This window comes from Bubalus kerabau, chromosome 17, assembly GCF_029407905.1.
Source record: "Bubalus kerabau isolate K-KA32 ecotype Philippines breed swamp buffalo chromosome 17, PCC_UOA_SB_1v2, whole genome shotgun sequence".
NCBI classification, from domain to species: Eukaryota; Metazoa; Chordata; class Mammalia; order Artiodactyla; family Bovidae; genus Bubalus; species Bubalus kerabau.
The window spans coordinates 52,479,162-52,739,539 of NC_073640.1; the positions used below are offsets into that span (position 1 = coordinate 52,479,162).

Sequence of the window (260,378 nt, forward strand, 5' to 3'; positions counted from 1 at the left end):
TATAAGAGGGTTCCCTTTTCTCCACATCCTCTCCAGCATTTATTGCTTGTAGACTTTCGGATCGCAGCCATTCTGACTGGCGTGAAATGGTACCTCATTGTGGTTTTGATTTGCATTTATCTGATAATGAGTGATGTTGAGCATCTTTTCATGTGTCTGTTAGCCATCTGTATGTCTTCTTTGGAGAAATGTCTATTTAGTTCTTTGGCCCATTTTTTGATTGGGTCGTTTATTTTTCTGGAATTGAGCTGCAGGAGTTGCTTGTATATTTTTGAGATTAGTTGTTTGTCAGTTGCTTCATTTGCTATTATTTTCTCCCATTCTGAAGGCTGTCTTTTCACCTTGCTATAGTTTCTTTTGTTGTGCAGAAGCTTTTAATTTTAATTAGATCCCATTTGTTTATTTTTGCTTTTATTTCCGATATTCTGGAAGGTGGGTCATAGAGGATCCTGCTGTGATGTATGTCAGAGAGTGTTTTGCCTATGTTCTCCTCTAAGAGTTTTATCGTTTGTGGTCTTATGTTTAGATCTTTAATCCATTTTGAGTTTATTTTTGTGTATGGTGTTAGAAAGTGTTCTAGTTTCATTCTTTTACAAGTGGTTGACCAGTTTTCCCAGCACCACTTGTTAAAGAGATTGTCTTTGCTCCATTGTATATTCTTGCCTCCTTTGCCAAAGATAAGGTGTCCATAGGTGCGTGGGTTTATCTCTGGGCTTTCTATTTTGTTCCATTGATCTATATTTCTGTCTTTGTGCCAGTACCATACTGTCTTGATGACTGTGGCTTTGTAGTAGAGCCTGAAGTCAGGCAGGTTGATTCCTCCAGTTCCATTCTTCTTTCTCAAGATTGCTTTGGCTATTTGAGGTTTTTTGTATTTCCATACAAATTGTGAAATTATTTGTTCTAGCTCTGTGAAAAATACCATTGGTAGCTTGATAGGGATTGCATTGAATCTATAGATTGCTTTGGGTAGTATACTCATTTTCATTATATTGATTCTTCTGATCCATGACCATGGTATATTTCTCCATCTATTAGTGTCCTCTTTGATTTCTTTCACCAGTGTTTTATAGTTTTCTATATATAGGTCTTTAGTTTCTTTAGGTAGATATATTCCTAAGTATTTTATTCTTTTCATTGCAATGGTGAATGGAATTGTTTGCTTAATTTCTCCTTCTATTTTCTCATTATTAGTGTTTAGGAATGCAAGGGATTTCTGTGTGTTGATTTTATATCCTGCAACTTTTCTATATTCATTGATTAGCTCTAGTAATTTTCTGGTGGAGTCTTTAGAGTTTTCTATGTAGAGGATCATGTCATCTGCAAACAGTGAGAGTTTTACTTCTTTTCCAATTTGGATTCCTTTTATTTCTTTTTCTGCTCTGATTGCTGTGGCCAAAACTTCCAAAACTATGTTGAATAGTAATGGTGAAAGTGGGCACCCTTGTCTTGTTCCTGACTTTAGGGGAAATGCTTTCAATTTTTCACCATTGAGGATAATGTTTGCTGTGGGTTTGTCATATATAGCTTTTATTATGTTGAGGTACTTTCCTTCTATTCCTGCTTTCTGGAGAGTTTTTATCATACATGGATGTTGAATTTTATCAAAGGCTTTCTCTGCATCTATTGAGATAATCATATGGCTTTTATTTTTCAATTCGATAATGTGGTGTATTACATTGATTGATTTGCGGATATTGAAGAATCCTTGCATCCCTGGGATAAAGCCCACTTGGTCATGGTGTATGATCTTTTTAATGTGTTGTTGGATTCTGATTGCTAAAATTTTATTAAGGATTTTTGCATGTATGTTCATCAGTGTGCACTGGGTCTTTGCTGCTGTGTGTGGGCTTTTTCCCATTGTGGGGAGCAGGGGCTGCTCTCTAGTTTTGGTGTGAGAGCTTCTCATTGCAGTGGTTTCTCTTGTTGAGGCTCCCAAGCCCTGGGGCACAGGCTCAATAGATGTGGGGCACAGGCTTAGTTGTCCTGTGGCATGTGGGATCTTCCCAGACCAGGGTTCAAACCTGTGTCCCCTGCATTGGCAGGCAGATTCTTTACCAGGGAAGCCCTTGAGTGAGTTTTTTTCTTTTTTATATTTTTACATCCTCAGTTCTTGAGTTTCAGATGTTAGAAAATAATACAAGAATGGTATTTCAGAAAGGGTCCTCCCTTTCTGACAGTTGGCCCCTGGCATGTGCCAGTGATTCAGCTAAAGGTTTCACATATACTAGCTCATTTGTTCCTGAGAACATCCTAGGAAGTAGGGCTTTCTGATAATCCTCCTTGTGCCAAGGAAACTGAGACCGGAGGAGTTTAATGAATCTTAAGATCTCACTGTCAGGAAGGAACCAAATCAGTACTGAGTCCAGGCAGCTGACTTCTGAATCTGTGCTCTTAATCTCATGTGAGCAGCCAACTCAGTGGAAAAGATCCTGATGCTGGGAAAGACTGAAGGCAAAAGGAGAAGAGGGCAGCAGAGGGTGAGATGGTTAGATAGCATCAGTGACTCAATGGACATGAATCTGAGCAAACTCCAGGAAATAGTGAAGAACGGGGGAGCCTAGCGTGGTGCAGTCGTGGGGTCACAAAGAGTTGAACACAACTTAGCGACTGAAGAATAGCAAGAGTTGCCCTTTGATGTCTAACCTGCTGCACCCCTGGGAACCACTGTAGGGCGGGAGCCCACACCTGGCCTTGCCCCTCATCCACTCTCATCTCCCCTGGCAGGTCCCGTACACACAGGATGTGTCCTTGACTGTCGGATCTTCATTGACAATCAAAGGGAAACCTGCCATCTCTTTTTGGTGGGTACGATATATATAGCCCATGGGTGTGGAGGTGGAGGAGGAGGGAGAATACCAGAGTGTGTGTGGGGATGGCCACTTCACGCGTGAGTGATGTTCAAGCGTGTAACCAGCATCAGGGACACAGTGCAGGCACAGGACTGCTGGCAGGTCTCGGGGGCTGGGAGAAGGCTCAGGGCTTTGGCTCTTTACCAAGGGACGTAGAACGTCCAGAAGATGCAGGCCCAGGCCAGTGACTGCTGCTCAGCTTGAATCTCGGGCCAAGGACCAGGGCATCCCGCCTCCCTGGGCAGGGTGAGCTGAGGAAGCAGGTCCCCGGGAAGAAGGATGACAGCATCCCCAGGAAGGCCCGCCTTCCACGAGGGAGGAGCTGGGAGAGGAGGGGCGTGTGTGTGTCCAGTGTGGGTTCCCACACAAAGCTGTAAATGGTTGTTTGTTCTAAGGATGTTTATTGTATATCAAGCCTCTGCCTGGCTTTGTGCAAAATGCATGGGAGAAATTAAAGAGAGAAAACGACCAAGTTAGCACTTGAAATTTTTAATTAAAGACAGAGAACCATAGAAAACTGACCTTAAAAATATTTTTTTCTCGTATCCAAACAATTGCAAGTTTTTTCCAATTTATGCGGTCAGAAACCTAGGTCTTTATGTTTGCAAATGAGTTGTCAGCGTTTTCGACTGAGGAGGACAGAATTTATTGTTAGAACAAGCACAGTTATACACATGGATGCAGTGACCAGACTGTGGTTTTGATGTTCCAGTTAATCATTGCAGAATAATAAATCTCCTGAAAATATATTGATTTAAAGCAGTGATTTATTATCTCTCCCAGTTTTTCAGGTTTATTGCACTCATATGGGTATCATGTGGCTTTAGTCAGATTATGGTGGGAAATCCAGTTTAATTTAAATCTGCTTTTAATTGGGTTTTGATATGGTTAAATATTGAGTCTAACATATTGCTACTTGTTTTCTATTTGTCTCAGCTATTGTTCCCACCTTCCCTTTTTCTCTGCCATCTTTTAAATTAATCAAGTTTTATCATTGTTTTATCTTCTTTGTCGGCTCTTGAGCTAAAAACCTTCATTTTGTTATTTTAATGGTTCTTCAGGATTTTTAGTGTACATGTTTAACTTATACAATCTATCTCAAATGATATACCACCTTATAAGCAGTATAACTTTACAATAGCATATTTTCATTTCTCTCCTCTAACATATGCTATAATTCTCATGTGTTTTATTTTTGTTTTATCTTTTTAATTGGAGCATAATTGCTTTATAGTGTTGTGCTGGTTTCTGCTGTACAACAACGTGAATCAGTCCCAAGTGTACATAGAAGCCCCCTCCGTCCCTCCTGAGCCTCTCCCTCTGCCCATCCCGTGCCTCTAGGTCATCACAGAGCTCCAAGCCAAGTTCCCTGTGTTATACAGCAACTTTCCAGTGCTATCTCTCAGTCTGTCACTTTATTTTTATATGTTATAAGCTCTGCAAGGCATTGTTATAATTTCTCTTTAACAATTATATTTACCGATGTAACAGCCATTTCCACTGCTCTTCATTCTTTTGTGTAACTCCAGATTTCCAACTGGTGTCCTTTTCCTTCTGCCTGAAGGACGTACTTTAACATTTCTCTAGAAGGGGTTTGTTATTGGTGACCTTTTCTGAAAAAGTCAAGGTTAAGGTTTCACCATTGCCTTTGAAAGATATCTTTCCTAGATTGAAAAAGTACACTTCAGATTCTGTTGGAGAATTCAAATGTAACCTGTGCATCAGATGATATCAAGGGAGTTTTCTGGAACATTGTAGTGGTAGTTGTGATTATGTTTTCACAGTCCTTATCTGTTAAGATGGAGCTACCCTGCGTGCGAGGTCAGGGGCGACGACGAGAGGAGTTACCTCGCGTCCGAGGTCAGGGGCGGCGTCCTGGAGGAGATACCCCACGTCCAAGGAGCCTGCACGCCAGAGGCCAAGGGTGGCGGCTGGGAGGAGCAACCCTACGCCCCCATGCCCGAGGCCAGGGGCGGTGGCCTGGAGGACCAACCCCACGTCCAAGGAGCCGTCGCTGTGCAGGCGCAGGAGGGCCTAGAGGAGTTATCCCAGGTTGAAGGTCAGGAAGGGCGGCAGTGAGGAGAAAGAAAGGCAATGCCAAAGAATGCTCAAACTACCGCACAATTGCACTCATCTCACACGCTAGTAAAGTAATGCTCAAAATTCTCCAAGCCAGGCTTCAGCAATATGTGAACCGTGAACTTCCTGATGTTCAAGCTGGTTTTAGAAAAGGCAGAGGAACCAGAGATCAAATTGCCAACATCCGCTGGATCATGGGAAAAGCAAGAGAGTTCCAGAAAAGCATCTATTTCTGTTTTATTGACTACGCCAAAGCCTTTGACTGTGTGGATCACACTAAACTGTGGAAAATTCTGAAAGAGATGGGAATATCAGACCACCTGACCTGCCTCTTGAGAAACCTATATGCAGGTCAGGAAGCAACAGTTAGAACTGGACATGGAACAACAGATTGGCATATTTAAAAGCAGAGACATTACTTTGCCAACAAAGGTCCGTCTAGTCAAGGCTATGGTTTTTCCAGTGGTCATGTATGGATGTGAGAGCTGGACTGTGAAGAAAGCTGAGTGCCGAAGAATTGATGCTTTTGAACTGTGGTGTTGGAGAAGACTCTTGAGAGTCCCTTGGACTGCAAGGAGATCCAACCAGTCCATTCTGAAGGAGATCAGCCCTGGGATTTGTTTGGAAAGAATGATGCTAAAGCTGAAACTCCAGTACTTTGGCCACCTCATGTGAAGAGTTGACTCATTAGAAAAGACTCTGATGCTGGGAGGGATTGGGGGCAGGAGGAGAAGGGGATGACATAGGATGAGATGGCTGGATGGCATCACTGACTCGATGGACGTGAGTCTGAGTGAACTCTGGGAGTTGGTGATGGACAGGGAGGCCTGGCGTGCTGCGATTCATGGGGTCGCAAAGAGTTGGACACGACTGAGTGACTGATCTGATCTGTTAAGATAAATTCTGCACTGTTTATATGAAAAATGACAGTATGACTGAGATTTATTTTAAAATATGCCCCCCCCAAATAAGTGGAAGGAACAATGAAACAAGAATATTCATAATTAAAGTGGGAGAGTAGGTACATAGGCATTATTTATATTATTCTTTCTTGTGAGAATTAACAAAGGAAAAAAACCTCACTAAAATGAAGTTGGGCAGCCAGAAGAGGGAGCTCTTACACATGCGCCACTGGCTGTCTCATAGATCCCAGCAGGAAGAGATGTACCTCACCTCTGTGGCAAAAGTGACCTTACTTTACGACCCCCAGCAGGAGGAAGAAAGATTTTCTCTCTGCCTGGAAACAGCTCAGCCAATGAAAATACACTGTACTTTAAACTCTCAGTTTCCTCCAATGGACTCTTTGTTTATACCAGCTCCTCGAAACTTTCCCTTTTCCTCAGTAAGAGTTTCCTTTCCTTTTTTGCTAAAAAAAAAAAAAATTTTTTTTTTTGTCATGCCATATGGCATGTGGGACCTTAGTTTCCTGATCAAGGATCGAACCCATTCCCCCTGCATTGGAAGCTCAGAGTGTTAACCACTGGACCTCCAGGGAAGTCCCTCTTTCTTTCTTTCTTTTTTTTAAATTACTTACTTGGTCGTGCTGGGTCTTCCTTTCAGCAGGCGGGATGTTCCATTCTCTTGTGCCGTGGGGGGGTCTTTAGTTGTGGCACGTAGGGCCTTTACTTGCAGCCCTCAAACTCTTAATTTGGGAGCACGGAATTTTAGCCACTGGACCACCAGAGAAGTCCCCTCCTCTCCTCTTCTTTATGGGCTTGCCTGTGGTTCACCAGAGCTGCATGTCTTGGATCAGACTTCCTTTGGTGCTTCTGAATAAGTCTGTTTGGCAGGTAAAATAACTGGCTGTTTTATTGTTTGAGGTTAACATTCTTCTTCTTTTGGTGCTTGTTGGAAAATTTTCATTAGAGAATGAGGGAAAGCAGTTAGAATCACTGCTTTCCTGTTCTAGATATGGAAATGTTGCTCAGCAACCCCTCAAAAAAAAAAAAAAATCAAATGTGATGATTGTTACAAAGGGTGGGTACAGGGCTTTGAGGGCTAATTCTAGGATGGGTTGACCTGGCCAGGGAGGTCAAGAAAGATTTTCCTGAAGGAGATTGTTTAGGCTCTGAGCAAAGAGTAAGAGTTAGCTAGGATAAAAGAGAAGAATTTACAGGTGGAAAAGCAGTTTGTGCAAAAGTGTAATCAGCATGACAAACCTAAAGAACATAGCATGGTGGGCGTAGAAAGCATGAGAGGGACTTCCCTCATAGTCAGAGTTTAAGAATCCACCTGCCAATGCAGGGAGCATGGGTTCAATCCCTGGTTCAGGAACTAAGATCTCACTTGCCATGGAACAACTAAGCCTGCAAGCCACAACTATCGAAGCCCTCACTCCCTGGCTGTTTTTGTTGTTTAGTCCTCAGTCATGTCTGACTCTTCGTGACCCCAAGGACTGTAGCCTGCCTCTGTCAATGGGATTTCTCAGACAAGAATACTGGAGTGGGTTGCTATTTCCTTCTCCAGGGAATCGTCCTGACCCAGGGATCCGACCTGAGTCTCCTGCATTGGCAGGTGGATTCTTCACCACTAAACCACTGGGAATCCCACAGTTAATGGGCTCACTCTCTAGAGCCCGTGCTTAATACCACTGCATTTAAGAAAGGGAAATCTGGGTTCAGACTGGCTGGGTGCAAATCTAATTTTGCCACTTGATGTGAATAACATGGGTAACAAGTTACTTAAGTTTTCTGTTCTTTAAGGTAGGGGTCCTCCACCCCCAGGCCAAGGACTGGTACCAGGCCACAGCCACTGCCTATCTCTCACATTACCACCGGAATGCCACACCTTGTCAAATGAGTGGCAGCGTAATAAATGCAATGTGCTTGAATCAGCCCAAACCATCCCACTCCTCCCCACCCACCATCTGTAGAAAAATGGACTTTCACAAAACTGGTCCCTGGTGCCAAAAAGGTTGGGGACTGCTGCTTTAGGGTCTTCATCTGTAAAGCCCAAACAACAGTAGACCTGCAGTACACAGTTTCTATGAAGATTAAAGGAAATATATGAAATCACCTTAAAATTGTGTGTGGCACAAAGAAAGTACCCAACTGATGTTAACTCTTATCCTGAAACTGTGAGAGTGCTGTCTTCTCTAGTAAATAAAATGATCACGAGATGCTGGTTTCAGAGCTTTGAGTGATTTAAAGCAGTTAGATTTTACAAATTTAATTTGTGCAAGTAGACTTGTATGAAAAGATCTCCTGGTATGCCTGCTAGATTTTTAATGAAGGGAGTGTTTATATATATATGTATGTATATATTTTAGATGCAAGTATTCTTAGAGCTTTAAATTGTGTTATCAACTTCTACATGGATTAACTTTTCTAAGTGGATTAACTTTTCCAGGCAAGGAGATCAAATCAATCAATCTTAAAGGAAATCAATCCTGAATGTTCATTGGAAGGACTGATGCTGCAGCTGAAGCGCCAATACTTTGGTCAGGTGATGCAAAGAGCCGACTCATTGGAAAAGACCCTGACAGTGAGAAACACTGAAGGCGGGAGGAGAAGGGGACTAACAGAGGATGAGATGGTTGGATGGCATCATCAACTCAATGGACATGAGCTTGAGCAAGCTCTGGGAGATGGTGAAGGACAGGGAAGCCTGGCGTGCGGCAGTCCATGGGGTTGCAAAGAGTCAGACAGACTGAGCCACTGACCAACAGCAAGAACACATTCTTTTATCCAGATAAAAACAGAGCTGATGAGGTTCAGTCTTACTTGCTTTGAGAGGTGATTGATACACTTAATCTCCTAGCTAACTTTAGCCTAAGGTGCTTATCAAATCTCCTCCCTTTGGCAAGCACCAAGCTCCAATTTTTATACCTTCCACAAGATTTCTAGGTGTTCAACTCTGCTCTTGCTTAAGATTGGCAACTAATACATAACTCATATTTAAATTTCCCGCAATTGTCCAAAAACATGTCTTTTATAGCAAATTTTAAGCCCAGCATCCAGTCAGATTCTGCACATTCCATTGGGTTCCTATGTCCCTTTAGCCTCTTTTTGTTGTTGGTTTTCACTTGCTCAGGCATGTCCGACTCTTTGCAACCCCATAGTGGCATTGCAGGCTTCCCTGTCCTTCACCATCTCCTGAAGTTGGCTCAAACTCATGTCCATCATGTTGACGATGCCATCCAACCATCTCATCCTCTGTCGGTCCCCTTCTCCTCTTACCCTCAGTCTTTCCCAGCATCAGGGTCTTTTCCAATGAGTTGGCTCTTCTCATGAGGTGACCAAAGTATTGAGTTTCAGCTTCAGCATCAGTCCTTCCAATGAACACCCAGGACTGGTCTCCTTTAGGATGGACTGGTTGGATCTCCTTGCAGTCCAAGGGACTCTCAAGAGTCTTCTCCAGCACCACAGTTCAAAAGCATCAATTCTCTGGCACTCAGCTTTCAGGAAAGCATCTGCCGGAGTTGCAGGAGACCTGAATTCAATCTGGTTTGGGAAGCTCCCCTGGAGAAGGAAATGGCAACCCACTCCAGTATTCTTGCTTGGAGAATCCCATGGACAGAGGAGCCTGGCAGGCTACAGTTCATGGGATCCAAAGAGTCGGACACGACTTGGTGCTGTCTTTCCTTTTTCTTTATGATCCAATTTTCACATCCATACACTGGAAAAAACCATAGCTTTGACTTGATGGACCTTTGTCAGCAAAGTGATAGTTCTGCTTTTTAATACGCTTTCTAGTTTTATCATAACTTTTCTTCCAAGGAGCACGTGTCTTTTAATTTCATGGCTGCAGTCACCATCTGCAATGATTTTGGAGTCCAGGAAAATAAAGTCTGTCACTGTTTCCATTGTTCCTCCATCTATTTGCCATGAAGTGATGGGATCCAATGCCATGATCTTAGTTTTTTGAATGTGGAGTTTTAAGTCAGCTTTTTTACTCTGCTCTTTCACCTTCATCAAGAGGCTCTTTAGTTCCTCTTTGCTTTCTGCCTTTAGGATGGTGTCGTCTGCATATCTGAAGTTATTGATACTTAGCCTCTTCCAGTTGAGAACACTCTTCTGCCTTGTTGTACCATTTTTGTTAAGTTTCCAGGAGTGTTCTATCAGTAAGGGCTTGTGTACCCATGGCCAAGAAAGACAAAGTCTGTTGGGGGGTGTTTGTAGTAAAGTAAGGGTTTATGCAGGGCATCCAGGCAGGGAGTGAGAGACAAGCCCTTACATTTGCTCCAACCTGGTCTTTGACTTAGGGGGTTTTATAAAGGGGATGGAGAAGGCAATGGTACCCCACTCCAGTACTCTTGCCTGGAAAATCCCATGGATGGCAGAGCCTGGTAGTCTGCAGTCCATGGGGTCGCTAAGAGTCGGACACGACTGAGTGACTTCACTTTCACTTTTCCCTTTCACGCATTGGAGAAGGAAATGGCGGCCCATTTCAGTGTTCTTGCCTAGAGAATCCCAGGGATGGGGGAGTGGGGGAGCCTGGTGGGCTTCCGTCTATGGGGTCGCACAGAGTCAGACACGACTGAAGCGACTTAGCAGCAGCAGCAGCATAAAGGGAAAGAATGCAGAGACAAGGATTAATCATCATCTTGTGACATTCCTGAATGTAATTTCAGGAATAGGATGTGTCTGGTTATGATTCTCTGGCCATGTGGTCCATAGCTCTGGGGTTTCTTAGCTCATTTTGCTCCAGAGAAACAACCTGCATTTGTACCTTAATACTGATATCTGTAACAGCAATGTTAGTACATTAAAGATGTTATTGAAAACAGCAGTTACAGCCATCTGACTCTAGAGGAGTAGTGTTCAGTTAGCACAGGATTGCGGTCCAAGGGGACAAGAAAGAAGTTTTGAATAGAGAGATTAATCAGAAACTTGATAAGGAGACTTGGTTTTAGAGGAATTCGGTTTCAATCCCCGCTCCTGTTTTAACTTCCCCTGAATCTTTGAGGAAACAAGACAACAATTGCTCTAGCTAATTCTTGCTGAAACAGGTCATCGTCCTGCCTCAGTCTGGGGAATTGACCCTGCTTTGGGATCTTCCATGTTCCAAGTACTGGATCTGAGTCTTTCATGATTTAAGGCTTTTAGTCCCTTGGTCCACCCTTTCGGGGCAACAGACCCAATTATGAGGAAGTGGAAGAGTGATGACTGGAAATTTAATAAGTTTCGGAAAGCAGATCTCATTCCCTGAGGAAAGAAGGAGAATAATCCTGAAGAACAGGCTGGCCTGGGCACTTCTGGGGAGACTTGTTTTAAGCCTGATAGGCAGTTGTCTAATTTTATCTAAGTAGGTCTAACTTTCTAATCTGGCCACTAACATGTAAAACATGTATGGGTACTGCACGTACGCGTCCTTTTTCTGCTAAAATCTAATCTAAAGCAATTGTCTAGTACTATTCATGATAAAAAATCTAGTGGTTTATTCTGAGGGGCTGTAGCTTAAGCTCTATCATTTGTCACTACGATTCTTTTTTATTGTATTTATTTTTGGCTGTGCTGGGCCTTCACTGTGGCTGCTGGGCTTCCTCTGGTTGCAGGGAGCGGGGGCTGCTCTCTTGTTGCCCAGCATGGCTGTAGAGCGCGGGCTCGGTAGTTGTGGCACTCGGGCTTAGTTGCCCCGTGGCATGTGGAGTCTTCCAGGACCAGGGATCGAACCCGAGTCCCTTACACTGGCAGGCAGATTCCCACTGAGCCACCAGGGAAGTCCTGTTACTACTATTCTTAAGAGAAAGATTTTATTGTTACCTTGAGACTATAATGCTGTGGTTGGCAGCTGCTGGCAGATACTGTTTTGAGAATTGATGGCGGTATCCTTGATTCTGATACACTTCAGGAAATTCAAGTTCACAGTAATACAGGCATTTGTCTGAAACCATGTCCACAAGGGCTGTCCAGCTTTGTTTTGATTTCTACAAGTATTTTTTCCTTAATGGTTAAAGCAGATGTACAGTGTATAAGCCAGAATGACTTCCCCATACCTCAATACGTGAACATTTCTTCTGTCATTTCCTGTTTTGATTACAGATCTTCTGCTAGGTCAAAATGTTTGCCCCTTGGTGCCAGGGTGGTTGGTCCATCATGTCCTGTGGTGCTAAGCCTACTTTTTTATATATATTTTTTTGCCTCGCTATCCATATTGGGAGGAACTGATCAGACATAGTGAACAAACTCAGAGGCAATTTAATGAGGAAACATTTTATGGGCTGAACATTTTATCAGTTGTACCAATTTGTCACAGGAACAGTGTATTAATATGCTGCTTTTAGCATCCACTTAAAACAAGCAGTGATGTGTTATGAGTAGCTACACTCTGTTACAACTTCACTGGACAGTTTTTTTCCCTCTTAAATATTGGGGGTAACAGTATGGTTGGAAGTAAAAAAAAAAAATAATTTTCAGTGTTGTAGGAAGACAGACAACTTGTGAAGAGCTCAGTCACATGAACTGGATGGGTCTCACAAGCCTGGCTCCGATTCTTGGGTTAGCCATCTATCACTGCTGTGGTCTTGTCCTGATGTGGGTGTCTTTTGGCATCAGCAGGCCTTTCTCTAGGCCAGTCCAACACAGAGCCCTTTCTTGAGTAGAAATAAATTCAACAGTCAGTTGCCTTCAGTTTTGTTGCAGATGTGCTTTTGAAGAGTACCTGATGAAGGCCCTTTGATCTAGGTTTCAAACAGTCTTTAAGTGCTGCCTTCTCAAGTATACACAGTCTCCTGTTTGTAGTTCTTAGGGCATCTGATCTTCATCCAAAGACAGATTGGTGTGATCAGCTTCAGAAGTAAACTTAAAGTGTCCTTCAATAATTCAGTTAAACTTTACACAATAATGTAACATAACCCTAGGAGGTATCTTTGGAGGTGAGTCTTAGGCAGTAAATACAGATCTCAATCAACAAAACTAGGATTTAATATCTACTGAAACATAATCTTTTTTCTGGGCTTCAGTGTGTGTTTGCAGCCAAGTAAAAGTTTATTGAAGGGTGCCAAGCACAGGGGTGTGAGACAAGTCTCAGATCCCTTCTGACCTGGTCTTTGAGTTAGGTTTTGTTGTTGTTGCTTTAAGAGGAAGCACAAACTGAAATTGTATGGCTCAAGGAGTCCCTGTCCTGGCTGACCTACTGGTAGGTGGGGCCGGGACACAAGGCTGCCGGCCAGGGTGTCCCAAGGGTCCTGGTGTTAGTGCTGGCCCCTTGGTGGGCAGAGCCAGGTTCTGGTATGAATGGCTGAGGGCCCAGGGTCCCAGAGCTGGTGTTGTCCTGCTGTTGTATGGGGCCGGATTCTGGGGCAGGTGGCTCAGGAGCCCCAGGTTGCTTGAGGCTGGTACTAGCCAGCTGGTGGGTAATCCAGGCCCCAGCCTGTCTGGCAGCGGGGTTGAGGTGGTCCTGTGGCTGATCCCCACACACTGGGGAGTGAGGCAGTGTCTTAGGGCCATTGCTGAACCACTGGTGGGTGGAGCCAGGTCCAGGGGATTCTGGCAGAGGGCTTGGGGTTCCCAGAACTGGTGTCAGCCCACTGGTGGGTGGAGCTGTGTCCTAGGGCCTTTGTTGCAGGGTTCTGGGAGTCCTGGAGTTGGAGTCAGCCACTGGTGGACTAGCTGTGGGGCCCCAGGGGTCCCAGAGCTAATACCAGCCCACTGGTGGGTCCTTGACCCTCTGGTTGGTGGGGCCAGGTCCCTGGGGAGTCCGCTGATTGATATTGGGTATCCCAGGACTGGTGCCAGCTGACTGACGGGTGGGTCCAGGTCCTGTGCTAATCGGCTAGAGGGAAGATTCCAGAAGCACATGCACCAGCAGCAGTGCCCTGTAGAATGAGCTCCTCAGAAGGGCTGCTGGCAGGTGAGTCCCAGTCTCTCCTGCCCCTCCAGGAGGCTCTCCCAGATCTACAGGTGCATCTGACTCAGGTTCCTTTCAAAGGACTACTCCTGCCCCGGGGTCTCAGAGCATCAGGGATTCCGTGTGCACCCTTTCAATCGAGTGTTTCCTACACCTGCTGAGTCTCCCAAAGTAAGTCCCACTGTCCTTGTTCTGGGTGTTGGTCTTCCTGATGTAGAACCTCTAGGTTGGGGAGCTCCGATTCCTCCTCCGGGTGAATCTCTGCAGTTGTAATCACCCCTTGTTCGTGGGTTGCCTACCTAAAGTAGGTCTTGACTGCATCTCTGCTTATCTTGTTGTGGTTTCTTTTCTATACCTTTGTATGTTTAGTTGTAGAAGATCTTTTCAGTTAGTTTTTGGGTCATTCTTATGGACAGTTGCTTTGTAAATATTTGTAGCTTTTGTGTGCTCATGAGAGGAGGTGAGCTCAGGGTCTTCCTACTCTGCCATCTTGGCCATTCAGCCAAGCTTTTTTTTTTTTTTAAATATACCACAACTGACTGAAGAAAAAATATATAATAATATAAACAGAACTATAAAAGTAAAGAGATTGACTCAGTAACCTCCCTATTAGAACTCCCCTAGAGGAGATGGCTTCACTGCTGAATTATGCATACATTGTATGAAGCCAACATTACTCTGATACCAAAGGCAGACAGAGATATCACAAGAAAGGGATGTTACAGATCAATATCCGTATGTATTTTTCCACATGCCTGGGAAAGAGGAAATGTGATTGGTAAATATCTAGCTATCCTCTCCCACAGTGACTCATCTGTGATTTTTACAGGTTTGCAAATGACCCCTTCTAAACTAAGTCCTCTCCAAATTCTGGAAAATACACAATGTCAGAAAATATTAGAATTAAATTACATCCATTGTAGAAGGTAATTGAATATTGCTAATATTTCTGTGCTCTACAATGACCTAAATTAAAATGGTGCTTTAAAAGAAAAAACTGCCATCAAATTTGGATGCCGAAAATATTTATAACAGATACAGAGTTGACCTGAGGCTTTATAGTTCATCTAGAAAGTCATCAGCAGGTTTCAAAACATAACAAAAAGACTACCCTGGGATTGCAAGAACAGTGTTCCTCTAAGTGTGGTTTCTAGATCAATAAATCAGCTCATCTGGGAATTTATTAAAATGTGTATTTATGGGTCCCAATCTGTATCTACATATATAGTGATATATTGAATTCTGGGGGTGGGACCCAGCTTTATATGTTTTTATAAAATGTCAAGGTGACTCTCATGTATCGTAAAGTTTGAGAACTACTGGCTGACAAAGATCTCTCTTCTGCTTAAAAAAAAAAAAAAAGTCAAAACCTTGCAAACTCAAGAGAATGAGAAGACAAGACACAAATTGGGAGAAAATAATTGCAGAACACATATCTGAAAAGACTCTTGTCAAAACAAAGAATTCTCAAATACACAAGAAGAAGAACAAATCAATTTAAAAATGGGCCAAAGATCTGAAGGAGCTTCTCTGGTGGTTCAGTGGTAAGGAACCTGCCTGCCTATGCAAGGTTCAATCCCTGGGTCAGGAAGATCCCCTGGAGAAGGAAATGGCAACCCACTCTAGTCTTCCTGCTGGGAGAATCCCATGAACAGAGAAGCCTTGCAGGCTACAGTCCATGGGGTCTGAAAAGAGTCGGACATGACTTAGTGACTGAACAACAGCAAAGATCTGAACAGATACCTTAACAAAGAAGATACACAGATGGAAAATAAGTATATATGCTGCTTAACATCAGATATCATTAGAGAACTGTAAATTACAACAGGATAACACCACGAACCCTTTAGTATGTCTAAAGCTAAACACAGACAACACCAAACGGGGATGCGGGTGTGGAGGGACAGGGACTCTCCTTCTGTGCTGGTGGGAGTGCAAGATGGTACAGCTACTTTGGAAGACAGTTTGATGGTTTCTTACAAAACTAAACGTATTCTTACTGTGTTTACCGCCAGCTGTGCTCCTATATATGTTTACCAAAGGGGTTGAAAACTTATGTCCATTGAAAAACTTGGACATAAATATTTATAGCAGCATTATTCATAATTGCCAGAAACTGAAAGAAATCCAGGTGTTTCTGTGTAGGTAAGTGGGTAAATTAACTCTGGTACGTTCAGACAATGGGATATTGTTCAGCACTAAAAACTGTGAGCTATGAAGACATGGAAGAATCTTAAAGGTGTATTCCTGAGTGAAAGAACCCAATCTGAAAAGGCTACATACTGTATGATTCTGACATAGGACATTCAGTAAAGGCTAAAACTGTGAGGATGGTAAAATGATCAGAGGTTCCCAGGGTGCAGGAGATGAGTAGGTGAGGCACAGAAGAGTTTTAGGTCAGTGAAAACCCCCTGCATAATATTTTAAAGATGAATGTATGTTGGTACACATGTCTCTAGACCCACAGGATGTGTAACCCCAGGAGTGAACCCTCAGGTAAACTGTGGGTTTTGGATATTTATGATGCGTCAGTGTAACTTCATCTGTTATAGAAAGTGTACCACTCTGATGGGGCATGTGGATAATGGTGGGGCCAGGGTGCTATATATGTGTGGCAGCGGAGGGTATATGGGAAGTCTCTTTATCTTACTCTCAGTTTTGCCTGGAACCTAGAACTGTTCTTTAAAAAAAGTCTAAAAAAGACATTAGGGGGAGAGCTGGTGAGATAAAAAATAGTCTGGTGACTTCCCTGCTGGTCCAGAGGTTTAGAATCTGCTGCCAGTGCAGGGGACATGGGTTCAGTCCCTGAAAGAAGAATTAAGATCCCGCATTCTTCAGGGCAACTAAGCCTGCACGCCACAACTAGAGAGCCTGCACGCTGCAGCGAAGACCCAGTGCAGCAAAAAAGAAGAAAAAAGACTGAAATTTAGTTAATATACCAATGTAAATTTCTTGGTTTTGGCCAAAGTACCTGGGTATGTAAGACATTAACATTAGAGGGAGCTGGATGAATTGTTTGTGGAAACTCTCTAATTATCTGTGCAACTTTTCTGTAAATCTAAAACTATTCCATTATAGAAAGTTTATTCACACAAACAAAAAACCACTACAAACCCTAAGTAGATAGCTAGAGTATAGGAGGCTCCAGGGACCAGTTCAGCATAGTGCATACAAACTCAACAAGGTACATATGGTTTTTGAGAAAGCGTAATCTCCCAATCTGGGTCCTGGGAAAAATTCCTCAGAAAATACAGAAATGTTTACATATGTTCACCAAAATACATGAGTAATACCTCTTGCAGAGAAAAATGTTGTGAGGAAGAATAAATGAAGGTGAGAGGGGAAAAAATGAACAAAGGGTCAGGGAAAGGGAAGCGAAGAGGCAAGAGAGCAGCATGATTTTTTTTTTTTAATTTAGTTTGAGGATTTCCCTGGTGGTCCAGTAGAATCCCTGGCTTCCCTGGTGGCTCAGGTGGTAAAGAATCTGCCTGCAATACGAGAGACCAGAGTTCGATCCCTGGGTTGGGAAGATCCCCTGGAGAAGGGAATGGTTACCCACTCCAGTATTCTGGCCTGGGGAACTCATGGACTGTATAGTCCATGGGGTTGCAAAGAGTCAGACACAACTGAGCGACTTTCACTTTCACTAGTGGTCCAGTGGTTAAGAATCCACCTTGCAATGCAGGGGACTCAGGTTCGATCCTGATCAGGGAACTAAGATCCCACATACTGTGGGGCAACTAAGCCCATGTGTCTCAGCAAAAGATCCCACAAGATACAACAAAGATCCTGAAACGGCCAAAAACAGAAAAATCTGAAAAAGTTCAATTTGTTAAGTTCACTTGCTTAGAACTGTTTGTGGACTTTCAGCTGTCCCAAATTTGAAAACTCCTTAACCTAAGTTACAAGGACCTCTGTGATCCAAGCTCTGCCAAGTTCTTCCCCAAGTCGGCTGCTGTCTTGCTCAGGAAGGCTGGGAAGACCTGATGTTGGGGGGCTTTGACAGTCCATCTCCTCCACAAGCTGTCCCTTAGACATTCACTCTCGCCCCCCAGTTCACACCAAGAGCTGCCCACCCACAAAACCCCTTCTTCGCCTTTTGATTTCAGGTGTCTTACCAACTTATTCTTTCTCCCAGCACCCTGTTTGTTTATTTTATTCTGAGTGACAGTGTTGAACATTTTATCCATGTCCTCCTCAACTTTGATTTATTTTCCTCCACTATTTGAGGTCAGAAATAAAATCTGGACTCACACCGTTATCCCCAGGACCCTGGACAGCACCAGGCACAGACTGGGTTCTCATTAAGCCTGTTGAGTGGATGATGGGAGGGTGTGGCATTAGGGAGGGGTAGGGTGGGGGCATGATTTTGTTAAAATTTTGCTTAAATATTAGGCCTCGAAACCCAGCAGATATACAAGACTACAATTCATAGTCAGGCAACACCTGGTTGAATCACTGTGCTTCTCAAGGATTTCTCATGGCAGGTAAGCTGGGTGAAGGCAATGCATGCTGAAGATGCTAGAGGTTGAGTAGCTGGGTTGTGATAAACTGAGGTGAGAGGGGCGAGAGTTTGTGGTAGTCTCTGAACTTCGCCAACACTGGCTCATCCGTCTGGGGAACCACTGGGTTATACCAGCAGGGAATATTTGAAAAACATAGTGCTTACTGCATGACAGGTTAATAAATCGACAGACGGTTTTCTTTTCATTGTTTTTGGCTGTGCTGGGTCTTTGTTGCTGCTCGAGGGCTTTCTCTAGTCGTGGCGAGTGGAGGCTGCTCTTTGTCGTGGTGGCTTCTCGTTGCTTCTCTTGTTGAAGAGCACAGGCTCTAGGGGCTTTGAGGGATGTGGAATCTTCCCAGACCAGGGATCAAACCCGTATCCCCTGCATTGGCAGGCAGATTCCTATCCCCAGGGAAGTCCACAGACAAGTTGCTGGGACAGGGAATATCGACTTTATTCAGAAAGCCAGCAGACCAAGAGGATGGTGGACTTGAGTCCCAAAGAACCTCTGTGTCTGAGTTACAATTCAGGCTTCTTTTATTCTAAAAGGGGAGGAAGTAATACCTCCGGAGGGAATGTGTTAATGACTTTCCCGCAGTCATCCTCAGGTGAGCCTGGTCAAGATATTTTCTATTTGGTAAACAAAGATATTTTAGCCTAATGATCATTACCTGGGAGGGTTCCCAGAGATGGGCTGTTATGTATAATTTAAGCTTTTGGGAACGTTCCTTTCGTGATCTAACATGTAGTAGAAAATTACATCACCAGTAATGTAAGTTTTTGTTTCTCCACCTCCTTTTTAACAAGTGGTACTGTCATACTTTTAAATGTCAACCGTTTGGTGGTGTTCCGAAAACAAAATTCAACTAAGTAAATTTTAAAGATTGTATTGGCTTTATTCAGTGATTCATGAATCAGGCAGGATCCAGTCTAGCATATCAAAAGGAGCTCAGAGGAGCTGTGTAAAATGAATGATTTGTATTGTACAGGTAGAAGGGAATAGGAGCTAGGTTATACAATGTGGAAAATCAGATTATTACAGGATCTAGGTTATACAAGGTGGGAAATCAGATTATTGCAGGGTTACTTCCCTTTATGAGATAGCAGGGGTCTATCAGGCAGTTACCTAACTAGTACTGATTGAGCAATTCCTGATTGATGGGCTTAAGATTCCATTTCTGGGAGAGCTGAAACTGTAAATTAAGTCTGTTGGCAGTGTGGAGCATACATGACTCCATTTTGGGCCTTTTGTTTGTAATAGTGGGTACATGAAATTTGATCCAGTTCCATTTCTTTATTAACCAATGAAATTGAGTCTCTTCACTCTATTTTAAAGTCTATTTTGCTTTTCTGTTTTGCTAATTTCCTACTTCTTTCCTTTGACGTTTTTCTAGTATATTCCCTGCCCCCCCCCCCCACCTTTGAGGCTTAGTAGAACATTTTTGTTGTATTCTGGACACCAATAATTTATTTCTTATATTGGTTGCAGATGTACATGTACGTGTACTCAGTCATGTCTTGACTCTGAGATTCCATGGACTGTAGCCCGCCAGGTTCCTCTGTCCACAGAATTTCCCAGGCAAGAATACTGGAGTGGGTTGCCATTTTCTCCCCCCAGGAATCAGCCCTGCTTGCTTTCCAGGCCTGTTGTACAGGACTCAACCTGGAAGCTCCCCTTGTCACCCTCTTGTGTGGATTCTCCTTTCTTCCACACAAATTCCCCCTGGTTTGTGACCACCACCCCCCAACCCCTGCACTGGGTGGCATGGGAGATCTTAGTTTTTGACCAGGGATTGAACCCATACCTCCGTGCATGGGAAGCTCAGATTCTTAACCTCTGGACCACGAGGGAAGGCCCCTCCCTCTTGTTCTTTATTTTGCTGAGTTGAACTATATCCTCAAGTAGCACTCGAAATAAGTTGGTTGAACCTATGAGTATCTGAATGTATCTTTATTCTCTTCTCACGTGGAAGGATAAATTTGACGGCATAGAGAATTTTATCTTGAAAGTCATTTCCTTAAGAATGTAATATTAAAGTCCCCAACTATTATTGTGTTGCTGTATATTTCTCCCTTTATTTCTTTACTATTTACTTTCCATATTTATGTCCTCCTGTGCTGGGGGCAGAAATGTCTACAAATGTATCTTCTTGTTGGATTGACCCCTTTATCCTCCTGTAATGCCCTTTTTGTCTTTTGTTACAGTCTTTTGTTTTAAAGCCTATTTCTTCTGATACAAGTGTTGCTGCCCCAGCATTCTTTTCCTTCCCACTGGCGCTGCTGTTGTTGTTGGGTCACTTAGTCATGTCCGACTCTTTGCAACCCCGTGGACTGCAGCTCACCAGGCCTCCCTGTCCTTCACCATCTCCTGGAGCCTGCTCAAACTCATGTCCATTGAGTCAGTGATGTCATCCACCCATCTCGTCCTCTGTCATCCCCTTCTCCTCCTGCCTTCAGTCTTTTTCTCCATCAGGGTCTCTTCCAGTGAGTCAGCTCTTCTCATTATGGCCAAAGTACTGGAGCTTCAGCATCAGTCCTTCCAGTGAGTATTCAGGGTTGATTTTCTTTAGGATTGACCCCTTGGCATGGTATATCTTTTTTGATCCTTTCACGTTCATCCTCTGTCTGCAGTTTTGAAGTGTATCTTTTATAGACAGCATATAAAAGGCATATATTAATAGAAGCTTTAAAAAATCCATTTAGCCACCTAGATTTTTGATTGGAGAGTTTATTCCGTTTACATTTAAAGTAATTATTGATGGATGTGTAATTGCCATTGCAAAAATTGTTTTCTGGCTTTTTTGGTAGTTCCTCCTTCTCTTTCTCTCTTACCTTGTGGTTTGATTGTTTTTTTTAGTGTTCTGTTTACATCTTTTCTCATTTTCTTTAGGTATCTAATATAAGTGTTTTCTTTGTTGTTACCATGAAGTTCACATATATAATATCCTATATATTTTTAAACCCCCCCCCCACATTTTATATTTGTATGACACGTTTTACATCTTTTTATTTCATGTATCTCTTGACAGGTTATTAATCTTGAATTGATTTTACTACTGTGTCTTTTACTCTTCCTGCTTGCTTTGTATGTGACTTACCCACTTCTTTTATTATTGAATATATATATATATTTAAAAAATACTTATTTGGCTGCATTGGGTCTTACTTGAGGCATGCAGGATCTTTTATTGCCATGCAAAGACTCTCTGGTTGTGGTGCATGGGCTCTCTAGTTGTGGTGTACCAGCTCCAGAGCATGCGGGCTGAGTAGTTAAATGGACTCATGGACTCGGTTGCTTTGCAGCGTGTGGGGTCTTAGCTCCCTGACCAGGGCTCAAACCCATGTCCTCTGCATTGCAAGGCAGATTCTTAACCACTGGACCAATGGGCAACTCCCTTGGAAGTATTTTTTAGGAAAGATTTTCGTCTATTCTCTTTTAACAGAAAAACGAAATTCAACTCAGCGATTCCGCACACGCTTTAATGGAGAACAGCTAGGAGCACTAAGAGATGTATTTGAAAGGACCAGGTACCCACATTGGTTCCTCATAAGAACACTTGCTTCAACTATTCATCTTGATGCGTCAGTTATAAAGGTAGGTACCTGAGGTCTGTCTCTATAGCTAGATAGCACAGCTAACCCAGAGTTTCACACACATTTAGTCACCATGTAATTCTCACTGCTTGAAAAATTGCTGTGTGCCAGGACAGATGTTAAGCATTTTATATATTTGTTCCACATTTTTTTTGAAGAACAAGAGTCACAGAGAGGAATCATCTTCCAAGAATTATAAACAGTAGAGCTAGAATTTGAACCCAGGCCTTTCTGACTCCAGACCCACGGTGCTAGATGAGATCCTTTGGTGATGGATTTGGGTCTGTTCCTGTTTATTTCTAGATTCTCCTTAATCACAACATTCAGTTATCTATATACCTTGTGGCTAAGTTCCCTTAGAGTACTCGGCATAAGAACCGCTGGACGAATCCTGAAGGCACCCCAAGCTACACTCCCACTCCATATTCTCAGGCTTCAGAATCCTCTCTGAGAACGCAGAGTATCCACCAAGACAAAACCCACTTTCTAAATACACGTCCTGTTCTTGGCTGAAAGCAGTCTGTCCTGTCGTGCCCATTGCCAGCGCAATCCTATGCCCCCTTTGCCTCCTGGATTCCAGGGCCAGGAGAGGATAGAATTTTCCTCACTCAAATCAAACGTGAAGACATGTGAGAGTAACTTTCATATACCAGAACCAACCAAATTTCTGGAGTATATGAGGATTCTCCTTTGGCTGCTTCCCCCTCTTATTAACCTGCTCATCTCTTCCCTCTCCAGACTTGGTTTAAAAACCAACGTGTCAAAAGGAGGAGGGAGGAGAATCAGACTCGGCAAAATCTGTCACCAGGAGACCCACGCCAGGTTGTCTCAGTGAAGGAGGAAGAGATGCCCTTACCGGGCACTTCCGGAAGCATTCATCCCACGAGTCTCAGCCTTGCAGGTGATTCTCATCACGAGCTACCTAAGCTTTCTTGTGCTGAGCAGTGTGAAGGGGCTGCTGCCACTCCATGCCCTTCATCCTGCAATTTCCTGACTGCTCTAAGTCTCAGAGACGCTGATCCTCCTTGGGCCTCCAGTCCTTATGACATGGATCAACTTATACAGTTATATCACTTACCTGGGGATGATGACCCCAGCAGTCTGGATCAGTACCTCTTCCCAGAGTGCTCCAGCTGGGGGACTGTGGCTGGCACTGATCACCATCGTGATGGCGAACACAGCTACAATCCTGAGAAAGTTCCGTGATCCAAATATTTTTAAAAATGGTTTTATTTATTTATGTTCGGCTGTGCTGGGTCTCTGCTGCTGCGTGGGCTTTTCTCCAGTCGCAGGGGACGGGAGCCGCTCTCTAGCTGCGGTGCTCGGGCTTCTCGTGCGGTGGCTTCTCTTGCTGTGGAGCACAGGCTCTAGATGTGCAGGGTTCAGTAGTTGCGGCCCCCTTCTGTCCTCTAAGCGCCTCCTCAACCAAATTTCAGTATAAAGGGCAGTCATCAGGTATCTTTGGAGAAATAGCAGAAACTAGCTAGTTCTCCTAGTTTGTCCCAGTTGAGCTATCTCCATTAATACTATGTAAAAATACCTATTTTTCATGGGCCTCTTTGTCTTAAAAAAAAAAAAAAAAAAAATTAGGGACCTCCGTAGTGATCCGAGGGTTAGGACTCCACACTTCCAATGCAGGGGACATGGGTTCAGTCTCTGGTTGGAGCACTAAGATCCCACATGCCGCATGGCACAGCTGAAAAAATAAACACCCAAATAACAACCCCCCCCCCAAAGTGCATTTAAGAGTGTGACATTAGCAATAGATTGGATGAGGAGGTCCCAGCACTTGTACCTGACAAAAAACCCCAATGATTTAATAATTAGCCACCGATGAAAATAGCTCTGGGAGAGCTCTGGAGTTCAGTTACTACTCAGCAGGGTAGCAGGCACATGAAAGATGCTCAACATGGCTTATCATCTGGGAAATGCCAATCAGAACCGCAGTGAGGTATCACCTCACCCCCCATCAGGATGGCTGTCATCTGAAAGACCACAAGAAATGTTGGTGAGGACAGGGAGAAAAGGGGAGCCTTCAGACACAAACAAGAGCACATCCCCATGGGAAATGGAAGCCTTTTACCCGTGTCACCACATAGCTTGCGGCCAAGACTGATCCCTGTGGCTGTGACCTTGCACTAGAGCAAAGAAGAGCAGGCAGGCCTTGTCCACTTTCACCAAGGAGTACCAAGGAGCCCTGGGGCTGTCAGTGACACCGGAAGCTTTTGCCACTGAGGACTCCCCAAGTCTTCCCGCATGCGAATCCCAGCTGACGGAACTGTGAGGCATCCATGCCTGAGCCTTCAAGAGCAGGAGCTGATGCTGCAGCTTCATCAAACACTGGCACTCACCTATGGTGTGAAAACCCATGTCGCTGATCAGAGGATGTGACTGCCTGTTGACCTGTGGGATGGACCTAGCCAGCGAGGGACTCCTCGCCCCATCTTCTGTCCTTTGCATGTCCATTCTGCCTGCATTTCCCACAGCGGGAGCAGTCACAAGAACGCAGTCTTGAGAGTAACGTGTTGCTGAGACCACCTGGACTGAATACATGACTGAATCCAGTTAAGGCCGCCATATAAACATTTTAAGATTTGGTGGGTGGATGTGGAGACCTACTTGTCTTGCGTCCACCCAGGATGAGCTTTGTAATTAAGTTTCTTTGTTCATTTAAGCTGCCACCCACCAGTCTGTTGTGATCTGCCTCTTCATTCTCTTCTGGGGACCAGTTTATGAATCATTAGGTCAGTACTAAGAAATGGAATGAATGAAATGGAACTCGATTAAAACTAAGGTGGTTAACAAAAAAACAACTAAGGTGTAATCCAGTACTACAAAGGTTGGGTGGGCCAAAAGGACACCCCTACTGTCCTGTCAGCTCTGTTTTCTCTAGTTCAGAAAAAAATTTAAAAGTCAAAGGTGATAATGAGAAATCTGACCTGCCATCATTTTGAGCATAGGTTAGGCAGAGTGATCCAAATGAAGATTGACCAAGAGTCAGGGTCTCTTCGCTGCGGACCCAAAGCCTTTTTACACAACAGTGAGTAAAAAGGGTCAGTGGTGGAAAGAGAAGTTTCCAGGTCTCTGTGATGTGTGAGCCCCACCAGCTGGGAAACCAGAACCCGGTGGTGAAGTCCTGACATGAACTGTAATGAGACTGAGAAGATAAACGGAAAGGGCTGATGGGATTACAGAAGGTGGAACATTTAAACAGGCAGTAGGTAAAGAAGTTGTGTCCCCTTTGCCTGAATGCTTTATGGGAAAGGATATTACCTCAGGTCATGAAACACATCCCCTGCTGCTGCTGCTGCTGCTAAGTCGCTTCAGTCGTGTCCGACTCTGTGCGACCCCATGGACTGCAGCCTGCCAGGCTTCTCCGTCCATGGGATTCTCCAGGCAAGAACTCTGGAGTGGGTTGCCATTTCCTTCTCCAATGCATGAAAGTGAAAAGTGAAAGTGTGTTAAAAAAGTCAAACTGGCAATCGAATCCTATTGGAGGCTGCAGTTAAGAATGTAAGGTTTGGTTGAAATAGTGTGAAAGTCTGGAGGTGAAGAGTTACATTTCAACAGTCTTTATGTAAAGTGGTTTCATTTCTTTTACCTGATTGTGTTATAGGGTGGACATTGTATCTGACTGGGAAATGGTACTCCTACCAAGTACCGTAAAACAGAGGGCACATACATTCACCCTTCTACACTATTAGTTTAAAATGCTAAATAAGAATGAGTAACATTGCACGTCCCAGGGGTGGTTCATTGGAATAGAGAATTTCCGCTTGAGAGGCAAGCTTGCTATTCCTTTAAAAATTTTTTTTATTTGGCCACATTGGGTCATGTTGTGGCACGGGGGATATTTCGTGTGGTGTATGGACTCTAGCTTCAGCACTCTGGCTTAATTGCCCCGCAGCATGTGGGATCTTAGTTCCTCGACCAGATACTGCACCTGTGTCCTGTGCATTGCAAGGTGGAATCTTCACCACTGGACTAAGCAACTTCACTTTCACTTTTCACTTTCATGCATTGGAGAAGGAAATGGCAACCCACTCCAGTGTTCTTGCCTGGAGAATCCCAGGGACGGGGAGGCCTGGTGGGCTTCCGTCTATGGGGTCACACAGAGTCGGACATGACTGAAGTGACTTAGCAGCAGTAATAAAGGAGAGTATAAAAGACGGAATAGAAACAGCTGGATTTATGGAGCAGTGATAGATCAGTGGGAAGGGCCAGCACTGCCTCAGACTTGGATGTTTAAAGTGAAGCCAGTCCACCTGAACCCACTCGAGGTGATGGCAGTGTCCTGAACGCATGTGCAAGGCAGGCTGGGGAAGGAGGTCACTTGGAATTGAGTGGATAGAGGGATAAACTCATCACCCACCTGAATTCAACTTACTCTGGGTTATGGGGAGAGCCTGCGGTGCAGGGGTGTGGGGAACGTGGTATTTTGCATAAAGATGAGGAGGAGGGTGCATTTAGAACTCAGCTCCAGATTCAGAGAGAAGAGGAAGAGAGAGGGAGAGATCTCACTCAAGAAAGCTACCAGGGAGGGAGATAGGGCTGTTTCAGGCTCTGGAAAGATTTTATACTTGTGTGGCTCTCTCTGACAGCGCTTTTTAAACTTGAATGTACCTTTCAGTTCCCTGGGGATCTGTTTAAACTGCTGATTTTGATTTCATGGGTATGGTGATTCTGTTGGCTGAGACTCTGCCTTTATAGCAACAAGCTCTGAGGTAACGCAGATGCTGCCGGTCCAGAGGCCACAGCTAGGCTCTGTGGTACATTTTTATAGCAGTTACCACATTATCCTTGTATTTCTGTGACTTAAAAATGGTCCTTTTGTTTTTCAGACTCTGAGTTTCCTAAGGCCAGTGTTTTCTTTAAAGTTGAACCCAGAGGCCAAGCCACAATACAAGGTAGGTACTCTGCAGTCTTGCAAATGATTACGTTTAAAAATACGGTCATTTAAATTTGCATGTATGACTTGTCAGAATGCATACGTAGTCTTGTGTGTACAGAACTTTATGCAGTGTACTTGTTACTGAACCAGACTTGGGTCTGCTTGCCCAGTGCACAGGGAAGCCAATCTTTTGCCACTGTTTGTGGTGAAGGAAGATACAGGGTTTATTGCAAGGCTCTGCAACACGAGGCCATGCAAGGAGCATGGGCAGCGGGAAGCATTTGTGAAGACGGCGTGAGGGAGAGGGTTGCAGGCACCAGCTCGTGGACATTCTTCCGATTGGTTGTTGACAGGGTGGTATTTCAGGAGTTAACCTCGTCAACCTTCTCGTTCCGACTGGTCCGAAGTCTACGTGCTTATGGTCAGCATGCAGTTAACTACTTCCACCTGGTAGGGCTTTAGTATCTGCAAGACAGCTCACACACATGGCTCCAGATATCACCCATGGCCCTTTAGGGGGAACGAGAGGCCCTTGATTTCCTTTTATGGGTAAACTGTTATTATTTCGTTGTCTGTTTTGTTTCTGAATTTTCTCATTCTCTGATTAAATTTGCTCTTTGGAACTGAGGGAAGACTTAGGAAGGTAAAGCTTTTCTGCGAACAAGAGGCAAGGGACATGGAGGCAGGATCTGTCTCTGGGTGGCCTGGAGGGGGAGCCCTGCAGGTTCCTGCTCAGTTTCATAATGATTGCCTTGTTCCTGGTCCCACCTCATGAACTTGGACACACAGCACCCCATCTTCAGTTCTGGGTATCTCCCACCTACAGGAGAGGCAGTGGGTGGTGGCTAGCCTTCTCCAGGTAGGATCACCTGAAGTGGATCTGCCACCTTTTTCATGAAATCTTATTACCCATGTCGGCTTAAAACATGTAACATGACAGTTGCAAGTTAAGTTCTTATTTGAGGCAAAATGAGGATCATAGCCTGGGAGACAGCACCTCAGACAGCTCTGAGAAACTGCTCCAAAGAGGTAGGGGGGAAGGTCAGTATATATGTGATTTTGATGACAGGGGACTACATGTAGTTGATCAAGCACGTGTGTTTTCTAGAAAGTTTCTACTAGTCTCATGAAGCTTTTGCTAGTCATGAGGAACAGTCATCACCATGAAGGATTTTAGTGCTTTTCTGGATATGGGGAGACACAAGAATTGGGCTCATAAAGTCAGTTCCTGAAAATATCTAACTATCTGAAGGCCTATTCTGCCAGTTTCCCCAGTCACAGAGTGCCTCATTTCTTGTCTCCACCCTGGACTCCTTTCAGGGGCTGCTGAAGGTCAGCAGCAGCCGCAGCACAGGACATAATGAGAGGTAGATGGCAAGCGCCGATTTGTAGCTGACACCTGTCATTTGACTGCTTTCTGCTAAACATGGTCAATATTGATTAATTTAATACATTAAATTAGGAAATAAGACAAAGAATATTGCTAAATTGATCCAGGAGCCATCAGGTGGCCTGGGGAATCAAACAGTGCTGGGGAGGAGACAGAATGTGGTCTGAGGGAGGGAGCGGGATGAGATGTTAAAAAGGCAGACCTCAGATTGATTGATTGGCATGTGAGGAGCTCGGAAGTTGCCAATCAATCCTAACAAAAAATAAGAAAGACAAACAGGTTGAAAAGCAAGCAACTCTTCCTGAATGTCTGTAAGAAAGGGGAGGACGCAGGGCATACTGCAGCTCCCAAGACTGGAGAGACAGACAAGTATCAATCGGTGACGTCGTTGCCTGCTGGAACAGAGACTAGGGGGAAGCATCACGGGGACCAGCGCTGGGTAGGAAAACCTAAACTGTAGCCGACATATTGTCAGAGGCTAAGTGTGGACAGTCTGGGAGTTAACACTGAGGAGGAAGCAGTTACAATGGGCACCTGTAATATTGTGGAATTTACCTGGAGGAGTTTGACCAGATTCCCACATTAAATGTGGAGGAAAAGGAAATCCCCTTTGCTTCCAGCTTGGGGAAGGGAAAAAAAAAAACCTTTTTTTTTTTTTTTTTTTGGCATGCTGCTTGGCTTTTGAAATCTCAGTTCTTCAACCAAGGATTGAACTCAGGCTATGGCAGGAATCACTAGGTCACCAAGGAATTCCCAGAACCATTTTGAAGCATGCTAGAACGCTCTCTTCACAAGACCTGCCCTCAGGCAGCCGAGCTAACCAGAGCTTAAGCTGCTAGGGTATTATCAGAGTATCACTAACCTGGAGGAAGGAAATATCTAACTTCAGCTGGCTCAAGCCTCATGGGAGAAGGGAAATGCCCACTCTGGCCATCTTGTGCACCCTAAGGGGGTGGAATCTGAGAAATATTTGTGAAGTTTATAGTCTAGAGTCACAGACTTACAGACCCAATCATAGGACTATAGAATACTACTTCTCCCTCCCCCACCTAACCACTACATGACTAAGGCATCTTTGGATGCAATTTTAAATGGGACTTTTTAAAAACTTTATCTTGTGATACTTGTTAGTGTAAAGAAATGCAACAGATTCCTGTATATTAATCGTGTATCCTACAGTCTTGCCGAGTTCATCTGTTAGTTACAGTAGTTTCAGCGTGGAGACTTCTGCGGATAGTGACAGCCTTACCTCTCTCCTTCCAAACTGAATACCTTTTATGTCTTTTTCTTGTGTGATTTGCTGTGGCTAGGACTTCCAGTACCATGCTAAATAGAAGTGGTGAGAGTGGGCATCCTTGTCTTGTTCCTGAATTTACTGGAAAGACTTTCAGCTTTTCATCATTGAGTGTCATGTTGGCTTTAGGTTTGTAATAAATATTCAATAGCTTTCATTATGTTGAGGTGTGTTCCCTCTATGCCCACTTTTATGAGAGTTTTTGTCATGGATGCAGATTGAATTTTGTTACTTTTTTTTTTTTTTTTTAGTCTATTGAGATGATCATGTGATTTTCTTTTTTTTAAATCTGGTGTATTACATTGATTTGTGTATGTTGAACCATTCTTGTGACTCTGGAATAAATTTAGCTTGATCATGGTGTATAGTTCCTTTTTATGTATTGTTGACTTTGGTTTGCTCATACATTGCTGAAAATTTTTGCATTTATATTCATCAAACATATTTGCCTGTAATGTCCTTTTTTGTTGTAGTGCTTCTGTCTTGGCTTTTGTATCAGGATAATGGTGGCTTGTAGAATGAATTTGGGGGTGTTCCCTCCTCCTCAACTTTTTGAAATAGCTTTAGAAGGATCGTTGTAAGTTTTTCTCTATGTGTTTGGTAGAATTCCCCAGTGAAGCTGTCTAGTCTTGGACTTTTCCTTGCTGGGATTCTTTTTAAAAATTAGATTCTATTTCACTTTTAGTGATCTCTTCAAATTATCTGTGCCTTCTTTATTTCAGTCTTGGTAGATTGTAAGTATCTAGGAACCTGTCCGTTTCTTCTGTGTTGTCCAGTTGTAGGCATATATCATCACAGTATTCTCTTGTGACTGTATCTGTGTGGTATTAATTGTTATTTCTCCTTTCATTTCTTGTTTGTGTGTGTGTACATCCACCTGCTGGGTCCTCCCATCTTTGGTAAGCCTGGTTAAAGGTTTATCAGTTTTATTTATCTTTTCAAAAAAACTATCCCTTGGTTTTGTTGACCTTTCTATTATTTTTATCTCTGTTTAATTTACTCTGACTTTTCCTTCCTTCCTTTTGCTGACTTTGAGCTTTGTATTTTCTTTTTCTAACTATTTGAGGTAATAGGTTAGGTTGAGATTTTTTTTCTTGTTTCTTGAGGAAGACCTATATCGCTCTGAACTTCCCTCTTAAGATTGCTTTTGCTGCATCCCATAGATTTTGAAAAATTGTGTTTTCATTTTCATTTGTCTCAATGTATTTTTATCTCCTTGTTAATCCATTGGTTTTGTTGTTGTTGTTTTTAAGCAGCATGGTGTTTAGTCTCCATGTTCTTTTCCTGTTTTAATTTCTATAGTTGATTTCTAGTTTCATACTGCTGTGGTCAGAAAAAAATGCTTGCTATAATTCGTATCCTATTAAATTTGTTGCTTGAATTGATCTCTTACTGCATCGATCCCTATGTCATTAGTAGTACAGCCTTTGTCTCAAGGCCTATTTTGTCTGCGTATGGCCACCCTTGTTTTCTTGTCATTTCCATTTGCATGGAATATCTCTTCCCTTCCTCTCACTTTCAGTCTGTGTGTGTCTTCTGCCCTAAAGTGGTCTCTTGTAGGCAGCATGCTGAGAGTCTTTGTTTTATATCCAATTAGCTATCCTATTTCTTTTTTATAGGAGCAGGTAGCCTATTGACATTTAAATTATTGATCAGTATGTGCTTGTTTCCGTTTCATTCCTTGATTGCCAGTTGTTTCTGTAGTTCTTTGTTCATTTCTTCTTTTTGTTTTTCCCATTGTGGTTTGATGATTTTCTTCTGCAGTGTGCTTGAATTGCTTTCTGTTTTCTATCTGTTGTAGGTTTTTGATTTGTAGTTACCATGGAGTTCATATATGTTGACCCATAATTTTACCTCTGTGTGTTAGTCACCTAGTCATATCTCTGACTCTTTGCAACCCCGTGAACTGTAGCCTGCCAGGCTTCTCTGTCCATGGGATTCTCTAGGCAAGAATACTGGAGCAGGTTGCCATGCCTTTCTCGAGGGGATCTTCCTAACCCAAGGATTGAATTCTGGTCTCCTGCACTGGCAGGTGGATTCTTTACTGTCTGAGCCACCAGGGAAACCTCATAGTTATAACCTACCTGCTTTAAACAGATACTATTAAATTTCAAACATATTCTAAAAGGCCTACATTTTTTCTCCTCTCCCTCACATTTTGTGTTTTTATGTCATATTTTATATCTTCATGCTTATCCTTTTGCTATTTATTGTAGTTACAGTTGCTTTTACAATTTTTTGTTTGTTTTTTCAGTCTACACACTGGCTTAAGTGATCTTCAATCCTTACTATATATTTGCCTTTCTTGTTGGAATTTTTTTCTTTCCTGTTGATGCTTATTTCTCTGCATTTAGAGAAGACCCTTCAACATTTTTTTAAGAATGGGTTTAGTATTGCTGGATTCTTTTAGTTTTTGCTTGTCTTAAAAATTCTTTCTGTCTTTCTGTTCAGAGTGATAATCTTGCTGGCTGGAGTATCCTAGGCTGTAGGTTCTTCTCTTTCAGTGCTACCATGTCTCTTCTTTCTGGCCTGCACAGTTCCTGCAGAGGAAGCTGATAGCCCTGTGGGGATTCTCTTGTATGTGATTCTGTGTTTCTCGTGCTGCCTTGGGAATCCTCTTGATCTTTAACTTTTACCAGTATGTAATGGTTGTGGTTGTCCCAGCTCTAATGCAAGGTTCTGGTGTGGAGTGGATAGAGCCCGGGCATTTGCCCAGCTGGGAGTGGGGCTCGTGGCACGGTGGTCGCTGGGGTCCCAGTGGCTGTGCTGTGCTGGAGGCCTGGGCTGCGTCCGTGGTGCGGTTGGAGCACCAGCAGGGGCCACTGCTGCCCCACCTGGACCACCCGCAGGCCCTCAGGTTGCCCCTACATCTCTAGAGCAAGTCTTTTCTCAGGACTTGGCTGCCTAGATTCAGTCAAGTTGTGGCATGAGGTCAGTAAACCAGGGTGTTCGCTCAGTTAGGATTGGGGAATGTGGCCACATAGGCAGAACACTCTCTGGCATAAATCACAGTAATATTTTTTTTTATCTGTCTCCTAGAGAAATGGAAACAAACAAAAATAAACAAATGGGACCTAATTAAACTTCAAAGCATTTGCACAGCAAAGGAAACTAAACAAAAAAGGAAAAGACATCCTCGGGTTGGGAGAAAATATTTACAAGCGATGTACTGGATAAGGAGTTAACATTCAAAATATAGAAACAACTTCCAGAGCTTAATTTAAAAAAGAACCCCATCAGAAAGAGCAGAAGGCCTGAAACAGACACTTCACCAAAGAAGACATACAGATGGCCCGCAGGTGCGTGAAAAGATGTCCAACATCACAAATTATCAGGGAGACGCAAGGCAAAAGCACCACAAGTTGGTGAGCTGGCTGTCATCTTTGGCTCAGCAGGTGTGGGGATGGCGGGACTATGAGTGGGTGATTGGACCCCGGAAGGTACCTGTAGAGACCCAGTACCTGAACGTTTGGGACAGTGAGCGATCACTATGGCGCCCGGCCCCAAGGTCACTACCAACAGTGAGCTCCAGGTGGCGCCATTTGTATATAACATGAAAAACCCTGCTCGGGGATGGTGTGGTCCTCTCTCCCATCTGCTGTGGGTGGGCAGCTCTTCTCCGCCCTCTGCACAGGCATGGCTGCTTCTCAGGTTCACAAGAATAAACACTTGTGGATAAACACAAGTGGACACAGGCTGAAACTCAACCAACTGCTTTCCAGTGGGGATGCTCTATCCAAGTTCCCTGCCTGTTTCCAGCATTGTTGCTCAGGGCTGAAGACTCATTCACCCCTTACCCTTGCTGTCCAAACAGGATGAGGGCCAGATCCCGAGACGCATTAGCCAGGCAAAGGATATTTTAGGCCAAAAGAATAAAATTTAAATGAAAATGGAGTTTCTCTTTGGAAATATTCATGATAACTGACATGCAAAAAAGTAGAAAATCGGAATAGACCAATAACTGAATAAGTTATAAAGGAAGTAAAAAGATCTACACTCTAAGAAAGACATTAGACTTTAGATTTTAATTAGGTCTAAAGGCATTAGACATTAGATTTATTAACCAATTCATTGTGCATTCAAAGAAAGAATTCCTAGGTTATAGAAAGTGGTCCAGAGAATATGGACACTACTCAAATCATTTTAATTATTAGCATAATTCTCTTAACAAATCTAGAAAAACAAAATAGAATAAAATCCAGGTCAATGACACCCATAAATGGAAAGAAAATTTCCAGATAAAATACTAACAAATTGAGCTCAGTAATGTTTTGACAAGTACTCAAAATAACTGATAGGGTTGCTTTCAGAAATACAGAAATACCTCAGGGTTAGAAAGTTTGTCAGTGCATTCCGGCCCATTCACATGTTGAAGATGGAGTAACACTTTGATCATCTTGAGAGAGACAGAAATGTTGCAAATTAAAGGGAGGAGTCTGAAATTCAGTCATCTCCTCCCTTTACTGTTCTTCCAGCTGTAGGGACAGGAAGCCGGAGCACAAAGTCATCATTTTTTAAAAGTTTGAGGAGAGAGGGCAGCTGGTGTCTGAATCCTCAACTACCTTGACTGCAGATGGCAAAAAAGGGAAAGCCAGAGAGATGGGAGAGAGAGAGGAATGGGGAGGTGGGAGAGAGGGTGAGGGACACAGGAAAAGTGATTGAGGCAGAGACTGGAAAACGTAGAAATGGAGCAGAGACCAGGAGCAGAGGGAAGGACTGAGGCTCAGAGAGAGGGGATCCTCGGAAGCATTTCCTCATCTGGAAACCATGATTCTGACGCTTGCCAGCCACAGAATGGAGGGCTGAGTCATGTAGTATCTACATGATTTCATCAATTGAGCTGCTCTGCTTTCAGCCTCTCTAGAAATTGTATTTATCCTATAACTGAGGGCATCTTACAGTTGCTCTGTATTGAACAGCAATCACAATGCAATCATCCTTGCCTGGCTGTTGTTTCCAATAATGTGACTGGACCACTACAATCTCATAATATTTAAGCCCAAATATTTTAAAACCATTTGAAGAAGGAATTTGAATCCAGTTGTTGTCTGGAAACCCCTTCCATTGATACATGGTGAAAGGAAGAAAGCTGAGCTCGGAAGCAAATCCATGGACAGTAGTTGAGCATTCTAACAAATGTTCCATCAGTTATGCTCTCGATAGCGCAAGGACAGTATTTATGGGAAAGCAAAAATGTTAAGAACTCTAAATCAGAAAATAAGTCAAAATGTTTGCAGTTTACTTTGAGATGCACTGGTGGATGGATACATGTGTATGAAGCAAGTGCAGGAAAAAAATTCTAGTGGGACAACCTTGGACAGATGATTCCCCTCTCTGGGATTCAGTCTCCTCACGTCTGTGAAACAGGAATAATAATAGTTAATATCTGCCTTGTGGAGTCATGAAGATTAAATGAATTAAAATGTATACAGCTCTTAGAGAAATGCCTGGCACATATTGAACGCCATGTAAACATTTTATATTACTTTTAGAAATACACAGTGTTCTGTACATTATTTTTATTCCAAATGATACAGACTGAATTGAAGTCTTTTAAAGAACATGTTGCTTTTCACTTGACACCTTTCAGTATCTTAATTTTTTCGTTACTTTCATGTATTACTTTACTGAAAACAATTTTAATCATGGCTATTTCTATTTCTAGATAGCAGAAATATCTAATCATCTTGGGACAGACCTTCTATCTTCCAGAAAAGCCTAGAACGACAGTTTAGTGACATCAGCGTACAGCAGGTATTCATGCCTGACTGCTAAGTTTGTGGGGGATTAGCATAAGGGACAGAGGTCTTCTGGGAGGAAAGGGATTAGCTCCCAGACTCCTTCACTTTGAGATACCGAAGTTTTAGATACCATTTCTGTTAAACTGGAATGGCCAGACTGTAGTCATCTGTCATGACAAGGTCAAGGGATTTCTATAGGAAAACTCACCATAACGTGTACAGGTGTGTGTGTTTGGTAGTTAGACACAAGGTAGCTTGAATAGTTAGAGGATCTGTATTCCTCTGTGAGGGGTATAGCAAGTTGATTTCCATGTAAGGGGGAAGGTGATTATTATCTTAACCAATAGGACCACCACAACGAAGGACCACAGTCTGACTGGCATAAATAACAGAAGTTTATTTTTCTTGGTCCTGGAGGCCTTGAGTCCAAGGTCAGGGTGCTGGCGGGGTTGGCCGCTGAGGGCTGTGATGGAGCTCCATGCCTCTCCTGCGAGCCCCCGGCTTCCAGGCATCTGCAGGCAATCTTCGGCGTTCCTTGGCTCGTTAACTGCTGGCACCTCATCTCTGCCTTCACCTTCATGTGTCATTCTCCTGTGCGCACATTTGTCTCCATGGCCAAATTTCCCTCTTTTTATAAGGCCCACCCCAGGCAGGCATATCCTCTGAGTCAGGAATACTTGGCATCGAGAAGTCACCATCTGGGTATTTATATTTATCTGGACTTGAGAGATGAGAAAAAGAAATCTCAAGTTTACTTTTTTTTTTCCTGTTTTAAAAATTAGTTTTATTATGTACCTCTAGTACATTCTGTTTTGTTTTGTTTTTTTTAAAACTTTACAATATTGTATTGGTTTTGCCAAATATTGAAATGAATCTGCCACAGGTATACATGTGTTCCCCATCCTGAACCCTCCTCCCTCCTCCCTCCCCATACCATCCCTCTGGGTCGTCCCAGTGCACCAGCCCCAAGCATCCAGCATCGTGCATCGAACCTGGACTGGTGACTCGTTTCATACATGATATTCTACATGTTTCAATACCATTCTCCCAAATCTTCCCACCCTCTCCCTCTCCCACAGAGTCCATAAGACTGTTCTATACATCAGTGTCTCTTTTGCTGTCTCGTATACAGGGTTATTGTTACCATCTTTCTAAATTCCATATATGTGTGTTAGTATACTGTATTGGTGTTTTTCTTTCTGGCTTACTTCACACTGTATAATAGGCTCCAGTTTCATCCACCTCATTAGAACTGATTCAAATGTATTCTTTTTAATGGCTGAGTCACGCCAGTCAGAATGGCTGCAATCCAAAAGTCTACAAGCAATAAATGCTGGAGAGGGTGTGGAGAAAAGGGAACCCTCTTACACTGTTGGTGGGAATGCAAACTAGTACAGCCACTATGGAGAACAGTGTGGAGATTCCTTAAAAAACTGGAAATAGAACTGCCTTATGATCCAGCAATCCCACTGCTGGGCATACACACTGAGGAAACCAGAAGGGAAAGAGACACGTGTACCCCAATGTTCATCGAAGCACTGTTTATAATAGCCAGGACATGGAAGCAACCTAGATGTCCATCAGCAGATGAATGGATAAGAAAGCTATGGTACATTCTCAGTTTTTTAATTGAGGTATTGGGTTTACAGTATTACATAAGTTTCAGGTGTACAGTAGTGATTCATAATATTTAAAGGTTAACTCTAATTATAGTTATTATAAACATTGTCTATATCTCCATACTGTATAATATATCCTTGTAGCTTATTTATTTTATACACAGTAGTTGTGCCTCTTAATCTTCTACTCCTTTCTTGGCCCTCCCCCTTCCCTGCCCCCACTGGTAACCAATATGTTCTTTTGGTAAGAACATAGAACAAAACTGGTAACCCCCTTATAGTCTTTATATCTGTGAGTCTGTTTCTTTTTTGTTATATTCACTAGTTTGTTTTATCTTTTAGATTCCACCTATAAGGGATATCATACTAGATCTAAGAAAATATTGCTACAATCCCTGTCCAGGAATAAACGTTTTGCCTATGTTCTCTTCTAGGAATTTTATGGGGTCATGTCTTATGTTTAGGTCTTTAAATCATTTTGAGTTTATTTTTGTGATTGGTATGAGAGAGTGCTCAAATTTCATTGATTTACACGAAGCTGTCTAGTTTTCCCAACACTACTCGTTGAAGAGACTGTCTTTTTTGCCTTGTATATCCTAACCTCCTTTGTTGAAAATTGGTTGACCATACAGGTGAGGTCTGTATTTCTGGGCTCTATTCTGTTCCGCTGATCTGTATGCTGTCCCACAGCGTACAGGCCACTCCAGTTTTGTAGTGCAGTCTGAAATCTGGAAAAAGTTATGCCTCCTGCTTTGTTCTTTTCCCTAAGGATTGCTTTGGCGACTCTGGGTCTTTTGTGTTTCTGTATAAATTTTAGGATTATTTGTTCTACTTCTGTGAAAAATATTGTAGGTATTTTGACAAGGGATTGCATTAAATCTGTATGTTGCTTTGGGTAACGTGGCTATGTTAACAATATTCGTCCAGTCTTTGAATCACCTTCAGTTTCCTTTATTAGTAGTTTATAGTTTTCAGCATATAGGTTTTTTGCCTGCTTGGTTAAGTTTATTCCTAAGTATTTATTTTGTGTGATTTAACTTTTTTTTTTTACTTTCCCTTTCTGATATTCCATTGTTAGTGTAAAGAAATGCAACAGATTTCTGTATATTAATCTTGTATCCTGCAATCTTGCTGAATTCATTTATTCTGATAGTTTGTGTGTTGGATGCTCACTAAAGAGCATCATGTCATCTGCAAATAGTGATAGTTTTACCCCTTCCCTTTCTATTTGGATACATCTTTTTTTTTTAATTATTTTGTTGCTGTGGCTAGGACTTCCCATACTATGTTAAGTAGAAGTGGTGAGAGTGGGCATCCTTGTCTTGTTTCTGAATTTGATGGGAAGGCTTTTAGGTCTTCACCATTGAGTATTACATGGACTGTGGGTTTGTTGTAAATGGCTTTTACTCTGTTGAGATATGTACCCACTTTGGTGAGAATTTTCACCATGAATGGGTACTGAATTTTGTCAATGCTTTTTCTGCATCTTTGAGATGATCATGTGCTTTTTGTCTTTTCTTTTGTTAATGTGTTGTATCACATTGATTTGCATATGTTGCAAATCTGGAATGAATCCAACTTGATCATGGTATGTGATCCTTTTTATGTATTGTTGGATTCAGTTTGTTAATACTTTAAGGATATTTGCATCTATATTCATCAAAGATACTGATCTGTTATTTCCTTTTTTTGTAGTGTCTTTGTCCGGTTTTGGTACCAGGGTGATGGTGGCTTCATATAATGAATTTGGGAATATTCCCTCCTCTTCAGGTTTTTGGAGTAGTTTGAGAAAGATAGCTATAACTTTTTCTTTGTGTGTTTGATAGAATTCCCCCAGTGAAGACACATGATCCTGGACTTTTGTTTGCTGCGATTTTTAAAAAATAGATTCTATTTAACTTCTAATGATTGGTCTGTTCAAATAACTTGGTGCTGCTTTACTCAGTTTTGGCTGGCTATGTTTTTTAGAAACTTGCCCAGTTCCATTTTTTTTGGCTGAGAATTGTACATAATATTCTCAGGATTTTTCCCCCCTGTGGCATCAGTTGTTATTTCTCCTCTTTCTTATTTTATCTGGGTTGTTTCTCTTTTCTTCTTGATGACCTAGCTAGAGGTTTGTTGATTGTTTTTCTTTTCAAAAAACCAACTCTTGGTTTTATTGATTTTTTTTAAATTGTTTTTAATCTTTATTTCCTCTCTGATCTTTATTTCCTTCCTTCTGCTGACTGTGGGCTTTGTTTGTTCTTCATCTTCTAGTTCTTTTAGGTGGCAGGTTAGGTTGTTGATTTGAGATTTTTCCTGTTTCTTGAGGAAATCCTGTATAGCTACGAACTTCTTTTTAGAGCTGCTTTTGCTGCATCCTACAGACTCCTCCTGCAATGCAGGAGACCCTGGTTTGATTCCTGGATTGGGAAGATTCCCTGGATAGGCACCCACTCCAATATTCTTGGGCTTCCCTGGTGACTTAGATGGCAAAGAATCTGGATTGCCTGCAATGCGGGAGACCTGGGTTCAATTCCTGGGCTGGGAAGATCCCCTGGAGGAAGGCATGGCAACCCACTCTGGTATTCTTGCCTGGAGAATCCCCATGGACAGAGGAGCCTGGCGGGCTACAGTGCATGGGGTTGCACAGAGCGACTAAGCACAGCACATGGACTTTAGTGAAGTTGTGTTTTCATTGTTGCTTCAAGGTACTTTATGATTTCCTTGATTTTATCATTGACCCATTGGTTTTTTAGTAGCGTATTATTTAGTCTCCATGTGTTTGTTTTTTTCCGCATTTCTCTTAAAAAAAATTTTTATGAAGTGTTTCACATTTATGCCTGTGCTGGGTTTTTGTTGCTGCAGGGGCTCTTCTCTAGTTGCAGCAAGCAGGGGCTCCTCTGGTTGCAGCGAGTGGGGCTCCTCTGGTTGCTATGTGCAGGTCTCTCCTGTGGCAGAGCATAGGCTCTAGGGTACTCAGGCTTCAGTGGTTTTGGCTCCCAGCTCTAGAGCACAGGCTTACAGGTTGTGGTGCTTGAGCTTAGTTGCCCCTCAGCATGTGGGATCTTCCTGGATCAGGGGTGGAACCCACGTCTCCTTCCTTGGCAGGTGGATTCTTTACCACTGGGCCAACAGGAAAGCCCTTTCCCATTTTTCTTTCTGTGGTTAATTTCTGGCTTCAGACTATTGTGATCAGAAAAGATGCTTGAAATAATGTCTATCCTCTTAAATTTGAGGTTTGGTTTGTGACCCTTTTTATACTCCTTTCTTCCACATTTAGTGACTTTGTTCTATTTTACATCTTCATGCTTATACTTTTGCTGTTAATTGTAGGTATAATCACTTTTATAATTTAAAATTATTTTTAAAAATCTATATACATCAATTCTTCTATACATTTGCCTTTCCTATTGTAATTTTTTCTTTCCTGTACATCATTACTTCTTTTCTATTTAGAGAAGTACTTCCAATATTTCTTTTAGGGTAGATTTAGTGTTGCTGAATTCTTTTGGTTTTTACTTGTCTGAGAAATTCTTTACCTCTCCTTCTATTCTAAATAATAATGTTGCTGGGTAAAATATCCTAGGTTGCAGGTTTCTCCCTTCTGGACTTTGAATATATCATACCACTCCCTCCAAGCCTGCAAAGTTTCTGCAAAGAAATCAACTGACAGCCTTAAAGGGCTTGCCTTGTAACTGACTGTTTTTCTCTTGCTGCCTTTAGAATCCTCTCTTTAACTTTTGCCATTTTAATTATATGTCTTGGTGTGGGTTCATCTACTTTGGAACCCTTTGTGCCTCTTGTACCTGAGTATCATTTCCTTTTTTGGAATGTTTGGGAAGTTAGAGACGTGATTTCTTCCAGGAAACATTTTCTATCCCCTTTTGTCTTTCTCTTCTTTCTGGAACCCCTATTATGTGTAGATCAGCACACTTTATATTATCCCATAGACCTTATTTTTTTCGTTTGTCTTTGTCTGCTGTTCTGATTGTGTGATTTCCATTATTTTATCATCCGGATCACTTATTTGTTTTGTATCATTTAGTCTCCTATTCGTTGCTTCTAGATTGATTTTTACCTTGGCAGTTGACTTGTCTAATTTTGATTGGTTCATCTTTATACTTTGTACTTCCTTGTTAAAGTGACCTGCACTTCTATGATAATCTTTCTTAATTCCTGTAGCATTTTTATTACCTCATTTTTGAGCTCAAGGTCTAGTAGACTGGTGAGATCTCTTTCATTACTCTTTCAGAGGATTTCTCTTGTTCTTTTAAGGGTAGTTTCTCTGATTTTTCATTTTACTTTCTCTGTCTCTATAAATTTAGGAGAAATAGTTACCTCCTGTGGTCTCGAAGGGGTATTTTAATGTGGCAGCATCCCTGTGTAGACTGTGTGAATCCAGTGTTTTTGGTCCAAGGGCTGGTTTTGGAATGGATGCCAGCCACATCTTTCCTCGGAGTGTGGTGGCTGTTTTTCCCTTGCTTGGGGTGTTACTGGCATTCTGGTGTCCAGAACCTGTGCTGGATGCTGGGCAGGGCCTCCTGTTTGCTGTGTGACTGTCACTGCCTTGTCGGGGGCAGGACCTGCTCCCCAGTTGTTGGATAGAAGCCCTGAGGGTTAGGTTCTATCAGGCTCTGTTGCCCTTGAGTGCATGCCCTGCCCCAAAGGAGGTAACTGCTACCGCAAGGGAGTCCCGCGTGAACCTGCACATCACGTGTGCAGCTGTCTCTGGTGCTGCTCAGAAGCGGCCCCAGTTCATGTACCTTTCTCTGCTGTGTTCATCCCAGACCTAGTGCTAGGCTGTGGTGGGGGCCAGGCTGTGGTGAGGATCTGGCTGGGGCTTAGAGCCGAGGCACTGTGGCTGCAGGAATCAAGGTGGCTGTGCTTCCTTCGGGGACCTGAGCTGCGTCCCTGGCAGACCTCTTCCAGGACTTGTCTGCCCCAGATCCGGCTCCAGGTGGTGGTGTGGAGTGGGTGGAGCCAGAGCGTTTGCCCCTTTGGATTGGGAAGTTCAGCCACGTGCAGGTCTCTCTGCCCTGACTGGTGTGCAAGCCAGCACGCGTGCACTCCTTGTGAGTGGAGTCTAGGCTTCTCCAGCCCTGTCTGTCCCAGCAGATTTCCCAGCATGCACGGGCTCCCCACGGTGGCGCTCTGCCCGTATGGACCTCCTCTCCCTTACAGGTCACCCCCAGGGGCACCAGTCCTGTGCTGACGCTGCCCCCCCTCCACCGCCCGCCCCACCTGGCTACACGGAGCGCTTTCTTGCAGCATTGGTTGTATGGGAGATGTTAGCTTCTAGTTGGCTTCCTGTGAGAATTGTTCCACATGTAGATGTATTTGGGTGTATTTGTGGGGGCAGGTGAGCTCCCTGTCCCCTTACTCCACCATCTTTATCCCTCCCTCACTACATCTTCTTTACCCATTCGTCTGTGATGGATATTAGGTTGCTTTCACAGCTTAGCTGTTGTCAATAATGATGCTGTTATGAACACTGAGATGCATGTATCTCTCTGAGGTAACATTTTTTTGTTTTCCTTGGATATATACCCAAGAATGGAATTGCTGGGTCGTATTTTATCTCCAGTTTTAGTGTTTTGAGGGAGTCTCCATACTGTTTTCCACAGTGGCTACACCAACTGACATTCCTACCTCAGGTACAGGGTTTGCTTTTCTCCACATCCTCCCCTCAACTTTGTTATCTGTGATCTTTTTCATGATAGGCGTTCTGACGGTTGTGCAGTTATAGCACATTTCGTTTGTGTGTTTATTTTGTTTTTATTTTTATTGGAATATAGTTGCTTTACAGTGTTGTCTTAGTGTCTGCTATACAGCACAGTGAATCAGCTATATATACACATGTAGCTCCTCTTTCTTGGATTTCCTTCCCATTTAGGTCACCACAGAGCACTGAGTACAGTTCCCTGTGCTATTCAGCAGGTTCTCACTGGTTATCTGTTTTATATGTAGCATCAATAGTGCATATATGTTAATCCCAATCTCCCAATTCATCCCACCTTGTTTCATTTTTTAAACAGCTTCACTGAGATGGAATCCACAGGCCATAAAATTCAACCAGTTCAAGTGAGCAATTCAGTATTTTCTTAGTATATTCTTAGTAGATATGTGAAACAGTCACGGTAATCAAGCTGTGAACATTTTCATCAACTCAGAAAGAAACCCCATATCTTTAGCTGTCACCTACCGGCCCATCCTTCTCAGTCCTAATCAACCAAGACTTCACTTTCTCAATATATATATTTGGCTATTATGTACATTTCATATAAATGGAACCCTACAATATGTGGCCTTTTGGTTTTTCCCTTTTAACTTTTTATTTTACATTGGAGTATAGTTGATTATCAATCTTGTGTTAATTTCAGGTGTACAGCAGAGTGGTTCGGTTATAACGTGTATGTATCTGTTCTTCAACTTCTTGCCCGTTTAGGTTGTTACGTGGTATTGGGCAGAGTTCCTTGTGCTGCACAGTAGGTCGTCACTGGTTATCCATTTTAAATACAGCGGTGTGTACGTGTCCATCCCAAATTTCCCAGTTATCCCTTTCCCCACCCTTCACAATATGTTCATTCTGTTTTCTACATAAGTTCATTTGTATCATTTTTCTTTTGGTTTCTGTATATAAGGGATATCAAACAGTATTTCACTTTCTTTGTCTGACTTACTTCACCTAGGGTCCATCCATGTTGTTGCCAGTGGCATTGTTTAATTCTTTTTAATGGCCGAGTAATATTCCATTGTATATATGTACCACATCTTCTTTATCCATTCCTCTGTCAGTGAATATTTAGGTTGCTTTAATGTCTTGGCAATATGTGGCCTTTTGATTTTTTTGTTTTAAAGATTTTTTTTGGTTGTTGTTGTAGACCATTTTAAAAGTCTTTATTGAATTTATTGCAATATTGCTTCTAGTTTCTAATGTTTTATTTTTTGGCTGTAAGGCACATGGGATCCCAGCTCCCTTACCAGGTATCAAACCTACACCCATTGCATGGAAAATGAAGGCCTAACCACTGGACTGCCGGGGAAGTCCCTGGTCTGTTGTATGTGGCTTTTTTTTTAACCTTAGCATATGTCTTCAAGGTTCATTCATGTTTAGCATGTGTCAGCCCTTCATTCCTTTTCATTAATATTCCCTTGTGTGGCTATATCACATTTGGTTTATCCGTCCATCAGTTGGACATTTGGACGGTTTCCAGTTTTTGCGACTATGAATAATGTTGTTGTACACATTTGGGGTTTGTGTAGACAGTTTTCTTTTCTCTTGGGTATATTCCCAGGAGTGGAATCATTAGGTCATATAACTCTACGTTTCATCATTTGAGGAACTCCTAGACTATTTTGGAAAGTGGCGGCACCTTTCTACATTCCGTCCGACAGTGTATGAGGGCTCTGGTTTCTCCACATCTTCACCAACACTTATCTGACTTTTCGGTTATAGTTATCCTAGTGGGTGTGAATTAGTACTTCACTGTGATTTCGATTTGCATTTCCCTGATGACTGACGTTGGGCATCTTTTCATATGCCTGTTGGTCTTCTGTATGTCTTCCTTGGAAAGATGTCTGTTCAGATGCCTTGCCCATTTTTAACTGGGCTTATTTACCTTTTGATTACTGAGTTGTGCAAGTTCTTTATATATTCAAGATATAAGTTGCTTTTTAGATATATAATTTGTGAATATTTTCTCACATTGTGGGTTGTCTTCCCTTTTTTGATGGTGCCCATTGATGTACAAAGGTTTTTAATTTTGATGATGTCCAATTTACTTTTTGTTGTTTGTGTTTTTGGTGTCGTATCTGAGTTTCATAGTTTTTGCTCTTACATTTAGGACTTTGATCCATTTTGAGCTAATTTTTTAATATGGTTTAAGGCGAAGGCCCACCTTTATTATTTTGTATGGACCACGCAGCTGTTGCAGCTTCATGTGTTGATGAGACTGTTCTTTCCCCGTTGCATGATCTTTTGGCAACCGTGTGGAAAACCAGTCAGCCAGACACCAGACCCAGTCCTGTCTCCAGGCATTGTCACATGCTACACTGTGAACCCACAAGGTCTCCACAGTACGTGGCCTCTTCTTTGTCTCTGGACATGGAGTATCTTTTTTGGTGGGTTCCAGTGGCCTCCTGTCGATAGTCGTTCAATAGCTAGTTGTGATTTTGGTGTTCTTGCAGGAGGAGATGAGCTCACATCCTCTACTTCGCCATCTTGAACCGGAAGCTTTGCTTTATTCTTGCTCTTAGTGTGAAAGCACCCAGTTTTTCCCCAATAAGTATGATATTAGCTTAAGTGTTTCATAGATGCCTTTATCATGTTAAGGAAGTCCCCTTCTATTCCTAACTTGCTGAGAGTTTTTATCATGAAAGAGATTTTTCCAAATATTTATATGTTGAGATAATCACATGGTTTTTGCTTCTCATTCTATTGATGTGGAGTATTACATTAATTGATTTAGGGATATAAAACCAATCTTGCCTTCCTGGAATCAGTCTCACTTGTTCTTTGTGTGTGTCCAAATATAAATTTTATTCAGAATAATTAGGGTTTTCTTATAAGCTGATGGATGTAATACATAGTTGCAAACAGCAGAGAGTTCCTGATTTTCCCTACACATGGCTGGAATGAAAAGCGGTTAGAATCTTGGTTGGTTCCAGTTTTATTTCAGAAAAGTTGTAATCGGTTATAGGCCAGACATTAAGATGCAGTTCCCAGGTCCACCCAGGAAAGCTCCTACCCTCAGTCCTGGGTCTGGATCACACCTCTGCTCCTGCCCTAGACACTGGCCCCGAGGCAGCAAAGTGTGTCCTTGTGCAGAGCAATAATGTGTCGACTTAAAAAAAAAATTGCTCAGTGTGAGAGTTGCAAGTATTTGGGGCAAAATGAGGATTATAGCCTAGGAGACAGCATTTTAGACAGCTCCGAGAAACTGCTCCAAAGAGAAGTGGGGAAGGCCAGTTTATATATGATCTCGGAGAAGGTGGGGAGTACATGCAATCAAGCACCTGTTTTTTTGCAGAAAGTTTCTGCTGGTCTTGTGAGGGCCTCTGCTAGTCATGAGGAGCATCGTCACCGTGAAGGGCTGTACTGCTGTTCTAGACATGAGGAGATAACAAGGATTGGGCTCATAAGATTGGTTCCTGAAAATATCTACCTACCTGAAGACCTGTTCTGCCAGTTTTCCTCTGAACACAGAGTGCATTTCTGCTCTCTGCTCTCCACCCTGAACTCCTTTCTGGGGGTGTTGGAAATCAGCAGCACATGTTTTAATCCTTGTAGAGGCAGATGGCAAGTGCCAATTCATAGGTGACAATGGGAAGCCCATGTGGAGCCATCTTTCCCAGCCAGACAGAAGGAAGAGGGAAATCTCACTTGCTCTTGGTGTGTAGTTCTTTATATATGTTGCTGGACTTGGTTTGCCTAGTGTTTGAAGATTTTTGCATCTGCATCAGTATTCGTAAGGGATACTGGCCTCATAGAATGAGCTGGGAAGTGTTCCATCCTATTTATTGGAAACATTTGTGAAGAGCTGGTATTCATTCATCTTTAAATGTTTGGTAGAATTTAGTGGTGAAGCCATCTGAGTCTAGGCTTTTCTTTATGGGTAGTTTTTAGACTATGAATTAAATATTTTGACTAGCTTTGGGTTTGTTCAGATGTCCTATTTCTTTATTTTGTTTCAGTAGTTTGTGTCTTTCTAGGAATTTGTTTTTCATCTAAATAATATATTGGCATACAGTTGTTCATAATATTCATTTTTTTTTAATTTCTGTAAGTTGGTAGTAATGTCCCCTCTTTCATTTCTGATACTAATCATTTCACTCTACTCACTTTTGTTCTTGGTATATCTAACTAATATTGTTACTACATTGATCTTTAAAAACCCAACTTTTGGTTTTTCTGATTTTCACCATGATTTTTCTAGTCTCCATTTCATGTATTTCTGCTCTAATCTTTATTTTCTTCCTTCTGACTGCTGTAAGTGTAGTTTTTTCTCTTTCAAAGTCTTGAGTGGAAGTTTATTATTTGCAGTCATCTTTTTAAATAAAGGTATTTACAAGTATATATTTTCTTCTAAGCACTGCTTTTGCTGCACCCCATGAATTTTGGTTTATGATGTCTTCATTTATTTAAAAGTACTTTCTAATTTGTTTAATTTTTTTCTTTTGGTTATTGACCAGAGTATTGTTTAACTTCCACATACTTGTGACTTTCCCAAATTTCTTTGCTATTGCTATCTAACTTTATTCCATTGTCACCAGAAAATTATCTCTACCTTTATCAAGATTTGTTTTATGGCCCAGCATACCGTTTTTTCTGGCGAATGCTCCATAGGCACCTGAGACAAATGTATCTTCTGCTTTTCTATAGATGTGTTAGGTCTAGTTTATAAGTGTTGTTCAAATCTTCTTCTGTTTTCTTATTGACATTTTGCCTGATTGTCCTATTTATTATTGAAAGTGGAGTACTGACGTCTCCTAATACTATGTTTTTTAAAGAAATTTATTTCAAAAATATTTATTTTTGGCCGTGCTGGTTCCTCGTTGCTGCTCAAGGGCTTTCTCAAGCTGTGGTGAGCGGGCCGATTCTCTAGTTGTGGTGCTTGGGCTGCTTTTGTTGCGGAGCATGGGGTTCCCGGGTGTGCACGCTCAGCAGTTCCTGCTCTCGGGCTCTCGGGCTCTCGAGCAGGGGCTCAGGAGTTGTGGCGCACAGGCCGAGTTGCTCTGCGGCACGTAGGATCTTCCCAGACCGGGAATTGAACCCATGAACCCTGCATTGGCTGATGGATTCTTAATCACGAGTCCACCAGGGAAATACTCCATTTCTTACCTATGTGGTGGCCGCATGTGCACTCAGAGTATAATTTTTTTCAACTGTATACACACGTATTAATATGTATGTGTCTCTACACATAGATACACTATATGGCACAATTTTTTAAAACGAGTTTTTTAATTTTACCACTATTAGGATAGAGCCTAAGTTCTTCTGATGACATATAAAGCCTCATACAACCTGTATTCTGCCTGTATGCCTGACCTAATCTCCTGCCATCCTCCTGCCTCCCTCTCAGCTCTGGCCACACTGACCTTCCCGCTCTAGCTGACGGGTCAAGTAATAGCGGAGCTTGTTGGAGGGGCGCTTAATTGGCCCTGTGTTTAAAGCCATTTGTATTAGCAAAGCAAACAAATGTCTGTGGTGGGCTGAGTGAGTGAGTGGGGGTTGGCCAGCCAGGGGCAGGGATTATGTGGCAACTGCAGCCTCCCAGAGATTAGGAGGAAAGGTGTCTGCTTATATAAGACAGCTGGAGATGGTCCTGAAGACTGCCAAAAAAGGAACAGTTGTGGGTGAAGGAGCCATCAATCAGGTCCCCTGAACAGGTGGAGGCTGGCGCTACTCTCAGCGGAAAGCTGGGCTCAGAGCTCCAGTTACCAGCATGGAGAATCCAACTATCAAAACCAATGCCAGAGGGGAGGGAGACGATGAGAAAGAAGCCTGAGTCAGCGGAAAGAGCAAGTCCAGAGCACCTGAGGTGACTGCAGACCCACTAGAAAGGGAGCTGGACCCCAGTAACAATAACATCTAACTAGGCAGTTCTCAAGGTAGGGTCCCCTGGACCAGCAGCATCACTTTGATGCAGGAACTCGTTAAAAATGCAAAGTTTCAGGCTCCCCTTTCTGAGAATCAGAAATTTCAAGGGGAGGGAGGGCAGGGCCCAGCAACCATGTCTTAACAAGCTCTCTCCAAGGACATTCCCACGTCCAACAAAGTCTAAGAACCATGGATTAATGTCAGTGAGCGTGGACTATGTGCCAGGCACTGTTCTGAACAATTTACTTCTGTTAACTCACTGGGCTTCATAATGGTGTTATCACAGAGAGCAGCACCGTTTTCCAGATGGGAAGGTGAAGCAGTGACTTACGTAACTCACCTGAAATCAGAGGGCCAGGCAGAGCAGAGACGTGGCGTGGAGCTGTGCTCTCCCCCTCCCACCACGCTCGCCTGTGGTGAAGCTGTGCCCAGGACATGGCCGCTGGAATGCTTCTCAAACATTCCTGCCAGAACCCATTCCAAGTTTGTGATTTTCTAAAGTTGGACCTGAGAATTTGCACTTTTTCACCAGGTTGCACACTTGGAGAACTTCTGTCCTGTCACTCTGCATTTTCCACATGCTGAGTGCAGCTAATGGAAATGTTGACTGGGGCTTTAAAACAACAACAACAAGCTCCATGTGTATAGGCCCCTGCTGGGATGCTTTGGGCTACAAATGACAGAAAACCCAATTCAAACTGGCTTAAGCAGAAATGATATTTATACGCTCATCTAACTGAACAGGTTACGTCGGCCTTCGGGTACAGGTGGATCCAGGGCCGAGGAGGTGGTCAGGATTCTCTTTCCCTCTTCATCTCTCAGCTCTGTCTTCCTTTCCGTATGGCCATTTCCAGGTGAGCGCTCCTTGCACGCGGGCCCCCAGCAGCTCTGGCCTTGGCTCCTACTGGCTGGGAAACCACCACCTTTTGTGTTTTGTGATGTCCCCCTTCCCTACCAGCTCAGGGGAAGCCCACCCCAGCTCTCATCGGCCGGGTCTGGGTCACAGGCTCATTTCTGAAATCGTGGTGGTCAGGGAGATGGAAGTCTCAGTAGGGAGGCCCAGGTTATGGGCTCAGCCCTAGAGAACCAGCAGGTGGACTTACCTGCACCCAAAACACACAGATGAAGAGGCAGAATGTGGGGTGCTGCAGCCAGAAAAATGGGTGGCTACGCGGCAGGCCAGTATAACCAGTGTCCACTGCACCACCTTCAAGGAAAGGGCACCAGGAAGCCGACGTGTGTCCCACTCATTAATCTTTCATAAATGGGTCCGAGCACAGAGATGATGGTAAAAGAGGGAACCTGGAGTTTGATGTGTTGTTTCGTTTATACAGAGGAAAGGCTTGGGCAAATTACCTGTGGCCCTAGAAGTCAGCACAGCGGTTATCCTTGGGGAGAGGGTGTATGATCAAGTCCTCTGTTGCTGCTTTAACGACCCCCCCTCACCTTAGTGGTATCATAAAATACTGGGACCTGACGACGACTATCATTTGCGTGTCTGGTAGTTGGCTGAGCTCTTAAGTATGTGATCGCAGTGTTGGGATTCCTATAAGGTGATGGACGGACACAGCAGTGTCTGCACAGGAGGCAACCAGCGGGTGGCGGGAACAAGCAGGACAGCCTGTAGTCCGAGGCCCACTCAGTTCAACGGAGGACTGAAACCAGCCTCACAGGGGTGCTGGGAAGAGTCAAGGGAATCATGCAGGTAAAGGCCTCACACGCCACCTGACACAGCGCGGGTGTCCCTGTGAGAATAAAAGGAGTCAGGCCTGAAGAGGGAGGGCTCATGCCCTACCCTGCAGCGTGTTATCCCCACAGGAAGATGGCATTACTGGCCCCAGCAGGAAGAGGGGTACCCTGCACTCCCAGACAGGAAGAGCAACCACCTTACTACCCAGAAGCGGGAGGGGAGGCTTCCTTCTTGCCTTGCCACAAGCCCAGCCAATGGGAAGCTGGCACTGCCTGCTGCCTCTGATTAACTTTCTGATAACTTTCCTGTCACACTGTCCTTACTACGAAAGCCTTCTACGTTGTGTTAACTTCTTGGTTTGCCATACAGAATGCTGCCCCATCCATGAATTTTTAAATAATGCAAATTAGATCTTAATTTACTCAGTTAAACCTTGTTTTTTGCTAACACTCCTAAAAGTGGTAACTCACTTACCACATGATCACCAGTTCTGTTTGGCTGCATGTAAGAGGACCCAGGTCCAAAGGGCTTGAATTAGAAAGAAATGCATTACTTCACACACAGCAAGAAATCCAGAGGTGTAGGGTGTTTCAGGGTTGTTGAAGTCAGACATTTAAGAAAATTTAATTTTACTTCCAAAAGAATTTTAACTTAAAAATACACATATTTATCAAGTGCCAACTAATCACCAGGCCCAGAAGTGGAGACACAGCAGGGGAAGCAGAGCCTCTCGCCTGGCTCCGTGACTCAAGTCCTTCTGCCCAGACCTCCTCGGCCTGACAGGCGAGCCCCCAGGGGCTGGCACTGCCCTCCTCACATGGCATATCCAGAGGTGGTATGAGGAGTCTGAGCTGCCCACTCCCCTTTTTGATTTAGCTCTACAGAGGTATTTACGTGCAGTAAAATAAACCCATTTTAAGTGCACAGCGCAGCAAATCCCCAAAGCTTCCCTCTTCCACTTGCTGGTTTTACCACTTTTCGTGCGCACAGTGTCTCTGTGTGCCGGGTTCTCAGCTTTCTGGATGGTATCGTCGTCCAGTATGGAATCTTCTGAATTTTGCTCCATTCACAGAACATTATTTTTCTCGCACACCTGTAGTTCCTTCCTTTTCACGACTGCATAATATTCATTCAAGAGGGATTTACTGACTCCATGCCAGGTTCTGGAGATAAAGTGGCGACAAGAACAGGCTTTGTCCCCATCCTTGTGGATTTATCGATCTCAAGGGAGAGACAGTCATTTAGATCATGAAAGCATGTCGCCTACTGTCTCATTGTGGCTGCTTCTTTGTGTTTGGATGTAGAATATCTTTTTGGTAGGTTCCAGTCCTTTTTTTGTTGATGGTTGTTTGGCAGTTGTGATTTTGGTGTTTTCATGTGAGGAGGTGAACTCAAGTCCTCCTACTCTGCCATCCTATCTCCCATCTCCGGGAGACAGACATTTAGATGCTGACGTGTATCACAGGTAGTCAGGGCTGAGATGAGGAAAACCAATAGAGCAGAAGCCCAAAACAGACGCCCAACCACCCTGGGGGATCAAGGAGGACTTCCTGGAGGAGGAGACATCTTATTTGAGACCCGAAAGATGTGGTTACTTTTGAGAATGAGGTAGGAAGAAAGAGGGAAGCTTCAAAAAAGAGAGAAAAACATGTACAAATGCTTAGAGATGAGGAGTCTGGAGGGCTAGACCAGCACAATCCAAGAGAAACATCATGAGAACCACAAATGTAATTTAAAATTTTCTAGTAGCCACATCAAAAAAAAAAGGAAAATTAATTTTAATAATATATTTTATTTAACCCGATATATCCAAAATATTACCATATTAACATGTGATCAGTATAAAAGCTATTAATGAGACATTTTACATTCTCTTTTTGCACTAAGTCTCTGAGATCTGGCCAGTATTTTACACTAAAGTACATCTCAGGCCACACAAGCCACATTTCAAACCCTCCACGACCACACGTGGCTGGTGGCTGCCTTACTGAGCAGAACAGCACAGCAAGACCCTTGTTACTCAAAGCACTGGCCTCGCTTGGGAGCTTGTTAGAAATGCAGAATTCTCAGTCCCCCTCCCCAGACCCACTGATTCAGAATCTGCATTTTAACACGATCCCAGGGGACTTATATGTACATTAGTTTAAGAAATATGGGTCCAGTTCTGCCTGAAACACTTCTGTGGCTTCCCACTGCCCTCATGAGAAACCCCAGGTACTGGCCCTGGTAGTCATTCATTCATTCGCTCATTCATTCCTGTTACTGCGCGCCTGCTGTGCGCCAGGCCGGGTGCTGGGTGATCCTGGGACACAGCAGGAACACAGACAGACCTGAGTCATGGAGCCCCCAGGCAGTTAAGTACCCAGATCCCTGTTTCCTTTAGACCGTGTTAAACACACTGTGCTGAGGTGAAGTTACGGTGTGCATGGGGTGTAACGGGAGGCTGACCTGGCTTGAGTGGAGGGGCGGCCAGAAACGAACCCAAATAAGGAAGAGGCCACTATCGCGGCAGAGAGCCACACGCAGGTGAAATGTCCCGCTGCGGGGGACGGGCTGCCAGGCAACTCGGCCGGCCTCGGTCACTAAAAGGGATCGTTTTCAGGCTTCGGGGCCATGTGGAGAAATGCCCGCAGGGGATCAGGTTACGGGGAACGAGCCAGGGATGGGGCTGCAATAGTGTCACACCGGCAGAGACGCCTGCATGTGGAAAGCCCACGGGGAGCAGCTGGGCTCGCGAAGGTGGTCAGTGTGCCCACAGCGGGAGGACTTAGGGCGAGGAAGTTAGGTCCCTTTTGCTTTGAAGGCCCAGTCTTCTGATAAAACACCTGAATTGCTTTAAACTAACTGAGCAGGGAGGGAACGTGTGCGGGATGTGGAGGGAACAAGAATAGCCACGTGCTGTAACTGCTGAAGCTAGGTGATGGGGGCACGGGCACTCATTAGACTCTTCTCTCCGCCTTGGCGCATGTTTGAAGTTTCCCCTTAAAAAAACAAAACAAAGTTAAGTGTTTTTCTTCACAAGTAATTGGGGATGTTGAAAAAAATATTTTTGGCACCTGGAGAATAAAGTCTTTGAAGCTCTTCTGAAAAGAAGAAACTGCAGTATTAGAAATGTGAGCATCTCGGGGAATTTCCTGGTGGTGCAGTGGTTTGGGCCCCGTAGTTCCACTGCAGGGGGCATGGGTTCAATCCCTGGTCAGGGAGCGTCAGATCCCACAAGTTGCCTGGCAAGGGAGCCCCCCCCCCCCAAAAAAAAACCACTGTGAATGTAAGCATCTCCTTAAGAATGGAGCCCAAGAGGAAGAGGGTTGAAGGCACAGACAGTAGAAGCAATAGTACGCCTGGGTTCAAATCCCAGGGCTGCCACTCACTACCTATGCAACCTGAAGCAACTGATTTCAACTCTGAACTGAAAAACTGGGATAACAGCAGCTGCCTCCTAAGGGCTGTGTTAGGTTGTTACTGAATTAATGCACACAGAGGGCTCAGACCGGTGCCTGGCTTGAAGCAGCGCATGTAAATGTTGGCGGTGGTTATCACAGCACATGCCAGGCAGATGTCAACACCGCCAAAGGTCTCAAGGCAGACGCACCCACAGTTCCTTTACAGAACTGACTGTCCCAGTAGTCTGGTATCAGAGGGGAAGTCAGGAACTCTCCCAACACCGATGTATTGATACTTTAGTAACCTTCCCTTACACATACAAAATCCTTTTCTACAAGTCAGTTGTTCCAAAGGCTTGTGAAACACCCTCTAAGTAAGTGACTTAAGTTCTGTTTATAATGATAACTGAAGACTTCACGGTAGAGAGGTTCCCTAAGTTGATGGGACCTTGAAAGGAATCCTATAAGCACTCAGAAGTCAGTCTGGGGTGACTGAAGGTTACAGACACACCCCTGTTCTCTTCCTGCCCTGGTGGAATGGTTTAGGTGATATTTTACAAATGATTCCTGAAAGGTTTTTTCCTCTTAAACACAATGTGATTATTGTCTTTTGTTTAGTTAACTCTTTCTCCCACAACAGCTACTGGTGTGTTCTGTTAGTATTCAACAAAAACATGTTTGTTGCAAAAAGTACTTTAAAGTGAATCTCCTCTCCCCTACTTTCAACATGCAGAAATGACCACTGGTTTTACATTTTGTCCATCTTTACAGATGACGTCTGGGAGTGTTTCAAAATAATACGAGTGGGAAGAAAGTGGGTGGTGTATGTGAATGGGCAGGGCTGGCGGGACTGAAGGTCAAGGGGCTGAGCGAGGGTGCACGCTGAGGCCCAGGTGAGAGTGAGGGCCGAACTCTAGGAAGAGAGGAAGTGAGTTCAGTGCATCTGTGGCTCAGGCAGTCGGGGGGACAGGCGGAGCAAGTCAGGGACCAGGTCACACCACACACTCAGTGTCAGTCTATGGCGTGAGGACTCGGTCCTGAGGACGCTGGAGAAATATGGAAGGACTTCAAGCAAGAGGGTGTGATAAGATCTGGGTTTCACAGAGATCCCTCAGCTGTCCAGTGGAGGTGGGTTAAAGGGGGAGACAGGAGGCCAGGCAGAGACGAGGTAGGAGAGGACAGAGCTGGACCAAGGCAGGGCCATGACAGATGAGAAAGAGCGGGTGGTCAAGCCCTGGAGGAGGACGGTAGGATGCAGGTTGGGGAGGGAGGCGGCATCAAGGATGAAGCCTTGAGCTCTCTCTGGGAGCCTGGTGTGTGACACCTCTGTGACAAGGGCCAAGAAGAGGAGCAGGTTTGCAGTTTGGGACATGGTGAGTATAGGGGCCCGGGGCTGAGGGCAGGATGGAGAGAGGGCTTCTGGGGCCCAGGGAGGAGTCAGAGCTAAAGGCGAAGAGTGGGCATCATCAGTACAGAGGCAGGAAACAGACCACAAGAGGGTGAGATGGCCCAGAGGCGGGAGGAGAGAAGAGCCCCCCACCAGCCTCATTTAAGGGGTCAGTGAAAACAGGAACCTCTTGCAAAGAAGCAAGACACAGGAGAAAAACCAGGGGACACTGTTGTCACAGAAACCGAGGAGCGCATGTCCTTACAGAAACGGGAATGGCCCGCCATATGTGCTAAGATGGCCCATAGGATGAATACCAAAAAGTGCCCGCTGAGCCAGGATTCTCAGCCCAGAGAAAGCAGTTACAAGAAAACAAGGCCAGAAGGAACCCTCTGGAGACTGGATGCGAGACCATTATGGACTCAAATAGGTTTATTTGTATACACTGATGTCTGTATACATACACACACAAATACAAATGTGTGTGTACATGGGTTTCCGCGTATACATTTCCCCAGCTGTCAGCTGAGAGACAACGGAGACACCTCAGGTGCAATGACCACGCTCAGTGCCCAGTTCTTGGTTTCCAGTGCCACCCTCCATCAGAGGAACTGGGGCTACCTGCAGAGGGGCTGAGTCCAGGGCTGGGCAAGTAAATGTGAGAGGAACTGGCACATCTTACAAGTGCTGAAGAATAAGGACGTGCTCGAGGGAAAAAATAAGAATACAGAGCCAACCTGGAAGAGCCCCTACGGCCAAAACTGGAACAAGGTGAGTGAAAAAGTTAATTACGATAGTATTGGGTTAGATGCAGAGAATAAAATATCCATGAGTCCGCACTGATATGACTGTACAAATAAATGGGACAGAAGAGACAAACCTCCCTACAGAAGAGTCCCCGTAAGAAAGAGGAAATCAGAAAAGCATCCTTAGAACACCACAGTATCAACTGCTGCTGAGCAGCTTCACTGAGGAATCCAAATGAGCAGGCGGAATGCCGAGAAGGCCTCAGAGAGTCTTCCCATATTTATCAATTACTGTGGCAGTTTTAACATAGGAAAACAATTTCTTTGTATTTTCCCTCCAGGAATTGGAGCTTCTGGGCTGGATTTTGTGACTAGTTTCTAAAAGGCATAAGGAAAAGGAAAACCCTATGAGAAACCTGGCGGCCAGCACCAAAAGGAAGTGATCCGGGTTCCCATCAGCTGAGTGGTACTCTTTGCCCAAATCTACAATCCTGGTCTAGTCAGGAGAAGAACATCAGACGACCCCAGACTGAGGGGCCTCCTCCCCCATACCTGACGGGGAAGGCCATAGGAGGGAAGGACTGAGACACTGTCACAGGGCGGCGGACACGGGATGAACAAACGCGACACGGCATCCTGGAACAGAAGAGCATTAGTCAATTCCACCCGTTCTTCCACTAAAGTGAATTCTGTTAGCAGAATAGGAATCAGTGTTCATTGCTTAGTTTTTTGACAAATGTACTGCAATTAAATAAGATGCTAACATCGGGGGAAGCGGAAGGAAGTCTCTATTATCTTTGCAACTTTCCCGTAGATCTCAGAAAAAGCTTAAGTATCTATTGACTTGGCTATATAGTCACCACCTGCGTCCCAGACTCCATCTGACTCCAGATTTCATCTCATGGGTTCTCGACTCCAGGAAGTCCTCCCTGATACCTTCAACGAGGTCACGTGCTTCACTGGGCTTCCCTACCTCCCCCTTCCCGCCGTGAGCCCCGTGGTCAGGCTGTCTCCCCACTGGACAGGTGCTCTGGGAAGACAGGCCGGAGGCTGCTGCAGTCATCGCCAGGGTCCCCCTCATTCCTGGAACCTGACCTTAGCCCTTCAAGTTCAGAGCCTGCCAGACCCCCCACCTTCCTTGTCTCCCCACCCTTCCCCCAGTACACCAACTGTCACCAGCACTGATTATTTGAGGTGACCGCCCTGTCCACAGCCCTTCGCAGCACACAGACCTCACTGTAGGAGTCCTCCATCCACGGTGGGTGGAGGGGGTTGGACACTGGACCCCAGCACTCCGACTTCTGTCTGGGGAACTTGGGACGGAAAGGCTGTGGGGCACCGCATGGGGAGACCCCATAGAGTCAAGGCAAGAGCCCCCCGGGGCCAGCCTGGCGGCTGCAAACAAAAACAGCAACTGCAAAGAGCAGCGGGGGCCCACAGGGCCTGGGGGAAGCGGGGTCACTGCCCCATGTTGACTCTCTTCTCTGTCATCACCCACAACCAGCCCACTGTGGGGTCTGCCTTCAAAACGCATCTGGACGACTGCTCAGGCCTCCCCACACCCTCGTCCAGGCCACCGTCCCCTCCCCACAGGCTCCCTGCTTCCACTCCCAGATCTCAGGTCCATCCACACACTCCCTCCCTTAGTGAACTCATCCTGGACCTTATTACCATGAAATCACCAACAACTCCACCTTTCTGTCTCCAGCCCAGACGGCGCCCCTGAACGCCGGACTCCTGTACCTGCTGGGGTACCTACCACGACCACGGGCTCCTTCACACAGTGAAACAGCACTCTGCTCAGGCGAAAACCTTGCAGTCGCTGACCCGCCCCTTTCTCAACTCGCACCCCAATCCGCTTTCACCACTACCACGCTGACCAAGCCACCATCTCTCAGCTGGATCGGAGCCGCAGCCTCCACGCTGGGCCTGCTTCCATCCAGGGGCCCCCACAGTGGCCGGAGGAACCCCACTAGGACATGAGATGACGTCACTCCTCAGCTCAGGATGTTCCGACTGCTTCCCACTTCACTGGGAATCAAATCAAGTCCTTCCCATGCCTGCCCCTGCCCCGATCCCCTGCGTGCCTCCCACCCCCATCCCCTTTCCATTCAGTCTGCTCCAGTTCACCCTTTTTTGCTCCTCCTACACATTGAGCACATCACAGGACCTTTGAACTTGCTGTTTTTTCCCCCAAACAAAACAGGCGCACAGCTGGTTTCCTCCCTTTTGGTCAGGTCCCTTCTCCAATCGCATTTTCTCAGAGATCTCTCATTTAACCCCTCCACCTAAAATAGCAGCTCTTGTCACTCTCTATTCCCCTCCCCTGGCCTTCACCAATACTAAGGTAAGGGAAAGTAAGTGAAGTCGCTCAGTCGTGTCCGACTCTTTGTGACCCCATGGACTGTAGCCTATCAGGCTCTTCCGTCCATGGGATTTTCCAGGCAAGAGAGCTGGAATGGATTGCCATTTCCTTCTCCAGGGGATCTTCCTGACCCAGGGATTAAACCCAGGTCTCCTGCATTGCAGGCAGACGCTTTACCGTCTGAGCCACCAGGAACAAAAATACTAACTTTTGTTAAAATCATCTACCTCTCCCCGCTAGAATGTTAAGTTCCAATGAGGACAAGGCTCTTGAGCGTCTTATTTACTATTATAAAACCAGCACCTAAAACAACGACCGAAAAAGTATTGCATATCTGATGAATCAACAAATAACAAAACCCAGATGTTGGCTCCAAGTAACAGAAAGCCCTATTCAACTTGGCTTGAATGATTTAAAAAAAGAAAAAAGCTTTATTGGATCCCCTAATAAGAAAGTCCTGAACTAACTCTTTTCAGATGCGGCCTGATCCAGCACTTCAACAACATCCCCAAGGACCTGACGCCTGTCTCTCCACTAGGCCTTCCGAGAGAATGGCTGTGCCCTGCGGCCACAGCCCACCTGGGTGCGTGCTTAGTTGTGCCCTGCGGCCATAGCCCACCTGGGTGCGTGCTTAGCCGAGATCATCTTCCCTGCCGTGGGTTAGGTGTCTGCCCTCTGACAGACCCTGTGTTCCTCATGGCAACCTTCTGAGATGACAAGTATAATCTCCACTTTACGATGAAGAAATGGAGCCTCAGAAAGGTGAAATCACTTATCTAAAATCATATCGCTAGTAAGTGGAGGAATTAACGCTTTAATTCCTCTTATGACCCCTTCTTTAACCATCATGGAGATTTTAACGCTGGTGACCATGATGCTGGTAATGGCCATGATATGCTCACCATGTGTATCCTGCTGGTCCTCCACTAACTTCTCTGTGCCCTGGTTTTCTAATACACATAATGACAATAATAATACTACCACACAGGGTGACTCTGAGGGTTAAAAGAGCTAATAATAATATGGACTTCACTGGTGACTCAGACGGTAAAGAATCTGCCAGCAATGCAGGAGATTTGGGTTTGATCTCTGGGTGGGGAAGATCCCTTGGAGGAGGGCATGGCAACCCACTCCAGTACTCTTGCCCGGAGAATCCCATGGACAGAGGAGCCTAACGGGCTATAGTCCATGGGGTCGCAAAGAGTTGGACACGACTGAGTGACTTAACACTTCTCATTACACTTATTACTAATACATAAAATGGTCAGATCTCAAAAAAAAAATCTGTCTCAGTTAGCTATTGCCAGGTAACAAGTCCCCAAACACCATGGCTTAAAATAGAAACCATTTATTTGCTTCTGATTCCGTAATTTGGACAAGGCTCTGAGGGGCGAGGGGACTCAGGATGGCTCATCTCTACGCCATGTGGTGTCAGCAGAGAGCTGGGCTAGACCATCCAAGATGGTACCACTCATGGCTGATGTAGCACATCAGCTGGGGGCTGACTGGGCCTCCCTCTTTCCACATCTCTCTCCAAGGGGTGGTCCAGGGCTCCAAGAGAGTAAAAAGCACAAGCTGCTACTTCCTAAGGCCCAGGCCCCCCTCCCAACCAGCACAGCATCACTTCCACTGGATTCTGTTGGTCGAAACAAATCACAGGCCAGCCCAGATTAAAAGGGAGGAGGAGACTCCACCTCTTCCCGGGAGAACCAGGAAAGAACACATGGTCTTCCTCAGTAGCAGCCACTTCACGGCAATCAGCTTCCTCACAGGCGTCTTTACTTCAGTCCTCAATCCCCTACACAACGCCCAAGGGAGCTTTTAACACACGTAACCGATCATGCCTCCTTCCACTGTTTAAAATTCTACAGCTTCCCAGGACTTCCTTGGTGGTTCGGTGATTAGGACCCTGAGCTTTCACTGCTGAGGGCGCAGGTTCAATCCCTCGTCAGGAAACAGATCCTGCAAGCCAGCGCAGTGTAAAAAAAAAAAAAAAGAAAAACCAAAACAAACATTCTTCTACAACCTCCCAACGCACCTGGGGTAAAGACACAAACTCCTTACAGGATCCACATGGTCTGGCCTCTTTCTCCCCCTCAGCCTCTACATTCCAAGTCACACACACACACACTTAATATCCTTCATCACCTCATTTCCTAGGGTCCAGATGAGACATCCTGTCAAGTGTTCTCACAACACTCTACTTTGTAATTTCATATCTGTGTGATAAGTTAACAATCTGAACCTCCACCCCCGAGAATGTGAGTTCTCTAGGGAAACTCTCTTGTTTTCTGCTGCATTCTCAATTCTGAGCACAAAACAGAGGCAAGATGAAATGCCCCTTGGATGTCACAGACCTCAGCAAATTTTCAGGCAGCCCTGGGCACAGGGGATCAGCAGAGTCCCTAGGATGCTGGGATCGCTAACTACTATGAAATCACCCGTCCATTCATCTTGTAAATAGTTACTGAGTCTGTACTACATGTCAAGAGCTCTTCTATGTGTTAGACAAAAAGCATGGAGTAAACAAAAGCTTCTGCCCTGATGGTCTGCTATGGGGGAAGACAGACAATAAGCCAAGTTAAAGGGAGGACAGATATGAGTATCAGTGATCCAGTTCTAGAAGGGTTGTCAGGAAAAACCTCCAGAAGAAGGTAACATCTGAGTAAAGACCTAAAGGAGATGAAGGTGAGCCTTGACTCTCTGGGAGAAGAGGGTTCAAGGTAAAGAGAACAGCAAGTGCAGAGTTCCTGAGGCCAGTATGGCTGGGGCAGAGGGAACAAGCCGAGGGGAGTGGATGATGTCAGACGGGTAACAGGGACACAGCATGCAGGGCCTTGCAGGCCACAGAGAGGAATGTGGTTTCTACCTTCTGTGAGATAGAGCCACACGGAATCAAGAGCAGGGAGGGGAATGTGACCAGATGCAGGCTTTCAGAATGTCCCTTTGGCTCCAAGTGAGGAACAGACAGTGGGGAGCAAGGAGACGAGTGTGGACAGGGCCAGGGTGACAGGAGTGGAAGTGGGAAGAAATGGTCAGGTTCTGAATATACTTTGAGAGTACTTGCTGATAGACTGGACTAGGGTATAACACAAAAAGGAGAGTTGAGACAACTCCAAAGCTTTTGATCTGAATAACTACAAGGATAGAGCTGACATTTAGTGAGAATGTGGGAGGAATACGTTTTGGGGAAAAGACCAGGAGTTCAATATCTCTAGATATCCAAGAGGAGGTATGCTGGCAGTCAACAGGTCAGGGGAGAGGTTCTGGGTAGATGTCTATGCTCATCACAGATTCCTTACAGGACTTACATGATCCGACTCCTGTGATGTCTTGAGGCTCATCTTGCACCTTGCTAAGTCAGTGGGTTCACTCACAGATCCTGAGCCCTCTACCTCCTAGCCATGTAATCTTGGGCTGTGCTTAGTTGCTCAGTTGTGTCCAACTCTTTGCGACCCCATGGACTATAACGCTGTTCATTAGGATTATCCTGGCAAGAATGCTGGAGTAGGTTGCCAAGCCCTCCTTCCCAACCCAGGGATTGAAGCCAGGTCTCCCGCATTGCAGGCGGATTCTTTGCCGTCTGAGCCACCAGGGAAGCCCAAGAATAATGGAGTGGATAACCGATCCCCTCTCCAGGGGAACTTCCCCACCCAGGAATCGAACCGGGGTCTCCTACATTGCAGGTGGATTCTTTATCAGCTGAGCTACCAGGGAAACCCTATCTTGGGCAAGTTATTTAATTTTTTCTACCATCGGTAACCTCATTTACAAAAGGAAGATCATAGTAGTACCTCCTTCCTACGGCAATTCATTCAAAAAATACTTTTTATTAAGCATTTTTGATATTCCAAAATCTGTTCCACAGTGCTAGAGAGATCCCTCTCCCACACAGCCTGTGAACTCAGCCTTCTGGAAGTCTCCTCCACCCACATTCATCCTCCCCTTCCATCCAAGGGCCCTGCCATGGTACAACACTGGCATCTCCTGCCTAGGACACCACGGCTGCCATCCTGGGCTCCCAGACCCTAGTCTCTCCCGTCAATCTCTTCTGGCAGCTGGCAGCAAATTGGGTCCCTTCCCTTCTGGAAATTACCCCGAGGTTCCCCACTGCCCTCAGGACAAGTCCAAGCTCCCTCAAGAGTCAACAAAATCCTCCAGGACCTAATTCACACAGCCCTTTTCAATAAGATTTCTACTAACACGAATCACCTGCGATTCATTCACACACCTGTTTCTCATCATTGCCTTCGCGCAAGCCATTCCGCCGCACCACCGTCACCCCCAAACATTCCTCCGTCTTCAGGTCTCAGTTCAGACAGCACCTCCTTCCCCAGGAAGGTTTCCCTACCGGTGCCGGGCTGGTTCTCTCCGCGTCCCAAGCGGCTTCCGTTAGCGAATACATGCAGATCCATAACCGGGCTCTTGCCCGTCTCTCCTACCGATTGGGGCTTCCCGCGAGCCGGACCCAACAAAGCAGCTACCAACCCCATATTGTGGGGCCACTTCGGGCCTCCCCGCTTACCTCGTGATCACGAACGCCTAACTTGCATGCTCTCCCAGCACAGCGCGCAACCCACCTGCCTCAAGACTGGAGACTCAACTCTCCGGAGTCTGGCCTAAATCACCCAATCACTGCCTCCTTCTCCTCTACAGCCCGCCTCCAGCATCCGGGCCCTGGACGTCTCTGACTGCCGATTGGCTGCCTGGGAAGCCCCTAAGCGCGTGAGCGTAAAGAATTCTGGGCTCTGTAGTTCCGCAACGAAAACCGGGGAAAAAAAAGGAGTGCCAAGAACGCCATTTCCCAGAAAGCGCCGCGCACCAGTATCCTTTGAACCTGGTGGCTCTTGATTGGTCGGTTGGGGGACAGAAGTTTCCAAATTACCATGGAAACAGGCCCACTTACCTGGAACCCCGGTAATTTCCTTTTGCCTGAGAATCTAAAACATTTTGCTCAGCACTGATTCCAATGAGTGACACAAGACGTGTGCGTGTGTGAGTGGGGTGGGGATTGGGGGGGGGGGGGGTATGTAAATTCTGTTCGCATTGCTGCCTGCCATCCCCCAGATGGCACCAATAAGGCCTGCTACATGCACTCAGCACCTACTGAACGCCGGGCAGAATGAACCACGCCTGTGCAGACTCTGCACAAAGCCTGGCTTCTCAGGACAGAACCTGATGTTCTCCATAGACAGCTGGCCCTTTACCTTTCAAGGTCTCAGTTTATCCGAGAAAAGGCCAGTGTGGGCTAGGAGCATATCCAGGATCGCTGTCTAGGATTCCACAGCCCCACGCCTCCTACAGGCCCATGTCTGTGCCATAACTCCCCCAGGGACCGGGGCCTCACCCCAACCACAAAGCTCTGCCAGCACCCCTTCCCCAAACACCGTTCCCCATGCCTCTGAGGGCGGGGTGAGGGGAGCCAAGGGCCTGCAAACGCTCAGGCGGGCATGTGAGAAAGCTCTTTACTGGGGGGTACAGCAAGGAGGAGCAAGGCCATCTCCCCCTACCTGCCCCCACCCCTCCTAGGGCCCTGGGGTGAGGGGGGTCTCCCCCACCCCACTGGACCACCACTGTCTTTGGTACAATAAATAGAAAACAAGGGGAGAGAGGGGGCCAAGGGTCCAGTCCTTAGTGGGGAGGTGAGCCTCAACCCCTCTCCTTGAACCCCTGCCCCAGGCCCCAATCAGTGCAGGCCTCACCCGCCCCGGCTGGGTAGCAGCAATTCCAGTCAAGGGGAGAGATGAGGATGGGAGCCCAGGGCCCCCGGATGGGGGGGTATGGCTTCAGGAGGGGCCCCAGGGAGGGGGCAGGGTCATGAGCTGGCTGCCGTGCTCTGGGGTACACCACGGAGGCCCAAGCGAGGCCCCAGGGTGGCAGGGTCATCAGGGGGTGGGAGGGGTGGACGACCCCCTGTCATCCGAGTCCGGAGGGCTGAGGCAGCCGGGTGCTGGGGGGCAGGCGCCGGGTGAGGTGGGGAGCAGTCTGGGGGCCCGCCCACCAGGCTCACATCCATCAGCTCCGGGGGTGGTGGTGAGGTTGGTGATGGGGGACGACCAAGGCATCGGGGTTGGGCGGGTAACTGGGCTCCAGCTCCTGGCAGTGATGAGGCAGAGGCAGGGGCCTGATGTGTCTTGTGGGGCACATCCCCCCCGGCCCAGGGGCGCAGCGGCTGGGAGGGCGGGACCTAAAGGAGCAAAGCAACGGTGGGTGATGGAGACCTGGATTCTGAAGCCCCAGACTACCCACCACCCTCCTCCTAAGTCCCCAAGACCCCATTACCTGGGGGCTGTTCATCTCACAGTCAGTGATGGGGGGCCCAGGGCCCCCACAATATCGGTTGCTATAGCGGTAGGTCCTGTTGTCACTGGAGGAGCCACTGGAGCCTCCTGGAAGTGCCAAGGAAGGAGAGAGGCTTAGCAAGGAAGTGAGGGGGGGGGGGGCGGTCTTCAGGTGGTGAGTCTGGTTCATGGCCCAGGCCCATTCAAAGGATCAGACACAAGTGAGATTAGGGGTCAGGGTTCAGTTGGGTGTCAGAGAGTCAAAACAAGTTTTAGAGATCTGAGCCCAAACTCAGAGAGACGCTCAGGGATCGTCGGCGCTCCCCTGCTCCACCCACTGTGTGAGTTCAGGATCTCGAAGTTTCAAAGCTCTAGGCCAAGGCCCAGGTGACAAAGCTATTCCCCGCCCCACACCCCCCCAATCAGAGCTACCCGACCCTCGTCCGGCACTGAGCACCCACCGGAGCTGGAGATGGAGCTGGCGGTGCTGGAGGAGGGGCAGGTGTCGAGGGGTGCGGGCGAGGTGGAGGCACTGCTGCCCGCCGGGCCCGTGTTGGTGGCCTCATCAGCCGTGCGGCGGAAGAAGCCGTGCTGCAGCGCCCCCAGCGGGCTGATGCGGGCGGCGGGCTCATACTCCAGCATGCGCAGCACCAGGTCCTGGAAGCGGAGGTAGTCGGCGGGGCTGTGGCCCGGCTCCCCCGCCCGCCGGCCCCCGGGCCCGCCCGTCTGCACGCCCAGCACCTCCTGCAGCCGCCGTGTCCCGGGGCCCTGGTAATCCTGGCAGGGGGAGGTGGGAGGGGGGGCAAGAGAGTGGCCGTCAGTGGGCAGGAGGGGCAGGGAGACACACACGGGGAAACAGAGGCACAAGAGAGAAAGTGGAAAGAGAGAAGCTAAGAAGAGCTGTGCGGTGGGTAGTAGGAGAGAGGGGGTGGGCGGGGGAGGAAGGAAAGGACAGACAGGGAAAGACACAGGGAGAGGAAGCAGGGAGACGGAGGAGGGAGCCCCAAGTGTGAGAGAGTGAGGGGCCGCCGGGGTAGGAGGAGCGGCGTGGGGCGGGGGCCGCACCTTCCTGAGTTCCTTTGTCCTTCGTAGGGTCCAGCCGCCCCCAGGCAGCCGCTCAAAGTACTTTCGAGCCTTGGGCGCCTGGTCCAGCATGGGGGCTGGTGGGATGCCCAGCACCTCCACGATCCGGTTCATCTGGTCCACCTGAGAGCAGGCGGGCCGTCAGGATCACTGGGCCGGCCGGGCCTCCACCCCCTCCTCGGGAGCACACCCCCTCCTCGGGAGCACACCTCATTGGAGCCACTGAAGAGGGGCTCTCCAGTGTGCATCTCCACCAGGATGCAGCCAAGGGACCACATGTCAATGGCCAGGTCGTAGGGAGTGCCCAGGAGCACCTCGGGCGAACGGTAGAAACGGCTCTGGATGTACTGGTAGATCTGGAGAAGGGGAGAGGGCAACCATCAGAGGTCCCAGCCTCTGCTACGAGAACAGCCCCAAAGCTAGGAGGGCCGACCGAGGGCAAGCCACCTGCCCCCAACACTTGGGACGGGGGACGCCAAACCCTGTTATCAGCACCAGCTTGCTGGAATCACCACCACTATCGTACTTATCGGCTTCAGGGCTCTCTGCCGGCCTAGTCTGGTCCTGAGCCCCTCTAAGTCACCAGGGGCTGGCAGCCGGCAAACCTAGGCCCTTCCCACCCTCCCAAACTAGACCCTTTTCAAGCCACTACCAGCATCATCTTAGCTGCAAATTTGAAGAGCCTCGCCCCTTCCATCCCCAGCTAAGAACACAGGGTAAACAAAACTTTGCAGAGCGCCACAGCCTTTCAGGCTCACAGCCACCCAACTACCCCTCTGCCCACCCCCTCCTCAATCTGGCAAAACTGGCCCTGTCCCCTCAGGCTCCGCTCTCCCCTCTCCTTCGGGCAGTACACCCGGTGGCCCTCTCCCTCTCTTGGCCCCATCCCAAGCACCGTAGCTCAGGTATCAGGCTGCACGTGACAAGGCTATCCCCGCCTAGCCTCGCCCCGCGGACCCAGGCCGCCAGTCGGCCCCGCCCACAGCCGGGCCACACCCACACCGAGCCCCGCCCTCGGGGCCGGGCCGCACCCGCTGGCCGAGCTGGCAGGAGCTGCCGAAGTCCACGATCTTTATGGCGCTGCGCTTGGGGTTGCAGAGCAGGATGTTCTCGGGCTTGAGGTCGCAGTGAATGATGCTGAGCTCGGGCGTGGCCAGGAAGAGCAGCGCCGTGCAGAGCTGCTGCGCCAGCTTCCGCGTCAGGTTGAGCGAGACGCCGCGGAAGTGCGTGTTGCGCAGGAGGTCGTACAGGTTGTAGGAGAGCAGCTCGAACACCAGGCACAGGTGGTTCCGGAACATGAAGTGCCGCTTCAGGTGCACTGCCGGGAAGGGGGCGGAAACGGGCCGAGCAAGAAACTGAGGCTCTGCGAGGGCCAGCGGCCCACAGTCACAGAGAGGCTGCTTCTCCAGCACAGACCAAACTGGAGTGTGCTCTGCGTGCTGGGTGCATGCGTGCTAAGTCGCTTCAGTCGTGTCCCACTCTTTGCGACCCTGTGGATTGTAGCCCACCAGGCTCCTCTGTCCATGTGATTCTCTACTGCCTACTAATTGGAACGTTTTCATATGTCCACAATTTCATTTACAGGAAGTTAACCTCTTTTCAAATCTCTGTCAGACTTTGTGATTAAACCAAAGAGAAAGTTTCTATTTGCTGCTGATGGGTTTTTAACACCGTCCTACACTTCATTTCATTTTATAATACTGTTTTTAGTCTCAGTTCTGTTTATTTTTGTGACAGAGGGTACTCGCTTTCCATTTACCATAAGGATGTGTATCTTCCCTTTAAAAGAAACACAAGACTCCTTCAATCTACTTGATTTTTCTAAAAGGAATCAGTATAGGAAAGAGGACAAAGATGCACACAGAGTAAAGGCTCTGGAGGCCACCGCCTGGTCAAATGACAGTTCTGCCGAGTACAAACGCTGTGACCTGCTGCAAGTGATGGCACCTAACCGCCTCTGTTTTTTCATCTCCAAACTGTGGGTAATCTGTGATGAGGGTTCAACAAGTTAATGTGTGTCAAGTTCTTACAGTAGAGCCTGACCCCTTAGTGAGCACTCAAATCAACTGACCAGCATTCTCATGTGAACAGGATACGGTGAAAGTGGCAAGCCTGCCCTGAAGACCCCAGCCCCTGCCCATAAGGGGGGGCCCATCCTAGCAGCCCTGCCCCAGGCCTCACCTATGTAGTACTTCATCTCTGTGTCATGCTGGTTCATCAGCTCCAGCAGCCGCAGCTCAATCTGGGCCTGGTTCAGGAAGGCTTTCTTGTTCTTGATGATCTTAATGGCCACCAGCTCCTGGGTCTGATGGTCATAGGCCTTCACCACCTGTGATCACAGGCCGTCACAATGTGAGGGAATGGGGGCACAGGGAACAGAGCCAGGGACCACCCCTCTCTCCAGCAAGGACACCCACCGATACCACCACCAGTAATACTACTCATTCAAAACGGGAGTGCTCACCCACAGTCAGACGCTAGGGTACACACGGGACACAGCCTTATGTGGGGAGTCCTGGTGTTTGCACTATTTTATAGAAAAGGAAACTGAGGCACAGGTAACCAACTGACTGCGCTGGGACAAGTGGCCCCGCGCGGAGCTCGAAGCCACTGAGCCCACTGGCTGTGGGTGGGGGTCAATACCAGGGGGTGCCCGTACCTCCCAACCCCTGGATCAAGGTCAGGTGAGGGGCATCCCGCACCTGGCCAAAGGAGCCTTTGCCAATGAGTGAGTCAATCTCATAGCGCTCCAGCCAGCGCTCGCCGCTGCGCACGATGTAGTCATGGTTGTCATCATCGTAACCGTGGTTCAGGACCTTTTTCTCCTTCTTGGTGCTCGAGTCCTGAGGTGGCGCCTGCTGGGCCCGCCGCTTCTTCTTCGCATAGTACACCTGCCCAGCAGGCCAGAAGACGGGGAGCGGTGAGTGACAGATTGTCAGGACCCCTCTGCGCCCAGCCTGTATCCCCGCTTCTCTGCCCACCTCATTGATGTGCTTGTAGGTCTTGATGAGGTCCACGGAGAGCTTACGCAGCGGGGCCGAGGTTGCGTCTCGGAAGGCCAGGGGCAGCCTCCTCGGCAGGAGCCGTACTTCCGGCAGCACCTGGGGACAGGCAGAGTGACTGGTCGGTGGGCACTGAGGGAGGGCCTCCACCCCTACCTCAAGGGGGCGAACTCTGTGGGCTGTTGGCTCACCATTACCACAGGGGTTATTTATCTGGTCACTGACAACCCCACTAGAATTGAAACTCCCAAAGGACAAAGACTTGACTTATTCTCGCTTCCTCTCCTGAGTCTGGAGCAGGGCCTCACACAGAGTGGGTGTTCATGAGCAATTTGCTGAAGTGAATGATTTACCCCTGACCTTTCATCACACACCTTGATTCTTTTCTAAACCTCAGTGGGAGAGGTTGGAAACCTGGGCTCTGACCCTCCCCATCCTTCAGTGGAGACCATCCATCCAGGGACTGCCTCCCAGAGGGGCTCCCTATCTTGCCTTGTCCTCACCCTTTGGGGCCTCCCCACCCTGCACCCCTTCTCTGTGCCTCTCTGCCCAGTTTCTTCACCCTGAGGATCGTGGATCCTCATACTCTATCATGTTTCAAGCTCTACAGCTCAGAGTCTTCAGTCTACCCTTGAAGCTCTTAACCCTGCACTCCCAGGCCTGGCTGGCTCCAAAATCCTTCAGGCTCAAGCTTCTTCCCTTTGAACCCCTCCAGATCTTTCACTTTGGATTTTTTTTTTCTTAATGAGTATTTATTGAGTGTTTACTATGTGCCCGGCACTGTTCTCAGCATTTCCAACTGCATTTCATGAACTTGTTTAATCCTCACAACGCTGTGAGGTAGGCATCGGGTCCCATTTGACAGAACAGGGAAGTGAAACATGGGGAACCTAAGGAAATAACCACTGTGCCTGGACGGGAGCCCAGGCTCTCCAAATCCCGACTCCTTCAGCAACTCCTCTCTATCTTCCACTCCCACGGCGCCCTTCACGCCCGGCAGACTGTCCTGGGCAACCACATCATCTTTTTTGGCCCCAAGACCCTTCTATCCCAGCCTCCCCTTTCCCCAGGCAGGTGAGGAGCCAGCGGAACGCGTACCTGCGTGTGCTCCTGGGGCCCCGGGAAGCCAGAGAAGGGACCATGGCCCGGTGGGACAGCCATGGTGGGCTCAGAGGGCCGCAGGGGAGCGAGGCCTGGAGCGGGAGCCCGGCCGGGGGGCGCCTTCTCGCATCCTGCACCTCGGCTGCCACCGCCGCTGAGACCTGAGAGGGGGCAGGGTGGCGGGGAGAGGGGGGACATGGAACAAGGGGATGTGTTGGCCAGTGCCAAGCAGGAAAGAGGTGGGCAGCAGAGAGAAGGCGGGGCCCAGAGCAAGAAGGAAAGGGTGCAAGGGGTCAACAGGTGGCAGTGAAGAGCGGACAGAGAGAAGTGGCGGTGGGGGCACAGCAGAGTCCCCGGCAAATGATGACCAGATACATGAAGCAGGCGGCAGGCAGAGAACACGGGAAAGGGAACAATTGGGAGCCAGGCAGGAATGTGGGCCGTGACAGGAAAGGACAGAAAGACATGAATAATTGGGGGGAGGAAGAGAAGAGAGAAACCACAGACAGCACAGGGAGTTGGGTTCACACTCTCCTCCCCATTTCCTTATGGCTCTCCTCAGGGCCCCTCCTGGAGTCTTCTCTGAACGTCAGGACCTTGTCTTACCACATGACGGTCCCTCCACTTCAAGGTCTACCCTTCCCAGTAGGTCCCCCAATCCAGAGAACTCTAGGCTCCCTCCCAAACCACAAGGGAGTCTTCCGGCCCCCTCTAAATCACAGCAGACTCCTCTGCAGGCCCCTAAAACCACATCAGGGTCCTCAGAGAGCTCCCAACCACACCAAGGTTATCTGAGGACCCCTTTATAACAGAGTCCTAAACCCAAGGCATTCTCACCCACCAGGGTACACCCTTCTCAGGAGACCCTCCCCATGTGGTGCCAAGACCTCTTCCCTATCATTTCCTCCCACATCAGGGACCACCCCTCCAGTAATTTCCCAAACCACATCCAGTTCCCGCATGCTACACCAGGCCCCTTCTCCACATTATTCCAAGCTGCTCCCCCCTCCCCCACTAGGGCCACTCCTTTGGGAAGCAAGGGGGAGGCGTTTCTATCCTTGCTTTAGAGTGGATCGTCCTTCTCTCCCCTACCATGGATCCTACCCCCACCATCCCTACCAATATTCCTGTCAGGGCCCTTTCTCCTGTTACTCCTTCACACTACGGTCAATCCACAGCTGTGCCCATTCCTAGAAGTCCCCCAGAGCCAAATTCGCCAAATATCACAGAATTCTCCCCTTCCAGAGTATCTTCTACACCAAACTCCTCTCCCCACGGGCCTTCTCCCCTGTCAGTCCTTTCTCCCATGCCAAGCCCTGCCACTCCACGATCCCTCTTCTCTCTTGGAGCTCCCCCACAAAACAATCTCTGCCCCGGGGCCCTCCCACAACAGGACCCTCTCTCCCAGCCTCCACCCCATACCCGGGTCAGGGCTGGCGCGCCCACGGGGGGCTGGAGCGCGGTGGGGCCCCCAGTTGGGTGGGCGAGCGGCCAGCATGGCGGTGGTGGCTGTGGTGAGGAGACAGCCGCCTGTCCCGGCCCGGCCGGCCCGGCAAGCCCCGCGGCGGGGAGGGCAAGCGGGACAGGCGGCCCGGTGGGTGACAACAGCAGGCAGCAGCCGCCGCCGCCAGGGGCGGGGAGAGAAGGAAACTAGGGTCAGCCCGGGGCACGCGGGGGAAGGGGAAAGCAGGTGGACGGGGGAGGGGCGGGTTAACCCTCGCCCCGCCGGCCCCGCCCAGCGCAGCCACCCGCCCCAGGGGACCCCGGCGTCCCGCCCCCCACCCTGGAGGCCAGCCCCGGCCTGAGGAGCCCAGGCGGGCGGGGCCGGACCGAACTTGGCAGTCCACACCTACCATGGCAACAACCGTGCCATTGGTCGTTGCTGCCAAGAGATCAACCAATCACAGCGCAGGACAGCGGTTGCTAGGCGACGACGATGCGGCCGGCGGAGCCGAGCCCAAACAAAGGGCGGGAGCGAGGCCCCGCTACCCCCTCCTAAGACTGCTCCCTCCGGCTCGGCCCCTTCCAGGAATCTGACTATGAATAGCCAGGCAAAGCCTGCACCTGCCCGCCGCCCCCCTTCTCTCCTCCTTCGGCCTCGTGCTAAATCTCGCGGCGACGCAGGCAGGGCGGGTCCCAGACTACCCTCCCTCCCCGAGAGCGCGTGCTGCCCCCCCGGAGCCGCGACCTTACCTAAGGGCGCGGGCAAGGGAACTCAAGCTGCTCGGGAAGCCCGAGCTCAGTCCTGCCCACAGGCTGAAGATATCCGGCGAGCGCAGCGAGCCAGGGCCCCGATTACCCAGTAATGCAACCAGCAAAATGGCGACCACAACAAACCGGCCCCCCCCGCCTCGGACTCCGCCCCCACCCCCCAAGCTGTTTCCCCTCACGTGACCCAGGGCAGCGCTCCGCGGCTGCGCTCCGAGGACCTTACAGGGATCCATGCGCAGTGAGCTACCGACCCCGCCCAAGCGCCGAAGTCCAAGTTACGGCTGCGCAGGAGGCAGCTAAGAGAGGAGCGTGCGCAGTGCGACCGGGTGGGAGCGCTCGCTCCCACCACCACGCCGGTGGACCCAGCGCACTGCAAGCGCCCTGTGAATAGACGTCGTCAAGCAATCAGCGGCAAACGGAGCGACTGATGAGTCTTTTAATACAAAACCAAACGTGTAACAGTAGCTACAGACTCTCTGGCGATCCAGTGGCGCTGGGCTTCAGTTCTTCACTTTGGGAGGTGGCCTGAGAGAAGAAAGTGGACTTAGAAGATCCCGTCACCACTTTGGGGCACTTGTAACAAGTACTGATGGGGCTTCGTGCTCACCTGTACACACCCACGACCACAGCATGGTCTCTTTCGTACGGCTCTAGGGTCAGCTGCTCCTGGGGCTTCATGTTCTCTTGCTGCATCTTTTTCACTTCAGAGGCAAAGACAGCCTCGGCGGAAGCTGTGGAGTCAATGCAATTAGCCTGCAAAAGAGAGGATTTGAAGTCTGAGGCAAGCTTTGGGATATTCCCCCCCGCATTTTGTGCTTCTTTAAACTAGCAGAATTTGTTTTTATTGGAGACTAGGCTTTGGAAATGTACGGAAAGACTTTGTGAGAGAAGTTTTCGATTTGGTTTGGATTTGGAACAAAAATTCTTCAACAGAACCCTATTTATCTAAAACCTAGTGTTTAAATTTTACACATTTTTTCCCCCTCCTACTTCCTTTTCTTTAGGAATTATGCAGATGAGAATACCAAAAACAAACGCAGCAAAAGAGAATGGGGAATCTGGCTGAAGTACTGGAGAGGCCTCTGAATTTCAAAAGAAGACTTCTTAAAAATGCACCTAGCATTTATCTGTTGTTTATTTTATGCCAGGTTCTGTTCTAAACATTCCACATATACTGAAAAGTGTAGTCCTTACATCAACACAAAAAGAGACAGGACTAATATTGCTATTTTACAAGTGAAGAAACAGGTATATAGGTTAGGTAACTTGCTCAAAGACACAGCAAGCAGGAATCCAAACTCAGATACTCACTCAACCACTATAGTCTAGCCTCTTTAAATTCTATGGTTTTTAGTTTTGTAGACATTTTTCATTATGTTCTATTCGATTGGGTGGCTTATAGGGAGCTGGGAATACACTGAATCAGGGTATTCTAAGAAGATATCGCCACCCCATAGACTCCTCCAAGCTCCACACCTTAATGGAAATCACGAAGTGTCCTCCATTACGCAGGAAGGTGTGGGCATTCAGGGCTACAATCCGGGTCTGGTCTGGCTGGGCCACGTCAGCAAAGATCACATCCACCATTGCTAGGGAGAAAAAAGTAGCAGTTAAAAGCTGGATCCACATAATCTTCCCAGCTCCTCCCATGGGGCCTGAGCCCCAACACCAGCAGGTTCCTGGCAGTCTTCCCTGCCTCCAGAATCACCTCCCCCGGCAATGATCCCCCACCCTCCACAGTGCCCCCAAGGTGGGTCCAAAGCCCACAGTTACACCAATCATTCATTCCTCTTGTAGACCATATTGCCACCTACTCTGTGGCCAGCCCCGGGCCGGCCGTGGGGGGCACAGAGACGAATCAGACCCGGACCCTGCCCTCGAGACGCTCCCGGGTCTGGGGGGGAGACAGACACGTCATCAAAAAGGCAAGTAAAGGCGAGCACTTACAGGCAATCGCGTCTGCAGGATTGTGAAATGAAGAAAAGTTGCAGGACAGAGGTAGGGTATGAATGCACAGGGAAAAAAACTTACAGGAAAAAAACTTAAAAAAATGAAAAGATGGTGCAATGACTTTTTTTTAAATCAGGAAAAGCCAACATCAAATTGTTCAGATCAGTTACCTCTGGGGGTGCTTTATAGGTGCTCAATTTTTATACTATGTTTCTGAACTTTTTTTTAAAAAAACAAAGTTATTAATATTCACAATGGGTCCCTCTAGGTGTGCTTTCCAGGTTATGATGTCACCAAAGGATGCTGATGAGGACCTCTGAAGGAGGATTTTATGCCTAAGTCAGGGGTAGCATAAAAGGTACTGGGTTTTGGAGGCAGGCAGGCAGGAAGTACTCAGTGGGAGGTGGGAATGTCAGGAGATTGGAGGGAAAGAGGTTGGCCCAAGGACCCAGATATCTGGGTCCCTGAAGCAGGACTGCCACCTCCACCTCACCTGGCTCCCCAGACCATTTGCATTTTTGCAGACTCAACCTGTTCATCCACTCCAATCCATCCGAATCAGGGCTCCGGGGGCCTCCCCCAGGACACCTGGGGTGGCCTGTCTCACACCTTGCCCTCTCCCAAGCCAACCCTAGACCCCTCACCGATAAGCATGCGGTATTTGTGTGGGTGCCGAGCGTCTTCAATGACAGGAATAATGTTGGTCCGCTTCTTGGCCAAGTTAATGAGGTCACGGCCAGAACGGTGGGAGAACTCAACTGCATAGACCAGACCGTCCTAGAAGACATCAAACAAAAATGATAACTAGTTCTCCTGTATGGAGTACCTACTCTGGCCCATATACTGCGTTCAGTTCAGTCGCTCAGTCGTGTTCGACTCTGCGACCCCATGAATCGCAGTACGCCAGGCCTCCCTGTTGTCCATCACCAACTCCCGGAGTTCACCCAAACTCATGTGCATCAAGTCGGTGATGCCATCCAGCCATCTCATCCTCTGTTGTCCCCTTCTCCTCCTGCCCCCAATCCCTCCTAGCATCAGGGTCTTTTCCAATGAGTCGACTTTTAGCGTGAGGTGGCCAAAGTACTGGAGTTTCAGCCTCAGCATCAGTCCTTCCAATGAACACCCAGGACTGGTCTCCTTTAGGATGGACTGGTTGGATCCTTACAGGCAAGGGACTCGCAAAGAGTCTTCTCCAACACCACAGTTCAAAAGCATCATTTCTTTGGCACTCAGCTTTCTTCACAGTCCAACTCTCACATCCATACATGACCACTGGAAAAACCATAGTCTTGACTAGACAGATTTTGTTGGCAAAGTAATATCTCTGCTTTTTAATATGCTATCTAGGTTGGTCATAACTTCCCTTCCAAGGAGTAAGCGTCTTTTAATTTCATGGCTGCAGTCACCATCTGCAGTGATTTTGGAGCCCAAAAAAATAAAGTCTGACACTGTTTCCACTGTTTCCCCATCTATTTCCCATGCAGTGATGGGACCAGATGCCATGATCTTAGTTTTCTGAATGTGGAGCTTTAAGCCAACTTTTTCACTCTCCTCTTTCACTTTCATCAAGAGGCTTTTGAGTTCCTCTTCACTTTCTGCCATAAGGGTGGTGTCATCTGCATATCTGAGGTTATTTATATTTCTCCCGGCAATCTTGATTCCAGCTTGTACTTCTTCCAGCCCAGCATAGTTAAATAAGCAGGGTGACAATATACAGCCTTGATGTACTCCTTTTCCTATTTGGAACCAGTCTATTGTTCCATGTCCAGTTCTAACTGTTGCTTCCTGACCTGCATACAGATTTCTCAAGAGGCAGGTCAGGTGGTTTGGTATTCCCATCTCTTCAGATTTTTCCACAGTTTATTGTGATCCACACAGTCAAAGGCTTTGGCATAATCAATAAAGCAGAAGTAGATGTTTTTCTGGAACTCTCTTGCTTTTTCGATGATCCATGGATGTTGGCAATTTGATGTCTGGTTCCTCTGCCTTTTCTAAAACCAGCTTGAACATCTGGAAGTTCACGGTTCACGTATTGCTGAAGCCTGGCTTGGAGAATTTTGAGCATTACTTTCCTAGTGTGTGAGATGAGTGCAATTGTGCGGTAGTTTGAGCATTCTTTGGCATTGCCTTTCTTTGGGATTGGAATGAAAACTGACCTTTTCCAGTCCTGTGGCCACCGCTGAGTTTTCCAAATTTGCTGGCATATTGAGTGCAGCACTTTCACAGCATCATCTTTCAGGATTTGAAATACGTCAACTGGAATTCCATCACCTCCACTAGCTTTGTTCCTAGTGATGCTTTCTAAGGCCCTCTTGACTTCACATTCCAGGATGTCTGGCTCTAGGTGAGTGATCACACCGTCGTGATTATCTGGGTCATGAAGATCTTTTTTGTATAGTTCTTCTGTGTATTCTTGCCACCTCTTCTTAGTATCTTCTGCTTCTGTTAGGTCCATACCATTTCTGTCCTTTATCGAGCCCATCTTTGCATGCAATGTTCCCTTGGTATCTCTAATTTTCTTGAAGTCACAAGCAGCTCTTCAAATCCCCAAATCAAAACATTACCATTTAATGACCAGTATCATGATGTGTGTGTGCATGCCAAGTCGCTTCAGTCCTGTCTGACTCTTTGCGACCCCACTGACTGTAGCCTTCCAGGCTCCTCTGTCCATGGGATTCTCCAGGCAAGAATACTGGAGTGGGTTGCCATGCCCTTCTGGAGGATCTTTCCAACCCAGGGATTGAACCCATGTCTCTTGCATCTCCTGCATTGGCAGGTGGGTTCTTTACCACTAGAGGCACCTGGGAAGCCCTTGTGATCATTTTACAGATGAATAAACTAGGTCCGAGGGTTATTCCATCCTACTTTGTCTGATCTGAGAGCCCAGGCCCCCAGTTCAGGCTTAAAATGAGGAAGCTAGGGCATAGAGATGACACAACAGCTAAGAATACCTGCACTGGGCCAGACACTGCTCTAGACACGTTACAGGATTTAATTCATTTATCATCACAATCACCCATTTTCCAGAGGGGTACACTGAGGCTCAGAGAGAGTAAGTACCTGCTGAAAGCCACTTCACTGTTAAGAGCCTGCACCAGAGTCTGGGGTTGTTAACCATTAAATTACACACCCTCTAGCCTCATAGCCGAGTGAGGGATCATGAAGTGAGATGTCTGGGTGCCCTCTCAACAGGGAGGCTGTCCAGCCGCACAGAAGCATAGGCCCCCAAACTGACACTCTGTTTAGGGAAACCAGAAGCCCAGATTTGAGGGCTGTCTTTTTTTTGGCTGTACCACATGGCATGTAGGATCTTAGTTCCATAACCAGGGATGGAACCCGCACCCTCTGCAGTGGAAGCATGCAGTCTTAACCACTGGACCGCAAGGAAAGTCCCAGAGGGGTAGCAATCAAATCAAATGTACTCTCAGCTCTGGCCACCCCAACACTGGTTACCCCCACACCCAAGCCCATTCGCTCCAGGCCAAGAACTCAGGTGTGAGGCTGAATGGAGCTCCAGTGACCATGTGGTTCAAGCCACTGCTTTCACGCACAGGCACTGTGACCAGGAAGGGGGAAGCAGCCAGGGCCTCTGAGTCCAGGCTGGCAGAGGAGGGGAACTTTCCCTCCCTCCCACCTCCTCCTGTCCCTCTGTCTACTCACTGGGCCGACGATATCAGAGACGTGGGAGACGGTGGTGCCCGAGGCAGCCCCGAGGTAGAGGACCTTGGCCCCCGGCTTGATGTGGATCTGGTCCACCCCGCCCAGGATCGCTGCTGCCAGCTTGGAACGGAAGGGGTTCCAGGCACGGTACTCAATTTTGTCATCTCCCTCCTGTACCGGAGAGATGGGGACAGAAGTCAGTACCAGGCTCTTCTACAAGACCCCACAGCTCTTAACTCTAGGGCCCTCAAAAGGACCTGGGCCCCCAGTCATTGTAAGAGAAACAAATGAGTATATACATCTATGACCACAATGACCACGACAGGCAGGGCCTGCGCTCTCATGGGGGTTCCTGACTCAGGGAGAAGGGGCAGTGGCGGGGACAATGAAGACAAGATCATCCCAGACAACAGCAAGGCAAGACCCCTGTGTTCGTTCTATGAACACTGCCTGTGCCGGCCCCTAAGGCACTGGGCAAACACACCAAAGGGGACAAAGGCCTTGCCCTCCAGGAGCGAGGACACGCTGAATGGACACACACGGCACAGGAGCCAGTGACAGGTGCTCAGGAGAAGGGTCAAGCCAGGAAAAGGCGTGTGAAGGCCAGGGAGCAGGGCGAGGGCAGGTGAGGATGAGAAGGCGGCGGCCAGGAGAGCCTGGGAGGAGGAATTGCCGGAAGCTGAGGGCTCACTCAGGTCAATAAGGAAGTGAGTTCCGGGCAGCAGGAAGCCTGCAGAGAGGTCATGAGGGCTGCTTCTGCTAGACAGGGTGGGGCAAGGGGGCCTTGTGAGGGAGACAAGGTGACAGCTGACCAGAGATGCCTGATAAGGGACTGGCCCTGCCTGGAGCGGGGAGGAGGACAGCGTTCCAGGCAAGGGGAACGGGGAGGCTGTGGGAGTGGCTAGAAGACACGTGATTAGGGAGAGAGGGAGATAGCACGTGCAGGCCCCCCCAGTCACACTGAGGACCCAGGACTTGAACCTGAAGCCAGTGCAAAGTCACGGAGGTGTCTGGGGAGGGGAGTGTGTGATCTGACTTGTAGCTTAAGATGATCCCCTGGCTGTCTCGTGTAGGATGAACAGTGAGGGGCAGGGAAACCTGACTGCTGGTGGCCCCGGCGGCTTAGTCAGGCATGGGGTCTCACCGAAATCGAGACTCTCTTCTCTCCATAAACGGATTCCCCAGGGACCAGGTTCTTGGTGACCAGCGCATCTTCCTTTCCTCGACAAATGAAGACGCCTGGGGGAAGGGGTCAGAGCAGGGTCAACACCCCATCGGGGCACCGACCCCCTCCTAACCCCGGTGGGCTCCCTGCCCTCCTCACTCACCTTCATGTCGATGGGGCTCTACCATCACATTCTTCCCCGATGGGTTTCCTTTCTTTCCTCCCCGACCACGACCCCGGTTGCCACCAGACTGGAACCCGCCACCTACAAGGCAGAGACATGGTGAGAGCGAAATCCCACCGTGCTTCCCTCCCCGCCCCAGCCCCCAGCCCCGGGAGAGCCCGGTCCATCACCTCTTCCTCCCCCTCCTCGTCCACGGCCCCTGAAGCCTCCTCCTCCTCCGCCACGACCTCGGCCTCCGCCGAAGCCTCCTCGGCCCCCGCCGAAGCCTCCGCGGCCACCACCACGACCTCCGCGGTCACCAAAGCCACCGCGGCCACCGAAGCCACCCCCGCGGGGGCTGAACCCTGTGATGGAAACAGAAATAGGAATCGTCAACAGGGCCATGGAGCTTGAGAAGTTACTTCTATAGCGAGGGACTCTGCTCAGGAGAGAAACGTGTGCACACGCACACTGGGAGAGGTGTCCACATGTGTCCACAGCAGAACCAACAGGACTGACCCGAACGTCCATCAGCAGAAGGGATGAATGAGACTCGGACCATTCACAGCCATCAAAGCAAAAAGGTTAACAGCAACATGGGACAGATAGAAAAATCTCAGAATCCCGGTAAGTGAAAAAGCAAGCCCTAGAAACCCATGTCAGACACAACATCCTTTTTAAAAAGTCCAGCCACAACCAAGACTGAACAGCACTAGGTGTGTAGATCTAGGTGATAACCCATGTACCCCTTTCCCCTTACAGAGACAAAAGGATGTGGTAAATGTGAAGCTGACTATTAGGCCTGGGGAGGGTGAAATTATAGGATGAGGATGAGAAGGAAAACAGGTGAAGGCAGATCACTGTTAATATTCTGCTTTCCTCGGCTGGGGAGTCAATTCACAGGATCTGTTCTGTTTCCAATATTGATCAGTCTGAAGAAGAGTGTATGCCGTGTGTGGCCATGTGCTGTGACAGGAGGGTCCCCCAGGCCCTGAAACTTCTTCATGCTCTCCCACTTGGGACCTTGTGTGTGGCAGAGAAGTGCTAGCCCCAAATCGGTTGGCGGGGGGGAGCGCATTCGGCATCCATCTTTCCTGCTAACTGGTCCCCCTGCTTCTAAACACACACAAGTCTCCCCCAGCTTGGTGGTGGGGGTGGGAATGGTGAGGGGGAAGCAAAAACTAAAAATTGTCCTTTATGGATGGGCAACAGCTTATAAGCAGTTTACTTAGGGTTTGTCAACATGATGGAGAGTTTAGGGGAAAAAAAAATTCAGAGAGACTTGATTTTCATCACTTCGGGAGTCAGCAAACGTTGTTCGCTGAGCCCAGAGCAATGTCTGAAGCAGAGAGATTTCTCCTGGTGCTCACAGGTTCAGTATCTGACCTCTGCGACGGCTTCTAAAGCTCTGCTGTACTCAGAAAAATGGAGTTACCAATCATTTGTGTGAAAATCCGTGGTTTCAAATGACCTCCCTTGATGTAAACTATTCAATATTAAACCTGCTAAAGTTTTTGCAAAGGTGTGTTATATTCCCACCCTATGAAGGGTTCATTCCTCTTTTTTAAAAAATTTTAATTTATTTTTTTTTGGCCACACCATGCACCATGTGAGATCTCAGTTCCCGGACCAGGGATCAAACCCGAGCCCCCTGCCCTGGAAGCTCTGAGTCTTAACCACTGGACTACCAGGGAAGTCCCCATGAAGGCTTCGATCATCTTAAAGCGTTAAAAATGAAAACGTAGAACTCTGAAGAGCTAGTCCTAATGTAAGTGTTAGAAATGAGCTGGTTTCAAACTCCTACCCGGGAGCTGCCAGCCTCTGGTCTCCCGCCCCATCTGCAGTCTCCTGCCCACATGGCAGCTGGTGACCGACCTTTTCAGAAAAGCCAATCGGCTCTCACCATTCCCCTGCCCAAACTCCTTCAGGCTTGGGCATCACATTCTAAAGGTTTTCCATCACATTCTAAATGAAATCACAGTTCCTTTTTCGGGCTTCCAAAGTCCTAAGTCAGCGGGCTTGCCCCATGCAAGGGATTCTGAGTAACTGTCTGGGGTGGGGGCCCGGGCCTGGGACTTTAAAGTTCCTCAGGTGACTCTAATGTGTGGCCCAGACTGAGAATCACCACACTGGCTTTGCTGACTTTCCTGACCTCACTCTAGGCTAGGTCCTGTGTTCTTCCTCCCCAAGAACAACACCACTTCCAGCTTCTACACCCTTGACATCTTCTGTCCCCTCTGCCTGGGTCCTGAGGACACTGTCTGACTCACCCCCTCCACTGCACGCAAGTCTCTGACCAAACGTTCCTTCCTCAGACCAGCCTTCTCTGGCTACCTGGCCTTTATTCCACTTTCTTTTTCTTCCTGCCAATTATCATACATGGCATTTTAACAATTATCACTGCCTCTTCCCCACTCCCCCCACTAGAATCAACTCCAAACGGACAGGGATGGTTGTTTAGGTCATCACTGCATCCCGCGGGTCTATGGGCTCCATGAAAATTAAATGAGCTGTTTACTGATGACTCTTAAAGTCCTGGGTTCTGCCTCAGGAAGAAAGCGCCCTCTCTATTCACTCAGGAGGCAGGTGATCGGACAGTGACCAGAGCCCCGGTCCCTCCCCTCAGGCAGCTCGTGGACTGAACACAGGGAGATGGCCACTCCACTCACGACCCTAGAGAGTAGGCAAGGTTCATGGGTGTCTTGAAAAGTTCACCTGTAAGAAGGAGATCTGGAAAATAACACAGTGCCCACATCATAGAATTGTAAAGATTAAACGACAACACACAAAAAGCGCTTAATATGCTGCCTTACATGCAGTTTGAATATATTATCCAAACTCAGGGGAGCAAGTCTCTCCTCCTTCCTACTTAGGGGAGAAACCACTATGCCTAAGAGACCCTCAACCCAGTCCTGCCGAAACAGAGACCCAGAACGTGTGGGCATGGCATGGGGCACGGTATGCACGATCCTATTTCAGTTCCTGGAGCTCTTAGAAAAATGGGCTGTACCCACTCCTCAGGAAAACACACATTCACATACTTTTTTAAAAAAAAATAAGTTTTAGTTTTTAAACAGACCTCCAGTTTAAAACTTCTTTTCTGCCACAGCCTTTCCCATCTCCAAACTGGCATCCCACCCTTCCAGTTACACAACCAAAACCCTGAATTGTCCTTGACCCCTCTCATGCCCACATGCAAACTGTCAGCTCTATCTCCAAAACATATCTGAAAGGGTGACAGTTTGTCAACCAGGCCGACTGCTGCCACCCTGGTTCAAGCCACTTCATCTCCAAGTAGATGACAGCAACCACTTCTTACTGCTCTATCTGCCTTCACTTTTGTTCCTCTAAAACCTTTCACACAGAGCAAGAAGCTGCTGCTAAATCGCTTCGGTTGTGTTCGACTATGTGTGACCCCATACACAGCAGCCCACCAGGCTCCTCTGTCCCTGGGATTCTCCAGGCAAGAATACTGAAGTGGGTTGCCATTTCCTTCTCCAGTGCATGCATGCTAAGTCGTTTCAGTCGTGTTTGGCTCTGTGCGACCCCATAGAAGGCAGCCCACCAGGCTTCTCTGTGCACAGCATCCTCCAGGCAAGAATACTGGAGTGGGTTGCCATTTCCTTCTCAAGAGCAAGAAGGATCCGTTTAAATGTCTCAGTCAAGTCTGACTGACGTCATATCCTTGCTTGAAATCTCCCAAAGACTTCCTCTCTCAACCAGACTAAAATCCTTGCTAAAGGACTTCCCTGGTGGTCCAGTGGTTAAGAATCCACTGACCAATGCAGAGGACATGAATTTGATCACTGGTCTGGGAAGATCCCACATGCTGAGGGGCAACTAAACCAGTGCTTAGAGAAAGTCCGAACAACAGTGAAGACCCGTGCTCCATCATGTCCAATTCTTTGCAACCTCACGGACTGTAGCCCGCCAGGCTCCTCTGTCCATGGAATTTTCTCACCAAGAATACTGGAGTGGGTTGCCATTTCCTACTCCAGGGAATCTTCCCGACCCAGGGATCAAACCCATCTCTTGAATCTCCTGCATTGTAGGCATTCTTTACCACTGAGCCATCTGGGAAGTCCCAGCGGAGACCCAGCACAGCCTAAAATAAATAAATAAAAATCCTTGCTAAAGAGCTGACTCCTGACAACTTCTACAACTTCTTATCCTAACACAGTGAGGGCAGGGTTGGGAAAAAGGTGTAGCCTCCATTCCTGGGACAATCAGACCACAGGATGCCTGTGGGCTTGCCAGGGTCTCAGGTGGCACCGCCTGACACTTCACCAGAAGATCCCCAAACACTGAAGAGAAAGGGAACCTGGGAGGGGGCGTGGAGTCACAAATTCCACTACCCCTGACCAGATGACCCCATTTCTCCACGGGCCAAAGGGGAAGGAGGAAGAAAAAAGAAAACCTGTACTAAGAAACAGACCCTTTCTGTCATGATAGAAGATTTCCCCAACTCCAGGGGAGCAAGTTGGGGGGAGGAGGGAATCAGCCTGATTTATAAGAGCTGAGACATCTGGGGAAAAGGACCCTAATTTTGTTCCCCTTGATGAGAATGGTAAAGATAATAATTAGAACCAACACTATTATACGTCAAGCACTGTGCTATGAGAGGTATAATAGACAAAATGTAACTATATGTGAAAGTTTAAGGTGTACAACCTGTCCAGCTAATACACATATATTGCAAAAGGATTACCACCATGAGCTGTTTTTTCTTAACATGCTCTCACTAAATTTGAACTGGGCACCATTTTATTGATGAGATAACTGAGGCTCAGAGAGGTAAAGTGACTTGCCCAAGGTCACACAGTGAGTTAAGATTAGTTGGGAGTGAAACTTTGAACTGAGGCCCTTCTGCTGTCAAAGCAGGGACTCTCCTCATTCCACTAGGAGGGAGGTGCGGAGGGTTCATCAGAATCTCCAGTAAAATCGGAATGAATAAAACCACTCACGCCCTGTGATTACCTCCCTCCCCCACCCCACAATCCTATACTCGGTGTGTGAAGTTTCACCTCACTTCTCACCGCAGTTGAGGATCACTAGGCTCCAGATCTCCACTCCATGCTTAGGGATCCGCCCCCCTCGGGAGAGTAGAGAGCGGGAAAGTGGGCCACAGACTATCAGGCCAGAATACTCATCTATGCGGCTCTCTCTGAGAAGCTGGGTGTGAAGTCAAGGGTACTGTAGCTACGGCAGCGACAGGGCAGGATACGGGGTCTTAAGAGGATCCAGCCCAAGATCAGGGACTCTCCGCCTCGCGATGAGGCCAAATCTCCAAATCCCACGCCCAGAGATCCAAGACCCCTGATGTCTGGATCTAGATTCTGGGCAGTACCCTCGACTGCCGCCCGCGGCCCAATATCCAAGACCCCTACTGACGGCCTCAATGAAACGAATTCCAGTTCAGGACATCCCCAGTTTTAAGCCCAAGACCCTCGACTCACGACGGTGACCTCTGACGAGTCAGTCACAAACCTCTAGACCAGGAACCCGAACACTAGGCTCAGGTTCGCTCCTAGGGCGGAACCAAGCCCTCTCATTCCCACGAGAGGCCTGAACAGGACCCTTCCTCACAAGAGACCGGATTCGGGGCTCAGAAACCCTGCCCCCCAGGCCAAGACCCCGCCCCTCTGTTCCCGCCTGGCACCCAACTCCCCGCCGAGTCCTAGCCCTGACCCAGACCCCAACCCCGGGCTGCACCTGGTTTCATAGCGAGCGCAGAGCTGCTCGGCTCAGGAATCGGTGGCTTCCCGGGCTCCACGCGACTGAAGCTGACGCACGTGGAAAGGAGCGCAGGCGCGCGGCGACGTGACGCGACCACGCAGCCCCGCCCCTCGGAGCCGCAGCCCCGCCCCGACCCCAGCGCGCCGGCTGTGGGCGGGAATTTTTGAGCTTCTCAGGGCACCGCCCCCTCGAGCGCCCTGGGCGCTACCGTGACCTGTGCAGAGGTCGTTACACTAAACACGCTTCCCGCTTATCTTTCACAGGTGCGAGCACCCCAGTAATTACGAGGCGAAAATATAGTCCGTAAGTCGTGTCCGACTCTGCGACCCCATTGACTGCAGCCCGCCAGGCTCTTCTGTGGGATTCTCCAGGCAAGAATACTGGAGTGAGTTGCTGTTCCCTTCTCCAAAGGATCTTTACGAACCAGGGATGGAACCCTGGTCTCCCGCATTGCAGGCAGATTATTTACTGTCTGAGCCACCAGGAAATCTCAGTAATGAGGGCTCATCCTCAAATTTTCGCAGGAGCTGTGCCCTCTGCTTCTCTTCTCTATTCCCAGTTAACTCCCCAAAATTCCCTCTACACTCAAAAGCCTTCCCTGATCCATTTCCATCCCCAAGAATAAGGGCCAAATCTGGACTCCATTCATAGATTGGAAAAGCATTTGTTGTGTGCCTGCATGTACCAGGCACTCTGTTCTAGGCATTAGGAATGCAGCAGGGAACAAGACATACGAATTCTGGAGCTCATCTTCCGATGAGGGAAACAGACACCAAACAAGTTAGTAAAAACATGCTGAATGGTAGAAGGCCATAGTGCTTTGGAGAAATAAGTGCTTTGGAGACTGGTGTTGGGAACAGGGGTGAAATTTCTTACAGGGTGTTCAAGGAATGCATCCAGTGACTTTTGAGCAAAAAGCTAAAGGAAGTGAGTGAGGCACGCTCCTGTCTGGGGAAAAGAGTTCCAGGCAGGTTGGGTTGCATGTGCAAAGGCCCTGAGGCAGGAAAGGTAAGGAGAGTTGCAGAAACACTGAAGAATGTGTTTCAGGCAGAGTGAGCAGGGGAGAGGGGAAGAGATGAGGGCAGGGAGGTTAACAGGTAAATTGTGTGGGGCCTTGGGGTGAGAACTTTGACTTTTACTGAGTGAGATGGAGGGTTCTGAACAGAGAAGGGATGTGATCTGACCTGGGTCACTCTGGCTGAAGGTGGGAAAGGGAGTGAGAGATAGAGGTGGGAGCAGGAAAACCAAGGTGGGGCCTGCTGCAGTGGATCAGGGAGGAGAAAGGAAGGACCAGATCAGGATGCAGGCGGAGGAAGGAACATGGAGAAGCTTCTGTATTAATACTGAGAATTTTGCACTTTGTAATTTTATAATTTGAGTATTCATCCTCATATTGATTCCACAAAGCAAAACATGTGCTACTATGAGAAATTAGTAACAACCTCCAGGAGAATCCACTGGTCTGTTCTGTTCAGTGTTGTATCACTTTGTATCCAGAATAGATACAGTGCTGCTGCTGCTGCTAAGTCGCTTCAGTCGTGTCTAACTCTGTGCGACCCCATAGACGGCAGCCCACCAGGCTTCGCCGTCCCTGGGATTCTCCAGGCAAGAACACTGGAGTGGGTTGCCATTTCCTTCTCCAATGCATAAAAGTGGAAAGTGAAAGTGAAGTCGCTCAGTCGCATCTGACCCTCAGCGACCCCATGGACTGCAGCCTTCCAGGCTCCTCCATCCATGGGATTTTCCAGGCAAGCGTACTGGAGTGGGGTGCCATTGCCTTCTCCGAGATAGAGTGGGTACTCCCTAAATGTTTGTTGAAGAAATGAATGAACTTGTGCTGTCTTGAGTTCTCTGTGCAGGGTGTTCCAGAAACACTCCTGAAAATTTGTTTACATATTAAGATAGAAAATCTGTGGAGTCTATGCTGCATTTCCAGGAACTGTGTAATATTTCAAATGGTTCCAATTCAGGGTACTGTTACCTACTACTCATGGATCTTACTGTTTGCCTTCCAATTAAAAATAATTTTTTTTCTAAAGGATGAAAATCCAGGACGTCCCTGGTGGTCCAGTGGTTAAGATTTCATGCTTCCAATGCACAGGGTGCGGGCTCCATCCCTGGTTGGGGAAATAAGATCCCACAGGCCTCGAAGTACAGCCACAAAAGGGAAAGAAAAATGGATGACAATCCTCAGAGTACAGCACAGGCTGTATTCTGGAATCCTGGCACCATCTCCTGGCTCTGAGATATTGCACCTGCCAACTTGCTCTGCAGACCTGAAATGGGTACTACCAGTGAGTAATTGGGCTTCCCTGCTGGCTCAGAGGGTTAAGAATCTGTCTGCAATGGGTTGGGAAGCCATAGAGAAAGGAATAGCTATCCACTTCAGTATTCTTGCCTGGAGAACCCCATGGACAGAGGAGACTGGTGGGTTACAGTCCATGGGGCCACAAAGAGCCGCACATGACTGAGTGACTGAGCACACAGTGAATAATTAGGGGGATACCTGCTCGTCTTGTGCTGGGGGCACAGTGGTGACTGAAAGAGTCCAGCCTTCCTGGACATGCCAGGCCCTGGTCCTCTGACAGTGGCAGTCCAGAGGGGTCAGGGCCAGAATGGGGGGGGGGGAGCGCAGTACAGGCAGAATGGTCAGGGCTGGGATAAAGGAGGCATCCCTGGAGGGCTTTTCTGCATGTCCTCCACGTCCCCTGAACCTTCCTTTTACCTTCCTGCTCTGACCACAACCTAGTTCTCCCAGGAAGACAGGCCTTTCTGTGCATCGCTTCTAAGCAGAGGCTATTTCTCTTCCTCAGGCTTCATGCTCACTGGGCCTGTATATGCGATAAGCTCCTCATGACTACTTCAAAACCATCCTCTACCTCCTCTCTAAGATCCTCACTTTGAAGTTTCTGCACAGAACCTGCTCCCATTCTTGTTACCAGCTTTATCGACTCCCAAGTCACTGCAGCTCACTTCATCTTTTTAGCTCTAGGCTCATGGCCACCCAAGCTGCTCCTCTCATAATTCTTTTTGACTTCCAAATTCAGGTAGATGATCCTGTGACCGTTCTGGCCTCTGGATCTCTTGACCTCCTCTCCTCTAGCGATCTCGTCCTCCACCCAACCCTTCCTTCCTACACCCAGACTTTGCGCAGGGGACACAATGGTGACTGTGGCAGTGCCGAGGTCCCAGGCTGTTGGGAGAGAAAGGCCCACCCCCAGACAGTGACAGCCCCCAAACTGCAGCCCCTGCAGAATCTCAGTTCCATGCATCTCACTGTCTGCCCATCACCTCCTGTCTCTCCAGTTCACTCCCTCTGAAACTGTTGCTCCGAGGACCCTTCAGCCCCATGAAGCTGACCTCCTTCTCCCTGCCCCTCACCTCACCTCCTCATGATCACACTACTCTTACCACCCAGCCCATCCCCCATCCACTGTTATCTCCTCTCCTTTCCTCATGCCCTCAAACTTCTAACTTTACCTTTTGCACCCAATTGAGTCCACTCTCCACCTCCTTCACACCTGCACACTGGCAGCTGAATGTGGATGGAGAAATACCCACACCCACTCTGACACATGACCCCAAGCAGTCCCTAATGTGGCCCAGCCATCCTATCACATGTCCCTAATTAAATCATTCTCCCATTTCCTTTTTTTTTTTCTTAGTAGTATTGGCAATGTGCTCATTTTTAAATGCTTAGGGCATAATTTACATATCATAAAATCCACCTCTTTGGGGACTTTCCTGGTGGTCCAGTGGTTAAGAATCCATCTTCCAATGTAGGGGACTCAGGTTTGATCTCTGGTCAGGAAATTAAGATCCCACAGATCGAGGAGCAACAAAGCCCACCCACCACAACTAGAGAGAAGCCCGTGTACCAGAACAATGAAAGACCCACGTGTGACGACTAAGACCGGACATAGAAACAAACAAATAAATAAATATATTTTTAAAAGATCAATTTGTTAAAAAAAACCCACCTATTTTATGTGTAGAGGTCAACACATTATAGAACACATTTTAGTAAATTTATAGTTTATACACTCATCACCACAATTCAGTTTCAGAACAGCTCAATCATCCCATTTCATATAGATAAGATTATACAATATGTAGAATTCTGTGTCTGGTTTTTGTCACTTAGCATCACGTTCCAAATGGTTGCATGTATCACTAGTTGGTTCCTTTTCATTGCTGAATTCACTGTACGGCTAGACCACACTTTGTTCGTCTGTCTACCTGTTGATGAGCTTTCCAGATGTTTCCAGTATGGAGGTTGTTATGAATAATGCTGCTATGAAATATTCACTTACAAGTACTTGTGTGGACAGATAATTTCTTTCTTTTTTTTTTTTTTGAGAAGAGTTCCAGGAGTCAAATGGCTGAGTTGTGTGATCAGAGTATGTTTACCTACTGACACACTTTTTTCCAAAGCAGCTGGAACGATTTTCTCTTCTTTTTTTTTTTTGGCTGGGGTGGGTCTTTGTTGCTGTGCATGGGCTCTCTCTAGTTGCGGTGATCAGGGGATACTCTTCATTGACTTGTGCAGGCTTCTCATTGTAGTGGCTTCTCTTGTTGCAGAGCATGGGCTCTAGAGTGCAGGCTCAGTATTTGTGGTGCAGGGGCTTAGGTGTTCTGTGGCACGAGGAATCTTCCTGGACCAGGGATCGAACCTGTGTGGCCTGCATTAGCAGGAGGATTCTTAACCACTGGCCATCAAGAAGTCTTGGACCCCTTTTCTTGAAGGATCATTTTACACTCTCTTCTCTCTCATCAGACCTCAAAACTTTTTCTTTCTTGCTCTTAACTGATGACTGTGTTTCCCATTTGAATGAGAACATACAAGGAATCACAAGAGAATTTCAGCATCCTCTGACCCATATCTACCAGTCAGTGGCACCTGTTAACTTCCTTTGCTATAAAAGAAATCTGTTTTTGTGTTCATACACTTCACTGCTGACACCAGATGTATTTCCACCACAAGCAATTCTCCAGTTCTCTGCAGACTCCAACTGCTGTCCTACAATTTAATTTCATTCGGACACTAACTACACGGAGTTGTAGCAGACCCCACAGGTTAAGGGCAGAGAGTAACAGAGGAAATCCACTTTCAGTGAGGTGGTTGTGGAAGAGCTCTGTACGGTAGTAACAGGTAAGTGGACATCTGAAGGATGAGAAGCATCTAGTCAGTGAAGAGTGGAGGGAACAGCTCTTTCACAAAGGAATGAAGTAAAAAATTTGGCACGTTCAATACCCTGAAAGATAAGGTTCCCAAATCATAATGACAGTGATAGGAGATGAGTCAGAAGAGGTTGGCAGAGGACTTCCCTGGTGGTCCAGTGGCTAAGACTTCATGCTCCCAATGCAGGGGGTTCAGGTTCAACTCCCTGGTAAGGGAACTAGATCCCACATGCCACAACTAAAGATCCTGCATGCCACGACTAAGACCTGGTGCAGCCAAATAAACGTTCAGTCACAAAGTTGTGTCCGACTCTTTGCGACCCCGTGGATTGCAGCATGCCAGGCTTCCCTGTCCTCCACTGTCTCCTGGGGTTTGCTCAAACTCATGTTTATTGAGTCGATGATGCCATCCAACCATCTTGTCTTCTGTTGCCCTCTTCTCCTCTTGCCCTCAATCTTTCCCAGCAGCAGGGTCTTGTCTTCCGAGTCAGCTCTTCGCATCAGGTGGCCAAAGTATTGGGGCTTCAACTTCAGCATCAGTCCTTCCAATGAATATTCAGGGTTGATTTCCTTTAGGATCGACTGGTTTGATCTCCTTGCTGTCCTAGGGACTCTCAAGAGTCTTCTCCACTACCACAGTTCAAATGCATCAATTCTTTGGGGCTCAGCCTTCTTTGTGGTCCAATTCTCTTTATTTATAAATAAATAAATACTTTTTAAAAATAAGAGATTGGCAGGGGCCTTTTAGGTGAAGGAATTTGATTTTATTACGATCAATAGCCAGTGGTACTCTTTATAGGTAAGGAAGAGTCCTCTAGTGGCTGTGAGCATGAATTACAGGCAGGGAGGAGCAGATGGTACGCATGATGATGCCAGCTGAACCAGGTGGTGACAGTGGGCATGATAAGAAAGGCAGGCAGATTTCAGTTATGTTTCAATACAATCCAAAAAGATGCTTTGATGAACAGATCAGATCAGATCAGATCAGTCGCTCAGTCGTGTCCGACTCTTTGCGACCCCAAAAATCGCAGCATGCCAGGCCTCCCTGTCCATCACCAACTCCCGGAGTTCGCTGAGACTCACGATGAACAGAGTGGAGGGCAAAGATGAGGGAAGAATCAAGAATAACTCCCCATGTTCTAACTGAGGTTTGGCAGTGATAGTCACTGAGGTGGGGGAGACTAGTATATGCAGGGCAGGAGAGAGAGTTAGGACAGAAGAGAGACTTCAGTTTTTGATGCGTAGATTGGACGAACACCTTAAGTCCTCACTCCAACTCTGTGAGGCAGGGACTATCTTTAGCTCTACTTTAAGTATGATGCTTTTGGCTGAATGCTTGTGTCCTTTCAAGATTCCTGTGTCGGAAGCTAACCTCCAATGTCATGGTATTTGGAGATGAAGACTTTGGTGGGGTGAGACATCATAAGGGTAGAGTCCTCATGCATGAGATTACTGCCTTTATAAAAGAGGCCCAGAGGGAGGGCCTTGCCCTTCCACCAAGTGAGGACACATGAGAAGATGGTCATCTATGAACCAGAAAGCAGGCACTCACCAGATACCAAATCTGTTGATGCCTTGCTCTTGGACTCCCCAGGCTCTAGTGAAAGTGAAAGTGTTAGTTGCTCAGTCATGTCTGACTCTTCGCCACCCCATGGACCTTAGCTCTTCAGGCTCCTCTGTCCATGGAATTCTTCAGGCACTACTGCAATGGGTTGCCACTCCCGTCTCCAGGGGACCTTCCCCACCCATGGATCGAACCTGGGTCTCCCACATTGCAGGTACATTCTTTATCATTTGAGCCACCAAGGATCCCAGGCTCTAGAACTGTGTGAAATTTAAATGTTTTTTGTTTATAAACCACCCATTTCATGATATTTTGTTATAGCAACCTGAGTGGACTAAAACATATGAAGAAACTGAGTGGCAGAGAAACTACCATGCCGGGATTATAAAGTTAGAAGCTGTTGATATTTTCATTTTCTACTTCTTCCCTCCATCCAAATGTTCATTTTCTCATCCATCCATTCTTCTAATCATCCAACTGCCCATTTTCCCATTTCCCCATCTACATCTTTCCCAATCTATCTATCTGTCTCCATCCAGCCGTCCCCTCACCTGCCAGTAAATATTCATCATATGCCAGGTTCCCCAGGCATCTGACACCTGATGTGCAGGAAGGAGGGGCTTCCCAGGTGGCTCCGTGGTAAAGAACCCACCTGCTAATGCAGGAGATGTAATAGACTCAGGTTTGATCCCTGAGTCGGGATCCCCTGGAGGAGGAAATGGCAACCCACTCCAGTATTCTTGCCTGGATCCCATGGGTAGAAGAGCCTGGCAGGCTACAGTCCACAGGGTCGCAAAGAGTAGGACATGACTGAAGCTACTTAGCAAGCACGCATGTACAGGAAGGAAGGTCATGGATAAGCAGACATGAGACAGACACACTGGTGTGCAATTTAATCGAAGATATTTATTGAATGCTTTTCCGGTTGGCCTCGGTGGCTCAGCAAAGGGGTAGAGCGGAGGGGCACATACAATGACAGTGCGTCCCTCAGCCTCCAGAGGCTTCAGGTCCTGCAGTCTTCCTTCCCGCTGGATGACTGATCAGTCCTGACTGTGAGACACAGACACTTAGCACTTTTTGTAGACAGAGCACCCACCCTGACTTCCCCCTTCCCATGAGGACGCAGGTGCCCCAGCTCCAAGAAGCCTGGCCTCTGAGCTGTATCCCTTACCATGGGGAGAAGTCCTGTGCTTTCCAATTCTCCAACGTTGTCTCTTGGGAGTTAGGCCAATCGTTGCTCCAGTCCGCGTCAAAGTTTCCACAGGCCCCACACACCTTCCCAGAATGGTCATCGCTGACCACCACAGCCAGCTGCCCATCGGCGCCAAGCTTCACCTGAACCCCCTCCTTCTGCTGGACTAGCACAGAGCCGTCAGGGTTCTGACTCACGGATACAGATGCTAACACCTCAGCTGGGAGATCCACTTGGAGACCATTCACCTGGTAGTTTTGGCAGGGGGAAAGGTGGGTGAAACACAGAGGTGAGGCTGGAACTACAGAGAAGCTGGACTGTTACAACAAAGGAGACCCCAAGGAAGACAACGAGTCCAAGGAGCAAACGCAGAGAGGCAGATGCTGAAAGAGATAAGGCCCGGATGGATGCACCAAATGGAGAGACGGACACCTAAGATAATCAGAGATGTGGATGAATGGATAGAAGCACAGAGAGTGGATGGATGAAGAGATGAATCGATGCATAAGTAGGTGTGCACACAACATTCCAAAGGCACCTAGGGTTGGGGGGAGGCACTTGCACCAGAGAGATAAACAACGAGTCAAACCCCAGCATCATCCTGTCTAATTCTAGTTTTCAAAATAAAAAGAACCCTTGAGCATGTCCTGTTAAGTTACTGGTTCCCTAACAAGGCAACTTCATCCCTTATTTTTGCCACGCTGATGTCTGAAGACAAGTCATGACCTAGCCAGTGTAATAATCATGTGAGAAAATGACCGTTTGTCCATCACAGGCTGTGGACTCAGTAACCCTGGTAACCTGGTGTGTTTTTTTCTTTTAAATAAGTGTTGTCTGTTTTCTCTGATGAGTTAACCCTTGTAAAGTTAGACTCCCTGGAGAGCCTTCTTTCAAAGAAAAGTTTCTTTTTTTCAAAATGCTTTTGTATGTGACGCTTCCTCTGCCAGATGACTGGAAAGTCGGGTACATAAGAAAGATAGGTAGACAGATCTGAAGAGGTAGATGGATGGACGGATGGTGAATCAATGGAAGGAAGGAAGGGAGGCAAAAAGGAAGGACAGGTGGAAGGAGGAGAGGAGGAGGATGGATGGATGCAGTGAAGGACAGCTGGAGAGGCGGGCAGGAAATCTCAGCAGGCTGCAAGCTTAGATGGTATAAGAAGTGGGACTGAGTTATCTGTGTTCCCCAGCACATGGCCTGGTGCAGAGGGAACGGGGATGAATGTAGCCACAAAACCAGCTGCTTCCTGGGGCCAGACCCTGATCTGGGTACTGGTAACAAAGTGACGACCAAGGGGAACAGGATCCCTGCCCACCTGAGGATTATATGCCAGTGAGGGAGCATGTCAACAAACACAAAGAAATAATGGATGACTTCAGAGAGTGACTAGCACTGGAAGGGGATAAAACAGAATGACCGCACAGAGGCTGGGCTGAAGAGGGAGAGCTTCCGTAGGGAGTTGGGAAAGGTCTCTCTGTAGAAGCGGTGAGACTGGAACTGAGATCTGAAGGATGAGAAGGAGCCGAGGCTTAGGAAATCTGGAAGGAGAGCACTGCAGCAGGGGGAAACGCAGAGGCCTGGCGGTGGGAACAAGCGTGGTCCACTGTGTGAACAGCATAAAGGCCAGCTCGGCCTGTTAGCAGCACAGCCCATGAGCTCAGGAAGGAGTTGGAGGCGATGAGGTTGGCGAGGCCAGCGGGAGTCTGATCGCATAAAGTATTCCAGGCCATGGAAGGGAGGTGGCTTGAGTTTGAAATGTTGCTCTGAGAAGTCACTGCAGAGTTTTAAGCAGCAGAATGGCCCAATCTGATTCACATTTCTAGAGCATCTGTCTGCTGTGTAGAGAATTGTTTCTGGACAGATGAGCAAAGGAAGGTCCTGAGTAGGGGTCTGCAGTAATCTCACTCCTGGGCATATATCCAGAGAAAAAACACAGATCAAAAAGACACATGTACCCCAGTGTTCATTCACTGAAGCACTACTTACAAGAGCTAGGACATGGAAGCAACCTAAATTCCATCAACAGACGAATGGATAAAGAAGATGTGGTACATATACACAATGGAATATTACTCAGCCATAAAAAGGAATGAAATTGGGTCATTTGTAGAGACATGGATGGACCCAGAGTCTGTCACACAGACAGAAGTAAGTCAGAAAAAGAAATATATTAATGCATGGATTTGGAATCTAGAAAAATGGTACAAATGAACCTATTTGCAGGGCAGGAATAGAGATGCAGACACAGGGAATGGACATGAAGACGTGGAGGAGGGCGGCGGGATGAACTGGAGGTCGGGATTGACCGTATACGCACTGCCACGTGTAAAACCGACTGCTATCGGGAGCGTGCTGTATAGTGTGGGGAGCTAGGCGCTCTGGGACGACCTAGATGGGTGGGAGGAAGGTGATGGGACACACGTATATATATGCCTGACTCCCTTCATTGTACAACAGAAACTAACACAACATTATAAAGCAATACACCCCAATACAAAAATTAAAACCATATTCAACATAACAAAAGAGTAGGGGCCTGTTCACCTGAATTATGCGTCCAGCAGACAGTCAGTCAGAGAAAGAGTGACTGGTCTAGACTATGCTAAAGAGAGAACACAAGCTTCCTGGCTGAAAGCAGGGCTGAGTCTTGGACCATCTCCCTGCACGGGGGAGGAATGCAGACCATCCCCTTGGGGAGGGGGGTGTGGAGCATGGGCTACACCCCTACTGGACCTAGAAGACACCGGTGCGTGGCTCTGCAATCCAAGAACAGGCCATGGAAACAGGACACGGGAGCTTTAGAGCAGCCTGACGACTGTGTTTGGTCATGAGGCTCTATGACACAGGCCATGGCGGAGCAGACTATGAGTCCACATCAGCCCTCAGTCCGGCCAGAGAGACTCTCTCTAGACATTTGGAATCAGGGTGGTGAGAACTGTGGAGTTTGGCAAATGCAAGGCAGGGATAAGTCAGTGGAAGTCAAGAGACAGAAGGGAGGACCCATCTAGGCTGGAATGGACTCAGGAGACAAACAGTGACAGGCCTGAGGGGACCCTGAGAGCAAGCTGAAAGACAGCTGAGGGCAGAGGCAAGTGGCCTGGAATTGATGGAGTTCAAAGAATGGTCCCACTGAGCGAGCACTGCGCCTGGAGTCTATCTCGGTCCCCTGTGTCCACACCGTCACCACCAGCACTCCATTGCCATCAAAGTGGTTCAGGGCATGGGTGGTGCTTGTGGGTTCAAGGCTTGGATCTCTCAGGTACTCTCTGAGTGACCTGAGTAAATGACTTCACCTTTTTGGGCCCTGGTTTCCCCTCTGAGTAAACGTAGATAATGATAATCCCTGTTTCATGAGTATGTTGGAGGGAGTCACAGAGAATGAAGCTGACTGGTGATCAGCAAGTCTTAAACACAGAGGTACAAATCCAGGGCACCTAGATCCAGCCACTGCTGAGGCTGTGTCCCTGGATTTTCTAGTTACATGGGCTGATAAATTCAGTTTTGCTCAAGGCACTCTGAAATTGGTTTTCTCTCACTTGAAACCATAGAGTCTTGCTTAACACTAACATCTAAACAGGTAAGTTACTTGACTGTGCTTTTGCTCCTCAAGAACTCAGCCGGAAGAGAGGGACTAAGTTTGAAGTATTGACACAAATACAAACCCAGAGAAACAAATTGCAGAGATCTGTGAAGAAAACAGACGTTAGGACAGATAGACAGTTCCACAAGGAACGTAGGCACACTGCAACAAGAAGAACAAAGCCCAGGGGAGACACAGTCCCTGTGTCCTGGCTTACCCATACGCCCTTGTTTTGGGTCACAGTCACCAGCCCGTCCTGGAAGAAGATATGAACCCGGGCCACGGCTTCCACTTTGCCTTTGCAGGGCTGGACATCGGCAACCACACGGTACCAAGGCACGGTCTCCTGTGATCCTGGGCAGCGGAAAGAGATCTCGTAGACACCAGGGGAGCTGATGGCGCTGTGGGCCCCATCGAAGGTGGTGAGGTTGGCACCCACAGAGAGGGAACAGAGGCCATGGGGGACCCAGCAGTCCCGGGTCCCCGCCTGGACCTCGCATACACGGCCCAGTGGGCAGCTGGCTTCCTGGCATGTCAGGCCGGTGCTTGAGGAACAGGAACAGCGCTGGCTGCAGTCTGAGGTGAGCAGGGAGGAGTTCACCTGTGCACAGAAAGGGGCAGGTGACAAAGTGCGGTGGACTGCAAACGCGGCCACCACCTTCCACCCTCTGCATCCATCCGGGGTGACTCTGCAGTAACTTCCTCTAAGAAATGGAGTTTAGGACTTGCCTGGTGGTGCAGTGGGTGAGTCTGCCAACCAATGCAGGGGACCTAGGTTTGACCCCTGGTCCAGGAAGATCCCACATGCCGAGGGGCAACTAAGCCCGTGGGTCACATCTACTGAGCCTGTACTCTAGAACAAGAAGCTGCCGCAGTGAGAAGCTCAGGTACTACAACGAAGAGTAACCCCTGCTCACTGCAACCGCAGAAAGCTCACGTGCAGCAATGAAGACTCAACCCCAGCACAGCCAAAAATAAATAAATAAATTTTTTAAAAAAGAAAGAAATGGAGTTTATTTCCCGTTTCCCATTAATCTGAGCTGGACTCAAGACTATGCCTTGGTTATTGCAATGCAGCAGAAGCAATGCTGTGCCAGGTTCAAGCCTGGACCTCAAGAGATCTGACAGCTTTACTACTCTTTCTCGGAACCCTGTCCAGCCACCACAGGCTAGCCCACCCAAGGAGGAGAGATCTCATGGAAGAGGGATGGCCAACCCTCAGCTGATCCACTGGGGGACTACAGAAGTATGAGTGAGCCCAGGGATGGCAGAAGAACTGCCCTGCTGAGCCCAGGCCAAACAGCAGAGCTGCAGAATTGTGAACAGTTTTTTGCTTTTTTGTTTGGCATCTTCTTTCCAAGAAGTCCTGCACTTCTAGACCCTCCAGGCTACCATTCTGCTATTAATAAAACCAGGATGAGGGACTTCCCCGGTGGTTCAGTGATTAAGACTCTGCCCTGCAATGCATGGGACACGAGTTCAATCCCTGGTTGGGGAACCAAGATCCCACACACTGTGGGGCAACTGAGTCTGCATGCTGCAACTACAGAACCTGCGTGCCACAACTAGAGAGAAGCCTGCATGCTGCACTAAAGACCGCATGCAGCAAAAAACCAAAAACCTGGGATGAATGGGGAAGGAATGTGGTAATCTATCTTTCCTTTATTTGACAAACATGCTTCTGAAGAAGCAGGACAGCCTCATGGTTCAGAGGTGAGTCCAGGCTGCTGGGGTATGAACCGCAGACTCCTCCCTTGCTAATGGGTAGCCTTGGGCTGACTTCTCTTTGTCATCTGTAAAATGGGGAACATAACAATAGTCCGTGTCTCACAGAATTGCTGTGACTATCGAATGACTTAACATCTATAACCAACTTAGTGCATAGTGAGAGCTCCAAAAACATCAATCATGGGCTTCCCTAGGGGTCCAGTGGTAAAGAATCCATCTGCCAATACAGGAAACACAAACCTGTGTCGAACCCCACTCCAGGTCCAGAAAGATCCCATATGCCTTGGAGCAACTAAGCCCGTGTGCCACAACTGTTGAGCCTGTGCTCTAAAGCCCGGGAGCCACAACTACTGAGCCCACATGTTACAGCTACTGAAGCCCATGTGCTCTAGAGCCTGTGCTCTGCAAGAAGAGAAGCCACCAAATGAGAAACCCGTGCACCACAACTAGAGAGCAGCCCCCACTTGCCACAACTACAGAAAAGCCCGACCAGCAACAGAGACCCAGCACTGCCAAAAATGAAATAATTTTTTAAAAAATCCATCACAAAAATAAATCAGCTCTTAACTTTCGATTCCCATTGTTAAATGGCTATAGTTGTGCTACCTACTGCTGCTGCTGCTGCTAAGTCGCTTCAGCCGTGTCCGACTCTGTGCAACCCCAGAGTCGGCAGCCCACCAGGCTCCCCGTCCCTGGGATTCTCCAGGCAAGAGTCCTGGAGTGGGTTGCTGATTCCCTCTCCAGAGTGCTACCTACTACACTGCTGTAAATTATTGTTATTTTTCCTGGGTGTGATGAATGTGGAGGCTGAGGCCCAGTGCTCAGCGAGTGCCTTTCAATCACCCCTGGCTCCTCAGACACCTAGGGTGCAAGGATGATGGTTAACCCCCTTTTACAGATAGAGAAAATGAGGCTCACACAGAGGACTGCAGTAGGTCCAATAACACCCTCTCTACAAAGATACCAGGTCCTAATGCCTAGAGCTACTAAATGTCACCTTATATGGAGAAAGGGTGTTTGCAGATGTGATTAAGGATTTTGAGATGGAGAGATTAATCCTGGTAGGCTTTAAACACAGTCAAGTGTATTCTTAGAAGCAGGAGGCAGAGGGAAATTTTAGGGCACACAGCAAAGACGGGGGGACATGTGGCATGGAAACAGAAATTGGAGTGATGTGGCCATAAGCCAAGAGCTTCCCAGGTGGGCCAGTGGTAAAGAATCCACCTGCCAATGCAGAAGATTCGGGTTTGGTCCCTAGGTCAGGAAGATCCCCTGGAGGAGGAAGTGGCAACCCACTCCAGTATTCTTGCTTGCAGAATCCCATGGACACAGGAGCCTGGCAGGCCACAGTCCATGGGGTCGCAAAGAGTTGGACCCAACTCAGTGACTAAAATAGTGAGGGTTAGTTGTTCTGTCCTGTCTGACTCTTTGCGACCCCATGGACAGGAGCCTGCCAGGCTCCTCTGTCCATGGGATTTCCCAGGCAAGAATACTGGAGTGGGTTGTCATTTCCTTCTCCAGGGGATCTTCCCGACCCAGGGACCAAACCTGCATCTCCTGCATTGCAGGAGGATTCTGTACCATCTGAGCCACCAGGGTAACCAAAAACAACCAAAGACAAGGCCATAAGCCAAGGAATGCCTGCAGCCACCAAAAGCCAGGAGAGACAAGGAACAGATTTCGCCCTAGAGCTGTCATCTTGGCCCACCTATTCTGGTTTCTGACTTCTGGCCTCTATAACTAAACAAGAGAATAAATTTCTCTTGTTTTAAGGCATCAAGCTACGGTCATTTGTCACAGCAGCCACAGGAAACTAATACGGGGACTTCACCAGCATTGAGTCACAGCAGGGAAATGTGGCAGCCTTCCTGTCCCCATCCTCGAGGGGGTCAGCACAGAAACCCTGAGTCTCCACAGACTTAGAGGATGAACTTATGGTTCCCGAGGGGGAGGATGGGATGAAGAGATAGGGCGTTCGGGATGGACATGTACACACTGCTATGTTTAAAATGGATAACCAGCAAGGACTGATTGTATGGAACTCTGCTCAATGTGATGTGGCAGCCTGGATGGGAGGGGAGTTTGGGGGAGAATGGATACATGTATATGTATGAATGAGTCCCTTTGCTGTCCACCTGAAACCATCACAACATTGTCAATTGGCTATACCCCAATACAAAATAAAAAGTTAAAAAAAAAAAATACAGAAAATCTGAGTCTCCCTCAAGCTCCTCCATCCTCCTTGTCCACCTCAAGCTCCGTGCTGCTGTTTAGTCCCTTCAGTCATGTCTGAATCTTTGCGACCCCATGGACTGCAGCCCATCAGGCTCCTCTGTCCATGGGATTCTCCAGGCAAGAACACTGGAGTGGGTTTCCATTTCCTTTTCCAGGGGATCCTCCTGACTCAAGGATCGAACCCACATTTCCTGCATTGGCAGGCGGGTTCTTTACCTCTGAACCTCAAGCTCCTCCACCCTCCCTGCCCACTTCAAATTCCTCCTTACCGGCAAGTATCGGCCATCGTGGGTGCAGCCGCAGTCTTGGACAGGAATGCAGACACCCTGGGACAGCAGGAAGCGGTCGTCACACTCACAGCCCTCAAAGCAGCGGGTGGTGCAGCCCGTGAGGCCAGAGAGAGCCGCGCAGGAGCCCTGGCAGGAGCGCGTGCAGACGGAGTAGTGGCTGTTGGCGGGGCACTGGAGCGCTGCAGAGAAAGGAGTGGGGTGCGGTCACAGCTGCTCGCTGAGAAATGAACGGGACCCACTGCACACCTGGATCTGAGCTGCCAGTGCTGGGGACACAGCTCCAGCCCCTGCCCTGTGGGGCTCATGTCAGTGGGACAGACTATGATGGCCAGTGTGATCAGGGGAAATACAGACAGAAGGCCAGGGCCAGGACGGGAGCTGTGAGGACCCAGGGGAAGCACGCATAGTGAGGGCCTGGGCTCTGGCTAAGCAACGGGTGGATGGTGTGGCTGCCTTGAGATGACGATCAAGGTTGAAAAATAAGAAGATTATGTTTGGGGTGAAATGCTGATATCACATGGGAACACAGGAGGTGTGTGAGGGCCCCCTAAGGACACCTAGTGGAAAATGCTCAGGAGGTCACTAGACCCATGAGGCTGGCAGTCAGGAGAGAGGTCAGAGAGGGAGACAGACAGTGTCCACTGCCTGCGTGTAGGTCCTGCCCTGATAAGAATGAAGGAGACACAGCTCGGCCCTGGGGTCATGAGTGGCCACTGCTGTGTCCAGGAGAGTCCAAGGAAACACAACCCTGTCCTGGGGGTTTGAAGGAAACAGATAAGCCCTGACTGGAGGTTAGCTAAGAGGTACAGTCTTGGGCTAGGAGTCTGAGGAGCCTGCAATCTTGTCCTGAAGGATCTAAGGGGTGATGGTCCCATCTTGGCGGGGGTAGGGCGGGGGCCTGGGTGAGACTCAAGTTTTACTGTGTGACCTCCTGACCTGCCCGACCCACCCTCCCAGATCACCACAGATGTCCAGGAAGGGCCCTGAGAACTGTAAGAGAAGGTTTCAGGAGAGCAGGCCCCTGAAAGGAGTCAGAAGGGCCAGTCAGCCGGGCAGGAGTGAAGCCAGGAGCAGAGTGTGCTAAGGGAGGAACTGGGGCCCTGCCCCTGAGATGCAGACAGGACAGGGGGCACCGAGCCCAAGCCGGAGTCCTCCCAGGGGTCCCCAGACACTCACGGCAGAAGCTGTCTGTCCTCCAAGGCTTCACGGCCATGCCGGCCGCCTGGCAGGCCGATGTGTAGGCTGCCAGGCTGCGGCAGAGGTAGGTGACGTTGCCCTTCTGGGCACAGAGGTCATACACGCACTGGCGGAAGTACTCAGAGGGGCTCAGCGCCGCGTGGCAGGCTGAGAAGGGGCCGTTGGCGTCCCGGAGCTGCCCGCAGGCCTCGAGGCTCTCGTATGGTGCCGTCTGCTCTGCTGAGCACACAGGGCAGCCTTGGGGTCCACAGCCCTCGCTGCAGCCCTGGGAGGAGCCAGGCGCCCGCCATGCAGCTCCAAAGGCATCCACGCTGGGGGCCGTGGTGCCACTGGGCAGGTCAAGGTCGTCATTCCAGTTGCCATTGAAGTTGCCACAGAGGCCACAGAGCCGGTTGCGGAAGGGGGAAGGGATGGATATGAGGATGTGGGCGTCGCCATCAAAGAGAAGCCGCAGGTCGTTGGTCGTCTGAAGAACGATGTTCCGGCCCTCGGCCGTCACCCGCACATGACCCACAGCCACGGGCAGGGCTACGGCCTCACCATCCACAGTGACCTGGACGGAAGGGCCAGGTGGGTCAGGGACTCAGAGAAGCACAGGTCAGCCTGTCCCCTCGGACTCCCAGGCTACAGACTCTCTCTCAGTTCCACTGGGGTGAGGCCATGTCCCCCAGAGACTTCCCAGGGCAGAGTATGCTCCCTTCAGAGACCCCAGGCTGACAATGTCTCCTCAGTCCCCAAGGCTGGGGCCATGTCTCCTTCAGGCCCCCAGGACAGATCTATGTCTTCCTTAGTCCCCTTGCACTGGGTTCATATCACTCTCAAAATCCCTAGGTTAGGCCCTCTCCTCCTCAGACCTCCCCAGGGCAAGGCCGGGTCCACTTACCTGCGGCCCTCGAGCCAGGGTCACCACCTGGCCGGCCACAGTAACCACCACACGTTGGGGATCTCCAGCTGCATTCTTCTCAAGCACAATTGTAAAGTCCTCGTCTCCAGGCTGTGGGTGGCAGACCTGGGCCAAGATATAGGAGCAGGAGCCATGCAGGTCATAGACGCGTCCATCCAGGGTAATGTAGTGGATGCCCCCATTGGCCAGGCAGCGGCCACAGCCGGTGGGGCGACAGGCCTGGACGCCGTCCTGCACCCGGCACTCCTCGTAGGGCCTGCAGGTCTCGCCCTCCTGGCAGCTGACTTGGCCGCCGGATCCACACTGGCAGCGCCGCCCACACTCAGGGCCCGGGTAGAAGGTCTCGCCCAGCGGGTAGTAGCGGTCCTCGTGGAAGCAGCCGCACTGGCCCACAGGCACACAGGTGTCTCCGCTGAGCACGAAGCCGGCGTCACAGACGCAGCCCTCACGGCAGGTGGACTTGCAGCCCTCAGGCGCTGAGAGGCTGGGGCAGCTCACAGGGCAGGAGTCACCGCAGAGCTGGTAGTGGCTGTGGGCAGGGCACTGGAAGGCTGCGGGGACAAGAGGGGAAGGAAGCAGGGCATGAGGGAGGGGGACGCCGGGGAGGCACAGAGCAGGAGAAGCTGCTGGGGTGACTCTGTGTGTTTTGCCCGGGATATCTCATGAGCGAATCTGTCCAGGGATCTGAGTGAGGCGTCTGACCCAGCACGGCTAGCAGGGGATTCAGTGTGGGGATCTGGGAAGCAGGTCTCTCCAGCCAGGCTGCGTGCCAACCTGCTCAAGTATTTCTAAAGATCAAGTCGGTCTGACTGGGTGACTCCAACCTCATATATCTGACCAAGATATGCAGGATTAGAACTGACCGTGAGTATCTCAGGGTGTGAATCTTGCTGGGGTGCGGGGCCAGATGCATCTTGGGGTATGAATCCATCTGAGTATGCCTGCCTGTGGATGTCTGATCTGGAAGCCTCTCACAGTCTCTCTGACAGGGTCTGTCAGTGTGTGACTGACCACACGTGGATCATTGGGTGAAGCCGACAGGATAAATGTGACCAGGAGATCTGCCTGAGGGGAACTGCCCAGGATTCTCGGACCATGAACCTGTATATATCTTCCTGGGGCTATGTCAGGGTCCTGATTCCACCCTGATTCCACCAGATAGGTATATTTGCCTACGTGTGTCTCTGTGTAAATGTGACCAAGTGTCTCTAACCAGAGGAGCCCCTGTCTGAGGTTATGAGATGAAATCTATCTGACCCTGTGCATTACCCTGTTTTAAAAAAAAAAACAGTCTAGAGGCATCTGGAGCTTCCCTGGTGGCTCAGTGTAAAGAATCTGCCTGCCAATGCAGGAGACCTGGGTTCCATCCCTGGGTTGGGAAGATCCCTTGGAGAAGGACATGACAAACCACTCCAGTATTGCCTGGAGAATTCCATGGACAGAGCAGCCTGAAGAGCTATAATCCATGGGGTTGCAAAGAGTCAGACACAACTGAGCAACTAAATACCACCACCACCAACAGAGGCATCTGACCAGGTGTAGCTCTCTAGGTCTCTCTGACCAGAGGTAACTGAGAGAATCTCCTGGGGTGATCAGTCACCCCAGTCTATCTGAGTGCATAAATCCTGACAGTGTACTGGACTGGATATGGACATCTCTTTGCTGACAAAGGTCCATCTAGTCAAAGCTATGGTTTTTCCAGTCGTCATGTACGGATGTGAGAGTTGGACCATAAAGAAGGCTGAGCACCAAAGAACTGATGCTTTCGAACTGTGGTGCAGGAGAAGACTCTTGAGAGTCCCTTGGACAGCAAAGAGATCAAGCCAGTCAACCCTAAAGGAAATCAACCCTGAATATCCATTTGAAGGACTGATGCTGAAGCAGAAGCTCCAAAACTTTGGCCACCTGAGGTGAAGAGCCAACTCACTGGAAAAGACCCTGATGCTGGGAAAGATTGAAAGCAGGAGGAGAAGCGGACGACAGAAAAGACAGTTGGATGGCATCAGCGACTCAACAGACATGATTTTGAGCAAATTCTGAGAGATAGTGAAGGACAGGGAACCCTGGTGCTCTGTAGTCCACGGGGTCACAAAGAATAAGACACAATTTAGGGACTGAACAACAACGGGACCCAGGGTTTCTAGCCACGTGTATGAGTCTCTCCCATTGCAGTATGTCACTGGGTATATTCCAGTGTGTGAATGCCAAAGTATTTCTTTTACAGGCTAAGGGAAGGCGGGATGGTGCCTAAGCCCTACGGAGAAGGCTCTTGTCTCAGAGCCCAGCAAAGAGGGTAGGAGGACAGACCCCACTATGTGTACCGTGCATGGATCACTACTCACGACAGAAATCCGGCCGCCTCCACTCGCCGAGCTGAGCCCCAGCGGCCTGGCAGGCTGCCACATAGGCGGCCACGGCAGGGCAGAGGCCTCCTGGATGGCCCTGAGCCTGGCAGGCGTCCAGCAAGCAGGCCTGGAAGTACTGCTCGGGCGGAATGAGGCTGTGGCAGGGAGCCAGCGGGCCTTCGGGGGACGAGATCACGCCGCAGGCGTCGGGGCCGCCGAAGGGCTCCTGTTGCTCGGGCGTGCAGGGTTTGGGGCACGGCCCGGGCACGCACTCTCCGCAGCCCGCGGCGCCGCCCACTTGCCAGCGGTCGGGGTTCCCCTCCACCGCGTTCAGGTCGTCGTTGGGGTTCTTGTTGTAGTTCCCGCACAGGCCACAGAGGGCGCCCGCGTACGCCGCCGGCACGCGCAGGCGCACGTTGCTGCCTCCGTCGAAAGCAAGCGAGATCCCGGAGGCGGTGGTCACCACCACGTCGGCACCGCTCAAGTAGGCGTGCACACGGGAGTCCAGCTGGAAGGGCAGGGCGACCAGCTTGCCGTCCACCTGAAGGGGCGGGGTGGGAGTGGGGGTTACTGAACGTCGGAGGCACAGGTTAGAATCTTGACTCCACTGGGGGCGGGGGCGGAGACACCTTGTGCTCGTCACCTTCCCCTCCTTGTAATAGTTAATAGTTGTAGCAGTAATAACGAGGGCTTCCCCGGTGGCTCAGTGGTCAAGAATCCACCTGCATGCAGGAGAACCGGGTTCGATTCCTGAGTGGGGAAGATACCCTAAAGAAGGAAATGGCAACCCACTCCAGTATTCTTGCCTGGAGAATCCCATGGACAGAGAAGCCTGGTGAGCTACCGTCTGTGGAGTCGCAAAGAGATGGACATGACTGAACTAATTTTTTTTTTTTTTATAGACAGGATATCATTGGCTCCTCACACTACCCTCTGAAGCAGGTACTTTTCTTAGACCCATTTCACAGAGGAGTAAACTAAAGCTTAGACATGGGGAAGCCCCAAACCCCCTACTGTGAACCCCTCCATCTGCCCCCTTAGCCTGTGAAAGGCAGTCAGGGAATTGGCAGACCCCTAACTGTCCCAGGAAACCCCAGGGCTGGCACGTGCTGGTCCACAGACCGCTCACCTGCAGCTGCCGGGGCCAGCCAGCACTGAGGGTGAAGCTGTGGCCATAGATGTGCAGGGTCACAGTGCGGGTGTAACTGACGGCCTGGCTGCCCCGGTGCTCGTTGGCTACCGTGACGGTGAAGTTCTCAGCCCCCTCGGGTAGGTCATGGCAGGGCGCACTCAGCAGGTACTCGCAGGCGCCTTGGAAGTCAAATCGGTGCCCATCCAGGGTGATGTAATGGGGGTCACCCCAGGCCTGACACTCAGCTGTGCTGACAGGTTGGCAGCCGTGCTGGCCTGAGGGCAGCAGGGCACACTCTTCACCTAGCCCACAGCTGGCAGGCTTGCAGACCAGCGAGCCACCTCCGGGCCCACATTGGCACCTCTGGGAGCAGGTGGCATCAGCCCAGAACTCACTACCGGCCTCGTGGTAGATGCCGTTGGCCCAGCAGCCGCAGCCGCCTTCCAGGGGGACACAGCGGTCGGCACTCAACACGAAGCCTGAGTTGCACTGGCAGCCCTCCACGCAGGGGCCCTCACATACTGCAGGGCTGGTGGGGGGCGTGGGAGATGGGCAGCTGGCTGGGCAGGGTGGGCCACAGAGCTCGTAGTGGCTGTTCTCCGGGCAGGGGAGCTCTGTGGGTGGATGAAGAGAAAGAAAGAGAGAACAGTTTCAGGAGGTGGGGTCTGAGGATAGGGTGGGACGAGCCAGAGAGAGACCAAGATGGACAGAATTAGAGACAATGGAAGACCCAGGGATGGGAAGAGAGAAGAGGAGAAACAGACAACCAAAGGCAGACACAGAGACGAGGGCCAAGAGAGCGAGAGACAAAAACAAACACAGCAAGACCAAGAGAAACAAACAAACAGACCCAAAAGCACTGGAATGAAATCAAACCAGCTCCAAAGCGTCGGGACCCCTGGTGGCAGCTCCTGCTCTGTCCCCCCAGCGCTCACCACAGCCGGCCTCCATCCTCCAGTCCTTAATGACGATCCCAGCGGCCTGGCAGGCGGCAGCGTAGGCAGCCAGAGCCTGGCAAAGTATGTCCTTGGCCCCACCGCCCAGGCAGACATCCAGAACGCAGCCCTTGAAGAAGCTATCGGGGGCCACATGGTCATGGCAGGCGGCGAAGGGGCCTCCGGAGCCAGGGGCCAGGGGTCCGCAGAAGCCGGGGCCCCCGTACTCCTCCAGTCGGTCCTCAGCGCAGGTCGGGCAGGACCCCTGACATACATCCCAGCACAGTGGGTCCCAGCCTGGAACCCTCCAGCTGCCGCCCCAGATAGGTATGGAGGGAGCCAGGGTGCCATTGGGGAAGGCTTGGTCATTGCTCGGGTTGCGGTCCATGTTCCCGCAGAGCCCACACACGGCACCGTGGTAGCTGCTGGGCAGCGTCACTTCCACTCGCCAGTCCCAGTCATAGGTGACCTGTAGCCCGAAGTCAGTGGCCAGCACTGCTTTGGATGCACCGTGGGTCACCAAAAGCCGCCCGTCGGCCACAGAGACAGGCAGTGCCCTCAGCACACCGTTCACCTGGGGGGAGAGGAGGGCGAGAGGCAAACCAGGTCACTGGAGATGCGGAGGCCCAGATCTGGCCCCCTGCCTCCCTCGCTCGTCCCGCCGTGGCTGGGAGCTGCCAAGGCCTTCCTCATGACTGCTGCTCATAGAGTCATTTGACAAACACTATGGAGGTTTGCTCTAGTCCAGGCCCTGGAGAATGAAAGCCCACCCCGTGGCTTTCTCTGGGTTTCTCTTTTGATCTGCATCTCCCTCCCTTCTTCACTCTCTGTCTCTTTCTACATCTGGACCTATTGCTCTCTCTGGTCTCTCTCTCTGAGTTTCTCGCACTCTGTCTCTCTTTCTCTTTCTCTGGGTCCTCTTCCCTTCTCCGTGTCTCTCTCACTTGCGCATTATTTCTCTCTGCATGTGTGTGTGTGTGTGTGTGTGTGTGTGTGTGTGTTTTACTGTCTCTCTCTGGGTCCATCTCTCTGGTCTTTCTCTGGGTCTTACTCACCTAGTCCCTCCCTCTCTCCTTATTTCCTGTGTATTTTTGTGTGTCTGGCCATCTCTGCCACTCACTCACCATCGTTTATCGAGTGCCTACTCTGTTCCATAAATCATTCTCTCCCTGTGAGCTGCCACTAATCTGCATCTCCGTTATTCTGGGCAGAAAGGGCAGCCCATCTCGCTCTCTCCGGATCTCCTTGAATTTCTCTCCATGTCTGAGGCTTGGGGCCTCTCATTTGTTTCCTCGCAAACAATCAGGGTGCTTACCTGGGTCAGACCCTCAGCTGAGCACTTTACGTGCACTGTGGGGCAGTGCCTGCTGTGATGCCCATTTCACAGATGAGGAAACTGAGGCCCACCAAGTCAAGTCATTTGCCCAATATCACACATCTCATAAGGAGAGGGTGGATTCAAACCCAGATGTCTAAAAAGGCAAATTCTGAAGTCCTGCATTAAAGCCCTTAATGAAGGGCTAGACTCATTTAATTCCCAATAGTGGGGTGATGTAATTATCATTGCTCTTGCTATTTTGTTTCAGGACTAAGTGAAGAGAGAGAGCCCTGAGCTCCCCATCTGTGACCAGCAGAACCCTTCCCACCCTACCTGGGGACTCGGGACCAGCCTTACCCGGACTTTGCCGACCTCGCCTTTGTGGATGGAGATGTTTGTGTTGAGGGTGGTCACGGTGACCAGCCTCACATAGGACACTGAGGGGTTGCCCCGGTTCTCGTTCTTGGTGGTGACAGTGAAGGGTGTCAGGCCCTGGGCATTGCTCCCTGGGCAGTCGGTTGATGCCAGCACATAGTTACAGGTGCCCTGGAAGTCAAAGTGCCAGCCGTCGAAGGAGTGGTAGTGTGGGTCGCCCCACAGCCAGCACGTGGCCTGGTAGTTGGGCACGCACACGCCCTGGCCATTCTTATTCTGGCACGTCTCCTGTGGCCGACATGTCACACTGTGGCACGGGTCTGGGGACAGAGGAGAGAGGACCTTGAAGGGCTGCCAAGTGGAAAGCCAGTTTCTTCCCAGAATCAGCCGGGACACCAGCTCTGAGGGCTCCTGGGGTGTGGGGGCAGGGGGGGGAAGACCAGGTTCCAGGGTCCTTCCATTTGAGAGGCTGGCCCCCAGTCTGCCATTTCTGAGACCAGGCCCAGGGTGCCCCCGCTCCCATGTCTGAAACTGTGTCCAAGACCCTGTCAAAGGTCCCACTTCTGAGACTCAGGCCCCAAGACACAGGTTCTAGTCCCTACCTCTATGACCAGACTCTGGGGTCCCCTTGCTTAAGATCTCAGCCCCAGAGGACTGAGGTCTGAGACCACAGGGGTCCCTGGTCCCTGTGCCAGCCCTGCGGGCATCCCTAAGGATACCCACAGCCAAGGGTCCTCTGTGTCCCAGGTTCCTGGCACCCAGATTTCCTCACACCTGGGCCCCCAGCCTCCTGGAGGCTCCACATCTGAGACCCGGGTCCTGGTGGTCTCTGTGCCCAAGACCAATGTACTGCATGAACTTTCTGGTGGGAAACTAACCTCAGTGGTCCCAGCATTTAAGAGCCTGACCCCGGGGCCCCTTTTTCTAAGTCTCATAGCCTGCTGAGCCCTCTGTTCCAGACTCCATCTCCCTGGGATTCCTGTGCCTAACACCCTGGTCTTGGGAGATCTCATTTCTCAGGCCCTGCCTCCGAGGGTCTCTTTGTCCAGGACTCCCTTCCTAAGGCCACTGAATCAGTGAGCCCGGTTTTTGGAATCCCTATGCCCAAGTTGTTATTGTTGTTTAGTCGCTAAGTTGTATCCAACTCTTTTGCTAGCTCATGGACTGTAGCCCACCAGGCTTGCCTGTCCATGAGATTTCCCAGGCAAAAATACTGGAGTGGGTTGCCATTTCCTTCCCCAGGGGATCTCAACCCAGGGATAGAACCCACGTCTCCTGCATTGACTGATGGGTTCTTTACCACTGAGCCACTAGGGAAGCCTCTAGGCCCAAGACCCCACCTCCTCTCTCCCCGTGTGCTAGTTTTCAGTTGACTGCTTCTTAGCTCCAAATCCTCCAGTGGAGTTGGGCTTTGTCAGTAGAGGGAGCTAGAGGGTCACAGCAGGAGGAAGGGGCGGCTCCTGCTTCTAGCGGGCCTTGCTCTCTGGGCTCCTGGTGGCAAGTGGCACCAGCAGCTTGTGGGACACCTGCTCAGTGAGGCCCCTTCTGGTTTCCCTGTGCACCCCAGCAGGCGGCTTCCCAGTGAGTTTGCCAGCACCCCAGTGAGGGTTTTCCCGCCTGCCAGCTCCAGCCTGCATAACCTGTCTGCCACCCTCCAGTAAGATCTGCCTCCCATCCTTTACGTGGGGGCCGTCTTCCCAATTCCTCCCTTCCTTCGATGCTCTGCTGTAACCTTTGGGGCAGGGGCTGCTCCCTACATCTACTCTTCTTGTGTTCATTAGCGTTCTTTTTAATCCCTGAGTAATCAATATCTATTACAAGCAAAGAATTCTGTTAAACTTTCCCTATTTAAGCTCCTTTGTGGCTTCCCAGGTGGCGTTAGTGGTAAAGAATCTCTCTGCCAATGCAGGAGACTTGCATTGGGGCAATGCAACCCACTCCAGTATTCTTGCTGGAAAGTCCTATTGAGAGAGGAGCCTGGCAGACTACAGTCCATAGGGTTGCACAGAGTCGGACACGATTGAAGCGACACAGCATGTGTGGTTTCTGTCTCCTTTTGGACTCAGACCGAGATAACAGGGTCCCTGGGAGTCCCACTTACCCTGCCCATGAGCCCCGAATGTCAGTCAGTCCTGGAGGTATATCCCTTTAGCCTCAGGAATAAGGGAATTTTCTCTGCCCTTCACCCAAGAAATCAGTCCTGGGGTGTGGCTTTGTATCTCAGACTTAATCCTGAGAGGTGTCACTGTCCGAGGGTGTATCTCTATAAATCCTGAACCTCCACTTGAGGCAGGTGCTGTATTCAAGACCCTGGCCTTCGGGAGGTCTCCGCCTGAGATCTCAGGACTCTACTTTCTTTAAGATATTTTTGATGTGGACCATTTTTTAAAAGTCTTTATTTGTTACACTGTTGCTTCTGTTTTCCGTTCTGTGTTTTTGGTCCAGAGGTCTGTGGGATCTTAGTTCCCCGGCCAGGGATCGAGCACACACCCGCTGCCCTGGAAGGCGAAGACTTAACCACGGGACCACTAGGGAAGCACCAGGACTCTGCTTTCTGTCCCTGTGGGCCCCGGTCTCCCCTGCCCCTTGGGGATGGTGACTGAAACCCTGAGCCTAATTCCGCATACCAGTGACCAGCAAACTATGCACTGCCAGCTGCCTGTTTCTGCAAATAAAATTTCACTGGAGTCACACCCCTTCACTTACACGGTCTACAGCTGATTGCGTGCTGCAAAGGGAGAGCTGAGTAGGGACAGAGACCATATGGCCTGCAAGTTTAAATATTTACCCTCTGGCCCTTTAGAGAAGAAGTTTTCTGTTCTCTGCCTTACTCAGAGGGTCTCTGCTGTCTGCCTGGGGAAACCTATTCCTGAGGGTTCCCACTGGCTGCTTTCTACCATAACAGTCCCTGCCTCCCAGCCTGGAGGGCCGCTGCTCCGGCCCCGGGAATCCTAGCCTACGGGTCCCCAGGTCTGAGACTCCAGTTGTTAGTCCTCTGTGCCTGCCACCATGAAGATCCGGGTGACACCACCCTCAGCTCCGGAGTCCCTGTCCTCCGTCCCCCTCGCTGCACCCTCCCTGGCCCCAACCCAGCACCTTTGGTGACGCAGCTCAGGACGCCTCCCGAGGGCTGGCAAACCTGCCCGGCACTGCAGCTGTGGTTCTGGCACACCAGGCCTTTTCCGGGCTGGCACACACACTGCTGCTGGCAGTTGTCTGTGAGTACCACCTTCTCGGGCTGTGGGGACAGAAGATATGGCTGTCAGGGCCGGGCTGACCCTGGCAGCTGCAGTGTTCCAGGCATAGGCGGTCCGGAGGATGTAAAAGGGACATCTTCCGGCAGGGTGGCCCCTTGTCTGTGAAACTAAAGCACAGCATGGCCTTGGGGTCCAATTCATTCATTCGTTCGCTTTTATTCATTTACTCATTCATTTATTCTGAAATTTCCACTAACTGCTGTATGAGAGAAACAGTGTAATGTGGGAATTAAGAACATAGGATCTGGAGCTGATTGCCTGGGTCTGAAGCTGGTTTCTGTTGTTTCCAAGTTACATCACTCTGCACAAATTGAGCTTTGTCATGCCTGAGTTTTCTCACCTGTAAGTTGCAGGTAAGAATAGCACCGACATTAAAGTATGTTGTTGGTGTCATTTAGTCGCTAAGTCGTATCTGACTCTTTTGCAACCCCATGGACTGTAGCCTGCCAGGCTCCTCTGTCTATTGAATTTTCCCCAGGTGAGAATACTGGAGTTGGTTGGCATTTCCTCCTCCAGGGGATCTTCCCAACCCAGGAATCGAACCCACATCTCCTGCATTGGCAGGTGGGTTCTTTACCTTTGCACCACCAGGGAAGCCCTATTAAAGCATAACTGAGTTAATAATACATATAAAGTACAGATGAAATGAAAAGGGATTTTCTTTAAATATCCAGACTGGAGAGGAGGTAGAGATGAAACAAGACTGGGAAAATGTTGATTATTTTTGAAACCAAGTGATGGGTACAGGGAGATTTATTATACTGGTCCCTTGACTTTTGCCAGTGTGAAAATTTTTATAGTAAAAGGTTTATATATAACATTATAATATGTATATTATATATGAATAAATAAAATGTACATATACTGTGGGCTTCCCAGGTGGCGCTAGTGGTAAAGAACCTGCATGACAGTGCAGGAGATATAAAGATGCAAGGTCTGTCCCTGGGTCGGGAAGATCCCCTGGACAAGGAAGCGGCAACCCACTCTCATATTCTTGCCTAGAGAATCCCATGGACAGAGAAGCCTGGTCGGCTACAGTCCATAGGGTCGCAAAGAGTTGGACACAAATGAAGTGACTTAACACACACACGTGTGTGTGTTGTTTACACAGCACTTAAAGCAGTGACTGGCACATAACAAGCACCATCTACCTGTTTGCTGTAGTACTATTATTATTCGTATGAGGAGGAAAACAGAGAGGGTTCTTGCCCTGACAGAGCTCTCAGACCTTTAAGGGAGACAGACTTTACATAACACACGTTCAAAGCAAAAGCAGTAACTCTGAGCATGGGAGAGGGACACAGAGGGAGTGAGCCTCTGGTATAACAAAGTTGAAATCTACACCTGGGATACAATGCCAAAACTTGACCTGAGGAACCAAGGGAGGGTTTCAAGTTGTGGGTGCACGCATTCTGCCAAGTCGCTTCAGTCGTGTCCAACTCTTTGTGACCCCATGGACAGTAGCCCGCCAGGCTCCTCTGTCCATGGGGATTCTCCAGGCAAGAATTCTGGAGTGGGTTGCCATGCCCTCCTCCAGGGGATCTTCCCGACCCAGAGATCAAACCCATATGTCTTACATCTCCTGCATTGGCAGGCGGGTTCTTTACCACTGGCGCCAAACGGGAAGACCTCAAGTTGCGGGACCTCTGGTCGTATTTAGAAAGGTCTTACTTGCTACTGTGGGGATGGTAGACCAGAGAGAGCAAAAGTGGACAAACTGGACCACGGTGGGGCCATGGCGAGGGGAAGAGGAACGGATAGAATTTCAGGAGGCCAAATGGACAGGCTGCGGGAGGGGGTCCAGCATGCAGCCCCCATTCTGCCCAGGACGGCAGGGTCTCTACCTCGTAGTAGATGCCATTGTGGTAGCAGCCGCACTCCTGGATGGGCACGCAGCCTTGGCCGTCACTGAGGAAGCCGGAGTCACACTGGCAACCCTCGGCGCAGCTCTCTGGGCACTGCGGGGGGGCGCTGAGTGCCGAGCAGCCCAGGGAGCAGGTGTCTGCGCAGACCTCGTAGTGGCTGTTGGGGGGGCACTGCATGGCTGCAAAGAGGGGGTGCAGGTCAGGGCCCTGGGAGTGAGAGATGGTGGGGCCCAAGGTCTGCCCCTTCCGTGTCTCTGCCTCCCCCTCCCTACCCTTCACTCACGACAGAAAGACTCGGTCCTCCAGGGTTCCACGTGGCCTCCAGCCGCCTGGCAGGCACTCACATAGGCGTGGATGTTGCTGCAGAGAATGCTCTCGTTGCCACCGCCCACGCAGAGGTCAAAGACACAGTCTTGCAAGGGGCCCTGGGGGTCCAGGAGCTTGTGGCAGGCGGCCAGGGGCCCTGTGGGGCTGGTGAGGAGCCCGCAGAACTCCTGCTGCTCGTATTTGTTCTGCAGCTCGGGTTTACACTCCAGCTCCGCGTCACAGTCCTTGTCACCCGGCTGGCAGGTGGGGGGCGGCAGGCAGGGTGAGTCGGGCACCGCCTCCTCCCAGGAGTTGCCAAACTCATTGGCACTGCCCGCCTGTGAGCCATCCGGCTTCTGGAAGTCATCCTTGGGGTTGCCGTTGTAGTTCCCACACAGGCCACACAGCTGCTGGTAGTAGTTGCCTGGGACAGTGACCCGCACGTTGTACACGAGGTTGTAGGCCACACGCAGGCCGAAGTCAGTCTCGATCACGACGTCTGAGCCGTGTTGGAAGACATGGATCCGGCCCTCATCTAGCACCACGGGCAGCCTCCTGTCCACGCCGTTCACCTGGGAGGCAGGACAGGCCGGGCTTCAGAGGGTAAACTTCGAGATCCTAGATCAGGCCCCTGCCTGACACTGAATATCCATGGGATCTCACCTCTCTGGGTCTTAGTTTCCATATGTGTAAAATGGGCATAATAATAGGGTTCATAGTGGGTCAATCAGTGGCTCCCCAAAGATAAGTCCACCAAGAACTTCAGAATATGACAGTGTTTGGAGAGGTAATTAGGGTAGAGATCTTGAGATGGGATCATCCTGGATTAGGGTGAACCCTACATCCAATGACAAATGTCCCTAAAAGAGCAGGAAGAGGAGAAGGTACAGGGAGACCCAGAGGAGAAGGCTGTGTGAAAAATGAAGACGGGCTGGAGCAATGGGGGCACAAGCCAGGAACACCTGGAAGCCCCAGAAGCGGCGGGAGGCAGAGGAGCATTCTCCCCTAGACCCCCTGGAGCGGGTGAGTCTCTTGCCCACACTTTGATTTTGGACTTCTGGCCTCCACAGCTGTGAGAGAATAAACTTCTGTTGTTTTAAGCCACCAAGGTGGTGGTGAGTTGTTACGGCAGTCTCAGGAAATGAATATAGGTCTCAATGGAGTAATGCTCTTAGGACAGCAGGGACCAGGAGGGAGGGGCAGGTGGAGGGGAGGGTGGAGTGGAAGGGGGAGGGGGTTTGGGGGGTTGTCCAGAGGGGATAATCAAGGGCCAGGGAGGGCTTCCACAGTGGTTCAGTGGTAATGAATCCGCCTCCCAATGCATGGGACGCGGGTTCAATCCCTGGTCCGAGAAGATCCCAAGCCTGTGTGCTACAACTACTGAGCCTGTGCTCTAGAGCCTGGGAGTCACAACGACTGAAGCCCTGCACCCTAGAACCTGTGCTCTAAAACAAGAGAAGCCACTGCAATGAGAAGCCCGAGCACCACAAGGGAGAGTGGCTCCCACTCGCCGCAACTAGAGAAAGACCGTGGACAGTGACCAAGACTCAGCACGGTTATAAATAAACAAATTTAAAAAAAAGAAAAAGGGCAAGGAGAGGGAAGACTGAGCCACATGGGAGAAGGCCCAGGTCCCCAGGGTCTCCGCCCTCCTTGGTTCCCCACTGTAGGCTCTGACTGGCACCTCCTCTCCTAGGGGAACCCCATGCCCCCCACATCTACTCAGAGCTCTGTGCCCCACGCCCACCCCTTAGCTGAGAGCTGTGCACTCCCCATCCACAGACCTCCCTCTACCGAAGACCCCTCCCCTTCACGTTCTGGGCTGTTCTCACCGTGACTTTCCACTGATTCTGCTCCAGCCGCAGGGTGAAGTTGGCCACCTGGACGGTGATCGCCTTGGTCACACTGACTTTCCCGTTGCCCCAGGCCACGTTCTCCTGCAGGACAGCAAACTGGGGCAGGCCAGGCCGAGTCCCACAGGTCTGAGCCAGGACGTACACGCAGGTACCCATGAAGTCGAAGCGTTGGCCGTCGAAGGTGGTGTAATGGGGGTCTCCGGATGCCTGGCAGGTGGTAGAGCCCACAGCCACGCAGCCCAGGACGCCATTGGACGGCTGGCAGGCCTCGTGAGGGCCACAGCTGGACGGCACACAGGACACCAGCCCGCCCTCCTCGCAGTAGCAAAGGGAATCGCACTCGGGTCCCGGGTAGAAGGTCTGTTCGGGCGGGTAGTAGGAGCCCTGGTACATGCAGCCGCAGGAGGCCAGCGGCACGCAGGACTCACCGTTGAGCACGAAGCCCTCGTCACACACGCAGCCCTCTTTGCATTCAAAGCCGCAGCCCCCAGACACCGGGAGGTCTCCGCAGGACAGCGGGCAGCCATAGGAACACTCCTCGTAGTGACTGTGGGATGGGCAGCTCAGCGCTGCAGGGAAAGGGGCCGTCAGGACGAAGCAGCCTTGCTCCCCAGTGACACCAAAGACCCCCTGACACACACGTGCACACACATATGCACACACACACTCACACGTATAAGCAGTCCAGTGACAAGGAGCCCCTCAGTTCAGTGGGGCCCAGGAAACATTACATCACAGTTAATCTAATCCTGATAATTAAGATTCTATTCCAATTTAACTGTGGTCTGGGGTCATCTGTACTGTCTTTAATGACCTTATTCAAGTTGGTAACAAATTGTGGATCTGTGATACATATTTTAAACATGCATAGGCATGTGTCTCTATAATCTATGCAATGTATTTGTAAATGCAGTATTTTTAGCTTCTTTGTTCTATAGCAGTAATGTAGTACTGGTGATAGTAATTCTATAGAAAATTAAAATATTTGTCCAGGGTGGTAAAGAAAATAGTGAAAAAGAATCCCCATTCCTTGCTCCAAACTCACCACCTCAGATTATAAAACACGGGGTTTCCACAAAAACAGAAAACCCTGAAACTGAACCCAATCAAGTCTCTCTCTGCACCGTCCAATCCGAGAGCCACACATGGCCCATTTAAATGTAAGTTAGTGACAATGAAGTAGAAACCTGTTTCCTCATCTGTTAAATGGGTATAACCACACCCCTACCTCATGGAGCTGTTATAAGAATTAAGTGACTTAATGCTATCTATATATTAATGAATGTACATAAGGCCGAGCCCCCCAGCTGTCACTCTCGGTACTCACGGCAAAGTTCCTCACTCCTCCAGGGGTGCACGGTGAGCCCAGCAGCCTGGCACGCATCAGCGTAGGCCGCCAGTGCATCACACAGAGGCCCGGACTGGCCTGGCAGGAGGCAGCGGTCATAGACACAGTCGCGCACAGCACCCTGTGGGTCCAGCGTTCGGTGGCACTCCCGGAAAGGACCACTGGGGTCAGCGAGGATCCCACACTCCTTCTTGCTCTGCAGCTGCTCAGCCACCAGGGAGTCCAGCTTGGGACAGTCGCCTGGCTTGGCTGCGCCACAGCCTGGCCTCGTTTCCTCCTGCCAGCTATTTCCGAAGGCCAGTGCGTTGGCAGCTTGGCCTCCACTCTTCAGAGCAAAGTCGTCAGCTGGGTCCTCGTTGAAGTTCCCGCAGAGCCCGCACAGGGCCCCAGCGTAGCTGGTGGGCACCTTGACGGTCACATGGGCGTCCCAGTTGTAGGTGACTGTCAGGCCAAAGTCCGTGCGGATGACAGCGTTTTGGCCCTGGCGGAACACCTGCACCTGCCCATCTGCCGCCTGGAAGGGCAGGTACTGAAGGATATCGTCTACCTGGGGGAGAGATGGGAGAGGACCAAGAGGTCAGGGTAGTCGAGGCTCTGTGGCCCTCCCTTCACTCACTCAGCTCTGGCTCTGCTGGGCTCCTTGCTATTCTCCTGATGCCCCTCAGGGCCTCTGCACTTGCTGTTCCCTCTACCTGGCCCACCATCCACCTCCCTGTCCATGGGATTCTCCAGGCAAGAATACTGGAGTGGGCTGCCATGCCCTCCTCCAGGGCATCTTCCCAACCCAGGGATCGAACCCAGGTCTCTTACGTCTCGTGTACTGACAGGCTGGTTCTTTACTGCTAGCGCCACCTGGGAAGCCCTTCATCCTTCAAGTATTTGCTTAAATCTAGATCCCTAACCCATGGCCTTCAAAACCTACAGGCTCTGTCTCCCTTGTTTCCTCCCTGACCTAACCTTTCTCCCATTCTCCTCCTCACTCTTTCTGCTCCTAACGCACACTGGCTTTATTTCTTCTTCTTCTTTTTTTTTCTTTTTCCTACTATGTGCATGCCTGCTAAGTCGCTTCAGTCATGTCCGAGTCTTTGTGATCCCATGAACTGTAGCCCTCCAGGCTCTTCTATCCGTGGGATTCTCCAGGCAAGAATACTGGAGTGTGTTGCCATTCCCAGGGGATCTTCCCATCCCAAGGACAGAATTCACATCTCTTGCATTGACAGGCAGATTCTTTACCATGGTGCCATTTGGGAAGCCACCATTTTTCCACTACATTTATGATTATTGTTTTATTATAAACAGTACAAATGATGAGCCAGATTAACAGGAATATTGGGTCCCAAGCATAAGAGCTTCTATCCCATGGGTCAAGGTGCACCTCCTTCCCAGGTATCTACACTGATTGTTCACCAACCAGGAAGTGCTCATCGTTCAGAGTTTTTACGGAGGTTACATGACATAGGCAGGGTTGATGAAGTCATCTGCCACTTGCTTAAGCTCAGTCTCCAAGTTCTCTCTCCCCACTGGAGGCCCAGGGTGGGGACTGAAAGTTCCAACCTTCAGTCACCTTGGTTTTCCTGACAGGCAACTGAGCCTTCACTCTGAAGCTACCTAGGGACCTGCCCTGATTCACCTAATTAGCATAAACTCTGGTATGGTTGAAAGAGGCACTTAATGACGAAGGTACTGGCTTTTTTGATAGTCGCCCAGCTCTCCTAGTTTAGTCTAACGTTAGGGGTTTTTCACTTTGCCAAGAACACTGCCTACCACTTTTCTCCTGGCTGCTTCCCTTCCATCCTTTAGGACTTGGCTTAAATCTAAGCCCCTTCCCTAGAACATCCTGCTTAACTTTGGCTCCTGTCCATCTTTGTGCCGGCACCACCTCCCTCCCTGGGCTTCCTGCTGTCTCCCAGAGCGGATCAAGTGCACCCCCACCCCTGGGCCTTTGCACTTGCTGTGACCTCTCCCTGGGATACCTGGGATACCACCCATCACTCTTTATTTAGCCACCTCTACTTCACCTTCTAGGTGTCAGCCTTGATCCAAACTCCTTAATGAATGGCCTAAAAGGCCACAGTGTGGTGGCATGCATGCAGCTTCTTAGTTGCGGCATGTGAGATCTAGTTCCCTGCCCAGGGACTGAACCCAGGCCCCCCGCATTGGAAGCATGGAGCCTTAACTACTGGATCACAAAGGAAGTCCCCATGCAAGCATTCTGACAGTCTCCTGGACTCACCAGGCTCAGCCCAGCCTCAGGGCCTTTGCACTTACTGTACACTATGCTTGCAACACACCTACTCTCTCCCACATCCTCATTTTTGGTCTGGTTCCCTCCCCATTATCCTTCACATCTCAGTTTAAAATCAAGTCCTCTACCCACCAGGCCCTGCTTGCCCCCTCTCTTCTGACCTCATCTCCCACCAGCCTCTCTACCCCACCTCTCCAGCCTCACTCTCTCAGGTGCAGCCTCTTTGACTCCATGCTGTTCTTCAGCTCAGTCCAGCCTCAGCCTTGGCACCTGTTGTTCCCTCTGCCTGGCAACCGCCACTCTTCACCTGGTGGCTTCTTCCTCATCCTTCAGGTTTCAGATTAAATCTAAAACCTCCATCATAACCATCCCCGACATCATCCCCTCCCTCGCCCTCCCCTCCCTCTCTCCATTCCAGCCCTGCTGGCCTCCGTGCTGTCCCTCTACCCTTCATGTTTGTTCCTGCCTCAGAGCCTTTGCAATTGCTGTTCCTTCTCCCTGGACCACTCTTCCATCCGCTTCCCTCCCTGCCTGTTCCATCTCTTTATTCAGGAAAAGTAACAGAATGTAGAGGTTAAGAGTATGGAATCTGGTGCCAGACAGCCTGGCTTCAAATCCTGGCCCTGTCACTCTTTAGCTGTGTGACCTTGAATAGGTGACTTAACTTCTCTGAGCCTCAGTTTTCTCCTCTAACAACACTAGCTATTTCACAGTGTTGTTACAGAGGTTAACAAATGAGTTACTGTACATCAAGCATTTAACTCACAGAAGTAAATTATTCCCAAGTGGCTCAGTGGCAAAGAATCTGCCTGCCAGTGCAAGAGCCATAAGAGATGCAGGTTAGATCCCTGGGTCGGGAAGATCCCCTGGAGAAGGAAGTAGCAACCCATTCCGGTATTCTTGCTTGGGAAATACTATGGACAGAGGAGCCTGATGGGCTATAGTCTACGGGGTCGCAAAGAGTCGGACACAACTGAGTGACTGTAATGCATGCATATCTCTATCTATCTATCTATATGTATATATATTGGCTATTATTGTTCAAGACTCAGCTTAAATGTCATCTCAAATAAATGAGAATATAAATATTAAAATTATGCCTTCTGTTTAGCTACAATTTCTCTATTCCAAACACTAGGCTTTGTGGGCAGAATTCCTTTACTCTAAGGCTGTTCTGAGGATTACAGGTTAAGGCCTGTCAAGGGTTTAGTGCAGCGTCTGGCACATGGAACACTCTCTTGGATTTCCATTTCCAGTTCATTCTCCTCCCTAAGGCAGGGGCTATTGCCTCAAACTGCTCAATAATAAGCATCAACTATCACTGTAAATCTTAAGAAATCCTGCTTCTCAATTTTTATCTTTTTTAAAGAAAAAAATCAGTGGTTCTTGACTTCTGCTGGGTGGTTGTCTCTTTAAGAACCCTCTGTCCAGAAACCTATGACCCGTGGGCACATTTGTAAGCACCCCCTACACCTTGCAACCCCTCCCTGCCAACACACTTTTTGTTCCGGACCTTTCAGGTCACCTCACTATCCGAATATCAATTGTCCTCCAGAGAATGCCCAAATCTTTACCTTTGGAGGGTTCATAGCAATAAAACATGAAGTCAATATTTACTGAATACTTGTTGGGTGCCAACGCCTCTTTTAAACATTCTGCAAATAACAACTGGCCATATCTCCACAACCACCTTATAAAGCGACAGCCATTGGGGAGGCACCATCTTATTATCCTATTTGTCAGAGGACAAAACTGAGGCTCCAAGAGACAAAGACACACAGCCAGGAAGGGGCAGCACTGCCCAGCTTGTGGGGGGTGGCAGGCCTAACTACTGACCACCAGGTCTTCCAACAGACCCCCATCCTCCACCAGACCCATCCTCTTTAAGGGGGATTCCGGCCCCTCCAGCCAGCCTCGGGTGCCCCTCGCTCACCAGCACTCGGCCAGGGTACTCCCGGCGCACCGCCACCTTCACGCCGCGGGCCTCGACTCGCACGGCGCGCGTGTAGCTCACGGTCTGGCTGCCCCGATGCTCGTTTTCCACCAGCACCCGGAAGGTTTGCAGCCCTGAGGCCTGGCCGCACGAGCCAGCCAGCAGGTACGTGCAGGTGCCCATGAAGTCGAAGCGTCGGCCATCGAAGCTCACGTAGTGCGGGTCCCCAGACCCCTTGCAGGTTCCGAAGCGGTCGGGGTAACAACCCCGGAAGCCGTTCTGGACGAGGCAGCGCTCGCCCTTTGGGCAGCCCTGCGTGTCGCTGCAGCGCACCTGGCCGGTGGTGGCGTCGCAGGTGCAGCGCCGCTGGCAAGTGGTGTCGGCCCACACCTCCTGGCCAGGCGCGAGCGGGCGGCCCTCGTAGATGCAGCCGCAGGACGAGGCCGCCACACAGGCGCCGCCGCTCTCCACGAAGCCCTTGAGGCACACGCAGCCCTCCACGCACTGGCGTGCAGAGCAGTTGGACGGCGCCGCGTCGGGGTTGCAGGAGGGTTGGCAGGCAGGGGCGCAGAGCTCGTAGCGGCTGTTGGCTGGGCAGGACAGGGCTGCGGGGACACGGGAGAGTGAATCAGGCCTACGGGAACGTGCTAGGTCCTCCCTCCCCAAGCGGCTCCCCATCTTAGTTAATGGACGCCCATCCTTCTGGGTGATCAGGCCCCAAACCTGAGATGTAGTTGATTCCCTCCCCTTTATCTGCCGAACAACAAGTTGTCCGCAAATCCTGTGAGCTCCATCTTCAGGAGCGATCCGGAATCTGACCTTTCTCCGTGCACCACAGTCCCCACCCTGGTGCTGTCAGCTCTCAGCTCCTGCCTGGTCTCCCGGCTGCTCCCATCCTACATCTCATCCTGTTCCTCACCTGCAGCCAGAGGGATCTGTGAACACTTGAGTCCCCTCTCCTGCTCAGAGCCCTCTAGTGGCTCCGTCTTGCTCAGGTTAAAAGCCAGAGTCCTCCTATTGGCCATGAGGCTCCCCAGGTTCCACGGTCTGCCCCCTCACCTCCTTGTCCTCATCTCCTCCTTCCAGTCTGCCTCTGGCTATCTCCACCCTGCACAGTGGCCTCCTCTTGGGTCCTCACACTCCCCCCTCTCCTTTTCTCCTCTGCCTGTACTGTATTAGCCTTTCCTCATTGAAGGCATGCAGAAGGTTCCTGGAACCCAGACAGCCTGGGTTCAAATCCCAGCTCTCCCCTTCTTAGCTGTGTGATTATGAGCAGACACCTCCAATCTCTCTGTGCCTCAGTTTCCCCATCAGTAGAATGGGATAATAATAGTCTCCTCTTTGTAGAGACATCCCATGCAGAGCGTCATTGCTAACTCACTCTGTTCCCTAATCCTGGTCTCTGCTCCAAAGGCACTCCCTCACAAAGGTCTTCCCTGAGAACTCTCTTCCTGAGCCTCCCACTTACTTTTATCCCATGAATTCTGTTTCTTTTGCTCTCTGAAGATATTCCACAGTTTATGGCTTACTGTCTGTCTCCCCTGCTAGGACTATAAATTCTGTGAGAGTGGGGACCTGATCTGTCTAAAACATGGTGGAATCTCCAGCACCAAGGACAGGGCCTGGCCCACAAGAAATGCCCAGGAAATGCTGTGAAAACTAATGGGGAGATAAACGAATACACTGGTTCCTCTTTTGCACCAGGCATTGGGAAACTCAGTGGTGATGGTTGTGCTGGTGGTGATGGTGGTGTTTACTGGGCAGTGAGGACACAGCAGTGACCAAGACAAACCCCAAATGGCCCCAGTGTCTCCCTCAGACTTATGCCTCTCCGGAGTCCCTGTCTCAAGTCCTGAACCTGGAAGCCTTCTCCTCCTTCCTGCCCTGGGCTTTCTGCCTCCTGAACATTTCTCTGGGAGCCTCACAACGGCAGAGGCAAGTGTGTGTTGGTCTCCACTATGCCCATCACTAACACAGGGGTGGAGCCAGATAGGGGTTTAGGGGATGCATGAATGAATGAATGGATATATAAGTGAATGAATGATTCAGTGAATGGATACCTGGCCATGGAGCTTGGACTTTATCCAGAAGATGTCGGGGAGTCATGGAAGGGTTATAAGTGAAGTGATATTCACATGTCTGCTTTGGGACACCTCATGCCAAGCCTTTGCACATGTCCTTCTCTCAGCTTGGAGCCCACTGCTTGCCCCCTGCTTTCCCATCTAGTTCTAATCCTTTCTACAGGCTTCAGATTGGCATCCCTTTCTCTAGGAGAGTCTCTGTCACCCCACAGGCTGAGTCAGGAAGCTTCTCTGGTCTCGCATAGCCCCTCTGAACTTCCTTCATCCCAGCCCTGACCACTCTGGACCATCACTGTCTAGTGCTACATCTGCTTCAACTTTAGGCTCACTGTGGGCAGAGCCTGGCCATCTGGCCATTGCTGTGTCCTCAGCATCGTCCAGTTCCAGGCTGGACCACAGTCAATGCTCTGATGCAGGGGGCACCCCTTCCTCCTACCACATGCTCCCAGCCCCCACCAGGGTATCACTCACGGCAGTTGGCTGATGACCTCCAGTTCCCGACAGAGATGCCAAGCTCCAGACAGGCCTGGGTGTAGGCACTGAGGCCACGGCACAGGCTGGCTCGATCCCCATTGACCACACACAGGTCATACACACATTCCTTTAGGAAGGGCTGGGGGTCCAGGGCCTCGTGACAGGCAGCGAAGGGGCCGTTGAGCTGGGTCAGCATGCCACAGAAACGACTGTCCTCATAGTGCTGGGCCTGCTCTGGGGTGCAGGCAGGACAGTTTTCTTGGCAGCCATCCTCACAGAGGTAGTCCCCGTCATCCAGCTTCCAGCTGCTGGCAAACTCCACAGCATCGGGAGCCTGCTCCGAGTCAGGTGTAAGGAAGTCATCAGTGGGGTCACCATTATAGTTGCCACACAGTCCACGAACCTGGCCCTGAAAGCGCACGGGCAGGCTGAGTGCCAGCTGGGCATCCCAGTCGTAGCTGACCACCAGTCCGAAATCCAGCTCCACCACGGCCCGTGTCCCGCTCTGGTACACTCGCAGGCGTCCCCCAGACAGGGAGGCAGGTAGGCGTGAGCGCTGGTTGTCGATCTGCGGAGGGAACGAGGAGGGGAGGGTCAGATCCCCGTGTGGTCTGGCCTTCAGCCCCTCATCTCTTCCCACACGTGTCCCTCCTCTAACCACATGGGGATTCCTCCCTCCTGTTAGTGCCACCCAACAAGCTTCAGCATCTTTGCTCCTGCCTTTCCCTTGGCCCAAAAGGTTCTTTTCCTGGAAATACACATGGCTCACTCCCTTGTCTCTTACAAAGACTTTGCTCAAATGTCACCATCTCAGGGAGGCCATCCCTGAGCACCCTATTTTATATGGCAACTCCTCCTTAGTCCCTGTTTCCTTTCTCTGCTCTATTTTTTCCCTCTAGTGTCTAACTTTCTAAAATGCCAACTGCAACAACTATCTGATGTTTATTGCTGTTTAGTCACTAAGTCATGTCCAACTCATTGCAACCCCACAGACTGTAGCCCACCAGGCTTCTCTGTCCACAGGATTTCCCAGGCAAGAATACTGGAGTGGGTTGCCATTTCCTCCTCCAGGGGATCTTCTCAACCCAGGGATTGAACTCACATCTCCTTCCTTTGCAGGCGAGTTTTCTACCACTGAGCCACCAGAGAAGTACTAATCTGATTTTATCATCTCTAATTTGACTAGACTGTCAGCTCCACAGGACAGGGGTTTTGATATCCTTCAATCACTGCTTCATCTCCAGATACGAGAACAGTACCTGGCAGAATAGCAGGCGCTCAGTAAGTGAATTAGGCACTGCTGTATTAAGTAAACACTCACCGGGCACTGACTCTGGGCCTGGCCCTGGCCTGGGAAAGCCCTGGAGATACATTGATGACCAGATCCCACTCCACTGGGGGAGACAGTCACTATCTGTCACTAGATAGTTACAGATCCTAGTGATCAGGACTGGGACAATGGAGGAATAAGAGGCTGCAGGAGCCTAGAAAAAGGACCTGACCTAAATTTTCAGGTCAGGAGAGGCTTCCTGGAGGAAGGGACACTGAACTGAGCTGTAAAGGACCAGGGAGAGACAGAGCCACAGAAACCAGGAGGGAGAGAGGTGTTCCTTTGCAAATGTCCTTAGTGGAGACAGACAGTCCAGCTGGGAGATAAGGAATGTATTCTCTCTGTCCCCAGGACCATTTTCCTCTTCCTGAGCATCTCTTTCTGATTCTTTCTTCACACAGTCTTGTCTTAGCCAAGTAGATGGAGTGTAAAACAAGGGGTAACAGACAGAGAGGACAGCATGAGCAAGGTCAAAGGTAAGACATCATTCATTCAGTCATCAATGCCTCCCTGAGTCTTCTTGTGTGTCCAAGTCTATGTCAGGCAGTGACTGAGACAGCCCACATTCACAGGCTCTCAGTCCAGGGACCACTGTCCAAATCCATCTCTTGCTTAAGACCAGGGGTCTTCATTTTTACATGACACAAGTAGTATCTGTTCAGTACAGAAAACTTACAAGGCACACATGATCAAAAATGAGAAAAGAGAAAACCACCTATATTGTTACAGACACACACACATATATTCATGCATCATGCAAGTTTCTTTTTCTACCTTTAAATACATTTTTAAAAAAATAATGAGCCCATCTGAAGTCACCATTTCATGAACCCCTGTTGTCTCTAAAATAGTCTTGTGGGCATCCTAGCATCATTCTACCTGTAACTCTAAACCTTTGCTAAGTCACTGACCTCTGTAAGGATCTTACAAAGTAATAGTTCATCTCTCTGAAAAACTACACAGCAGATACAAGATCCTGGACATAAGTTCAAGGGATCTGAGGTCCCCCTGAGTTTGTACTCAACCTATCTAGACCTCAAAAACACCTGCTTTAATCCACACGGTTATTGATCTCACAGATCCACCTGCACACTCACAAGATGAGAGAAGTACAAAAATATTCATGGGGACTTCCTGGCTGTCCAGTGGTTAAAAGTCCATACTTCTTTGGACTTTTAAAAAGTTGAAACCTGCAGAGGGCGCAGGTTTGATCCCTGACTGGGGAACTAAGACCCCACATGCCTCTCGGCCAAATAAATAAATTTTATAAAAGAGATCTCCATTAAAAACTATAACTTTAAAAAAAGAATATTCAGGGCAGTAGTGCTCATCATCATGAACACAGCATCCAATCACAGGGGGCTGAGCAAAAGGAACCATGATGCATTCAGCCAATGTCAGGCTGTGCAGCTATAGAAAGGAAAGAGGAGGCTCCCTCCCGACTGAGGAAACAGCTCCAGAATGCACTGTTCAGGGCAAAAAGTCAAGTGCAAAACAGAGCCCACGTACAGTACTGTTTGCTAACAAAGGGGAGAGGTAAGAATGTGTGTCTATATTTACTTGTTTTGGCATAAAGAAACCCTAGATGAACACTCAAGAGATCAGTAAAAGTCGTTACCTGTGGGGAGCAGGGGAAAGCAGGTGGAGATGGGGGTAAAAGCAGGACCTTTCAAAACGTGCCTTCTTGTTTTGAGCTGTGAATGCTTTATCTATTAAAAAATTAATTGCAGCAACAGGGAAGAACTTTGAAACTATTATGCTGAGCTTAAAGAAGCCTTCCACAAAAGGCTTCTTGCACTGGCTGATTCCGTTACTATGAAGTTGTTGAACCAGCAGAAGTAACCTCTGGTGGAGAAAAGTTAGAACTACGATTGCCTCTATGAGTGAGTTGGCCATTGTCTGAGAAGGGACATGAGGGAATTTTTCAGAAGGATGAAAACATTCTATACCTTGACAGAGCTTAGATGTGCACATTTATCAAAACTCAGTGAACCGTCCACTTAAGATGCGTGGATTTTGTTATGTTTAAATTTTATCTCAAAGGTAAACAAAAATGTAAACATATTATATTCTAGTTAATGGTATACATGTTGAAATCTCTAGGGATGAAGTGTGTTGATGTCTAGAACTTACTTTCAAGTGCAAAAGAACAAATTTGAAGTCAGTTGTAGTAAGGTAGATGAACCTGGAGCCTGTTAGACAGAGTGAAGTAAGTCAAGAAAAACAAATATAATACATTAAAGCATATATATGGAATCTGGAAAAACAGTACAGATGAGCCTAATTGCAGTGAAGGAATGGAGATAACAGACATAGAGAACAGACTTGTGGGCACAGTCGGGAAAGGAGAGGGTGGGGTCAACGGAGAAAGTAGCACTAACCTATGTACACTCCCGTAGGCAAAACAGGCAGCTGGTGAGAAGCTGCTGTGCGGCACAGGGAGCCCAGCCTGGCGCTCTCTGATGGCCCAGAGGGGTGGGATTGTGGGCAGTGGTGAGAGGCTCGAGAGGGAGGGATTATATATACACGTGTCTATGTACATATACAGAGACATATAGTTTTGACTGATTTACCATGTTATACAGCGGAAACCAACACAACATTGTAAAGCAATTATCCTTCAATTAAAAATAATTTTAAAATTAAGTGAATAAAAACAGGGATTGTTGAGTGGACAGAGGGACAGGCAGATGATAGATGTGTGATGAACTAAGAGGAGTAAAGTGTTTAGAATCTAGGCAACTGGCAAATGAGTGTTCAATGTACAACGATTTCAATCTTTCTGGATGTTTAAGCATGTTCATAGCAATGTAGTAGGAAAAAAATCACTCCTCATTTATTTTCCTATTATTAGATTGCTGTTATTTATGTTGGCTGAGTAGCGATCCATTTACCAGAGGCAGAATAGCCTAGAGGTTAAGATGCAGGCTTGGGAGCCACCCTGCTGGTGTTCCCAGCTCCATCTCTTACTAGCCTGAAGCTCTTGAGTAGTCATTCATTGTTCTGGACCTCAGTTTCCTCATCAAAAAGTGTTAATAGTGCCTACCTTCATAGATTGCCGTTAGCATTAAATGCATTAATACAATAGAAAGTGCGAAGAAACAAACCCAGCACATAGGAGGTACTCACTAAAATTTTAGGGTTTGGTCACTTAAGAAATTCCCATTGTTGGATATTTGTCTTCTTTCTCTCCCCGACCCTCACTGCCTTCTTGATACAATAATATAAACACATTGGCATAAACCTGTTTTTCTAACCATATCTCTGAGCATTCTTAAAACTTTTAGAAATCGAATTGCTGAACAAAAGGATTTTAAGGTTCTGCCACTGGTTTTCAAATCCCCCTTCCCCGGCCCCCACGCCCTTGGCCCACTTCTCTGCACCCTCCACCCCATGGCAAAGAGCTTGGGTCTGGGGTCCGACACCCAGACATTGCCTCCTCCATCTGACGGGCAGGCGGCTCCTAGGTATTAAACTCTGATGCCTCCTCTGGATCCTTACCCGGGCGAAGCCAACTTCCCCACGGGCCAGTGACACTGCATGGTTGTAGGCGCGCACGGTCACCAAGCCCACGTAAGAGACACGGCGGCTGCCTCGGTGCTCGTTCTTGGCGTCGACGCTGAAGGCAGGCAGGCTGTCATCGTTACTCTGCAGCTCCGCCAGTGAGTACAAGCATGTGCCCATCATGTCGTAGTAGCGGCCATCGAAGGTGGTGTAATGGGGGTCACCCTGGGCGCGGCAGGTAGCCACGGGGGCCACGCACCTGGCCTGCCCATTTACCACCTTGCAGAGCTGCCTGGCAGCACACTGCTTGCCTTCACAGGGGGTCTTCTCCAGCGACCGCTGGGCTGGAGAGGGAAGGGGGATGGCCACAGAGAAGGAATCAGGAGTGTCCACCCCAGTGGGAATCCTGGAGTTCTCCTGCCCTGGGGAGTTTGGGTGGCTGACGCCCAGCCGCCCATTCAAGAAGTGGGGAGACTTAAGTCTGGAATCTCACAGGGAGAGAGCGGCTCAGGCTTGATTGTTTCTAGGTTTGGTGGTTCCCCAGTTTAATATGGCTCAGCCCCGAGGAACTGGAAGGTGGTGAAGAGCCACTGGCAGGGACAATCACGGAAAGGCCTTCATTTTTGTTTTTTCTCTCTGTTTCCCCCCTCTCCTCTACCTTCCCACCCAGGGTAAAAGGCTAAGGAATCCTTTTTTAAAGATAGAAAGTGGGGACTTCCCTGGTGGTCCAGTGGTTAAGATTCCATCCTTCCAAGGCAGGGGGCTCAGGTTTGATCCCTGGTCAGGGAACTAAAGTCCCACATGCTGTGCGGTGTAGTCAAAAAATAAAAATAAAATAAAGATAGAAAATGGAAAACAGACTGTTCAACAGAATGGAAATGGCAGAGTTAGGTTGCCTATATTCGAATCTCAGGACAACTAATTACCTGTGTGACGCTAGAAAGTAATTTAAAATTCTCTGTGCCTCAGTTTCCTCACTTGTGACATGGGGGTGATGGTAATACCTTCTTCACAGGGACAGTTGGGAAGGGGAGAGTGGCCAGGTTTAAATAAGCTAAAACATAAGTTAGGGTTTGGAACTGATCTCAGGTGTTAATGAGGTTATTATCTGTTATAAACATTCACCTGTCTTTTCCCCATTACTAATCAAGCCCAAAGTGGCCCTTTGCAGCTGAGTGGCTTCCATGCCCTGGATGGTGGACAGGAGTGCTGGGGACCCGTGTCTAGGATCCTTGCTTCGGGAGGGGGGCCCACACAGGAAGAAACAGCTCTTCCTCCCCTGTCCCCTGGTCTTCAAAAGCTCTTGCCTTCTGACTGCTCACAATAATGGCTCACCCTTGCGTGGCCCTGCTCACTAGCCTGATACCCGCTAAAGGCTCCACTGCCTTAACTTATTGCACTGTCACTTCACAATCCCGTGAGGGGTGCAGGCGTTCTTCCCATTTTGCAGATGTGGAAACAGGTCCACAGAGGTGAAGTCACAAGCCCCAGGTCACACAGGCAGAGGTGGGATCTGAACCTGGGAAGTCTGGCTTCAGCATCCGTGCCCTCAAACGCTGCACTGCCTGGGGGCGGCTCCTCGACAGGCTGGGCCCCCAAGCACACACAGGGCCGGATCCTAGAAATGAACTATGTTAACACATACAAGGCCCCTAGAGTGGTCCCTGGTATTTTGAGAAATACTCCCCCCATGGTATCCATCATTGTTATATTAATACTTTTAGATCTCCTGAGTTTGGCTTTCATATATGAGGTGTATGTGTTGGGGAGGGAGTTAGTAACTGGTATAGTTGTAGCTTCCCAGAGGGGCTCAGTGGTGAAGAATCCACCTGCCAATGCAAGAGATGCAGGAGACGAGGGTTCAGTCCCTGGGTCAGGAAGATCCCCTGGAGGAGGAGGAAATGGCAACCCACTCCATTATTCTTGTCGGGAAAATCCCATTGACAGGGGAGACTGGCAGGCACAGTCCATGGGTTTGCAAAGAGTCAGGCATGACTGAGTGACTGAACACACACATAGCTGTCTATCAGTTGCTAGAATAACAAAATATTTTCAAGCTGGTTGGTAAGAAACTGCTGACCTGATCCTAGCCCGTAAAGATCCCTTCCTCTTGGCACCCTGGCTCTCCCCAGACCCCCTCCTTCCACAAAAGCAATAGAAAAAGGGCTGATGCCAGACACCCTGCGGGCTTCTAGAACCCTGCTGCAGAGCTGTGTCTGGTATCTCTGCAGACTGGTTGGGACCCTGGGTCTTGCCAGTTGCTAAACATTTAGAGAATTGCTTCTGCGGTAGGGTGGGGAGAAGAGGACAGGGAGGACCTGGGAAGGCTTAAGGAAAGGAAGGATGGCAGGGAGGATTCAGCTAAGTGGGAGGCAGCCCAGCTGACCCAGAAACCACAGATGAGCACAGAGAGGATGGGAAAGGGGAAAAGGCAGGAGAGTCAGCAAAAGGGTTACCATCTGGACAGGGTCAGTGGTCATTTTTTGTCACTCACTCCGGCCACAGGCAGCTGCTGTCCCGAAGCTCACGTCCTGGTATAGCCCAAAGGTGAGCAGCCCAAAGCTGGTAGCGGCCTCGGCCACATGGACACTGTCAGTTGTGCCAAAGTCCAGTTCGGCATATGAGAACTCACTGCCTGGCACAGCAGCCCAGGAGAGTTTGGCCCCTAGCCTCTGCCCATCCATGGTCAGCTCGCCAGCAGCCTTGGTTGGCGCCACCACCAGGGCCACACCCTTAGAGCCTGGCACGCTCCTCATCACGTAGGCAGGGCAGTAGGCCGCCACGTCTGGGATCAGGACCAGGTGGGGGTCATAGGTCTCTCCATCTTTGGTGGTACCCACACCAAACATCAGGACTTGGATGCCCACGTCTGCAGACAGGTAGAGTGGCCGGGACTGCTGGATCTCAAACTCTGCCACGTTGCCTGCCTGGAGCCCCCGGGAGCCAGTGGTGCCCCCCCAGTGGTAGGTCAGCTTTGTGGCCTGGCTGGCCATGACGTAGACCACATCATGCTGGCTGTGGAAGGACAGAGGGGGCACCACGTAGCGGGTGCCCCAGGCAGACGTGGGTAGCAGCTGCTCTACTACATGGTTGCAGTTCGAGTTTTTCTGGGCACAGCTGTGGCCGGAGAGGACAGCCACAGGGCTGCTGGCAGTGACCTTTGACCCCGAGAGGTTAGATGTGCTCTGTACCTGGGCCACCTGGTAGGGGTCCAGGGTCACATTCAGGACACGGCCCGCTGCGTAGGACTTGCCCTTGAATGTCACCGACCCCTTCAGCTGTATACTGACAGAGGCACCGGCTGCACCCGCCACCACAGCAAACTCCTTGAGGTTCCTGGACGAAGGGCTGGAGGGCGTGAGCACAAAGTACTCAGTGCCCAGGGCGCGGACAGGCCTCAGCAGTGTCACATCCGCCGTGTTGGGCTTAGCGTTTACTGCCTGCACCGAGATGGCACGGTCAGCGCGGACCACCACCGCATGCTGGAAGGTTTTGCTGCCGACCATCTCAGCCTTGGCGCTGATGTTGACCAAGACTGACTGCCCTGGCCTGACAGTGACCTTCTGTGTGGTGCCATCTGCCCGGCTGAGGATGGAGACTGAGGTGAGGCTGTCCGACAGACTGGAGAGGAGGAGGCAGAGATAGGCCTTGCTGTACCCGGGATTATAGTTCTGCAGGAAGGCCGTGAGGAATTCCTCACCCCCGCTGCTCTGGGGGTCCACTGAGGCCTCCTGGGTCAACCCTGGGGTGAGAAAATGCAGTCGTGGGTCTTGCCTTATCCAATCCCCCCTACCCCTGTCAGAGAAGCAGCCTCCTGCCCTGTGCCTGGCTCACAGGTTGAAACACTAACATGAGTTTCTGTTTTCTCTCTTCTCTCTCCTTTTCCCTTAGTCACGCAGTGGTCACCTACCAACCTTTCTGGCTTTTGCCTTCCAGAAGCCTGAACACTTCAGACAGGGCTCTCAGGGTCAAATGCTGATGGGGCCCAACAAGAGACATAAATGTGTGAAACAGAAGGGGCAGACTGTGTGGCTAGAGCATTCATATGCCATACGCATTGCTACTGGCTTTAATCTGTTGTGGTTATGATGTCTTATAGGTTCTCCCTTAAAAATGTCAGATCTTACCATTTTTCAAAAGAAATTGGAGAGTTGAATTTCTGTGTGAAATTTCCAATCCAAAATTGTTTTAAGTAAGCAGTATGGGGACGTCCCTAGTGGCTAAGACTCTGAGCTTCCAGTTCACGGAGCCTGGGTTCAATCCCTGATCAGGGAACTAGATTCCATATGCTGGAACTAAAAGTTCAAGTGGTGCAACTAAAGATCCCACTTGCTGCAACTAAGACCTGGTGTAGCCAAACAAATAAATAAAACAAATATTGCACTGTGAGGCCCAACCTCAGGTGCCAGTTTGTGATTTCTGTGTTCACAGGATGAAGCATGTGTGCAAAGGGTAAAAGGGGATTATGAGAGTATGGACAAAATGTCTCCTAGCAATAGAGAGGAGTGGGCACTTTTCATCACCTCCATTAAGGAAGAGATCCTCCAGGGCTGAGAGGAGACGGGGAGAGGAAGAGAGAGATCACTCTATGGGGTCTTAGAGAGTGTTGTGGGGGGTTACAGAGGGACTGTCTGCTGAATAAGGGGAGCCTTGAAGAACATCCCACCCAGTGTCCCGCAGCGCCAGGGGATCAGGGGGATGAATGTAACTAGAGTAACCTAAATAGATGTTGACTGGTAACTAGAGGCCCCAGATGTCCCATCCGTCCCCCGAACTTTGGCTTTATGTAGGACTCTAGTCCTGGACAAAGCCCTAGAGAATTAGGCACCAAGCCCACCCTCCCAAATGATGTTAGTGAAATTTTCCATCACTTCAACAGAATGAGGCTCTAAGTCAAAACTTGAGTTGAGCTGCAGAAAATCAAGAAAGTAGCAGTTCTTACCTACTTGAATTCGGGGACTAAAGATTTTACCTGCTTCCCTCCAGAACTGACAGAGGATGGGTGAATTCCACCACATTTCTCTGCCCGACTTAACGGCCCTCTCTCCCAATCTCAGCTAGCCTGAGGTCACACTGGGAGATAGGTTTGCAGAGGTGGCTCCAGTGGAGGGTGCTGACCCAGGCAGGCAGAGTTCTTCAGTCTGGAACCAGGACATAGATGGGATTTCGGTCTAACTTACCCCACAGGAGGGTTGCTCCGGCCCAAAGCATCCACCAGCTCCGCAGGGAACCCATGTCTGCAGTGGGAGAAGAGAGGGGGTCATGGGAGGCGGATCTGTCCCTGTCAGAGGATAAAAGTGGCTTGTCTCTGGACAAGAGCTACCTGGGCACCAGGAAGGCTGAGGTGAGCTGGGTCCAAGGGCCAACGTATGTATAAGGGGAGTTGGACATCTGGTGGGTCTGGTGGTTGGGCAGGGAGGGCAGAACAGGAGTTGGATGTCCGGTGGGTCTGGTAGCGGGTGAGATGGGGAGGCCTGGAGCCAGGGGCAAGGGTAGGGGACCTGATGTCCTGCTTCTAAAGGTGACGCAGCCTCTCTCACCTGCAGGTTCCTGGAGCTGTGGGAATGGCCTCTGGGCTGGCCTATATAGCGGAGTCTCTTAATTCCTCAGGCCACACCCTGGGCCACCTGCCACACAGATGGTGCCAACTTCCTGGAGGAGGCTTCTGACCCCAGGTCAGCTGGAATGGGCACCCTGGAGGCCTGTGAAGGGTGAGGGCAAGCCTGCATGCCTGATTCCTGAGAGGGGTGTGAGAACAGCTGGTGGCTGTGCCTAGGGAGTCTGCTAGAGACTTCAGTCCTGGCAGGGTGGTGTCCCCAAGAGAAACAGCTGGGGAGCAGGGTGCTGAGGGCCTGGACCTGGGCTCCCAGAGGGCAGGGAGCAGGAGCTGAAAGTGGCATTTGGTCCTGTTTGCTGGTTTGATGGCTAGATTTGTTTGCTTTTTTTTTTTTCCTTTCGGCTCCTGCCAGGAACAATAGTGAAGGACTCACATCCGGGTCCCCAGTCCCCTCAAGCTCTTCTCTGGCTCCCAGCTACCCATATCCTGTTTCCAGTCACTCAAGGCAGGGGGGCGGGGGAGGTCAGGTGTGGGGGGGGCGGGGGGTGGGCAGGAATCTGAGCACTTGACCCAGTGCTGTGGAGTGGGACACAGTACCTCCACCCCCAAACCACAGGGTCTCCTGGGTACCTAATCTGCAAAATGGGAACATCAGAAATAGCCTCACTGGGCTTATTTGTCTCCCAGAGGACACTGTAAACTCTCAAGGACTGTAGCGGGGAGGCAGGCTCTTCTGGTGTGGCCCCAGGTGGGGAGCAGGTGGGATGCAGGGGCTGGAGCTGCCTGCAAAGAAGGATGGAGGCCACTGTTTCCTGGTTCCACGTAGACAATGGGCTCTGCTTTCTGGAGAATTTGTTTTCTGGGAGGTGTTTTATTTTCCTGAGAAGGGTCTAGCTGAACAAGTTTTGGGTGATGTGGTGCCCCCATCAACCCAAAATCTGCCTGGGATGGGAGATGGAGTTCTAGGTCACATCTAGGGGAGCAGAAGCAGAGACAGATGAGAGGAGGTATGGGTGTTCAGAGATGGAGTCACTTCCTCCCAAGGGGCTGGCCTGACCCATGCCCTGCTCTCCTCCTCCCAGCCTCAGGACTCATTGTTTGCTGGGGAGTCTCCCCTGGGAACAGCAGCTGCAAAGCCTGGCTGTCCTCTCAGACAACACCCGAGCAGCTGCTGCCCCCAGGACTTCTCCTCCCTTATCGCAAGGCCTGGGCCTCCAGGCGGCCAGGGTGGGTGGGAGCTGTCATAGCCCCCACCCAGGGCAGGTTCCCAGAGGAAGAGATAAAGACTCAGAGTTGACTGAAACCCAAAGTCAACCGGGAAAATGAGGTGAGCAAACAAGAGGCTGAATGAGAGCCAAAGGTATCAAGAAACAGGTAGGGGTGAGGGGATGCATGGGGAATGAGAGCTTTGTGTGGTGGCTTCCTGGGTCCTGAGGGAAAGGATTGGGAGGAGGGGCTGCTTCGAGTCCTGAAGAGGAAACAGCTATTTGCAAACAAAGATGTCAGATCTTCTATATCAGATAGATACCCCTCATTTAGCCTGAGACATCCAGAGAAATAAGGGCTGAGGGGCAGAGAATTAGGGTAAGACCCAAGGTGATTCTTCACATCAATCTCTAAGCCTTGAGGTCTCCCCTGATTAACCCAGAGAGGAGCCTTCCCCCATCCAAATCCATGGCTGCATTCTGCAGACAGAGTCCCCAGAAGTGAGGTGGTTGTGGAAAGTCCCCACAATTTAGGATATGACACCCCTGGGACCTTCTCCCTCCTCTCAGAGCCCAAGGGGTATGAGTGCGGTAGGTGTGTATGGAGGGGGGCATGCTATGACGCACTTGTGCCCTACTCCATGCCATATCAAATTCTCAGAAACCCCACCGGTGATCCCCGAGATAACCTGTGGGGGCAGTTCCTTGTGGTCAGTGAAATCACATCCGTCCTGCACCAGCAGTCCTGGGCTGAGCCAGACAAGGGGGTGTTTGTGTGTCTGAGCCTCTGCCTCTCCCTGCTGACAGGTTCTGTTGGGGGCAGATATGTGTTGGCCATACCATTGGAGACCCCTGGGACCCTCTGGCTTGTTCGGGTTTTGGAGATCCGGAGCACAGGTGGAGAGAATTTATTCTGCAGCTCAATTCAGAGTACATTCAGATCAAGGAGGTCAAAATTGCTGGAAATGTTGAACTTCATTCTTTCATGCTCTGGATCCCACAAGGGGTCTTTACACCTCCTTGGGGATTCCTCCATCTTGCCACTAAGCTCCCTGAGGTTCAAACTTGACCTTCTTCCTCCTTTGCTCAAGAACATTCCATGCCTCTCTGTTCCTGTGAATGCAAGTCCACACTCTTGGCAGGGCTGTCTGAAGTCCTAATACCCCACTTCCGGCAACTTTCATCTTGCCGGTGCAGTTCCTTCCACTCTTCATCATGTTCTACCTGCTAACTCCAGGCCTGGAATCTAGATATCCTTTTCTGCATGTGTCATTTCCCAAGAACCCGAGGTAAGGCTAACCTCTTTTATTCCTCCTACGTGGTACTGGCCATCCACTTCTTTGCTTTACAGGAGCTCCCTTTATTTGTTTTACCCTCTTGAAACTTCAGACCTGCTACATCTATGGTCCTATTCTGCACCTGCCCACCCATCTCTCTCTCACCCACAACAATCTGACTTCCATGTGCATTGAAATCATCTGCTAAACCCTCCAATGTAGCTCCTCTGTAACATTTGACATGAACACTTCCTCCTTTAAAATTTCGAACGCCTTGGTTTCCATATCACTTTCTTCTGGATCTTGTGTTACTTTGGTCTGTTTCCTACAATAACTCTTTTAACATTGGTGTTCCTCAGATTCTCTCTCTGCTTATTTCTCTAACTGCCTCTTTTTTCCAGGAGATCTTTTTGTTGTTGTTCAGTCACTAAGTCATGTCCGACTCTGCAACCCCATGGACTACAGCACGCCAGGCTTCTCTGTCCTTCACTATCTCCTGGAGTTTGCTCAAACTCATGTCCATTGAGTCAGTGATACTATCCAATGATCTCATCCTCTGTCACTCCCTTCTCCTCCTGCCTTCAATCAGCATCAAGGTCTTTTCCAGTGAGTCAGCTCTTCCTATCAGGTGACCAAAGTATTAGAACTTCAGCTTCAGCATCAATCCTTCCAATGAATATTCAGGGTTGATTCCCTTTAGGATTTACTGGTTTAATCTCCTTGCTGCCTAAGGGACTCTCAGGAGTCTTCTCCAGCACCTCAATTCGAAAGCATCAATTTTTCAGCTCTCAGCCGTCTTTATGGTCCAACTCCTACATCCGTACATGACTACTGGAAAAACCATAGCTTTGACTATATGGACATTTGTTGGGAAAGTGATGTCTTTGCTTTAAAAAAAAATATATTTATATATATATATTTATATTTACAGCTGTGCTGGGTCTTCACTGCTATGTGGGTTTCTTTCTAGTTTCGGGGAATCAGGGCTGCTCTCTAGTTGCAAGGCACAGGCTTCTCATTGCAGTGGCTTTTCTTGTTGCAAAGCACAGGCTCTAGAGCACAGGCTAAGTAGTTGTGGCTCATGGGCTCAGTTCCTCCATAGCACGTGGGATTTTCCAAGATCTGGGATGGAACTTGCCTCTGCTGCATTGGCAAGTAGATTCTTTACCACTGAGCTACCAGGGAAGTCCTCTCCAGGAGATCTTATATGTGTCCACTTATACTATTTTTGTGATGATGAAACTTCTGTGTTTTGGGCTGTCCAGTGTGGTAGGCAATAGTTCCATGTATATATTGAGCTCTTTTAAACATTTTTTTCTTTTATTTATTTGTTTGGCTGTGTTGGGTCTTAGTTGCTGCACACATTATCTTCTATCTTTGCTTCTATCTTTGCATGAGGGATCTTTAGTTGTAGCAATGCAAACTCTCAGTAGTGGCAGGTGGGTCTAGTCCCCTGACCAGGGATCGAACCTGGGGCCCCTGCATTGGGAGCTCGAAGTCTTAGCCACTGGGTCACCAGGGAAGTTCCTCTATTGAGCTCTTGAAATGTGACTAATGTAATGGAGGAACTGAATTTTTAATTTAATTAATCCATTGAAAATTAAATTTAAATAACCACCTGTAACTTATGTCTGTATTAGACAGGATAAAACTCTAGAAAACTCTATCTGCCACCCACACCTACCTACCCATCTATTCTCTTTTATACCCATTTTCTATTCCTGGTCCCCTTATAGAAACCATTCTAATTTGATTCATGGGAATATTTTTAATGTCCTCTTGAAATAAAATACACATATTGGTAAATGCACAAATCATAAATGTATGCAGCTCATTGAATTATTTAAAAATGAATACATCCTTATAACCCACAACCAGGTCAAGAAAGAATATTTTCAGCAGTCCAGAGCCTTCTGAATTTCCCTTCCTAATCACTACCCACTCCCTACTTGCCATGCTTGCATGCAGTCACTCAGTCGTGTCTGACTCTGTGCAACCCTATGGACTGTAGCCTGCCAGGCTCCTCTGTTCCTGGGATTCTCCAGGCAAGAATACTGGAGTGGGTAGTCATCCCCTTCTTCAGGGGATCTTCCTGACCCAGGGATCATAAGGAGTCCCTGTTATGACTTCAAATACCACAGATTGTTTAGCTTGCTGGGTTTTGTTTTTTTTTTCCCCCCTTTTCTTTTTTGGCCAAGCCATAAGGCATGGGGTATCTTAGTTCCCCAACCAGGGATGGAACCCGAACCCCCTGCATTGGGAGCTCGGAGTCTTAACCAGTGGACGCTGTTTTTGAACTTTACACAAATGAAATGTCCATATTGTTTTGTGTCTGGCTTCTTTCACTCAGTATTATCCTATGTACATAACTGCAGTTCATTTTCATTGCCATATGATACTTGCTTGTTTAAAAATCACTACATATTTCCCCATTCTACTGTTTCCACTTTGGGCTAATGAATTCTATCTTTTGACACACGTGCAGTTTCTGTTGGGATGTGCTGTGGAGTTCCCAATGCTGGGTCACTGGGCTCGGCTTTAGTAGATGCTACCAAACATGTTTCAGTTTCAACTCCCATAAATGACTGGTACAGTTGCTCCTTAGCTTCACCAATATTTGGCCTTTTTAGACTTTGTAATTTTAGCCATTCTAGAGGTGTAGTGATGTTGTGTTGTGGTTGTAATGTGCATTTCCTTGTTCTTTTAATGAGGTTGAGAACTTTTCACATAGTTATTGGCGATTAGAATCTCTTTGCAATTGGTGATTTTAGTGATATGCTTGTTCAAGTCTGCCCATTTTTTAAAATTAGGTAGGAGAAGGCAATGGAACCCCACTCCAGTACTTTTGCCTGGAAAATCCCACGGACGGAGGAGCCTGGTGGGCTGCAGTCCATGGGGTTGCTAAGAGTCGGACACGACTGAGCGACTTCACTTTCACTTTTCACTTTCATGCACTGGAGAAGGAAATGGCAACCCACTCCAGTGTTCTTGCCTGGAGAATCCCAGGGACAGGAGCCTGGTGGGCTGCCGTCTATGGGGTCGCACAGAGTTGGACACGACTGAAGTGACTTAGCAGTAGCAGCAGTCTTTTGGTTTGGTCTGTATGACCAAATTGTATGACCAATTGGTCTGTATGAATTCTTTATATGTTCTGGGTACAAGTCAATTATAGGTTCTATATTTTGCTTTTTTTCTCCCACTCTGTGATTTACCTTTTCAAAATTTATCTTTTTCTTTTTTTGGCTCAAACCACATGGCTTGTGGGATCTTAGTTCCCTGACCAGGGATTGAACCCACAGCAGTGAAAGCACCAGGTCCCAGCCACTGGACTACCGAGGAATTCTCTCTGATCACTTTCACTTTTTTAATAATGAAAAATTCTTAATTTTAATGTGGTTCATTTCATCAATCTATAACATTTTGTGACTGGCCTTTTTTTTCCTGTGTTGAATTCATCTAATCCATAAACATTTTTGGGCTTCCCAGGTGGTGCTAGTGGTAAAGAACCTGCCTGCCAATGCAGTGAGACATAAGAGATGTGGGTTCGCTCCCTGGGTGGAGAAGGTCCCCTGGAGGAGGGCATGGCAACCAGCTCCAGTATTCTTGCCTGGAGAATCCCACGTACAGAAGAGCCTGGTGGGCTAATAAGACAAAGATTTAAAAAGCAGCAACATAAACATTCTTTTTCCCATTTATATAGATTTTCTTGGATTTATTTCACCAGTATTTAAATTTTTTTTCCAGAACTATTCTGGGGATGGGAAATAAGAATTCTGAGGGGACTTAGAGAAAACAGAAGAGTGATGTGAGCCCTGTCACTTTGGCATGTGCTGTGTCTGAAGAAACTAATAAACATGTGCTCTGAAAAAAATCCCATGGACAGAGGAGCCTGGTGGGCTACAGGCCATGGGGTTGCAAAGAGTCAGACGTGACTTAACGAGTCAACCACCAGCAGCACTGAAGACTTTCAAAGGGACACTTTGTTTTCGAGGAAATGGTCAGTGAGAGTCAGAGCTATGGTGGCTATTGACTCTGATGAGGAATGAATAAGTATTCCTTGCTGTTCCCAGGAACTGTAATCAAATGTTGACACTCTTTTACACCTGGACTCTGTAGAGCAGGTTCTCCTACCTAAGGTGGAAACATGACACAATCCAGGAAGCTGAAAGAACGCCTCCCAGCCAGAGATAATACCCTTTTTCTCTTCTTTGAATAGGTGAACGACAGGTGCATGGCAACTTCCTGCCCGAGCCATGCCCTTCTCCCTCAGCCATAGATGGTTCTGAAAGGCAAAGGAAAGGCAGCAGGTAGTGGGCAAAAATATCTAACTTAATATTTCAAAGCTGAACGGATGTAATCCCTGTGAAGAGAAGCTTTTGGAAAACCTTTAAGACTGAGAACTCAAAGAGTTGAGTTCCCTCCTAGAACCCTGTAATTCCTTTACCAAAACACATTTCACATCATCTTGTAATTGTTTTTTTGACCTCCTTGATCTGAATAGGGATGTGTTTATTTTGCTGATTAGTGAATCCCCAGGGCCTGGTATAGTCCTGCCTCTCGGCGAGTACTTAACAATTATTTCCTGATTGAATGGAATGGAGAAATACGCAAAGATCTGGAGGAGTGAAAGAGATTTGCGGGGTTCAGTTCTGTCTGTTATATTGGCCTGTGATGGAAGTTGTCCTTTCCATAGCGTTAATGGAGAGTGGTATATATATTTTTTAATATTTATTTTATTTTTATTGGTTATTTGGCTGCACTGGGTCTTAGTTGCGGCATGTGGGATCTTTGATTTTTGTAGCTGCAGGTGGTATCTAGTTCTCTGATGAGGGATTGAACCCAGGACCCCTGGATTGGGAGTGTGAACTCTTAACCACTGGACCACCAGAGAAGTCCCTGGAGGTTAGTAGAGACACTTTGCAGAGGCAGAGTGGGAGAATCAGGCTGCCTGGTCATTTAAAATGGATATGCTTGTTATACTTCAAGTATACAGCTCAGATCAGTGGTCTCTGTGCTCATCAGACCTTTTCTAGAAGAAGTAACAGTTGAATATTTTAGGTTCAGTCAAATTTTGTTATGATACACAACATACATGTATTAGCCAGATATGAATAAATATAAACCATGGGAACTACATATCTGAAATTTACATAAATATTTAAAGATTTTTAAAAATGCAAATGCCCTGGTGGTTAAGAACCTAAGGTCACTTGGCCCCTCTGTTTCTCATTTGTCTATCTTTTTTCTTATATTCTTGTGGGTTAATATGAGCATTTCTTACAATTCCATTTTGATTTGTAGGTTTTTTTGGGGGGTGTGTTGGGTCTTCCTTGCAGCATGAGACTTCATTAGCTGCAGTGCACTGGCTTCTCTAGTTGTGGCTTGTGAGCTTAGTTGCCCCTTGGCATGTAGGATCTTACGTGCCTGATGAAGGATCGAATCTGTGTCCCCCTGCATTGGAAGGTGGATTCTTAACCACTGGACCACTAGGGAATCCCCTATATGCTTTTTGGGTACATTTTTGTTGTTGCTCCATCACTCAGTCATGTCTGACTCTTTGGGACACCATGAACTGCAGCATACCAGGCTTCCCTGTCCTTCACTATCTCCTGGAGCTTGCTCACACTCATGTCCTTTGAGTTGGTGATGCCATCCAACCATCTTGTCTTCTGTCATCCCCTTCTCCTGTCTTCAATCTTTCCCAATATCAGGATCTTTTCTAATGAGTCAGCTCTTCGCATCAGGTGGCCAAAGTATTGCAGCTTCAGCTTTAGCATCAGTCCTTCTAATGACTATTCAGGATTGATTTCCTTTAGGATTGACCTCCTTGCCATCCAAGAGACTCTCAAGGGTCTTCTCCATTACTTTGGATAAAATTTCTTAGCACTTGCTTCAGGACTTACAAATGAATATGTAACTTATTACTCAATATTTTACCACTTTGATTGATGTGCTGAAACTTTACTTCCATGTAGGTTCTTTCACCTTCTTCACTTTAAAAAAATATAATTGTTTCAAGTATCACCTCCATCTATAGTAAGCACCACATCAAATGATATAATTTTTTTCTTCAGCCATAATTGATTTTAAAAACTCATGAGCAAGGTAATATAGTTAGTCCTGAGAAACGTAATATATCTACCCATTCTGTTATTCTTTCTTTCTGAAGTTCTGAGACTTCTGTTATCATTTGGAGCTTGGAGAACCTCCTTTACCCATTCTTTAACAGCTGTTCTACTGAAAAGACACTAGCTTTTCACCTAAAACTTATTTCCCTTTAATTTCTGAAGGGTAGTTTTGCTGGCTATAGGATTCACAGTTGACGGATCTTTTCTCTTGGCACTTGAAAAATATGATGTCATGCTTTCTTCTCAATGGTATTAGATGAAAAATCCACTGTAATTTGATCAGTGTTCCCCTGTAGATAATGTATCATTTGTCTCTAGTGCTTTCAAGATCTTTCTTGCCTTAGTTTTCATAAGGTAAGTAAGTAAGTAAGTGTTAATTGCTCAGTCATGCCCGACTCTTTGCGACCCCATGGACTACAGCTCACCAGGCTCCTCTCTCTATGAGATTTTCCAGGGAAGGATACTGGAATGGGTTGCCATTTCCTTCTCCAAGGGACCTTCCCAACCCAGGGATCAAACCCAGGTCTCCTGCACTGCAGGCAGTTTCTTTACCCACTGAGCTACAAGCGAATCCCTTTCATAAGGTAATTGGTGTGTATTTCTTTGGATTTACTCTGTTTAGCTTCTTGAATCTGTAGGTTTATATCTTCTGCCAAATTTTGTAAGGGTTAGTCATTATTTCTTCAAATACCTTTTCAGCCCTGCTCTTTCTTTTTCTCCTTCTGTTACTCTGTGATACAAATGTTAGATTTTGCATAATTGTGCTGCAGGTTCTCTAAGGATTTGGTAGTTCTTTTTTCCTGTCAATTTTTTTTTCTGATTTTGTTTTTTGTTTTTAATAAATAAATCACATTTTAATCACTTGGCTTTGTTTAATCCACAAGATCAAGTTCACAGCTTTTTATAGTCTGTTTTCCCAAACCATGTGACCTAATGTGTTCTCTGAAACCTTTAATATTTTAAGAAAAACTTGTTCCGCCTTTCATTTTGCAACCCCAGAGATGACTTCCTTACACTCCCCATCAATGGCCAATGAGTCACCTCAAAGAAACAGTGCTGGAATGGTGGTAAACTACAGTCTCAAAGACCCTCAGAATAGTCAAAGAAAAAGAAAAAAGTTATCAAGGAAGACAGCCTCCAATGTTCCCTGGAATGGCTCTCCCTGAACATCCCACTCACACCCTGTGGCCACTCTGGCCAGGACCCTGGAGCATTCTGTTCCTTCTGCCATCTGTAGCAGGTTCTGCAGGGCTGAAAAGGTGTTGCACAGACAGGTCTGAAATTCGTTTCTGCTGGTGACCTATGCGGTTCACAGCCATACCAGGCCAGCAGCAGTTCTCAGCCGTGTGCCCTGAGCCAGCTGAGAGCCATGGCAGACTGAAGGCTTATGACATGCATTACGTGGTCCCTAAACAAACAGAAATAAGGGTTTCATTTGCTTTATTTCCCACTCTTCTGGAAACTTTCCCCCTTGGAGATCAGTTTTCTTGGAGCTGAACTCCTCAGCCCTGGAAGTAACACAGGTACTGAGGGATTCATTGCCTAATGTTTTGCATGCCTTCCCACCAAGTCCCACTTATGTGTTACTATTTTGGCAGTGATCTCTGGCAATCAGAGAGAGAAGAGGAACCTCCCCTTGTTCTGAGGGTATCAACTGTGACAACACATCCCTGCTATCTCAAGTAGCAAACTCTAAGAAAGAAAAGTTTCTGCATGGTAATACTAATGCAAAAATCTCAGGCTAGGATCATACTGATTCAATGGCCTATACAAGGAATTCCTTAAATTACTCTTACCCATGCCCCACCCCCACCCCTGCCCACAATGGTAGAGAAGGGTTTATTTTTATCCCCATCAGAGTAGAAAACCTTTGCATCATTTATTATAGTCTAAAAATTCACACTGGTTTCTCAATGCTTTGTGCCAAGAGGTCAGATACTTTATTTCAAATGAAATGCTTAGATGCTTTTTTTTTTTTTAGCTAGAGGCTAACCCGAGGGCCAGTGGCTGATCTACAATCTGTACTACAGCACAGATTAAATCTGCAGTTTCTTCCTTTCCTCCCACCAAAACCATCAAACCCAGCAAGCTCCTTGAAAGAGAAAATCAGAAAACTCCTGATCTGCAGTGATCAATATGAACACAGGGAATGCTCCTCAAAAGACTGACCAAGAAAGCTTGGTGGTGGTTTTTCTTCTTAAACTTGGGCAAATCACACAGGCCTTTGAGGCTCACCCCACTCCCATTCCTAGAACACAAAAAATGTTATTTGAAAATTTCTCACTCCCTTACAATATACTGAGGTGTCAGGGAGTGTTTAATGGGAGGATTTCTACATGCTATTTCTCATAAGTCCTTGTTTCTTTTTAAGCCGAACAGCAGGCTGCTCCCAGGAACTGAGGTCATTGTGTGAGACAGACTTGGGTCTTCTTTAGTAAATATTCTCTTTACGACAAAACTGCTTAGTCTCACCCCCCTTTTTGAGATATGGATTGTCTCCTGACCTTGTGACCATTATTATTCCCTGTTCCCTTGGTAATGGTTACTGTACATTTAGTCTTCTGATCTTTATCATTGTCAAAAGAAATTTCTTGTACTACAGCCTATATATACTTACAGAAAAATCATTAAAGCACCTTTGCTCCATCAGAGCTTGGGTCCCCGTGTCTTTCTTTCTTTCTTTCTCTCTCTCTCTCTTCCCCTCCCTCTGGCTCTCTCTTTCACTTTCTTATTGTCAACTCCGGACTGCCAGGTCCTGGTCCATTAAAGGACCCCAACAAGTGGAGCCCACAACAAGGACACTGCTAAACGTGGCATTTCGGACGGAGTGACTCCAGGAGGTCAGGGCCTATTGAGGTCGGTGAGTACTAAGACTCAGGTCAAACGGCTGGAAAGCCCCATTATTTCTCTACTTTACTTCACCATTGTTTAAAGCTCAGGGACTTTTGGTTTCGCGCCAATGAATAGAGGCTTACTTTCAAACAGTGATTAAATGTAATCCTTGTTTCCCTGATAAATGCAGTTTTGACTTAGAAATTTGGCACCAGGTCAAAGAAAATGTTGAATGAGCTGCCAAACAAGAAAAAAATACTCCAATTGATTTCTGGCCATTTCAAGGTAAATTTTAGCCCTCCTAATATTTGACAACAGACAGAACACTTATTGCATGAATGTGAATTAGATGATGAAACTTTACAAAAGGCCCAATTAGAACAACATAAAATATTTCAAAATTTTCTTACTAGCCCTGCCCTGGCTGCTCCCGGAGAAGGCAATGGCACCCCACTCCAGTACTCTTGCCTGGAAAATCCCATGGACAGAGGAGCCTGGTAGGCTGCAGTCCATGGGGTCGCTAAGAGTCGGACACGACTGAGCGACTTCACTTTCACTTTTCACTTTCATGCATTGGAGAAGGAAATGGCAACCCACTCCAGTGTTCTTGCCTGGAGAATCCCAGGGACAGGGGAGCCTGGTGAGCTGCCCTCTATGGGGTCACACAGAGTCGGACACGACTGAAGCGACTTAGCAGCAGCAGCAGCTGGCTGCTCCAAATGCTCCTCCTCTGCCAATAGGCACAAAAGTCTCTCCTTTGTTGGAACCTAATGAAAGTTATGCTAATTTTTTAGCTAGATTAGAAACTGCTATTTCCTATACTGTAATCGGAGAAGAAACCAAGAAACAGCTAGAGAAATTACTTGCTTATGAGAATGCAAATCAGGAATGTCAAAGAGCTATTGCTCCAATTGGTGAGACTGGGACTATTATTGATTATTTGAAGGCTTATCGCAATCTAGGATCAGAAAAGCAAAAGATGCAAATGCTAACTAAGACAATGGCTGCTACCTTTAGAAAGGGAAATAAAGGATGCTTTACTTGTAGAGATAGAAACCATTTTAAAAGGGACTGCCCTAAGAAAGCTAATAAAAAACCTCCAAGAATTTGCCCTCGCCACTGTAGAGGAATGCATTGGGCCAAAGACTGTAAATCTAAATTTGATATTGAAGGAAAACCTATTCCAGGAAACTCTAAACAGGGGACCCCCCAGGTCCCCTGCAACAAAAACCAGGGGCAAATTCCATCTTTTCCCTCAAACCCTCCACATCCAGCAGTGCTGCCGTCAATATACCAGCCCTAAATGATTTTTTCCTTTACCCTCAAGCAGTCCCTTCTAGAGTACCTACCAGACTTTTTGGACCCCTGCCCTCACAAACCTTCAGTCTTTTTTTTGGCCGATCTAGTTTGGCTTCTAAAGGAATTACTGTTCACCCTGGAATAATTGATTCAAATTATAAGGAGAGATTCAAATTATGATGTCATCTCAGATTCTATGGCAATTAAAAAAGGGGGACAAAATTGCTCAATTACTTCTTTTGCCTTACATTTCTATTAACTCCTCTAATAATGTACGGACAAATGGGTTCAGCTGCTGCTGCTGCTGCTAAGTCGCTTCAGTTGTGTCCGACTCTGTGCGACCCCAGAGACGGCAGCCCACTAGGCTCCGCCGTCCCTGGGATTCCCAGGCAAGAACACTGGAGTGGGTTGCCATTTCCTTCTCCAATGCATGAAAGTGAAAAGTGAAAGTGAAGTCGCTCAGTCACGTCTGACTCCTAGCGACACCATGGACTGCAGCCTACCAGGCTCCTCCGTCCATGGGATTTTCCAGGCAAGAGTACTGGAGTGGGGTGCCATTGCCTTCTCCGAATGGGTTCAGCAGTACAGATCAAAAACAATCCTTAAGGACATCATTGGTATCTGAATATGCCCAACCAAATATAAATATCAAAATTAATGGTAAAAGATTTTCTGGTCTCCTTGGCACTGGATCTAATATTACTATTATTTCCAAACATTTATGGCCCAAATCCTGGCCTATACAAAAGGTCTGTTACCAAATTGCAGGAATTTCTCAAACCAAAGTACAAGAAATTTATCAAAATGTTCAAATCTACCCATATGAAGGACCAAAAGGCCAGCCTGCAACATTAAGACCTTATATGATAAATGCACCCCTTAATTTAATAGAAAGAGACTTATTTATGCAATGGCAAACTCAGATATACATTCCACATTTTTCCTAGGAGCCACTACTCATTTAACAAACAAAGCAATTAAAATAACTGAGAAGAATGACGAGCCTATTTGGACAGAGCAATGGCCCCTTACGAAAGAAAAATTACAGGCTACTAAAGAACTTATAGACACACAATTAGAATTAAAACATATTGAGGAATCTTACTCTCCTTAGAACTTTCCTATTTTTATTATAAAAAAGAAATCTAACAAATGGCATATCTTAACAGACCTTAGAAAAGTTAATGCATTAATGAAACCTATGGCACCCCACTCCGGTACTCTTGCCTGGAAAATCCCATGGACGGAGGAGCCTGGTAGGCTGCAGTCCATGGGGTTGCTAAGAGTTGGACACGACTGAGCAACTTCACTTTCACTTTTCACTTTCATGCATTGGAGAAGGAAATGGCAACCCACTCCAGTGTTCTTGCCTGGAGAATCCCAGGGACGGGGGAGTCTGGTGGGCTGCTGTCTATGGGATCGCACAGAGTTGGACACGACTGAAGTGACTTAGCATAGCATAGCATAGCATAGCATGGGTACATTATAACCAGGGATCCCATCACCTACTACTATTCCTCAAAATTGGCACATTATTATTACTGATTTACAAGATTGCTTTTTTAATATACCTTTACACCTTTTAGACCAGGAGAGATTCACTTTCTCTCTCCCTTATCCTAATCATATTGGGCCTCATAAAAGATTTCAATATACTATGTTACCTCAAAGTATGCTTAACAATCCTACTATTTGTCAAAAATTTTGTAGCCAAGGCCTTACATCCAATGTAACAGCAATTCCTTCATGCATATATCATTAATAATATACTATAACTACAAAAAGGAGAAATTATATTTTTGACACTGAATGGCCATGATACTCTTTAGACTCCAGAGAAAACTGATTAAAATAAAATCTTTTCTGAAATTGCAAAACTGGTTCTTCTTACATGTGCAGTTAAGAAAAGGTTAACTTCTTAAAATACTTTTTTGGAGCTCCAGTTCTGCCTGGGAAACAAAAACAGGCCTAAGAAAAAACCTAAAGTTAACTCTTATCATGTCCTTGGGATACACAACCCACTCTATCTGGGACTCCAGCCATAAACAAATTGGTGGAAATATATATATATATATATCAATCAAAAAGATATTTTAAAGCAGAAAAGATATTTCAAATGGAAAACTACCGAGGGAGGAGGGAGGAGGGTTCAGGATGGGGAACACATGTATACCTGTGGCGGATTATGTAAAGTTTAAAAATAAAATAAAATTTAAAATCTTCAAAAAAAAAAAAAAATCTATGTCTCAATATATGTCTTTGTTTTTGGATAATATGAAGGTAATGAGCTCTATTTAAATTCACTTGTTTGCTAATCTAATTAGGACATGTCTTAACTCATAAACATTATATAATACTTTTATTATGCCTAGGTTTAAGGTAAACTAAATTTGTCAACAAAAAGGTAACTCTTTATACATATATATAAATATATAAATGAGACAAAAACTTTTAGATAAACTCTATTAAAAATAATTATATTTTTAATAGAATAATCTATTATTATAATCTAAAATAATCTCTTAGGATTGGGGTAACTTAAGTTTCTGGAGTTATGCTAAATTAAATAATAAAAGTTTATTAAATAGCTAGGTCATTTCCAAATGAAGTAAGATTTTAAAACATTAATTACTGAACATTAACTTCCTCTTATAAAAAGTTTTTTCTTACAGAAAAACTAAAGAGATTTTAAGCTATTAATAAGTATAAATATAAATATATATTTATATAATAAATATATTATAATATATAACATGATATAATAAATATATTCACCAATCTATAAAATGCTAATATACAAGACACTTCATAGTTGCTAAAGAAAAATAAGATGTATACTTTCAATAAAAAGATATCGGATCAGATCAGATCAGTCGCTCAGTCGTGTCCGACTCTTTGCGACCCCATGAATCGCAGCACGCCAGGCCTCCCTGTCTATCACTAACTCCCGGAGTTCACTCAGACTCATGTCCATCGAGTCAGTGATGCCATCCAGCCATCTCAACTTCTATCGTCCCCTTCTCCTCCTGCCCCCAATCCCTCCCAGCATCAGAGTCTTTTCCAATGAGTCAACTCTTCGCATGAGGTGGCCAAAGTACTGGAGTTTCAGCTTTAGTATCATTCCTTCCAAAGAAATCCCAGGGCAATGGCAAATAAAGTGATGAATACAAAAATATAAAAAAGGTTTATAACAAATGAAAGAAAATTTTATGACAAATGGATGTAACTCATGGCCCTGAACTTTCTTCCTCTTCCTTCTTACGTCTCGATCAGTACAAATTCTTCTTTTATAGGGGCCACACCTCTCTGTGGTGAAACTACACAACATGTTATAACCCACCTATTAGCTTACTTTACAATAATGAGAACACTTAATTCCATAAAAACAGACAATGGCCCTGCCTATATTTCTAAACAATTCAAACAATTTTTACATTCATTCTCTATTAAACAGATTACAAACATTCCTTATAATCCACAAACACAAGACATAATTAAATACATTACACACTGAAGCTACAAATAAAAAATTAAATAAAGAAAAATACACAGGAACACTTTTATCTTCCTTATCCAGAGCAGACTTTACTAGATTCTAACGCAATATTTTCTTTAAACCTATAACTAATGTTAATATAGCTTTATTTCTGTTTCCAGTCTGTAAGATTCTTAAAACAAAATAACATCAACTTCAATGCCTATTTCACAATACAAAACAAAAACAACATAAAAAAGACACCATTTGCTGAATAAGTTATTTGTTCCTAAGAATATCAAAAGTGCAAAATATTCACCTTCTTTTTAAGTCTGTCTTGTAAGTATCATCTTCCTTGACACACTGAAGAGAGAGATTCAACAGCTGCCAGGCTGCATTTCCTTTCCAAGGACAAGGTCAAATATATTAGGATATGAGCAACATTTCATTTATCAAGTTGTTCTGCATCAGCTTTTCAATAATTTCACTTAGGAAAAAAAATATTTGAATGTTTGCTCCTAATCCTTTGCCCCAAATAACACAAACCACTCTTAAAACACAGTCAGATCCCATTTCTCTTTATATCAGAAAAAATGTATGTACTGAATGAGAAAGAAATCAACCCATTATTTCAAAACCACAGCCAAATTTTCATAGTCAGTCAGTGATGACAACAAGACTACAGTACCTCATGGGAATTAAGACAAACTTGCTTACTAACACGTTGCTTGGTTGGAGCTGATGAACTCTACGTTAGACAGACTATGCCTCCGACACCTGGGCCTAATAAAAAAATATTTTTTAAATGGGTACATATATCTACAAAGGCTTGCTTTTGGGCCACTGACTGTCCCATCTGTTAAACATGAGGCATAAACTATCAACCAGAAAAACCTACCTCTAACAACATCAATGTTGTCAATTCCAAGATACCCAAAGACCAAGAAGTTAACTTAAAGCCAAAATTGGATCTATTTGATTTACATATATGAAAAGGAAGAACAATAGCATTGGCTGAGCAAGATAATGGCTCATACATTTGACACAGAAATAAACAAATTCATGGAAACAACATTCAAGAGGAAAGGTTTAAATAGTCAAGAGTCAAAGTGAAAATGAAAGTCGCTCAGTCGTGTCCGACTCTTCGTGACCCCATGCACTGCGTAGTCCATGGAATTCTCCAGGCCAGAATATTGGAGTGGGTAGCCTTTCCCTTCTCCAGCAGAGCTTCCCAACCCAGGGATTGAACCCAGGTCTCCCGCATTGCAGGCGGATTCTTTACCAGCTGAGCCACCAAAAGCTTCTCAATGTCCTCTTGGGGACATTATCTACCAGTCCCCAAACAGATCTCTAGATGATTATTTTTGGACTGAAATATTTCCTAGGAATGTTTTCATCATTATCACTTTCCTTTCTTTTTTATAACTATTGTTAATATAGCTTTATTTTAAATTTTAAAAACTTACCACAAGGAGATATTTTGACAAAAACAGAAAAACATTTTGAAACATTAAAGGACACCTCCCTTCCTTTGCCCATTTGATATCAAGATGGATTAACTAATCAATGGAAATCTAAGAAACTAATCTTACAGGGAAAGGGATATGCTTCTATTTCTCCAGATGGATCCAACGAACTCACAAGGCTTCCTCTTCAGAAGATTCAACCTAAGGGGGCTCCCAGCATTCAAACTAGAGATGAAACAACAAAAACCCCAGAAGGAAGAAATTCCAATACAAGCCATGGTGGTTTTAAAAAATTTCCAAAAAACGCCACACTCAACGTCACCGACCTTATGATCTCCCTACTTGGGGGCAGATAAAAACCCTTACTAATCAAGCTGAAAATCTGATTTCTCAACAGGGAATGCCTCAGAATCCTGAAAATATTTTTCTTCGCTACTCTTGCTTTGGGTATTAGTTCTAAAAGGTCTTGTAGGTCTTCATAGAACCATTCAACTTCAGCTTCTTCAGTGTTACTGGTTGGGGCATAGGCCTGGATTACCATGATACTGAATGGTTTGCCTTGGAAACGAACAGAGATCATTCTGTCGTTTTTGAGATTGCATCCAAGTACTGCATTTCAGACTCTTTTGTTGACCATGATGGCTACTCCATTTCTTCTGAGGGATTCCTGCCCACAGTAGTAGATATAATGGTCATCTGAGTTAAAGTCACCCATTCCAGTCCATTTTAGTTCGCTGATTCCTAGAATGTTGACATTCACTCTTGGCATCTCCTGTTTGACCACTTCCAATTTGCCTTGATTCATGGACCTAACATTCCAGGTTCCTATTCAATATTGCTCTTTACAGCATCGGACCTTGCTTCTATCACCAGTCACATCCACAACTGGGTATTGTGTTTGCTTTGGCTCTATCCCTTCATTCTTTCTGGAGTTATTTCTCCACTGATCTCCAGTAGCATATTGGGTACCTACTGACCTGGGGAGTTCCTCTTTCAGTGTCCTACCTTTTTGCCTTTTCATACTGTTCATGGGGTTCTCAAGGCAAGAATACTGAAGTGGTTTGCCATTCTCTTCTCCAGTGGACCACATTCTGTCAGACCTCTCCACCATGACCCTCCTGTCTTGGGTGGCCCCACACGGCATGGCTTAGTTTCACTGAGTTAGACAAGGCTGTGGTCCGTGTGATCAGACTGGCTAGTTTTCTGTGATTATGGTTTCAATGTGTCTGCCCTCTGATGCCCTCTCACAACACCTATCATCTTACTTGGGTTTCTCTTACCTTGGACGTGGGGTATCTCTTCACGGCTACTCCAGCAAAGCGCAGCTACTGCTCCTTACCTTGGACGAGGGCTATCTCCTCACGGCCACCCCTCCTGACCTTGAACGTGGAGTAGCTCCTCTAGGCCCTCCCACGCAGCCGCCACTCCTTGGACGTGGGGTTGCTCCTCTAGGCCACCACCCCTGACCTCAGACGCTGCTCCTCTGCCAAAGCAGCCTGGCACTCTTGGTCCATTATAGGGGACTGGAATGCAAAAGTAGGAAGTCAAGAAACACCTGGAGTAACAGGCAAGTTTGGCCTTGGAGTACAGAATGAAGCAGGGCAAAGGCTAACAGAGTTTTTCCAAGAGAACACACTGGTCATAGCAAACACCCTCTTCCAACAACACAAGAGAAGACTCTACACATGGACATCACCAGATGGTCAACACCGAAATCAGATTGATTATATTCTTTGCAGCCAAAGACGGAGAAGCTCTATACAGTCAGCAAAAACAAGACCAGGAGCTGACTGTGGCTCAGATCATGAACTCCTTATTGCCAAATTCAGACTTAAACTGAAGAAAGTGGGGAAAACCACTAGACCATTTAGGTATGACCTAAATCAAATCCCTTATGATCATACAGTGGAAGTAAGAAATAGATTTAAGGGCCTAGATCTGATAGACAGAGTGCCTGATGAACTATGGAATGAGGTTTGTGACATTGTACAGGAGACAGGGATCAAGACCATCCCCATGGAAAAGAAATGCAAAAAAGCAAAATGGCTGTCTGGGGAGGCCTTACAAATAGCTGTGAAAAGAAGAGAAGCGAAAAGCAAAGGAGAAAAGGAAAGATATAAGCATCTGAATGCAGAGTTCCAAAGAATAGCAAGGAGAGATAAGAAAGCCTTTCTCAGCAATCAATGCAAAGAAATAGAGGAAAACAACAGAATGGGAAAGACTAGAGATCTCTTCAAGAAAATTAGAGATACCAAGGGAAAGTTTCATGCAAAGATGGGCTCGATAAAGGACAAAATGGTATGGACCTAACAGAAGCAGAAGATATTAAGAAAAGGTGGCAAGAATACACAGAAGAACTGTACAAAAAAGATCTTCATGATCCAGATAATCACAATGGCGTGATCACTCACCTAGAGCCAGACATCCTGGAATGTGAAGTCAAGTGGGCCTTAGAAAGCATCACTATGAACAAAGCTAGTGGAGGTGATGGAATTCCAGTGGAGCTATTTCAAATCCTGAAAGATGATACTGTGAAAGTGCTGCACTCAATATGCCAGCAAATTTGGAAAACTCAGCAGTGGCCACAGGACTGGAAAAGGTCAGTTCTCATTCCAATCCCAAAGAAAGGCAATGCCAAAGAATGCTCAAACTACCTCACAATTGCACTCATCTTACACGCTAGTAAAGTAATGCTCAAAATTCTCCAAGCCAGGCTTCAGCAATATGTGAACCGTGAACTTCCAGATGTTCAAGCTGGTTTTAGAAAAGGCAGAGGAACCAGACATCAAATTGCCAACATCTGCTGGATCATGGAAAAAGCAAGAGAGTTCCAAAAAAACATCTATTTCTGCTTTATTGACTACGCCAAAGCCTTTGACTGTGTGGATCACAATAAACTGTGGAAAATTCTGAAAGATATGGGAATACCAGACCACCTGACCTGCCTCTTGAGAAACCTATATGCAGGTCAGGAAGCAACAGTTAGAACTGGACATGGAACAACAGACTGGTTCCAAATAGGAAAAGGAGTACGTCGAGGCTGTATATTGTTACCCTGTTTATTTAACTTATATGCAGAGTACATTATGAGAAACGCTGGGCTGGAAGAAGCACAAGCTGGAATCAAGATTGCTGGGAAAAATATCAATAACCTCAGATATGCAGATGACACCACCCTTATGGCAGAAAGTGAAGAGGAACTAAAAAGCCTCTTGATGAAAGTGAAAGTGGAGAGTGAAAAAGTTGGCTTAAAGCTCAACATTCAGAAAACAAAGATCATGGCATCTGGTCCCATCACTTTGTGGGAAATAGATGGGGAAACAGTGGAAACAGTGTCAGACTTTATTTTTCTGGGCTCCAAAATCACTGCAGATGGTGACTGCAGCCATGAAATTAAAAGACGCTTACTCCTTGGACGGAAAGTTATGACCAACCTAGATAGCATATTGAAAAGCAGAGATATTACTTTGCCAACAAAGGTCCGTCTAGTCAAGGCTATGGTTTTTCCAGTGGTTATGTATGGATGTGAGAGTTGGACTGTGAAGAAAGCTGAGCGCCAAAGAATTGATGCTTTTGAACTGTGGTGTTGGAGAAGACTTTTTAGAGTCCCTTGGACTGCAAGGAGATCCAACCAGTCCATCCTAAAGGAGATCAGTCCTGGGTGTTCATTGGAAGGACTGATGCTGAAGTCAAAACTCCAATACTTTGGCCACCTCATGCAAAGAGTTAACTCATTGGAAAAGACCCTGATGCTGGGAGGGATTGGGGGCAGGAGTAGAAGGGGACAACAGAGGATGAGATGGCTGGATGGCATCACCGACTCGATGGACATAAGTCTGAGTGAACCTGGGAGTTGGTGATGGACAGGGAGGCTTGGCGTGCTGTGATTCATGGGTCGCAAAGAGTCGGACACGACTGAGCGACTGAACTGAACTGAACTGATGCTTGCTTTGCTTGCTTTTGCTTCCCCCGCTCAGGCTGACTTGATTGGTCACACTTACTGGGCTTATATACCTAACCCCCCTTTTTTTATTGTAGGTTATAGAATGGACAGATATGGGACCAATCGTATCCACTAATGGCTCAACACATATGCCCCCTCCTTGGAGCTTGGAAGGGCCCTCTCATTCTGAGAAAGAAGGAAGACTAATTAACATTTCTCTAGGCTATGAAATCCTTCCCTTATGCATGGGCCCAACAAAATTATATATTAATGTTAATCAACAAAAATGGGCTTTCGTCCTGCCTCCAAAAAGGAACTTCCACATGCTGCTTGGATTATTTACTGCCCTTTCTTTGTCCATGAACCATGTTTATACTACTGAAACTTTAGGGAAAGAATTAAAGAAAGAACAAAGAATGTTCTTTACAAAGGGTTTACTAATATGCAAAGGGTTTACTAATAAGAAGCTTAAATATATTCCTGTTCATTGGGACAAATGTCACACCAAATCAGGAAAATTAATGTTTGTGGCTAATCATACAATTGCTGATTGGGGACCCCATGGTATATGGTTATCTAGCTGCTCAGATGATATTAACCGCACTATAATACTTGAGTGATTATATTACTGAATATATAGTATATTGTGATTATTGAGTATAATACTATAATACTACAATGGAACATTACCATGACAAAGGACATCTTGGGTGACTTGACGGTAGAATGGCGCCTTCCCCCCCCCCCCCAACGCCCTCCCCCCCACCAACGTCCTAGAATCGTCCTTGATAAACAGATTGGGCCTAAACAATGAGCCATCTGGAAACCGCTGCAAACACCGAGGAACTTGGGACTTGAACTGGACATTTCACAGGGACCAATCACAGGGAGCAATTGTAGTCATAGAAACTATTTATTTCGTTATAATCAATCATATTTTATATAAGCCTATGTTCCACTTCCTTTTGTTGTAGCTATAGGAAATTTACAATTCAATAAGACTTTACATTCTGTAACTTGCATAAATTATAAATTATATACTTGTCTTAACTTCTCCATTTCCTTAAGAAATGACTCCCTTTTGATTCTTTGATCTTGACATAATCTGTGGTTACCAATAAATCTCCAGCAGCCCTGGGAAGAAGGTCCCATGGCTGGACTTGCTTCCCGGTTACTTACTAAATTGCTCCCATGATCTAAACGATTCATTGGATGGCTGATTTTTGGCATTTTGAGATTAATAGCTATTTGTACCAATGCTGCTGTCACTGGTATTGCTTTACAAACCTCAATTCAAATACATAATTTTATTCAAAATTGGACTAAAGATGCCCATGCTATATGGGCCACTCAGGCTTAGAAAGATGAGGATATTCAAGAGAAAATACAAGAACTAAAACACCACCAAATGGGTTGGAGATCAATTAACAGATGTACAAAAACAGGTGATGCTAAAATGTGATTGGAATTCTACTCAATTTTGTGTTACTCCTGTTCATTTCAATAATAATGCCTACAACTGGGAACAAATCAAATTTCATTTACAAAACATACATGATAATGCCTCTCTGAATGTACAATTATTACAAAAAGAAATTTGAAACCTTTTCTAAAAGTCTGTTCTCTTCCACTCATTTGAAAACTTTAGTTAAACAACTAGCTGATCATTTATCTGGGCTAGACCCACGCGGACGGTTTCAGAGCATTACTCACAGCATCGGGTCTGGAACTGTAATTTTAGTGATTGTCTTGACAATTATATTTGTCATCTACCGTTGCCTTCATGCAAAGATTATTAAAACGAAACAAACTCTAATGGTCAGAACTCTTTTTACAAATATTATAAATAAATAAGGGGGAATTGTCAGGGAGTGTTTAATGGGAGGATTCCTATTGCTGTTTCTCACAAGTCCTTTGTTTCTTTTTAAGCGGAACAGCAGGCTCCTCCCAGGAACTGAGGTTATTGTGTGAAACTTGGGTCTCCTTTAGTAAACATTCTCTTTAAGACAAAACTGCTTAGTCTCGCCCCCCTTTTTGAGATATGGATTGTCTCCTGATCTTGTGACCATTATTATCCCTTGTTCCCTTGGTAACGGTTACTGTACATTTGGTTTTGTGATCTTTATCATTGTCGAAAGAAATTTCTTGTTCTACAGCCTATATATATTCACAGAAAAATCATTAAAGCATCTTTGCTCCATCAGAGCTTGGGTCCCCATGTCTTTCTTTCTTTCTCTCTCTCTCTCTCCTCCTCGGGCTCTCTCTATCACTTTCTGATCTTCAACTCCGGACCGCCAGGTCCCGGTCCCTTAAAGGACCCCAACACTGAGGGAGAAGAGATTTCTGCTTTACCCTCTACTAAAAACTAAAATTAACGGGACCCTATAAACAAGTCAGGCAGCCAACATGATGCTGGTAAGTTCAGCAAAAGATGACTGGGTTGAGGAGAGAAGAATCTCAGGGAGAGAGCACTCGGGTCTTAGTTAGGCAAGCCCAAGCATGAATAGTTTAGTGCTCTTCCTCAGATGAAATGCCTTCAATTTCACCTCTGTCTCCCCCAGTTGCCATCCAGAAGGCTTTGGCCACCTTTTCTGCATGCATCTTTCTTTGCTCATGAGGAAGCAGCGCAGCCTTGTCTTTCATTTCTTTTAACTTTGAAAACAGTCTTTCAAAATTCTCCAAATCTCCACCACTTGTAGAAAGACTGGCAAGTTCTCAAATATCCAGGTCTAACATGGGATCCACAATGCTATCGACCTGCCTGTCTACTGTGTCAGAGGCAGCCCCTCGATGATCCAAGAGGGATTTGGTCCTCTCTGCTGCTGGAACACAGGGCTGCTTTGAGTGGCAGGTCTCTGCTGATCCAATGCTATGGTTTGCTCCAGTCAATGAGGTGAGACAGTTAAGGCCTTGGTTCCTCTCATTCTTCATCACTACGTTGGACCAGACATTGGCATTCAAGGCTTGAACAATTGGCTTTACTCCTGTTGATTCTGGGAGGTCATCATCTTCCTCAGGCAACTCTTCCGGACTAAGTTCTACCAATTCAAAGCCATGTTTGATACACCACTCTTGAGCTTTCTGTCGGTTTACACTGTTTTCAGACACTCTATCGCAAACCAAGATCATCACCTCAGGTAACCGTGACTCTGCCAGAGGAAGCCAGGATGAAACACTATCAAGACCAGATTTTTGTGTGCTATCAAAGTAAACCACAAATGCTTGGCCAGACTCTGCAATCTCTGTGGTGATGAGAAATTTGTTTGGCACCACACACATTGATATCTGCTGAGTAGTATTTATTATCGATGGTCCAGGGATAAAACCTCACAGCATCGTTGGCAGTCACTTCCACAACAGCATCTTCTGCTCCAAGAATATGTTGCACCAGCCGGTCTGAGGAGAAGTTGGAGGAGCAGCTAGTAACGAGCACGCAGGGGATGCCCGCAGCCATCACTGCGCTGAACCAGTTCCTTCCCAGAGCCACTGATTTTTTTTTTTTTTTGATTGGGCAATTTCTGTTGTTTTATCTTCAGAGTCACTTATGTTTTCCTCTGTCATATTCATCCTCCTCTTGAGTCTTTCCAGTGAGTCTTTAAATATCAGTTATTATATTTCTCAGTTTTATCATTTCCATTGTTTTATATTTTCTATATTTTTGATGAAATTTTCTATTTTTTCATTAGTCTCAAGAGTATTTGTAATTGCTTGATGAAGCATTTTTATGATGGCTACTTAACATCTTCATCAGATGACTCCAACATCTAATTCAACTCAGTGTGGGCATCTGTTGATTGTCTTCTCATTCAAGGTGTGACCTTCCTGGTTTTTGTTATGATGTGTGATTATTTTATTATATCCTGAACATTTTGGATATTATGATTAAAAAAAAAAAAACAACTCTGGATCTTATTTAACTCTTTCATTTTAGCAGGCAGTTGCCATGTCTAGGTTTAGCATGCAGGTCCTGGCCTAGTTTTGTGTGCTGTGGTTCCAGGGACAATTTAATTTTCAGAAGACTTGTAGTGTTATTCTGGTCTTTTTACTTTCCCTAGTTATGGTTGCACTTGCATCCAATTTGTTTTGGTACCACCGGTAGAAATTGAAAGAATTTCCTAGTGTCTGCATGATGCTGCTAGATTATAGGTAGGAGACACTGGCATGAAGGGGTGGAGAGCACTTTCTTCCTGGACTGCCCAGTGCCAGCAGGGCTCCTGCTCGATCACTGCTGATAACTAGCCCATGGGAGAGAAAAGCACCTACTTGAGTGCCTTCTGCTGCTGGATGAAGGCTAGAGAGCCAGTGGGTGTGGGCCACCTCCTGTCATTGGGTCAGTTGAGAAATGCTGGTTCACTGTGTTATTCCTCAAGTCCTAAGGTCCCAAGTCACTTAGGCTTCTACTTTATACCTTTCACAGACTTCTTAAAAATAGCTGTTGTATTATTTCTAGAGTTTTTTTGGCCATATCAGAGAGAGGTAGGGAGAAATAAACCTCTGCCAACTTGTCTGGAACCAGAAGTCACCATTTATTATTCTAGTATTTATTGGTAGGGTTTTAAAAAATTTCTTATGTACCCAATCCTATTGCTTATGAATGCGCTCAGTTGCCTCAGTCATTTCTGACTTTACAACCCTATGGACTGTAGGCTCCTCTGTCCATGGGATTCTCCAGGCAACAATACTGGAGTGGGTTGCCATGCCCTCCTCCAGGGGATCTCCCTGACCCGGGGATCATCTCCTACATCTCCTGCATTGCAGGCAAACTCTTTACACACTGAGCCAAGTGGGCTTATGAATAATGAGTTTAATTAGTCTCTTTATCATCTTTATATCTTTTCTTTAGCCTATCTAATACATAGTAGAATAAAAGGCATGATGAGGGCATTCTAGTCTTGCTCCTGATCAGAAAGCAAAAGCTTTGAACATTTTGCTACTAAATATAAAGCTTGCATAGTATTTCTGTGAGTACACATTATTCTATTAAACAATTTCCTTCTATTTTTTAGTTTTTTACACATAAATGAATGTTTAATTTTATTAAATGATACTTCTGCATCTGTCTCATTTATGTTAACATCCAATGTTGATCATTATCTAGATGTAGGGCTGCCAGGTAAAATACAGGACATTCAGTTAAACTTGAACTTCAGATAAACAAAATTAATTTTCAGGATAAATATGTTCAATATAGGGCTTCCCTGGTGGCAGGAGACCCAGGTTCGATCCCTGGGATGGGAAGATCCCTCCAAGAAGAGAATGGCTACCCTCTCCAGTATTCTTGCCTGGAAAAATCCATAGACAGAGGAGCCTGGAGGGCTAGAGTCCATGGGATCAAAAAGAGTTGGACATGACTGAGCAACTAACACACATACATGTTCAATATAACTCTACTATAATTTTATAAGTAGTTTCCATGAAATTTATATGCTGAATCTGGCAACCTTCCTAGATTTATTATTTCATTAGGGACTTTGCAAAATGGGGATTGCTAATTTATCATTCTTTCTTCATTTACTAGCTACTACATACAGAAACATCTGTATACTAATATATACATACACTACTATACAGAGAAACATCCCTCATTAATTCCTTGGTTGTCCTGAGTTGCAGGTAATACGGAAAAAACAACTCAAATGCTTCAGTTTTCAGACTTAGCTCTTTCTGAAGGCAAACATTGGGTGTGTGTGTCTGTGACAGGTTTTAAACATATTTGCTCTTTAAATTTCCACCTTTGACTAGTAGGAGCCTCCTTGATTTATAGAATGACAAGATGTTCCAGGCTCATCACTGTACACTTCCTCACCAAACCCAGAAATCGGTCATTTCTCAAAGAGCTATGATTCCTACTAGTTTACCGAATTATATTTGGAGACCATAATCTGGGCACTAGACACAGAATTATCTTTTTGTTTAAATTTTTTAAAAATTTCGTAGTTTCGTTCGTGGCAGAGCAGCTCCCTCTCTGCGACCTACCGAAAGTCAGCCCTCCCCACAAGGGTTTGTAGCCGCATTAGCGGCGGCGGGACCCTGGAGCCTGTTCGTTTCTACCTCTCCCGACTGGCGCCCCCCTATCCCTACCCAGCGGCGTCCTCGGCCCACCCTCGGCGGCTGCCTTGGTCCGCGAGACAGGAGTAGATGGCAGGGCTCGCGCGCAGGTCCCCGGACTCGCCCGCGCCCGTGAGTGTAGGGAGGCGTCCGTCTAGCCTAAGCCGAGGCCTCGGGTCCAGCGGCACGACCACGCCGGAGGAAGGGCGAGGGGGAGGGGGCGGCCCTCGCGAGACCTCTGGGCCTCGGCGCCTCGCCCCCTCCAGTCCCGGCCGGGGGCCACTCCCAGGCGCTGGGACGCAGAAAGGGGAGAAGCTAGGGGCAGAGCGGAGGGGCGACGAAACGTGAGGCTGTAAGGATCCGCGCCGCGGGTCCTCTGCCACCCCTGGCGCGGGGGCACAGGGGGCGGTCGCGGCCCTTTGATCTCGTTGGGAAAAAAAAAAGAGAGAGAGAGAGAAATGTATAAAACATTTGCACGATTCCAAAGCCCAGGTTTTATAATGTGGTATATTCCCAGAGGTCTAGCTGCAGTCTCTGTGCCCTCTATCACATTTCTTCTTCTCCCGGCTTCCCGGGTGATCAAGAATCCGCCTGTCAATGCAGGAGACACGGGTTCCATCCCTGATCCGGGAAGATCCCACATGCCACAGGACAGCTAAGCCCCTGAGCCAGCAACTATTGAGCTTGGAGAACCACAGCTACTGAGCCCTCACACTGCAACTACTCAGGTCTGCGCGCCCTCTTAGAGCCTGTGCTCTGCAACAAGAGAAGCCACGCCAATGAGAAACCTGCCCTCCGCAACTTGAGAATAGCCTCCGCTAGCCACAACTATGGGGTCTCACAGTGTCGGACACGACTGAAGCGACTTCGCAGCAGCTGCAGCAGCCACAACTAGAGAAACACCTGCACAGCAATGAAGACCCAGTACAGCCAAAAATTAAAAGAAAAAGAACTGATTGAACAAAGACTTCTTATTTTCACCTATAAATAACTATATTTATGGGATCTTTATTCATTTCCATTGTTTCTCTTTGAAAATACACAAACGTATGTATGTGCATATTTGCATTTCCCTTCTTTCTTACACAAAAGGTAGCATGTTGCACACACCATCCTACACTTTACTATTTTGTGTAACACTTGATCATGGCAATCATACCATAACAATATGTAAAGATCTCCATTTTTTTTTAGAGTTGTATAGTACTCTACTGTGTAAATATACCTTAAGTTTATTTAATCATTCCACTACTGATGGATATTTTGGTTTCAAGCATTTTTCTGTTACAAAAAGTACTACCATAAACACCCTTGTACTTTCATTATTTTGTATTTTTGTCACTGTATCTTTGTGATAGAACCCTAGAAATGAGAATAAAATGAGAATTTCTGGATCAAAGGGAATATATAAGTTCATTAGAAGTGAGATTGATATGCAAAAAGCTACATGTATGTGACTTTGCTGGAGACTACCAGATGCTCCTCCACATGAGTGAAAGTCATTCAGTCATTTCTGACTCTTTGTGACCCCATGAACTGTAGCCCGTCATGCTCCTCTGTCCATGGGATCCTCCAGGCAAGAATAGTGGAATGGGTTGCCATGCCCTCCTCCAGGGGATCTTGCTGACCCAGGGATCGAACCCAGGTCTCCTGCATGTACGGGAACTCCTTAAGGTTTGTACTATTTTTCACTCCCACCAGCAATATGAGGGTGCCAATTTCCCCACATTACAACAAAGTATGTTGTCAATCAGATAAAGAAATTATATCTCAATGTAGTTTTATTCTGCATTTTTTAAGTATTGTAAGAGGTCAAGCATCTGCTCGTTTGTTTAAGGACTTGTGTTTTCTGTGAATTCTGTTCTTTTGTCGTTTTGCTTTTCTCATTGTATTTTCTGCTATGCAAAAGTTTATCATTATGTAGTCAACTGCATCTTTTCTTTTACTGCTTCTACATTCTGAATCACAGTTAGCAACTTGTGCCCACTTGAAGATTATAAATCAAGTCATTGTTTTCTTTTAGGATTTTCATAGTTTCATCTTTTAAAATTCAGATCACTGAGTCTTTTAAAATTTATTCTGATGTATGGTGTAAGGAGTAGATTCAATTTGATCTTTTTCCATATGATTATCCACTTACCCCAGTACTTATTAAAAAAATCCTTCTTCCCTCCAGTGGTTTGAGATGCAACCTTTATTATATACTAGATTTCTATATGCACTTAGGTCTGCTTTTTGAATTTTCTACTATTTTTTGGTATATCCATTCATGTGCTAATTCCTCATTGTTGTAATTACAGAAGTTTTATACTATGTTTAACTCTCTGGTCGTACCTACCTGTCATGGTCCTTTTTCTAAGACCTTTCCTAGCTGTGCTTGTTTACGCTTTCAAATATGTTTTTATAATCAACTTTTCTAATTCTAGATAAAAACCTGATGATAGCTTTGACGGAGTTCCATTGCATTTATAAATTAACTTGGAAAGAATTACTATATTATGCGAGACTTCTATTCAAAGAAGTTGGCCTTCCATTCATTCATGTTTACTTTTCTGTCTTTTATGAGTATTTATAATTTTCCTCATATAAGTTTTACAGGTTTCTTGCTAAATTTCTGCCTGGGTGTTTTATTATCATTAGTGTTTGCTCTTGTGTATAGGGTGTGCTCTTTTGTGACCTCTTCTGACTGGATACTGCTGAAGGCTGTTGATTTCTGTGTATTGTGTGTCATGCTACTTCACTAAATTCTCCTGTTCATGGTTGCTGTTCACCAGTTCTTTTTATTTATTTATTTTTTACTTTGGCCACACCGTGCAGCATGCGGGATCTTAGTTTCCTGACCAAGGATCAAATCCGTGCCCTCTGCATTGGGAGTGCAGAGTCTTAAACACTTGACCTCCAGGAAAGTCCCTTCACTGATCCTCTTATAATCATATTATCATAAAATAGATAAAATAGAGGTAGTTTCCAGTACTCATGCCCCTTAATTAGAGGCATAAAGTTAAAGGAACTGAAGATAGAGGGCAACCTAATAAAAATACTATCCCCCTCTCCTTGTGTCAGGAGACAGGCTTCACCAATTAACTCCATTCTCTAAATCTCTGCTCCTACACATCATTGTATAATCATGTTCAATTTCTTTAAAATACATATATACATGCACACACACACACACTTTTCTAACAATGCATTCTACCCTAAATGAAGCCCTCTAACTCTCCTTTCCATAGAGTCAAGTTTCTTGAAAGAGCTGTGTACACTCACTGACTCAACTTTCTATATTCTTCTACATTCTTCAGCCCTTACAGTCTAGTTTTCACCCCACCACTTTGCTGAGTTTACACCAGCCAAGGTCGCCAATAACCACTGTAATTAAATCCAGAGGATATCTTCCTGCTCTGGTGTGATCTCTCACAACCTGTTTTTTAAATTTTCTCCCTCTACTCATTTCTCTGACAGCACATACTTATGTGCAAGTGTGTGTGCAATGCACGCAAGTTTCCATCTAACCCCTTGGGTTGCAACTTTCAAGCTCCTTATCCTCTGCCACAACTCATCTTCAAGCCTCTATCATGTTGCCTCTTCTTACATTCTACACTCTTTCTAAGCCTTCTCAAACCTTTTCCTGGTTTCAGATACCACCATAAGGTGACTCATACCTTGTAATGATTCTAAATGACCTGCTTTTGTTATATTTCTTATTGTAAATAAGATACCATCCAGAAGTTATCAATATTCACTATTTACCACCATATAATGGCTGAGGTGTAAAAACTAAGTCACAGGTGCTAGACCAATATAAGTACAGTGATAAGGGACATGACACAGTAATTCTTGATAACAGGGGTACAAGTTCAGGAGAAAAATCAATGATTCTACACCAAGAGAGGATTTTGAAAATTTTAAGAATAGCTCTCCTTTGAGTTCCAGATGGTGTGTCTGTCTACTGGATACCTACTGGATATCTCGAAGTCACTTCAAACTTAGTATATCCCAAACCTCACTGTCTTGCTCCACCTACCTAGGTTCTTTTCTTATTCTTAATCTCAGTGAATGATGCCACCATTGGCATCAGTTCTCCAGAAAAACCAAGAGTAAAATGCCTGTTTAATTTTTTTAAGTTAATATACAGTATGTGTTGGTGTTAGTAACTCAGTTGTGTCTGACTCTTTGTGACCCCGTGGACTGTAGCTTGCCCAGCTCCTCTGTCCATGAAATTTTCCAAGCAAGAATACTGGAGTGGGTTGCCTCAAATTCATCTACTTACTTCCAAGTCCCTGGTGGCTCAGACAGTAAAGAAACTGCCTGCAATGCAGAAGACCCATGTTTGATCCCGGGGTTGGGAAGATTCCCTGGAGAAGGGAACATCTACCCACTCCAGTCTTCTTGCCTGGAGAATTCCATGGACAGAGATCTGGTGGGCTACAGTCCATGCGGTCACAAAGAGTTGGACAAGACTGAGTTACTAACACTTTCATTTCTTTCTTCTTCTCAACTGCCATTTTACTAATGGATTCTCATAGCCATTGCTCAGTCTTTTCCCCTTTGCATCCATATCTGCACTGCAATAAGAGTGATCATCCTAAACAAGTAAAATCTTGTCAAGTCATCTCCCAGCTTAAAACCCTTCGGTGCTTGTCCCTTACATTTAGGATAGATTTTTAACTCCTTACATAATATTCAAGACTGCAAATTATGCCTCCAGCTCTTCTTTCCTATTTCAACTCATCACTCCTGGTCCCCTTATGTCTCCTACACATACTCTCACTTGCCCTGCTTCTTCTTTTAGTCTGGAATGCTCTCCCTCACTGATCTAATTCCTACTTATTCTTCAGGTCTCTTTGGCTCTAACCTCCTGGCTGGGTTAAGTGCCATCCATTTTTATTCTTGTGGGGGCAAGAGGAGAAGGGGACGACAGAGGATGAGATGGCTGGATGGCATCACTGACTCGATAGACGTGAGTCTGAGTGAACTCCAGGAGTTGGTGATGGACAGGGAGGCCTGGCGTGCTGCGATTCATGGGGTCACGAAGAGTCGGACACGACTGACCGACTGAACTGAACTGAATTCCTGTAGGAGACCCACAAGTGCTTCCCTTATCTTTTCTCTTAGTAGAGTGCTTTTCAAAGTGGATCTGGAGACCCCTGCATCTCCTCAACCCTTTCAGGGGGTCCCCTGGGTCAAACTTATTTTCATAGCAAAACTAAGATGTTATTCAGATTTTACATTATATTAAAATCTGCAAAAACAATGGCAGGTAAAAATCCTGTCTCTTGGGAGTTCCTTGATGGTTGGTGCTTAAGAATCCACCTTGCATGCAGGGGATGTGGGTTTGATCCCTGGTCAGGAAACTAAGATCCCATATGCTGAGGAGCAACTAAACTCTCATGCTGCATCTACTGAGCCTGTGAGCTCCAGAGCTGGCACGTCACAACTAGAGTCCATGTGCCACAGTTACTGAAGCCTGGGTGCCGAAACTACAGAGTCTATGTGCCACGACAAAAGACACATATGACCTAATGAAGATCCCATGTACTGCAATTAAGAAAAACTCCTGGCTCTTGTTGCAAATCAAGGCAGCAGCACCCAACATCCTAGAAATTATTGTATTCTACACAAGCACTCACAGCAAAAAACAAACAATAATATCCAATTTTTAAATTACTAATTCCACTAAATCTCTACCCTTGAGTACATGTCATTTTAATATACTGCATGACAAAATGCAAGGTCGATATAAAGCTACATAATGATATATGATGACTGTCTCAAGAAAAAGCATTTGTTTGATTACTTGAGTTATGAACTATACTGCCAGCTTTTGTCATAGCATAACTTTTTTTTTTACATTGAAATAAAAATTTTAAAACCATAGACTTGATTATCTGGCAGATATTTTCTGAAAAAGAACAAAGTGAGACTCCCCTTTAAGGAGAATAACTGACTGAATTTGTGACAGATGATAAAATTTGAACCTTCAAGGAAAAACATGTATCTGCCACCTTGTGTCTCCCAACTTTCTAAATATTTACAGATTTTCTAATAAGATCAATGTGGATACTCATGACTATGATTTTTTCAATATTATATAATGAGATGTTTCAACATTTTTGAAAATTTGAATAACTCACTAAAGCAATATTTTCCAGTTATCTGGTGCATGATGGTATAGAACAGTGAACAGGTGAAAGATGTACTCAAGGGCTTCCCTGGTGGCTCAGGGGTAAGAAATCTGCCTGCCAATGCAGGAGATGCATGTTTGATCCCTGATCGGGGAAGATCCCACATGCTGCAGGGCAACTGAGCCCCTGCTGCTGCTGCTAAGTGGCTTCAGTGGTGTCCAACTCTGCGACCCCATGGATGGTATGTAGCCCATCAGGCTCCTCTGTCCATGGGATTCTCCAAGCAAGAATACTGGAGTGGGTTGTTTTTCCCTTCTCCAGGGGATCTTCCCACCCAGGAATCGAACCCTCATCTCTTATGTCTCCTGCTTTGGCAGGTGGGTTCTTTACCACTAGCACCACCTGGGAAGCCCACCTAAGCCCTGTGCCACATAATATTTTATAATATTTAAAATATTTATATAATTATATTTATAATATTTATGTAATTTATATAATATTTTTAGTAAATCTTTTAAATATACCTCTGTAACTGCTTATACATGTGAAGCCAGATTTTCCTAATATACTTCACCCAAAACAACACTTCACAATACACTGAATGCAGAAACAGATACCAGGATTCAACTGTTTTCAATTAAGCAGGACATAAAAGATACTTGAAAAACTCAAAATAATGTCACTCTTCTCAGCCGATGTTGTGTGTGTGTTTCCTTATGGTTCTCATTAAGATTGGTCAAGCCTACTATAAGTAAGCTCTCACTGATTACAACTAAAAGTTCTAGCCAGAAAACAGAAAGCAACTTCCCGAGAACCCCGGAAAGTAATTGAGAGAAGGCAGGTTGGGAAGGGAAGTCAAAATCCGAAAAATTACTGATATAGTGGTAAGGTTTTGTGGGTTTTTTCACCTTCCTGTATCTTCCTACTTTAACCAATGAAAAATGAAAGTGTTAGTTGCTCAGTTGTATCTGACTCTCTGCGACCCAATGGAATGTAGTCCACCCAGCTCCTCAGTCCATGGAATTCTCCAGGCAAGAATACTGGAGTAGGTAGCCATTCACTTCTCCAGGGAATCTTTCCAACCCTGGGATCGAATCCAGGTCTCTTGAATTGCAGCAGATTCTTTACTGTCTGACCACTAAGGAAGCCCAACTTTAACCAGATGGTGATCCAAATCCCAGATTGGGGCAGCAAACTAAGGCATAAAAACTTTAAGAAACTCTCTTTTCAGTCAGAGGACAGGGAAGGATCATCTATTAGCAGCAAGTGTATGGGGGAGAGGGGAGGAGGTGTTGGGGAAACCAATAGAGTAATTAAATGAAACAACTCAAACTCAAAAGAAGGCAAAAAGGGGAAAAGATAAGAACAAAACACAGGGGGAGCAAACAGAAAACAAATAATAAAATGATAGATATAAGTCCAATTTATTAATAATTGCATTGCACATAAATGAATGAAACATACCAAATAAAGGCAGAGATTGTCAGGTTAGATTAAAATTGTATGCTGTCTGGACTTCCTTGGTGGTCCAGTGGTTAGGAATCTGCCTGCCCATGCACAGGACATGGGTTTGATCCCTGGTCCCAGAAGATCCTGCATGCTGAGGGGCAACTAAACCGACGCGACACAAGTACTGAAGCCGCGGCCTAGAGCCCACGCTCCACATCAAAGGAAGCCAGCACCGTGAGAAGCCTGTGCACTGGATCTAGAGAGCAGCCCCCGCTCCCTACAATTAGAAAACGCCCTTGCACGGCAAAGAAGACCCAGCGCAGTCAAAGGTAAATAAATACAAAACGAAAAACTATGCTGTCTGATTTTAGGAGTGACTTCAGCATTATGGCAGCTTAAGACACTCCCTTTGTCTCTCCCCTTCAATCTACAACCAGTAAAATATCCATAACTCAGCAAAGGTGCCTCTTCCCAACACAGCAGGATGCCAGAGAATTCCTCAGAAGTGTGCATCTGAAGGTGGGTGGATTGGAACACACAGAGGAGGCAGAAGAAGGGGGACAGCCGAGGTGGTTCCTGACCTGATCCCTGGAACCTGGCCACGGTGGCCAATCTCGCTGAGAAACCAGTGGCATCGGGGGAGACAGTGCCTGTGACACCAGCCTCCCAGCTGCAGCAATGCTCGCAGCCACAGGGAATCACACAGCGGCAGCAGCAGGGCCTCTGACCCTGTCCATTCAGCTACAAAGGGACCCACAACTCCAGCGCCTGCCCTGTCTGCAGCAGCAGAGCCCACCAACCTGACCACTCTCGTCACGGCAGAGATGCCTGCCACCCTGGATCCCCCCTGTGGCAGAGCCAGGAGACCCCAGACATGGTGGAGGCATGTACCCTCCCAGTGCCCCAGGTGGTGATGCCAGCAATGTTGGCAGCAGCAAGGCACCAAAAAACAGTAACAATGAGGGCACAAGGGACACCACAAACAGAGGTAGTGGAGAATTGAAAGTTGTTGTTTCGTCGATAAGTCATGTCTGACTCTTTTGCCACCCCACGGAATGTAGCCTGCCCGGCTTCACCCACCAGGCTCCTCCTCTATCCAGGGGATTCTTCAGGCAAGAATACTGGAGTGGGTTGCCATCCTGCCTCCAAGGGATCTTCCTGACCTAGGGATTGAACCTGCCTCTAAGAGTGGAAAGTGCTCATTCTCAAATATTCAATTATACATATTGAATATTTGAGAATGAGCACCCAGAATTGGGGGGTCCCTGGCGGCTCTGATGTAAAGAATGTGCCTGCAATGCAAGAGACTCGGGTTCAATCAAGGGAACAGCTACCCACTCCAGTATTCTTGCCTGGAGAATTTCATAGACAGAGGAGCCTGGTGGGCTACAGTCCATGGGGTCCATGGGGTCCAAAGGGACAGGACTAAGTGATTAATACTTTCACTTTCATAACCAGAGGTAGCTCAGCTAAGAGAACTCCAAAGCTTGTGCTTTGCACCACCTACTGGAAGACACAAGTTGTTGTTCAGTCGCACAGTTGCATCTGACTCTGTGACCCCATGGACTGCAGGAGGCCAGGCCTCCCTGCTAATCACCATTTCCCAAAAATTGCCCAAGTTCATGTCCATTGATTCAGTGATGCCATCCAGCCATTTTATCCTCTGATGCCCTCTTCTCCTTCTGCCCTCAATCTTTCCCAGCGTCAGGGACTTTTCCAATGTATCAGCTGTTCGCATCAGGTGACCAAAATACTGGAGCTTCAGCATCAGTCCTTCCAATGAATATTCAGGGTTGATTTCCCTTAGGATCGACTGGTTTGATTTTCTTGTCGTCCAAGGGACTCTCAGGAGTCTTCTCCAGCACCACAGTTCGAAGGCATCGATTCTTCAACACTCTGCCTTCTTTACGGTCCAGCTGTCACAACCGTATGTGACAACTGGGAAGACCGTAGCCTTGACTACACAGACCTTTGTCAGTAGCGTAATGTCTCTGCTTTTCAACACAGTCTAGTTTTGTCATAGCTTTCCTGCTGAGAAGCAATTGTCTTTTGATATCATGGCTGCAGTCACCATCCACAGTGATTTTAGAGCCCAAGAAGAGGAACTCTGTCACTTCTTCCACCTCTTCCCCTTCTATTTGCCATGAAGTAATGGGGCTAGATGGCATGATCTTAGTTTTTTTTAATATTTAGCTTTAAGCCAGCTCTTTCACTCTCCTCCTTTACCCCCATCACAAGAAAGGCCTCTTATTGCTAACGTTGAATCCTTACAACCAAGTATAAGGAAAACAAGTTTTACATAAAGGAGTTGTTCAACTGCTCCAAATGCGTCAGCTAAGAACAACATATCAGCTAAGGGACAACATATCAAGCACCTTGAAGAACCATGGTAACACAGTATTACAAAAAGAAAGTAGCAATTCTCCAGAAAGCAAACTTAAAGTCACAGAATATTGCTATCTAATTGATAGAGAATTCAAAATACTTGTCATTAAGAAACTCAGTGAGCTGCAAGAAAACTCAGAAAAGCAGTTTGGTAAACTTAGGAATAAAAATAATGAACAGAAAGAATACTTTACCAAGGAAATTGAAACTCAGAATAATAATAATAACCAAACAGAACTGGACCTGAAGGACTCAATAGATGAGATGAAGAACCATTAGAACACATTGGAAACAGGGCAGACCACATGGAAGACAGCTCGAAGACAGAAATCTAGAAATGATACAGGTAGAAGAGGAGAGATAATTAAGATATTTTCTGAGTTCTCCCAAGTATGCTGCTGGTGCTGCTGCTAAGTCATTTCAGTCATGTCCAACTCTGTGCGACCTTATGGACCAGAGCTCACCAGGTTCCTCTGTCCATGGGATTCTCCAGGTAAGAATACTGGAGTGGGTTGTCATTTCCTTCTCCAGGGGATCTTCCTGACCCAGGGATCGAATCCGGGTCTCCTGCATTGCAGGCGGATTCTTTACCAGCCGATATACCAGGGAAACCCAAGACTACTGGAGTAGGTTGTCATTTCCTTCTCAAGGGCATCTTCCCCAACCCCAGGGTTCGAGCCCGTGTCTCTTGCATATTCGGCACTGGCAGGCAGATTCTTGACCACTAGTGCCACCTGAAAGCCATGGGTGTGTTCGCTTTGTGCAAATCTGTTGAACGGCACACTAACGATATGTATACGTCTCTGTACTTGAATACAAAGTTTACTTAACAAAACTGTAGCTGGTGTGATAAGCAGCAGTGTTTTCCCGCGGTCGGAAGCACAGGCTTTGTAGACAGAAGATCTGGGCCCCCGTGCTCTAGTTTCGTTCAGAGCGAAAGAGGGAACATAATGTCTGTCAAGATTCAATGGGTTGAGCACGTAAAACTTAAGCAACAGGGCCTGGTATAGGTCTGCAGCTCTCCTGCGTGACCCAACTCCTGGCACCGCTGCCTCACTTTCTCCATCCGTAATGCATGGGTTCTACTCGATTAGCGGCTACCGGTAATGGCAGGCTTGGAGCTCCTCACCCCGGGTCTGGAGCCGGGTAAAGGGTGTCACCCTTTACGAGTAGCCTTGGTCTTCCTGGCTCCGCGCGGAGGGCAATCCTCGGGTGCAGCCCACGTGGAAACCCCGTTAAAGAGCCCCCCTCTGCGGAACCCTGCCCAAGCCTCTAAACAAGAAAGAAGAGCACTTGGCCAGATCTGACAGATCTCTAAGAAATTCCCCAGTTTGAAAACCAATGCGGGCAGCGCCGCCTGCTGTCACGAAAAGCAGCGCCGGAAAAAGCCGCGCGAGACTGCGGCGCCGCGCGCTATTGCCTACGTGCACCTCCCCGGGCCCGCCGGCGCGCCCGCGAGGTACAAAGTGCGCAGGAGCAAGTCTTGGGGGCGGAGCTCAGGACGAAGCCGCCCTGCACTTTACCTACCGCGCCCATTCAGCCTTCTCTCAGCGATGTCTTAAACTACGTTTCCCAGAACCTATCCAGGCCTTGCTTTCCGGTGGCGTCAGCGGAAGCGGTGACTGGATTAGGCCGGGCCACACAGAGGCCGGCTTGGTCACTATGGAGGAGATAGGTATCCTGGTGGAGAAAGCTCAGGTCCGGTGGGGCGTGGGTCGCGGGGGAGAGGGCGAAGCCGACCTGGTTGGGATTCTGTGACTCTGGGGGTCCAGGCGTGGGTCTGAGTGATTTCGGAGGCCTCAGTGGAGAGCTTCGTGCCGATCCGAGGCCTGGGCTGGGTGTCTGGGTGGCTGAGTGATGATAGTAGGGCTTGGGAAGCGGGGCTGGGGAAACGGTGACGCTAGAGGTTCTTTGGGGCTGAATGATTTCGAGGTTTAGGTGGAATGCTGTGACATAGCTAGGCCCGGTGGCATTAGGAGTGGGTCGGGTGGTGAGTGATGTATGGGATTCGGCCATGGGGCCGAATGATATATGAGGTTGAGCTGGAGAGCTGACTGATATTTGGGGCTTAGTTGGTGTTGGAGCGCCAAGTAATATCTGTGATCTGGCCGAGTGATGTTTGGGGCCTGCCAGGGAGCTGGGTGACATAAGGGCCTAATGTGAGTTGGAGTTCATGAGGGATATTTGGGGGGTAACTGAGTAATACCAGGACTGTATGAAGGCATGGTGACTTTCACCATCAACTGAGGCATCCCTGTAGTATTTCGAACCTGTTGAGGGCATTGGGGTCTGGTAAGGAGTTGATCAGACATTTAGGCCCTGGATGGGAGTTGGGACATTGAGGACATGTTACAAGTGGCATCTGATACCAGAAGATCTGTTTGGAAGGCTGTGTGACCAAGGAGTTTGTTAAGAGCTGGGTGACTTCAGGAACCTCTTTAGGGGGCTGAGAAGTTCCCAGGATCTATTTAGGGTGCTGAATGATGTCAGGAACCTATTAGGGGCCAAGTGACTTCATGGTGAAGTGGGGAGGGGGGCTTTAGATTCTTTCATAAGGGGACCTTCCAACCTGAGTTTCCTTCCGTGGTCTAGGATGAAATCCCAGCCCTGTCTGTGTCACGGCCCCAGACTGGCCTGTCCTTCCTGGGGCCTGAGCCAGAGGACCTGGAGGACCTCTACAGCCGCTACAAGGTACATTCAAAGCCAGTCCGCAAAATATCAACGTTGTTGTTGTCGTTAGTCACTAAGTCCTGTCTGACTCTTTGTGACCCCATGGACTGGAGCCCACCAGGTTCCTATGTCCATGGGATTTCCCAGGCAAGAATACTGGAGTGCAAAACAGGGGCTCAGTAATAACCTAAAGGGGTGATATGGGGAGGGAGATGGGAGGGAGGTTCAAGAGGGAGGGGACATATGTGTACTTATGGCTGATTCATGTTGATATTTGGCAGAAAACAACAAAATCATGTAAAGCAATTATCCTTCAATTAAAAAATAAATAAAAAAGAATACTGGAGAAGGTTACCATTTCCTTTTCCAGGGGATCTTTACCAGGGAATAAGAACCTGTTGTATAGTGCAGGGAACTCTACTCTATACTCTGTAATGGCCTAAATGGGAAAAGAAACTAAGAAAAAAGAGTGGGTATATGTATAACTGATTCACTTTGGTGTATACCTGAAACTAACACAACATTGTAAATCAACTATATGCCAATAAAAAAAGAAATTAACAAAACCAGTCTGGACCCTGCACAGGGCCCAGCGTCCCATAATTCCCCTACCTTCATTCCTTGGCTCAGCAAGGCCTGGAACCATCCCCTGCTTCTCCACTGTCTGCTCACAGAAGCTGCAGCAAGAGCTGGAGTTCCTGGAGGTGCAGGAAGAGTATATCAAGGATGAGCAAAAGAACCTGAAGAAGGAATTCCTCCATGCCCAGGAGGAGGTGAAACGAATCCAGAGCATCCCATTGGTTATCGGGCAGTTTCTGGAGGCTGTGGATCAGAATACAGCCATCGTGGGCTCCACCACAGGTGCGTGGAGGGGTGTGGTTTACCCATCTGTCCATTCAACAGCTGTTAACTACTTCCTGCCATGTGCCAGGAACTTACAAGGGCAAACAAGGGAACATGGTGTAATAGTGTTTTTCAGAGTATTTTCAGTCTGATGCAAAAGTAGAAATATATTTTACATATTTTGCATACTCTTCCTTTCTTTCTCCTCTATAAGTATGTATATATAACTAATACAGTAAAAGTTTGACCAAAGGATACTTTGCTTCACTGTGGTGTGATACTCTAATTAGTTTTCCATCCTGTTCCAGTCTGTTTTGTTTTAAACAGCATTCTGGTCATGACTATCTAAAATGATTTCACAACTACTACTGAGTTGAGCTGAGTTGAGTTCAGTTCAGTTGCTCAGTCGTGTCCTACTGTTTGCGACCCCATGAACTGCAGCACACCAGGCCTCCCTGTCCATCACCAACTCCTGGAGTCTCCCCAAACTCATGTCCATTGAGTCAGTGATGCCGTCCAACCATGTCATCCTCTGTCGTCCCCTTCTCCTCCTGGCCTCAATCTTTCCCCGCATCAGGGTCTTTTCAAATGAGTCAGCTCTTTGCATCAGGTGGCCAAAGTATTGGAGTTTCAGCTTCAACATCAGTCCTTCCAATGAACACCCAGGACTGATCTCCTTTAGGATGGACTGGTTGGATCTTCTTGCAGTCCAAGGGACTCTCAAGAGTCTTCTCCAACACCACAGTTCTAAAGCTTCAATTCTTAGGCGCTCAGCTTTCGTTATAGTCCAACTCTCACATCCGTACATGACTACTGGAAAAACTGTAGCCTTGAATAGACAGACCTTTGTTAGCAAAGTAATGTCTCTGCTTTTTAATATGTTGTCTAGGTTGGTCCTAACTTTCCTTCCAAGGAGTTAAGCATCTTTTAATTTCATGGCTGCAGTCACCATCTGCAGTGATTTTGGAACCCCAAAAATAAAGTCTGACACTGTTTCCACTGTTTCCCCATCTGTTTGCCATGAAGTGATGGGACCAGATGCCATGATCTTCGTTTTCTGAATGTTGAGCTTTAAGCCAACTTTTTCACTCTCCTCCTTCACTTGCATCAAGAGGCTCTTTAGTTCTTCTTCACTCTTTGCCATAAAGGTGGTGTCATCTGCATATCTGAGGTTATTGATATTTCTCCTGGCAATCTTGATTCCAGCTTGTGCTTCATCCAGCCCAACGTTTCTCATGATGTACTCTGCATATAAGTTAAATAAGCAGGGTGACAATACACAGCCTTGACATACTCCTTTTCCTATTTGGAACCAGTCTGTTGTTCCATGTCCAGTTCTAACTGTTGCTTCCTGACCTGCATACAGGTTTCTCAAGAGGCAGGTCAGGTGGTCTGGTATTCCCATCTCTTTCAGAATTTTCCACAGTTTATTGTGATCCACACAGTCAAAGGCTTTGGCATAGTCAATAAAGCAGAAATAGATGTTTTTCTGGAACTCTCTTGCTTTTTCGATGATCCAACGGATGTTGGCAATTTGATCTCTGGTTCCTCTGCCTTTTTAAAACCAGCTTGAACATCTGGAAGTTCACGGTTCATGTATTGCTGAAGCCTGGCTTGGAGAATTTTGAGCATTATTTTACTAGCGTGTGCTGCTGCTGCTGCTGCTAAGTCGCTTCAGGCATGTCCGACTCTGTGCGACCCCATAGACGGTAGCCCACCAGGCTTCCTGGTCCCTGGGATTCTCCAGGCAATAACAAAGGAGTGGGTTGCCATTGCCTTCTCCAATGCATGAAAGTGAAAAGTGAAAGTGAAGTCGCTCAGTTATGTCCGACTCTGTGCGACCCCATGGACTGCAGCCTACCAGGCTCCTCCGCCCATGAGATTTTCCAGGCAAGAGTACTGGAGTGGTTGCCATTGCCTTCTCCACTAGCATGTGAGATGAGTGCAACTGTGCGGTAGTTTGAGCATTCTTTGGCATTGCCTTTCTTTGGGACTGAGTTGGGACGTACAATTTGAAAACACAGGTGAAGTGAGATTGGGCTCTGGTTGCTGCTGCTAAGTCGCTTCAGTCATGTCCAACTCTGTGCGACCCCATAGACGGCAGCCCACCAGGCTCCCCCGTCCCTGGGATTCTCCAGGCAAGGACACTGGAGTGGATTGCCATTTCCTTCTCCAATGCATGAAAGTGAAAAGTGAAAGTGAAGTCGCTCAGTCGTGTCTGACTTTTAGCAACCCCATGGACTGCAGCCTACCAGGCTCCTCTGTCCATGGGATTTTCCAGGCAAGAGTACTGGAGTGGGGTGCCACTGCCTTCTCCAGGCTCTGGTTAGGACTCAAGTTATTATGTGAGAGCTGCTGTTATTAACATGGGTCTAGGTGCTGCCTTCATGATGGTCATTGTTTCTGCATCTTACCTGTCTTTTCTTGCTTCTGGCCTCTGCTCCTCTAGATCAAGCCATATGATTGTAAAGCTTGTGGGGAAAGGTGTGTGACTGGACCCTGGAGTTGGTAGTGAAGGGAGGGACGGATCCAAAGTGAGTGTGTCTTTGATCTGTTGGACTCGGGGACAGTGGCTGTCCCTGAGATGGCAACATGGGCAGAAAAGCAGCCTTGTCGAGAGAGTGAGGGCAGCCTGGGACATCACAGGGAAGTGTCTGGGAGGCTACAGGACAGCCAAGTCTGGAGGTCAGGAGAAAGACTGAGGCTGGAAGGAGATGTGTGTGTCACTACCATAACTGTAGAAGGTGGACTAGGGAGGTGAGATAGAGGAGTCTGGGCAAGCAAGAGTCTGTGGCGGAGACCTTGATGGGAAAAGAGGAATTCCCTGCTGGTCTAGTGGTAAAGAGTCCCCCTGCCAATGCAGGGGACACAAGTTCAAGCCCTGGTCCAGGAATATTCCACATGCTGCAGGGCAACTAAGCCCATGCACCACAACTACTGAAGCCCGTGTGCCCTAGAGTCCATGCTCTGCACTAGAGAATAGCCCCTGCTCACCGCAACTAGAGAAAGCTCTCTCGTAGAGAAAGCAACCAAGAGTCAGTGCAACCATAAAGAAAGAAAGAAATAAATTAGATGGGAGAGGCTGGTGCTGAATCGGGGCAGGGTCCCTGGGGAGGAGGGAAGGGATTGGTTGGAGAGACATTTTAGGAGGCCAGTGGAAGGCCATGGTGACTGACAGGCTGTGGAGGGAAACAGAGAAAAGCCCAGGACAAGGCTTAGGTCTCTTTAGTGACTCGGGACCACAGGCCTCACTGAGACAGAGACCCAGGAGGAGGAGCACAGTTGGGGGGGAAGATACTGAGAGCACACTGAGACACAGTGAGTGAGCCCTGCCGGGGGACATCCAGGGGCAGGCATTCCAGGGGGCTGCTGGTCACCTGGTCCGGAGCTCAAGAGTTAGGGGTAGAATCTGGAGCTTCTCATTTTCCCCTTTCCCTTCTTGTCCTTTACAAAGGCTCCAACTACTATGTGCGCATCCTGAGCACCATTGACCGGGAGCTGCTCAAGCCCAACGCCTCGGTGGCCCTCCACAAGCACAGCAACGCCCTGGTGGACGTGCTGCCCCCCGAGGCCGACAGCAGCATCATGATGCTCACCTCAGGTGAGGGGGAGCCCAGGGCCAGGGAGGCCTGAAGGGACCCTGCGGGCCAGGCTGGGAGCCCCAGCTCTGCTCTCCCACCAGATCAGAAGCCAGACGTGATGTATGCGGACATTGGGGGCATGGACATCCAGAAGCAGGAGGTGCGGGAGGCCGTGGAGCTCCCACTTACACACTTCGAGCTCTACAAGCAGGTAAGGAGCCAGATCTGGCAGGGGAGGGAGAGGCCGGGTCCACCGGGTCTCCAGCTGGTGATGGACTCCCTGGCTCATCCTTCTGTCCACCTCTGGGCTTCAGATCGGCATCGACCCACCCCGAGGCGTCCTCATGTACGGCCCACCTGGCTGCGGGAAGACCATGCTGGCAAAGGCTGTGGCTCATCACACGACAGGTGAGCCACTTGGCCCCTCCCCCAAGCTCTGGTCTTCTGGGCTTTTCCGACCTTGCCCTCAGCTCTCTCATCCTCCCCAGGAAGTAGCGTGGCATGGCGATTAAGAATGTGGGCTCTGGGGTCAAAGCCCCAGTGTGTGTCTTACTGAGTGGCAATGCCATCCTGGGGAGGTGACTTTACTCTCGTGCCTCAGCTTCCTCATCTAATAAAACATTCATTTCATAGTATGATTGTGGAGAGAATTAATGAAATAATGACATCGTTTTCCTTTGGTGGGTCATGGCCTGTTTGTAATTATGAATTCAAATTCATGGGTTCTAACCAGCATTTTAAAAAGTAAAACAGAACAGAAAACAACAGAGTTCACCCCACATACTAAGAGCTCATATTGTTTGTGCAACTTAATGCACACAAATATGCATACACATATCTGCTGTGGTTGTACAAATATATTTCTTGTAAATTTCAAAGATGTCTGAAAGTCACTGTATTACTGTTTGTAAAAAGCCTAAAAACAGGACTCTTAAAATCTTAATATACTAAGCCAGGGAGCAGTAGAGAGTAGTGGGTAAGCACTGGGTCAGGCCGCCTGGATTTTTGAAATATGGACCTCTTACAACTTCTTATGTAAGGCTGTACTACTTATGTAAGTTAGTTTATGTAACTTCTTGGCAAGTTAGCCTCTATGTGACTCCATTTCCTAATTTTCTGGATTATTCAGAGGATTAAACCAATATAAAGCTTCTAAAACTGTACCTTGGCACATAGCAAGTATAGTAAATATTAGCCATTGTAGTGATCATTCATTGGTTTAGCAGCTCATTGAACTTCTGCAGTCCCCGGTGCTGGGATAGAGTGATGAGCCAGACACGTCCCCTGCATTGGAGAGTTTCCCAGTTTGGCTGAGGAAAAAAGGAAAATAAACACTTCGTCACTCAGTATTTATTGAGCACCTGATACATAACAAGCTGTGTCCTAGGTGCAGAAGACATGGCTGTGAAGAGAACAAAGTCTCCATACCTCATAGAGGTGATGTCTTAGTTGAGGAAGTACTTGAACAGATGAATGAATAGGTCATATGTCACATGGTGCTAAATGCCTGAAGAGAATAATTAAGAGGCAGGGAGATAGGGAAAAACAGGGGCTGTAGCTTTATGTGCCAGGACTGGAGGTGGTCAGAGAAGACTTTTCTGAGGTGACATTTATGTAAAGACCTAGAATACGCTTTTGAGAGATTGAGTCACGTGAACTTCTGGGGGCGGAGTGTGTCAGGCTGAGGGACTTCGCTGGTGCAAAGGCCTTGAGGCAGGTACGTGCTTAATGTCCCAGAACAGTGAGGAGGCCCCTATAGTTGAAGCCGCGTGAGCAAGGGGTCATGGTAGGAAGTGAGCCTGGGTGGGGACAGCCTACAGAGTAGCAGATGCCTCAGGAAAGCAAGGAAGGTAGTGGGATAGCCTCCAGGAGGGTTGTCAATCCATTCTGCATAGGCCTCTCAGAGAGGGGTCCCAGAAGAGAGGTGTGAGGAGTCTGCCAGGCACTCAGTAAGCAGAGGGAATAGCATTTGTGAAGACCAGGGGGTGGGAAAGAACTTACCTAGGGAGTCACGAGTAGTGGTGAGTAGACCGTGACTAAACTCTGTGGGGGCAGGGAACTGGTGATTCTGTCCTTTTGTGTTTCCAGTGCCCGCCCAGTAGCCGAACTGTGGTAGGTGCTCAGAGAATGACTGAAGGAGGGGCTGTGGGACCAGAAGATGAGGCTGAAGAGGTCAGAAAGGGCATGAATATAAATCATCTTAGTGCTAATATAAGAAGGTTTGGCTGTTGTCCTGAGAGCAAGGTGGTTGTAGACAGGCCGAGTTCAATAGAAATACGGCCCTGAAACAATAGAGGCTTGAACTCTGAGGGTTCACTTGTACCCAGATTTTTTCACACGATGCATGGTTGGATGAATAGATGCAAAACTGCAGATACGGAGGGCCAGCTATAAAGTTATACACAGATTTTCTACTACACAGAGGGTCGGCGCCCCTAAACCCTGTGTTGTTCAAGAGTCAGTTGTAGAATGCAAGCTATATATATAATTTAAAATTTTAAGTACTCATTATTTTAAACACGTTAAACAGGTGAACTTAGTCTAAAATATATTTCTTATTGAATTGGTATATTCAAAATGTTATTTTAACATGCAGCAGATATGAAATTTGAGTTTTTTCTATAATTTTTTCATTGTAGTAAAATATATGTAATGTAAAATGTATTATTTTAGCCACTTTGTGAGTGTACAGTTTACAAGTGACATCAAGTGCATTCACGGTCCTGTGCAGTCACCACCACTATCCACTTCCAGAACTTGTTCATCATCCCAAACTGTAACTCTGTACTCATTAAACAATAATTCCCTATTTCTCCCTTCCCACCATCCCTGATAACCCTCTATTCTACTTTCAGTCTCTGAATTTGCCTGTTCTGGGCACCTCATATATGTGGATGAGTCATACGGTATTTATCTTTTTGTGACTGCCTGCTTTCACTTAGCATAATGTCTTCAGGGCTCACCCATGTTGGAATGTGTCAGAACTTACTTCCTTTTAAGGGCCAAATCATATTCCACTGTATGTATAAAGCATATTTTATCTGTTTGTTCATTTGTTGATGGCCATTTATTGAGATGTTTTACTTTTTTTGGTACTGTCTTTTGAAGTCTGGTATGTATTTCACACTTAGAGTACATCTCATTTTGTTTGGACCAACCACATTTCATTTGCTCAGTAGCCACTTGTGGCCAGTAGCCACCATATTAGAGAAGGACAGGGCTACATGCTGCACAGCTCCTAGTTTATGACCAGGTCTACATAGTGGATTCTGTGTCTACTTTCTCTGTGGTACCTGGAAGGAATGTCCTGAAAGTTGCTCCGTGCAACACAACACCACATCCAGACACTAACAAACAAGTTAAACTCTAAGAAAAGATAGAAAGGAGAGGCAGGCCCAGAACAAACCTGTTGTCAACCCCATTGCCACCTGTTATGTCAGAATTATGTGCTTCTGGTTCCTGACTCTCGCATGATATTCAAAGGTGGGTCCTTTGAGCAAATGGAACTGACCTCTTGGTGAGGCAACATGATGCCTTAAGTGTATGAAAAGCCTGTTTTCTTGGTGGTTTTTTAAGCACTCTGAAAATCCTTTTTTTTTTTTTAAATATACATTGGATTCCATTAATGTCTCTAGCTCTATTTTATAGGCATGTTGGAGTACAGACACATTTTTTAAAATATCCTGATTTTTAAATGTTGGGCCAAAAAATGGCACATCCATAGGCAGGAGTCACGATCTGGCCTGCTGGGTCTCTGAGGGGTAGCTAGTCCTCCTGACTGGATCTAGGACCCTGCCCAGGTCATGAGAGAATGACCTGACCACTTGGAGTGGCCATCCAAAGAAATGGATGTCCTCAAGGAATGCTCAGTTTCAGTTAAAGTAGTACGGGGCCCTGCAGGCAGGAGTCCCATTCTCGTCTGACCCCTGTCATCCTGCCATCAGCTGCATTCATCCGCGTCGTGGGCTCAGAGTTCGTACAGAAGTACCTGGGCGAGGGCCCTCGCATGGTCCGGGACGTGTTCCGCCTGGCCAAGGAGAACGCACCTGCCATCATCTTCATAGATGAGATTGATGCCATCGCCACCAAGAGATTTGATGCCCAGACAGGGGGTGAGTGATACCCACACAGGGCCTGGGGTCTTGGGCAGCCTTGCCTATGGGATGCCGTGGGCTGACCATGTTACATACTCTCCAGCTGACAGGGAGGTTCAGAGAATCCTGCTGGAGCTACTGAATCAAATGGATGGATTTGACCAGAACGTCAACGTCAAGGTTTGGGATTCAGGATGGGCAGGGGAGGTGTGGTGTGGGAATCAGGGAAAGATGGAGGCTGGCCTATGAGGGGACAGCTATTGCAGTGGGAGGGAGAGTATAGAAGGGACAGAGGTCTGAGCTGGCCTGTCCCCGATGCCAGGTGATCATGGCCACAAACAGAGCAGACACCCTGGATCCTGCCCTGCTGCGGCCGGGACGCCTTGACCGTAAAATTGAATTTCCACTCCCTGACCGCCGTCAGAAGAGACTGATTTTCTCTACTATCACCAGCAAGATGAATCTCTCTGAGGAGGTTGACTTGGAAGATTGTATCCTCCTCTAGAAGCAAGGGGAGGTCACCGTTGGGAAGGGGGGTTGTATCTCCACCTCTGCCATCACCACCACCCAGATTGAGCAGGTGGGAGACCAAGGTTTGGGGAAGGGGCTGATAACAAAGACAGCCCACAAACAACTTCTGGCTCTGGGCAACTTCTGGCTCTGGGCGTTAACCCTGTCATGCAGGGATTGGTTTCCTTAACACATCTGCCACAGATGTGGCTAGACCAGATAAGATTTCAGGAGCTGATATCAACTCCATCTGTCAGGAGGTGAGTGATGGTTTCTGTCTAGATTGGGCAGGGGTATGTGTGAAGACCCTTCCTCTTGAAACCACTCTGCTGCAGTCCTTCTGTCCCTCATTGCCACCCTGGGTCTTGGGCTGCGTCTGTGTCTTCCTGTACCATCACCGGAGGCGGGGAGTGCAAGGAGTAGGTTTTAACTCATATCCCTTGACAGAGCGGGATGTTGGCTGTCCGAGAGAATCGCTACATTGTTTTGGCCAAGGACTTCGAGAAAGCGTACAAGACAGTCATCAAGAAGGACGAACAGGAGCATGAATTTTACAAATGACCCCTCTACCCAAACCACAGGGGCTGGGGGCTTCTCTCACCTCCCCAGCCTCTTTCCCCAAACCTAGTTCTCTTTCCTCTTTACCCAGGATTGATTTATTCATTAAACAAATATGACTGAATGTGTTTAATTTCTCCTTACAAGTTTAACTCCTTTGGAGAAGCTGGGCCTTGAATAGGATCCTCTGTGCCCCTCCTGCTCTCCTGACAGATACGCAGTTGAGGTACGTGGCCTGGGTTACAGCTTGAGAGAGAAGTAAAGAATTCACATTAAATTTCTTCAGAAATTTGGGGAAAAGGATGGAAAATGAACAGCCCATGACTATAAAATAAAGCCTCTATAATCTCCTCACCCACATTTCCTACAGGTAGAAGACCATTCAAGTTTTGGGCAATTCCTACCTTCTTTACACTCAGTATGTATCAAGGACAGAGGAGCCACCCAGTAGAGTCCCCTGGAGCAGGGATGAGGGGGCAAGGGGAAAGTTGGATGCCTGAGTTCTGTGAATGTCTCTGGCTCTTCTACCATTTCACTGGGGCACAGATGTGTTTGGTCGGATCAGTTCCCACTTTCTCTTGACGTCTCTGTTTAGACCCCTCTCCCTCTGGGGAGTCTTCCCCGATACCTCAAAGGGAAGTAACCCTTTCCCTATGCTGCCCTTGCACCGTGCACATTCTCTGCTTGGGACTTTTTACATTTGCCTCCTCCAGACTGGACTCCCTCGTAATCAGGGATTGTAGCTTGATCACAATTCAAGTCTCGGCTCCCACACATGGCAGATATTCAGTTCATGTTCCTTGGACAAATGTGTGAATGTCACCATATAGTTGGGAGTGAGATGGTAAGAAGGTATAAGGAAAAACAGTCGAGGAATCAGGTCCTTGAAGAGACAGGTGATTCCTCTGTAGATAAGCATGGCAGGTTGAGCAGAGAAGTTAATTAATTCTTCCTCCCTCCTGGCACCTCACGAAAACAAGAGTAGGTTATAAATTCTCGTGGACACAGAAGGAGGGAGGAGATGGCAATGAAACAATTTTGAAAAGACGCAGAAATATGCTCGTTGATGTAGCAGATCTGAGGAAACGTGAACCTGAACTAATGGGAAGTCCAGAAACAGACTCCCATTTTCAGAAACCAGAGGGGCCGGGTTCTGAAGGTGAGGGCAGGAAACAGGAGGATTGCCTGAAAGGCTACATAAAAACCAGAACTGATACACTGAGTGTGCAGGAAACAAATGAGCTGTTGTCACTCCAGGCCCTGTGACCCTTCCCCAGCCTGGCTGAAGACCTCAGATTTACTCTGCAAAGGCTGGGCCAGCAGTTTCCGGGCTGGTGTACCTGGGGCAAGGATGAGACAGGGGCCATGCTGAAGATGAGATATAAGTGCCCTGGGCAGGCAACTGAAGGATTCCTTCTGAGGAAACCAAGCAGCATGATCAAGAGGAAAGTAGATTGTTAAGACACCTGAAGTCTTCACCGTTGATATTCAGTAGCACCTAGTATCAAAACTGATGAGTTTACAAAAGCATATAGTTTAGAAATAATGGAAGTAAGTTTCAAAAGAAAAGGATGACAGGTCCTTGCCTCTTGGAAGTAGACAGGGAAATACAGGGTAAGTGTGCCATGAGAATGCTTTTTTTCTAATACACTTTGTATTCAATATATACTTGACTTTTTTTTTTTCGACTGTGCCACATAGTATGTAGGATCTTAGTTCCCCAACCAGGGATAGAACCCCTGCCCCTGCATTGGAAATGTGGTGTGTTAACCACTGGACCACCAGGGAAGCCCTATACTTGAATTAGGTTTGTTGTTGCTTAGTTGCTAAGTCGTGTCCAACTCTTGGGACCCCATGGAGTGCAGCCCGCTAGGCTCCTCTGTCCAAAGGATTTCCCAGGCAAGAATATTGGAGTGGGTTGCCACTTCCTCCTCCAAGGGATCTTCCTGACCCAAGGATCCAACCTCACTTCAGCAGTTTCCTTCCTTTCTCTCCCTTCTTCAAGAGGACTTGTAAAATCCACTTTTTTTTTTTTTTTTGGCACGGCTTTGTTACTGTTGTTAAGTACCTAATTTAAATGCAGGAGTGATCCCTGGGTCCTGTCACAAAGGGACAAAACACATTGTAAACATCAGTGATAAAGGGCAAAGAGACTGGGAGAAAACCAAAGCCATGTACCCTAGAAATGACAGCAGACTAGTGAAGCTCTAATTGGTAAAAAGTAGTAGCCATTCACATTAGCTGGAAGAAGGGATATCTGGTATATTTTGAGGGTTGCCTAGCAACCTTGTTGTCTATGCTTAGACAAAATTATAAAGTGGCCTCCCATCATTATGGTCTGAGTGACCCTGATGCTGATGTTCTGTAAGACTGCTTATGTCCAACAAGATAATGTGGCTCAGCTGTGAGCACTAAGCTATCTTTCAATACCACTGAGGCCTACCTGTAAGTGTCAGGCCAGTTCCTGGATGTCAGGGACTGCTTTTTTCTGTTCTCAGCTACATGCTACTGCATCACGAAGGAAAAAGTAAGGCCAGTTTGCTGAACAGCCCGACACATGAACACATTGGAAGTGGAGTCTTGAAAGCACATGTTTTCCTTCTAAGGGAAACAGATCCCTTTTCTCTGTCTGCTCTGCAAAGACAAGAGAAAGAAAACACATGTAAGCCTTTTTGTTTTTAATTGTTTTAATTATAATAATACACATAAAGGAGCCCAAAATATAAATGTGTAATGTAACAACTTATTATAAATAGAACACTTGTGTAACCATCATCCAAGGACCAGGTGGTAGGTTTCCACTGAAAAAGAAATTCCTATAAAACTCTTTGCCCAGGAGCAGTAATGATCCATTTTGTGAATACCTCTGCAATTCCTACAATGGGGAGTGTACCCTGGCTTGATAGAACAACAGTTCAGACAAATGTTGATCATTTCTCCAGGTTTCATATATACCTATTCTTTTTTTATTATTATTATTTGGCTGCATCGGGTCTTAGTTGCAGCACTCGAGATCTTTGCTGCCTCATGTGGGATCTTTCGTTTTGGTACACAGACTCTAGTTGTGGTGCGCAGGCTTAGTTGCTCCACAGCACAAAGGCTCCAAGTTCCCTGACCAGGGATTGAACCCACATCCCGCATTGCAAGATGGATTCTTAATCCCTGGGCCACCAGGGAAGTCCCTCATGTATTCTTTAGTAACACTTCCTTTGAGTACAACCAGGATCAGTAAGCATACCTCAGATGAGACTACAGTACATGTACTGCTAAGTTGTTAAAAAGGACTTGATTGATCAAAAATGACTCTGTACCAATGCAGCAACATGACACACATCACCACAGACCAGAAGCCATGTCGTGATGCCACAGATCACACTACAGCCATCCCAGGTGACTTAAACAGTCTTCCATGTCAGCCTCACTAATTTTTATATCAATCTGAGACAGGCCTGGGGCCCTCTGCTTCAGTACTACAATGCTTGCACCTGGACACACCTCTCCTTGAGCTACAAAATACAAAGAAACTATATGGGACTACAAATAACTGTGTGCATACACAGGCAAATTCTGGACCAAAAGATACAAAAAGACAAAAAAAAAAAACTGCCCCCCAAACCCCAAATGCCATTTCTGAAGAGCTGGAAGCAAAAGCAGGGTTACTGCACATGCCCCCCTGCACTCAACACCACCAGAGGGTGGGCAAACCACCTAAGCTACCCCTCCAGTCTGACCCCTGGACACACCCCTACCCTCACTCCATATAAGAAACGAGCTCACACCCACCCCTTAGGGAGCAAACAAGGGAACCTGTTATGCTCCCTACTGCAGCCCGCAGGAGCCCCAGTAAAGCCTTGTGTGAATTTCTTGTCTGGCCTTTAGTCAATTTCTATTGATTGAGGAAGGCCAAGAACCATATATATAATTGTGAGTTCAAACCATTACATCTAGTTTCAACCTACCATCCCAAGGTTCATTCTAGTCATCTCCTTTTCCATGTCTGAGGTTCCCCGCTGATAGGGAGAAGCTTGGCTGCTCCCATTGCACTTGATATATTTACTTATATTTGATCAGAATCCCAGGCCCAATGCCTCAAGCCACTCCCTGCATGACCACCCTCCTCATCCTGCTCAGGCTCCAAGCCCATCTTACAGCTTTAGGACTGAATTGCTCAGAAAGGGGAGAGGGAGTACAGAATGTGTTATCATCTGACTAATTGTGGGCTCACTATTCTATGGCACACTGCCTTCCCAAGCATAAAGGGAAATATTTTTTCAGTCCAAGATTCTCAAAAGTATCTGCCACAGACCCATAACATCACAGAAGAGTGGAAAGAATTCCTTCATATTAAAAAAAAATTACTATGATTTTCCATTTTTCTCTATGAAAAAATTCATTCAATTCTATGTGTGTGTGAGTCACTCAGTCGAGTCCGACTCTGGAACTCCATGGACTGTAGCCAGCCAGGCTCCTCTGTCCATGGAGTTCTCCTGGCAAGAATATTGGAGTGGGTTGCCATGCCCTTCTCCAGGGGATCTTCCTGACCCAGGGATCCAACCCAGGTCTCCTGCATTGCAGCCAGATGCTTTACCTTCTGAGCTACTAGGGAAGTCCATTCATTCTATACAAACAGGCAAAATTGTTTGAGAGATAAATGACAAATCTTCTGCTCAAGTCGTGAAACACAGCTGATGCTGCAAGAAGATGCAACGTATTCTTTTTATAACAGATCTGTGGCTCATATGATCACACACGCGTACCAGTCACAAGGCCACTGGCACCCGTGAAGTACCACACGCAGACACTCAGATTCACGGACCTATCTCCACATAGCCTGACTTGCACCCGCCGCTCAACCAGCCCCGCCACACAGCAACCCGCATACCCACCCCATCACACACACATCACCCCAGTCACACTCCAGCACAGCCACGGTCTCCAACGCGCCTCTCACCTCACTGCTCAGTCACGAATCACACTCCAGGCCGTGGACTCCTTCCAGTTAGGTGCTGCTTCAGCACACGCCGTCTGGCACTCAAAGAATTACACACACGCAGAAACACAACTCATTCTCAGCCGAAGGCACAGTCGGTCCCGCAACCCTCACAGCAGCAAACACACACACGTACACACGCTCACGAGGCCGGTACATAGGGACACACGCCTGTGAACCACGCGCCGGAACTACCTCGAGGGAAGAATCTGACAGAATCCGCCTCGCACGCGGTAGGCCTCAGGGCGGCACCACGGACGCACTCGGCTGTCAAGACTCTGGACTCCATTGTCTGGAGGTCTGTCGAGGCTCGCATAGCCGGGACTGCTCCCGGTGAGTTCTGTCAGCTCACCGCGCGAGTACGCGGGTACCAGAGTCCGGGACGAGAGCCGCCCCGTCCGAGCGTGTCTGCGCCTGCGCACTCAGAGCCCAAGCCCACCGGCTACCGACCGTGGACTACATTTCCCAGAAGGCCCAGGGGGAGGGTGTAAACTTCCACCCCAAGGGCTACCAACCGTGCTTTCTGGGTAGCCCAGCCACCGCAGGTGAGCTTGTAGAAGCCGGGGGAGAAGTTGGTGCTAGGTGAGGAGGAGCAGGATTTGTCCGGAGTGGGGATGGAGATGCCGCCCAAAGTGAGGACCCCAGGGAGACTTTTCTGCCTGCAGCCTCAGGCCTGTGCGGGCAGAAGAGGAAAGGGATTGTGTGACTGTGAGTGTGTGCGTGTGTGTGCGTGTGTGTGTGCGTGTGTGTGTGTGTGTGTGCAGGACAGTCAGGCCTCCTGTCGGTGGGTGCGGTTGTCAGTCTGATACTGGTCAGTGACGAGTGTGACTGACCCACGCTCTTGCTGCCTTCCCCTCCCTCCCCTCAGCCCTGGTGTCTGCACAGAGCTATGTCCCCAAGAGAAAAGTCCAAGATTGAACCCCAGGATGAAGGTTCCTAGCAAGAAGGCACAGTCCTGGGCTTGGGATGGGGCTTTTAGAGCTAAAAGTGTCTCCGAAACAGATTCCTGGGAGGAAATGGTGAGAGGGGTCCTTACTTGGAGGCAATGTGGGTGCTGCTGCATTTTTCAGAACCACAGCATCCCCTTACCTCTGATGCTAGGAGTCGGCTATCATGTCAAAGACAGGCTCCCATCTGGTCACAGGCATGAGGTAGAGCTGATGTGGCCCTTGAGGGGACATTACCCATCTGGCTGTGCTCTAAGAAAGGCTTGGTGTCTCATGATTTCCTTCTTCCCCCGTCCTGCCAGTCTTCGCAAAAAGGATCCTGAAGAGAAAGGAAAAAATTTTCCCCATCTAAAAGTGCAGATCAGGTGAGCTTCTACTTTCTCTTTGTTTGTAAATGCATTTTTGTTTTTAGTACACAGAAACATTTGCTTTTCTTTTCCTGAAATGTCAGTGGCCTATTCTAGGCCTATTCTTCCTTCCCAATAAATGAGGGGCCATACAGATGGGTCACCCTCTCATTCACTTTTTGTAATAGTAAATATATATCCTGGAGTCTAAAGTTACAACTTTTCTTAATAAAGCAAATGAGATGAATATTTAAGTGGAATCACATCATTGCTGTCCTGCAGAACCTCAGTTTAAAAGTGAGGTAAGATCAGAGGTGGTCTGATTGGTGTCAGTGACATGGGCATCTGCTTTTTAAGGTGTTTAGAGCAGGAATGTGATGGAAATCTGTGTCATCATGTGTAGGATTTTTTTCCAGGGAATCGATGGGTTGAGATTTGCTTATAAAAAGTTTGTCAAAAGAAAAAAAAATGTGCATATGAGTAAAGTAATATTCATTGTGATGTACAATAATACTCAAATTTTAAATTTTATATGAATTTCATTTACTATTATTGGGATTCAGAGATATTTTATAAGGGTTATATCCAAAGTGATATTTCAATTGGTTATTCAGTAGAGAAAGGGGAAACAAACCAAACACTGTCTGCTTTGCCCACATTTTCTTATTTAGTCTGCAGATGCCCCTCACCTGGTATGTTCATTCAGAGGAGAATTTTGTCTGTGAAAAGGTCTTATTGTATTGAAGAAGAATCTTCAAGAGTTGTTGCTGCTGCTGCTAAGTCACTTCAGTCGTTTCCAACTCTGTGTGACCCCATAGATGGCAGCCCACCAGACTCCCCCATCCCTGGGATTCTCCAGGCAAGAACACTGGAGTGGGTTGCCATTTCCTTCTCCAATGCATGAAAGTGAAAAGTGAAAGTGAAGTCGCTCAGTCGTGTCCGACTCTTAGCGACCCCATGGACTGCAGCCTACCAGGCTCCTCTGTCCATGGGATTTTCCAGGCAAGAGTACTGGAGTGGGTTGCCATTGCCTTCTCCCAAGAGTTATTAGTCTTTATTTATAATGATCATACTGATTCCCTTACTATTCCCACATATATTAAACAGATTTGCTTCCAAGATTTTCAAATATTTTTAATTGGATATAGATTTGTTTTATACTTAATATTATGGAATTGATACTTATTTTTTTCAAAAAGTTATTCAGTTATATTACATGAGGGACTTGTAAAAAAGGAAGTTAAAATAGCCCTGGCATCATGATTAATATTTTGGGGAGGTTTATTTTAGCAAAATTTTTTTTCTGTGAACCTGTATGTGTGTGTGTGTGTGTGTGTGTGTGCGTGTGTGTGCAGAACAGAAACTGTTCTAATGGAACATTCAAAGGACACAGATTCCACAACTCTTATTTGGAAAAAGTAGTTCTACCAAAGCAGAGGTTTCTTATATCTCCATGAATATAGAAAGAAGAGGAACATGTCAGTGAAGCTTCATAAACTTTCCAAGTATTTATACCTCCAAATTTGTATTATATAAATCAACTGAATAATTATTGGCACAATTTATCAAATAAGATAGCCCTTCAGGATTAAACTTCTTTGGTTGCTTTTGGGACTTTGCTGGTGATCCAGTGGCTAAGACTCCATGCTCTCGATTCAGGGAGCCCAGGTTCAATCTCTGGTTAGGGAACTAGATCCCACATGCTGCAACTAAGACCCAGCACAGCCTAAATAAATAAATATTAAAAAAGTTAAGTTGCTTTAACAGGACACAGTAATAACCTCTCTAGTCCAAGTATCTTTAAATGCAAACAACATTTTGGAACACAGGTTTATAATAGTAGAAAACAGAATAAAATGGTAACAACTATAAATATTAATGTAAATCTTTACGTAGGGCAGGAGAGTAAGATTGAACCTCTTATTAACATTCTCCATTTAATGCCTTATTAGGTTCTCTTTATCAGCTTTATGTTGAAGAATGGTGTCTCTTCTTTTGTAGCAGCAAGGATGAGGAGAGATCTGCTTAGCACTTTTAAGCCTTGCCTCTAGAATATGTAAAATATCATTATAAAAAAAAGTGGGCATGAGACTCAAATTTTACTATAAAAGCAGAAAGTAGAAAATAATTTCATACCAATACCATCTAACTTTTATTTAGCAATTACATGTCACTAAATGCTATGTAATATCCCAATCTTCATGACAACTGTAGGAGATTGGTACTGTTCTTATCCCTAGTTTGTCAATAAACTAACTGAGAAGTTGGCAGCTGTCAGATTAGGACTTACATTCTGAAAGTCAACAACAGAGTCTGTGTTATGAATGACATTATAATCTCTCCCTTAATTTTACATACCTTTTTTTTTTCCTGGCTGCACCACTCGGCTTGCAGTATCTGTTTCCCCACCAGGTATCGAACCTAGGCCCTAAGCAGTGAAAGCACAGAGCCCCAACCACTGGACACTCAGAGAATTTCCAATACTTGTTTAATTTGCCTGTATCAGTCAGTAATTCATCATGAATATCCTTCTCCAACATTAAATATGGACCAGTATAATCGGTATTAATAGGGGCCTTCAGTTCAGTTCAGTCGCTCAGTTGTGTCCAACTCTTTGTGACCCCATGAACTGCAGCACGCCAGGCCTCCCTGTCCATCACCAACTCCCGGAGTTCACTCAAACTCACGTCCATTGAGTCAGTGATGCCATCCAGCCATCTCATCCTCTGTTGTCCCCTTCTCCTCCTGCCCCCAATCCCTCCCAGCATCAGAGTCTTTTCCAATGAGTCAACTCTTCGCATGAGGTGGCCAAAGTACTGGAGTTTCAGCTTTAGCATCATTCCTTCCAAAGAAATCCCAGGGCTGATCTCCTTTAGAATGGACTGGTTGGATCTCCTTGCAGTCCAAGGGACTCTCAAGAGTCTTCTCCAACACCACAGTTGTAAAGCATCAATTCTTCGGTGCTCAGCCTTCTTCACAGTCCAACTCTCACATCCATACATGACTACTGGAAAAACCATAGCCTTGACTAGATGGACCTTTGTTAGCAAAGTAATGTCTCTGCTTTTTAATATGCTATCTAGGCTGGTCGTAATTTTCCTTCCAAGGAGTAAGCGTCTTTTAATTTCATGGCTGCAGTCACCATCTGTAGTGATTTTGGAGCCCAGAAAAATAAAGTCTGACACTGTTTCCACTGTTTCCCCATCTATTTCCCATGAAGTGATGGGATCAGATGCCATGATCTTTGTTTTCTGAATGTTGAGTTTTATGCCAACTTTTTCACTCTCCTCTTTCACTTTCATCAAGAGGCTTTTGAGTTCCTCTTCACTTTCTGCCATAAGGGTGGTGTCATCTGCATATCTGAGGTTATTGATATTTCTCCCGGCAATCTTGATTACAGCTTGTGCTTCTTCCAGCCCAGCGTTTCTCATGATGTACTCTGCATAGAAGTTAAATAAGCAGGGTGACAATATACAGCCTTGACGTAGTCCTTTTCCTATTTGGAACCAGTCTGTTGTAGTGTGCCATCAAAACTGACCATAATTTTATATTTAAAATGGATAACAAACAAGGACCCACTGTATATAGAACTCTACTCAATGTTATGTGGCAGCCTGGATGGGAGGGGCTTTGGGATAGAAGGGATCTATGTATATGTATGGCTGAGTCCCTTCACTGTTCACCTGAAACTATTATAACATTGTTAATCAGCTATACCCCAAAGCAAAATAAAAAGTTCAAAGCGGGGTAAAAAACTGACCATAATTTATTCAACCTGTTGCCTCCTGTAGCTATTTATTTTTCTAACAGTTGGTTATTCTAAGTTGTTATATGATAAACATCTTGCACATGTATCTTAGTGTGCTAAGAAAAATTGCCTAAAAATGGAATTGTGGTTGAATAACAGACATTAGGGCTCACAGGATGCTGAATCTTATGATAGTAGTTAGAGGAATACAAGCATTGAAACACAGTCACTATCCTTAAGTTTCTTATAATATGGCAAATAATATAAAGTCAAAATAGACAGAATAAGCATGAGATAGGAGGTAATAAGGGCTTCCCTGGTGGCTCAGTGGTAAACAATCTGCCTGAAATGCAAAAGATGTGCGTTTGATCCCTGGCTTGGGAAGATCCCCAGGAGAAGGAAATGGCAACCCATTCCAGTATTCTTGCCTGGGGAATCCCATGAACAGAGGAGCCTGGTGGGCTACAGTCCATGGGGTTGAAAAGAGTTGGACACGACTAAGCAACTAGACAACAAGGAGGTAATAAAGCCTCTAGAGATACTCAGGTCACATTTCTTGGGAGTTCGTAGAAAGGAGATAGTATTTCTGTAGCAACCTCTGTCAGCTTTTGACTAGTTTATTCTGAGTTTAGGGGAACTCGGTGGTGAAAAATGAAATTTAGGCTGTGTGATTCATACCAGCTCTGTCCAGTAGAACTTTCTGCAAAGATGGATATGTTCTATATTTACATTCTCCAGTATGGTAGCTACTAGCCATATGAGGCTCTCAAGCACTCGAAATGTGGCTGGTGCAGCTGAAGCAGTGAACTTTTAATTTTACTTAAATTTGATTTGATTTAAATAGCCATATGTGGCTCTTGTATTGAATAACACAACTTCATATCTTACAGTTTTGCTTCTAATGATGTTAGATTCAAAGTGAGACTAATGGAATAGATACAGATCAATATCATCGGAAATTTGGGTGGACTGAAGACCCATTTTTTCTTTCTTTCCTTAGCTGTGCTGGGTCTTAGTTGCTACACGTGGGATCGTCCATCTTCGTTGCAGCGTGTGGGATATTTAGCTGCAGTATGTGAATCTAGTTCGATGACCAGGGATTGAACCCTGGCCCCCTGCATTGGGAGCTCGGCGTCTTAGCCACTGGACCACCAGGGAAGTCCCTGGAGACCCTTCTGCTGGAGTGCCTGGTCTGGCTTCATGCAGGAAGCCCCTGCCTTGTATCCAGACTTGTGCAGCTTGTTCCCTGTGGTATAGGGAAGGTTTGGCTTCATTTAGGCTCCCTCTTTTCTCTTCTGATTTGTATGTGGGGTATTATGGGGATAGAAATACAAAGAAGGCAAAACAGGATCGTATTAACTAAGTCATTTTGGGATTCCTTTGAGACACGGCTGGTCTCAGAGTCTCTTATTCCTCCCCCAGTTCTGGCTTCTCTGGATTCTGTGCTTTTCTAGTGGAGGAGGCCCAGAGAGGACTACCAAGTTCTTGCACTTCTACAACCATGGCCCATGTAAGTTCACGTTTCTCCTCCTTGAGATGTTGTGGTTTTTAATTCATGTGATCACATTTATTATCCTGAAACTTCCTTCCTGAGACAGCACTATTGCTCAAGTTGCCCTCAATCACTCTGATCTCAGTGAAGGATGGAGCCACACAACTTAGTGACCTTCTTCTTTGCCCCTCATTTCTCTCTCCAGTGTTCACCTATTTCATCATCTCTCCAAGGACTGTCTTTCTCAGGACCATTGGGTGAAGTTGCTTGAGGGAAATCTTTGAACTTCTCTCGTTAGAGTCATGATTCCATGACACAGAGATGATGGTCCATTAGACTCCACAGACCTGAGTGTTTCAGGTTGATAAGATGGAATTTAGTGTTGATTTTTTTGCACATCAGATCTCATCTTGTAAGAGGTTTATAGGACTAGGTTGGAGTGTGATTGAGGCTTGCATGTTGGAATCTCAAGGGTCTGTCCAGGGGGTCCCCAGAGGGATAAATAACAGGACAGAAGTCAGTTTTGTGCTTGAGGAGGGTGTGCGGGTCTCTAGTGACATCAGTGTCATTGTGGACCATCCTACATCAGCATCCTTCAGCTTAGGATCCAAATAAGCGTTCCTGGTGGATGGTGGTGGTAGCAGGTGGGAAGACCTTCCCAGATCCCTAATGGGGAATGAAGAAAGGCTAAAGGGACTGGGCTTTAGAAAGAAACACTAGGGCTTCCTTTGTGGCTCAGCTGGTAAAGAATCCGCCTGCGATGTGGGAGACCTAGGTTTGATCCCTGGGTTGGGAAGATCCCCTGGAAAAGGGAAAGGCTACCCATTCCAGTACTTTGGCCTGGAGAATTCCATAGACTGTATAGTCCGTGGGGTCACAAAGAGTCAGACATGACTAAGCAACTTTCACTTTTCACTTTTAAAGGGACTGGGGGAGACCTTAGACATTTTGTCCAACCTAAATGCCTAAAAATGACAGAAGGATTAGTCCGATATATCCACAAGATGGATGAATAGCCAGCCAGTAAATAAAAGAATTTGTCGTCTGTTGTGACAAGGGAAATTATGACATTATCTTGCATAATAATGAACCTGAGTATCGATTAAATCAAATGTCTGCCTCTGTGCTGTGCTCAGTCATGACTGATTCTTTGCAACCTTATGGACTGTAGCGTGCCAGGTTCCTCTGTCCATGGGATTTTCCAGGGAAGAATACTGCGAGTAGGTTGCCATTTCCTCCTCCAGAGGCTCTTCCTGACCCAGGGATCAAACTCGTGTTTCTTGTGTCTCCTGCATTGGCATACGGATTCATTACCAACTGCACCAAATCAAATGTCAGTAAAGTCCTATTTTCTTAGAGATTTTGGAGTATTTGGGGGAAAAACAATTCATTACTTATTTTTTCTTTTAATTTTTTGAAAGGAAAACAGAACATAACTCACATTTATTCACAACTTAAACTATTCACATGATAGGCGTGTGCTTATTTATATGATTTTGTTTCACTGGAAAACTTTATTCATTCATTACATGATACACAGGACATTCTATTTATAACAACTGTATTCTTCAAAAGTGTATAGGCACTCAATTTTACAAATTACTAATTTTCTTTTTCTTTCATACATGTTACAGGCTTGATGCCAGGTTAACTGCTTGTTATATTGCCTCTTTCCTACAAAGCAGTCTTCCCCTTTTGAAAATACAGTTAAAACATTGTTTATAATACATGGGTCTGTCATTTCAGATGTCCTTGTCATTCAGGGATGTGGCCATAGACCTCTCCCAGGAAGAGTGGGAGTGCCTGGACCCTGTTCAGAGGGCCTTGTACAGGGATGTGATGTTGGAGAACTACAGCAACCTGGTCTCCTTGGGTAAGGATATCTGCACAAATAATTGACAATCTGCCTTCTGGAATACCAGTTTTATCCACTGTTGAATTTCAGAGCTCTGTTTTAAGACACCAGCTGAATGGCTTTCCCCTGTTTTGAAAGAATGGTTTGAGTATTGTTGGGTTGGTAACGGGTACTTGGTTAATGCCATCTTCTCCATCCTTCAGTGACCTTCACTCTTTCCTCTGGTCCTTCCTACAGTTGCCTGTTATTCTACATTATTTCTAGGTTTGAGTCCTGTAATATGTTCAGAGAAGCCAGGTGTCATATAATGTGCATGCTCAGAATTCCTGGAGCTGTTCTGTGTTCAGGTCTGGCCTACCTGCAGAGAGATTAGCTAGTCTCAGGGTTTTGTGTGTTCGTGATCATCAGAGGAGCCCCTACAGTTTATATAGTGTTGGATGGATTAACAATATTCATTTACTTTTTTTTTTTCAGTTGTGCCACTTGGCATGCAGGATCTTCGTTCCCCATCCAGGGATCAAACACACACCCCCTGCAGTGAAAGCACGGAGTCCTAACCACTGGATCATCAGGGAAGTCCCCAATAATGTTCATTCAAAATTGAAGTAAACACATCCCATCCTAGAAGAGACATATTCTCTTTAACCTACTTTGTGGTTGAAAATTCTAGTCTGTGAATCTTACATTTTCTATTGAAAGAATTCTGAGGAAGAACTTGGAAGTATTTTTGAAGACAATATTTTCTTTTGGGCTTCCCAGGTGACTCAGTGGTAGAGAATCCTTCTGTCGTTCCAGGAGACATGGGTTTGATCCCTAATGGGGCAGATCCCCTGGAGAAAGAAATGGCAACCCACTCTAATATTCTTGACTGGAAAATCCCATGGACAGAGGAGCCTGGCGGGCTATAGTCCATGGTGTCACAAAAGAGTCAGACATGACTTAATGACTAAACAGTAACAAGAAATTTTTCTTTTACTAAAATAAAAACAACAACAAAAATAATACTGCATGCTAGGCATCCTTGCAAGCTCTTATGTATATTAATTCATTTAATTCTCACAAGAGTCCTCTAAGGTAATAATAGCCCCATTTACCCTGATAAAAGCATAACACATGGAAGGAGTAACAGCTGGTGAGTGACAGAGTATTTGAACCCAGACCATAGGGCTCCAGAGTCTGTGTCCTCAATGCCTTTCTGTACTGCCTTTAAAAGCAGAACAGACCTTCTACCTCCCCTATTTGGCCTCTTTAGTCCTATGACCATGAATCCATCTAAATATGAATATTCTTCAATGGCCTTTTCAATTTTATCAAATGCTATTTTGACCTATAGGACTTTCCAGGTGGCGCAGTGCTAAAGAATCCACCTGCTGGTGCAGGCGGCATAAGAGATGTGGATTTGACCCATGGGTGGGAAAGATCCCCCGGAGTAGGAAATGGCAACTCACTCTGGCATTCTTGCCTAGAAAATTCCATGGACAGAGGAGTCTGGGGGCTACAGCCCATAGGGTCACAAAGAGTCAGACAGGACTGAGTGCATACACACACACACACACACACACTTTGACCTAAAGTTTAATGTAAATGTAACCAAGTCTAAATTAAGTCATTTTGAACTTACGCTTTTTGTTTCTTGTAAGTCATGTGGCATTTCTTTCTTGTGAGCAGGATGTTCCACTCCTAAGCCAGACATGATTACTTTATTGGAGCAAGAGAAAGAGCCCTGGATGATAATGAGAGAAGGAACAGGAAGTTGGTTCACAGGTGAGTGATGGCAGATCAGCCGAGGGGGAAGCCACCACACCCTCTGGGTCAGGGAGACACATGGCCCTGAGATGAAGGCTCCTTTCAAAGGCCCAAGACCCAGGGGAAAAGGCCTGATTTCTGGGAAAACATTAAAATCCCCCAACATGAGCCCCCAAAGGCACTTCATCTTTGCCCTCATTTGTCATGCTCCTTATTTCACTTCTCTTCTATTTTCCTCCCATTTCAAAGAGGGAACTGCCTTCTCTTTTCCCCATTGACAACCACTTAATCTATGTTTCCAAGTCCTCTTCTATATTTACACTTCTATTCTTTTCTCCATTGCATAAAATTATTTTATACATATTTCCAACTTACTTGAAAGCAAGAGTGTGCCCAAGTTTAAGTACCATTGATATAGATTCCTACATGTTGTAGTAAAGAAGATGACCTGTACAGAGAAGCAAGGCAATATGGTGGTGCTATGTTTTTATCTGTGATAATTTGTCTGAATTTTATTCTAAGAGATTAAAGAGAAACCTTTGGGGAAAAAATTATGTACAGATTCTCAAAGTGATCTGCATCAGAATCATCTGATGAAAAAGATTAAAAATAAAGACATTCAGAAGTTGTTCCTATAGATTTTCATTCCTTTGGGTTGTTGCCCAAAAAGCAGTATACATAAAGAACTCCCCTACCTTCATCCTAAGTAGGGGGACCACTGACTCAATTTGTTCATCCAATCACTTATTTTACCCTCTTTTAGCATCACATCATTTTCTGAAGCCTTTTGCCTTCTTTCAAATTGCATTACAACTTCAGTTCAGTTCAGTCATTCAGTCGTGTCCGACTCTTTGCAACCCCATGAATCGCAGCACGCCAGGCCTCCCTGTCCATCACCAACTCCCGGAGTTCACTCAGACTCACGTCCATCGAGTCAGTGATGCCATCCAGCCATCTCATCCTCTGTCGTCCCCTTCTCCTCCTGCCCCCAATCCCTCCCAGCATCAGAGTCTTTTCCAATGAGTTAACTCTTTGCATGAGGTGGCCAAAGTACTGGAGTTTCAGCTTTAGCATCATTCCTTCCAAAGAAATCCCAGGGCTGATCTCCTTTAGAATGGACTGGTTGGATCTCCTTGCAGTCCAAGGGACTCTCAAGAGTCTTCTCCAACACCACAGTTCAAAAGCATCAATTCTTCAGCGCTCAGCTTTCTTCACAGTCCAACTCTCACATCCATACATGACCACTGGAAAAACCATGGCCTTGACTAGATGGACCTTTGTTGGCAAAGTAATGTCTCTGCTTTTCAATATGCTATCTAGGTTGGTCATAACTTTTCTTCCAAGGAGTAAGTGTCTTTTAATTTCATGGCTGCAGTCACCATCTGCAGTGATTTTGGAGCCCCCAAAAATAAAGTCTGACACTGTTTCCACTGTTTGCCCATCTATTTGCCATGAAGTGATGGGACCAGATGCCATGATCTTTGTTTTCTTTTTTTTTTTTTTTTTTTTTTTTTAATTTTATTTTATTTTTAAACTTTACATAACTGTATTAGATTTGCCAAATGTTTTCTGAATGTTGAGTTTTAAGCCAACTTTTTCACTCTCCTCTTTCACTTTCATCAAGAGGCTTTTTAGTTCCTCTTCACTTTCTGCCATAGAGTTCTTTAAATCAGGATCCAGCAGACAAACAGCTCACCATCTGCTTTTGAATGGCTCACAGGTTAAAACTGGTTTTTACATTTTTAGTGTTTGAAAAAAAATCAGAAGAAGAATATTTTGTGAAACAAAAATTTTATGAAATTCAAATTTCTGTGTCCATACACCACATGTAGTATTACAGCATAGCTACACTTATTCAATTATATGCCGTCTAAGGCTCCCTTCGAGCTTATAACGGCTAAGCTGGGTAATTGTCACAAAGACTGTATGTCCTATAAAGGCTAAAACTTTTACTATCTGGCTCTTTACAGAAAAAGTTTGCCGACCTCTGCTCTAAAACTCAACTTCTAATCTGTGTTATTCTTAGTTTGTCTTTTATTTTAACTATAAGATGCAATCCCTTATTCTACCCCCAACATAGAAAAATCACATCACAGCACTTGTTTCCTTCTTTTTTTCCCTCCAGATTTGGAGTCTAAGTATTTCACCAAGAAGTTATTTCCAGAAAAGGATATTTGTGGAATATATTTGTTTCAGTTGCAGACAGTGGACAAAAGTCAAGCTTCTATCCATGAGGACACCATTTTCAGAAATGATTTGCAGTGTAAGCATGAGTTTGAGAGACAAGAAGGACATCAAATGAGATGTGCTAGTCAAATGATAACCCAGAAACGTGTAGCTCTTCCTCTACATGAGAAAATTCATGCTATAGAGAAATCATATGAATGTAAGGAATGTAGGAAGGCTTTTAGACAACAGTCATACCTTATTCAACATATAAGAATCCATACTGGTGAGAGACCCTATAAATGCAAGGAATGTGGGAAAGCCTTTTGTCGTGTGGGAGACCTTAGAGTACATCAGACAATTCATGCTGGGGAGAGACCCCATGAATGTAACAATTGTGGGAAGACCTTTAGGCTTCATTATCACCTTACTGAACATCAGAGAATACATTCTGGTGTGAAACCCTATAAGTGCAAAGAATGTGGGAAGGCCTTTAGTCGTGTTCGAGACCTTAGAGTACATCAAACAATTCATGCTGGGAAGAGACCTTATGAATGTAAGGAATGTGGAAAGACCTTTAGACTTCATTATCAGCTTACTGAACATCAAAGAATTCATTCTGGTGAGAGGCCTTATGAATGTAAAATGTGTGGAAAGACCTTTAGGGTACAACGACATATTAGTCAACATCAGAAAATTCATACCAGTGTAAAACCTTATAAATGTAATGACTGTGGGAAGGCCTTCAGTCATGGTTCATACCTTGTTCAACATCAGAAAATTCATACTGGTGATAAACCCTATGAATGTAAAGATTGTGATAAGTCCTTTAGTTTTCATGCAGAACTTATTCGACATCATAGAATTCATACTGGTGAGAAACCCTACGAATGTAAAGAATGTGGAAAAACCTTTCGTCTCCAAACAGAATTGACTCGGCATTGTAGAGTTCATACTGGAGAGAAACCCTATGAATGTAAGGACTGTGGGAAGGCGTTTATTTGTGGCTATCAGCTGACTTTACATCTGAGGGTTCATACTGGTGAGATTCCCTATGAATGTAAGGAATGTGGGAAAACCTTCAGTAGTCGCTATCATCTTACTCAACATTACAGAATTCATACTGGTGAGAAACCCTATGGATGTAAAGAATGTGGGAAGGCCTTTCGCCTTCAAGCAGAACTTACCAGACATCACAGAATTCATACTTGTGAAAAACCCTATGAATGCAAGGAATGTGGGAAGGCCTTTATTCATAGCAGTCAACTTATTTCACACGAGCGAATTCACACCAATGACAACACCTACGAGTGCAAAGAATGTGGAAAGATTTTCAGTCGTCGCTACAATCTTACTCAACATTATAAAATTCATACCGGTGAAAAACCCTATGTATGTAAAGAATGTGGAAAGGCTTTTCGCTTTCAAACAGAACTCACTCAGCATCACAGAATTCATACTGGTGAAAAGCCCTATAAATGTCAGGAATGTGGGAAAGCCTTTATCCGTAGCAATCATCTTACTCAACATCAGAGAATTCATACTGGTGAGAAACCTTATGAATGTAACGAATGTGGGAAGACCTTTAGTCGGCACTATCATCTTACTCAACATCACAGAATCCACACTGGGGAGAAACCCTACATATGTGACAAATGTGGGAATGCTTTTATTTGTAGTTATCAACTTACCTTACATCAAAGAACTCACACTGGTGAGATTCCATATGAATGTAAGGAATGTGGAAAGACCTTTAGTCGCCGGTATCATCTTACTCAACATTTTAGACTTCATACTGGTGAGAAACCTTATGGGTGTAAAGAATGTGGGGGTGCCTTCCGTCTTCAAGCAGAACTTACTCGACATCACACAATTCATACCGGTGAAAAACCCTATAAATGTAAAGAATGTGGGAAAGCCTTTAGTGTTAAATCAGAACTTACACGACATCACAGAATTCATACTGGCGAAAAACCCTATAAATGTAAAGAATGTGGGAAGGCTTTTATTCGTAGTGATCAACTCACTTTACATCAGAGAAATCACCTTAGTGAGGAATTGCTATGCATAATGTAAAGAGGATATTGATTGGTTGCTAGGTTGTGTCTGACTCTTTTGTGACCCCATGGACTAGCCTGCCAGGCTCCTCTGTCCATGAGATTTCCCAGGTAAGAATACTGGAGTGGGTTGCCATTTGCTCTCCAGGGGATCTTCCTGACCCACGACTCCTGCTTTGCAAGTGGATTCTTTACCATCTGAGCTACCGGGGAAGCCCCTACAGAGGATACAGTGGCCTTTAGAAAATGCTTTTTATAACAACAGAGAATTCATAATTAAAAATTTTACTTGTTAGGGAACATGTGGTAATCCCCTTTGCTTCATGCTTAAAAGTTAACAGAAATAGTTTTATACTACATATATGGATTTAAAGAGCTGAATAAATTGAAGCATCACCCAGTCTTGGTTTACTGTGGAGAATGATACTGCTGCAGTACATCTCAAATCAAGATGAAGGATCCCACCTCCCCACAAAAATCGTTGTTGACCAGTACTTTTAAAGGCACAATGAAATTGGATTACCAGATAAATAAAACTGAAAGAAAAACAAACATACACAACGAAAGCCCCCAGTTTATTTTACTACTTTAAAAAATATATTTATTTTTGGTTGTGGTGGGTCTTCATTGTTGCATGAGGGCTTTCTCTAGTTGCAGCAAGAGGGGGCTACTCTTTCTAGTTTTGGTGCATGGGCTTCTCATTGCAGTGACTTCTCTTCTTACAGAGCATGGGCTCTAAAGCACAGGCTTAGTAGTTGTGGCACATAGGCTTAGTTAGCCCACAGCATGTGGAATCTTCCTGCACCAGGATTGAACCCATGTACCCTGCATTGGCTTATGGATTCTTAACTGCTAGACCACCAGGGAAGTTCCCCCAATTTTTTGTTATTGGATTTAACAGACATAAATTGGCCCTGTCATCTTTCTGTGAATAACTCTATAAATATTTGCTCTCAGTGTCTGTACCTTAACTCATTGCAGACCAGAAGCAAACAATCCGTGGACCAGCATAAGTACACGGACCACACTTTATACAGCATTACAACAGAAAATAATTCTGTTAGTGTGACAGATGTGGGAGAAGACTTTAGCCATGGCAAATTTTTACTAGAGTTCTCATAATTCCACTGCTGCCTGTGTGGTATTGGCAAGGCACTCTTCCCCTCTGTGCCTCAGTTTTAAAGTGGTGATTATAGTACCTGCCTAATAATACTGGCAACCCACTCCAGTACTCTTGCCTGGAAAATCCCATGGACTGAGGAGCCTGGTGGGCTGCAGTCCATGAGGTTGCTAAGAGTCAGACACAACGGAGCGACTTCACTTTCACTTTTCACTTTCATGCATTGAAGGAAATGGCAACCCACTCCAGTGTTCTTGCCTGGAGAATCCCAGGGACGGGGGAGCCTGGTGGGCTGCCGTCTATGGGGTTGCACAGAGTCGGACACGACTGAAGCAACTTAGCAGTAATAATACTTTTCTAAGGATGAAATTTTAATTTTAAAAGAACTTTAGAAGAGAATGTGTTCAATAATTATTACTTTCAGTGATATTAGTAAATTCATGTGAGAGGAAGACCCTGTGAATATAAGGAATTTTTAAAAACTGTCCACTGATTTTCATTTTGTTTACTTAAATAATTAATTATGGATAAAGTCTAGTAAAATAAACTTTCACTTCTAAAATTAAGAAGTCATTTCCAAAAACTAATGTGAGAAAGAAATCTCTAGAGTTGATAAATGTGGAGATTAGAGAGAAAGCTTTTGAAAAATCTGGGAGTGCTGTAATGCTTTTTCTTTTATAATCCATAAAGCAGACATGTTACTGTCTGCTTTTTCTGCTCCAAATCCATGATAAATTAGAAACTAACAATGAAAAGACCACTGTCTATTTGGAAAAATAAAAGAAAAATGTGATGAATAATATAATGGCCTCTCTAGAATCAATGATTGTTAATATGTTCTTTTATTTGATTTGCTTTGTATAATTTTTGACATTTTTTTACTGTACTGTCTGAGTATAAATACAGACATTAGACATCATGGAGCTTCCCAGGTGCCTCAGACAGTAAAGAACCTTCTTGCAATGCAGGAGGTCCAGATTCAATCTCTGGGTTGGGAAGATCCCTTGGAGAAGGGAATTGCAACCCACTCCAGTATTCTTGCCAGGAGAATTCCATGGACAGAGGAGCCTGGTGGGTCACAGTCCACATGGTCGTAAAGAGTTGAACATGACTGAGTGAATAAGCATGCATGCATAGCCATCAGAACATTTCACCTCTTATATATCATGCAACTCCTACGAAAAAAGACTGCCTCCTACTCAATCACTATGTAACTTCACACTGAAGGAGATTAACAACAGTACCATATCTGTAATACTACAGATAGATAACCAGTGCCTTAACCCAACATATCTAAAAAAATGTCTCTGGGAATAGTAGTATTTAATGGTACTGGGGAAATGTTCTGTGGTCACTTATGAACGTCTAAATAATAAACCCCTTCTAAGAAAAAAATGCTCAGTATCATACAATTAAAGACTTGAGAGGCCTACAATAAAGAAAATTTGCTTAGCTTTGTTTATCCTATTGTTTCTTAACCTTTACTAAGGAAGTCTCATTCACAACACCTAATATCTTCAGGATGTGAACCCACACGGAAAATGCTTCCATAACTGAAGAGTGACCCTCAAGATGGACAGTCCAGATAACCATGGCAAGTGCTTACCTATGTCGAGAAAGGAAATGCATGGTGTGTTTCTCTGTTGCTCATATCTTCCTCTGCAGTCAACTGCTTGTGCTTTAAATGTAGGGCTGTTACTTTCTACAAAATTAAACACTTATTTGATCCAGTTTTTTATATGGGCATACCATGATGTATTTAAACCTCTTATTTTTTAGTGTTTAGGTTTAACAATTTTTCAGTTTCAGATATATCCTTGTCTGTGACTACTGGTTTGTGTGAACTGGAATTTCACACAATTCTACATGGAAAAGTAGAACTGTTCACACATTATATATTCTTTCAGTTATGTTAGATATTGCTAAATTGATCATAGGTTAAATACACTTCCAATTCTACTAGATATTGTCTAGTTGTTCTCTTAGACTCCTATTGAATTGCGTTTTCCTACAGCTTCATATTAAGTATAAGTTTTATGAAATATTTTGATAAATTTCAATTTCAGTTGAGCATTTTTCAAATGTGTTTCTTGGCCAATCATTATTACTTTACTTTGAATTTCCTGTTCTTGACTTTCTCCACTATTGTTGTTCTGTTTGTTTTCTAATAGGCTTGAATGGTATTCTGGACACTTCATTTGCAATTATTTTCTCCTATCTTAAATATAGCATTAGTTATTATCTACTGAACACTTATTCTATTTTTACAAGAAAGATTTCTAAGTTATAAATTATATAATCTGTATAATAATAATTTTATTTTGTAATATTTATACTTATTACTTTATTTACTTTTCTTCTTATGATAGACTCTTCAGAACAAAGTTGAATATTATGGTAATCGGTTCAGTTCAGTTCAGTTCAGTCACTCAGTCATGTCCGACTCTTTGCGACCCCATGAATCACAGCACGCTAGGCCTCCCTGTCCATCACCAACTCCTGGAGTTCATTCAAACTCATGTCCATCGAGTCGGTGATGCCATCCAGCCATCTCATCCTCTGTCGTCCCCTTCTCCTCCTGCCCCCAATCCCTCCCAGCATCAGAATCTTTTCCGATGAGTCAACTCTTCACATGAGGTGGCAAAAGTATTGGAGTTTCAGCTTTAGCATCAGTCCTTCCAGTGAACACCCATAACTGATCTCCTTTAGGATGGACTGCAGTCATCAATTTCTCTGAATTTAGAAATGTCCCAGTACTTAATCATTTACTATAATGTTCACTCTATTTGGAGATAAATTCTCCTTGTTGCCTGTAAATAATTTCCTTCAATATTTGTAGGGGACCAGAGAATACCTACTTTGTTTGCTAGTGACTGCTGAATTTTGTCCAAGACCATTTTGTTATCTATTGATAAAATCTTATGTTTTTCACCTTAAATTTATTGATGTATTGATTTGTTTCTATTTGTTTCTTGAAGTAAGTTTATTGGTGCCTTGATTTGTTTTTATTTAAAATTAAATTTTAAACAATTCTTGTAATATACTGTGATTTTTTTCATACTGCTGAAGTTCATTTGGTAATATATTATTTAGAATTTTTCCATCTCTAATCATATGTGAGGCAGTATTATAGTTTTCTTTTTCTTTGATAAGATTTTAGATTTGTAATTAACTTCTTTAAAAACTATAAACAATCTGTCTATAAAATATAATGAATTTTTTATATATTGACTACATATTTGATATCCTTGCCATAAATTCATTTAGATCTAGAAGGTTTTTTTTTTTAATAAATTCAGTTCAGTTCAGTTCAGTTGCTCAGTCATGTCCAACTCTTCATGACCCCATGGACTGCAGCACTCCAGGCCTCCCTGTCCATCACCAACTCCCAGAGCCTGCTCAAACTCATGTCCATCGTGTTGGTGATGCCATCCAACCATCTTATCCTCTGTTGTTCCCCTGTCCTCCTGCCTTCAGTCTTTCTCAGAATCAGGGTCTTTTCCAGTGACTCCGGGTCTTTTCCTGATTTCGTCGCATCAGGTGGCCAAACTATTGGAGTTTCAGCTTCAGCATCAGTCCTTCCAATGAATATTCAGGACTGATTTCTTTTAGGATGGACTGATTGGATCTCCTTGCAGTCCAAGGGACTCTCGAGTCTTCTCCAACACCACACTTCTAAAGCATCAATTTTTGGGCCCTCAGCTTTCTTTATAGTCCGACTCTCACATCCATACATGACTACTGGAAAAACCATAGCCTTGACTATATGGACCTTTGTCAGCAAAGTAATGTCTCTGCTTTTTAATATGCTGTCTAGGTTGGTCATAGCTTTTCTTCCAAGGAGCAAGAGTCTTTTAATTTCATTGCTGCAGTCACCATCTGCAGTGATTTTGGAGCCCAAGAAAATAAAGTCTGTCACTGTTTCCATTGTTTCCCCTTCTATTTCCCATGAAGTGATGGGACTGGATGCCATGAGCTTAGTTTTCTGAATGTTGAGCTTTAAGCCAACTTCTTCACTCTCCTCTTTCACTTTCATCAAGAGGTTCTTTAGTTCTTCTTCAATTTCTGCCATAAGGGTGTTGTCATCTGCATATCTGAGGTTATTGATATTTCTCCCGGCAATCTTGATTCCAGCTTGTGCTTCATCCAGCCTGGCATTTCGCATGATGTCCTCTGCATATAAGTTAAATAAGCAGGGTGACAATATATAGCCTTGATGTACTCCTTTCCTGATTTGGAACCAGTCTGTTGTTCCATGTCCAATTCTAACTGTTGCTTCCTGACCTGCATACAGATTCCTCAGGAGGCAGCTAAGGTGGCCTGGTATCCCCATCTCTTTCAGAATTTTCCAGTTTGTCATGATCCACACAGTCAAAGGCTTTGGCATAGTCAATAAAGCAAAAGTAGATGTTTTTCTGGAACTCTCTTGCTTTTTTGATGATCCACTGGATGTTGGCAATTTGATTTCTGGTTCCTCTGCCTTTCCTAAATCCAGCTTGAACATCTGGAAGTTCACAGTTCACATACTGTTGAAGCTTGGCTTGGAGAATTTTGAGCATTACTTTGCTAGCGTGTGAGATGAGCGCAATTGTGTGATAGTTTGAACATTCTTTGGCATTGCCTTTCTTTGGGATTGGAATGAAAACTGACCTTTTCCGGTCCTGTGGCCACTGCTGAGTTTTCTACTGGCATTTTGAGTGCAGCACTTTCACAGCATCATCTTTTAGGATTTGAAATAGTTCAACTGGAATTCCATCACCTCCACTAGCTTTGTTCATAGTATGCTTCCTAAGGCCCACTTGACTTCACATTCCAGGATGTCTGGCTCTAGGTGAGTGATCACACCATCGTGGTTATCTGGATCATGATTTTTTGTATAGTTCTGTGTATTCTTGCCACCTTTTCTTAATAGCTTCTGCTTCTGTTAGGTCCATACCATTTCTGTCCTTTACTGTGCTCATCTTTGCATGAAATGTTCCCTTGGTATCTCTAATTTTCTTGAAGAGATCTCTAGTCTTTCCCATTCTATTGTTTTCCTCTATTTCTTTGCACTGATCACTGAGGAAGGCTTTCTTATCTCTCCTTGCTATTCTTTGGAACTCTACATTCAAATGGATATATCTTTCCTTTTCTCCTTTGCCTTTTGCTTCTCTTCTTTTCTCAGCTATCTGTAAGGCCTCATCAGACAACCATTTTGCCTTTTTGCATTTCTTTTTCTTGGGGATGATCTTGATCACTGCCTCCTGTACAATGTCACGAACCTCCATCCATAGTTCTTCAGGCACTCTGTCTATCAGATCTAATCCCTTGAATCTATTTGTCACTTCTACTGAATAATCACAAGGGATTTGCTTTAGGTCATACCTGAATGGTCTAATGGTTTTCCCTAGTTCCTTCAATTTAAGTCTGAATTTGGCAATAAGGAGTTCATGATCTGAGCCACAGTCAGCTCCTGATCTTGTTTTTGCTGACTGTATAGAGCTTCTCTATCTTTGGCTGCAAAGAATATAATCAATCTGATTTCGGTATTGACCATCTGGTGATGTCCATGTGTAAAGTCTTCTCTTGTGAAGATGAAAGAGGGTATTTGCTATAACCAGCGTGTTCTCTTGGCAAAACTCTGTTAGCCTTTGACCTGCTTCATTTTGTGCTACAGGCCAAATTTACCTATAACTCCATGTATCTCTTGACTTCCTACTTTTGCATTCCAGTCCCCTATAATGAAGAAGACATCTTTTTTGGATGTTCGTTCTAGAAGGTCTTGTAGGTCTTCATAGAACTGTTCAACTTCAGCTTCTTCAGCATTACTGGTTGGGGCATAGACATGGATTACTGTGATATTGAATGGTTTGCCTTGGAAATGAACAGAGATCATTCTGTCATTTTTGAGATTGCATCCAAGTACTGCATTTTGGATTCTTTTGTTGATTATGATGGCTACACCATTTCTTCTACGGGATTCCTGCCCGCAGTAGTAGATATAATGGTCATCTGAGTTAAATTCACCCATTCCAGTCCATTTTAGTTCAATGATTTCTAAAATGTTGATGTTCACTCTTACCATCTCCTGTTTGACCACTTCCAATCGAAACGCTGGGCTGGAAGAAGCACAAGCTAGAATCAAGATTGCCGGGAGAAATATCAATAACCTCAGATATGCAGATGACACCACCCTTATGGCAGAAAGTGAAGAGGAACTAAAAAGCCTCTTGATGAAAGTGAAAGAGGAGAATGAAAAAGTTGGCTTAAAGCTCAACATTCAGAAAACAAAGATCATGGCATCTGGTCCCATCACTTCATGGCAAATAGATGGGCAAACAGTGGAAACAGTGTCAGACTTTATTTTGGGGGGCTCCAAAATCACTGCAGATGGTGACTGCAGCCATGAAATTAAAAGATGCTTACTCCTTGGAAGGAAAGTTATGACCAACCTAGATAGCATATTGAAAAGCAGAGACATTACTTTGCCAACAAATGACTGTCTATTGAAGGCTATGGTTTTTCCACTGGTCATGTATGGATGTGAGACTTGGACTGTGAAGAAAGCTGAGCACCGAAGAATTAATGCTTTTGAACTGTGGTGTTGGAGAAAACTCCTGAGAGTCCCTTGGACTGCAAGGAGATCCAACCAGTCCATTCTAAAGGTGATCAGTCCTGGGTGTTCTTTGGAAGGAATGATGCTAAAGCTGAAACTCCAATACTTTTGCCACCCCATGCGAAGAGTTGACTCATTGGAAAAGACTCTGATGCTGGGAGGGATTGGGGGCAGGAGGAGAAGGGGACGATAGAGGATGAGATGGCTGGATGGCATCACCGACTCGATGGACGTGAGTTTGAGTGAACTCTGGGAGTTGGTGATGGACAGGGAGGCCTGGCATGCTTCAATTCATGGGGTCTCAAAGTTGGACACGACTGAGTGACTGAACTGAACTGACTGAATCTGCCTTGATTCATGGACCTAACATTCCAGGTTCATATGTAATATTGCTCTTTACAGCATTGGACTTTACTTCCATCACCTGTCACATCCACAACTAGGTGTTGTTTTTGCTTTGGCTCCACCTCTTCATTCTTTCTGGAGTTATTTCTCTACTCTTTCCCAGTAGCATATTGGGCACCTACTGAGCTAGGGAGTTCATCTTTCAGTGTCATACCCTTTTGCCTTTTCATACTGTTCATGGGGCTCTCAAGGCAAGAATACTGAAGTGGTTTGCCATTCCCTTCTCCAGTGGACCACGTTTTGTCAGAACTCTCTGCCATGACACATCCATCTTGGGTGGCCCTACGCGGCATGGCTCATAGTTTCATTGAGCTAGACAAGGCTGTGGTCCATGTGATCAGTTTGGTTAGTTTTCATGATTGTGGTTTTCATTCTGTCTGCCCTCTGATGGATAAGTTACTTAGAGTTTTCTATGAACACAGTTGAGACATGTATGAAGTTCATTTTTCATTTTCATTTCCCTTTCTGTCCTTCACTTGCCTTATTGCATAGGTTAGGAAGATGACAAAAACAGATAGAAAGATATCCCATGTTCTTGGATTGAAAGAATCAATATTGTTAAAATTGACTATACTACCCAAGACAATCTACACATTCAATGTAATCCCAATCAAATTACCAATGGCTTTTTTCACAGAACTAGAACAAAAAAATTTTTAATTTGTATGGAAACACAAAATACCTTGATTAGTCAAAGCAATCTTGAGACAAAAAAACAGAGCTGGGGGAATCAGGTTCTCTGACTTCAGACTATACTACAAAGCTACAGTAATTAAGACAGTATGAAAGTGGCACAAAAATAGAAATATCAATCAATGGAATGGGAGAGAAAGCCCAGAGATAAACCCATGTATCTATGATCACCCAAATGACAAAGGAGGCAAGAATATATTGGAATACATTAATATAATGGAGAAAAGAAGCCTCTTCAATAAGTGGTGCTGGGAAAACTGCATGGCTATATGTAAAAGAATGAAATTAGAATACCATCTAACACCATATACAAAAATAAACTCAGAATGGGTCAAAAACTTAAATATAAGACTGGACACTATAAAACTCTTAGAGGGAAACACAGGAAAAACACTCTTTGACATAAACAACAGCAAGATCTTTTCTGATCCACCTCCTAGGATAATGAAAATGAAAAACATAAACAGGACCTAATTAAAAGCTTTTGCACAGCAAAGGAAACCGTAAACAAGATGAAAAGACAACCTTCAAAATGGTAGAAAATGTTTGCAAAGGAAGCAACGGACAAAAGATTAATCTCCAAAATATATAGGCAGATCATGGAATTCAGTATCAAAAAAACAAACAACCCAATCAAAAAATGCGTGGGAGACCTAAATAGACATCTCTCCAAAGATGACATACAGATGGTCAAGAGGCACGTGAAAAGATGCTCAGCATCACAAATTATTAGAGAAATGCAAATCAAAACTACAGTGAGGTATCACTCATACCAACTGGAATGGCCATCATCCAAAAAAACCTACAAACAATAAATGCTGGAGAGGGTGTGGAGAAAAGGGAACCCTCTTGCACTGTTGGTGGGAATGTAAACTGATACAGCTACTGTGGAGAACAGCCTGGAGGTTCCTTAAAAAACTAAAACTAGAACTACCTTATGACCCAGCAATCCCACTTCTGGGCACATACCCTGGGAAAACCATAATTCAAAAGGGCACGTGTACCACAATATTCATTGCAGAACTGTCTACAGTGGCCAAGACATGGAAACAACGTGAATGTCCGATGACAGATGAATGGATAAAGAAGACGTGGTGCGTCTATTACACAGTGGAATATTAGCCATAAAAAGGAACGAAACCGGGTCATTCGTAGAAATGTGGATGAACCTGAGTCTGTCATACAGAGAGAAGTCAGAAAGAGAAAAACAAATATCATATATTAACACATGTATGCAGAATCCAGAAAAAATGGTACAGACGAACCTATTTGCAGGGCAGGAATAGAGACATGAATGTAGAGAACAGACTTGTGGACACGGCAGGCAAAGGGGAAGGTGTGATGAACTGAGAGAATAGCTTTGACACATACACACGATCACGTGTGAAACAGATAGCTAGCGGGAAGCTGCTGTATAACACAGAGCTCAGCTTGTTGCTCTGTGATGACCGAGAGGGCGGTGAAGGACAGGAGGGGTGGGAGGGAGATTCAGAAGGGAGGGGATATATGTATGCTTAGAGCTGATTGATTTTGTTTTACAGCAGAAACTAACACAACATTGTAAAGCAACTATCCTCCAATTTAATTAATTTTAAAAAGAGGGAGGTCTGGTAATTAGGACTCTGCGCCTCCATAGCAAGCAGGCACAGGTTTGATCCCTGGCCAGGGAAGTGAGATCCCTCATGCCCCTCAGGGTGCCCTCCAAATTTTTAAAAATCACACCTTTTGAAGTTGCAAGAGCTGGTGCTGGTGAGGACGGGATGCTGCTGCCTCTAGCGGTGGGCCGAGGTTACTGTGGGGAGGGGGTAGGAGGGTGGGTGGACGGCAATCAGGGTATGAACGCTGGATGTGAAGTAGGAAGGAGTGAAGACAAAGTGGAACCTGGCTGGGGTCTCGCAACCTCCAAGTTCTACAACGTGAGTGACTGAGGAAGTTCGCACCCTGCCGTGGACAGCACACACAGCTGGCCTAGCACTAGGAGGAGCTGAAGGAGGGCACCTGGCATGAGCCAGCAGGGCAAGCCAGCAGATGATCAGCAACGTGGAGCACTGCCCTTCAGAACATATGGCACTGCTTCTCTTCCAACTTGTAAATATGGCATAAACGTGCCCCTGACCAAGCCTAACAGGAAACCATTGAGGAAGGGAGCTCTTGGAACCATAGTCTAACTTAGCTAAATTGATATGGTATAAAACCAAGCACAATTGGGACTCCCCTTGGTGGTCCCGTGGCTAAGCCTGCAAACCCGCAATTCAGGGGCCCCGGGTTCCATCCCTGGTCAGGGAATTAGATCCCACATGCCACAGCTAGGAGTCTGAATGCAACTAAATGGATCCCACCTGTGCAATGCAACTACCAAAGATCCCGTGTGCTGCAACTAAGACCTGGTGCAGCCATTAACTATATATATATTTTAAATAATAGTAAAGTTAAAATAGTGGCTTCCCTGGTGGCTCAATGGTAAAGAATTCGCCTGCCAATGCAGAAGATATGGGTTCAATCCCTGACCCAGGAAGATTACACATGCTCAGGAGCAACTAAGCCTGTGCACCACAACTATTGAGCCTATACTCTAGAGCCCAGGAGCTGCAACTACTGAGCCCATGCTCTGCAACAAGAGAAGTCGCTGCCATGAGAAGCCCGTGACTAGAGGGTAACTTCACCAGCTGCAACGAGACAAAAAGCCTGAGCAAGCAGCCAAAAATAAAATAAATAAAATAATGGAAGCATGGAAGCTCTGGGTACGCTTCACAGACACATACTTTACACCACATATATCTTCCATATCTTCCAGTTGCATTCACTATAATAAAACTGCAGTTGTAAGAATAGGGGGGTGGAAACCATCATCGTTTGTTTAAAAATCAGATCATCGCATTCCTCTACTCAAAACCCTCTGATGGCTTCCTTTCTCTTTTAGGATAAAAGTCAAAACAGTTACACTACCTACAGCCCTACACATAAGCTGGCCCTTTAACTCCTACCACTTGCTCATTCTTGTCTCCCTGCAGCCACCTTGGTCACCTTGCTAGCCCTTCAACACACCAATAATGGTCCTTCCTCAGTCTCTCACTCTTTACATCATGGATTATACACATTACTTCCTTCCTCAAGTCATTCCGGACTCTTCAAAACCACAGTTTCAGGGAGGGACCTCCTGACCAGAGTATTTGGAACTGAATCCTCAAGACTTCCCTGGTAGTCCAGTGACTAAGACTCTGCACTCCCAGTGAAGGGAGCCTGGGCTGATCCCTGAGTATTCATTGGAAGGACTGATGCTGAAGCTGAGAGTCCAATACTTTGATCACCAGAGCTGACTCATTGGAAAAGACTCTGATGTTGGGAATGATTGAGGGCAAGAGAAGAAGGAAGGGACAGAGGATGAGATGGTTGGATGGCATCACCAACTCAATGAACATGAATTTGAGCAAACTCTGGGAGACAGTGAAGGACAGGGAAGCCTGGTGAAAAGAATCAGACACAACTGAGCAATTCAACAATAGGGAACTAGATCACATGCCACAGCTGAGTTTGAATGCTGTAATGAAGACTGAAGATCCCTCGTGCTGAAATAAGACCCAGGAAGTAAACAAATAAATGTTTTTTAAAAGCTGAATCATTCAGGGCATTCCTTCTCCCTCTCCTATCCAATACTTTTCAACAGAGCACTTAACCACAAACTGAAATACTACAGTATTTCAGTTATCTGTTATCTGTTTATTTAACATTTTCAGTCAATTCCAGTAGAATGTAAATTCCATAAGGACTGTTGTTTTTTCTTGTCATATGTATTACTATATCCAATATCACCTATAAAAGTGACTGACATACAGTAAGGAATCATTGAATATTCTGGATAAAATGAATGAATAAATGAAAGAAGGAACTGAAAGTGGAGCTCCACCTTCTCTATCTGATCTTTTTTTTTTTTTCCTTTATTTTTGGCTACACTCTGCAACACGTGGGACCTCAGTTCTCTGACCAGGAATGGCACCTGTGCCCCCTGCATTGGTAGTCAGAGTCTTAAATCCTGGACCACCAGAAAGTGCCTGGTCTTCAAATGAAGCTTACTTGTTACTAGCATGTATGTGTCAGTTGCTCAGTCCTGTCCTCTTCATGACTCCATGGACTGTAGCCTGTCAGGCTCCTCTGTCCATGGAATTCTCCAGGCAAGAATACTGGAGTGGGTAGTCATTCCCTTCTCCTGACCCAGGCATCAAACCCAGATTTCCCACTTTGCAGGCAGATTCTGAGCTGCCAGGGAGGCCCCATTTGTTACTAGGTCTCAGGCCTATTCTCTCCACACTCATTTTTTTTTCCCCTTATTTCAACACTACCAAAGCTCCTATTGGGCTTCCTCGGTGTCTCAGTGGTAAGAATCCACCTGCTAATGCAGGAGATGTGAGTTCAACCCCCGATCCAGGAGAATCCCCTGGAGGAGGAAATGGCAACCCACTCCAGTATTCTTGCCTGAGAAATCCCATGGACAGACGAGCCTGGTGGGCTACAGTCCATGAGGTTGCAAAGAGTCAGACACCACTAGTGACTAAATAACAACAACAAAAGCTTCTATCACCAACATATGTTGTTGGCAGCCCTACTCATATGCACATGTGTGTGATCTATGACTAGACATGTGCATAATGCAGACGCCTTAGAGACATAACACATTCCATGTATGAAAAAGAATGCACACTATCTTTACACCCAAAAAATTCCCCAGTTTCTCCATATCAAGAAACACCACCACAACCAATCTGGTTGCTCGAGTCTTAAGAGAATTGAGCTTCAATGCCCACATCAGCCTTAAACCACCCCTTATGACAACAGTCACCAAATTCCATTCCTTCTAAGGAAATGTTCTCAAGTCCCTGTTCTCCTTCAGCACATTGAATTTCATTAGCTTTATCAGAATCATCATCCTCTCTCATCTGGTTTATCTCAAAAGTCTCCTCATTCTTTTTCCCAAGTTTACTCCTGCTCCATTCAGAAGGCTATGCTTATAATTGTGAGGCAAACTGGAGAAATCCTTAAATGCCTTCTTTCTCCTTGATAAGAAAAAAAAATTTAATCTTTTTATCTTCTTGATTAAAGCCTAGAATTACTATTGGGATCCATGGTACCTGTTCTTAACACAATCTATAAGCCTGGCAAATTATTATCTGACCCCAACTCAATAACTTCAGCTCATGTCAAATTCTCTTGTTCTTTGCACATGAGGCACTTAGAATTTCTTTCAGTTCTTTGTATGTTCTTCTTTTAAAAAAATATTTATGTATTGATTTGGGCTTCCCTGGTGGCTCAGCAGTAAAGAAACCCCTTGCCAATACCTGCCAATGCAGGAGACACAAGAGACTAAGGTTTGATCACTGGGTCAGAAAGATCCCCTGGAGAAGAAAAAGGCAACCCACTCCAGTATTCTTGCCTGGAGAATCTAATGGACAGAGGAGCCTGGGGGGCCACAGTCTATGGTGTCACAAAGTCAGAAACTACTTGGCCAGTGAACAACAACAAATTCATTTATTTATTTTTGGCTGCATCAGGTATTAGCTGCAGCACACAGGATCTTTTGTTGTGGAGAGCAAGGTCTTCATTGTGGCGTGTGGGCTTCTCTGTAGTTGCGGCTCACGGGCTTAGTTGCTCTGAAGCATATGGGACAAATGTCTGTATAGTCAAAGCTATGGTTTTTCCAGTAGTCATGTATGGATGTGAAAGTTGGACCATAAAGAAAGCTGAGCACTGAAGAATGGATGCTTTTAAATTGTAGTGCTGGAGAAGACTCTTGAGAGAGAGTCCCTTGGACTGCAAGATCAAACCAGTCAATACTAAAGGAAATAAACCCTGAATATTCATTAGAAGGACTGATGCTGAAGCTGAAGCTCCAATACTCTGACCACCTGATGCAAAGAGCCGACTCACTGGAAAAGACCCTGATGCTGGGAAAAATTGAAGGCAAAAGGAGAAGGGGGTGGCAGAGGATGAGATGGTTGGATAGTATCACTGACTCAAGGGACATGAATCTGAGCAAACTCTGGGAGATAGTGAAGGACAGGGAAGCCTGGCATGCTGCTGCCCATGGGGTTGCAAAGAGTGGGACATGACTTAGTGACCAAACAACAACAACATATGGGATCTTAGTTCCCTAACCAGGGATCCAGCCTGCATCTCCTGCATTGGAAGGTGGATTCTTAACCACTGGACCATCAGGGAAGTCTTTGTTCTTTGTCCTGTGTTCCTTCTTGCAAATGGTGTTCCAACATAATTTTCCATTTGCCTAGAATATCCTCTATGGCTGACGACATCCTCCAGAATATTCAGGAAGTAGCCTAAACTGCTGATGCAAAGGGAAGCCTTCCAAGATCCTGAAACATACTATCCCAAGCTCCTCATGGCAGAAACCTGTACATCTGGAATTACATATAATTGCTTATTTGATGTCAAGATTCACCTACAGACTTTATTGGAGCATATACCCTTGCTGCCCACTACTGTGGAGAAGGAAATGGCAACCCACTCCAGTATTCTTGCCTGGAGAATCCCAGGGACGGGGAAGCCTGGTGGGCTGCCATCTGTTGGGGTCGCACAGAGTCGGACACGACTGAAGCGACACAGCAGCAGCAGCAGCAGCCCACTACTCTGTCTAAAACATGAATGATTCAGAGAAGGTACTTCATAGAATGAGGCAACAAATGGATGAATGAAAATAGTATAATGCTGTCAGCAATTGAGTAAGTTCTACAACTTCCTCAGCAGGAAGAGCAGAGGCTAGAGACATGGGTGTTACTCTTTAAGAGCAAAAAGGGACTAAGGGTTGGAAAACTAGATGCTAGGACCACACTGGTGTTCACAAGCCACAACTGTGGATTGTCAAAAAGATAAGCATACATCTCAAAGGCAGAAGAGAGAAAATAAAAGACGACAAAAGCGCTCACAAGTAACATGATAGATTTTGTGGCTCTGGTCCCGGGGGATGCTGGGGAGTGTTGCCTAGTGCTGTGAATGTATCGGACTTGCTGTTTGTGCCTGTGAAGGAAAAGTATCATGGATCCACTGACCCATATCATGAATCCCAAACAAACAACATCAACAGAGGAGAAAATCACTGAACAGATTGATTCTGTAATTGTGTTAATGGACAGACAAGAGCAATGGCCAAGATTTGATTTCACACTGACATTTCTGCCATTCTTCTGTCCAGTCATTCTCATGGGAACTATGACATTGACCAGCAAGTGAAACATCCAGCTCAGGATACATGGAGTAGTAATATACTTCTGGGATTTGAATTTGAGTTCTGCCCACTTGGAGTTCGGGGGGTTAATACTTAAGGCCTGAAAGCCACCCAAAAGGCAGGTGACGCTGAGAGAGGTTCCCCAGGCCACTCTGTGAAAATAAAAGACAAGTTTACATCCGATGTCACTTAGGAAATACTTCATCTCAAAGGCTGCCAATGTTGGAGAGACTGCTCCACAGATTAAGGTCAAAGTATTGGCTAAAGCAAGATGGTTGATTATTTGCTCAATTGGTCTCAATCCATGCCTCTTAAAAAGAGAGCAGATATAATGACAAAGGAGTGAGACATTCCCCACAGTCCCTATTCCAACCTGAGCGAGGATCACCGTCCCTATTGCCCCATCAACAGAAATCATTCCTTCGTTGGCTGGGGTATGATGGTTATGCTCAGATACATGGAACCTGGGGAGAAACAGAACACATGTATGAATTTCTTCAAGTCAAGCGAAGTACATTTCCCACCAGAATTTCTTTAAAATTTCCTTTCTGGAAATCCTACTCTAATGTCATACATAAAAATCCATCCATGAGGAATTCCCTGGCAGTCCAGTGCTTGGGATCAGATTCAATCCCTGGTCAGGTTCAAACCAGTCAGGGGACTAAGTTCCCCAAAACTTCGCAGCACGTGAGGCCAAAAAAGAAAAAAAAATCCATCCCTAAACTTTGTTTCTCTTAATCACCCAGTATAACCCTCATAATACTTACAACACCTGAAATTATGTCATTGGATTATCTTATTTCTATCGAAGGAAGACGATTTCCTCCAATAGAAACATGAGAGCTATGAAAGTAGGGATTTGTCTCCCTTGTTTTCGACCCATATCTAGGGTCTAGAACAATCTGCCTCTAGTAGGCAGTCAATTAATAACTATTACATGAAGAGATGAATAAACAAATGAATGGTGTCATTATTTTCATCTCAAAAGTTATTTTAACATGGCCTTTAATAGATTACTTAACATGAAATGCAGATTCTCTACTTAAGAGTTTAAAAGAGTATATTAAACTCACTGATTGTATTATTCAAAACAGCATATCCTTGCTTGATTTGGGGGGGGTTGTTTATTTTGTTTATGCAAAAGTATAGCATTTTCAAGAAACAGCTGTTTGAGTGTCTTATGTTGCACTCGACTGGATCAAATACTCTCTGTCCAATATTATCTTTCTATATACCAATTCAATTTTTGAAACCTTTTGAATCAAGGACCTAAGCTGAATTGAGCAATATATCTTTTTCTTTTTTTGGCCCCGCCTGTGATTTGTGGGATCTTAGTTTGCCGACCAGGGATCAAACTCATACCCTTTTCAATGGAAGCATGGATCCCTAACCTCATGACCACCAGGGAATTCCCAAGCAGTATATCTTAATAATATTAATACAACATAACAAAGGTATATTCCAAGAGTACATATGATTCATATGATGATAAACACTGGAAGCAATCTCATTTCATTAGGAAAAAAGACTAACATGAGCCCAGGTACACAGTGCGTGTGCTCAGTCATGTCTGACTCTTTGTGACCCCATAGACTAGCCCATCAGGCTCCTCTGTCCATGGAATTTTCCAGGCAAGAATATTGGAGTGGGTTGCCATTTCCTACTCAAGAGGATCTTCTTGACCCAGGGATTGAACCTGTGTCTTTTGCATTGGCAGATGGGTTCTTTACCACTGCACCACCTAGGAAGCCCCAGGCACACAGCTATTCAATATTTTTCTATTTTTTTCAATAAAATGGCAGGAAAAAAATTATTCCTCTTCAAAACAGATTATTTTATGTGTTACAGTCCACTGAAATTTCTTAATTTCTTTTTTTCTTTCTTCTTTTCTTTAAATTTTATCTTCTCTCTCTCTTTCTCGTTTCTTTACAAACCCCTGTGTCAAAGGCTGACTTTAAAAAGATCACAGAGAGGAAACTGCTCTGCTATAAAACTGAAATATTTTAGAAGCAATACACTAGTAATTTATATTATTTAGTATAATATTGTATAAAATATTATACAAATGTGCAAATTTTTTAAAATATACTTTGAATAAGCACTTTAAAATTTTAGGAGTAAACTATGTCAATAATGTACTGGAAATAAAAAAGTAAAACAATTAAATAGCATAAGAGAAATCTTAAATTAGCAGAACTAAATTCCATGTTCTTAGATGGGATGATATAACATGTCATCAAGATTTGAAACTTCCTCAAAGGTGTAGACTCAATTCAACATCAGTCAACTAAACATACAAACAAACAAACATACAAAACTAAGTCATTCTTTAAAAATAACAAAAGAAAAATAGCGATGATGAAGTGGATTGACCTACCCAATTTCTTAAAATCTAACACAGGAATTAAAGTGTGTGGTGTGAGAACGTCCCAGTAGTCTAGTGATTAAAATGCCATGCTCCTAATGCAGGGAGCCCAGGTTCGATCAGTGGTCAGGGAACTAGATCCTGCCTGCCACAACTAAAAGATCAAAGATCCCATGCACCTCAACTAAGACCCAGCATAGTCAAATAAATAAATACTTTAAAAATAAAAAAATTTAAATCTCATACTGCGGTTTTAAAAAAATTGTGTGGTACAAATGAAGAATAGTTAAACATATCAATGCTTCAGAAAGAAGTTTCAGGAAAAAAATTATAAATAGGAAATTCAACAAGCAAGGTAAGTTCAGCGTGTGCTCACTAATCATGTCCTATTCCACCCCATGGACTTTAGCCTGCCAGGCTCCTCTGTCCATGGGATTCTCCAGGCAAGAATACTGGAGTGGGTTGTCATTGTCTTCTCCAGGGGATCTCTCCGATCCATAGATTGAACTCCTGTCTCCTGCATTGGCAGGTGGATTCTTTACCACTGAGCCACCAGGGAAGCACGATCTTACAGGCAAACAAATTTCAGGGCAAAAGAAAAAAAAAATCAGAAAGAGCAGGAAACAGACACACACACACACCAGAGGTGTCACTGACCAAGGGAGTATTGTAGCTGGTTAGTATTGTAGCTGTAGAGTATTGTAGTTTCCTATTTATAACTCCTGAATGGGCTCTGTATTTGAGCAAAAAGTGTGAAGATGCCTCCCTACAGTTTTATTTACCCTGAGGTTCAGAGGGACTTCATTAAATCATTAAGCTCTTGTGAACACTGACCATATCTATGCTAGCCACTGCCCTAATCTGTCATATTTACTTTCAAGATTCTTATGTTCCCCTGGAACACAGAGCTGAAGGCAGGGTTCACATCAGGTGTCTGATTGTAGGACAAATATCACATCTCAGAAATCAAGTCTTGGATCCAAGTTTGCTATTATGAATGAAGACCCAACTCTGAGGATATTCACTGGTAAAGATGCCTTCTGTAATTGGATCCGGCATTAATTCCAAGCTGTATTATTTAGATTTGAAGATCAAAATCTACAACAATGTAATTTCCTTGTGCACCAGTTTTAGTAAAGATTTGGACAAGGTCTTAAAATCTTCATACAGGGCACTCAAAGAACTTTTCAGTATAAATGAGTTTCCCCAATTCAGTCTCATCCAGAAAAGATCCAGTGGAAACAAGGCCTAAACACTGATTTAAGATAGTGTGGGGACTTCCCTGAGGTCCAGTGGCTAAGACTCCACCTGATCCCAGTGTAGGGGGCCCAGGTTCAATCCCTAGTCAGGGAAATAAAGCCCACAGGCCACAGCTAAGAGTTCACATGCTGCAACCAAATGAATAAATATTAAAACCAAAATAAAATAGTTTGTGAACTATAATAATTTAATACTTTAATGTTTTATACATTTAATTCATCTTATTCCTGTGCTCAGGAACTTTCCTCAGACTAAGACACTTTAATCAAAGGACAAAACTAATGAAGACAGAGGTAAAAATTTGGACAGAACTAACACAGGAAAAGAAGAGAGATGACTTTGGAGGCAGTGAATAAGAGGAATATTCTCTGCAATAATCAGAAAGCAGCCCTTCACACAGACTCTCTCAGGGACTCTTGCATGTTCTCATGAAAAGGTATTATTATCCAGATCTTGAGTAGATTCTCATCTCCAAATACTCACTTCTTTTTTCTTTCCAGGCAGTTTCTAAGTCCAAAATAAAAACTCCACTCACTTAAGTAACTTCTGTTCTGGGATGCTGAATCCAGTGATCACTAGACTTGTCATGGGAGGGAAAATCTGAACCCCTTTATTATAGGTTTGGTTTTCCTGACCTCATCTCTCTAGAGCTGTAATTATTATGTTATTTCTAGCATCAATGACAGTGCCTCCAAGAAAAACTCTAAACATCTTTTTCTTGGCATACTAATTATCCAAATTAATTATAAGTGTTTAAATAGACTATCCCAAGATGCTGTCAGAAGTGACTGGATGTAAACATTTTTTTCTGCATTCCCTACAGGGATGAGGTCAGATAATTGTGAGTCCTAAAAAAGTGAGACCTTAGAGAATAAACTGTGATGCTGTCTATATTCTGAAAATCTCTGAAAAATATATTTCCTAGGAGAGAAGTCTTAAATTGCTAAGACCTTGATGAATTCCACCTATTCAAGATTTGGTAAGAAAGAAAGAAGCCTTTATCAACGAGACAGTGTGGAGGACATCTAACTAAGGTAGCAGGTATTGACAGAGAACCTATTATAAAAGGTACGATAAATTAGATGAGGCTGGTCCAAAGGTAAAGAATCCACCTGCCAATGCAGAGGACACGGGTTCCATCCCTGGTCCAGGAAGAGCCCACATGCCGTGGAGCATCGAAGCCCACACCTACTGAGCACCACAACTACTGAGTTACGCGCCACAAATACTGAAGCCTGTGTGCCTAGAGCAGAAGCTCCACAGCAAGAGAAGCCACTGCGATGAGAAGCCCACCCACCACAATTAGAGATTAGCCCCCATTCACCACAACTAGAGAAAAAGTCTATGTGGCAACAAAGGCCTAACACAGCCAAAAATAAATGAATAAATAATTTAAAGAAAATAATGCTCTATGGATACTTGAAAAAATGTTCAACAAGATTAGTCACTAGGGAAACACAAAACCACAGTGAGATATCACTACATAATCACTCAAATTGTTAAAATTTAAGAGACTGATGATGAAGAGCAACTGAACCTCTCATATATTGCTGGCAGGAATATCAAATGTTAAAACTACTTTGGAAGACAATTCAACATTTTTTTATCATGTTAAACCTATACTTACCATACAACTCAACAGTTTCACGTCTAAGTATTTATCCAAGTGAAGTGAAAACTTACATCCCCACAAAGACTTATACATAATGTTCATAGCAGATTCATTTATAATAAAAGTCAGAAACAACCCAGTGAATAGATAAACCAATTATGGTATAGTCACAGAATGGAACTCTGTTCAGCAATAAACAGTAATATAGTTCAACAGAATTCTGCTCAAGAAGGACAACTGACACAATACCAAAGATAAATCTCAAAAAACATTTTGCTGAGTAAATAAACCAGGCACAAGAGGGCACATACTGTATGATTCCACTTATGTGAAATTCTAGAAAAGTCAATCTGTAGTGCCAGAAAGCAGGTCAATGGTTGCCTAATTGCCTGTGACTGGGGAAGGAGGTGGAATTGACTACAAAAGGAACATGACAAAACATTATGCTCGTTAGCTCAGTCCTGTCCGACCCTTTGTGACGCTATGGACTGTAGCCTGCCAGGCTCCTCTGCCCATGGGATTTTCCAATAATACTGGAGTGGGTTGCCATTTTCTCCTCCCGAGGATCTCCCCAACCTGAGGATCAAACCCCAGGCTCTTGCATCTCCTGCAGTGCAGGCGGATTCTTGGTCTCTGAGCCACTGGGAAAGCCCGACAGAACATATTGGGGGTGGTGGAGATGTTGTATATCTTGATTGTAATGATGGTTGCATAGGTCAAACATACACTGATCAAAACTCATTGACCTGACCACTTATAGTGGTACATTTTATTGTACGTAAATTATACCACAGGGAAGTTGATGCTTTTTAAATATTTACTTATTTGGTTGCACTGGGTCTTGGTTGTGGCATGTGAGATCTTCGATCTTCTTTGCAGCATGTGGGATCTAGTTCCCTGACCAGGAACTGAACCTGGGCCCCCTGCATTGGGAGCACAGAGTCTTAACCACTGGACCACCAGAGAAGTCACACAAGAAACTTGATTTAAACAGGAAAAAAACAGAAGACATTGATGTTTGGATAGGATGGAGTAGTATGAAGCTATCAAGAAAGCTGAGTGCCAAAGAATTGATGCTTTTGATCTGTGGTGTTGGAGAAGACTCTTCAGAGTCAGTGCCTTGGACAGCAAGGAGATCCAACCAGTCCATCCTAAAGGAAATCAGTCCTGAATATTCATTGGAAGGACTGATGCTGAAACTCCAATACTTTGGCCACCTGATGCGGACTCATTTGAAAAGACCTTGACGCTGGGAAAGATTGAAGGCAGGAGGAGAAGGGGACGACAGAGGATAAGATGGTTGGATGGCATCACTGACTCAATGGACATGAGTTTGAGTAAACTCTGGGACTTGCTTATGGACAGGGAGGTCTGGCGCGCTGCAGCCCATGGGGTTGCAAAGAGTCAGACACGACTGAGTGACTGAACTGAACTGAACTGAACTGCGTATGAAGCAAGCCAGTGCTTCTGCTCAGAACAACTAGAAAAGCCAGATCAATTACTACAATCTTATCTTAAAGATATCAGAGAGCTGTGAAAGCAACAAGGATGAAGAAAATACAACTCCAGAGAGGGAAGAATTTTCAGACAAATGCTGAGGATCCTCATGTCTTTCCAGAGTCCTCTGCAAATTCTGGGTATGATCCAAAGAATCTGGGCTTAGTCCAGGCATGGGGCCACTGCTGAGACATAGTGAAGCCAGCAGAACTTTCAGAAGTTGTGTTGAGGGTGGAGGGATCAACCAGAGATTTGAGGGGCTTCAAGAAACTGACTTCTGAGGACTTCCCAGGTGGCCCAGAATCCACCTTGCAATGCAGGGGATGCGGGTTCCATCCCTGGTCAGGGAACTAAAATTCCACATGCTGTGGAGCAACTATACCCACACCGCAACAAAAGATCCTGCAGGACGCAACTAAGACCCATTGCAGCCAAATAAATAAATAAATACAAAAATAGAAAAGAAACAGACCTCCTACTTAAGACATTTGCTAAATTGCAAAACTTGGCTGCGTAGGAGACTACATAGCTAAACCAAAAACCTCAGAAAACCAGAGTTACAACTCCCATGGTATCCAGAGATTTAATACATAGTAGACAAAGTCCTACTGGGGGAAAGGCTTTGAGAACAACAGGTAAGATCTGGAAGTTCCTGCAAGTGTGGTAAATTGCCACTGATGAACCACAGCGACTTTCTCCCTTGAGTTATTTGCCAATCTGACTCAGAAATGGACTGCAAACTCAGATTTTCGCCCCAGAGCAAAAGTCTGCTGCCACAGTTCAAAACAAAATCCAAGTGGGACTTCCCTAGTGGTTCAGTGGTTAGGGCTACACCTTCCAATGTAGGGGTGCAGGTCCAATCCCTGGATGGGGAGCTGGGATCCCACATGCTTTGCAGCCAGAAGGCAAAACATGGAATAGAGGCAATATTGTAACAAAATTCAAAAAAAAAAAAACTTTAGAAATGGTCCACATTAAAAAAAATCTTTAAAAAGAAGGACAAGAAAATCCAAATAGTTGTTCTGTTGGTAAGTCATGTCTGACTCTTTGTGACCCCATGGACTGTAGCCCGCCAGGCTCCTCTGTCCATGGGATATTCCAGGCAAGAATACTGGAGTGGGTTGCCACTTTCTTCTCCAGGTCCATTGTTGCAAACTGCATCTAATTCAGAAAACTGAACACAAATCAACAGAAACGAGACATCCCCCAAGAGAGGGGTCAAGAGTCAGATCTGTCAGGAGTGGGTGGAGGGGTCACAATCCTTGTGATGTCCTCTTCCAACCCGCAGTTTGGGGGCAGGAAACCCAAGTTAGGAATTCAGTTACTTAGCGTTAGAAACACAGAGCTGAGGGGCTTGCCTGGTGGTCCAGTAGTGAAGAATCCACCTTGCAATGCAAGGGACATCTGTTTGATCCCTGGTCCGGGAAGATTCCACATGCTCCAGCGCAGCTAAGCTTCTGTGCTGCAATTACTAAGTTTTGTGCTGCAACTACTGGAGCCAGTGTGCTCTAAGAACTGTGCTCTACAAGAGAAGCCACTGCAATGAGAAGCCCACTCACCACAACAAAGAGTAGCCCCCACGTGCAGAAACTAGAGAAAGCCCAAGCACAGAGACAAAGACCCACCACAGCCAAAAAATAAAACAAATAAAATAAATCTACAAAGAAAAAGAAAGAAAAGAAACAGAGTTGGTGGGGAGCTCAAATTTAGATAGTCCTATCAGAGAATAAACCCTTTCCTGTGGGCACCTGTGAGTGACCCAGATGGTCCAGCCAGCATGCACAGTGTTGTCATAGCTCTGGCCCCCACAGAGGGCTGCCCTGAATCTGTAACAGTCCTCAATGTGAGTTCTATTTATTGAGCTATACCTGCTTTCATTTCAGCACAGCTCATAGCAGGTTTTCACTTACAGACACGACTGGCAATTAGGATCTGTTGGTTCAGGATTTTTTTTAAGCCAGCAGATGTTTTTTCAGCAAAGAAACGACAGGGCCAGACAGCCATGTTCCAAGTCCAAGTGACAGATAAGGTTTTCTGAAGCCCTTTTTATCTGGTCAAACTTTGAGTCCAAATTGATCCTCTCAAAATATGCACCTCAGGCCAGAAAATCATCAGCCTTTGAGAGCTATCAGACATAGGACAAAGACCTACTGTATAGCACAGGTAACCCTGCTCAATATTCTGTAAGAATCTAAATGGGAAAAGAACTTGAAGAATAATGGATACACATATATGTATAACTGAGTCACTTTGCTGTATACCTAAAAATAGTACAGTATCATTTATCAATTATATGTGTGCTTGCTCAGTCGTGTCTGACTCTTTATGACCCCATGGACTGTAGCCCACCAGGCTCCTCTGTCCATGAAATTTCCCAGGTAAAAATATTGGAGCAGGTTGCCATTTCCTCCTCCAGGAGATCTTCCCGAGCCAAGGATCGAACCTGAATCTTATCTCCTGCACTGGCAGGTGGGTTCTTTACCACTGTGCCACCTGGGAAGCCCATTAATCAACTGTACTCCAATATAAAATAAAACTTAAAAAAATAAGAGTTGTCAGATATACAATTTCACAAGAGCTCCTTAAAAATATGGGCTTCCCTGATAGCTCAGTTGGTAAAGAATCCGCCTGCAGTGTGGGAGACCTGGGTTCAATCTCTGGGCTGGGAAAATCCCCTGGAGAAGGGAAAGGCTACCCACTCCAGTATTCTGGCCTGGAGAATTCCATGGACAGTCCACAGGGTCCTAAAGAGTTGGACATGACTGAGCAGCTTTCATTTTTACTTTCTTTAGAAAACTGAAAATTTCTTTTTTTAATCTCTAAGTGGCTTTATTAAGCAATTCATGAATCCGGCAGCAGCAGTATCCCATCTAGCAAGTATATACACACTCACTGAAAATTGCTTAAAACTCCAAAAGTGTATCTTTATATGGAGATTGGCTTTCTTTTTTATGTTGTCTCATTTTTTCCCCTTGGACTTTAATAGGCAAATGTCATTATTAAAGATCATCACCTATTGGGACTTCCCTGGTGGTCCAGTGGTTAAGACACTGCACTGCAAGGGTGATGGGTTCAATCCCTGGTCAGGGAACTAAGATCCTGAACGCCAAAATGCGAGGTCAAAAAATATAATTAAAAAAAATAAAGGATCACCACCCATGGAAACTTGTTCTGTTTACAATACTCAAAACAGTTCATCCTAATCCATCCATCAGTGGCAAAAAAGCAAGGAATTTGAGTCTCCCTACTTTGCAGCTCTTCCTATAAGGATGAGCCCTCTAGAATTTATGAAATTAAAAGCACTTAACATTTGATATCAATTTTACCATACAGCCATATGCAAGAGTAACTAGATACAAAGCAACTAAAATACCACCCTTTTTTTCCTCATTGAAATTTCACTCAAACCTCTAGAAGTCAATTTAGCACTTACAAAATTAATATTATAGCTTTCAGGAAAAATCATGGCTGGTATGCAAGTGGGAAGACGGAATTTAGGAGCCCTTTCTCCTCTTTCTGGAGGAGAAAACAAAAACTAGAAGCATCACTCAGCCCGCATGTTTCCTCCTCACTTTAGCCAGCATGGCCAAAAGCAGCCAGGGCACCCAGTGAGCCAGCTGTCCTGGGAATGATCTCTTACTCTCATATTCCATAAGTAACTTTTACGTAGGGCTTCTTTGATGGCTCAGGGGAAAAGAATTCAGCTGCCAATGCAAGAGACATGAGTTCTATCCCTGGGTCGGGAAGATCCCTTGGTGAAGGAAATGGCAACCCACTCCAGTATTCTTGCCTGGAGAATACTATGGACAGAGGAGCCTGCAGGCTATAGTCCACTGGGTTGCAACGAGTCGGATACGACTTATCAACTAAACAACAACAACTTCTACCTCTCACAACAGATGGCAACTCAGTGCTATTTCATACCATGGATGACTCCACAATCACCCAGGAACCAAATTTTCATTATATCCCATCCCTTCATCTTCATTTCCTCTTCTGAAGCAATGCTATTGCTGAAGCTCAGTGAGTTAGAGGTGGGGCTAGTGAATCCCACTTCTGACACCATTTGTATCAGAGGTCTCCAAGACAACCAGCCCCAGGGTCAACGATTCACTATGAGGACTCAGGATTAAACCTCTAGTCATATTCGTGGCTGTTCGTTATCCTTATGAAAGGATGCAGAAGAGACAAAGCAAAATCAGCAAAGGGAAAAGGTACATGAGCCAAGTCTGCAGGAAACTACACAGAAGCTTATGATAGTCTTCCCCCAATAGAGTTACACAAATAGTGCATAACTTCTCCACCAATGAGTTGTGTTATATGAAAGTGAAGTGGAAGTCGCTCAGTCGTGTCCTACTCTTTGCAATCCCATGGACTATACAGTCCATGGACTTCTCCAGGCCAGAATACTGGAGTGGGTAGCCTTTCCTTCTCCAGGGGAGCTTCCCAACCCAGGGATTGAACCCAGGTGTCCCACATTGCAGGCAGATTCTTTACCAGCTAAGCCACAAGGGAAGCCCATGTGATATATTGTACAATAATAAAATGGATGAACTGCTGCTATATTCAGCAACTTGGATGAATATCCCACATATAACACTGAGCGAAAGATGCCAGCCACAAAAGAGTACATACTGAATGATTTCACTTAAATGAAGGTCAAAACCCCAGAAAAATTCATCTGGGTTATTAGAAGACAAGATAGTGTTTACCTCTCAGGAGGAGGTCAGAGGTAGTACTGGAGGAGGTATGAGGGGAAATTTCTGGGATCCCATTAATGTTCTGTTCCTTGATTGGGTGATGGTATATTCACTTTAGAAAATTCATTAAAATTAAGATTCATTAAAATTCATTTACCAATCATGCATTCTCCTGTATGTTATGCATTAAACTTTTTCTCAAAGGACCTCTCTAGCAGTCCACTGGTTAAGACTTTACCCCTAAATGCAGAGGTGGGAGCTACGATCCCACATGCCTCACTGGCCAAAAAACCAAAACAGAAAACAGAAACAATATTGGAACAAATTCAATAGTGACTTTACAACAAACAACCCATATGTATACTTATGGCTGATTCATGTTGATATACGGCAGAAATCAATATAATATTGTAAAGCAATTATCCTCCAATTAAAAATTTTAAAGTCAAGAAAAAGTGTTAAATTTTCAATTCTTTTTATTTCACTATGTTTTCATCATGAAACATTTTTTGATATGTTGGCCATGAGTTTTTATTTTTATGAGAAGACTAAAGAATTTACTAAGTTTATTTATAAGTAACTAAATATGAAAAGTACACTATAGTTTCTTATATCAAATCTAGCTCCTCCAACTCAAAGATCTGTGATAACCTTCACAAGTGTAAATAAGAGGAAGTTCTAAGACTCTGAACTCCCAATATAGGGGGCTCAGGTTCGATCCTTGGTCAGGGAACTAGATCCACATGCCATAACTAAGAGTTCGATGCAGCAATGAAGACCGGAGATCCTGAGTGAAGCAACTAAGACCTGGTGCAGCCAAATAAATTACTGATTTGTTTTTGTAACAAATCACACTGCCACCAGCAATATGTGAGAGGATCCTTTTCTTAGCATTCCAAGCAGTGTTGACTTCATAAGTCATCTTCTGTTTTGCCAATTAATGGCTAGAAAATGATGTCTTATTTTTGCTTTAACTGCCATTTCCCTGGATAATAAAGGCAGAGCATCTTTTCATATGTTTTATTGGCCTCTTGGATTTTTTTCATTCTATAATTTGTCTATTTATATTTTTTGCCCAATCTTCTTGGTTATTATTCTTTTATTCGTACAACTGTCTTTCATCTGCCTTGCATGCTACAATCCTGCCCATTGCTTTGTTTACAGTCATCATCTGCCTAGGATTTTTATTGATATTTTATTATGTGGACTTGAGAGTCCTTATTGAAAAGGTACCTGTCCATCACAAAACTGTACACAAACTTTCTTCAGTTTTCTTCCAAGATCTTTACTGATTTTTTTATCTGTAAGTATTTTGTTCATTGGAATTTGTCTCCTGAATGGCATGATATCAGCTTCCCAGGTGGCACTAGTGGTAAAGAACCCGCCTGCAAATGCAAGAGATGTAAGAGATACTGGTTTGATCCCTGGGTTAGGAAGATCCCCTGGAGGAGGGCATAGCAACCCACTCCAGTATTCTTGCCTGGAGAATCTCATGGACAGAGAAGCCTGGTGGGCTACAGTCCGTAGGGTCCCAAAGAGCAGGACACAACTGAAGCGACTCAGCACACACGCGCACATGGCATGATGCAGGAATCATGCTTTATTTTTTTCCAGTTACACCAGCACCATCTTTATTTTTTTAATTTTATTTTTTATTGAAGTATAGTTGATTTACAATGTAGTGCCAATCTCTGCTGTACAGAAAAGTGACTCAGTTATACATATGTAGACATTCTTCTATAAAAAATATTCTTTTCCATTATGGTTTATCACAGGACATCGACTATAGTTCTCTTGTTGTGTATCCATCCTATACACAATAGTTTGCATCTGCTAATGCCACACTCCTGGTGCTTCCTTCCCCTACTCCCTTCCCCATAGTTCTCTATGTCTGTGAGTCTGCCTTTTTTTTTAAGTTTTTTTATTTTGTATTGGGATTTAGCTGACTAACATACAATGCTGTGATAGTTTCAGGTGAACAGTGGAGGCACTCGGCCGTACATACACATGTGTCCATTCTCCCCAAAATCTCTCTGCCATCCAGGCTGCAACTAACATTGAGCAGAGTTCCATGAGATATACAGTAGGTCCTTGTTGCTTATCTATTTTAAATATAGCAGTGGCAACACCATTTTTAAAAATAAGCCATTCTCCTACCAAATTCAAATACCACCTGTACATGTGATAAAATCATATTTTTTCCAGGCTCTATTTCTAATGTTCCTGATATATCTTCCTAGTCATATGGCAGTCCTATACTATTTTTATCTCAATGGCTTTATGGTGAGTTCAAACATCTGATAAGATTAACCTCTTCTCAATTTTCCTTATGTTCATAATCTTCTTGCTTTTTATGAGACATTATTCTTCCATGCAAGCTATATGAGTATTTTACTCAAAAAGTCCTTTGGGGGAAAAAAAGTCCTTTGGGGATTTTAACTGGCACCACGTTAAACTTATAAGTTCTAGTAGAAATTATATCATTAAAAATTGTGAAGCTCCTTATTCAAAAGCATGGCTTTCTGTTTGTGCAGATTTTGTTTCAAGTTCTCAGAAACGACTTTATATGGGACTTCCCTGGTGGTCCAGTTGTTAAGAATCTGCCTTGCAATGCAGGGGACTTGGGTTCAATCCCTGGTTGTAAAACTAAGATCCTGCATGCCATGGAGCAACTCAGACTGTGTGTGACAATGAAAGATTCTGCCTAATGCAAGGAAGATCCCACGTACCGCAGCTAAGATTCAATTGTTGTTGTTCAGTCGCTCAGGTGTGTCTGACTCTTTGCGACCCCATGGATTGTAGCCTGCCAGGCTCCTCTGTCCATGGGATTTCCCAGCCAAGAATACGGAAGTGGGTTGCCATTGCCTTCTCCCTAAGACCTGATGCAACCAAATAAATAAGTAGATCAGTTACCATCTATCAGCATAAAATATTAACTTTATTCCCTATGTGTCCATTACATCCCCATGACTTATTTATTTTATAGCTAGAAGTTCATACCTCTTAATCCCTTTCACCTATTGCACCCATCCCCCTATCAACGCCCCCCTCCGGCAATGCCTAGTTTGCTCTCTATATCTTTGAGTCTGTTTGTGTTTTGTTTGTTCATTTGTTTTTGGTTATTAGATTTCACATATAAGTGGAATCATGTAGTATTTGTTTTTCTCTGGCTGATTTACCATAGTTCAGTTCAGTCACTCAGTCGTGTCTGACTCTTTTGACCCCATGCACTGCAGCACTCCAGGCTTCTCTGTCCACCACCATCTCCCGAAGCTTGCTCATATCCATCGAGTTGGTGATGATATCCAACCATCTCATCCTCTGTTCCCTTCTCCTCCTGCCTTCAGTCTTTCCCAGCATCAGGGTCTTTTCCAATGAGTCAGTTCTTTGCATCAGGTGGCCAGAGTATTGGAGTTTCAGCTTCAGCATCAGTTCTTCCAATGAATATTTAGGACTTATTTCCTTTAGGATGGACTGGTTGGATCTCCTTGCAGTCCAAGGGACTCTCAAGAGTCTTCTCCACCGCCACAGTTCAAAAGCATCAATTCTTCAGTGCTCAGCCTTCTTTATGGTCCAACTCTCACATCCATACATGACTACTGGAAAAACCATAGCCTTGACTAGACGGACCTTTGTCAGCAAAGTAATGTCTCTGCTTTTTAATATGCTGTCTAGGTTGGTCATAGCTTTTCTTCCAAGGAGCAAGCGTCTTTTCATTTCATGGTTGCAGTCACCATCTGCAGTGATTTTGGAGCCCAAATAAAGTCTGTCACTGTTTCCATTGTTTCCCCATCTATTTGTCATGAAGTGATGGGACCAGATGCCATGATCTTAGTTTTCTGAATGTTGAGTTTTAAGCCAACTTTTTCACTCTCCTCTTTCACTTTCATCAAGAGGCTCTTTAGTTCCTCTTTGCTTTCTGCCATAAGGGTGGTGTCATCTGCATATCTGAGGTTGTTGATATTTCTCCCAGCAATCTTAATTCCAGCTTGTGCTTCATCCAGTCTGGCATTTCACATGATATACTCTGCATATAAGTTAAGTAACCAAGGTGATGATATACAGCCTTGATTTACCATAAGAAAGAATGAAATCTTGTCATTTTTAGCAATATGGGCCAACCTGGAGGGTATCATGCTAAACAAAATAAATCAGACAGAGAAAAACAAATATGACCAATTTATTTTTGACAAAGGTGCTAAGACAATTCAATTGGGAAAAAGCAATCTTTTCAATAAATGGTGCTAGGACAACTAGATATTCATATGCAAAAGAAGGAGATGAACCCCTACCTCACATCATATAAATATTAACTCAAAATGCATCATACACCTAAACATAAGAGCCAAACTATTAAACTGTTAAAGAACACACAGGCACAATCTTTATGAGCCTGAATTAAGCAAAGCTTCCTTGATGTGACAACCGAATCATAAGCAACCAAAAGGAAAATATTAATTGGACATAGATTTAAAACTTTTGTATTTCAAAGGGCACAGTCAAGAAAGTAAAAACACAACTCACAGAATGGGAGAAAATATATGCAAATCATGTACATAATTAGGATCTAGTATTCAAAATGGGCTTCCCTGGTGGCTTGGGGTAAAGAATTTGCCTGCCACTGCAGGAGATGTGGGTTTAATCCTTGATCCAGGAAGATCTCCTGGAGAAGAAAATGGCAACCCACTCTAGTACCCTTTCCTGGGAAATCCCTTGGACAGAGAAGCCTAGCAGGCTACAGTCCATGGGGTTGCAAAACAGTCAGATATGACTTAGCAACTATACAACAACAAACCACAACATTCAAAATATATAAAGAATCCTCAGAGATCAACAACAAAAATATAACCCAATTTAAAAGCCAGCAAAAGATTTGATTGGACATTTTTTCAATGTAGAAATGGACAGTAAACATATGTGAAAGTGCCCAACATCATTTGCCATCTGGAAATGCAAAGGAAAACCGCAGTGAGCTACCACTTCTTACCCTGTAGGATGGCTATAATAAAATAAATAAATAAGGGCTTCCCTGGTGTTCAGTGGCTAAGAATCTGCCTGCCAATTCAGGGGACATGAGTTCGATCCCTGGTCAAGGAAGATTCCACCTTGGGACAACTAAGCCCATGCACCACAACTATTGAAACCCAAAGGCTCTAGAGCCTGTGCTACACAACAAGAGAAGCCACCGCAATAAGAAGCCCGCCCAGCAATGAAGACCCAGTTCAGTTCAGTCGCTCAGTCGTGTCCAACTCCTTGAAACACCATGGACTGCAGCATGCCAGACTTTCCTGTCCTTCACTAACTCCTGGAGCTTTCCCAAACTCATGTCCATTGAGTGGGTGATGTCATCCAAGCATCTCATCCTCTATCATCCCCTTCTCCTGCCTTCAATCTTGCCCAGCATCAAGGTTTTTTCCAGTGAGTCAGTTCTTTACTTAGGTGGCCAAAGTACTGGAGCTTCAGCCTCAGCATCAGTCCTTCCAATGAATATTCAGGACCGATGTCCTTTAGGATTGACTGGTTTGATCTCCTCGCTGTCCAAGGGACTCTAAAAAGTCTTCTCCAACACCACAGTTCAAAAGCATCAATTCTTTGGCACTCAGTTTTCTATATGGTCCAACTCTCACATCCGATTACTGGAAAAAACATAGATAACTTTGACTAGATGGACCTTTGTTGGCAAAGTAATATCTCTTTTAATACACTGTCTAGGTTGGTCATAGCTTTTCTTCCAAGGAGCAAGTGTCTTTTAATTTCATGGTAGCAGTTACCATCTGCAGTGATTTTGGAGCCCAAGAAAATAAAGTCTGTCCCTGTTTCCACTGTACATTGTCTTCCAATGAAGACCCAGTGCAGCCAAAAATAAATGAATAAATAAAAATTTTAAAATAAATAAAATAACAAGTATTAGAAAGAATGTAGAGAAATTAGAAACATCATACATTGCTGCTAAGAATGTAAAATGGTATATCTACTTTGGAAAGTTTGGCAGCTACTCAAAAAGTTAAACAGAGAGTTACTGTGCGACCCATCAATTCAACTGCTAGGTACATGTATTCACACAAAAATTTCTACACAAATGTTCATGTTAGCATTTATATTGTTCACAATAGCCAAAAGGCAGGAGCAAGTTAAATGTCCATCAACTGATAACAGAGGAGCAAAATGTACTATATCCATGCAGTGGAATATTATACAGCCACAAAAAAGGAGTGAAGTACTGATACATGCTACCACGTGGATGAGCTTTGAACAAATTACACTAAGTGGAAGAAGCCAGACAAATAATTCCCTTTATATGAAATGTCCAGAACAGGCAAATAAATAGTGACAGGAAGTAATGAGTGATGCCAGAGGCTGGGAGGTGATGAGATCTAGAGTGTCTTTTAGGGATGGTGTAAGTGTTCTGGAATTATATACAGTTGATCCTTGAACAACATGAGTTTGAACTGCATGGGTCCACTTATACATGTATTTTTTTTCCAATAAATACAGACAGTACATGTCTACTACATGTACTGAGGTTGGGAAGGGAAGGGAAGGAAAGGGAAGAGAATACTACATGATCTGAGGTTGTTGGTTAAATCTATGGATGTGGAACTGCAGATAGGGAGAGGTGACTGTGGGACTTGAGCATTCTCAGTTGTTGGTACCTGCAGTGGGTCTTGGAATCAATCCCCCATGGACTCCAAGGGCGATCCTAGTGGGAATGTTTGCCCAGTTCCATGAATGTTCTAAAAACCACCGAAGTAGGACTTCCCTGGTGGTCCAGTAGCTAAGATTCCACACTCCCTATGCAGGGGCCTTGGGTTCAGTCCCTGGTCAGAGAACTAGATCCTGCATGCTGAAACCAAGAGTTTGCATGCCAAAACTAAAGATCTCGGGTGCCCAAACTAAGACCCAGTGCAGCCAAGTAAATAAATTAAAAAAAAATAATGATGATGAGCACTGAATTGCACACTTTCAAACGGTGAATCTTATGGTAAGTGAATTACATGTTAATTTTTAAAGAAAAATATTTATGATGCAGGTATAATGATAAATGACTACTGATGCAGAGTCTTGGGATAGACAACACCATAAGGAGGGCTGCAGTTTCTAATTACCTGGAGGGCACCTTCCCATCACTCAGTTCCAGGTCGCTGTGCCATGAATGCAGGTTGTTGCTGAGTATTGCCAGATCTCCTACACATTTTTCAAAAGTATCCTGAAATCTGAACTTTCATGTGAAAGATCCCACTGTGGAAAACATTGATAACTATTATCAGTTACTCAATTAGGAAAAACATTGCAACATGGGCCAAGTAAGATATATCTGCAGGCTGGATTCTGTCACAGGCTCCTAGTTTGTCATCTATGGGATATGTTGTTCCTGTTGTTTAGGCGCTAAGTCATGTCTGACTCTTTTGTGACCCCATGGACTGTAGCCCACCAGGCTCCTCTGTCCATGGGATTTCCCAGGCAAGAATACTGGAGTGGTTTGCCATTTCCTTCTCCAGGGGATCTTCCCGACCCAGGGATCAAACTCGAGTCTCTTATTCGGTAGGCAGATTCTTTACCACTGAGCCATCTGGGAAGTCCATGGGATATGTATCTCAAGAATTTCTGAATTGTTTTTTTATTTTAAAGTGGATGATAATTACTTTACAATATTGTGATGGTTCTGTATTAATATCAAAAAGAGAAACACAAACAGGAAAGGATAAGTCACCCACAATTCCATCACTTGTTTAACATTTATGTAAACAAGAAATTTACATAAGTTTGCCCTTTCCAACTCCAAGAATTATTGAATAATAACTATTAGGTATTTGATGCTTATTTCTGACTGTTTCTATGAATAATATTTATAGAGGTATATATGGAGAGAGAAAACAATATGCACACATTATTAATTATTATATATGGGTCTTGCTAAGAAAATTTGCCTTCCCTAGTGGCCCAGTCAGTAAAGAGTCTGCCTGCAATTCCGGAGACTCAGGCTCAATCCCTGGGTCAGGAAGATCCCCCGGAGAAGGAAATGGCAACCCACTCCAGTATTCTTGCCTGGAGATTCCATATACAGAAGAGCCTGGTGGGCTACAGTCCATGGGGTCACAAAGAGTTGGACATGACTGAGTGACTAACACTTTCACTTTCAAGAAAATTTAGCTGAATATTGTTCTTTAAAATATTTATTTATTTGGCTACATTGGGTCTTAGTTGCAGCTCATGGGCTTAGTTGCTGTTGTGGGATCTACCACAACCAGGGATTAAACCCAAGTCCCTTGCACTGCAAGACAGATTCTCAACCACTGGGCCACCAGAGAAGATCCTGAATATTGAATTTTGGCTTCTCAATATATTGTGGGTTTTTTTTCCAGATCTGCATGTTCAACTCAACTTTGTTCTTTTTAATAGCTACATAGTATTCTAAAATTTTTTGATGAAAATTACCTAGCCAGTCCTATATTGAGAGGCACTGAAGCTGTTTCCAATCTTTTTGCTATTTAGAAAATAAACTGCACTGAAGATCCTTGAGCCTATGTCTTTATATAATCAAAATATTTTGTGGAATTGATTTATATACATGGAATGGCTAAGTCATAGGGTATATGTGGCTTCTTAAAAATTTTTATTGAAGTATAGTTGATTTACAATGCTGTGTTACTTTCTTCTGTACAGCAAAGTGATTCAGTAGGATTTATGAGTTTTTATTTATTTATTTTTTACCTTTTGGGCCACACCGTGAGGAATGTGGTATTTTATTATAGTTCCCCAACCAGGAGTAGAACCCGAGCCCCCTGCAGTGAAAGCAGGGAGTCTTAACCACTGGTCTATCAGGGAAGTCCCAGGATATATGTGTTTTAAAATTGCATTCTGTGACCATGAGATTTCTCTCTAAAACATGTAGCAATTCACACTCCCACCAACATTGTTTATGAGCTCAGTCATCTTCCACACACACTTGGCAGGACTTGATGTCATCCATCAGTTGAAGGTTTGCTAGTCTGATGTCTGTGTGTGCGTGTTCAATCACTTCAGTCGTGTCCAACTCTCTGGGGCCCCATGGACTGCAGCCCGCCAGGCTCCTCTGTCCACCAGATTCTCCAGGTGGGAATACTGCAATGGGTGGCCATGCCCTCCTCCAGGGGAATCTTCCCAACCTGGGGATCGAACCCGTGCCTCAAACATTCCAGGAAGGTCCTTTACCACTGATTCACCAGGGAACCTCACTCTGATGTCTACCTGTCTTTTATTTGAAATCTCATTTGCATCCCAAGTCCACCAAAATAGAAAGAAGCACTTTCCACAATTAAATGTTTGATCAGAGCAAATATCCTCAGTCTTCTCAACTTAAAGGGGGGAATAAAATACCTTCTTTTCAGGTGTTTCTAAAAAAAAAAAAATAGACTATACATAGAGCAGCCATCACAGAGCAGAAGTTCAGTGAGCAACAGTAGCACCAAGCATTACTAAAAATGGTACCCTGGTGATGGCAGAAGTTTCAGATCTCTGGTTTACTGGAGCAGATAAGAAGTAGAACTCTGTGAGGCCAGGGCATACTTATTGGGATTTGACTCATGGAATTTGAAATCAGACCTTCGGGGTTCAAATCCTGGCCCAGCCACTGACTAGTTCTGTGGCATAGGGCGAGTTACATAACCTCTCTGTGCGTCAGTTTTCTTATCTGTCAAGTGGAGCTGAAGACAGTAATAACTACTACTTCATGAGGGTTAAACTAGGTAATACACAGAAGGTAGGGTGCTTAAAGCAGTGCCTGTAAAGGTAAGCACTATCTAAGCACTACTATTATTATTGTTTCTCTCTCTCCACTCTTTCCTCCCATGCATCGTCCACAACCCTTCAGGAGAGGAAAGAACAAGCTACTTGCTCTCTGTCTTTAGAGTCACTTGAGTGTAAAAAAACAAGGACTTGAAGGACATGCCTGGTGGTCCAGTGGCTAGGACGCCACACTTCCAATGCATTGGGCTCAGACTGAGTTTCTGGTTGGGGAACTAGATCACACATGTCACAACAAAGACTGAAGATCCTGTGTGCTGCAACAAGACCTCTTGAAGCCAAATAAATAAATAAAAATAAATATTTAAAAAGAAATTTAAAAAAACCCAAGGACTTGAAAGCAGGATATATAGATTCTAGTCTTGGCTCCAGAGAAATTACCTCAACGACCTTGGGCACATCCATGCCCTTGTCTATGAGAGTTTCCTCCCCCTTGAATGGGATGGAAGTGGTCTCTAGACACCCATCATTGGGAGGGGTCCAGACCCAGACCAGGCATCCCTTCATTACCACCCCAGTTCCTGCCAGAGGCTGGGGTTGAGTTAGACGATATGAGCTGGCCCCAGTATGGCGCCAGTAAGAACACTGACTGTATAGGCTCCAGCCTGGTAAAAGGAGGCGGATTCTCTCCCAGACCATGCAGCCCAGAGCCACATTTTATAAGTCAGCAGCCCTGAGTGTGAGCCCTTCTCATGAGTAAGCCGACACTTGGGCTTTACCCTCTCTTAGACCCAGAGCCCAAGTGAGGGAAGGATTTCATCTAGGCCACTTCGCCATTTTTTTTCTCACCCTTTCCCAGCTGCAGACGATTTGGGACAAGAAGAAATACTGTGCATCTGCTAGCTGGTGTCTCTAAACAGTGACTTCCCATCTCTCGATACAAGTCTCCTTTTGTAGAAAACAACGGCAGCACCTGCCTGTTAGAGTCATTATAAAGATATCAATTAGGGAGCTAACAGCAGCAATAATGTGAATCAAGTGGTTTAAAATAAAAGGGATTTATTTGGTTGTCTCACTTGTAAGCAGGCCATATGTAGGGCAGGCTCCACTATTTATAGTTGAAACGGCCCCAGATGTATTTCTGTACTTCTTCCTTCTTATACAGGGTGCGAGAGGGGGAGGAATACACAAACATAAAGCAAAAGTTCACCACACTCTCATCTCTTTATCTGTTAATTATGCAAAGCAAGAAGTGAATATTTTCTGATCCCAACCCCTAGAGGTCATTACTGCTTAGAATTTGTGGCATATTTTTTTCAGACATTTTTTTCCTACCCATCAACAGACCACATCTGAGTGTTACAGACACATATACAAGTATACTGTAACCTAAATAAAATCACGCTATGTATGTTGATTTTCAAACTAGTTAGGGTTTATCTAGAGCAGTGATTAAAAATTCATAATAATTTATAATCCATTGAGACAGAAAGCAGATTGCTGGTTGCCAGGTTTCCATTCGGAGAGATGAATAGGTTCTGGAACAAGAGAGTGGTGATGGCCGCACAGCACTATAAAGGTACCCAGTGCCGCTGAGTCGAACACTTTACAGTGGTTAACCTGGTAATTGGTAAAATTTTATGTAATGTGTATTTTACCACAGTTTTAAAAACATATGCTCAAGAAGGACAGGGAGAAAAGGTAAGTGGATGAAGAAAGACAGGTGTGAGGCAATAAGGAGGGATGGGGACTGGGGCAAATGAAAATGTCAGGCTGGTGATCACAACTCAGCTCAATCAATTGTCATCATGCGGGAACATGCGCCAGATTTTAGAATTTTTCAGGATAAGACAGAGATAGGAATTTTATGTGAAAACAGCCAATCTGGGTATGTGAATTAAAAAAAAAAGATATGTATTATTTATTTATTTGGCCCAGCCAGGTCTCAGTTGCAGGACTTAGGATCTTTGATCTTCATTGGGGCATTCAGGATTTTCAGTTGTGGCATTCGAGCTCTTAGCTGCAGCGTGTGGGATCTAGTTCCCTGACCAGGGATGGAATATGGCCCCCCTGCATTGGGAGTGTAGAGTCTTAGCCACTGGACCACCAGGGAAGACCCAAGTGAAGTTCTGAAAAACAGAGTGTGGGCCTGCAGGTCCCCAGTTTACAACTTTAGCAGCAGATGACCTATAGGGTCCCCGGAGGAGGAAATGGCAACCCACCTCAGTATTCTTGCTGGGAAAATCCCATGGACAGGGGAGCCTGGCAGGCTACAGTCCATGGGGTTGCAAAGAGTCAGACACGACTGCATATGCACCCATGAACACACACACACACACACACACACAACCTATTGTGTTCACCAGCGAGCTCTAGAAATGTGCTGTATCAGGACAGGAACCAGGCACAGGAAGGTGTCCTGCATGAGTGGTGCTCTGTGAGGGGAAGTCAGTTCTTTCTCTGAAAAAGGAAACCAGCCAAGCAGACACTGGAGTGCAGAGCCTCTACCCTGAGGTTGGGGTTTGGCATCAGCAAACACTGGCCCCGCCCACTTCTGCAGTGGGTGGAGTTTAGTTTCCCTCCCAGTTGATAGTGGGCCTTGCCACATGAATAGCTTTAGCCAAGGGAGGTATGTCAGCAGCCACCAAGACACACAAAGGTTTTATTTTATGTTAAAATATTTATGCATTCATTTGACTGAGCTGAGTCTTAATTGCAGCATTCAGGGTTTTTAGTTGAGGCATGTGAACTCTTAATTGCAGCATGTGGGATAGAATTCCTTGACCAGGGATCAAATCTGGGCCCCTTGCATTGGGAGTGCAGAGTCTTAGTCACTGGACCACCAGGGAAGTCCCACAAAGGCTTTAAATACTCTAGTGATGGCCCTTGAGAAAAGTATGTCCCCTTCAGCCTGGGCTGCGGAATGAACACATACAGAATAAACCTGAATCCCACCAACGGCTCAGAGCCAAGACCAGCTAACATGTAGGCTGGCGCAGAGTCACCCACCAAAGTCTGCTCTATACCAGACACACTGCAGTTGACCTCAGTCTGGTGATCAGGAGGCTGTTTGCTGAAGCTGCTGAAGTTTGTGGGTAGATGATTAAATAGAATTATTGAGTCAGTATCTGACTGATGACACTGTTGTCAAGGGTCTTTTGTGCCCAAGGAGCCAAGTGGGTTTGATAAATCCAAACCCCAATCCATGGTTCTCAAATCCATGGTATTAAGATAGCCTAAGTTTTAAGCTATCTTTACACTCTTAAAAATCATTGAGGATCCCAATGCACATCTGTTTGTGTTCCATCTCTCAATATTTACTATATTAGAAATTAAAACTGAGAAATTTGAAATACAAAAATGGTACTCAACATTAGCCACCAGAGAAATACCAATCAAAACTACAGTGAGATACCACCTCACACCCACTAGGATGGCTATAATCCAAAAAGACAGATAGTTATTGGCAAAGATGTAGAGAAATCAAAATCATCATACATCACTAGTGGGGATGTAAAATGGTGCAGGCACTTTGGAAAACAGCCTAGAAGTGCTTCAAAGGGTTAAACATAGAGTTAGTATTACCCAACAATTCTGCTTATAGATATACATATGCATATATATATATATTCAAGAGAAATAAAAACACATACCCACACAAAAACTTGTACACAAATGTTCATAGCAGCATTATTCAGAATAGCTAAAAGGTGGAAAGGATCTGAATTCCCCTCAGCTGATGAATAGATAAATATAATGTGGTCTGTTCATACAATGGAATATTTGGCAATAAAAAAGAACAAGGTATTGATACAGGCTACAAGGTGGATAAACCTTGAAAATATTATGCTGAGTAAAAGAAGTTGGGCACAAAAGACCACATACGGAATGATTCCATATTATGTTAAACGTTCAGAATAAGCAAATCTATAGAGAAGAAAGATTAGTCACTGCCAGGGGTTAGGGGTGGCCCGAATAGGGAGTAACTGATAACAGGTGTGGGGTTTCTTTGGTGGAGAAAGAAGAAAATTTTCTTAAGTTGATTGTGGTGATAGTTGCATAGCTGTGGACATACCAACAACCACTGGATAGTAATACTTTAAATAGGCAATTTTATGGTGTGTGAATTATGTCAATATCACAATAAAGCTATTATGGAAAATAAATACACACACCAAAAAAAAAAAGTCTATGCACATATGCCATTAGCAGGCAGAGTAATGACACCATCACACACGTAACCTCTGGAAAACTCCACTAAGCCCTTGGAAGAATGAAAGTGAAAGGGGAAACACACAAGGCCCAGGAATTAGAGCCAAATAGGGAAAAGCTCTAATGGGCTATCTTTATTAAAATTTTAATTAATTAATTTGGCTGTACCAGGTCTTAGTTGCATCAGGTGGGATCGTTTGTTGCAGCTCATGGATTCCGTAATTGCAACACATGGGCCTGCCTGCCCTGTAGCATGCGGGATCTTAATTTCTCAGTCAGGGATCGAACTGGTGTCCCCCTGCATTGCAAGGCAGGTTCTTAACCACTGGACCACCAGGGAAGCCTCTCTAATGGGTTATCTCTACTCCAGAGCCCCTAGTGGGGTCAACCAAGGTCAGTGTTGTAGCTGTATCACAATTCAAATTCTCCACTGCGCAAACCCTGCGCTTCCCTCTTCCTTCCGCACGTGTCTAACACTTCAAGCCAAGCTTCAGTGTCAAATTGCAACAGGATTCATCAGCATATGGATGGAACATAAGACCTAGAAGTTGCATTTAACACATAAACAAGTCCTAACGTATTTTAGGCTTATTTTGCAAGATTTAGACTCCTATCTATACTGTGAGCCTGACATCCTGACCTAGAGAGATTAAAAAAAAATAAAAAATAGCTGCCAGAAGCACTAGTTACAATAGCCAAGACATAGAAGAAACTTAAATGTTCATCAACAGATGAATGGATAAAGGAGATGTGGTACATATATACAATGAGTAATATACTCAGGCATAAAAAAAAGAATGAAATAATGCCATTTGCAGCAAGATGAATGGACCTAGAGCTTATCATACTAAGTGAATTAAATTAAATATAAATAATACAAATATCATATGGTATCCCTTACATGTGGAATTTTTTAAAACGATACAAATGAACTTATTTACAAAACAGATACACTGACAGAAAACAAACTTAGGGTTAACAAAAGGGAAAGGGGAGGGATAAATTAAGAATTGGGGATTAAAAGATACATACCCTGGTGGCTCAGCTGGTAAAGAATCCACCTGCAATGCAGGAGACCTGGGTTCGATCCCTGGGTTGGGAAGATCCCCTGGAGAAGGGAACGGCTACCCACTCCAGTATTCTGGCCTGGAGAATTCCATGGACTATATAGTCCATGGGGTCGCAAAGAGTCAGACACGACTGAGCAACTTTCACTTTCACTACTATATATAAAATAAATAAACAACAAGGACCGGTATAGCTCAAGGAACTATATTCAATATCTTGTAGTAACCTATAATGGAAACAAATCTAAATATATTCAACATATCACTTTGCTGTACACCTGAAACATTATAAGTCAACTATACTTTGACTTAAAAATTTTTAATTTTAAAAAATTTAAAATTTTTTTATTTTAAAAGATTTAAATTTAAAAAATTTTAAAAGCCATAAAAAAAAACTGCTATAAGCATTTCCTAGACATCACAAACAGAAGAAAGTCAAAGATGCCCAATCTCATTAGAATTCAGTATTCAGAAACATTCTCATTAAAACTATGACAGCATACTGTTTCATATCCAGCTAGTTGTCAAAAATGTAAAAGACTCTCCAAATGAGGTTTTAATCCGCAGAGTGAAACAAAAATTCATGAGTCCATGTTGATTTAAGTAAATAGTCAAATATGTAAGTAATGGGGAGAAGGAATGGCTCTTTCAATAGAATTTCAACTAACAGATGTAGAAGGAGAAAGAGACATGCAAAATCACTATTAGGCAAATGCCCAGTACAGCTGTTGCAGACCAGATCCATGCTAAAATTTGTAGGTGCAAGTCTGAGGAGAATCAAGACTTGTATAGTCACAAAGTATCTTCCCCAAGATACTTCTTAACTGCTGAGGGAAAAACAGGAAGTTTACAGCGGAGATGTGCAGTAGACTGTGCCTTAACCAAGTGACCCAGGTCAATATCACCCACAAGACATAGTGACATGTCTGATATGTTGCACTGAGAAAGATGCTGCACAAATGTTGCACAGCATCATTTTATGGTATTCCTGGCCAAAAAAAAAAAAAAAAAATTGCATAACTTCATTTCAACCATAGAAAACAGGCAAACCCAAGCTGAGGGACATTTAATAAAAGAACTGATTGGTTCTCCTCAAAAGTGTCAAGGCTGGAGCTTCCCTGGTGGTCCAGTGGCTGAGACTCCATGCTCCCAGTGCAGGGGGCCCAGGTTCAATCCCTAATCAGGGAAGTAGATTCCCACTTGCTGCAACTAAAGATTCTGCAGGCCACAACGAAGATCAAAGATCCCACATGCTGCAAAAGATCCCACATGGCCCACTTGGAGTGGCCAAATACATGAATAAGGTCATGAAAGACAAGGAAATGAAGAGCAACAGTCACCGACTCTCGGAGGTTAAGGGCATCTGACAACTCCGTGTAGGATCCTGGATTCGTTCCTGGAACATAAGGACATCAGCAGAAAAACTGTTAAAATTCAAGCCAGGCTGGTAGTTAAATTAATAATATGATGCCATGTTAACGTCCTGGGTGTGATCACTCTGAAAGTGAAAGTGTTAGTTGCTCAGTTGTGTCCAACTCTTTGCAACCCCATGGACTGTAACCTACCAGGCTCCTCTGTCCATGGGATTTTCCAGACAAGGATACTGGAGTGCGTTGCTAGTCCCTTCTCCAGGGGATATTCCCAACCCAGGGATTGAACCTGTGTCTCTTGCATAGCAAGTGGATTCTTTATCAGCTGAGCCATCAGGAAGCCCTCAGGAAGCTTCCCTCCTGACCCATCAGGAAGCTGTAATACTATATTAATACTATAATAGAGTTTGATCCGGAGAAGGTAATGGCACCCCACTCTAGTACTCTTGCCTGGAAAATCCCACAGACGGAGGAGCCTGGTGGGCTGCAGTCCATGGGGTCACTAAGAGTAGGACATGACTGAGCGACTTCACTTTCACTTTCCACTTTCATGCATTGGAGAAGGAAATGGCAACCCACTCCAGTGTTCTTGCCTGGAGAATCCCAGGGATGGAGAAGCCTGGTGGGCTGCCGTCTATGGGGTCGCACAGAGTTGGACACCACTGAAGCGACTTAGCAGCAGCAGAGTTTAATCACTCTAAGCAGGGTGAGAGATACACAGGGAATTCTCTGTACTAGCAGCAAATTTCCTCTAAGTCTAAAATTACCTAGTATAGCAGCTTCTACCTCACTTCCTCTGGGTCTGATCTCTGGAGAGAAGTGCAGGTGTCCTGAATGAGAAGTGCAGTAAAGAGGTGATTTAAATCACTTATATAGGACAGTCCTTCCAAGTCTTTGTTTACATTCAGCCGTTGTCTTGTTTCTTTTTTCACACCGACTAGTCCTAGAACCCTCTCCAATATGCCCGCACAATTTTTTGTTAAGATGGATCCCACTGAAGAGACCTGTGGGCACCTGCCTACACTTATTATGGGGTGGGGTCCCATTCCTTTTTGACCCCCAAGGAGTCTTCCTGCGTGAGTGCAGAAGTCTTCCTTACCTCAGGAGTGGTCATCTTATCTCTTTACTTCAGCAGAGCTCAGCTTCTGTCACTAGCTTTGTCCTTGGATGTCTGTGTGAGAACAAAGATTTTACTCCACTTGACAAACACCAGCTGACTGGAGGCCCATCTATCTCCTACCTCAGGTCCATTTGCCCGGAGGGAAATCCAGATGCGGGTCCTAAGGGAACTATGGTGAGGGCCATACAGTGAGGAACTGAGGTGTGTGTGTGTGCTGTGCTCAGTCGTGCCCGACTCTTTACGACCCCATGGACTGTAGCCTGCCAGGATCCTCTGTCCAGGGGATCTTCCCAACCCAGGGACTGAACCTGTGTCTCCTGCATTGCAGGTGGGTACTTTACTATTGAGCCACCTGGGAGGAGCTGACACCTCTGGGATTCCCCCAGCCCCATTCAAGCTTTCTGATGAGTGAGGCCTTCACAGTGAGGATGAGCCAGGGCTTCAAGCAAGGATCATCCAGATAAGCCATCCTGTAACACCTGACTCACAGAAAGTGTGTGAGATGACCAACGTTTATTATTTTGAGCAGCTTTAGAGAAAACAATTGCTGTTGTGAATGGTGGCCACCAGGTGGCACACGGATACGAAGGATGGAAAGGCAAAAAAAAAAAACCAAAAAAAAAACGGCTGCCAACATGATAAAGAGGTCAGGGCTGTGAGTTCATTTATAAATGTATCACAAGCCTAATAAAGATGTCATCAGGTTTTTCTTTTCTACAGCTAGGCAACTTGATTATAAGGTTCATTTGGAAGTACAGCAGGCAAATGTGGGGGGGGGAATGAAAAAGAAGGAGAAGGGGGGAGAAAACAGGTATTAAAAACAATATAAAACAATATAAAACAATGTGTTGCGGATGCATGTTACATACACAGATCAACCCAGAAATAGAAACAATTGCTTATGGAAACTTATACAATCATGTAATACTTTTTAATTCAGGAAGAAACTTTAGGGAAGTTTTTAATTTAGTGCTATTGGATCAACTAGATGAACAAGCAAACAAAAAAGCCTGAGTCCATTCCTCACACAGGATGCCAGCTTAAATTCAAACTGTATCAATGACCTAAGTGGAAAAATACCATCTCATAAATAATAAAACACAAGTGAGTCTCTTAATGACCTGAGAGTGTGAGAGTGGGGTGTATTTGCCAAACGGTTCATCAAAATTCAGAGGTGATGAAAGAGCATTTTGTTAAATGACCAAGCAAAAATGAAAACCTTTCACAGTTTCAAAACATAAACCCACCATGGGCAAACTAAAAACTACAGACGACAAAATGGAAAAAGAAATATTTACAACTAGAATCACAAAGGGTCTCTAAAGTATAAACAGCATCTACAAATCGAGGCAAAAAAGACCCAGAAACCTATTGAAAGTGGGTAAGATATACGAAGAGGAAGTTCACATAAAAAGAAATGCAAATATCCCCTGCATACACAAAAATATGCTCAACCCCCCATGTAATCTTTAAAAGCCACAAATTCAAACCACACTGCAATCCTTTTTCTCACCTATCAAATTAGCAAAACTCCAGGTGGTTTGACAACGCTCTGTTGGCATTGCTGTGAGGACCCAGGGGTCCTTACACCTTGCTAGTGGAATGGAAAAACAAGTCAAACCTCCATGGAGGAGAATCTGGCAATATCTAGCAAATTTACTCTTTGACACCTGCAATCCCACATCTAAGATTCTAACGTAAAGACTCACAGAAAAATGTCATACAAATGTGCCTCTTTGGTACTGCAAAAAACTGGGGCTTTCCTTGATCCAGTGGCGAGACTCCTCGCTCCCAATGTAGGTGGCCCAGAGATCAATCCCTGGTCGGGGAACTAAGATCCCACATGATGCAACTAAGAGTTCGCTTGCTGCTACTAAAGATTCCACATGCTGCGGCTAAGACATGGCACAGCCACAATACTTAATTTTTTTAAAACTAGAAAACACTGAAGCAGCCATGAATGGAGTACAGGTTAAGTCAACTATGCTTCATCCACAAAAACAGAATACTATACAGCTGTAAAAGGAAATAAGATCTATTAGGAATACAGATTCATAAGTGTGTGTGTGTGTGTGTGTCTGTGTGCAGTGGTCTTTAAGATACAGTGAAAAAAAGCAAGGTGCAATTAGAGTGCCCAGATTGCTACCTTTTGTGCAGGAAGGAGGCACAGGGTCTCCTGTTTTCTGGCACGTGGCCCAGGGGGTGATGATAGCCGGTGGAGAGTGGCTGGAGTGTGAGAGCCGGATAGAGCAGGCGAGGGGGCTGTGGGCTCCAGATTGGTTGGTTTGCATTTGAAAAGCATGCGCCAAAGAAAATCACTGACTATATCTAGGAACTGGCTAGTCCTGGCAGGGGTAGGCCTTCCAGGGTCAGCAAGGTCCCAGATGTCAAAGCATCAGGATACAGGAGAAAAAAAACCCAAAAACTGGTTAATACACTTCCATGGCCGGTCCATTATATTTGACCCATTGTGAACCTTCCTCAGCCCTCACTTTCTTTCCTTGTTTTAAAATTTAATTAATTATTTCGCTGCTCTGGGTTTTAGTTGCAGCATGCGGGATCTAGTTCCCTGACCAGGGGTGGATCCTGAGATCCCTGCATTGGGAGTGCAGAGTCTTAGCCGATGGACCACCAGGGAAATGCCCCTTCAACTTTCTATAACTTCCCACCAGTGTGTGTCCTGGTCTGTAATTCTATGACACCGGGCTAGCGGATCTATGACATCCTGGCTGCCTATCTCTCTGGAGAGGCTTAGCCAGGTCTATGGAGTGAGCGCCACCTTAGATCATTCCCAACTCTCCTGTTCAGACATCTCGACTGAGCTCAAGGCCCTAAAACCAACTGCCAGTGGGACACCTGCACCGGAGCATCTCACCCGGAACCTGATCAAATCCCAAAGCAAATCAACCATCTCGGCCACCATCACCCCATCCCTCTTCCTGCAGTGCCTGTGTTTTGTGAACTGGCATCACAGTCCATCTGCAACCCAGGCCAGGAAAGTGGGAACAGTCCTAGATACCTCTCTCCACTCAAATAGTAATCCAGAACTTTTAAATATTTTCTGTGTGTTGCCTCTTCTCCACCCCACTCCTACTACTCGAGTTTGGACAGTCTTCATCTATAATTTTTTTAATTATTTATTTATTTTTGGCTGCACTGGAGCTTTGTTGCTGCATGCAGGCTTTCTCTAGTTGCAGCGTGCAGGCTTCTCATTGCAGTGGCTTCTCCTGTTGCAGACCACGGGCTCTGGAGCTTACAGGCTTCCGTAGTTGCAGCACGCGGTCTCAATAGTTGTGGCTCGTGGGTTCTAGAGTGTGGGCTTAGTAGTTGTGGCACGTGGGCTTAGCTGCGCCTCAGCATATGGGATCTTCCCGGACCAGGGATCAAAGCTGTGTCACCTGCATTGGCAGGCAGATTCTTAACCACTGGACAATCAGGGAAGTCCTATAACTTGTATTATTGCAATGGGGTCTGGATTAGTCTACCTGTGATATTATGATTTACATTAAGAAAGATATATTTGGTGTTTGTTCCCTCTCCTGACACAGAGTCCCTAAAACCCTTGGATTTCCTGCTAAGAGCGATAAAAGTGAAATAATGTCTTTTATTCTTCATAACAAGTCAGGGTCCAGTAAGGATAGTGAAACCACACCAGTTACTTTAACAGGGAGAATTGAACATATAGACTATAATATAAGGAACTGCCAACTTGGCACAGAGTTGTTATCTAGATAACTGCAAGGGTAAAAAGATCCCTGAGGCAGTGGTTCTTAAACCTTAGCCAAACTGCCTGGAGGACTTGTTAAAAGGCAGACTGCAGAGGACAACCACCAGCGTCTGATGGATCCGGTATGGGGCCAGAATGATGTGTTTCTAACAAGTTCCCAGCAGATACTGATGCTGCTGCCCTGGGGACCACACTCTGAGGACCCCAACTCTAAGACGGCATAGAAGTAGCAACTGCAGGAAGCGGGGACCACACTAGAGCTGGGGGAACAGAGATGCGAAGAAAGGGCACCAACTGGCACTGATGTTTCTGATGAAACTAGTGTTTCAAGTGTTGCTTTTCTTGCTGTTATTGTTTAGTCACTCAGTCCTGTCCACTCTTTCCAACTCTATGGACTTTAACCCACCAGACTCCTCTGTCCATGGCACTGGCCAGGCAAGAATACCTGAGCGGGTTGCCATTTCCTTCTCCAGGGGATCTGCCCGGCCCAGGGATCAAATCTGGGTCTCCTGCATCGGCAGGAGGATTCTTTACCGCTGAGGCACCAGGGAAGCCCTTTGCAAGTGTTAGAAAACTACAAATCGGATTCAGGCAATGCTGCTGCTGCCCCCACCGCCACCAGAGTGAAGAAGTGTTGCTGAGGTAACACTTACAAGAACAGCAGGCAAGTCCCTTCTGCATAAGGTGACCAACCACCCCGGAAAGAGGTTCCCAGGAAGCATAACTTTCATTGCTAAAACTGAGGACACCCAGAGCAAACCAGGACGACTTAATCACCTTACTTGTGTAATCTCCTAGCAAACCCCATTGCCAGGGTCTAACGTAGAACCATCTGACAAAACAGAAATGTGGTTTTCCTAGACTTCCCTTGTGGTCCAGTGGTTAGGAATCTGCCTGCCAATGCAGGTGACACTGGTTTGATCCCTGGTCCAGGAAGATTCCACATGCTGTGGGGCAACTAAGCCCATGTACCGCAGCTACCGAGCCTGCACTCTAGGGTTTTCCAGTTGCAACAAGAGAGTAGCCCCGCTCGCTGCAACTAGGGAAAGCCCGCTTGAAGCAACGAAGACCAAGGGTGGCCAAAAATAAAATAAATTCTGAATAAATGAAATGTGGTTTCCCAGCTCAGAATCACAAAGCAGAGCATAGAAGGGCGGGCTGGGAGTTCGGAGACAATAACCTCATAATTGATATTGACTCTTCATGATCTTCCTGGTCTTTTACAATCTATCCTCAGGGTTGCTATCAAGAAAAACTTTATAAATAGGTATGACTGATCATTTCAGACTCTCGCCAATATGTTTTCAATAGCTGCCTGTGATGTTGTGATACTAAGAAAGATATATATTTGGTCTTTGTCCCCTTTCCTGACACAGAGTCTCTGAAACCCTTGGATTTCCTAAGTGATAACAGCAATAACAGTGAAAGGAGGGGGCTTCCCTGGTGGTCCAGTGGTTGAGAATCCACTTTCAATGCAGGAGATATACATCAATCCCTAGTGCAGAAAGATCTCACATGCCACATGGCAACTAAGCCCATGTGCCACAATTACTGAGCCAGCACACCACAACTACTGAAGCCCATGTGCCTACAGCCTGTGCTCTGCCCCAAGAGAAGCCACACAAGAAGAAGCCCTCGTACCACAAAAAGAGTATCCCACGCTAGTCACAACTAGAGAAAGCCCGTGTGCAGCAATGAAGATCCAGCGCAGCCAAGCATAAATAAATAAATCTTTTTTTTAAGTGAGTGTCTTTTATTCTTCATAACAAGCCCCTTTCAACCACACCTGAGTTCATGGTGATGAAGTGGCTGTGGGAAAGCTGAGGAGGAGGGCTGGTTGCTAGGAAACCAATCCTGTGATTAGAGGGTTGGAACTCAGCCTTCCACCCCCCGTCACCTCCAGGGAAGGAAGAGAGGCTGGACATTGATCACCAAAGGCCAATGATTTAACCAACTATGGCTGTGTAACGAAGCCTCCATGAAAAACTCTAAGAAGTTCTGAGAGCTTTCGGCAGGTGCTGGGGGGAGGCAGGTTGTGTGCGGCACAGCTGCAGAGGGCATGTCTGCTCTGCATCCTTCTCCCATATCTTGCCCTGTCCATCTCCTCCATTCAACCACTCCGGAGTGGGACCTTTTTATAATAAACCAGCAATCTAGTAAGTATCTGTTTTCCTGAATTCTGTGAGCTATTCTAGCAAATCACTGAACCTGAGGAGGGGGTGTCGTGGGAACCCCCAATTTGTAGCCAACTTGTACAGAGGTTGCAAGTAACCTGAAGACCCACTAGTTGCAATGGTATCTGAGAGTTGGGGATTAGACTTGTGGGACTGAGTCCTTAAACCGTGGGATCTCAGGCCAACTCCAGGTAGATGATGTCAGAACTGATTGAATTCTAAGACATCCAGTTGGTGTCCCCAGAGAAGTGGCTGCTGCTGCTGCTGCTGCTAAGTTGCTTCAGTCGTGTCTGACTCTGTGCGACCCCATAGATGGCAGCCCACCAGGCTCCTCTATCCCTGGGATTCTCCAGGCAAGAATACTGGAGTGGGTTGCCATTTCCTTCTCCAATGCATGCATGCATGCTAAGTCGCTTCAGTCGTGTCCGACTCTGTGCAACCCTATGGACAGTAGCCCACCAGGCTCCTCTGTCCACAGGATTCTCCAGGCAAGAATACTGGAGTGGGTTGCCATTTCCTTCTCCACCAGAGAAGTGGAGAACTTCTTTAAAATACATTTATTTGGCTTCGTCAGGTCTCAGTTGTGGTGTGCAGGCTCAGTAGCCCCACGGAATATGGGATCTTAGTTCCCTGACTAGGGATCAAACCTGAGTCCCTTGCATTGGAAGGGACTGAACCACTGGAAGTCCCCGATTGGAGAATTTCTTGGCGTGGGAAAAACCTCCATGCGTTTGGTGACCAGTATGGAGAACTGAGTGATGAGTAGATGAAGAAAAAGAGTCTGTTCCTTTCCACTGCCTACCAGCCAATAGGGGTAAAATTCCTACTTTTTATTATAGCATAAAGGGCTCTTCAAAGTTAACTTCAGTTACAGCCCAAGTCTCATCTCTTTCCTGAACTTTATGTTCCAGAAATATAGAAATCTTTGAGTTTCCTAAAGCAAATCCTGTTCTCAAGTTGCTATGCTTTGAACATACTATTGCCTTTTCTGTTGAAAAGCTCTGTAGCTCAGATGGTAAAGAATCTGCCTGCAAGACAGGTGACCCAGGTTCGATCGCCTGGAGAAGGGAACGGCTACCCACTCCAGTATTCTTGCCTAGAGAATTCCATGGACAGAGGAGACTGGCGGGCTACAGTCCAAGGGGTCCCAAAGAGTCAGATTTAACTGAGTGACTAACACTTTCATCTGTTGAAAAGCACATAAATCTCTTTTTTAGAGAAAAACAGAAGATCAGAATATGTGCGTCCCCTTTAAGAATGGAAGTTAGTTTTTGATCCATAATGTGTTAACTGGATTTGAAGGCCAAAAACAATGTCGAGGCAAATGTGTTCTTGAATTCCAGAGTATTTACTGTTCTCCAGCTTTTAACACCCAGGGAGAAAAAAGATAAGAACACTCCCAGTGCTAATGAAACTTGTTAGTTTTTCTTTCCTGTTAAAGATATTTATACTTGAATTCTTTGTAAGGTTTGAAATATTTTTAGATGAAATCCATAAATGAAAAGCAATGGTTGGTTTAAAAGTTAGAGATGGTTAATACAGTCATATCAGACACTAAAAAAAAATTTGGTAATAATTTACTAAGCTTGTTCTTAAATTTGAAAGTTATTAAGATCCTTATGTGGTTATGTGGTTGAGAGTTTGTTTTTTTTCCCCCCTCACTTTCTACTGCAATTAATTTTTTTTAATATCAAGTGATTTATGACCAGTCTTACTTGGTTTTTCTCCAACATAAATTCCCCTGTGAAGAAAGACTTCCAAGGCAAACTCTGGGCTTTTTATAGGACCCCGCTGGATTCAATAACTTCCTCCAGGAAGTTAGTCAGAAAGTCGTGTCTGACTCTGTGACCTCATGGGCTGTAGCCTGCCAGGCTCCTCTGTTCATGGAATTCTCCAGGCACTGTGGATGGTGACTACAGCCATGAAATTAAAAGATGTTTGCTCCTTGGAAGGAAAGCTATAACAAACCTAGACAGCATATTAAAAAGCAGAGACACCACTTTACCAACAAAAGTCTGTATAGTCAAAGCTATGGTTTTTCCAGTAGTCATGTACAGATGTGAAAGTTGGACCATAAAGAAGGCTGAGCACTGAAGAATTGATGCTTTCAAATTGTGATGCTGGAGAAGATTCTAGAGAGTCCCTTGGACAGCAAGGAGATCAACCCAGTCAATCCTAAAGGAAATCAACTCTGAATATTCATTGGAAGGACTGATGCTGAAGCTGAAGCTCCAATATTTTGGCCACCTGATGCAAAGAGCCGACCCACTGGAAAAGACCCAGATGCTGGGAAAGATGGAAGGCAGGAGAAGGGGACAGCAGAGGATGGGATAGTTAGATAGCATCAGTGATTCAATAGACATGAGTTTGAGCAAACTCTGGGAGATAGTGGAGGACAGAGGAACCTGGAGTGCTGCAGTCCATGGGGTTGAACAGTCGGACACAACTTAGCAACTGAACAACAATGAGGTAGTCGGATTATAACTCTTTGCACGACCATCTTTCCACTATTTGGATCCTCCTTTTAGGCAGTAACTGTGGGTGTGGGTCTTCAGACTCCACATTTTGGGCACAGTATCTTTACTAGTGTGGACAACCATCAAACGACCACTGAGTGAATGTGACAGCACTTTTGATTAAAAAACCAAATTCCAATACAGCCCCAATGAATTATCTAACCTTGGGCAAGTTTTTTTCTTTTTTTTTAATTTTAGGCCACACCATTTACCTGGATGCAGTATCTTTGCTTCCTAACCAGGGATCTAACCTGTGCCTCCTGCAGTGGAAGGGCGGAGTCTCAGCCGCTGGGCCATCAGGGAAGTCCCTAACCTTGGGCAAGTTTATGGTTGCCTGGCTCTCCGCTGACTCACAGAGTTCAGTGGGCAGGAGTGAGCACTCTGGAATCAGATTGCTCGATTTGGCAGTTGCCCAGTTCTTCAGACTTGGGCAAATGACTGAACTGCCCAGGGCCTGCCGGCCTTACGTACAGAATATGGATGGTGATGATGGTTCCTACCTTTTCTGTCGCAGTGAGGATTACATGAGGTGATGCGTGTTTGCTTCAGAGCACAGTGCTTGAGACTTTAGACAGAGTGTAAATGTTCGCTGTTAGAGTTATGGAAATATGGTCTATGGCACTCACTTCATGGTGTTTTCTTTAATAATTTTTATTTATTGATTGATTGGCTGTGCTGGGTCTTCGTTGCTGCTTGGGTTTTTCTCTAGATGGGGAGAACAGGAGCTACTCTCTTTTTTCGGAGCATGGGCTCCAAGGGGCTTCCCAGGCGTGCTAGTGGCAAAGAACCCACCTGCCAAAGCAGGAGACGAAAGAGACGTGGGTTCGATCGCTGGGTCAGGAAGATCCCCTGGAGGAGAGCTTAATAACCCACTCCAGAGTTGTTATTCTTGCCTGGAGAATCCCATGGACAGAGAAGCCTGGTGGGCTACAGACACAACTGAAGTGACTTAGCATGCATGCATGGGCTCCAGGGCACATGCGCTTCAGTAGTTGTATCTCCTGGGCTCTAGAGCACAGGCTCAATAGTTGCTCTGAGGCATGTGGGACCTTCCTGGATGAGGGATCAAACCCATGTCCCCCTGGCAGGCAGATTCTTTATCACTGAGCCACCAGGAAAGCCCCATAGTGTTTTGTTTTAAGAACTAAAAGGAGTGATGTGTTCAGTGATTGACAGTAATCTGCATAGAGGGAACACTCCCCCTTGTCTCTTTTACTTGTTCTGAGGCAGTTTTGTCTCCTTTCAATGCACCCAGATGAGCAGCTAGCTCTGCTACTTCTTGTTTATCATCCAGAAAAAAAAAAAAGTTCTTCTCCAAAAGAAGGACTGCTGGCTTATGCCAGAAAAGCTAACAGAGTGGAGTTCAAGGGCAGCATTGAGGACTGGTGAGAGCCAAGGTAGGTGCTAGCTTGCCAGGGCTACCATAACAGAGTACCACAGACCAGATGGCTTAAACAACTGAAATTGATTTTCTCACAGTTCTGCAAGTCCAGCATGAAGGTGCCAGAAGGACTGGTTTTCTCGAGGCCGCTCTCCTTGGTTTGCAGACGGCCGCCTTCTCCCTGTGTTCTCACGTGACCTTTTCTCTGGGTGTACATGCCCTTGGTGTTGTTTCCTCTTCTAACAAGGACACCAGTCCTATAGGGTTAGCTCCAGCCTTTCAACTTCATTTAAGCTCAGTTATCTCCAAACTCAGTCACACTTGGGCATCAGGGCTTCAGTGGACGGATTTGAAGCGGGGAGGGCATGTTTCAATCCAGAACAATGTGCTAAGGCTGGAGGTGAGCAGGGAGCAGAACCAGATCACAAAGGGCCTTGGGAGGCCTGTTTGGGAGTTTCTTCTTGACCCACCCACCTATGAAGGTCCCCGGGGAATTGGCTCCATGCACAGTCCCCTTTCTGTCCTTTACCTTTCAGGAAGGACTAAGCACAGCTCAACGGTGCATTTTTCAAGGTTGTCTGGAATCCTAATTCCTTGGGAGCATAGTGGTTAGGATCCCAGGCTTTCACTGCCATGGCCCAGGTTCAATCTCCCTGGTTGGGGAAACAGAGATCCCGAAAGTTGCATAGCACAGCTGGCCAAAAGAAAAAAAGTTCCCCGGGTAAGAGCAGACCCAGTGGGAATCACTAAAGAGAAGCTGACTGGAGAGCAAGCGCACCTGGGAGGGAGTATGCAAATTAGATGCAAATGACAGCACACACACATACCCCAGTTAGGCTTCCTTCTTTGGGTCAGTGGTCCAAGGCTTTTGAAAAAGAGTCTCAACCTGAACAGAGCAGTCCATAAATTCCTATGTCACCAAATCTGAATGCCCATTGACCAGGGATTGTTCTAGACCCTGGGGCTGTTGCAGAGTTTAGGATCTAGACCTGCACTGTCCAATAAAATATTCTCAATATGAAGCACTTAAAACATGGCTAGTCTGAATTGAGACGTGCTGAAGTATAAAATGGGGCTTTCCAGGGGGCTCAAAGCTAAAGAATCCACCTGCCAATGCAGGAGATGCAAAAGACATGGGTTTGCTGTAGAGTAGAAACTACCACATTATAAAGAAACTATACTCAAAAAAAAAAAAAATCAAAAAAAGAATTACACACATACACACACAAAAGGGATGCAGCCCTGTGACACTTTGATATTATCCCAGTGAGAGTGATTTTAGGCTTCCAACCTCCAGAACTGTAAAACAGTAAATTTGTGTTGTTAGAGGCCACTAAGTTTGTGATTGCAGGGAAAGAGCAAATTAGCCAAGATGGAGTAGTAAGGCTGTCTTGCCCCTCGGCCTCTTGCTCTTGCCCCATATTTTGTAAATAATGATCATGTCACAGCTGAGATTATTTAAAGCACTGCACACGTGTATCACGAGGCACTCACTTGACCAAGGGCTACTTTCGGTCTGTGGAGCTATATAAGCCCCACCTGGCAAGCCCTTGCAGGTACGTGCCTTTATGTTATGGCTGCTGCCTCAGCTGGGAGAGAAGGTTATGTTATGGCTGTTGTCTGGAAAGAATAAACATGTCTGCAGTTTCTACGGCTCCTCGAGTTTTCTTCCAGCTTCCTCTCTCATGCCTGGTCTACCCCTGGGTTCAGCAAACTGTGTGAGAAGTGAGACAGTGATAATTTGTTACAGGAGCTGTAGGAAACTCCCATGCCCGCTGGATATTTCTTTCCTTCTTCCTTCTTTCCTTTCTTTTTTTCTGGGTATTTCTTTGAGTCACTTTCCTCACTAGCTGAGAGAGCCACTTCCTTCTACGGTGTAGTAGGGCAAGTTCTGGCTGGGTCTTCAATAGCCCCAGAGGGTCTATTCAAACAGGCCCCTTTTCCTCTATACTAAAGTTGATAAGCAAGGAGATTGGGGAAACTGTGTGGAGTTCTGGTAAAGAGGACTGGCGTGTGTATGTGTGTGTGTGTTTCCATGGACTGTAGCCCACCAGGCTCCTCTGTCCCTGGAATTTTCCAGACAGGAATACTGGAGTGGGTTGCCATTTCCTTCTCCAGGGGATCTTCTCAACCCAGGAATCAAACCTAAGTGTCCTGCATTTCCTACATTGCAGGAGGATTCTTTACTGCTGAGCCACCTGGGAAGCCCGAGGACTGGCATATTTGTCTGCAGTGGCCATCAGCATAGACGTCTTTCTATAATTAGGACAAGTACCCAAAAATTGGATAGTTGTTCAACATGCTGAGTCCTTTACATGAGATAAATCATCTCATTTAATTCTGAAAGCAACACTATGACTCAGATAACTATCAGTATCTCATTT

The 260,378-nt window shown here is 45.9% G+C and overlaps 6 protein-coding genes, 2 long non-coding RNA genes, 1 other non-coding gene and 1 pseudogene across 44 annotated transcripts; 3 read left to right on the forward strand and 7 right to left on the reverse strand.

Annotated features, from left to right (window-relative positions):
* The first annotated feature begins 18,012 nt into the window (after positions 1-18,012).
* LEUTX (leucine twenty homeobox) lies at positions 18,013-57,274 on the forward strand. Of its 22 annotated transcripts, XR_008704275.1 has the most exons (7): positions 18,013-18,208; positions 20,699-20,767; positions 21,669-21,820; positions 22,558-22,720; positions 26,661-26,726; positions 32,434-32,693; positions 55,886-56,318. XR_008704275.1 is itself a non-coding variant. In XM_055553449.1 (6 exons), exons 1-5 carry the CDS (start codon positions 18,707-18,709, stop codon positions 52,360-52,362), a joined length of 558 nt encoding a protein of 185 aa, XP_055409424.1. In that variant the 5' UTR covers positions 18,305-18,706; the 3' UTR covers positions 52,363-52,386; positions 57,251-57,265. The 22 variants fall into 22 exon arrangements, 6 of the variants coding, with proteins under 6 accessions (XP_055409424.1, XP_055409427.1, XP_055409429.1 ...); XR_008704277.1 differs by lacking the exon at positions 20,699-20,767 and having other exon boundaries at positions 18,035-18,208; XM_055553449.1 differs by lacking the exons at positions 18,013-18,208; positions 20,699-20,767; positions 32,434-32,693; positions 55,886-56,318 and adding exons at positions 18,305-18,833; positions 52,313-52,386; positions 57,251-57,265.
* On the reverse strand, positions 50,117-71,728 carry DYRK1B (dual specificity tyrosine phosphorylation regulated kinase 1B). 8 transcript variants are annotated; one of them, XR_008704269.1, is made up of 14 exons: positions 70,799-71,045; positions 69,374-69,537; positions 68,255-68,374; positions 67,976-68,164; positions 67,455-67,602; positions 66,305-66,591; positions 65,483-65,629; positions 65,256-65,396; positions 64,932-64,967; positions 64,652-64,847; positions 64,192-64,298; positions 62,435-64,096; positions 56,097-56,180; positions 52,572-53,009 (listed from the first exon to the last, which is right to left on the reverse strand). XR_008704269.1 is itself a non-coding variant. In XM_055553447.1 (13 exons), exons 1-13 carry the CDS (start codon positions 70,872-70,874, stop codon positions 51,171-51,173), a joined length of 1,977 nt encoding a protein of 658 aa, XP_055409422.1. In that variant the 5' UTR covers positions 70,875-71,044; the 3' UTR covers positions 50,117-51,170. The 8 variants fall into 8 exon arrangements, 4 of the variants coding, with proteins under 4 accessions (XP_055409422.1, XP_055409421.1, XP_055409423.1 ...); XM_055553447.1 differs by lacking the exon at positions 52,572-53,009 and adding an exon at positions 50,117-51,191 and having other exon boundaries at positions 63,920-64,096; positions 64,652-64,967; positions 70,799-71,044; XR_008704271.1 differs by lacking the exon at positions 70,799-71,045 and adding an exon at positions 71,570-71,728 and having other exon boundaries at positions 64,652-64,967.
* Positions 71,729-72,009: 281 nt separating this feature from the next.
* FBL (fibrillarin) lies at positions 72,010-84,386 on the reverse strand. The gene is made up of 9 exons (XM_055553456.1): positions 84,238-84,386; positions 78,717-78,890; positions 78,526-78,627; positions 78,342-78,436; positions 77,198-77,368; positions 74,182-74,314; positions 73,064-73,176; positions 72,195-72,340; positions 72,010-72,112 (listed from the first exon to the last, which is right to left on the reverse strand). Exons 1-9 carry the CDS (start codon positions 84,245-84,247, stop codon positions 72,088-72,090), a joined length of 969 nt encoding a protein of 322 aa, XP_055409431.1. The 5' UTR covers positions 84,248-84,386; the 3' UTR covers positions 72,010-72,087.
* A 7,525-nt stretch (positions 84,387-91,911) lies between these two features.
* On the reverse strand, positions 91,912-133,671 carry FCGBP (Fc gamma binding protein). The gene is made up of 19 exons (XM_055552382.1): positions 133,617-133,671; positions 128,434-128,780; positions 123,600-124,170; positions 121,048-121,652; positions 116,849-117,416; positions 115,498-116,090; positions 113,643-114,237; positions 113,339-113,538; positions 111,334-111,475; positions 108,220-108,557; positions 106,545-107,118; positions 105,607-106,223; positions 104,475-105,018; positions 102,112-102,683; positions 101,208-101,781; positions 100,011-100,210; positions 95,996-96,379; positions 92,178-92,446; positions 91,912-92,056 (listed from the first exon to the last, which is right to left on the reverse strand). The coding sequence occupies exons 1-19, from the start codon at positions 133,669-133,671 to the stop codon at positions 92,047-92,049; spliced, it is 7,758 nt and encodes a 2,585-aa protein (XP_055408357.1). The 3' UTR covers positions 91,912-92,046.
* Positions 133,672-158,100: 24,429 nt separating this feature from the next.
* Positions 158,101-159,072, reverse strand: LOC129632587 (alpha- and gamma-adaptin-binding protein p34-like; annotated as a pseudogene).
* Positions 159,073-173,160: 14,088 nt separating this feature from the next.
* PSMC4 (proteasome 26S subunit, ATPase 4) lies at positions 173,161-184,002 on the forward strand. The gene is made up of 11 exons (XM_055554371.1): positions 173,161-173,320; positions 174,215-174,313; positions 174,967-175,153; positions 178,590-178,736; positions 178,818-178,927; positions 179,031-179,124; positions 182,661-182,828; positions 182,914-182,990; positions 183,133-183,301; positions 183,525-183,580; positions 183,768-184,002. Exons 1-11 carry the CDS (start codon positions 173,285-173,287, stop codon positions 183,879-183,881), a joined length of 1,257 nt encoding a protein of 418 aa, XP_055410346.1. The 5' UTR covers positions 173,161-173,284; the 3' UTR covers positions 183,882-184,002.
* LOC129632588 (uncharacterized) lies at positions 183,995-189,314 on the reverse strand. The gene is made up of 3 exons (XR_008704595.1): positions 189,064-189,314; positions 186,322-186,512; positions 183,995-184,124 (listed from the first exon to the last, which is right to left on the reverse strand). It is a non-coding gene; the product is annotated as an uncharacterized LOC129632588 (long non-coding RNA).
* Positions 189,315-189,369: 55 nt separating this feature from the next.
* LOC129632584 (zinc finger protein 546) lies at positions 189,370-204,524 on the forward strand. Of its 8 annotated transcripts, none has more exons than XM_055554364.1 (6): positions 189,370-189,413; positions 190,118-190,180; positions 195,333-195,420; positions 197,149-197,275; positions 198,926-199,021; positions 201,129-204,524. In XM_055554364.1, exons 3-6 carry the CDS (start codon positions 195,412-195,414, stop codon positions 203,243-203,245), a joined length of 2,349 nt encoding a protein of 782 aa, XP_055410339.1. In that variant the 5' UTR covers positions 189,370-189,413; positions 190,118-190,180; positions 195,333-195,411; the 3' UTR covers positions 203,246-204,524. The 8 variants fall into 8 exon arrangements, with proteins under 8 accessions (XP_055410339.1, XP_055410341.1, XP_055410338.1 ...); XM_055554363.1 differs by having other exon boundaries at positions 189,409-189,450; XM_055554365.1 differs by lacking the exon at positions 189,370-189,413 and adding an exon at positions 189,428-189,500.
* LOC129632589 (uncharacterized) lies at positions 203,038-238,046 on the reverse strand. The gene is made up of 4 exons (XR_008704596.1): positions 237,811-238,046; positions 233,434-233,583; positions 219,644-219,734; positions 203,038-203,061 (listed from the first exon to the last, which is right to left on the reverse strand). It is a non-coding gene; the product is annotated as an uncharacterized LOC129632589 (long non-coding RNA).
* Positions 225,401-225,473, reverse strand: TRNAG-CCC (transfer RNA glycine (anticodon CCC)). Its single transcript has one exon. It is a non-coding gene; the product is annotated as a tRNA-Gly (tRNA).
* Positions 238,047-260,378: the final 22,332 nt, after the last annotated feature.

Bases quoted from the DNA above. Each gene is read 5' to 3' on its own strand.
- FBL (XM_055553456.1), bottom strand. The intron at 73,177-74,181 runs GTGAGGGGTCTA...TTTTCTCCCTAG, and splicing joins CAAATACCGCATGCTTATCG to CAATGGTGGATGTGATCTTT. The intron at 72,341-73,063 runs GTGTGGAGCTTG...TCTCTTTTGCAG, and splicing joins ACTTCGTGATTTCCATTAAG to GCTAATTGCATTGACTCCAC.
- LEUTX (XM_055553449.1), top strand. From the start codon at position 18,707: ATGGTGGACTTGAGTCCCAAAGAACCTCTGTGTCTGAGTTACAATTCA. The intron at 18,834-21,668 runs GTGAGCCTGGTC...CTCTTTTAACAG, and splicing joins TTTCCCGCAGTCATCCTCAG to AAAAACGAAATTCAACTCAG. The intron at 21,821-22,557 runs GTAGGTACCTGA...TTCCCTCTCCAG, and splicing joins TTGATGCGTCAGTTATAAAG to ACTTGGTTTAAAAACCAACG.
- DYRK1B (XM_055553445.1), bottom strand. From the start codon at position 70,874: ATGCTGGCCGCTCGCCCACCCAACTGGGGGCCCCACCGCGCTCCAGCC. The intron at 69,538-70,798 runs GTATGGGGTGGA...GCCCCCTCTCAG, and splicing joins GCGCGCCAGCCCTGACCCGG to GTCTCAGCGGCGGTGGCAGC. The intron at 68,375-69,373 runs GTACGCGTTCCG...GCCTGTCCCCAG, and splicing joins GGCCCCAGGAGCACACGCAG to GTGCTGCCGGAAGTACGGCT.
- FCGBP (XM_055552382.1), bottom strand. From the start codon at position 133,671: ATGGGTTCCCTGCGGAGCTGGTGGATGCTTTGGGCCGGAGCAACCCTC. The intron at 124,171-128,433 runs GTAAGGATCCAG...TTCCCTCCGCAG, and splicing joins GGGAAGTTGGCTTCGCCCGG to ATCGACAACCAGCGCTCACG. The intron at 102,684-104,474 runs GTGAGTAGTGAT...TTGTCCCCGCAG, and splicing joins GAGGCGGCCGGATTTCTGTC to CCTTCCAGTGCCCTGCCCAC.
- LOC129632584 (XM_055554362.1), top strand. From the start codon at position 190,029: ATGTGGCCCTTGAGGGGACATTACCCATCTGGCTGTGCTCTAAGAAAG. The intron at 195,421-197,148 runs GTAAGTTCACGT...CTGTCATTTCAG, and splicing joins CTTCTACAACCATGGCCCAT to ATGTCCTTGTCATTCAGGGA. The intron at 197,276-198,925 runs GTAAGGATATCT...TCTTGTGAGCAG, and splicing joins CAGCAACCTGGTCTCCTTGG to GATGTTCCACTCCTAAGCCA.
- PSMC4 (XM_055554371.1), top strand. From the start codon at position 173,285: ATGGAGGAGATAGGTATCCTGGTGGAGAAAGCTCAG. The intron at 174,314-174,966 runs GTACATTCAAAG...GTCTGCTCACAG, and splicing joins ACCTCTACAGCCGCTACAAG to AAGCTGCAGCAAGAGCTGGA. The intron at 179,125-182,660 runs GTGAGCCACTTG...TCCTGCCATCAG, and splicing joins TGTGGCTCATCACACGACAG to CTGCATTCATCCGCGTCGTG.